The sequence below is a fragment of the Myxocyprinus asiaticus genome, chromosome 6 (assembly GCF_019703515.2).
Source record: "Myxocyprinus asiaticus isolate MX2 ecotype Aquarium Trade chromosome 6, UBuf_Myxa_2, whole genome shotgun sequence".
NCBI classification, from domain to species: Eukaryota; Metazoa; Chordata; class Actinopteri; order Cypriniformes; family Catostomidae; genus Myxocyprinus; species Myxocyprinus asiaticus.
Window position 1 is genome coordinate 32061008 of NC_059349.1, and position 231230 is coordinate 32292237.

Sequence of the window (231230 nt, forward strand, 5' to 3'; positions counted from 1 at the left end):
AAACAAGCGACCAAAAAATGCAGATGAGCTGAAGGCCAAGGTCAAAGAAACCTGGGCTTCCATACCACCTCAGCAGTGCCACAAACTGATCACCTCCATGCCACGCCGAATTGAGGCAGTAATTAAAGCAAAAGGAGCCCCTACCAAGTATTGAGTACATATACAGTAAATGAACATACATTCCAGAAGGCCAACAATTCACTAAAAATGTTTTTTTTATTGGTCTTATGATGTATTCTAATTTTTTGAGATAGTGAATTGGTGGGTTTTTGTTAAATGTGAGCAAAATCATCACAATTAAAAGAACCAAAGACTTAAACTACTTCAGTCTGTGTGCATTGAATTTATTTAATACACGAGTTTCGCAATTTGAGTTGAATTACTGAAATAAATGAACTTTTCCACGACATTCTAATTTATTGAGATGCACCTGTATCTGTCTGTCTGTCTGTCTATTCCATCCATCCCTCCATCCCTCCATCCATCCATCCATCCCCTTAGAACACTTTTGTAACCGCTTAACATCACTCCAGGAACTAGCATGAACAACCACACTGAATTCAACCTTCAAATCTATCTTCATTTTCTCAATTCAGGACTCATACATTTTAACTCTGAATCTCTCATTAACTGCCCTTGTATTCGAAATAGTAAAAAAAAAACAAAAAAAAAACAAACAAACAAAAAAACTTCTAAGCCTTTTAAGACTCAGAACAGGTTTTGTCAAGCCAACATAAAAATGTGCCTTTTCTAGTTATATTTTATTTCTACATATCCCAGCTGAAAGAACAGCTTAGCATGATTTTTCAGACTGGCTGTGTCTTCTCTATGTCCTGAATTGTAGGCCACAGTATGATTACCAACTACTTGCTGAGCTATTTTCCTGGGCTAGACACTGAGCGCAGGAACTGCCATGGCTTCACAGCGATGATGAAAGCAGCCATGCAGGGTCGAGCCGAGTGTGTGCGGGTTCTTATAATGACAGGTACAGTATCATTAGCTTAAAAATGTATGTGGAATCTTAATTTAATTCATGCAAATTAATTTGACATTCTGTTCTTTCATGTTCATAAATTTCCCCTCAATACAGTCACCCCAAAAAGTATTTGAACTCTTTAGTCACTTTAAAATGTAGGAATGTCATTGGATTAGATAACAAAATATTAAACAAAGTAGCACACTCTTCAAGCAAATGTTCAGGTTTGTTCGGTTTTAAATTACTTAACAATAAAGTGTTCTAAATAATGAGAGTGATTATTTGAATACTGTGTTGTTGTCTATAGTCTATAGAACAAGTCCATAGTTAATGTGATAAACTCCATCTACCTGTATGGTTACTCTGCTAGGGCACCAGTTTAAACTGGAGGGGCACTGACTTGATACATTCCACTAAAAATCATCAGTTGATTAAAGTCATTGGAACAAGTCTGAGAAAAGTGTAGTTAGTTGTAGTGAAAGGTCAAAAGGTTGTCATTTGTATGCAGATCCCACGTGTTTATATTTTCATATCTAAAGTAATGACGTTCAGAAATTTTAAAGTGTGACTTACTGATAAGTGTTCAAATACTTTTTGGGGCCATTGAATAAGACATTTCAGATATTTTTTCTTCACACAGGTGCAGACACTGACGCTAGGGACTATGGCCGTAAGCTGACTCCACGAGAATGGGCCCTGTTCACGGGCCGCTATGAGACAGCCAACCTCATGTCTCGACTGATGGAACAACCATGTGCCGAACAGTTCTGCGACTGTTACCATATGGAGTGGCCTGTGCTAGACAAGTTGGTGGCTCAATCCAAGGAGCCCAAGTCTTGCTGGAGGAAGTTCTTGGAACACGCCTGTGACCTGTTCACCATCCGCATGAAGACCAACCCTGTGGATGAAGGTGTCATGGACTACATGGTGCGTATGACAACAGCACTGGCCAGCCCATTTATAGCCACAGCCTGTCGCACTGTGTGCCCGGGCAGCCCTCCGTGTGTGGGGAAACGTCGCCCGGCTGTACAGGACATTCTTCGTAAGCAGCGTCTGGCTGAGTTGAAGAACCTGGGGCCCGAGCGTCTCAACAACTACAAGCGGCTCTTCCAGAACTCCAGAGTGCAGCTGGTGCCGAAGAAGCAAAAGCGCCGTGCTAGTCTGCAGCCGCAGATACTGCGCAATGTCGCAATGGCCTCCACTGTGGCCTTCAGGAGAAGCAGCTTGCTACCTCTTCACATGATGCGCAGGAGTAGTGTGCGTCCAGGTTTGATGGTGCCTAAAGTCATGCTGTGCAAAGCTCCTCCCCCCACATATATCCCGGAGAAGCCTCGACGTAGGACTTCAAATGATTCACAACACCTACAGATCCCTAAATGGAAGTACAAAGCTCTAAAGGAGGAGAAAAAGAAAGCACAACAGGTGGATAAATTGAGATTGCCTGTTGTGAGGAAAAAGTGACATGGCTTTTGATGCCTTAGTTTGGGATCTGTTCCACTGTGACACCAATTTGAAGGCTAACCAAGCAGGCTTTTTTCACACATTTTGTTTTACAATCTTAATTTAACACAGTCATACCACAGTTGTGAATTTTGAAACTGTTGTGTGCTTGAAAGTAATTAGTACTTAGTAATTTTTTGTGCTAATTAATTTTTAAACGGATAGAGTAATAATAGAATAGTATTTAGGGATGCCTCAATATGAACATTTTTGGCTGATACCGATTTTAACCAAAAATGTATAGGCCGTTAATGATACCAATATTTTTGCCATCAGGTCACTGTTTTACTTAGGAATTTTGCTTTAAAAATGTACAAAGTTTAACAAAAGCTTTTTTTACTGTTCTAACAATAAATAATTTCCATTAAAAATGGATTGGATCTGATAAGCACAGGCCAAAGTTTTAAAGAGAGCCACAATGAAAGATAAATAGAAGATAAAAAATAACAAAATATGATAACATGATGATTGATATGAATATTGTTATTTTGTACTTCTGCTGACTGAAGCGCTAAATCCAGACTATATTTTAAAATGCAGCCTTTTAAGATTTAGTAACTGCGCAAGGCCATATTGTGATTTTAATCTTAATTTAGTCAATCATGCAGCATTAATGGATATTATACTGATGTCTCAAAAGTCAAAGTCTGCTGGTTTCAAATAATTTTGGATGGTTTCCTCATCATGTAGCCCATAGGGAAGTGCCGCTTCACAACTGTCACATCTGTTTATGTCGGTTTTTCTGCATTAATGTAAGAACAAGAGAATACAAATCAAATTAAGTGCCAACCCTTCTTCATATTGTGGCTATTATTATTTCTGGATTGTGCATTTTAATTCACTGAGTTTTTACAAAGTGTGATACTAATTAATTATAAATAAAACAACAGTTTTTTTATATTGGCATTTTCATGTAATAGCCGATATGCAGATGGTTTTAATTTGGTCTATAATTGGCTGAAAATATCGGCAGCCGATACATCGGTGTATCCCTAGTATTTTTGAAAAATATGTTTTAAATTATGTACACTCACACGAGATGCAGATTCCAGTCATGTCGGTCTTAGAGAAAAAGCTGCTTTATTCTACAAATGGTGCTGGGCGCACATGAGCGCTGCCATGTTGAGATCATATGACAAGCCGAATATTACTCTCTTGAAATTGGGCGCTTTCTCTTGCAATCATGGCTGACTGAGTTGTGCATTTTTACAATAACATCAGAAGCTGAGTTTTTGCTTGAAGCATTATCTAAACCGCTAGGTGGCAGAAAACATAAACATACATTTTACTAAGTGCACCTTTAAATATGTAATTTGCAAATAAACAAACAAGGACAGCATGAGGACAACTTTTGCCACATTAATTATACACAGGCCCACACGGAATCTGTAGAATTCTGCAGAAAACGAAGAATTGGATTGTCATTCATTCAAAAAAAATGTACACATGCCCCCACACCTTACGTGTTTCTTCACTAAATATTTTGGCTTAATTTATCATGATCAATACATGTTTAAATCTCCACAGAATTTGCCTAAAAATCAGCAGATTCAATATGGGCCTAATTATATGTCATTCGTCAAGCACACATCAACTTTAATGAAAGGAAACCATACCATGGCTCAAAAATGCAGATTCTCTGATGGATTTAAGGACTACAAATTGAACAGCTCTGTACTCTCATTTTTCTTGCCTGCCATTGGCTTTGGCTCCTCAGTTATCTAATAACACTATTTTTTAAGTTGTAATGATTTCAGAGAATCAGATACTTTTCTGAGTGTTCATATGGTAGCATAACTAGAAATGCACTAAAATATTCATGTGACGAGGAGGAGGGCATGGCCGGGCCGTGAATCAACTGATCAGCAGGAGAGCAAGTTAAAGGGGAGCCCGAGGCACCAGTTTGAGAGAGAGAGACGCACGTGGCCACGCTGCATGTGTGTCTATGTCCTTATGCTTTATGTTGTTTTAAGTTCATTTATATTATTAAAGTTTATGTTGACTGTTCAGCCGGTTCCCGCCTCCTCCTTGCCCATCCTTTAACTTACAATTCAGTATATTTTTCTTTGGCTCATCCACTTCAGATCTCATACTTGAAATATGTTGCATTATTTTTTTTTTTTTTATAATACTACTATTATTAAATGAAAGACTAAATAAACTGAATTGATATATGGAAAGTGTTTTATGCAGAAGCTGCTTGAACAAGGATGTTTTATCACACTGACATTCTGTGCAATATGCCTGCAAACTGTCTCCTCACTTATATATTTTGGCCTCTTTGAAGGTTAGTCCTTTGAGGCTGCTTTATAAACTGACTGCTTTGAAATCCTAACTCATGCTGCAATTATTGTGATGAAGAAATAATCAAATGCACTGATAAACATGAAGCCCTTCAGAGAAATAATTTTAAGACAATGGGGGCAGCCTTTTCAGTTTATAGAGAAAAACATGTTTAAATCTCTTATCTCAAATAGACAGTATTAGAGGGGGCTGAAAATACATTTAAAAGGCACAATGTATTAATTCTCTGAGCTACGTTGTAGTGCCACTTATATGCTTTTACAGGTGAAAAATTGAAATCGGACCACAGAAATCTATAGCTTGTTAGCGAAGAAAATGTTGTGGATTAGACAACGGGCAATGATAAACATGTCAAATGATAATGGTGAAACTCTTTCATCATAAAGCAGATTATAAGCAATGAACCTTCACTAGCAATGCAGTGTTTAACGGGCAATAAACTTCCAGTAGGGGTCAGTATTACACCTAGCCAGTAAAGGTAATTTTCACAAAACACTATCCAGACAAGTGGCCATTTACATACTTAAAATGCATTTCTTCAGTATCTGTATCTACAGAGACATTCTAACACACTTACATTAGCAATAAAAATAAAAATCCACTTCACAGCATCAACACATTTTACACACAAAATTATTGTACAGTGATAGATACTCCTCTTCAATTTATCATAGCATTAGCATGATAGATGTAAAAATAAACTGACCAAGTTAAGACAGTGTGATGTAGCTGTATGGGCTGTCGTTTAGTGCCTGTCGCACCTTTACTGTCAGTTCCGGTTCCCAGGACAAAGTGAGAGGCACATACACTGTCAAAATCCGTCTCTGTAGGGAAAATGGTAATGAAACTGTAGCTGGAGCTCACAGCTTGCTCGCATGCTCTATGATAGCTATCTGGGAGTTTCTAAAGTTTTTTTCTATATTGAATTGCTTTACATATATATATATATATATATACACACACACATTGGCGACCAGAAGTTTGGAGCATGGCATTCAACTGATCACAATGTAGAGTCAGAACATTAATAACGTGAAAATTACTATTACAATTTGGAAAAAAAATTCAGAACTTCTTAAACTACTTCAAAAAAAAAATTCTTATCAAAAAATCCTCCATGTGCATCAAAGACAGCTTTGCAGATCCATGGCATTCTAGCTGTCAGTTTGTCCAGATACTCAGGTTACATTTCACCAAACGCTTCCTGTAGCACTTGCCATTGATGTGGCTGTCTTGTCGGGCACTTCTCACGCACCTTACAGTCTAGCTGATCCCAAAATACCTCAATGGGGTTAAGATCCAAAACACTCTTTTCCAATTATCTGTTGTCCAATGTCTGTGTTTCTTTGCCCACTCTAACCTTTTCTTTTTGCTTTTCTGTTTCAAAAGTGGCTTTTTCTTTGCAATTCTTCCCATAAGGCCTGCACCCCTGAGTGTTCTCTTTACTGTTGTACATGAAACTGGTGTTGAGTGGGTAGAATTCAATGAAGCTGTCAGCTGAGGACATGTGAGGCGTCTATTTCTCAAACTAGAGACTCTGATGTCTTGTTTAGTTGTGCATCTGGCCTTCCACATCTCTTTCTGTCCTTGTTAGAGCCAGTTGTCCTTTGTCTTTGAAGACTGTAGTGTACACTTGTATGAAATCTTCAGTTTTTTGGGGGGCAATTTCAAGCATTGTATAGCCTTCATTCCTCAAAACAATGATTGGCTGACGAGTTTCTAGAGAAAGCTGTTTCTTTTTTACAATATTTTATGTAATATTGACCTTAAGACATGCCAGTCTTTTGCATACTGTGCCAACTCAAAAATAAACACAAAGACAATGTTAAGCTTCATTTAACGAACCTAATAGCTTTCAACTGTATTTGATATAATGGCAAGTGATTTTCTAGTACCAAATGAGCAATTTAGCATGATTACTCAAGGATAAGGTGTTTGAGTGATGGCTGCTGGATATGGGGCCTGTCTAGATTTGATCAAAAATTACTTTTTTCTAATAGTGATGGTGCTGTTTTTTACATCAGTAATGTCCTGACTATACTTTGTGATCAGTTGAAAGCCACTTTGGTGAACTTGAGTACCAATTTCCTTCCGAAACAGCAAAATCTGTACATTTTTCCAAACTATTGGCCGCCAGAGTATATATACACTGCCTGGGTAAAAAAATAAATAAATAAAGTCACCTTTTGGATTTAAATAAGCAGATACTTAAGAGCCTATGATTGGACCATAATTGCAGTGATTAATATGTTTCAGCTGGCAACAGTTCTTTTAACCCTAATTGATACAGTGTGTAGCTTCTCATTTATTAAACAACCATGTCGGAAAACATATCCCGTGGTCATGGAAAAGATGTTAATGTGTTTCAGAAGGGGACAATTATTGGCCTGCATCAAGCAAAGAAAACAATTAAGGATATTGCTGAAATCAGTGGAATTGGGTTAAGAACTGTCTAACACATTATTGAAACCTGGAAGGACAGTGGTGAACCGTCAGCTTCGTGGAAGAAATGTGTTCAGAAAAAGGTCTTGAATGATTGTGATTGGAGATCACTAAAATGCTTGAAATCACATCATATAAAATCGACAGTGGAACTCACGGCTATGTTTAATAGTGAAAGTAAGAGCATTTCCATGCACAATGCGACGAGAATTTACAGGATTGGGAATAAACAGCTGTGTGGCCACTAGAAAGCCAATTTTTAGTGAGGCTAATCTGAAAAAATGACTTCAGTTTGCTAGGGAGCATAAAGATTGCACTGTGGCACAATGGAAGAAGGTCATGTGGTCTGACCAGAACTTCTTAAACTACTTCAAAGAGTTACCCTATTTCAAAGCGATGGGCACGTCATGGTAAGAAGAGAAGTACATGAAGCGATGCACCTGTCATGCATAGTGCCCACTGTACAAGCCTCTGGAGGCAGTGTTATGATCTGGGGTTGCTTCAATTGGTCAGATCTAGGATCAGCAACGGTATGTGGCAATAAAATTAAGTCAGCTGACTACATGAATGTACTGAATGACCAGGTTATCCCATCAGTGGATTTCTTCTTCCCTGACGGCACAGGCATATTCCAGGACAACAATGCCAAGATTCATCGAGCGCAAATTGTGAAAGAGTGGTTCAGGGAGCATGAGGAATCATTTTCACACATGAATTGGCCACCACAGAGTCCTGACCTTAACCCCATTGAAAGTCTTTGAGATGTGCTGGAGAAGACTTTATGGAGTGGTTCGACTCTCCCGTCATCAATACAAGATCTCAGCCAAAGATTAATGCAACTCTGCATGGAAATAAATGTTGTGGCGTTGCATATATCCACTGGTGGAAAAATATTTTGAATAATGTACAGATTTAGCTGTTTCTGAAGGAAGTTGGTACTTTAATTCACCAAAGTGGCATTCAACTGATCACAAAGTATAGTCAGGACATTACTGATGTAAAAAAAAACAGCACCGTCACTATTTAAAAAAATCTAAACAGGCCCCATTTCCAGCAGCCATCACTCAAACACCTTATCCTTGAGTAATCATGCTAAATTGTTAATTTGGTACTAGAAAATCACTTGCCATTATATCAAACACAGTTGAAAGCTATTTGGTTCGTTAAATAAAGCTTAACATTGTCTTTGTGTTTGTTCTTGAGTTGCCACAGTATGCAATAGACTGGCATGTCTTAACGTCAATATTAGGTCAAAAATTGCACAAAAAAAAAAAAAAAAAAAAAGAAACAGCTTTCTCAAAAACTCATCAGTCAGTCATCGTTTTGGGGAATGAATGCTATACAATGCTTGAAATTGACAAAAAAAATGAAGATTTCATACAAAGGTGTACACTACAGTCTTTAAACACAAAGGACAACTGGCTCTAACAAGGACAGAAAGAGATGTGGAAGACAAGATGCACAACTAAAAAAAGAGGATAAGTCCATCAGAGTCTCTAGTTTGAGAAATAGATGCCTCACATGTCCTCAGGTGACAGCTTCATTGAATTCTACTCGCTCAACACCAGTTTCATGTACAACAGTAAATAGAAGACTCGGGTGCACACCTTATGGGAAGAATTGCAAAGAAAAAGCCACTTTAAAAAAATAAATAAAAAAAATTCTTAGAATGGGCAAAGAAACAGACATTGGACAACAGATAATTGGAAAAGGGTGTTATGGATCTTTCTTATTTATTTATATATTTTTTCCCCAATTCACTACTTAGTAGGTGGCACGGTTACTCACCTCAATCCGGGTGGCGGAAAACAAGTCTCAGTTGCCTCCACTTCTGAGACAGTCAGTCCACGCATCTTATCACGTGGCTCGTTGTGTATGATACCTCAGAGAATCGCAGCATGTGGAGGACCATGCTACTCTCCGTGATCCACGCACAACTTACCACACGCCCCTTTGAGAGCGAGAACCACTTAATCGTGACCACGAGGAGGTTACCCCATGTGACTCTACCCTCCCTAGCAACCAAGCCAATTTAGTTGCTTAGGAGACCTGGCTGGAATCACTCAGCACACCCTGGATTGGAACTCTCAACTCCAGGGCTGGTAGTCAGCGACAAATCTCGTGGGATTTTGTGGGATCAGCTAGACTGTAAGGTGAGCGAGAAGTGCCCGACAAGACAGCCACATCTATGGCAAGTGCTACAGGAAGCGTGGGGTGAAATGTCACCTGAGTGTCTGGACAAACTGATGCTAGAATGCCAAGGATCTGCAAAGCTGTCATTGCTGCACATGGAGGATTTTTTGATGAGAACCCTTTGAAGTAGTTTAAGTTCTGAAATTTTTTTTCAAATTGTAATAGTAATTTTTCATGTTATTAATGTCCTGACTATACATTGTGATCAGTTGAATGTCACTTTGGTGACTAAAAGTACCAAATTCTTTCCATAAGAGCAAAATCTGTACATTATTCCAAACTTTTGGCTGCCAGTGTTTATATATATATATATATATATATATATATATATATATATATATACACACATACATATATATATACACACATATACACAGTTCAAGTCAGAAGTTTACATACACATTAGCCAAATACATTTAAACTCAGTTTTTCACAATTCCTGTCATTTAATCGTAGAAAACTTTCCCTGTCTTTGGTCAGTTTGGATTTACCTAGCCCTATCACCGAGTAACTACAGCCCCTAGACTCCCTGTGCCAGTGCCTTGGTGAAATTAACAGTTGGATGTGCTGAAACTTCCTTCAGTTAAACACGAGACAGAGGTCATTGTATTTGGCAACAAAGGTGAAATTCCCAAGGTGAACACATACCTTGAATCCAGGGGTCTAAAGACAAACAAACAAGTAAGGAATCTTGGTGTCATTTTGGAGTCAGACCTTAGTTTCAGCAGTCACATCAAAGCAATGACCAAATCAGACTATACTATCATCTGAAAAATATAGCTAGAATTAGCTATTTTGTATCCAGTCAAGACTTGTTCATGCATTCATCACCAGTAGGGTGGACTACTGCAATGGACTTCTCACCGGCCTTTACAAAAAGACCATTAGACAACTGCAGCTCATCCAGAATTTTGCTGCAGGATTCTCACCAGAACTAAAAAGACTGAGCATATCATTCCAGTACTTAGGTCTTTACACTGGCTTCCATTCACATTTAGAATTGATTTTAAGGCACTATTACTCATTGATAAATCACTCAATGGTCTAGGATCAAAATATATTGCAGATATGCTTGTTGAATAAAAACCTAACAGACCTCTCAGATCATAGGTATCAAGTCAGTTAGAAATACCAAAGGTTTATTCAAAACATGGTGAGACAGCATTTAGCTATATGCCACCCGCAGCTGGAACCAGCTTCCAGAAGAGTTTAGATGTGCCTTAACAGTAGCCACATTTAAATCCAGACTGAAAACACATCTGTTTAGCTGTGCATTTTCTGACTGAGCAATGATTGCTTTCATTCATTTTAATTATTTTATTTTATTCTTTTATTTTTTTTTAACAATTTAGTATTCTTTTTCTTTTTTATTCATTTCAACTTTTTTTTTAATTTTTATTATTACTTTTTATTCTTATTTTATGTTCTTAATTGTTTTTTTTTTTCTTAATCATTTTTATGTAAAGCATTTTGAATTGAATTGTGTATGAAATGTGCTATATAAATAAACTAGCCTTGTCTTGCCTTATGCCACAAATGCAGCCGACTGACCTTAACTTTCCTTTAAACCACTGCACAACCAGGAGCCATTATTAATGTCAGATCTGATGGAAGAAATAACTTGGAAACAGAACAAAATAATAACAAAACGGTGATTCTCCATTAGTTTATATAGCAGTTGCAACCTGGCATTAAAAAGGTTCACAATTCTCTCAAACACTTTGTCTAGCAACAGAAAAAAAGTTTTAATTACATATTCAATACAGGTTGTCTGATATGTCTACTTTTTCACAGATATTTTGCTTGTTCTCAGACATTTCACTATCAGTGGTACTGAAAGATATGCGAGTTTGGGTGTTAGATCCTGAATCCTTGCAACAATTATCTCTAAGTTTAAGATGATATGAAGGGAAGACCAGGGCTTGTTACTACACTTCATACGTTCCTAAAATCTGCCAGACTTGAGTTGTCAAGTTTCAAATCACATAAAAATTATAGGGTGGCATCAGTCTTCTCTGTTATCCTTTCAGTTCTACTCACTATAGAATTTTCGCCCATCTTCTTCAGCCAAGTAAAGGTAAGATGACCTGAGATATAAGGCATAGGTAATTACAACAAATTTTTTTTTAGGTGCATCTATATGCTTTGCAGGGATCAAAGACATATATTAGGGGGATTTCACTAAAGATATGAAACATTCAAACTGCTTTAATATAAGGTAGCAACATAGGCAAAACATGTCATTTTGACACCACAAGGAGTTAGAGTGAGCATACTGTAGTGTTAGCACCTTTTCAAGTCAAGATGAGAAGCTTTATTACATCTGTCCTCTCTGTGCCCTAAGCCCTGGTCTCGCCTGTTTTACAGAGCAACAACATGACAACAGGAGGTCAATGTTTGGATTAAAAATTAAGGTTGACAAAACCCTATGCCTTTTTTTTTTTTTTTTACTAGCAATTTTCCTTGCAATATTTCTGCATTAGGTGACATCCACATCTGCACATAAAAAGTATATATAGATTTGAATTTATATAATATATATCCATACTCTATTGACAGATTTATCTACGATGAGCTTAAGAACCACTGATTTCTGGAAGAAAAAAGCAGATTTTGCAAATGTCTATTTTACAACACGGCGTAAACTAATTGTACATCTTTGGAGGGAAAGTAACTCTCAAAGACCATACCCCTCCACTTTCAGAGTGAATGCTGTTGAAACATATAAAAAAAGCATTTACAAACGGGCGTCGATTGAACCGGTGACTTGGCGTTAAATGTAACTTCAAAGGCAGCTCTACAGCACCCCTCAGGTCAGGGATTACCACATTTGGCACATTTACAAAACTAAGCACAGATTACTCAATGGCTTGTGGAATGACCAGTTTTCATGTCAGTATGGTTAGAAAAAAAAGAGCTTGTCTAAATGTGCAGAGTGGAGAAAAAATTGACAGACAGGCCTGAAAATGTTCTTATTGTTGGTGGTAAAAATGTGTCCAGGCAGTGACGCTCTGTCGTCAAGTATTTTTAGAAAAAAGAAGGAAAAATGACAATAGAGCAAACTACACCTTTAAATTATATCTTTTCTGCTGCACATCTTACCCACAGAAGAGAATGCTGGAGTTGAGTGTGTATTTCCGTTTCTCTTTTAAAATACAGGAAAATAAAATGACTTTGAGCCACATGGGAAGACAGTAGTCTTTGCGTAATATACACAATGCACCTTGTATCTACATCTGTAATATACAACAAGTACTTTACACCAAAGAAGTTAAAAAGGAGGTACAAAAAACAAGCAAATTAAAGAAAATTAAAAAAAAACACAAAAGAAAAATATATAAAGGCTAAGAGTGAGAGAGCACTCCATAAAAAGCATGGTTTCACATAAAGAAATGTCATAAAATGTGTGAAAACTACTTCCTTTGCTTGTGTTGAATGTTGTTTTCTTGTGCTTCACATAAATGTCCCATCTCTGCACCACATATTTACTGCTTTCCCATTTACATTTAGATTCTCTCCACTGCTTTGAAAAAAGCATCAAAGTTCTAGTGGTCCGTTCAGAAAAAACACTCCTTGAGCTCCTTGGAAATCCCTTCCCTAAAATCTTCTCTCTTTCCAGCACTTTGCTAACTTTGCTCACGGGCTGAGTGGCAGCCAACTGTGGTGCAAGCACTGAACCAAACTGAAGGTATATGTGTGTGAGATGTCTACTAGAGTTCATGCACATGCCGGGCTGGCCTCTGTGAATTGTGTTCATAGATCAGCCTCCAGCCTGCATTTATGCCTCTACACCCAGGAGTCCGGTGAGGCAGGGTAGTGGCTCGTCTCGTAGTTGAGTTCACTATAAGGGCGGGACGCTGAATAAAAGTCCACGTAGTTCCCTGTGGACTTCAGTCCCAGGTGCATGATGCCATCGCTGGGGGGTGGGGGGTGTTTATGCGCTTGATCATCATAGTATGTCTCCTCAAAGTTGGCTCCTGGGGGAGTTTGGAAGGGAGGGTAGGCCTCTGGAGGGTTGCCTTGAGCGGAGACCTGTCAGAAACAATGCCGCTTTAGGAAAGTGACATCATTCAGCTACATGCTTGTTCAAAAACAGAAAGCAAATTTACAATCCAATCAAGAACATCCCCTTTTTTTTTTTTTTTTTGTAATAAATTAAAAAAGCAACAATTGCACTGCAAAATATCATTTTCCAAAGTATTTTTGTCTTGTTGTCCGATACAAATATTTAAATATCCTTAAAATAAGTTCACTTTACCTGAGAAGCAAAATTGCAAAATATATTAAGGCTTATTTTCAGAGAATGTATCTTGAGTTAAGTTTAATTTCTTATACCACTGGCAAAACTGGCTTTAGCGAAATGTAATGATGTTTCATGCCAATGGGGTAAAAAGTAAACTTAAGATATCTTACACAATTTTGTTTCCCAAGTAAATGTATCTTGTTTTAAGGATGTCTTTTTAGACTCACTACCTTTTACATAACCTAAACAGTGCAAAAATCCTTTTTATCACTATTTTTGCCTTGTTTTCCAGTACAAAATCTACAAGTCATTAAAACAAGATACATTTCCTAAAGAAACGGAGGGGCAAGTCAACATTAATTTTTCTGCTAATCAATATTAAGCCACAGATTCAGTTGAGCTTAATTTGTACTGAACCTGGAATATTCCTTTAATTCAAGATATATTTTTTGAAAACAAGTCTTATCTTACACAATTTTGTTTCTCAAGTAAATTTATCTTGTTTTAAGGATATGTGGTACTGAAAAACAAGGCAAAAATAATGTTTATGTAAAAGGTAGTAATCTAAAAAGACATCCTTAAAACAAGATACATTGTGTAAAATAAAATATATCTTGAATTAAGATTATTTTTCTAATCCCATTGGCAATTTTTTAAACCTCACTGAATTTAGTTAGATCTATGCTTAAAATTTTTTACAATTAAATAAAACAATTTGTCAGTGGGGTAAGAAAAACAAATTTAATTTAAGATATATTCTCTAAAAATAATCTTATTAGCTCACACAATTTTGGTTTTCAAGTAAATGTGTCTTGTTTTAAGGATGTCGATTCTGTATCGAAAAAAACAAAAAAAAAAACAAGGCAAAAATATCTATAAAAATGATTTTTGCAGTGTTTAGGTTATGTAAAAGTTAATCTAAAAAGGTAGTAAAACCAGAGACAAACGTTATACTTATATATTTAGGAAACTAATAAAAGGTCATTTAAAATATATTTTGAGAAATAAGAATAGCAATATAGCTACAAATAACAACTCTAATGTGATAAACTCACCTGGTTATGTTTGATGTCATCACCAGGAGACATGTAAGCACCTCGGAACAGCGTAGATGTTCCACTGGAGATCTGAGCTGCAGAGGGAGTGAATTATGAAGATTCACAGGGGACTGGTAGGTGCATTTACTCATTCTATAGGTTTGTTTGTTAAGAACAGAAAATGTCTGACTGCAACAGATGTGCAGACACATCAAGTTCATGACTTCTGCTGAGATAAAGGATTGCAATTTTACATAAAGATGCAAGAGTGAGATATCAGACACCTTTCTGTGGAATAAAAAGATAAGAGCTTAGAGCTGAAACAACATCAGTGTTACTAGGTTACTGCAAACTGCAGCACTCAGAGGTAATTCATTACCTTTGTTTATGCTATATTTGATGGCCTGTCTAAAAATCTGTGTCGATTCTGTCAGCCATTTCACAGCAGTTATATGAAACTTTTGGGCCTCATGTATTCAGATAGAAGACAAAGGCAGGCCTAACACAGTCGTAAAACCTAACTGAGGCCCACACACTCCTTCATAAATCTTACTGATATAAACCGTGCCAAAATCAAACAAAGGGAGTCCAAAACAGAGAACAAATCCCATGAAGCCTTGCTCACTAAAGGATCGAACTCTCAACTCCTATTGGATGAGGCACACGACAGAACGCCCCTCAACCATGACATCATCAGGAGTAGAAATACCTCTGAGATGCTTCCGGGATTTGCTTCTAGCAACTTTGCTCATCGCTGCTCTCAGGTGTAGCCTCGTGGCACAAGGAAGTCACGTACGACTTGAAAATGTGGCCATACAATCTCCATCTCGCTGGATGAGTTGAGATCACTCTGTGTTCTACCAAACACTCTAACGGATCTGAAAGAGATCGCCGAGCAATCCGCATCTTCATCCGTTTGCCTGCAGAAGTGAAGAGAAAAAAGATTTCTCTTCCCTCTTCAATCAAGTCGACGTTGCTGATTTCTCCGCCAGTCCGCCAGGAAACGGCCTCCCGTCATTACCCAAGCCTCGAGGAACCGAGTTGGAGTTAAAGGACGGATGAACACACATTTGTCTGCGTCCTCATATGATTCAAGTAAGAGGTTTACGTGTGGGCAGAGATAGAATATTATATGTGTTATTCTTGTGTATCAAGGTTATTGCTTGTACAGTTTACGGACCGCCGAGTCCGCTCATTGCTGCTAATAATACTCAAGTTATTACTGTAATGTACTGTTATCACGAATGAGATCTACTGTGTTGTAGTCCAACCACATTGGACTGTTGTGTATTTCCGCCATTGCAGGTGAGACCGGCAAACTGAGTTTATCCATTAAAGAACCAAAGACCGCGGGACGGTTTACGAGCCGTCCACCACGTCTCTGAGTGATAAACTAACAGCTGCTTTCTCTCCCACGATCGCGAAACCGGCTTTAGTGCCGCCACTTTACTCTCTCTCTCTCGTACTAACCACACACACACACACACACACGCGCGACCACATCTCAGAGGTATTTCTACTCCTGATGACGTCATGGTTGAGGGGCGTTCTGTTGTGTGCCTCATCCAATAGGAGTTGAGAGTTCGATCCTTTAGTGAGCAAGGCTTCATGGGATTTGTTCTCTGTTTTGGACTCCCTTTGTTTGATTTTGGCACGGTTTTTATCAGTAAGATTTATGACGGAGTGTGTGGGCCTCAGTTAGATTTTACGACTGTGTTAGGCCTGCCTTTGTCTTCTATCTGAATACATGAGGCCCAAAAGTTTCATATAACTGCTGTGAAATGGCTGACAGAATCGACACTGATTTTTAGACAGGCCATCAAATATAGCATAAACAAAGGTAATGAATTACCTCTGAGTGCTGCAGTTTGCAGTAACCACACACACCCCTCACAAACATTCTCGCACACATTTTGGCTTGTAGATAACTTTGTGATAAAGCTTAGCTTTGTCCCTAAGTTATCGTACAAGCAGAGACACGCGGTAAACGGGCAGACGCCATTGACTGGTTTCTCTCCGCCCACATTCGCAGCCATATTCTCTGGCCGGAAATCTCACGTGACGTACTCTCCATGAGATTCACGTCCGCCATTTTGTGAGCGTCCCTCCTTACACACACACCCACCCATTCTTTCTCACACACACACACACCTTCCTCTCATGTGTTATAGGATTATTTTGGTTACCATATCTAATCATGTCACTGTATAGTTTGTAGTTGTAAGTCAGAAGTTTATTGTTTATTTATTGTATTGATTATTAATTGATATTACTGCATAAATACATTTTGTTATATTTCAAAGAGAAGTGTTTTGGTTTGTTTTGCATACACCAGTGTCAAATGCTGACAGGGGATGTCAGTGCTCGGATTCATGCCTTCGTCGTTTCTTTTCGAAAATCGATATTCTTCGAATGTCGATTTTCCTAAGAGAACAATCTAATATTGAGACTGTTATACTATCTGGTTATTAGTCCCTGATTCCAGGGTGGTGCCCCGGTGATATTAATCCTTATTAATATTCTATTGATTTTTGATAATTATCTTTGATTGTTGAATTTGAAGGATCAATAAGCTAGTGTTAATTTTAATCAATGTTTCATCGATGTTAATAATTAATGATTATCTTTGATAATTGTTGATTTAAAGGATTAAAAAAAGCTAACATTGATTCTCATCACTGTTCTATTGATTTTAATAATTAATAATTATCTTTGATAATTATTAATTATTGCTAATAACCAAACCCGCTCATGAACTGGGCGCACTACATTTAATGGTGCGCCGTGTGAGGTTTTATTGAGTTAGATTATATTATTTAATTTAAATATTAATTAATAACTAAAGAAATAATTATTAATTATTTCTGATAGTAACACTGATCTAAACAACCAGTAGAACCTACAAAACTGTTAAACTCCAACTGGAGGACACTGAACTGCAGACTTACCTGCCATGGCGTCTTTTCTGGAGGTGTGCTCACCCTTGTCTCCATGGTAACCAGAATTCGTTCCAGTTGACTCATAATCTATATTCCTCTCCTTCAAGCTCATCATTTCTCGAGGGGAGGTGGGGGCACTTGCTAAAAAAACACAATAGGCCAGCCAATAATTAGTTGGGATTTTTTTTTTTTTCTGGCAAATACGTCCTGTTAATTCTTGACACATCTGAAAGTTCAATGAGATCTCACACATCAAGGGATCTTTTATTTTACATTAAAAAAAAAAAATAATAATAATAATAAAAATTCATTTAAAACTAATTAAGTGTAATGAGGCAATGCTCTTTTTGCTTTTTGAGGCAAACAGGTATCAGTGCTCTTTCTACTTGCTAAATGGAATTGGCCAGGTATGGATTGGTTTTGTCTGGGGTTTGTACTCCTTACTGCAACAATAATTTATTTCACCTTTTTGCCAGTTTTGTGTTCTGCAAAGCTTTTGGTAGCTATCATGAAATGTGATTCGAAAATACGAGGTATTTAACAAAAAATATCAGGTGATGAGGACATATGAAGGTAACACTTTACAATAGCTTTAATTAAAGGATTAGTTCACTAAAAAATTTAAATTCTGTCATCATTTACTCATCTTTATGTCATTTCAAATCTGTATGACTTTCATCCGAGAAATATACACAGATCGGCCACAACATTAAAACCACCTGCCTAATATCATGTAGGTCCCCCTCGTGCTGCCAAAACAACTCTGACCCGTCAAGGCATGGACTCCACAAGACCTCTGAAGGTGTCCTGTGGTATCTGGCACCAAGACGTTAACAGCAGATCCTTTAAGTCCTGTAAGTTGTGAGGTGGGGCCTCCATGGCCTTGTTGGTCCAGCACATCCCATAGATGCTCAATCGGATTGAGATCTAGGGGAATTTGGAGGCCAAGTCAACACCTTGAAGTCTTTTTCATGTTCCTCAAACCATTCCTGAACAATTTTTGCAGTGTGGCAGAGCACATTATTCTGCTGAAAGAGGCCACAGCCATCAGGGAATACTGTTGCCATGGAGCGTACATGGTCTGCAACAATCTTTGGGTAGGTGGTACGTGTCAAAGTAACATCCACATGAATGCCAGGACCCAAGGTTTCTCAGCAGAACATTGCCCAGAGCATCACACTCTGACCGGTCTACGGCTAAGCAGCCGCATACGTAGCAAGCTGCGATGCACTGTGTATTCTGATGCCTTTTTATCATGGCCAGCATTAAGTTTTTCATCAATCTGTCCTACAGTAGCTCTTCTGTGGGATCGGACCAGACGGGCTAGCCTTCGCTCCCCACGCGCATCAATGAGCCTTGGGCGCCCATGACCCTGTCGCCGGTTCACCGGTTGTCCTTCCTTGGACCACTTTTGGTAGGTACTAACCACTGCATACCGGGAACACCCCACAACACCTGCTGTTTTGGAGATGCTCTGACCCAGTCGTCTAGCTATCACAAATTCTCCCTTGTCAAAGTCGCTCAGATCATTACGCTTGCCCATTTTTCCTGCTTCCAACACATGAAATTCAAGAACTGACTGTTCACTTGCTGCCTAATATCTCCCACCCCTTGACAGGTGCCATAGTAACAAGATAATAAATGTAATTCACTTCACCTGTCAGTGGTTTTAATGTTGTGGCTGATCAGTGTATGTTGGGCAGAATGTTAGGGACTGATAACCTCAGTCACCTTTACTTTTTATTTTAAGGGAAAGAGCAATCTCAACATTCTTTAAAATTTCGGCAAGTGTTCCGTGGCAGAAAGAATGATGACAGGATTTAAATTTTTTAGATTAATTTAATTTATTCCTTTTAATAAGTAACTTATAAACATTATGCTTAACAATAGTTCATTTACATTCAATTTAATTAAGCAATAAAGTACGAGAGGCCGTGGAATAGGCTAAATGTTGCTATTATTTACATTTAAGCATGACAAGTAGCTTATTGCATTTTTGTTTATATAAAATGTTTACTACATAATAAAAATAATTAATGTCATTAAAACTTTATTTTATTAAGCAAATTCCTGAAGTGCCATCCTTCAATTAGAATACAGTCCCTGATATGTAAACCTACCTAGTGCCTCTATGGGTGCTGCACATGTCTATTAATGTTGTTAATAAAAGTTTATTATAACGCATACCCATAGCAATATACAAATTAATTTTCCACTAAATATTTATTTGCACATGAACCAAAATCTTCAGTTGCAAGATGCAATAAACTACCGGTATTTTAAAACATGAGACTTCATTCAATGAGAAAGAGTTACTTGTGGGCCATCATTTTTAATTATCTGGATTTTCAGTATCTGGTCTCTTTCAGTATCTACCTTTGCACCTGCTCTTTTTAGTGTGGCTTCATGAATTTGTCAGCTGGCACACAGTCTCCAGCCCTGATTGGCCATTTACTTGCGAATGTACTAATTTTCACAATAATGATCTGAGACTTACAACTAGCAAAATTGGTGAGAAAGGTGTGAATTCCCATTAGGGATAGTTCCCTACCACTCCCTATCAAGTAGCAGTCAGAACCAATATGCTCCGCCCCCCCCCCCCCCCCCCCCATTGAAATGTGAGGACATTATCAGCAGATTTATCCTTTTTGAATGTATGATGCAAAATAATGTAAAAGCAAGATGAAAATATTATCTGTTCTAATTAGACATTATGCAGATATACAACATTAATTTCTATCCTTAGCCAAACACTTTGTTAGACTAAAGCTGATTCTAGAGTGCAAAGATAGCATTCTTGGCATTTAAAAAAAAAAAAAAAGACATAGCACTATTAAATGTAAAATAAGTGGATAGCAGGATCAATAACAGTTCATAATGTTCCTGTTGCTGATGGCACACTGCACGAGTGTTTGTAGCTTGCTAGCCTACTTAGCATTGCTTATTCTTATTCTTATACGTTCATTGTTTTATCCTTTGCCATTTTACCGCGTGCTTCAAGTTTTTCCACTTTTCTACTGTTTCATCTGTGTGTATTTTACTGTGCACCCATTTCTCTCATTTGTTTCTTTATTTTTTTCCGCTTGTCTACATCACGCGTCTCGACTACATGCATTCGTTTTCTCCACTGTGTTTTACATTGATTATTGCATCAGTCTCAAACATCTGCTGATTAGGAACCACATAGATCTCAAACCCTCGCTGCTCAAGAACAACAACAACAACAACAACAACAACAAACAATTGTGGTAAGTCATGGCATATAGTAAACATGTTTACTATAGCTTCTTCCATCAGCAGTAAGGGATTCACATGTGATAAATGTAAGGAATTAGTCAGGCTGACGGAGCAGGTTAATGAGCTAGAGACACACATCCGAACGCTAGTGGCGGTCAGAGAAAGAGAAGCTGGTAGATCCTGTTTCGGATGCTGGTAGTACAGTGAGTAACAAACACACTTTGGTTCCAGCTGAAGAGCCCCCGCAGCAGGGCATTTGGGTGACATCTCAGAGGCATACTCGCTCTCAAAGCCACACCACTCTCCCATTCCTGTTAAGGTTTCCAATCGATTCTCCCCACTCAGTGATGCACCCACTGAGAATCATGTTGAAAGAGCCCTAATAATTGGTGATTCTATTGTAAGGAACATGGAAATAGAGACTCCAGTCACTATTGTTAAATGCATTTCGGGTGCCAGAGCGTCTGACATCAGATCAAGTTTACAAGTGCTGGCTAATGCTAAATGTAGATTTTCTAAAATTGTTATTCATGTCGGCACTAATGATGTTCGGCTTTGACAGTCGGAGATCACTAGAGATAATGTTAAAGATGTGTGTTAACTTGCAAAAACAATGTCAGACACTGTAATATGCTCTGGCCCCCTCCCTGCTCGTTGTGGTGATGAGGTTTATAGTAGATTAGCATCACTGAATGACTGGATGTCTAAGTGGTGTCCAGAAAATAGCATAGGATAGACAATTGGAAGAGTTTTTGGGGTAGACCTGACCTGCTAAAGAGAAACGGACTCCATCCCTCCAGAGAAGGTGCTGCTCTCCTCTCTAGTAATTTGGCTCATAGTCTTAATAATGATAGTATTTGACTAACTGGGGCCCAGGTCAGGAAGCAGACAAAGTGGTTAGCCGAACGTCTGCTAGCTGCCTTGAGATGTCACACAGGTCACATAAACTACAACACATAGAGACTGTATCACCTAGATATCACATAGAGACTGTGTCTGTTCCCCAAACTACCAAACACAGAACTCTCACTAAATCATTTAGAATTGTTTTTTTTAAAGTCAAACTTTAAAACAAACAAACAAACAAAAAAAACAACAACAACACAAATTTGAAGATAAACATCATATAAAGGTAGGGCTACTAAACATTAGATCTCTTTCTACCAAAACACTAATTGTAAATGAATTTATTACAGATCATAGTTTGGATGCATTCTGTTTGACTGAAACCTGGCTTAAACCAGATGAATATATAAGTTTAAATGAATCTACTCCCCCAGTTTATTGTTATAAACATGAGCCTCATCTGAAGGGTTGAGGAGGAGGTGTAGCTACAATTTACAGTGACGTTTTTGGTGTTACTCAGAGGACAGGATATAAGTTTAAGTCTTTTGAACTAATAATGCTTAATATGACTCAGTCAGATATAAATAAAAAAATCTCGTCTTTTGCCCTTGCTACAGTATATAGATCACCCAGACTTTACTCTGGTTTTCTTGGTAAATTTGCAAATTTTCTATCAGATCTAGTAGTTAATGTAGATAGAGCTTTAATTGTTGGTGACTTCAAAATTCACATAGATAATGAAAATGACACATTGGGATTAGCATTTATCAATATTCTCAACTCTCTTGGAGTCAGACAAAATGTGACAGAACCAACTCATCGCCATAATCATACACTAGATTTAATTCTGTCATATGGAGTTGATGTTGATACTATAGAAATTCTACCACAGAGTGATGACATCTCAGATCATTACCTCATCTCTTGTTTGTTGCGATCAGCTAATGTCACTCAACCTACACCACGTTATCGTTCAGGTAGAACTATTCTTTCGACCACTAAAGACAGCTTCACTAATAATCTTCCAGAATTGTCTCACATACTCAGTCTAGAATAACTTGATGTAATAAGAAAATATAAATACAGTCTTCTCTAGCACTCTTGATAGTGTCATCCCCCTTCGATTAAAGAAAATTAAAGAAAAAGACTTGCACCTTGGTACAATGATCACACTCATGCTCTCAAGACAGCAGCTCGGAAAATGGAGCGCAAATGGAAGAATACAAAATTAGAGGTATTTCACGGTGCATGGAAGGATAGTGTCTGTAGCTACAGACAGACACTAAAAGCTGCCAGGTCAGCATATTTTAGTAAATTCATAGAAAATAACCACAACAATCCTAGGTGTTTATTCAGTACTGTGGCTAAATTGGTTAGGAATAAAGCATCGACTGAACCAGATATTCCGTTGCAGCACAAAAGTAATGACTTCATAAATTTCTTTACTGATAAAATTCAAATAATCAGAAATAAAATTGGAACTATGCAATCAAATGTCACAGCACCTCAGAAAACAGTGTCTCATAATTTTGCTCACGACCAACTTCAATCCTTTGCTATCATAGCTCATGAAGAGCTAACAAAACTTATCAAAAAATCAAAAGCCACAACATGTATGTTTGATCCAATACCAACTAAGCTATTAAAATAGGTATTCCCAGTAATCTCAGAACCTCTTCTTAATATAATTAACTCCTCGCTGTAAATAGGAACAAAGCATCTTCTTTACACTAAGTGCAAATAGTGGCAGATACTATTTGCACTCCTAATTCAATACTAACATACCATACAGTATCACTGCAGCATGTTCATTGTGTTTATTTAGAGTCCCACAGACACCCTACACCAACCCTTACCCCTAAACCTGACCCTAACCTTCTCTTACAAAAATTAACCATGATTTTTACTATATTAACTATGGTATCAACATGGTATTTTGTAGTAAACTCATAGTAACCACAACATTTAACATGGTTACTTTATAAACAACACCATATTATTGTAGTAAAACCATGGTTAATTGCATTAAAACTATGGCATCTGCCAAAAAACATGATTACAACAATATTACTATAGTAAAACCATGGTTAACTCCCTGACTGTCACTGTGACCAAATCACTGCGAGGACATCAACCTTTATATTAATTTGTATTTATTATAATAAGTAGTATTGAAGGAAATATTAAGAGTGGAGACAGGAAACAGGATTGGAAAAAGTGGGACAAAAGGGGGAATTGAACCCGGGTCATCTGCATGAAAAAAAGCACATCCACACTGTCTTTATTCACTACGTCATTTCAGCAACCCTTTGGGAAGCAGTTTGTCTTCAATTTCCGAGTTTCCACCAGACTATTTGAGCTGCGCTGTGTGGAAGGTACTATTTACACCTCATGCTATTAATTCATTTATTATTTTGTTTTTGCGTTCTTGCGTTCTTTTTTTTTTTTTTTTTTTTACCTTGAAAGCCCCTGGTCACTTTAAACAGTTGTTGTATGGCATAGCTGTGTAATGATTTTTCAAAAATCCCTGTTCCACAGGGAAAAAATAAAAGCATATAGGTTTGGATTGACATGAGGATGAGTAAATTATGACAGAATTGTCATTTATGGATGAACCGTTCCTTTAAAGCAAACTTTGTCATCTGAAACATAACTAGAGAACAGACAGTGCCTGCTAAACAAAGCCTGGTTTAATTAAGCAGAACAAACTCTTCTGTAGCACTTTGTAATTAGGATATGCATAGCACCCTGGCACACAGTACAGTTTTTCTGCATTCTCTGAAACGATCAAATATCAGTATGTACCCTGATCATCACCTCACATGTTCCTTCTTTGATCACATACTGGCATAAATAAACCACACTTGTACTTGTGTCAATGTACTTTTAGAGATTAGAGGAGAATTATACCTATAATATACTTCTCAGGAAGAGATAAAGATGCTGATGTTAATAGAGCGCTAAAGAAATGTCAATAGTATCACCTGCTGCCAAAATGGAGTAGCAAGGAGCAGCTCTCACCTGATCGATTATTGGGCGAGGTCCGGACAGGAGAGATAGATGGAGTGCGAGAGGAGGAATAAGGTCGTTGTCTGTCTCTCTCGATTGTAGATGAAGAGCCAACAAAGTGATACTGAGAATAGCCGTCCTGTCATAAAAAAAAGACCTCAGTCAATAGAGAAGCATGTAAGGCACGGCTGAATGACGAATAACAACAGTAGCTAATGTGATGTGGCAATGAATTGTAAAACCTCACTCATCAAAACTTTCTGTTTATGAGTATGGCGAATTAGGGCAATGTTTCATAACTTTGTTCATCTTGGGTAACTTACAAAGAGAGACATATATAATCAATTTAAATTGAAATAAGTTTAAAGAACTTGATTAGACAAACATTTATTGGCCCTCTCTGGTCATCCAATTCTGTATAATACTTAAACAAGCAGTATGAGAGACAGAAAGTTTGGTCTAAATGGCTGTAAATGTACAATAGATGTGAGAATGGTGAGGTGTTTTCTGAATGCACCACCTTCTTATAGAGGCTTCGCAAATCTCTGTACTGCCACATGCTGTTCAGGACTTGAGATGCTGCTTTCACCACCTTTGACGTGTGTCTGCAGAGAAACATAGAGGGAGAAAATGAATATAATACGCAGCCCTGTCTGCAATAATGTTAGCAATATAAATAGTGAATGTTCTGTTTCTAATCCATTTCTGGTGCTGCTTACATAATGGATTGCTTCATAATTCAAAAGAGTTTTGCTAAGTTTGCAAACTTAGATAATAAAACCCCACAGTGCAAAGTGGAAACTAGAAAACATACCATCTCAGCTATATAAATAAATACTGTTGGCACTCATCTGCTGACTAGATGTAGACCGTAAATCTCCCTTTCAATTTTGTCTTTCGCACAGTTTGTGCAGTTTTTACTAATGCGATAAACTCTTAATACAAAATAAACTCTAAAGGGTACCATAGATTCTATAACATCTAAATGCCTATGAAATAAGTGGGTGAATGTCTATAAATATCAAATAATTTAAATAATGTTAATCATAACAACTAAAAAGAAACAAGTTGTCTTGTAATACAAAGTAAAAAAAAAAAAAAAAGGATAAAAAAGCTTTTGAAAATAAAACACAAAATGTTACATTAAACTTGCTGCAGCTATTAGACTATGTTGTATTAGATTATGTTGAAACCACATCTCCTGAGAGGAGGCAACTGCTGCTGTCAAAATATATGCTTTCCAAAATTGGTCACGCAAGCTAATATTATTGCTAAAGTGGAATTAATTAGCTTAAGTAGCTTAAGTACAGTAGCTTTACATTTTAATATGAAACGATGAGACAAAATTTCAATAAGAGAAGCACTGAATGGAGGGTTCATCATGCCTGCTTCCTTTATAAATGAATATCCTTTCCATTGACATCTAAGAATAAAATCTGGTCTTGTCTACATACTTGTCTCCTTTGCTGCGGGCAATGCCAATAAGTTTGTCAATGCCACCGGCATCACGAAGGGCCTTGGTGTTCTCCATGTTCTTGGTGATGACTTCATGCAAAGCGCAGCAGATCGCTGTGATGGTGTCATCAGACATGCTCTTGCTGCTGCTGCTGGTGCCAGTGCTGTTGTTATTGTTGCCCCCTGGTAGGCGATGAACCAGATCCCTCATGGCATACTTGCCTTTGGGTGGCAGGAGATGAGGTGAACAGAAGATAAATCAGAGAAGAGTATTTGTTAACAGCTGTTTACAGAAGTAGTATTTAAATGGGAAGTGTGTCATTTTTTCAATGTTAAAATACTTTCCCGGCTTAATAGGAGACATCTGTACTGACCTACAAATGCAAAACACAGTAACTACACTGAAACTGAGAAAAATGGTCTCAAGGACAAATTTGTTGTTCATACACATGCAATTTCATCATATTCAGGGGTCTTTGGCATCAAAAAGTTTAAAACCTCTGGTCTAAGAGGCCAGATTTAGTCCTGACTCAATTTTGATCGACTGTGTAGTTACTGTGTTTTGCCTTTGCCCTGAAGTAGATATAGAAAGTTCAGGCAGAATCTCCTTTAGGACAAAATGTTAGACTCGGTTACCATTCTTTGGTATAGTATGGAAAAAAGATACAATGAAAATAAAGGAAAGAATGAAAAAATGGTGATTGAGGCTTACATTGTGCTGAACATCAACTTTTGTGTTCCACAGAAGAAAGTCATTTGGGTTCGGAACAAAATGAGGGTAAGTGAATGATGAAAGAATTTTAATTTTTTTGTGAACTAACCCTTTAAACCTGGTGTCACTTACCATCTGTACCTCATAACATTTGCACTTCCACCATAATATTATCTTTTGATAATATTATTTGATCTTCTGGTTAGATGCTAACTGTATTTCACTGACTCTGTACTTGTACTCTGCACAATGACATTAAGTTGAATCTAATCTAATATAAATATTTGTTCCCACAGGGGAGCGAATTCACTCCATAACAGCCAGTCCTACAAAACTGCTTTCAACTTGTATGCATTGAAATTACATGAAAGAACGGTTCCCATGAGTGATTTCATTAAACAATGGACTTTTGCCCAGCTCTATCCGCAACGAACCAGCAGGATCAGTATTCAATTGGTGCTGCTGTCTCGACATTAGTACAGTTTTATGACATTCCTCTCAGCCTATATTCCTCAAAAGATTCACAAGTCTTCTAACTCACACAGGGTCGAGACCAGACTGGTGAGACTGGTTACCATGGAGACACAGGGGCTCATCAGAATCCAAAAACGATCAAAAAGATCAATAGTCTCTTAGAGTCGTGACCAGCATTTCAAACAATGCCACCCCACCTCACCCCACTTAAGAATGCAATTTTAAAAAAGTCAACTAGAAATGCTACACACATGCCATTTTTGATACTATACATTAGGGCTGGGAAATATAATGCTTTAATTTCTGCGATTTATCATTATTAATCAATTCGCAATTGATGCAGTATTAGTTTTTTTCACTTCCTGAAACTTCACTAATGTTTTCTCCAATTTCTGTGGCTAAAGCTGCCATATTTCTTCACAACGCCCGAAATCTAAATCAGTGTCAAAAGTGAGAGACCCAGTGTGTGCATGATAGAGACGGAACGGCAGCCAGAGAAAATAATAGTTTTGAGATTTTAAACTTCAGCATTCAAATTGTTTTATATCTGTATGTATAGTGCCTTATAATGCATTAGCAATGTTTTAATCGATTCATAGCAGTACTATACACATACAACACGTGAATCCACAAACAGAGAAAATGGATCTTAAAAGTCCTCTGCCTTACAAGTCATTTAAGAGTACCTCTGCAGCATTTGGCTCTGCTGAAGTCAAAGAGAAAATGTTAGCTTGAGGCAAATACACTTTGGTGTCCCAAACCTACCAATGAGTTCCTTGTTCCTGACATCAAGGGCCATGTTTCGGAGAGCTGTGGCCACAGCACACACCACCCGGTCATTGTCTATTCTCAGCAGCTCCACCAGAATGGGCAATCCTTTCTCTTTTCTAACTGCTGCGCGGATATACACTGACCACTGCAGGCACAGGAGACATATACCAGTAGCAGTCAAACGGGAGCTCCTACAAAATGATTATCATCACATCAACAGAACAATACTGACAAAAAAAATATTTCACTGGGAATTTGGTGTCAACCTTGAAAGTGCATGTACCCTGCTGAAAAAAATAATAGTTTAAGCTGGTTCACTGTCTTAGCTGGTCTGGTTTTTGGTTTTAGAGGGGTTTTGGGCACTTGACCAACAAGCTAAATCAGCTAAAAACCAGTTGGCAAGGCTCGGAGACCAGCTAACAAGCTTAAACCAGATAAAGGCCAGTAAACTGTCTAAGGCTACTTGAAGATATTTTTTCAGCAAGGAAATCTGTTGTTTTACTGATTGTTTTGCTTTTTTCTTAGATGAGTTCTAGCAAATAAATGAGAATAATTAAAGATTTTGAAGTGCAACATTGAACATTTTGACATTAAATATAAATCACTGTATCCACTTTCAGTACTTTGCATGAGAATTCAGAATGAAAGAAAAACAAAATCTCTTTTCAAAGATGTATTTATTTCAAGATGTTTGTGTGAAGCTTTCAACTATGTTACACAGGTTGTGTACTCCCAAGTCCCAAAAGACACTTTGTTCCAGATTTACAGTTCATGTTAGACATCTGATCTACTGTTTGTATATAACAAGAATTCCATGCCCATATCAAAATAAATGAACAAAACTGGTTTGGTTCATGGCTCTTAAAGTGCAGGGTTACTCACAGGTTTTAAGGTGGGGCCTACCTTCCAGCTACCCGCTGCTAGGTTCTGTAGAGCCCCAGCCGCTCCCTCCAGTGTGTCCGGGTTCGAGCACTCAGACAGCAGAGTGAGGTACGGTTTCACTATGGATGGGTGCCACAGCATCTGCAGTCCCTTAGGAGGTTCACTGGAGTCTGGGAAAGGCCCAACACCATCCCACTGAGAGCAGAGACAGAGCAAGTCTCATTACACAAAGGCTGAACAATATCTACAGTATGAGTGTTACTATTGACCAAAGGATCATATAACAGAAACTTGAATAAAAGCCATTATATTTTTGTCCCTTTGCAACTTTTATTTATAAACACGGTAGGAAGATCACAGGAAATAATGGGGAGAAGAGGGGGAACTGGACTCGTAAATGTTGCAAATCAGACTTTGACAAAAGCATGACAATACCATGAGTTCAAGTCCGTGTACTGGTACAGTATGTGCTGGTATACATTAGGGGCTAGTCCGGGATCATACAAGAAGAGAAATTTTGTAAAGTACCATTCATATCTTACACTAAAAGCACTTGTTTAGGATAAAGAGTAATTGAATAGACAGAGAAAACTCAAGCATCACTAAGCCAGATGTGCATTTGCATCTTTGTTAAGGAAAAGATGATTCCCAGACAATTCAGTTATTTAAAAGCCACAATGCAAAGTAATGCCACCTTTTGCCTCTCTATTCATCCCATGCAAATGCAGAACAAACACTCCCAATACCCTATCTTCATCTGTTTTCAGAATTTAAATGAAATCAGTCTGGAAAATACATAATTATCCACTGGAAAAGGACGAGTGTCGATGCAGGCGACCCACACTTGAATGCAGCTAAGTGATGCTAATTGCCAGCAGCTGCAGGAATAAAACCCCCCGGCCCACCTGATCGTGGCTCTTCTTTTTCTTTTTCTTCTTGCCCCAGCAGCCGGAGCTCTCCGCATCCTTCCCGCTGGCATCGCTGCACAGAACCCCATCCAGCTCCTCTGATCCCATCTGCTGCCCCTGTGATGTCTCCGCCGCCAACCTGTACGACAGGTTCCGCAGGATACACACACAGTTCTCGATGGTCTAGAAAGGTGTGTAATTTATGCACAAGAGAGGGAAAACCAGAGTTTTTAGATTATGAATATTTCAAAAGAGTATATTGCAAAAACGCTTAGGGTGCTTTCACACTAGCACTTTTAGTTCGCACCGGGTTCAAATGACGTCAAAGCTCAGTTCATTTGGATGAAGTGAACGCTGTTTTCCGAACTCAGGTGCTCACCAGAGAATCGCACCTGAGTCTGCTTGAAAGGTGGTCTGGGGTACGGTTCATGTGAACTCTGGTACGGTTTGCAGCTGATATGAATGCAATCGAAACAAATCGTGGAAGTGAACCGCTTGTGATGACGTATAATTTGTGCCTTGCAGGCGCCCGATCGCAATTAGTATGGTATAATGCTTTTCTCAAACCTGCTTAATTCAAAATAAATCCCCTTCAGAAAGCAGCTCACATTCTTCAAATCTCTTGCAATGCACCTGTGGGCTCGCAGCAGACAAACACTAACATTAATCACATAATTATACATTGAATGCATCTGTGGCAGACAAACACAAGTGTCATTCTGTGCATGGCAAGTTTTGGAGGTAAATGCAAAGAGACAGTGACGTCTTCTCGAATTGTTACCGAGTTACAGTGGTAAACAGCTGCCTGCTTGTACTAATGCTGATGATGCAATCGGACTGTGGTCCGGACCCAAATAATATGATGTGAACAGAGACCAGCAGGGGGAGGGGGAGGGGGAGGAAACAAACTCGGGTTCGGTCCAAGCAATCGAACCAAGTGTGAAAGCTCCCTTAATTAGATTTTCTTAATCAGTATTTTTATCTAATTTTCGAGTAAAAATATTTAAACATCCTTAAAACTGGATAGATTAGTTGTGAAGCAAAATTATGTACGATAAGATTTGTTTTCAGAGAATATATCTTACGTTTATTTTTCTTAGTGGCAAATTGTTTTCTCCAGTTTTAAACATAAATCCCAATACATTTTGCTAGATGTATGCTTATAAAAACAAGCTTTAATGTTTTATGTAATTTTGCTTCAAGTACATTTATCTTATCTTAAGGATGTTTACTGTAAAACAAGACAAAAATACTGATCAAAAATATGACTTTACATGGAAATGGGACTGTAAATTGGAGACTGCCTTGACAAAACCATGTTATCTTTTGGAATTCAGAAGTTTGACTTTGTTTGAAACAGTATACTGCATATCTAAATGTTTTTTTCTGTTTGGGAGAAAATCTATCCTATTTGTGAAGCCTTTGCATTTTTGTGCTCCAAACTCTTAATGGTCTCCTGTTAGATTAGTCCTTTGGACGGACTCCAGTAGAGCTGGAGAACTAATCCTATTGTGATGAGCAGTGAGGCAGGGAAAAACAAAGAGGACGACTTTGATCTTGTAAATGCTTTCAGAGGCATTAAACTGTAGCAGTCTTTTTTTCTCACTCAAACTGTTCCCACAAAGTATTATGCCAGTAACAGAGACCCCTCAAAAAACAACCAAAAAGTGGACTCAGTATAGAGAGGTGTGTCACTGCACAATTTAATCTGTGTAATTACTATAAACCTCACTTAATTGGGACCAAGGGTATAGGGAGGAGTTATTCTGTAAGACTTTGTTGGTGGCAAAAGCAATTAGAGGAAGAGACAGAAACAAAACCTGCTTTGTCTGTCTGATACAATGCCTTTGATTCCTACTATAAAAAAAGATATATATTTATTTTGGACCAGCTTAAATTCAAGATGGTCTTAACTGTTTTAAATGGCAATGTTGGTTTGTTACAAGCACAAACTAGTCAAGCTGGTTGCAGGCGCACTGCAAAAATCATATTCATTACAAGTACAAGTCTTGCTTTCCAATAAAAATATCTAAATATACTTAAAATAAGGTCAATTCACCTGATAAGCAAAATTTGTGTATGATATTAAGGCTTGTTTCCAGAGAATATATCTTGAATTAAAGTATTTTGTACTGAGGCACTGGAAGATTTTTTTTTTTTTTTTTTTTTTTTTTTTCACCTGTTTTAAAAAAATCTGCCACTGCTTCAAGACAATATGCAATTAATTTCAAGATATATTCTCAATATAGTCTTTAATAAATAACACCGCTTTGCTTATCAGGTAAATCATTATGAATATGATTTTTTGTACTGTGTACATACTTGGTCACCAGCCATATGGTTTTAACTGGTCCAGGCTGTTTTTTCAGCTTTTTTCCACAAAGGAGAAAAACATATTTTTGGCTATTCTGCATTGTGTCTTCTATCTCATCTTCAGTAGTGGAGAGGGGGTAAAAGAGGTGTAGTGCTCTGGTGCCGAAATAAAAATGCTTGGGGAGCAAAAACTCTACAACTAAAAACCTGCTTAGATTCTCTGTGGCTTTGCATTGAATGTATAAACTTTGGTAGAAAGGCAGAAAGAGAAAAGGTCAAACCTTGCTGTCGATCTCACTGGTGCCCAGGGCTGTCTGTATGACATAGAGCAGAGCATCAGTCAGCCCCTCACACTCTCTCATCCTGCGGCGGGCCTCTTCTCCAGCTGAGCTCACATTCCTAAAGACAACACATTCACACACATTGTCAAGCATTTTATGTTATCGACAATGTCCTATAGATCACACTTTGGTAGTTCTAAGCTTCTAAGTCAATACAAAATCAACTAAAAGGCAGGTGGTCTTCAAAATTAATGAGCTCTTCATAGATTTTGCAAGTGAAAAATGAGAAGTAATTTTGTTTTGTCTTTTTGCCATTTTTATTGATGGTATAGACAGTAGAGAAAGGACATGAGATTTTACAGAGAAAAGGGGAACGTGGTTGGCAAGTGACACAAGCCAGGTTTGAACTCGTCGGAGCAAGTGTGCTAGCCACTAGGCCAGAGCTCTTGACAAATCAGCAGCAACTTTGCATTAAATTACACTGCAGTACTACAAAATTGTCCAAACAGTGTATATAAATGTATACCAACTGTTTCCAAACAAGTTTCCCAAACACTCCTCAGACCGTTCTTACAAACAGAGCACGTTCTAATAGTGCCACAGAGCCACAGTAAGTATGTTTACATGCACTTTAAAAGTTTGATTTCTGTCAGACTAAAACAGTAATATGTCATGTAAAGGCTTTGGTCAGACTGAAATCGTACCAGTCTGAAACCCACAGTGGCTTGATAATAACTGTGCATTTATACATGTTTATACTCTTTGGAACCTACCTACGAATGGCTTACTTATAGTTGTCTGGGATAGGAAATGTATATAAACACTGAAAAATTAAATACAGCTTTAGGAATCACCAGTAACAAGCCACAAATCTCAAGCGTTGGAAATTCAGGAGATCTGGCTTCTAAGAGATCTGTGTGTCTCTAGCAGTCCAGGCAGCTGCAGGTGCTGTGGGAACTTTGTCCAACCATTAAATATTCAATCAGACTTCTAGTTCCTTAGCCATCCATGAAGAGGATTAATTATCACACTTGGCATAGGGAGCTTAGTCCAGCCATCCAAGAGAGAGAATGACTCAGCACTTTCTACAATCCTGCTGCTTCAGACCTGAACACTGGTGAGCGGGGCAGAAGTCAGGCTCTAGATGATATGTACAGTATGTCCTATAAGTGTAAACTGCTCTTAATATCAAGCTGAAGTTTAAAGAAAAAGCTTCTGGTGTCCAAAATAGCTTGCAGATTTTTTTTCATTATGCACCTTTCGCTTGCGTAAGCAATGAATGGAAAGCCACTGGAAAAAATAATAATAATAATGTTATTAAGATGCAATAATGCCAACGGCCTGAACGTGAGCAAATATACTATATATACCAGTGTTCAAAAGCTTGGAATCACTATAAAAGTTTTGTTTTTCAAAGAAATTGATATTGACTATTCAAATTTTTATGTTGTTGTTGTGCTTATTTGAACCTCTTCTTCTTAATTGCCAGTATCAGTTGTGTTTTTTTAAAACTCTGTCTACAAGGCCAGCATCCTGGAGTCTTCTTTTCAGTGTTGCTGATATAAATGGTGTTTGGCATGAACTGTTCAATGAAGCTGCCAGCTGAATAGAGACTCTGATGTACTTGTCTTCTTGTGCATCTGGGTTGTCCACTTATCTCTCTGTCGTGGTTAGATCCAGTTTTCTTTCAAGGCAATGGTTCATACTTATGCATGGAACATAAATCTCTCAAAAGAACAATAGACTGAGTTTCTAGAGAAAGTAGCTTCTTTTTGGCCATTTTTGAAACCAATGAATACTTTAACCAAATAATCACTGCTTTGTTGAATAAAAGTGTCAATTTCTTTCAAAAACATAACAATATTTTAAGGGTAGTGTACAACTGGATTAACTATTTATTAAGAAAAAAATCATATAATGTGAAGACTATATGTGATGTAGGTAAAATTACTCACAACATGCAATCAAATTAATCAGACAGGCTTTTAAGATCACAGTGGGCTGCTCAGATACATAAACATTTCACAGAATGCCAAAGTTTTCCATGCCAGGTCCACAATCAACACTGTTACAGAACTATACCATCCTATTGGAGAATCCAACCAATACTGGACAGACTATAATCCTGCTAGTGGTACAATGAGCTGCTCTCTCATGACACTGTATCACAAAATGGTTTTATGCACAGGACTCTGAGACCAGCCAAATTTATCAAATGCAACTGAATCTATTTATTCCAATCAATTAAGTTACCTTATCAGTAAAAAGCTCCCGAAACAGCTTCAAAGCTAATTCACAAATGTGTTTGGTTCACACACAACCAGAGCCAGAGAGCGATTATACAGCAGTGAATTATTGCCACGAAGACCCCAATATGCTGTGACATTTATGAAGGCACAAAATGTTATCGTAGAGGACAGTCTGTAATGTCTCACTCTGCTTTGAAATAAGAAAACTCTGAGGCATTGTTCACTTAATAAAACAATGAATAGGTAATACACTGCCTGGCCCAAAAAATAAATAAAAAAAACTCCACACACTCCAATATTTCATTGGACTGCCTTTAGCTTTGATTACGGCGCACATTCGTTGTGGCATTGTTTCAACAACTTTATGCAATGCCACAACATTTATTTCCATCCAGAGTTGCACAGATGTTTGGCTGAGATCTTGTATTAATGACAGGAGAGTCGAACCACTCCATAAAGTCTTCTCCAGCACATCTCAAAGACTTTCAATGGGGTTAAGGTCAGGACTTTTAGGTGGCCAATTCATGTGTGAAAATGATTCCTCATGCTCCATGAACCACTCTTTCACAATTTGAGCCCGATGGATCTTGGCATTGTCATCCTGGAAAATGCCTGTGCCGTCAGGGAAGAAAAAATCCATTGATGGGATAACCTGGTCATTCAGTACATTCATGTAGTCAGCTGACTTCATTTTATTGCCACATAACGTTGCTGAGCCTAGACCTGACCAGTTGAAGCAACCCCAGATCATAACACTGCCTCCAGTACAGTACAGTAGGCACTATGCATGATGGGTGCATCGCTTCATGCGCTTCCCTTTTTACCCTGACGCGCCAATCACTTTGGAATAGGGTAAATCTGGACTCATCAGACCACATTACCTTTTTCCATTGCCCCACAGTCCAATCTTTATGCTCCCTAGCAATTTGAAGTTGCTTTTTTTTTATTACCCTCACTAACAAGTGGCTTTCTTGTGGCCAACAGCAGTTTAGACCCAATCCTGTAAGCTCTTGTCGCATTGTGCATGTGGAAATGCTCTTACTTTCACTATTAAACATAGCCATGAGTTCTGCTGTCGATTTTTTACGATGTGACTTCACCTAGCGTTTAAGTGATAACCAATCATGATCATTCAAGATTTTTTTCCCACCACATTTCTTCCACTAGCTGATGGTTCACCAAAATCCTTCCAGGTTTTAATAATGTGTTGGACAGTTCTTAACCCAATTCCAGTGATTTCAGCGATCTCCTTCTGGAACACAGTAACATCTTTTCCACGACCACATGAGAAGCTACCTACTGCATCAGTTAGGGTTAAAAGAATTGTCGGCAGCTGAAACATATTAATCACTGCAATAATGATCCAATCATAGGCTCTTAAGTATCTGATTATTTAAATCCAAACGGTGACTTTTTTCACTATCTAATTTGTTAATTTTGGCCACTGATAGCAATATTTATTTGTACACACTGTCTATGCTGTAAAGCACCAATGTCGCCATGGATAAAAGCATCTGCTAAATGACTAAATGTCTGCTGAATGACTAAATGCACCAAGGAAATCTGGAAATCAAACAATCAAACATAGTGCAATTGTTTATTGAATTCACCCTCAAACCTCTTCAATTGATAGTTCACCCAAAAATAAAAATGTACTCATCATTTACTCACCCTCGTGTCATTCCGAAGAGATGTTAGGCAGAACGTTAGCCTCAGTCACCATTCACTTTCAAAAGATGCAATGAAAGTCAATGGTGACTGAGACTGTCACTATGTGGGTGAACTATACCTTTAAGAAAAAAAAACTTGAATGGACATTAATTATGTGCCCTACCTGAGGCAACCAGTAGCATTGCGGAGCACCTGTGAGGAATGCAGGTTGAGCTTTTGGTCATCCTGGTGGGGGGAGGTGTCCCAGCCTGAGTGAGGAATAATGACTGTGTTGGTCAGCACTGCCAGAGCGTCCTGAATTATGGGCATCTTCAGAGCATCGCACGAGGACAAGTTCCACAGCACACCTGTACACAATTACATAAGCAATAGGCCAAAAGAAATGTATAATCAAGGGGTGAGGAATATACACCCTATTTTATTCACAAACAGCATTTTCCCTGTTCACGTTCACTTTTTGTAGTCTTAACTGCACAATAAATAAATAAATAAATAAAAGCCCTGATTGCATTAGATTCAAAATATGCATTGTGAATATTGTATAAGGTCTGTATGAGGGCCTGTTTTCCCCAAAGTTTCACTACTGTGCTCTTGTTAGTAAGAACACTAGACTGTGTAATCCTAGTCACATCAAAATCAAAGACTAGAGATATGCACGTATACCAAAATCACTATTCGTTTATTCTACACGTGCAATAGAGATCTTCAACCCAACCCGAACTCAACGAGTTCCAACCGGTTTTGGGTCAGTTTTTCAAGTATAGGGCAAGTTAGCCATGTTTAAAAAATGCTTTTGTGTGTGTCTACGCTCTTTTTCTATATACTGTTAACACGCGCTGGATGGACATTGGATCGCCACATTTTTAGACACCAAGTAAAGTTAACTAGAACTTACATTTTTATAAACGCATCTCGTAACACCTGTGTTGTGTTTCATTTATTGTGCTGCATTCTGAGGAAGTTCAGGTTGCAAAAAGGGACTTCATGTGACTGTTACATCATTAATCAAGATTCCAGATTTTCACCGAGCAATGTTTCGTTGTTGATAAAACAAGTGTTTTTCTGTTTTGCTATGATGTGCATATTTACATACAACAATTAGACAAGTTCAATGCCATCTGCTTTTAAACCATTTAAAAATCAGTTGGTGTTTACATTGCAGAAATGACCGTCTAACTGCTCATTATCCCTTTTGCCAAATAAATAAACCCTGATGAGAAAACTGTCTTGTGTTTTGTACTGCTTTCTAATTTACACCCTGATTGGATACATTTTCCCCTCTTACCCAAATTGTAAACCTTTCCCAAATGTTTCATCTAAAGTAAGTATATGCTCTGAGACATGGAGCTGTAATAAGCAAGTGCCACTCAGCTTCACTTCACCTACGCATATTAATTTTAAACACTTTGGTTGTTTCTCTGAGCTTTGGGTTTTAGGATGATGGGGATTTTTCAATTGATGGACATTTATATTGCTTACCAGTCTGAAACACAAGGGAGCCACAACATCTCATGGAAACGTCTCCTAACAATTCGGCATCTGACATTTATGAATGCCTCAAAAAGCAAATTGCAAATACTTCAGACAGCTCTCAGAAACTGTCTCTATACCAGGAATATCTATATAGGGCATTACAAAGAGCCTTTGTCTTTCGCCAATGCGTCAGACTCATTCTACATAAGTCCCTAAAGAGGCTATGCTAAGCACTGGTATTACCCTTAATTATTATAGCCCTAAACAATTAGAAGATCATTAACAAATCACTTAATGGATAGTGGGGTCTACAGTAACAAGTGGATGATTCCAGGAGAGCTGATTAATAAATTGGGCATTCCAATTATATGGAAGCCTGAGATAGAAAGGTCAAGATAATGTATTTGTATGTTGAATATGGTTAAATGCTTTGTCAAAAAAATGTGCTTCATATGGTAACAACAAAAGCAATTGCTTTTATTAAGGTAAAAATTATTATTTAATTTGACTGAATCAACTTGACTACATTAGGTTACACCAACAAAAGTCATTTTTAAGGGATAGATTAGGTAAGAAGAGTTCTTTAAAGTGCATGTTATCACTTTTACAGTATAACCAGGTGCGATGTAAAGCATTAAGATATCTCTTCCATGTAAACCTTAGTTTTTGTCCTAACCAACCACGACAAGTGATAAGAGGCAGGACATTTTATTGGTCGCTTGGTTCAAAATCCCATTCCACCTATTATACATCAGATATGTTCTGATTGGCTGTTAATAGTCGCTTTCACACATACAGCATTTACCAGAAAATTAACTGCAATTTTCAGTTTGGAGGTCATGTGTGAACACGTCCCATTTAAAAATACCGGTAAATTTTGCACTGGCTATTTCCCTGAATAAGAAGTTGTAAAATTAACTAAAAAGTTACGTTTTGATGCTATGTGTGAACAGAGTCGTAAGATTAACGGTTTGAGCACGTATGAGGTCAGGACACGCTGACATAACACAGAGATTATTCAGTTACTCTGGAGTCCAAAAATGTCTTAAAATTGGACAGATAGTGAAATTATTCCATTTAGTCAGAGGATATAAAAAATATTTGATATTTTAGAGCTGTCTATAGAGGAAATGTATGATGCTCCACGATTCAAATCTGAAGTCATATGGTGAGTAGCCAATGGAAATCAATTGGAAAAAAACAAAACAGAAAAAGACAGAAACCGTTGCATGTCTGAATAGCAGATGATGCACATTTATCAGTAAATGTAATCCAACAATTTTACTTCAATTTACCAGGTTGCATGTGTTAAAGGGGCTATTGTATCGCATCACGCATCATTTTTGCTTTCAGTTTAGACTCTTGCTGGAATCTTGTGTTTGCTTAGGTCACGGTGAACAAGATAGAGAATAAAGCAAAGAAGAAAACTGAGAAATTGAATGTGTTTATTGTGTTTTGAATACCTGTAAGCAACTCTCTGATCTCCACGTCTGTAGTCTTGCGCAGGAGTCTCACAAGCGCTGGGATCCCACCGCAGTTCTTCAGGGCGATCTTGTTGTCATCATTGGCCTTGCCGTAAACCAGGTTCCTGAGTGCGCCACAGGCACTCCTGTGCACGTCAGTCATGCGGTGATCCAGCAAGTCCACTAGAAGCTGAATCCCACCCTGCCTCCGTATCTGACATACAAAGTGACAACATTATTGAATGCATGATAGACATTCAACTTAGACTAGATAGACTTCTATGACAATATCGAAACAGGCAAGTTTTTGGTTTAAATATTTGGTAACAGATAAGAACTGATAACGTGTGTACAAGTCCCTTTAAGGCAAGTCAGTTCACTTGATGGCCTTTCGATGTAGGGAGATGTTAGGCAGAATGACAGCCTCAGTCACCATTCAGTTTCATTTTATGGAAAAAAGATGAAAGTGAATGTTTACTGAGACTAACAGCTCCTTTTGTAATCCATGGAAGACACAAAGTCACATCAGTTTTGAACATGAGGATGAGTAAATGATAACTGAATTTTCATTTTTGGGTGAACTATTCCTTCTATGAGAATACCCTTCCTTGAATTTATTAGTACATGGCCTTTGTATAATATGCAGAATTGTTTGATATAAGTATGCAGGAGCTACCTCTGATTTTATTTTGTTGTCTCCAAAGCACAAATGCTGGAGGTAGGCTGCAGCGTTGGACTGTACAGATGGAAACTGGTGCTGCAGCATTTGGATGACCTCTGGCAGTTCAGGATCCCTCCAGCCAAACTCCCTTAAGAGGCACACAAACACAAAAACTACTGCATGTGGAGGAACTTTCACATAGAGAACAATACAATATCAAAAGCATGTCTGTGCAGGAATGACAAAATGTCTCTTGCTTAGAATGTAACATTTCTTTTCATCTTACCCTTTTAATCATTATGTGTAAATGTTTAAAAACATCTCTCTGCAGTCTCTGAATATGTTTCTCTTCACAATTAATCAAACTGAATGCAATATAATCGTACTTTTTTGCCAACATCTGTGATCTCCCGCTGTTAAATGTACTACTTTTCTGCTTTGAAACTACTAATCAAACACTAATAAACAGAGAAACGAATGACACTAAACGAAAACAATTTAACCTCAAAATATGATGCATGACAGCTTTGGTAAGGAGAAAAAGAAATTAAGACAAAAATAATGCATGAGAAACAAAGGTTTTACAGCTACCACATGTCAGTAATCGTTTTTACAATTCTAATTTCCATGCTTTTTGCTGAAGTATGCTAGATCTCGAGTAATACAGTATATACAGACAATAACATCATCTCCGAAATGGCAGCTTTATCACGGGTATAAGTGACAGCTGTGCTATTGCCTTGAGAAGTCCTCAGGTGCCTAGAACCATTCAGGAGGAGATCTGCATTTTCTATACCCCTAATCCTGTGACTATTTTGTTAAATTGGGTAGAATATCAGTGCAATATCAACATAGACAGTGAATTAAGAAGCCAGTTAAGACATTAAACATATTATTCTGATCTCTGCTCTGAAACACACAAAAATAATGCATTCACAACCATATTTACTAACAGGTGTGGCTCTGAATTGTCCTTAAAAATATACAATAGCTAAAAGTAGTGGCTTAAATACTGTCTATGAAGAAATAACTGAAGTCAAGGCCATTTTCTATACTTGCGACAGTCAGGAATAACAGCTGTAACCATAGTGAAACTTGTTGTGTTTCCATCCAAGTTGCAAATTCAAAGGGATAGTTCACCCAAAAATAAAAATTCTCTCATCACTTAATCACCGTCATGCCATCCCAGATATGTATGTCATTATATCTTCTGTTGAACACAAACAAAGATTTTTAGAAGAATGTTCCAGCTCTGTAGGTCCATACAATGTAAGTGAATGGTGATCAGAACAGGCCCAAAAATTATATAAAGGCAGCATAAAGGTAATCTATATGACTCCAGTGGTTAAATCTATGTCTTAGAAGTGATATGATAAGTGTGGGTGAGAAACGTCCTGGTTACTTTCGTAACCTCCTTTCCCTGATGGAGGGAACAAGATGTTGTGTCGATGTAGTGACAGTAGAGGTCACTCTTGGGAGCCCCAAAACAAAAAAGGCCAATGAGAATTGGCGAGTGGAATTTGCATACAGGTATAAAAGGAGCTGGTATGCAACCACTCATTCAGGTTTTGTGCTGAGGAGCCGAGACCAGGTCCCCGCCATTTCAGCGGGTAGTTCAGCATTGTGGCAAGAGGGACACAACGTCTCATTCCCTCCATCAGGGAACGGAGGTTACGAAAGTAACCAGGACGTTCCCTATCTGTCACTCACTCGATGTTGTGTCGATGTAGTAACACTAGGGGTCCCTATACAAAACCCCACAACTAGCTGAACTGTGTTGCGTGAACTGGCGGTGTGTGAGGGGCAGACTGCTGTGTGCCTCGTAGCCAACGCACCAGGCCATCACGTAACCTCCTCCAACACTCTTATGAGCGTTGAACGGTCCATCAGGAACAAGTCGACTGCCCAACTATAGGGACAGGCTAGCCCAGCCGAGGCCTCTTTTCCCACTCTTTTCTCCCCAAAAAGAGTGGAGTTTGTTAATTGACTGGGAGCCATAAGTGTCTGCATCGGGGGGTGTCCCTCCCAAGGGGAAGACACCACGTAGACCACACCCCAGCCAAAAAGGGGGGGGGGTGTATTTTGAGTGGAATATGTCACATGGTCTTACCGAGTCTTGTCGGAAGTATGTCATGTGGAGAGGTCCCATGGTAGGTCCTACCCAAAGGGGGATGTGGAAAGTCATCCAGGGATCACAGTCTGTGAACACTACTGGGAGTCAAGAGCGCACTATGCGCAAGCGGTACACTTGGCCAGTTGTCCCGGAACTTACCTGCTCGTGCCTGCCTCTACTCGGGACGAGACCGGCTCAACCAGGAGATTGTAGAACCTCGCAAAGGTGTTGGGTGCTGCCCAGCCCGCTGCTCTGCAGATGTCAGCTAAAGAGGCGCCACTGGCCAGGGCCCAGGAGGCCGGCACACTCCTGGTTGAGTGGGCTCGTAACCCTGCAGGGGGTGGCACGTCCTGAGCCTGATATGCCATCGTGATGGCGTCAATGACCCAGTGGGCGATCCTCTGTTTGGAGACAGTGCTTCCTTTCCGCTGTCCACCAAAGCAGACAAAGAGCTGCTCGGAGCTTCTAAAGCTCTGCGTGTGAACCAAGTAGATGTTTAAAGCTCGCACCGGACACAGCAACGCCAAGGCTGGGTCTGCCTCCTCCTGGGGCAGCGCTTGCAGGTTCACCACCTGATCCCTAAAAGGGGTCGTGGGAACCTTGGGCACATAGCCAGGTCGGGGCCTCCGGAACTCCAGGCACGATTCGCTGACAGAGAACACTTGCAGGTCCCCTACCCTCTTGATGGAAGTGAGCGCAGTCAGGAGGGCAGTCTTCAAAGAGAGTGCCTTAAGCTCAGCTGACTCCAAGGGCTCAAAGGGAGCTCCCTGTAGACCCTGAAGGACTACAGACAGGTCCCACAGGGGGACGAGGCACAGTCTAGAGGGATTCAACCTCCTAGCGTCTCTCAAGAACCTGATGATCAAGTCGTGCTTCCCCAAATACTTACCATCTACTACATCGTGATGTGCTGAAATAGCGGCTACATACACCTTCAAGGTGGAAGGGGACAGCCACCCCTCCAGCCTCTCCTGCAGGAAGGAAAGCACTGATCCGACTGTGCATCTCTGGGGGTCTTCGTGTCGGGAAGAACACCACTTAGCGAACAGACGCCACTTCAAGGTATACAGGCGCCTCATAGAGGGAGCCCTAGCCTGAGTGATCATGTCTACCACTGTGGGTGGTAGGCCACTTAGGTCTTCCGTGTCCTGTCCAGGGGCCAGACGTGGAGATTCCAGAGATCTGGTCGCGGGTGCCAGATGGTGCCCTATCCCTTAGAAAGATGGTCCTTCCTCAGGGGAAGTGCAAGTAGGCTCACTGGGGTAAGCGCGTATTTGCATAGTCCAGGGGGCCAGCTGTGTGCCAGCGCATCTATACCGAGGGGTGCCTCAGTCAGGGCGTACCAGAGCGGGTAGTGGGAGGATTCCCAGGAAGCAAACAGGTCTACCTGTGCTCGACCGAATCGACTCCAAATCAGCTGGACCACCTGAGGGTGGAGTCTCCACTCTCCCCTGAGGGTAACCTTATGTGACAGCACGTCCGCTGCGGTGTTGAGGTTGCCCGGGATGTGAGTGGCTCGTAGCGACTTGAGGCACTGCTGACTCCAGAAGAGGAGACAGCGGGCGAGTTGTGACATGCAATGGGAGCGTAGGCTGCATTGGAGGTTGATGTACGCTACCAACGCTGTGTTGTCCGTCCGGACCAACACTTGCTTGCCCTGGATCAACGGCCGAAACCTCCACAGGGCGAGCAGTACTGCCAACAACTCTAGGCAGTTGATGTGCCAACGCAGCCACAGGCCAGTCCAGGAGCCGACGGCTGTGTGCCCGTTGCATAAGGCGCCCCAGCCCGTCTTGGAGGCACCTGTTGTAATCACTACACGCCTGGAAACCTGCTCTAGGGGAACCCCTGCCCGTAGAAATGCAAGGTCGGTCCACGGGATGAAGAGACAGCGACAGATCGGCGTGATGGCCACACGATGTGTCCCGTGGCGCCATGCCCATCTCGGGACTCGAGTCTGAAGTAAGTGCTGTAGCGGTCTCACATGCATAAACCCGAGCAGTGTGGCCGCCGCTGAGGATGCCATATGTCCCAGGAGTCGCTGAAAAAGTTTCAGTGGAACCGCTGTTCTCTGTCTGAACGCCTTCAGACAGTTCAGCACCGACTGTGCGCACTCGTTCGTGAGTCCAACTCCAGACCGAGAGAAGAGATGCTCTGAACCGGGAAGAGCTTGCTCTTTTCCCAGTTGACCCAAAACCCCAGTCGGCTGAGGTGCCGGAGCACGAGGTCCCTGTGTGCACACAGCAACTCTTGAGAGTGAGCTAGGATTAGCCAGTTGTCGAGATAGTTGAGGATGCGGACACCCACTTCCCTTAGCGGGGCAAGGGCAGCCTCTGTAACCTTCGTGAAGACGCGAGAGGACAAGGACAGGCCGAAGGGGAGTACCTTGTACTGGTACGCCTGGCCTACGAAGGCAAACCGCAGGAAGGGTCTATGTCGAAGTAAGACCGAGACGTGAAAGTATGCATCCTTCAGGTCTACCGCCGCGAACCAACCTTGATGCCGGACGATCGCTAGAATGCATTTTTGCGTAAGCATCTTCAACGGAAGTCTGTGCAAAGCCCGGTTCAGTACTCGCAGGTCCAGGATTGGTCGCAACCCACCGCCTTTCTTCGGTACAATGAAGGGCTGTAGAACCCTTTCTTCATCTCGGCTGGAGGGACAGGCTCTATCGCGCCCTTGTGCAGAAGGGTAGCGATCTCCGCATGCAAGGTAGCGGCACTCTCGACCTTCACCGAGGTGAAGCGGACGGCGCTGAACCTGGGCGGGCGCCTGGTGAACTGAATCGCATAGCCGAGTCCGGATCAGCCATCGCGACAGGTTGGAAAGCGCAAGCCATGCGCCCAAACTCCAGGCGAGGGGGACCAAGGGAATGATCAAAGCCTTCCTCAGGTTCTTAGCGGCCAGCTGCGAGATGGGTGGCATCTGCTTCCTGCGGAGGGCTCCACACCGGAGCCGGACCACAGGGGTGGGCTGCGGCGGAGCCGGTGTTGTTGCTGCAGGAGGACGCCCTTGGCAGACAGGGTGCGGGGTCTTAAGCCGCGCCGGGGCAGGATATGTTGTAAAAACTCTGTCTGCTCCTTCACCGCCGAGAACTGCTGGGCACAGTCCTCGATGGTGTCGCCAAACAGGCCAACCTGGGAAATGGGGGTGTCAAGGGTGTCACCATAGGCTCTAGCCATCAGGGGCAATGTAAACCTACAGGCCCTGGACACAAGTGCACCGCGAGCGCCTTGTCCACCTGGGGATCATCAAATACACCCTGGTCGCTCCGCCATCGAGGGTAGGGAGAGCGGGGGAGCTGAATGACCAGGACCGGATAGTAAAAGGTGCCTCCCACGATCTTGTCAGCTCCTCACGCACTTCCTGGAAGAAAAGAACGGGGGTGGGGCGTGGCTGTGGGTGGTGCCCCGTGCCCAGGAACCGATCGTCGAGCCGCGAGGGTTCAGGGGAGAGTGGAGGGTTCCACTCTAGCACGATGCTAGCGGCCACCCAGGAAAGTACGTCTGTCATTTCCGCGTCGGCGTGAGACTGGGCGACCGTTCCCGAAGGAGGAAGCCGAGCCAAAGCCTCTGCGTCAGACTGGATGAGCCTGCTCTCCGATGCTACGCTCGATAACTCATTGTCTTCCGGAGCTCCGAACGAGAAATTGAACTCACGCTGAGACGAGCTGCCGGTCTCGTGCGAGAGCCCGATCGGGGCAAGTGAGCGTGCTGGGGAATGGGAAGTCTGTGGGGGGATACCCGGCGGAAGTGGTCCCATTGATGTCCCCAAATCGCCCCCAGTGCTAACCGACGCGGCCTCAAAACCGTAGGTAGGGGGACTGGTGCGGGGAGCCACTGGGGTGGCTTTCTTTCTTACGAAAGCAAGCCGCGACCACAACATTGCCATGGTCATGTTCTCGCAATGAGGACATGACTCATCCACGAACGATGTCTCCACATGGGCAGTGCCCAGACACGTAAGACAGCGATTGTGGCCGTCGGAAGCGGAGAGATAACGACTGTAACCAGGAATAACACACAAATGGAAAGGCATTTTTAAAAAGATGCATCTTTAAGTGTGCCACTCTTTCAGCAAGAAAATATACTCCTTTAGAATATACTCTTTTGAATGTTCTGCCGAAGCGCCCAGGGGCGTTCTCTGCAAACCACAGATACAGAGGGGGAGAAGCGCTGAAATGCGCCGTAAGATCCAGCAGAGAAAGGTGAATGAACTCGGCAGATGAATTCACTCAATGAATAGAACCGCTCGGCTCCAAAGAGAAAATCTGAATGAGTGGTTGCATACCAGCTCCTTTTATACTCGTATGTCAGTGGGAGTGGCATGCAAAATCCACTCGCCAATTCTCATTGGCCTTTTTTAAAAAAAAGCAGAGGTGTTTGGGGCTCCCAAGAGTGACCCCTAGTGTCACTACATCGACACAACGTCGAGTGAGTGACAGATAGGGAACAGATCAATATTTAAGTCTTTTTTTTTTTTTTTACTATAAATCTCTACTTTCAGATTGTAGATTTAAAGTAAAAAGGACTTAAATGTTGATCTGTTTCTCACCTAAAGCATTTGAATCACTTCAGAAGACACATATTACACCACTGGAGTCATATGGATGACTATTATGCTGCCTTTATTTGATTTTAAAAGGTCTGGTCACCATTCACTTGCATTGAAAGGACCTACAGAGCTGAGATATTCTTCTAAAAAAATTTTTTTGTGTGTGTTCAGCAGAAGAAAGAAAGTCATACACATCTGGAATGACATGAGGGTGAGTAAATGATGAGAGAATTTTAATTCACAAAACCCTCATTTCATTTTTGGGTGAACTATTCCTTTAATTTATTCGAAAAATCTGAATATTGTAAAAACAATTTTCGAATAAAGTAGTTTACATTCCATGTGTTTAAGAAAACAAAATTGTCACTTCTGGGTAAATTGCTGCAAAATAGATATGACAATGAAAGTTGAAGCCAATGTGGCTTTTGTGGCTTTTATTAAATGTAATAAATGTGTTCAGAGCATGCAGACAAAACGTTCTGACAAACTTCATGTTTGCTAGCGTTAAGTGGCAGATGCCTTATGTCGGGGAGCAAAAATGTGTCAGACAGTTTCGGGAAATAATAGTAGCCTATCATTTTGAGGACAGTGGCTCTGGCATTTCAGAATAACCAGAGCAACCTTTGAGATGCTATGCGATGTTAATGATTATATTCCTTGTGTGAATTATGTATTCAAATGGTTTGTTGAGGCAAAGTCATTACTCTTTTGATGTGCATCTATATTATTATTTAAATTCTATAGATATATGTTTGGTAAATGTGCTTTCATCATAGTTTATGCAGTGAAAAGTGAAAAAAAAAAAAAAAAAAAAAATAAAAAAAAACTTTTTTTATTTTTTATTTAAGATTTTTTTTAAAAATTACCGCATAAATAAAAACTTTTTTTGGGAACTTCATTCATCCTTGTTTTTTTTTTCCCCATTTAGCATTGTTTATGCAATATCCCAAAATGTGCATATAAATGCAAAGTCTTCAACCCTGTCTACACCGGACATCGTGCCACAACAGCTTGAGGCTGTCTACACTGGACACATAGAAGCAAACAGTCTACAAAAACGTGTATGGGTAAGCACGTGTAGTATTTAATGGGGTGTCCATAAACTGTTGGCGCGATGCGACCATCGCATTCAGTGTAGACAGCATTATTGATTACAATGAGAGTGATTAGCTTTTGATGCGACATGTAAACAGGGTGTTAATCGCAAATGACACTATGACCCCGTTTCCACCTGGTATTAAGATGCATTTCGGGTGAACCGATCACATGTGGTCAGCACTAAATGCAGGTCTAAACGGGGTCTAAAACTATTTGTGTTCGGATCACAAAAACCACATACGAATGTGGTCAAAAACTCATGTGTCCACATCACATTTGAGGTGTAAATGCTAATCCATCCTGTATGCGTTCCTGCAGCATTGAAGTGCCACCTCTCATCTGTCAATCAACCACTGCGCTAAAACAATTGTTTTGAAGTTTGCCGGTTACAAGCAGTTTCAAAAGGAAATAACCATCCGATCAGAAATTTTTAAAAAGCTTATACAAAGACAGTTATGAAAGCTTCACGGATCTTCTTTAGTGTGTCTGATATCAAAACAGATGAGAAGCACGAACACCGGAAGCTCCATTTAATACAGGGAATCCAGTAAAATTATGGATAATTCTGCGTGATATGTTGCATTTGTGCTTAGAATAAATTTCAGCCGCTTCTGGGAGAAACAGTGTGCTGTTATTTTTCATGCTTTCTTTGTCTTTTCTGACTTTGTTGCACTTTAATATCATGCAGTAACACACTGACATAATGATTGATTTATGTTGTCAAAAAACAGAGACTCTCCCCTCCAAATCCGAACACAAGTGGTCATAGGAGACATATTTAAATGACTAGGTGTAAACAGCGATATGTCTCACCTGAACACATATGATCAGATCACCCGAGACGCATCGTAATACCGGGTGGAAACTGGGTCATTGTTAATAAATGAGTCCAATAGAGATGTGTTTATCAAATTTTAACAGAGAGTAGAGTGTTTGGGTTGCATTGTGAGTCCTGAACATATCCTGGACTCAGGTCGGTTAAAGAATGTGGCTGTCATTCTCATTTATAACCAGACTGTGTGTGAACGTAACTTTATTAAGCCCTCTAAAACAGGACTAACAACTGTATTCAATTGCTGTGTGAATATAGCCATACTGCATGCAGTTGGCTCTCTCTCCATCCCTCCATCCCACTCTCATTCTATGTAAAGCATGAACAGAACACCAAACCCTGCACAGAGCGGCAAACACTGTCTCCATGCAACCGCCATGTCAGAGACAGTCAAACAAGAGGAAACAATTCAAATAATAAGATCCTGCGTGAGAGACATGGGGCAGTAATGACAGAAGGAGAGCACAAGGAGGGAAGACAAGAGAGGAAAAACAAGAAACTGGTGGGGGCAGAGAGAAAATGCAACATTGCCTTATTTTCACTCACGGCCTGTAAGGCAGGGGAAAAAAAAGGAAAACAACAACATGATGGACAAACCTCTCTGAGTAAGAGGCACCATGGGAAAAATTTTATTGTAGCATGTCCTATTTCTCTCAGGGCGGTTGTTGTCACAAAATGGAATCCATTGGGAAAAGGTCACAAAGGAGATTTGGGAATAATCCGGAAAGATGGGCACTTTGTCTTCACTCGCTGTATTTTTTTTCTTTGTATCACTGTTTAACCTTGAAGATGCAATCAAGATGTGTTTAAATCATGGCTCACACTAAGCTTTCGATGTCCGATGATCAAGCCGAACTTACCAATGCGTTAGATGTGATTGGAGCATCACAGCATGCTGTCATAAATCATAAAAGCATGCTAATTGATAATGTACGTGTTAATAAGTAAATAAAAAATACCACAAAAATGACTGTAAAACTTTATATGCTAATCAATGTGGTGCTGTCACGTATGTCAACTGTTGGTTAATTAATGTAAATAAAGTTTACACAGTAGCCTTAAAATTACTGGTAATTAACTAAAGCACTAAAATGGAATTATTCACTGTTTACCTCCATGTAATTACATGGATGGCAGTAAATCAGAAGGCATGGCCCCAATGCTTTACCAGTACCAGCACACAAGCGGGTTTTGTGTCTAGCAAAGCAAAGTGCCTCTAGCACTGTAAAAAATTGCCAGGATTTAACAGTAATTTCTTACAATACTGTTTCAATATTTTACTCTTTTTCTGTCACAACAAAACAAAATACTATAAAGAAAGAAATGTGAATATCGCACTGCATTATGGGAAAACTGAGTTTTGTTTGAAGTCACCATTATGGTGTTTAGTGATCCCTTTGAATGGGACCGTATCTTATTTATTTTTAATTAAGTTTCTCCCAGATTGTGCAGCTGTGTTTAAAACCACAATTAATTGTAATGTATGGAGAAAATAGTCAATTTAGTGGTTGACTTTATGTTGGCCCATGATGTATAAACTACACCATATGATGTATTTGAAAGTAAAGAAATAGTATAATCTTAAATAACCAATGAGGAAGGTATGTTTGCAAAGCTAGGCTATAATATAGTTGGTTTTATCACTCATTAACTTTTTATCATGAGATATCATTCAGGCACACAAAATATCAACACTCAGCATACAAATCTCAACGATAGTGGCACTTAACAAACAGTGTAGAAAAAAAAATGCAGATGATCATTGTGATTCTACAACACAGAATTGCTACATTACAGTAATTTATTGGTCCTGTTCACTGTGAAGTCACTGTATACAATTGTCTTTTATTTGTAATAAATTTAGAAATACTACTGTAAAATATACTGTGAAAGTCATGCAACTAGTAGCCAGGAATTTACTGTACACTCACACTAATTCGTTTTACAAAATATGTATTTTTTGGTTATATATTTCACCCACTGTTTGGTACGCCTGTGGTTATGCACATTTTTAAATAAATAGGTTTGCTTATATTGAAGTCATGCAAGCAACACCCCATACATGATACAGCCATAACAAAAATATTAACCCATGCATGCCTACATAAGTGATGAGGATTAAGCAATAATTTTAATGTGTACAGCACATTGCTCATATTTATTAGATATTTGCTGCTCTATAAATGACTATATCATTTATGATTAAAGTAATGGAACCCTGCTAGAGTCCTCATCTGCATCATTAAACCTTAGCGCTGAATCATTCCCAGCAAGTTAGTCCTACAGAGACACACACATATGCAGAGTGCAAGCTGCTTCTGCCTGGTGACACTTTCCTCCTCTCTGTCAGGTCTGTCACTGGCAGCCAAATCCTTAACCTCCCTATTATGACAATTAATGCCTGGGTGAGGCCACTCCCCCCAGCAGAGCTCCAGTCACTGTGGCAGGCTGTTGAACAGGGATGAACCTACCATAAAATCACCAAACATGAATAATCAAATGTCTGCTCTGAGCCCAGGCCTGCAAAAATGTCATTCCTTTGCCAAAGCCGGAGAAGGATTTGGCTGGGAAATGACTCATTCACGCAACAGAGAACAGAGAGCACTTTCGTGAAGCACACACAGATTTAAGCCCCACGTGGTCTGGAATGGAGAGGCACTGTGGGTGGATGGTTCATCTTCTAATAAGCAGTCTGTCCCTTAACCTTCACCTGCAAGATCTGACATCTAATCAGTACAAATTAAACTAAGCTTTGACAGTTATTAAAAGTTGTAATAAGAAAACGAGGGAGACAAAAGCAGATGCTCTATTCCAAAACCTAATGAGCTGCCTACTTAAACTGCATTTTAAGGCATCATAGGAATTCTCCTGACACAAAGTCTGTTCCAAAAAGTAGAAAACTTAATTATGCTGTCTTAAGCATAAGTATCAAGAAGATGCTTTTTTTGGGACAAATTCTAAGACAGCATTGCATGTATCCTTCGTATTGTGATGAGCCAAAACATTTTGTTTTATCCAATATGGAGAGCAGAAGAAATTTATATTAAACTTATATTTCATGCAACACTTAAAAATATTAATTATTAATTATAATATTGATTATTTTACCCAATATTTGTGTGTGCTATGTATTTATAAACTACTAAGAGTATCGCACTCAAAGGCAGCTGCCTATTTAGGCAAAAGGCAGTGAGGCAGCTCACTAGGTTGTGGAACAAAGCTAGAGACAAAGAGAGTTATGGATTTATAACATGGTTGCCAGGAAGGCAGCCTGAAATCCTTCAGCAGAAAGTAATGTAACATTTGGGCACTCACTGGATTGAGACAAACTCTCCAGTTTGTGGCAGCTCTTTGTTTGGGCTTTTGTTCTGGTTCAGTCAGGTGAGCCTATCTTTCATCCCCATTGCAGAAACATTAACACCACAAAACCCAGCTCCATGTTTCATTGCATCAGTCTAAATAACCCACGGGGCCAGAGGAAGAAGAGGATAAGCCCCTCACGGACCACTGAATGATGCGCTGTGTGAAAAAACAGCCAAATAAAAGCATCATAAATTATGCATTCAGAATGCCTGACTGAGCATGATTATTAGAAATAAAGCTAATGGAATGATATTTTAAAAGGGATGCAGCCTAGGTAAATCTAATACAGTCTGGATGGGAGATACACGGCAAACCCTGCTCTGATCAACTACAAAATGCTTTCAAAAATACTCATACCAGGGGCGTCATGCACCTATCATTTTTATTTATTTATTTATTTATTATTATAATTTTTTTTTTTTTTTTATTTGTTTTGAGGGGGCACCAAGGTCAACATTTGGTCAACGGTGCCCACAACTGCTTCAATTCGATAGATAATGAAAACATTCAGCCTATCTCTGAATGAGGCAATTACGGTAAACATTGTATTCCGTGTTCAATGATAGCTAATAAAACGAAGAAAATTAACTAAATAAAATGGTCCAGCTGATTTGGAGTCAATTCGGACAGGCACAGGTGGACCTGTTCGCCTCCCAAGAATCCTCCCACTGCCCGCTCTGGTACGCCCTGACCAAGGCCCCCCTTGGCATAGACGCACTGGCACACAGCTGGCCCCCTGGCCTGCGCAAATATGCGTTTCCCCAGTGAGCCTACTTGCACAGACTCTGTGCAAGGTCAGGGAGGACGAGGAGCAGGTCGTCCTGGTAGCACCCTACTGGCCCACCCGGACGTGGTTCTCGGACCTCACACTCCTCGTAACAGCCCCCCCCCCCCCCCCCCCCGGCGAATTCCCCTGAGGAAGGACCTTCTTTCTCAGGGACAGGGCACCATCTGGCACCCGCGACCAGACCTCTGGAATCTCCATGTCTGGCCCCTGGACGGGACGCGGACGACCTAAGCGGTCTACCACCTGCGGTGGTAGACACGGTCACTCAGGCTAGGGCCCCCTCTACGAGGTGCCTGTATGCCTTTAAGTGGCGTCTGTTCGCTAAGTGGTGTTCTTCCTGACGGGAAGACCCCCAGAGATGCGCAGTCAGATCAGTGCTTTCCTTCCTGCAGGAGAGGTTGGAAGGGAAGCTGTCCCCTTCCACCTTGAAGGTGTACGTTGCCGCCATAGCAGCACACCACGACACAGCCGACGGTAAGTCCTTAGGGAAGCACGACCTGATCATCAGGTTCCTAAGAGGCGCCAGGAGGCTGAATCCCTCCAGACCGCACCTCGTTCCCTCATGGGACCACTCTGTAGTTCTTCAGGGTCTACAGAGAGCCCCCTTTGAGCCTTTGCAGTCAGCTGAGCTTAAGGCACTGTCCTTGAAGGCTGCCCTCCTGACTGTGATCACTTCCATCAAGAGAGTAGGAGACCTGCAAGCGTTCTCTGTCAGTGAAACATGCCTGGAGTTCAGTCCGGGCTACTCTCACGTGATCCTGAGACCCCGACCTGGCTATGTGCCCAAGTCTCCCTCGACCCCTTTTAGGGACTAGGTGGTGAACCTGCGAGTGCTGCCCCAGGAGGAGGCAGACCCAGCCCTATCGTTGCTGTGTCCGGTGCGCGCTTTATGCATCTATTTGGATTGCATGCAGAGCTTTAGGATCTCTGAGCAGCTCTTTGTCTGCTTTGGTGGACAGCGGAAAGGAAGTGCTGTCTCCAAGCAGAGGATTGCCCACTGGCTCATTGATGCCATAGCTATGGCATATCACGCCCAGGATATGCTGCCCCCAGTAGGGCTATGAGCCCATTCTACCAGAGGTCTAGTGGCCTCCTGGGCCCTGGCCAGGGGTGCCTCTCTAACAGACATTTGCAGAGCAGCGGGCTGGGCAACACCCAACACCTTTGCAAGGTTCTACAACCTCCGGGTGGAACCGGTTTCGTCCCAGGTAGTGGCACGCAATACAAGTGGATAAGCCCGGGATAGCTGGCCAGGTGTATCGCTTGCACATAGCGCCTTTCACCTCTTCTGAGCTGAAGAAGTGCACCATTAATTGCTAACTAAGAGCCCTGTTCTGGGGTAGGTGCTCCGCATGTGGCGGTTCCCTGTAAGGTAACCCCATGCGATATATATCTTCCGCTAATTTGTTTCCCTGTTGGCAAACTGCGTCTTCCTTGGGCAGAGCCCCTCTGCCACAGTCTCCATATTTGTAGTAACTCCTCCCCCGTTGGGTAGGATCTACCTTGAGACTCTCCACATGGTCGTCAAGACCATGTGACATATTTTTCCACTTAAATATCCCCCCCTCTCTTTGGGCGAGGTGTGGTCTCCGCGGTGTCCTCCCCTTGGGAGGGACGGCCCAGTCGGATAATCCCCCTTCTTTTTTAGGGAGTGGAAAAAAGAAGGGAAAAAGAGGCCACGACTGGGTTAGCTGTCTCTAACTTTTGGGTAGTCGACTTTTCCCCAAAGGGCCATTTGACACTCATAACTATGTTGGGGGAGGTTACGTGTCAGCCTGGTGTGCTGGCTACGAGGCACACAGTGGTCTGCCCATCACACACCGCCAGTTCACGTAACACAGTTCAGCCAGTTGTGGCGTTTCATATAGGGACCCCTAGTGTCACTACATCGACACAACATCGAGTGAGTGACAGACAGGGAACGTCCTGGTTACTTGCGTAACCTCCGTTCCCTGATGGAGGGAATGAGACGTTGTGTCCCTCCTGCCACAACGCTGAACTACCCGCTGAAATTTATCAAAGACCAGAGGTGTCTCGGGCTCCCAAGAGTGACCCCTAGTGTCACTACATTTACACAACGTCTCGTTCCCTCCTTACGTGCACGTAAACGTGGTCTAAGTAATGACAGAATGAAAGATATATATATATATATATATATAATAAAAGATATAGAAGCCTCAGCGATATAAAATGATGTCCACACAGCAAACTAACAAGTACTAACAACTTCTAACCACAGGTAAAGAGCTAAAGTACCAATCACACAACTTTGTGATTTCATGTTCGTTAGAACTACGGTTTTGGGAAACACCAAATCGTTGAACTATGTTGGTAACAATGAAACTTGCGACCATAGCTGTCTAACAATGCTTTTGGAAAATACACCCCAAATCAGACTACGCTTAAGGGGAACTGAATACATAAAAGCTAAATACCGGCTGATTAAAGTTATCCTTGTGAGCAGTCGTGAAAAGATCAAATATTTGTATCTTGTGTACTGTGTGCCATAAGCAGTCGTGCAAGAAAAAGCGAGAGTAATGTCTGGTGAACGAGCTTGAAAAGTGCCGCCTTTCTCCCATTGAATATAGGAACCATGTACAATCATATTTTGTTACTTAGTTTTTATAATGACTGGAAATAAGAGGATTCACACTGAAATAAGATAAGCCGCTGCTTTCTTTAAACATGAAGAGAGTGTAAAGATGCCGCAAAACCTGTCAAAAACATTTCAGCACCAAAGGAAAAGAACAGCGACTGATCAGACAAAAACATAAATATAATCTATATTAGACCATGAAAAAACTGACTGACTGTTTCACAAAATGCAGACATAGTAGCACTGTAGTTGATATAGTTTTTATTAACATAACTCCAAGCTTTCTCTTTGTGCTCGACCTTCCCTTCTCCAAGGCAGCGACCAGACGCGGAAGATGTGACTTGAATTGGACTGAAAAAATTTAGTCAGGTGAATAAAGATTATGCCACTGTCATTCTTTTTTACATGCAATAATCATTTAATTTAATTATCGAAAGTAAAAATACATTTTTGAAATTTCAAATAATCCATGCAAAATCCTCTTGGCTCAAATATCTAAGGGGGCATGTTCCCCTTCAGTCTGAATGGGCATGATGGCTCTGACTCAAACCATGAGTAAAATAACTGCAAAGGAATGAAAATGATTAATAAAGCCAAGGCATTCCGGGAACTGGTATATTAAACATTTCAAGACACAGTTGCAAGAAACCCCTTCAATGATGCAATTTTGGAGCACCACAATGGAAAAAAAAACCTTGAACGTACCAAGAAGCCTGGATCGGTAAGAAATGTAAGCGCAGCATAGTTCTAGCTGGAAGACTAGCAGCTGTACATCATCGCACCATTAGCTAGGTAACTCCTAGCCAATCACATGTAAGCCAGTGCTTTATAAGTCTGCTCACAATCTATCACATTGCGTTTCAGTGTGCTAACATGGCAATTTCCACCACCCCACCACCACCAGTTGAGTCCCATCCTGCATGGGGGTAGGCTCCTCACCCCTGCCTACTATCTTATATCTCCGGCAGGATATGACAGTTCCGAGTACAACTTCTTCGGACCGCCAGATGGGGCTTATGCCAAAGAGAGACATTACATTTCTGTTTTATATTCATCAAATAAACGTCATCTTAAATTTCACTCAAGTCTGCGATTCTTCCTGATAGAAACGCAGTTCCATTTGGTCTTATAATGGAAAAGCACTTATAGATGAAATTTGGTCGATATATAGTAGCAACAATGATTTGTGATAGTCTTGGAAGCATTTGTTAGAATGGACTAAACAAATAATCAATCATGTTCCAAACGGTATGAAGTCTCGTTTTCCAAAAAAGTGTGATTATGAATTTGTAGCTTAACATTTATAGCAAACATTTCTAGCTATCATTGCAAATTAAACACCTAATAAACTAAATGTAGTAACTTGTTGTTTTGTGAAGAAAACTTAATGTTTACTAAAAAAATAAGCATATTTCTTTCTGAAAATAAAAATAGGGTGTGGCCATGAAAATATTGATAGGGCCAGCAAAATTAAAAAAAATATTGTTGAGCCTAAACATCAAGAAATGGCTACTGACCTCTGTTGCTCACAGAAGAAATGGTACTGCTAATTGCCACATGTTTCAAGTTTATGCTGCGCCAATATAATCAGCACATTTAGGTCTGTTTGCATGTCGTACAACTTGCTTCTGGCACTATGGGCAGATGAAAAGACAACTTACACATGCTGAACAGAGTAAATAAGACCAGTCACCAGCCCATGTAATCGCTGAAGCTCTAGCTTGTGTCTTAGCCGCTGAAGCGTGTTAACTGTTAAAACAAACACTCTAATGAGCGTAGAGCTCCTATGTCCTCTCGGCTTGCTCCCTGGCTTTCCTATACAAACATGAGCAGCCCGCTGAATAAGCTTCTAGCACTCAGCACTGAAACATGCACTCCCTGCACTTCCACTCTATTATGTGTTTTTGGCTGAAAGCAAACTGGAAAACGAGCGCTAGATCAACAACATGACAGCTCAATCAAAGACGATTCATGCATGCACACACACAATAGATCATCTTTAAACTGCGGTACTGTAATGGGTTTGACAAAAGTCGTGGGTTGGCACTTAATTGGGGGGGGGGGTCGGGGGGGTTCTTGTGGGGGCATTTTTGGAATGGAAAACTAGCTTCTGAATACTATATACTATTTATTTAATGATAAACGCTTCAAACAGTAGTATGCTATATTTTGTTTACAAGACCACAATTCAGCTAGTGACATCCAGTTGGAATTTCCATACATTCCAAAAAAGACCTGCAAACTGAAATTTGTTTTTTGTATTATTATTTTTGCTTATATTTAAATGTCCATACATATTGCCAATAATAACTGTTATTGTGCATTTTAATCCTATTTTGTGTAAACCATTGGCAGACCGGTCAAATAATGAGTCAAGAAATAGGTGTTAAATACCCTGGCTGATATGACTTTTTCATTCGTCACACTAGTAATGAAAGGTTCAGCCAAGTGCATTGCATTGTGGCACACACCCTGTCTACACAGGACTTGAGCAATGTTGTGTCGCAACATCTTGAGGCTGTCTACACTAGACGCATCAAAGCGAACCTTAAACCATTTATTTATCTTGTTGGTAGGAGTAGCACCAGCATGTGCAGTGCAAAATAGAACGGGGCATCCGTTTACTGTCGGCGCGACAAGTAAACAGATTTTACACCTGCACCGTTCACGTCTGTTGTAGACAGGGTAATACAGTATTGCGCCTAATGTGACCTAGTTGTATACAGCACATTTTACAAGATCACATTACAAGATATTACATGCATAAGTGATATTAGAGATGCATCAACTCTTATAAGTATATTTAAATCCAATTTTTAAAAATTTTAGAAAAGCTTTTACTTGATTATTTTTGTATGTTGTTATATTATAAATATTCTTTCGATTTACATGTTCATTGTGTTAAATGTTAATATTTTTTTAATTTTATGTATCTTGTTTTTTCCTTGAGAAGCTACCATTGAACCCGCTACATAAAGATGAAGTTTTTAATTATTATACAAAAAATGTGCATAGTGTGCTGCAGAAATTAATAAGAGTAGTATGGTATTCCAAACATAGCCATGATTTGCCATGATGTTCCTGGAACAACATCTTTGTTTGGTCCTCAACTACATTCCAATAAACCAATCAGAATTTAGGGGGAATAAGTTAAGGCTTAAAGCTAGAATAACGTTACAATCAACCAAACATTTCCTTTTGATTTTAGGAGTAGGTAAGTGTTAAGTTACGTTTTTCCAAGACCAACAAAGGAATATGTCCTACTTGGTTAAATCTTTTTGTATAGGGCGACTATTGGAGCCTGCAGTCAATCTGATATTGAGGTGGCTAATTCTGACAGCTCTCACCCTACAGTTGAATGAAGCACTAATACACTCTTTCTGACAGCTGTAATAGGAGTTGGGGACCCAGAGAGCTGCTAACAGTCACATAATGTGCAGTCAGGAGTGGTGAGCTCTAACAGGGTGTGAACGAGTGACCCATGTTTGACCCCTCTTTAGGAAATAGCATTCAGCAGCGTTGTTGATTCAGAACACATGCGTGAACGGTCCTAAGAGGACGCTTGAACTGACGGCAAAAAGAGAGATCACGAAATGTCTCTGTTACACTCCGATACGATCACTGTTAATACTAGCCATGATTTTTGTGTCAGTAGATAAAAATGATTAATAACACTTACATTCTCTATAATTTAACAGAGCCTACGTCAATATCCTGAACCACATTTTCCATGTGTATAAAAGGAGCGTGTCACATTCAACAAGGATTCAGTTAATGCACAAAAGAACATAAGTTCATATTTCTATTCTTATAATTCATTGCATACAATCCATTTACATACCAACTTCTGTATTTGCTCTCTTTGTTTATATTGCCGGTGCTTGAGTGAAATGAACTATATAATAGGACACAGACACCGCATTAACCGGAGAAGAACCTCCGAATTAAATTGCACTTGACCCAGCCCATTAGCGCCTAGCGCGTAATTTCACCAAACCCACTTGCTCCTAGACTTTTCCTGCTTGCAAGAAAATAACAAAACTTTATGGCCATGCCCATTGACTCTGTGCTTATAACTTATGGCATAGCGCTGCGCTTACAGCTAGTACTCTTAAAATAGGGCCCTTGATGTGATCCCTGGGAATTGACCCACAACATTGGCGTTGCTAGTGCCATGCACCATCAAACTGTAAGATTTCAGAATGTTTTGGTCATGAAGTTTTTTATAAAGTCAAAACTACAGTTACCATGGTAATTTTTTGTAAGAGATGATGCAATTGTAGTTTCACTCAAACTGTAACCTAAAGCACAATACACTTAAGCCACACTAAGATGCTTTAGTTAGAAAACACATTGATTTAGCTATGTTTATGCCTCTCATTGCCTCATAATGTCAACATAACCATAAACTTTGGAAAACATGCAATGACATTAGGATGACATTAGTTTTCAAACAAAAACCGATTAGTGTGGATGTGGCCTTAAAATGAAACAATCTGATCTAAAAATCTCTCCAAAGTTTATGCCAATACAGCGATTACATAAAGCAAAAGTCAGAACACAACACAACTATTGCCATTACTTGCATTGAAAGGAGTACACAACTGAAGGCAGTGGTGTTAAAATGAAAGTAAAAAAGGATAATAACCATGCTTTAACACAAAATGATAAAACAAATGAATAACAACACAACAGGAGACACACACACACACACACACACACACACACAATGTGATGCTTTGCAGCAATGGACAAACTCTGGTCACCTATGCAGTATCACTACTCCTGGATATCTATATCTGCTTTCCACTCTATCTTACATTCTTAGCACTCTTTGCTATAGCAATTAATAAGAACTGACTTTAGACTTAAAGACGACCACACATTACACTCTTTGTGGATGATTAAATGACTAGAGTTCACACTGAGGAAACGTTGGGATGAAATCCATACAAACAGCACATTTCTATTCCTGTGGTAATTCACCCTGTACTTAACTTCAACAGCATCCTACTAAACAATGAAACATATTAGGTACTTTACAGCCTATAAACAGTCAAACAGTTTCTAATTGAGTCATGCTACCCTAGCATACGCTGTTGAGTAGAGAGGAGAAAAGTGCTTGTGTAGATGAGGAGTAGAATGTAAATAAATGCTGGATTACTTTGTCATTCTTTGCTCGGCTTGATTTTGATTCCAGACAATGAATTCAGGGTCGTACCTATCAGGAGACAGGCAGAGAGAGAGACAGGGTAGGTGTCTAGCACAAAGGGATTTGACATTTAAAAAATAGTGTATTTACTTTGAACTGTCTTCTTATTGCTGTCACATATTACACACTTGCATTTAACATACACAAAAGTTTTTTTTGCTGGTTTTTATTAAAGAGGGGTCTCACATAATTGTGAACTCTCTTCCATATTTCTTATGCTACATATGGCTCCATTTTATCAATGTATCTGTTGGAGACAGCAATCGCTGATTTGAGGGCAAGATCTGCTTACAAACATTTCCAGTCAGAGAAAGTACTGAAATACATCAAGAAGTACTCTGCATTTAACTTTTACAATGGAGCAGTCTAATTTTCAAAAAGATAATCTAGAGGTTAGTGTATCTTTTTAAGAGGAACAATGTGTTATAATGCACTTACACAGATCAGCCACAACATTAAAACCACCTGCCTAATGTTGTGTAGGTCCCCCTCGTGCCACCAAAACATTCTGAGATGCAATTCTTCTCACCACAACTGTACAGAGCAGTTACCATAGACTATGTCAGTTCGAACTAGTCTGGCCATTCTCTGTTGACCCTCATCCATGCGATTATCTAATCAGCCAATCATGTGGCAGCAGTGCAGTGTATAAAATCATGCAGATATGGGTCAGGAGCTTCAGTTAATGTTCACCTCAACCATCAGAATGGGGAAAAATATGAGCTCAGTGATTTGGACCATGGCATGATTGTTGTGCTAGATGGGCTGGTTTGAGTATTTCTGTAACTGCTGATCTCCTGGGATTTTCACGCACAACAATCTCTAGAATTTACTCCGAATCGTGCAAAAAAACAAAAAAACATCCAGTGAGCAGCAGTTCTGCGGATGGAAATACCTTGTTGATTAGAGAGGTCAACAGAGAATGGCCAGATTGGTTCGAACTGACAAAGTCTACGGTAACTCATATAACCGCTCTGCACAATTGTGGTGGGTTGGCGCTGTTTTGGCGGCACGAGGGGGACCTACACAACATTAGGCAGGTGGTTTTAATGTTGTGGCTGATCGGTGTATATTACCCTGCGTCTTGTGCATATACAAAATATTAGGGCTGGGTATTGATACAGATTTCCCGATTTGATTCCATTCCGATTCACAAGCTCAAGATTTGATTCGATATTGATTCATATGGGTACATTTCTGTTACAATGTCCATTTCGCTTACATATAAATGAAATTCTCTCTCAGCTAATGCTCTTAACTATAAAGGAACCTACTAGGCAATCCTTTTAGGTACAATTCAAAAATATTAATTAAATAAACTAATTTTATCATTAGTTTTTCTTCAAATTGGTCACATCTTGCCTTTTGAAATTTTTTCAAATCAGTCTATTCCATCAATTAATGTCTTGAAATTGCATATATTATGTTACATATATATTTGTTAAATTACTATTTACAAGTATTAACATTGATATGTAGAACAAGTGCTTAATCGATACGGTCCCTTTAAGACCAGCAGCATCAGCCAGTGAGCACATATATATAATGAGAGGACATGCGTAATTTCTTTTGCGCATCCATGTATGATTAGAATTAAATGTTTTTTATTTTTTTATTTTTTTTTAAATCAACAACTGACTGTAAAAAACAGAGAGGTACAAAAGAGACATTATTCAATGAAATAGATCTCGTCTTTGGACATACAGAATGAGAAATTTTTACTCTCAACATGCAGTGAAAGGACTTCTGTGCTAATAAATTCTCCACTATACTACTCAATACCTGGTGAGTGAAATCTGAAAATGTACTAGTCAGTGGCTAATCATAGACATTTTTAGTCACATAGTGTGAGATTTGGTTGCACATGCGAGTGATTTACTTGCATTATAGAGGGCTGCCACAGAGTGAAAGATGCATCTAGGTATTTAAGAACTGATTACGAGATCGTTCAAGTAAAGATTGCCGTGCATCGGAAACTCTATATTTTTACCCAGCCCTACAAAATATTGCAACAAATGATCTGTTACTTAAAAAAGGAACACTGTTTTCTCTATCATTTTATTTTTACACAAATTTTGGTGATATAGCATTTGTTAAAAAGCATAAATAACATAGTATATAGATAAAAATGTGTCCACCCTTTAATACACCAAACATTAGTTAGTAAACCAAGGATAAAACACGACTTGTGTCTTGACATGTTCTGAAACATTATGAAATTGTCTGTGCATATCTGTGCATTTGTTTGCAGCCAGTAAATGCAATGCATCACATGTCATACCACCTCCACCATAACCAATAGCAGTGAAAGACATGGGAGAGAAACAAAGGCATGAAGGCTCAACAAAAGGATGACACAAAAAAAAAAAAAAAAAAAAACAATCAACAAAACAAACAAGGTAAAATCAGTAGAAAAAGCAAGCAAACAAAAGAAATGTCTTATTGTAGTTCACATATAAATAGATGATTGTCAATGGCTTCTCAGCACATTCAATTGATGTCACACGATAAAATCAAAAATATGCTTAATAGTACTATATAGACAGAGTGAAAAAGGTGAAACATTAAAAATTGACTACCTCTCTGTAAATCATGCGCTATCATTCCTGAAGTGACAAATGTGTAATTTACTTTTGTGACTTTGGCTTTATTAGTGTACACAGGCAATCTGAGGCAGTAGTTCTCAACTGGGGAAATGTTACCCAAAAAAAGGGTTGCAGGTCTGTTCTGATAGGGTGCTTAATAAAAATAATAAAATGCAAAAATTATGCGTTTAAAGTAGCAAAAAAAAAAAAGAAAAAAAAAAAGGATTCACTACTTTTAAAAGCGTGAAAAAAACGCACTTTCTTAACTTTTGTTGTTGACGTCAAAGTCTCTGCATCCAATCAAACTCAAAATCAAAATTTATTTTCACTTGATGCTAAACTGGGCAAGTTGTGTGACATATCCTAATCCTTGACCCAGACTACATTAAATATTGTTTAAATATTGATTCCGTACTGAGTTGGGTCGGCTATTGCTGTCCAATGTAAAATCTGAATCCTGAAGCAAAACCAGTTGAGAATCACTGATCTAAAGTACTATAGGCAGTGAGGCCATGTGAAGTCTGATTCATGCAGTACAGTGCCTTCATTGAGAACTTGTGCAAGTGAAGCTTGTTTTGATAATCATACTGCGTGGCCATTTGGCAGTCAGTACAGCTCTTATGCTTTCTATGTGCAGTTCCCTCAAGATGTGTTATCCACTGAGATGACTAACCTGGGGTCCTTCTGGATGCTGTCCACAGAGGGTGACCTGACCAGTGTTGCCTCTGGGGGCAGAGCAGGCCCTGATTTACTGTAGGGGGAATCCGTAGAGGGGCAGAACTGTAGCGTACGGTAGGGGTTGGCGTAGTCTGCGGTGGAGGCACCAGGGCCAGTGGCATAGCCAGAACGGGGGAACGTTCCTGTGGCATTCTGGCTTCCTGTGCGCTGCAAGGGTATGGAGTCAACACCAGGAGAGGAAGGGACTACAACAGGAGAGTAGGGACAGAGCAGAAAGTTCATGACTTGCTCACAAAACTGGTTTGTTGGATCTTTAGGTGAAGCAAAAGGTGAGAAACATAACCACATGAACAATGTGAGAAGAGGTGCATGTATTAGCACAATAAGAGAGAAGCAAGGGAGCAAAAACAGAACAACAAGGATATTAAACCATCTAGATAACATTAACCAGTAACCCAGAAACCACCACTACTTCAAAATCAAAACAGACCCCATTTACTTTATTAGTGCATGATTCTGGTCTTGTTCTGCATGGTTCATCTGTGGTGGTACGATATAAAAAAAATTGTTTGTCTTCATATTCTTCAATCTTAATGTAATAACCTGCTCTGCCTCTGAAATGGCTTTCCTTTTCGGCTGATGTCACGAATTCCTCACACTTTTTCAGAACCGCCCTTCCAACCACCTGGCTCCATTCTGGTAACATTTAACTAATGCCCCTTGTAACGATCCGACAGATTCCTAAAACATAAAATTAAGTCCCACCCTACTTTTTTAGCTCATTGAATACCCCGTTTCACTCGAAAATATGTCACATGACTAGGGTTGCCACCTTGGCCCTGTTAAAATTCCTAGACACCTGATCAATGACCGAAAAACGTATTGCTGGCCATCATACAAGAAATAAGACATATTATTTATGATTGTTTAGGCTACTCCTAGTTTGATATGGAAATTACCGCATATATCGCATATATCGCATATAATTAAATAAAACAATAACATCAATACACTCAACAAATATTTTTGCATATTTTTAAGATACACATTTCAATTTCATAAATAAAAAATAAAAAATTCCATCAAAATGAACTGAGTACTTAACAAAATTACACAATTCTAGTTTTAGATTCTATTTTTTTTTTATTCTATTTTGTTAAAGATTAATCAATTCAATTTGATGGAATTTTGTTATGAAATTAAAATGTGTAAAAAAAAAAGTTTGTATATTTGTGTGTGTGTGTGTGTGTGTGTACAGGTTTAACATATTTATTTATTCAGGCCCTAAGCAGTTTTCTTGAGTTTGTGGTTAAAATTTATAAATATGCATGTATAAATTATAAAATTGTGTATAAAGTAAAAAGAAAAAAAAAAACATTTGTACATTTAAACCAAAGTAAATCAAACAAATGCACATAAACATTTACAGTACGCATTTCATGATTTATGCGTTTCTATTTTGTAACAAATTTCCATCTAATTGAATTGAGTAATCTTTAACAAAATTAAGTAAAAAAATCTTTAAGTTTTACTTTAATTTAAAGATCACAAAATTCTCTTTGATGGACATTTGTTATAGAATTGTTTTTTGGACATGTTTTCAAGAACTTTAAATCATTATAGTAAGTAGACTAAATTTTAAAGGATTGTTCACACAAAAGTGAAAAATCTCACTCTAAATCATCCAAACAAACCGGTTCACTAAAATAAATTGGAATTTCTTATGATTCATATAAGAATGCTTTTGATTTTCCTCCTTGCATAGTGTGCTTATAAACAAAGGTTGATATGTGTGAACCCTTGTTTATGTCAAGAAAACATTGAAATTCAGGGACATTTTAGGTCCTGGAATGGGATTGAATTTTTCCAGGGCAGATGGCCAAAAACTGGGACAATCCTGGAAAATCCAAGGTGGGTGACAACCCTACACATTACAGAAGTAAAATGGGTTACGAACAGCGTTTCTTGTTTACCTTAATAAACAGGCAAATGCATGTGTTTGATTACAAAGCTTAACATAACCTGTTATGGTTGTAAAAGTGCATATCCGTTAGGCTGAACAAGTGTAGCTCAATATGTGCAGGAAAGTGCTTTTATGTAGATTACATTGTAGACATTAGACATCAAACATCAAACAGCATTCAGTGTGCCTAGACATAAAATATCTTTACCCATGAATTAGCTGTAATATACTATATTCAGCTGAATTAATAAAAACATAATGTGAACAGGTGAAACATGTGACTTTAAAACCTTAAAAATAAAAACTTGATACTATGTGATACTATTACAGTGAGGATGTCTGGCTGCTTACTGCTGTTAATTAGGCACTTGGGAAAACATTCTCATCTTGAACAAAAAGAAAGCTGAAACAAGCCTTTTATTTCAATAATACACCTGTAAATTAGCCATATTTCTAGGTTACAAGATAGAAGGATGAATTTTGTTGTTGACTTTAAATAGTTGGAGAACCAAATATGTGGTATCTTACCCTGGCCTTGGTTAAAGTTTCTCAGGGGAGCTTTCTGGTAGACTCTGTCCTCATAAATGGGGTCGATGTGGTGCTCAGGTGACTGCAGAGGCCTAAGCTCTGAGCCCAGGTGACCGTGCTGACTGCTGTATGAACCTCTGGACCCTAAACAATGCAGAAAGCCAAAACTCTCAAGCGATATTAACCCCAATTAGTGGTGTGGCTACAGTACCATGTAAGATAACTAGAATTCACTATGTTTGGTAATCCTGTTTCAAACCAGCAAATTAGATGTTGATACTTTACAAAAACACAAATGATAATCAAACCAATTGAAAATCTATGGATGTACTATGCAAGTTTAAGCACTTCTCAGCAGCAGCGAGTGTCGACATTTTTGTATACAGCTTTTCCGATGTAAACCTTAACAACTGTTTTCAACCCTTCTGACTGAGATGCAGGTGTGCGCTGACATGATGGCTCTGTTTTTCACACGTGAGTGTGTGCGTAATGTGTATATGTATGTGTGTCCACGTGTGTGGGAGTTTGTAAAGAGAGGGGGGCACGGGAGTGTTTCCCACAGATATTTCAGGTAATATAGAAACTGTTTTATTGATCAAGTGTATCTAACTTTGATACAGCTCAAGCCTTCGTTGCTAGTTCATAAACGTCACTTTAGAACTAGCAACGGAGGATGCGCCACTTATCGGCGTGTGTGTGTGCGAGTGAAAGAGAGGGGGAGGGGTAGTGCGGTGCTTTCCACTATATAGCTATGTGAGGCTGATTAGGGCGAAATACATTGAAACATAAAAAGTTTCACAAATTAAACGTTATTTCGGATAATAGAAACTGCTGTATTGATCAAGTCGCAAGGGGTGTGGCTCTATTTGTTGGTCGCAACACCAGTCTCAATGTCTGTGTGTGTGTGTGCGCACATGCGTATGTATGTGTGAGCGTAAGTATGTGCAGGGGAGACGAGGGGGCTTTTCAAATGAATTATAGACATTGTTTGACATTCTTAACCGATTTACTTTAACCAGTGTCTTTGTTTATATTTGCCATATAAACGGTGTTTTGCTGTGGTAGCATGTATGGAGTGTGTGTGTGGGTGTAGGTGATATGATAAATGTGAGTGAGAACAGATCAATATTGAATTCCTTTTTTACTGTCAATCTCCACTTTCACTATCAAATTCTTCTTTTGTTTTTGGCTATTTGCATTCTTTGTACATATAGCCACCTACTGGGCAGGGAGGAGAATTTATAACAAAAAAGGACTTAAATATTTATCTCTTTCTCACCCACACTTATCCTATTGCTTCTGAAGATAAGGATTTAACCACTGGGGTCATATGGATTACTTTTATGCTGCCTTTATGTGCTTTTTGGAGCTTCAATATGTTGGTGCCCATTCACATGCAGAGCTGAAATATTCTTCAAAAAATCTTTGTGTTCAGCAAAAGAAAGAAATTCATACACATCTGGGATGGCATGAGGGTGAGTAAATGACATCAGAACTTTCATTTTTGAGTGAACTTTCCATTTAAAATTATTGAAAACTTATGCAAAAAAATTTTTTTTATGTTAATTCTATTTTGGTGAAGAAGTTTGGGTTAGGTTTGTGTGCATTGTACTAATTTGTGTCATTTAAAAATATGCTGAAACATTTGAAAAAAACTTCTTGGTTACTGATGTAACCTCTGTTCCCTGATGGAGGGAATGAGACATTGTGTCGATGTAGTGACACTAGGGGTTCACTCTTGACAGCCCCAATCACCTTTGCTTTATTCAGAAAAGGCCAATGAAAATTGGCGAGTGGAATTTGCATGCCACTCTCTGCCCCGGACATACGGGTATAAAAGGAGATGGTGTGCACCACTCATTCAGACTTGTTCTTCAGAACCGAGCACATGTGTGTGTTCGTCCCATAAGGGTGGGAGGAGGTACTTACCCGAGGAGGCTACAGACAGTGGCCTTTCCTGATTTTTGTATTAAACAATTTCCTGCCGAGCACCTGCTAGAATAGCGCTGGGGAAGTGCTCTTCCCTCTCCAGGAGGGAGAGCACTACGGAGACCACATCCTACCGGAGGTAGGTTAACATGTGGAGAATACCTCACATGGACTTTACCGATGGGGAAGTTCACATATGGAATGATGCCACTGGAGAGAACCCTATCTATGGAGAGGGTACACAGCAACAGTGGCCGAGGCAGAGCAGAGCTCTGATGAGGGGAACACAGGGTTCACCTGAGGGGAAACCGAACAGTGGAAATGCATTATACGGGATTACTGAGGGGGGAATCACCACATATGGAGCACTGAGCCCAAGTACACGGGCTCACCTAAAAAGGGGCATACCATGAGTACCGGGCCTGGTGGCGTTACTCCTCCGCCGAGTTCGCCACCGAATAGTGCTTAAAGAATTAAAGAGGCGTCCAGTGTTCACCAGTTGTGGGGAACTGTTGTGGACAAGATAGCACACATTATCACCTTAAAAAAGGGGAAAGGCGCAATGCAAGCAATACGCCCGACCGGCTGCCCGGCCTACCTGTTGTCACCCCGTAACACTCGGGTCGAACCAGTTCTATGCGCAAGTTATAGAACCTTGCTAAGATATTGGGTGTAGCCCAACCCACTGCTCTGCATATGTCTGCTAGAGAGGCGCCTCTCGCCAGTACCCAGGAGGACGCAACACCTCTGGTGGAGTGCACCCAGACTCCTAAAGGGCACGGCAGTTCTTATGATTGGTAAGTCAGAGAAATGGCACCCACAATACAATGGGACAACCTTAGTTTGGAGACAGCTTTCCCCTTCTGCTGCCCTCGAAAGCAGACAACGAGCTGCTCCTAGAATCTAAAGATCTGCGTGTGGTCCAGACAGATGCGCAGGATGCGAACTGGACACAGCAACGACAGGCCGGGTCTTCCTCCTCTGAAGGGATCGCTTGCAGGTTCACCACCTGATTCCGGAAGGGAGTGGTGGGAACTTTGGGCACATAACTGGGCCGGGGTCTCAGGATCACGTGAGAGTGTGCCGGCCCGGACTCCAGGCATTCACTGGTGACAGAGAGTGCCTGCAGGTCCCCAACCCTCTTGATAGAAGTGAGCGCCACCAGGAGGGCCATCTTCAGCAACAAATTGCTGAGCTCAGCCTGCTCCAGGGGCTCAAAGGGGGCTCTCTGTAAGGCAGGTAGGACCACAGAGAGATCCCAAGAGGGAACCAGGCATGGTCTAGGAGGATTCAATCTTCTCGCGCCTTTGAGGAACCTGGTGATCAGGTCGTGCTGCCGTGAGGGTCTCCCATCCAGTGTATCGTGATATGCTGCTATAAAAGCCACGTACACCTCCACGGTAGAGGGAGACAGCCGTCTCTCCAGCCCCTCCTGAAGGACAACACAGACCTGACTGCACGTCTCTGTGGATCTTCCCCGCGGGAAGAACACCAATTTGCGAAGAGACGCCACTTCAGAGCGTACAGTCGCCTCATGGAGGGGGCTCTGGCCTGAGTGATCACATGTACCACCACTGGTGGAAGGCCTGCTAGGTCCTCCATGTCCCGTCCAGGAGCCAGACATGGAGATTCCAGAGGTCTGGCCACAGGTGCCGGAGTGTGCCCTGCCCCTGAGTGAGAAGGTCCTGCCTCAGGGGAATGCGCCAGGAAGGGGCTACTGCCAGGAGCATCAGGTCTGAGAACCAAGTCCGGTTGGGCCAGTACGGCGCAACCATCAGGACTTGTTGCCCGTCCTCCCTGACTTTGCACAACGTCTGTGCAACGAGGCTCACTGGGGGAAACGTATACTTGCGCAGCCCCCAGGGCCAGCTGTGCGCAAAGGCATCCGTGCTGAGGGGAGCCTCGGACAGGGAGTACCAAAGGGGGCAGTGAGAGGACTCTCGGAAGGCAAACAGGTCCACCTGCGCCTCTCCATATCTCTCCCAAATTAGCTGGACTGCGCAGGGGTGGAGTCTCCATTCTCCGTGGAGCGTTACCTGCCGTGAGAGCACATCCGTCACACAGAGGACGCCCGGGAGGTGAGTGGCTCACAGAGACTTCAACGTCTGCTGACTCCAAAGGAGGAGGCAGCGGGCGAGTTGCGACATGCAATGTGAGCGTACGTCTCCCTGCATGTTTATGTACAGCACAGCCGCTGTGTTGTCCGTCCGGACCAACACGTGCTTGCCCCGAATCAACAGCCGAATCCTCCGCAGGGCCAGTGATACTGCCAGCAACTCTAGGCAGTTGATGTGCCATTGCAGCCAGATCTGATCAAGGGCTGAAAGTTTGGTGGCACCATGGTGTGATAGTCACACGCTGGGTGCCGTGGCACCATGCCCACCTTGGGACTCGAGTCTGTAGTCAGTGTTGGAGCAGCCTCATATGCATCAACCCAAGGGGAAGTACCACCGCCGAGGATGTCATATGCCCCAGGAGCCTTGTTTCACCGGGACCGCTACCTTCTGCCTGAAGGTTCTCAGGCAGGCCAGCACTGACTGTGCACACTCGTTCATAAGGCGTGCCATCATGGTGACCGAGTCCAACTCCATACCGAGAAAAGAGATGCTCTGCACAGGGGAGAGCTTGCTCTTTTCCCAGTTGACCTGAAGCCCTAGCTTCACCCCAAGGTCCCTGTGCACACACAATAGATCTCACAAGTGAGCTAGGATCAGCCAGCCGTCGAGATAATTGAGGATGTGAATGCCCTTTTCCCTTAGCGGGGCCAGGGCCGCCTCTGTGACTTTGGTAAAGATGCGAGGTGACATGGACAGACCGAAAGGGAGGACCTTGTACTGGTATGCTCATCCCTCAAACCGAAGAAAGGGTCTGTGTCAAAGAAGGATCGATATGTGAAAGTACACGTCCTTCAGGTCAATGGCCACGAACCAATCCAGATGTCGTATAGACGTTAGGATGCGCTTCTGCATCAACATCTTGAACGGAAGCCTGTGTAAGGCTCTGTTCAAGGCACACAGATACAGGATTGGGCGCAACCCTTGTGCGACTCGGCTAAGGGGACGGGTTCTAACGGCACTGAACCTGGGCGGTCGTCTGGCAAACTGGATTGCGTAGCCAAGCTGGATCATCCTGATGAGCCATCGAGACGGGCTGGAAAGCGCTAACCAGGCTTCCAGCCTCTGCGCTAAAGGCACCAGGGGGACGATAAGATTTATCACACACGGGGAGGGTGGTTCGCGGCAAGGCAGAGTTGCCCCACCGGGAAGATCATCCGGGGGAGGCGTGCTGACCCCACGAGCCCACAACGGTGGCCGGTGGCTGGGGCGGGCGAGCAGCCCCAAGAACCACCGTACTTACCTGTTTGCCGGCTCTCCTTCAACAGAAAACAAGGGAACACGAGATACTCGTGTCCCACTCGTTGACTGGAAAGACTTCCTGTGCCTGGCCGTTGCGAGTATTAGAGAATGACCCAGGGAATGAGGAAACTGCTCTTTTACTGACAAACTGGGTGCCGGAGCCCAGAAGGCACCTGGTGATGATGTGATGGCACTCACCTCGTGCTGGCCCAGAGGCGGGAGTGGAGTCCATATGCTTATCTGGGTCAGGCCAGCCAGAGTCAGTAACCTCGTCCCTGGGTCGCCTGTCCCAGGGCCGCTTCAAAGCCCGTCCGGGGTTCCTAGCGGCCGGCTGACGGGCAGGTAGTGCCGCCTTCCTGCGGGAGGATCTTCTTCTTAGAGGCCAGTGCGCGGGCTCCAATGGTGGGGGATCCGGGGACGACACCACAGGAGGGCGGCCTTGGCGAGAGGCAGACAGGGCGCGGGACTACGGAGGCCAGTAGGTGGCTGAGTCACGCCGTGGCAAGATGTGTTTAATGGCCTCCGTCTGCTTCTTCACCGTCGAGAACTGATGGGCGAAGTCTTCGACAGTGTCGCCAAAGAGTCCCCCTTGGGAGATGGGCGCATCGAGAATGCAGACCTTCTCAGCGAAACGCATCTCAACAAGGTTGAGCCACAGATGTCGCTCTTGGACCACCAAAGTGGACATCATCCGACCCAGGATGCGCGCAGTGACTTTCGTCGCCCATAGAGGGAGGTCGGTCGTGGTGCACAGTTCCTGCATAAGCCCTGGGTCAGTTCTATCCTTAGGGTTAGGGTTAGGGTTAGGGTTAGATCTTTAAGCGCCTTGGCCTGGTGAAGCTGCAGGATGGCCATGGCATGCAGGGCGAAGGCAGCCTGACCCGCGGCATTGTAAGCCTTCGCCACTAACGACGAAGGAAACTTACATGCCTTGGAAGGGAGCCTTGGTTGGTTCCTCCAGGTGGCTGCACCCTTCGGGCTCAGGAGCACTGCCACGGCGCACTCGACCTGGGAAAACTTGACATATCCCTTGGCTGCCCCGCCGTGTACGGGCGGAGAAAGGCGTCTTCCATGACTTCGCAAGCTCCTCGTGCACTTCCAGGAAGAAAGAGCCGTGAGCCGCGCTCGGAGCCCAGAAACCAATCATCCAGCCGCGAACGATCAGGGCAGGGTGGAGGGTTCCACTCAAGCCCAATGTTTGCAGCCACCTGGGCAAGCACGGCTGCCAACTCAGCGTCCGCTTCATCCTGAGCTCTACCACCCCAGAGCGGGAGTTCAGTAGACTCATCCGCTTCTGAAAGCAGGAGCCCACCCTCTGATGCTGCGACCGATAACTCATCCTCGTCACGAGCCGCGAATGAGACATTAAATCCGCCCTGAAGTGGACCACCTGCCTCGCTCGTGAACTCTACCGGGCAAAACGAGCGTGCTGGGGGATGGGAGGTCCGTGGGAACTGAGCCGGCGGAGAAGCTCCCATATCCACATCCAAATCGCCCACGGCGCTCGCCGACCCAGCCGCTTGAGTTTCAACGCCGGGTCGGGAAGCAGCCGCGGTGGCTCTCTGCTTCACAAAGAATAGAGCCACGACCGCAACGTTCTCATGAGCGAGTACTCACAGTGAAAACATGACCCATCCACAAAAGCTGCCTCGGCGTGCTGGCGACCCAAGCACTCAAGACAGATTTCGTGACCATCCGGTGGGGAGAGATAACAGCCACACCCAGTAGCACAAAGGCGAAAGGACATCTTTAAAAAGACGGCAAATGTTTGTGCGAGCTCATTTAGAGAAAATATACTCTTTTAAATATACTCTTTTTTTACACCTGTGGACTCAGCTGCCGAAGCACCCAGGGGAAGCACAACACTCGACCGTGCGAGGGTGACCACTGATATGCGCCGTAAAATCCAGCAGTGATAGCAAGGTGATGGGACGAACACACACATGCGCTCGGTTCCGAAGAACAAGTCTGAATGAGTGGTGCATGCCATCTCCTTTTACAACCATATGTCCGGGGTGGAGAGTGGCATACAAATTCCACTCGCCAGTTTTCATTGGCTTTTTCTGAATTAAACAAAGGTGATTGGGGCTCTCAAGAGCAAACCCCTAGTGTCACTACATCGGCACAACATCGAGTGAGTGACAGACAGACAGGGAACTGCATTTTTGATGATCTGTTGGGAGATTGGTACTAAGAATTTTGAAACACTTGTGAAAACCAACGTGATTAAAAGACATGTAGAAAAACAACAAAGATGGTATGAATATGCTTGGAATCCATGTAAGAACAATCGAGTCAAATCCTGATCCATCTGTCGGATGGTATCAAACAACTGCAAAGTGTGAAAATGAGCAGTCTGATTACTTATAGTATGTACTGTATTTTAATGGTGACACAACAAGAAAAGAACTATATCCTGGAAAGAAAACTAACCTGCCAAACTGCCAGGCCTCTGCAGAGTGGCGTTGGCGAACAGATCATGAGAGATCTTGTACTGATCAGTGGAGTGGAGCATGCGCTTGGGGGACAGAGTGGCGTAGCTTCCTACTGCAGTGCTGAGCTGGTGTAATGGAGATGAGCTGGAAACATTGCCTGCTCCGGCAGCCATGTGCAAAGGCGAAGCGGATGACCCTCCATCTGCCGCCATGTTGATGGGAGAGCTGGTGCTGTAGGACTTGGCCAACCGGCTCGGGGACTGCTTGGGCGAAGACACCCGCGCCAGAGTGGCATAGCTGGGCATGTCGGCGGCTGAGCCCAGCCTCTGTAGTTTGGAAGGGGAGCCCAAAGCCTGCATGGAAAAGGGAGAACTAACTCGCTGGGCTGGTAGAGTGGAGCAGGAATAGTTTACAGAGGCTGTTGGCTGAGTGTCTAGCATGTGGAATGCACTGCCATGACCCTGAGCAAAGGAGTCTCGAGAATGGGCCCAGGAGGCTGTCTCTCTGGCAGCCGGCTGGGCAGCGTAATTAGATGTCACCTGGAGATAAGTGACATGCAAAGAGCTAGAACATCAAACATCCAGAAGCTATGAGCTAATTGATCCCTGCTGAAAAGACCAGCAGGACTTTACTAGGCTGGTTTATGCTTGCTTGCAGGACTGCACGATTCTGACAAAAATCGCAATTATTAATTCAATATATAGAATTTACACCAAAATACTCATTTTGTAGGACTGCATGGCATATTCGTTACGTAGGCAACACAAAGCTGAAAATTATTTTCTGAATTAATTTAAAGCTGTTTTATACACTTATAATAAATTTTGCTTTACATCAGGTCAACTTCACATTGGTCATCTTAGCAGCATAAAAAACAAAACTGTTATTCAAATTTTAAATAACCGATGCACAGAAAGTGATTAACGTGAAAATACTAGAACGCTCCCATCCCATTCAATCTCTGTGCATCAGGCTGTATAAATCTGAGCATCAGGCTGCCTAAAACTTACTCATTGGAACTGGTTGTCATTTCTGATAGACTCGGATTCACCATTGCTTTTCATGCACACATTGTATTCTCTATTAGTTTTTTTAATTGTGCAGCTCAACAGGTTAGTGCTTATTTGGTGCTGGTCTCGGTGGTGGATAGGCATTACCTTTATCAACCAACATGGCCTTTTCCCATTAAGCTGGTTGACCATGCAAGTCTTGTGGTTTTAAGGAATAGTTCACCCAAAAATTAAAATTCATCATGTACTCAACCTTATGTTATTCCAAACCCATATGACTTTCTAAAGGAGATGTTAGGCAGAAATGTTAGTCTCAGTCTTTTTTCTATATAATGAAAATGAATGGTGACTGAGATTGTCATTTTGCCTAACATCTCCTTCATCAAGGTTTGATACAACACAAGCATCAGTAATTGCTGACAGAATTAAAATTTTTTGGTTGAACTGTTCCTCTAAGCTAGTCAAAAAGCCTGGTGGGTACACAAGCACCTGAATGCCATGCAGGGGACCAGCATCCAGAGCGCAACATATTAGGGATGTCACAAAATATCGATATATTGATTATTGATCAGCATGTTATTTTGTCAATAAAGTTTTGAGGCAGCGGTATATTGACATCAGCCAATATATAAATTAGAAGTCTAATTTGTGTGCTTTCAATTCACTGCCAGTTGCGTCCATTCAATGTAGTCTGACGTAATAGCTTTGGAAGACCACAAGGTGGTGACATAAAATTTACTGAAGTTGGTCATGACATATCAAACACACACAACAAGCTGATGGCAGTCCGAAGTTACAAAGTTTTTTGTACTTCAAGAATTAACAAAGTGACATTGATAAGTTTGCGGGTTAGTGTATGAAACTGGTGTAACTGTGCAAACTTAACGATTCAAATTGCTGATGTTTATTATGCAATTTCTCTGTATGTAGCATTGAATAGATCTTTCAATCAAGCTGTCAAACCACAAAAATACATAATTATAATTGAAAATACATTGTGTAGGCTCTATGAAAGATACTTATACACAATATATCATCCAGTAATGACTAGAGTAAATAATCTATGTCCTTTGATAATGATTTGGGTCGAATTTAATGGAAAACTATGCGAGTTGAGCTCTATGGAGCTGTAGAATTTTTAACAGCCTCTGGATAAGGTGGGCCGTGTGTACCTAAATAGAAAATAATTGTTTTAAATTTAAGAATGAGCCATGTCCGCTGCCAGACGCATCCGGTGTGCAAACCACTTTAATTAACCCTGCCGCTCACACTTTACCAAAGTTGTGTTGAGAAATAGGTTTGAAAAGACAAAGAATATTGTGCAACAAGCAGCCCTATTTATATCTTAAAAAATCCTGATATAAAATGTATAATAATAGGGAAAATCTTCAGATTATCTATATGTGAAAACGCATTGATCCCAAGCCTACAACATATGACAATGACCAACAATGCTGGTCTTTTCAACAGGGATGGTGATTGAAATTATGTTTTCAAGGAAAAGAGGGTCTTGGTGATGACATGGGTAAAGTGCTTTTAAAAAGAGATGAATCCCCACCTGATTATAGCTATGTAAGACTCCTCCCACCTGACCACTGCGAGGGTGCTGGGAGGCCGACAGGTCGCCGAGGGCCAGGGTCTGGTTGCTGTGGTAACTGACTGGATAGGGAAAGGTGCCCTCTTGATTATTGAGCTGCAAAGCACTCTGAGAGAGGATGCCTGGTCCTGCAGATGAAGGATTTGAGAGAAAAAGAAAGGTTTAACCAACTTCCAATCCTAATTACCCTATCTTTTCTACCAATATTATTTCCCTCACTCTGTTTTACCTTCATAACATTGATTAATTGCTTTACCATTTCATCTCACATTCTTTCATTGTCTTTCTGCCTCCATCCAAAGTATTTCTCTCCTCTGTTTTACTTGCCTTTTTACTGGTCATTATTTCAAGCCTCACAGTGAGAGGATGGACAGAATAGGCATGCATAATTAATCACTGCTGGAAGAAACTCAATGAGCACACATTCAGGAAAATGGGGTCAGCATGAACAGAATTCACAGTGCCTCTGTCTATTAAGGCCCTCCTGTACTGACACTGTACCATATAGCACCACATATCAACTGAGAGAGATGTTTAAATGCCTTTCCCTGACAGACTACAAAGTTGGTTTTGATGGTGTGTGGTTTGTGTTGTGTAAAGTGGAGCTTATTCCTGCTTCTCCTCTGATGAAGATGTCTGACAGCGCTGAAGATGCTGCATCTTTTAAAGAGATGTGTCAGTTTGAAATGACTGTACTGACAGAGCAATGACATCTGTACACAAGATATCTACATGCCTCATGCTGTCAGATGATTTAAAAATAAGAAAAATCTTATTTTAGTAAGCTTCATACCTTATATTTTCATCTAATTCTGTGTTTCAAACTGAGAAAAATTCATGTTTATGTATTGTGGCAGCGGGGGCATGTTCAAGCGTCTGTCCGGAAAGAGAGAAAGCGGTAAGGGCGCTTGCACCTGAGCTAGATTATGTTTAACACCTGTCTCTAATTCAAGTGAGCAGGGGGAGAGCAGCATATAAACAGCCACGCCACCAGCAACCGAGAGAGAGAGACTGGCACAAGGAAGACCACGGTGCTACAGAAGCTGTTGTGTTTATTGTGTTGTGAAGTTAAAGTGTTTAAGTAACTATTTGCCTGTGAAGCTGATGTTTTTAAATAACTCCGTGCCCGTGAGACTGTTGAGTTTGTGAAACTGTAAGCATCAAGGTGGCCAAATTAAACACTTACCTGAACCTGGAAACCTCGCTTCCCTGTTCTCCTTTCCACTGAACAGTGTTACACGTATCAAGGAATTATTTTGGATTAATCTGTTTAACACGTTCAGAGGTATACACATGTTTAGGTACAACCTCCTGCTTCTTCCTCAGTATCACTCATTATGGGTCAACACCATCAGATCCCCAAAAATTTGTCAAATATTTATTATATATATTGTTAGAGCATTTATTTACAGGATGGTTTCAAACAGATATTCAGATCTACTAAATTGTCACCACAGTCAGACAGAAATGTTATTAACTATACGTTATAACTAACTATACGTTATTAGCTATAACATTGTTAAAGGGATAGTTCATTAAAAAAAATAAAAAATTCTCTCAATATTTACCCTCCCTTTTGCCGTCTCAGATGTATATGACTTTCTTAGGTTTTTAGAATAATATTTCAACTCTGTAGGTCCATACAATGCAAGACAATGGTGGCCAAACCCGTCAACCTCCAAAAATCACATAAAGGCAGCATAAAAGTAATCCATAAGTCTCCAGAGGTTTAATCCATATCTTCAGAAGCGATATTATAGGTGTGGGTGAGAAACAGATCAATATTTAATTCCTTTTTTACTATAAATCTCCACTTTCACATTCACATTCACATTTTTACATTCTGAAAGTGAAAGTGGAAATTTATAGTAAAAAAGAATTAAAATATTGATCTGCTTCTCACCCAAAGTGATTACATCGCTTCAAAAGACATATTAAACCACTGGAGTCATATGGATTATTTTTTATGTGTGATTTGTAGAGCTTCAAAGGTCTGGTCACCATTCACTTGCATTGAAAGGACCTACAGAACTGAGATAGTCTTCTAAAAATCTTCGTTAGTGTTCAGCAGAAGAAAGAAAGTCATACACATCTGGGATGGCATGAGGGTGAGTAAATGATGAGAGAATGTTCAGTTTTGGGTGAAATACTGTATCCCTTTAACAGTTTACGGTGTTGACAAAATAACCACATATGCAGAAGCCATTTTTCTTTCTGGTATTCCTAGCTACTAATGAACCTACTAAAAATGAGCAAATGTATCTAAAAATAACAAACAATTTCTTTATATAAAGTATTATGATAGTTTAAAAATATTTGTGTTAATTTTTCATACTTTCACAGTGGAAACTAATGGCAAGTAAAGATGTGAGATTTTTGTTTTGGTCTCACATCTCAATCTGAAAAAACAGGCCACAAAGGTGAAGACAGACAGAAAACCAATAAAGGTTTCCTATAAACTCACATACACACAAAGGCAGACAAACTATGTGACAGAATGACTTGAAAACCTCTGAAGATGATAACTGGGCCATTTCAGATGGGTAATTTGAGATGACCCAGTAATATCAGAAACTGCTCAACTGCGATTACTGAAAATGGCTGGAGTTTACTACTATAACCACTTTATCCACTATCAGATAAAAAAAGGCACATTTACAGTAAGAGCTTAGTGAGAATTTCATAAATGCATAATCAGACTTATGGTCCTTCTCCAGTCTAAACCCAGGCATCTCAGACATTTTAAAAGTCCATTTACTGGCATCCAGAGTGCTTGTGCGAGGGGTGATCTATGTCCAGGTGGCTGGTCACTTATCTGTTTGGGGAATGGGATTTTATCTCCATGCTACATGACCTGCATTTCAGATCTGAGTAGCTAAATATTTGATCAGAATTCTATTTATACCTACAGAGAGTAGAACCACAAGAGCCAAGTAATCACATACAACGGCAAACTAAAATGTAGTCTATATGTTGTGTATCCATGTACGCTGATTTATTGAGCAGTTTGTTGAATATTTAATGTTCTAAATAATGCTTAAGCTAACGACAGGTAACTTTTTTCAGCTCTATAGTTTAGTTGAGCATTCTTAGGTGCTGCTATATCAAATGTCATATGTCATGTTGTATTGGTCAGATTGGCCAGATATTGACACAGATGTGAATGAAAGGTAGGTGTAGTGTATCTGTAATAATAATAATAATAATAATAATAATAATAATAATAATAAAGGTACAGACAGTTGTTGTATATAGATCACCTCAAAGGTAACAAGCAAAAAGTCCCATTTTGATTTCTTTAAGGAGGTATTTTAAACTGAACTACTTTTTATTTTGTATAATGTAGTTAGATTGAATCTGTGAATAAATAACAATATCAATAAATAAGTAATATTTGAATATTACCACATAAAGAACATTATTAGGTTAACTGACAATTTTTTTTTTTTATACAGTGTGACTTAACCTCATTTAAATACTGAGAAGCTGAGCATTTGAAAACATGGCAAAAGCTCCAACTTATTTTAAGTTTCCAACATATCTGCTTCTCTGAGTATTCTGCACATACCTAATCAGTTCAGATGAGGTAAGCCTGGTCCCTTCAGCAGGATGAATATGCATGTGATTACTTTTGATGTACATTATGGTAACCATTGTTCCCTTCTTGAACTTGTTCCCCAAAATCTTGAAAAACAACAGGGTTAAAAATAACCCGTAATAAGCTACAACATTTACAATAGCAGGTAGTGTTCACTCAAATTTCAAAGCTAAAGGACACACCAAGCCCACGTGGATGCACTCTACATTGAGAAAAGCAGAGAAACAGCCGCAAGTTCATTTTAAGGACTGTTACACATTAAATTCTTACTAAGAACACTCAGAGAATGTAAATTACAGTCCCTGACTCTCAATCATTTCATTTTAAGATTGTAACTCTGCGGGATCAGAACATTTAGGATTCTTTCAAGTTTTTCAGTCTCAGTTGTATATACCATATCTTAATTGTGTAAAATATATGTCATTTAACACTGGTACTTACTTTCGCCTGTAGTAAATTCCTGTGAATCCAGAATACCAGACTCTTGAAGAGATCGGATGCAGGAATCTACAAGTTCCAGACCTGTGGTGAGTTCTTCCTCTATATCCTTCTGTCCGTCTGTGAAGAAAGACATGAGATAACAGAAGGGAAACTCCATCTACCAGGCTTTCAACTAATAGTTAGCTACCAATTTGATCAAAGGCTGTCATGAATTAAAACCTTAAACAGTTTAAAGTCAAAAACCCACCACCAAGGAATATACTAAATAAGTTTCCATCTGAAGTACCCAGGCATTTTGTCTCTGCATTAAATGAGAAATTATGCTTAATCTGATTTTATCTGGATGCTTCATCCAGAGTCTATAATATTTAAAAGAGTGTGGCATGACCACAAGTGTTCATGAATCATTTATACACTGAGAATGCACTGTTCCCGCTCTTCAGTCTCAGCTTCTATTCTGTGTTTTATGTTGTGGAAGGCAGGGAGTGTCATCTTTGGCCAACGTTCTGCTATAGCACAATCAATACAGTCAAAAGTCAACATCTTTCACTTTTGACATGCATGGTTTGCAAGTGGATATGCTAGATGATGACAACTGTCAAAAAACATTGCAGAAGATGCTTTTTATGCAACATTCGCCACATACAATTTGTGAAGTTTTAATTCATGAATCACACAGAACCTTGAACTGAAATAATCTGTCAATACAGGCACTTAAAGGTGTCATGACATGCCTTTTTTTTAATCATTTTAATATGTTTCTTGAGGTTGACTTTTGATATTAGTAAAGTTTATTGTACAAAAAAAAAAAAAAAAAAAAAAAAAAACAGTCATATATTTGTAAAACATGATAATTTTCCACCCTCATTCTGACCCTCTGTCAGAAACACTCGGTTTTGGTGCTGCTTCTCCTTTAAGACTTGACAGTACACGCCCACTGTTATGATTGGCTCTCTGCTCTTGACTGATCTGCTCTCTCTACTTGCCATCTCACTGCTCACCGCTACTGGGTGGGCTACTGAAGTGATTAAAGGTAAAGTAGGCTTTGATGTGTTGGAGTGGAGGTGGTCAGATGCAAATGTCTTCCACAGTGTAACATCACAATGTGGAGGGAGTAGAGAATGAGTCGTTTTGGGCAGCATGGTTTCAACAAATGCTCTTTTTGCAGTAAGGAACTTTTGAGTTCTGAAACTTACAATATGTTTTTATAGCACAATGACCTCTTATATGTCAAAAGATCAAGGAAAATGTGATTCCTCATGTCATGACTCCTTTAAAGAACTATTTCTACACTATCTGATCCCTAAAAATGTATGTTGTTGGTATAACCAAAAATATTTTATATATATATATATATATATATATATATATAGATAGATAGATAGATAGATAGATATAGATATAGATATATATTATCATACAAATTCAATAAAATAAGTTCATTTAGATTTTACCCCATCTGCGGAACATTTTTGACAAAATATTACAGGATGGACTAATTTTTAAAAACAAAGATATAAAATGTGGTTATAAAAACTTAGCAAGAGAATATTTAAATTACCTTGGTTGTTCCAGCGAAACTTCTCATCAGCAGAACTGTAAGATAAAGGATAGAATTAGCATTGATTTAATGCCAATGCAAATGATATATTGTGTAAAACACAATCGTTCACCTATAATTCAGGCTACCTAATGCTTCAATACTAAACAGATAACCCTGTAACTACTTACTAGTATACCAATCACGTGTACACTACATGGCCAAAAGTGTGTGGACACCCATATGTGCTTGTTGAACATTTAATTTCAAAAGTTGGTCCTCGCTTAGCTGCTGTAATAGTTTCCACTCATTTGGAAAGGCTTTAAATGTTGGAATATGGCTGTGGGGATCCAGACAAAAGAGCATCTAGGTCAGGCACTGATGTTGGACAATTGGGCATGGCTCACAGTCTGGGATCCAAAGCATCCTAAAGGTGTTCCATGTCTGGGTTTTGTGCAGGTCTGTCAAGTTCCTCCACACCAGACTCAGAAACCATTTCTTTATGGACCTCACTTTGTGCAAAGGGGCGCTGTCATGCTAGAACAGAAAAGGGCCTCAAACTTCTAAAATGTTTGTCAAAACACATTGCATGACTATATGCCTGTGTGATGAGAAGGAGGGCGTGGCTGGGCCGTGAGGGTGCATGCCTGGTGCTGAGTTGCCCCAATCAGCGGGAGAAAGAGATGAGGAGGAGCCAGGGACACCAGAGAGAAAGAGAGACACACACACTGCTGCATGCGTGCATCTCTCTCTCTCTCTCTCTCTCTCTCTCTCTGGCGTCCCTGGCTCCTCCTTATCTCTCTCTCCCACTGATTGGGGCAACTCAGTGCCAGGCATGCACCCTAACATGCTCCTCCTCGTCACATACACCCAACGCCCGATTCAGGCCAGGGAACCAACCAGCCTGACCTATCTCCCCCCCCTGTTCCTGGAGGGGAGGGAGAGGGGAGAGAGAGAGAGAGAGAGAGAGAGAGAGTGAGAAAGGGAGGAGAGAGAGAGAGGGGAAAAAAAAGTAAAACCCTCCGTTTCGCCAGCCCCCGAACACGCTGTCACATGGTCCTCAGCCAGCTGCACTGCCTCCTGGCGGATGGCAGCGGCGAGGACTCCATGACAGCACATCCTTCCTTCTTCCCGGGTTTTGACACCAATGTAACAAGGTTCGTTGTTGTGTGGAAAGGAGGAAGCTGGGACCGGGCTGAACAATACATGTAGACATTTATTGCTGCATTCTTCAGTGACACACAATAAGACACTGTTTCAAACTGACACACTGACACACGCACACACACACACACACACACAGCTGCTGCGTGCGTGTCTCTCTCTCTCCTCCTTATCTTCCGCTGATTGGAGCAACTCAGCACCAGGCGTGCACCCTCACAGCCCGGCCACACCCTCCTCCTCGTCACAGCCTGATTTTATGCACCTTTTAGTAATGGATGGAGGTGAAAGAGTCAAATCGACTAGTTAGAAGGGGGTTTCCGCATACACAAAACAATTGCCAAATACTTGGGCTTCACTAAACGGTTAATATAACTGTTTACCCATCAAGTTCATAAAGCAATTTTTACACTTTCTGAATCACACAATTCACAGATCAATGAAGTATCATTTCTGTTTGGAACACACAAACAGTGGCGATGATGGATATGGATTAGGTGGAAATTAAGGTTTGAGGAGGAACATTGAGGCCCAGACCCCTAATCAGTGTTTGCAGCACACGGTAAACAGCACCTTGCCTTACCAAAAACACTATCAGAAGGCTAAACACTTACCCATTGTCCTTGGAGCCTTACCGCAGCTGCTAAATCACTCTATTGATTTTCCTCCGGCGAGTGTGTAAGGATTCATTTTGTGAAGCTGTCTGTGTTTGTGTGGGGGGTGACGAATCATGTTAATAGGGCCATGGCATTGTCCTCCTAAAACCCATTCATTACCAATTCTTCTGTGAACAATACCTAGACAGAGACAGGCTCCCAGAGAGTGAGCAACAGAGATGAGCCACGAGGCATTTTTACCGAACCCCCGTTTTAATGAGTGAGTCAACCTGCTTTCAAACAAGCATTAACTGTTTTCATTCCTAATACCTCTCAATAAAAGACAGTTACTGGCAAGATATTTCATGTGTGCTCCAAGTTAGATAAACAGAGATTCAATATTGAGATATGATTACGAGAACGCCCACAACATAAAATATATTATAAATAAAGTAAAAAAAAAAAAAAAAAAAAGACTAATTGTTCCCACTGGCTGGAAAATGTGGTTCAATTTCCAATATTGTACACGGACAGTTGTGATATCCCTCTTGAAAAAGCACGGCCAGATAGCATCAAGATGATAGCACAGAATGAGTCTGTCTTCATGGGGATCATTAAAGCCTTTTAGGATGTAGATATTTTTCTCTCCCAAGATAATTAACTTGAGAATAATGACATAACAGATGAGGCAATCACAGCTGTGGGTCATTGTGTGGTCAGTAGTTAATCACTGTTCTTTGTGTGCTTCATTTCCATATTGACTCAACATTTTAGAACACTTGGAGCAATGTGATTTAGACCATTATGACAATTAGTGCTTTCATTTAAGTGATATTTACTTCCTCTCTGACTAAATGTATGTTCCTATACTTGTTCTACAGTTCCACTAAAAAGGTCACGGTAAAAGATTTTCTTGGTTTGCAAACAATAAACAAAGGAAAGTAAACTGCAAACAAATGCAATTCTAACACTGTCCTAGCTTGATGCGATGCTATAAAACCACAAGCCACAAGGCAACACGCTTTCTCTTTTATGTAAATTTGAGTAGTTGTCCTAACCAGTCACAGCAAGTGTTGAGTGACAGGGCTTGGTTTCTATTTCTGCAGCATTGCATTGGTTAGCCCCACCCACTGTGAAATTTGATTGGTCCAAAATTGTGCTCCATATAACTGTACGTTAAGCAGCAATATCTGCTGATTGGCTGTGACTGTGTTACATTGTACAGCACTTTCACGTTCAGTGTGGACAGACAAATTGCTTGTTGCATCGCGTCGGGGCAGCAGTTAAACTGCTAAATTGAATAAAATTTAAATTAAACTATAAACTAAGGAGAACTCTCCCTTTATGGTAATCTCACCTAAGAGTAACACCAGTTTAATTTTTAGTAGTACCATCGGTGTGTTGGTAGCTTCTAGGTGATATTTTGTACTTTTGAGCTTCAATGATAATTACTGTAAATTCAGCTTTACAAAGACTGCAGATTAATTTATTTTTGTTGTTGTTTACAGCAGTGGTTCCCAACCAGGGTGTCGGGACTGTTGTGGTAAATTAGGACCCAAATGCAGGAGTAAAAATATAACAATGTTTAATGAATGAAAAGTTCAGGTAAATGAGGAAATATGAAGTAGCATAACAATGGAACAGTCCAGAGATGAGGTGGGTGACGATGATGGTGCAGGACTCTGACGGCAACAGCTGCAGCAGGGAGAGAGTAGAGATAATATATTCCAAGGAGTGGTGTGAGATGGCGGCGACTGGAGCAAAGAGAAACAGAGGTGAGTGATCCGGTGAATGGAGGAGTTGGTAATGGCTGGAGCACAGGAAAATAGGCAAAAATATCCAGACTAGAAAAATACAAAAGAATAGTGTGAGAAACATGAGTAAACAAAGCACACAACACAAGAACGATCCGATACTGAACTCACACAAAAGGGCTGCTTATAAGGGGAAGAGCAGATAGTGTGCAGGTGCCGAGCTAATCAAGCAGTGGCTGGTAATAAGCATTGCTGAGCAACGCCGCCGCATGATTAACCCTTGCACCTGCAACAACACGAGGGAGACACACAGAAACAAACTGGCAGAATGAATCCTCCCATGACAGTATCTCCCCCTTACGCGTGCCGAGAGTGGGTGATCTGCTGCTGATAGAACCAGTCAATGAGAGAATGGTCAAGTATGTCCCAGGCCGGGACCCAACTCCTCTCCTCTGGACCGTAACCTTCCCAATCCACCAGGTACTGTAAACCGCTCCCCCTCCATCTGGAATCCAGAATACGCTCGACTGAATAAGCAGGTTCCCCGTCTAAGAGGCGCAGCGGTAGGGGAACAGGGGCAGGCAGATTAATGGGAGAATAAATGACCAGTTTAATTTTGGAAATGTGGAAAGAGGGATGAATCCTCCTGTAAGATAGAGGTAATTTGAGATTAACTGCTACCGGGCTAATGATCTTGGAAACAGTAAAAGGGCCAATAAATTTGGGAGCGAGTTTATTAGAAACTGAACGCATGGGAATATCCCAAGAAGAAAGCCACATTTTTTTACCTACAATGTACACGGGAGGCTTAGACCGGTGGTGATTGGCTTGGGCCTTAGTGCGTCGTCCCACCTGGATAAGAGTCCGTCTGGCTCAGATCCAAGTGTGACGACACCTCTGGATGAATGCATGTGCGGAGGGGACCGCGACTTCGGGTTCCAGTGTTGAAAACAAAGGTGGTTGGTAGCCTAAACTAACCTGAAATGGAGAAAGGCCCGTGGATGATACTGGTAAAGAGTTGTGTGCGTACTCCACCCATGTGAGCTGCTGGCTCCAAGACATGGGGTTGTGAGAGGCCACTCAATGTAAAGCTCTCTCTATATCCTGGTTAGCCCACTCAGCCTGACTGTTGCTCTGGGGATGAAAACCAGAAATAAGACTAACTGTAGCCCCCAGCAGTTTACAAAACTCTTTCCAAAATTTGGAAACAAATTGGGGCACCCAGTTGGAGACCACGTTAGCCGGGAGGCCATGGATTCGAAAGATGTGATCAACGACAGCAACCGCTGTCTCTCTAGCTGAGGGTAAATTGGGTAGAGGGATGAAATGTGCTGCCTTGGAGAATCTGTCCACCACGGTCAAGATGACCGTGAACCCCTATGAGGGGGAGGGCTGTAACAAAATCAAGGGCTATGTGGGACCAGGGTCTCGAAGGCACTGACAGCGGTTGGAGGAGTCCAGCTGGAGGGGTACAGGAAGACTTGGAAACAGCACAGACAGAGCAGGAACCAATAAATAGGTGAACATCATGGGCCATGGATGGCGACCAAAACCTCTGCTTGACTAGAGCCAGGGTACGACCAACTCCAGGATGGCAGGCTAACTTGGCTGAATAGCCCCAATGGATAACGTCTGAGCGAACTGATTCTGGCACAAACAACCGACTCTGTGGTGTTTTAGACAGGGGCATTACCCCTTGTAAGGCCGTGCGGACCTTCGACTCAATCTACCAAGAAACCTCCGATACCACCATTTCAGTAGGAACGATGGAATCTGGGGAGGTCGGTCGCTCGGAACGATTGAAAATACGAGACAGGGCGTCCGGTTTTATGTTTTTCAAACCCGGACGGTAAGAGATAGTAAGGCAGAACGGATGCATTTAAGGTTTTTATGATCGGTCCAGACAACAAAAAGTACCCCAGACCCCTCTAACCAATGGCACCATTCCTCCAAGGCTAACTTAATAGCCAGCAGCTCATGATTGCCAGTATCATAATTTCGTTCAGTGGGAGAAAGACGATGGGAGTAAAATGCGCATGGATGCATTTTGTCATCAGAGGGACTTCGTTGGGAGAGTACCGCACCTACCCCCACATCTGACGCGTCCACCTCTACCACAGACTGAAGAGAAGGATCGGGGTTGATGAGAATTGGGGCCGAAACAAAGTGCGCTTTGAGTTTGGTGAAGGCTAATTCGGCCTCCTGAGACCACCGAAACTCAGTCTTGGCAGAGGTAAGACAAGTCAGAGGCATGGCTAGTTGGCTGTAATTGCGAATAAAACGCCGGTAGAAATTGGTGAAACCCAGGAATCTCTGCAGGGCCTTGCGAGAATCTGGGGTTGGCCAATCCACCACAGCTTTAACCTTAGCTGGATATCCCTGAATTCCCTCCAGTGACACAATGAATCCCAGAAAATTTACCGATCGAGAGTGGAACTCGCACTTCTCAGCCTTGACTTACAGCGCATTCTCTAGCAGCTGTTGGAGCACTCGCCTGACGTGCTGAACATGTTCCTGGAGAGAATGGGAGAAAATCTAAATATCATCCAGGTAGACAAAAATAAACTGCTCAACCATATCGCTCAGCACGTCATTAACGAGAGCCTGGAAGACTGCGGGGGCGTTGGTTAGACCAAATGGCATCACCAAGTATTCAAAGTGCCCACTAGGGGTGTTAAAAGCAGTCTTCCACTCATCGCCCTCCCTTATGCGAACCAAATGGTAGGCGTTGCGGAGATCTAATTTCATGAAAAAGTTCACTCCCTGCAGACGCTTGAATGCCGAGGACATCAACAGCAAAGAGTAAGTGTTCTTCACTGTGATGTCGTTCAGCTTACGATAGTCAATACAGGGATGAAGGGAACCATCCTTCTTTTCCACAAAAAAGAACCCCGTGCCAGCAGGGAAAGAAGAGGGCCTAATGATATTAGCTGCCAGAGAATCAGAAATGTATTTCTCCAAGGCCTCCCTCTCAGGAGCTGAGAGCGAGTATATACCACCCTTAGGGGGACGCATACCTGACTTAAGCTCAATAACGCAATCACAGGGATGAAGCGGAGGAAGAGAAGCAGCACGGGACTTACTGAACACCTCTCTCAGGTCATGGCACTCCACAGGAACATAGGAAACATCCACCGGCTCATCCTGCAACACAGAACAAGACACAGGGGAAGGAGCAGACAAAAGACAAGCAGAATGACAGTAAGTGCTCCAAGCCAATATTTTGTTCTTAGACCAGTTGATGTGGGGATTGTGTGAGGATAACCAGGAGTGACCCAAGACGACTGGAGCCAGGGGAGAGTCTATGACATAAAATGAGGTGAGTTCAGTGTGGTTACCGGAAACGATGAGTCTGATGGTGGTGGTGATCTGGGTGATTTTGGTGAGTTGGGTGTTACAGAGGGTATTGACTGGAATCTTTTGCTTGAGTGTGGAAGTAGCAATCTTGAGGGATTTAACCAGGGATGCATTGATGAGTTTGGATTCTGCTCCGGAGTCTACCAGGGCATGACGGGAATGATGAATGGTATTCCACTGCAGCCGTACCAGGAGGAGAGTAGATAAAGAGGGTTTACATAGAGAACATCCACCCACCAGTAACCTCTGGACTACTGGTGGGCTCTGTCTTTTAACGGGCAGAAACGTAACATATGACCAGCAGCTCCACAATACAGGCAGAGACCATGAGTGCGTCGTCGATCCCTCTCCTCCCGGGTCAACCAAGCTCTGCCCACCTGCATGGGTTCTCCCTCTGATGACCGGCTGATCGCACTGTGAAGACTGGTACTCCTCGGTGGTGGAGAGATGATGGGAGTGTGCTCTGGACGAGAAGCTGGTGCCAAGCGTGAGCGACGTTGAAGACGTGAGTCCACTCGAATGGCGAGGTTGACCAACTCATCGAAGGTCTTGGGCAAGTCTAGAGCATAAATTTCTTCCTTGATGCGATCAGCCAACCCATGCAGGAATAAGTCCCACTGCGCCTCCTTGTTACAGTTACAGCTGGCTGCCAATGTGCAAAACTCTATGGAGTAATCAGAGACAGACAGAGTACCTTGTCATAGTTCCGCTAATACTCAGGCAGCCTCTCTGCCGTGTGCCGAACGGTCGAAGACCTTCAGTAGCTCACTGGAAAATGACTGGAATGAGGAGCAACAAGGATGTTTCTGATCCCACAACGCCGTACCCCACAGGCATGCTCGGCCCGACAGTAATGAGATAACATAAGCCACCTTGGAACCTTCAGTAGGAAAAGCAGATGGCTGCAAAGCAAAAGCTAGAGAACATTGAGACAGAAATGCTCTGCAGTAGTTCGGCTAACCCGAATAGCTCACTGGTGGGTTGATGCGTGGTTCAGATCGAAGAGTGGGCGGCATCGCTGGTTCTGTAGACATTGGCGGTGGTGGTGTGGGTGCAGGGGACTCACTGGGTGTTGGAATCTGCTGGACGAGAGATGAGAGCTCGGTGAATCGCGCAGACAGAGCCTCGATGGATGTCCTGGTGGTTTTAGCCAGTTCCTCCTGTTGGGTGATGCATGATTCCTGGTTGGTAAGAAATTGTTGTATCTGAGCGAGTCCTGCTGGGTCCATCTTGATCGGATCGTGGATTATGTCGTGGTAAATTAGGACCCAAATGCCGGAACAAAAATATAACAATGTATAATCAATGAAAAGTTCAGGTAAATTATGAAAATATGATGTAGCACAACAACGGAACAGTCCAGAGATGAGGTGGGTGAAGATGATGGTGGAGGACTCTGATGGCAACAGCTGCAGCAGGGAGAGATTAGAGATAATATATTCCAAGGAGTGGTGTGAGATGGCGCGGCGGGAACAAAGAGAAACAGAGGTGAGTGATCCAGTGAATGGAGGAGATGGTAATGGCTGGAGCACAGGAAAATAGGCAAAAATATCCAGACTAGAAAAATACAAAAGAATAGCGTGAGAAACATGAGTAAACAAAGCACACAACACGAGAACGATCCGATACTGAACTCACACAAAAAAGCTGCTTATAAGGGGAAGAGCAGATAGTGTGCAGGTGCCGAGCTAATTAAGCAGCGGCTGGTGATGAGCGTTGCTGAGCAACGCCGCCATGTGATTAACCCCACACCTGCAACAACACAAGGGAAACACACAAACAAACCGGCAGAATGAATCCTCCCATGACAGGGACACACTGGGGGGCCTCAGCACACTTCCAGGGAGGCCTCAAGATGTCTTAAAATTATTTAAAATAAGGTAGATTATTATAATTTGTATATAATTATTATAATTTAAATTCCTGATTTTTTTTTTTTTTAATAATTCCCATCTACAGCTTGCGTTGTATGAAGAACATACAGTTCTAGACATTTCTGGAATGACAAAATTGATCATGATTACCAGTAATTATTTTAATCTATTGACTTTAATCTTATAATACTGTAGATATATCATTTAATATAAATATCTAATAGCCTACATGCGGGGCCTTCGAATATTATCTCAGACAGTGGGGGGCCTTGGAGTCAAAAAGGTTGAGAACTACTAGTTTACAGTACGATAGAAAAAAGCCAGTCTACAGCATTGTTGTGTGTTGCAATGCAAACACCTGTAGTGCTTTCAAATGTTAAACAGTGAACAGAATAAAATAGAATGAAATATATCTAATGCTAAGGTAAAGCTGCTGTCACACTACACTTCCCACTCCATTCAATTCTATTCATATGCATCTAAACGTGGGAGACCAGAAATGCAAAATCATGCAAAGAAATTCTGCTGTGCACAAATGTTCAAGTGTGGTGAACTCTGCCCTGTGAATTTGTATGATGAGAAGTGTGACCAATAGAATATCGAAACATCATACACTGACCTCTTAGCTCAATAAAAAGATTACATATTTAAAAGCTGCATGTTTTTATTGTTGCAGGAAAGTGAGAAGATGGTATATTAACATTATGAATGTAAAATTATTTGTTATTTATTATTGATAAAAACCAGAAGCCCTTGAGCATGACATCATATCCTGTCTGTTGCGGTTTCCAACGTATTTTCAATTTTTCAAAATCTAGTGTGATTGCAGCGTAATAGTTGGCCTTTATAGATGCAGCGCAGTTATACAGTAGCTAGATAAACAGGTGTTCCCTGTCTGTCACTCACTCAATGTTGTGTCGATGTAGTGACACTAGGGGTTCGATCTTGAGAGCCCCAATCACCTTTTCTTAAAATAGAAAAGGCCAATGAAAATTGGTGTGTGGAATTTGCATGCCACTCTCTGCCCTGGACATGCGGGTATAAAAGGAGATGGTGTGCATCACTCATTCAGATTTTTTCTTTGGAGCCAAATACTTGTGTGTTCGTCCTCTCAGCTATTGCTATGCTGCTGGATTTTTTACAGCGCATATCAGCAGTCACCCTCACACTGTCAAGTGTGGTGCTTCCCCTGGGTGCTTCGACATCCTGAGTCTGCGGGTGCTAAAAGAGTATATTCAAAAGAGTATATTTTCTATAAAAGAGCTCGCGCAAATGCTTGGCATCTTTTTAAAGATGTCCTTCCGTGTTTGCGCTACTGGATGTGGCCGTTATCTCTCCCCTCCGGATATCCATGAAATCTGCCTCGAGTGTCTGGGGCGCCAGCACGCCAAGGCGGCTTTCGTGGAAGGGTTGTGTTCTCATTGCGAGAACATGCCCATGAGAACATTGCGGTCGCGGCTCACTTCCTTCTTCATGAAGCAAGGAGCCACTGCGGCTGCTCCCTAACCCGGTCTGACGCTCAGCCGGCCGGGTCGGCAAGCACCATGGGCAATCTGGATGTGGACATGGGAGAGTTTCCGCCGGCTCAGCCCCCGTGGACCTCTCATCCCCCAGCACGCTCATTCTGTCCGGACAAGCTGTCAAGCGATGCAGGCGTTCTGCCTCAGGGTGGATTTAATGTGTCATTCGAGGCTCGCGACGAGGATGAGCTTTTGGTCGCAGCATCGGAGGGTGGGCTTCTGCTATCAGAAATGGACGAATCTTCTGAGCTCCCGCCCATGGGCGGTAGAGCACAGGATGAGGCAGATGCTGAGATGGCAGCCGTGCTTCCCCAGGCCAGCTGCGAACATCGGGCTGAAGTGGAACCCTCAATCCTGCCCTGAGTGTTCGTGGCTGCATGATTGGTTTCTGGGCTAGGAGCGCAAATCACGGCCATGCCCCGCCCCGGTGCCTTTCTTCCCGGAAGTGCACGAGGAGCTAACGAAGTCGTGGAAGACACCATTTACTGCCCGTACATGCTTCACAGGCTTGTCCACTCTGACTACCCTCAACGGCGGAGCGGCAAAGGGATATGTCGAGCTTCCCCAGGTAGAGCATGCGTAGCAGTGCATTTATGTCCGCAGGGCGCAGCCACCTGGTGCAACCGACCAAGGCTCCCTTCCAAGGACTGTAAGTTCTCTTGCTCTGGCCACCGAGGTCCACCGAGGCCACCGAGGTCCTGCACCCCATCTTCTTCTCACCAGAGCCTTTCCCCTGCTGTGCCGGCCCCGGCTCCTGTACCATCAGAGCCCACACGTTGACCTCAGAGAAAAAGATCCTCCTGTTGGAAGTCGGCTCCACCTGCCCATCAGCCAGCCCCCAAGAACACCAGACGGGCTTTGAGGCGGTCCTGACATGGGCCGCCCAGGGATAAGGCAACTACTCCTGACCGGTCTGGCCCAGGGCATCTCTCCAGCCCCACCATCGCCACTGGGCCAGTGCGTGGTGAGTATTACTCAATAAAAGAGCAGTTTCCTCATTCCCTGGGCCAGCGCACTCACAACAGCCAGGTGCTGGAAGTCTTTCCGGTCAATCAGGTGAACACGAGTACCTCCCGTTCCCTCATTCTCCATTGAGAGATAGCCGGCTAAAAGGTAAGTGTGCTGGTCTCTGGGGCCGCTCACCCACCCCAGTCACTGGCCACCGTTGCGGGCTTGTGGAGCAGCACGTCCCCTCTGGGCTGTCTTCCAGGTGGGGCGCCTGCTCTGTCTTGCCGTGAACCACCCTGCCCGGGCACAGTAAGTCCAGTCATCCCCCTGGTGCCACTGTCACGGAGGCTGGAGGCCTGGTTAGCGCTCTCCAGCCCCTCGCGGTGGCTCATCAGGACGATTCGCCTCGGCTACGTGATCCAGTTTGCCAGACGCCCGCCCCGGTTCAGTGGCATGCTCTCCAATACGGTGCAGGGCGAGGGTGCCTCTGTCCTCCAGGCAGAGGTTGCCACCCTTCTGGCGAAGGGAGCAATTGAGCCCGTGCCCTGAACAAGGCCTTACACAGGCTTCCGTTCAGGATGTTAATGCAGAAGCGCATTCTGGCATCAGTACGACATCAGGATTGGTTCATGGCCATCGACCTGAAGGACGCGTACTTTCACATATCGATCCTTCCTCGACACAGACCCTTTCTTCAGTTTGCCTTCAAGGGATGAGCATACCAGTACAAGGTCCTCCCCTTCGGTCTGTCCCTGTCTCCTCGTGTCTTTACCAAGGTCACAGAGGCTGCCCTGGCCCCGCTGAGGGAGCAGGGTGTACGCATTCTCAATTATCTCGACGGCTGGCTGATCCTAGCTCACTCGTGAGATCTATATCTAGAAGAGCAAGCTCTCCCCTGTGCAAAGCATCTCTTTCCTCGGTATGGAGTTGGACTCGGTCACTCTCAAAGCATATCTTACGACCGAACGTGCTCAGTCAGTGTTGACCTGCCTGAAGACCTTCAGGCAGAAGGTAGCAGTGCCAGTGAAACAATTTCAGAGGCTCCTGGGGCATATGGCATCCTCGGCGGCGGTTCTCCCCCTCGGGTTGATGCCGCTTCAGCACTGGCTACAGACTCGAGTCCCAAGGTGGGCATGGTGCCATGGCACCCAGCATGTGACCATCACGCCACAGTGCCGTCAGACTTTCAGCTCTTGGTCAGACCTGCCATTTCTATGGGCAGGTGTTGCCCTAGAGCAGATCTCAAGGCACGTCGTGGTCATGACAGACGCCTCGAACTCAGGCTGGGGTGCCGTGAGCAACGGACAAGCAGTGTCAGGGCTCTGGACGGGGCCCTGACTCCAATGGCACATCAATTGCTTAGAGTTGCTGGTGGTATTGCTGGCCCTGAGGAGGCTTCAGCCATTGATTCAGGGCAAGAATGTGTTGGTCCGAACTGACAACACAGCGACCGTAGCATACATAAACTGCCAGGGCAGCGTACGCTTGCGTCACATGTCGCAACTCGCCTGCAGTTTCCTCCTTTGGAGTCAGCAGACCTTGAAGTCTCTGCGAGCCACTCACCTTCCAGGCGTACTCAACCATGCAGTGGACGTGCTCTCACGGCAGGTAATGCTCCACAGGGAGTGGAGAATCCACCCCCACGTAGTCCAGCTGATTTAGGAGAGATTTGGGGAGGCACAGGTAGACCTGTTTGTCTCCCAAGACTCCTCTCACTGCCCCCTGTGGTACTCCCTGTCTGAGACCCCCCTCGGCACAGATGCCTTGGCGCACAGCTGGCCTCGGGGGCTATGCAAGTATGCGATTCCTCCTGTTCGTTGCGCTGTACTGGCCCAACCGGACTTGGTTCTCGGATCTGATGTTCCTGACAATAGCACCTCCCTGGCGCATTCCCCTGAGGCAGGACCTTCTCACTCAGGGGCAAGGTACGCTCCAGCACCCGCGGCCGGACCTCTGGAATCTCCACATCTGGCTCCTGGACGGTGGTAGACACGATAACGCAGGCCAGGGCCCCCTCTACGAGGCAGCTGTATGGCTTGGAGTGGCATCTTTTTGCTAACTGGTGTTCTTCCCGTGGGGAAGACCCACAGAGATGCGCCGTCGGGTCTGTGCTGTCTTTCCTTCAGGAAGGGTTGGAGAGATGGCTGTCTCCCTCTACCCTGAAAGTGTACATGGCTGCCATAGCAGCTCACCACGATACACTGGACGGGAGACCCTCACGACAGCATGACATGATCAACAGGTTCCTCAAAGGAGTGAGGAGGTTGAATCCTCCTAGACCACGCCTGACCCCCTCTTGGGATCTCTCTGTGGTCCTACCTGCCCTACAGAGAGCCCCCTTTGAGCCCCTGGAGCAGGCTGAGCTCAGCACTCTGTCCCTGAAGATGGCCTTCCTGGTGGTGCTCACTTCCATCAAGAGGGTGGGGGACCTGAAGGCGCTCTCTGTTACCAGTGAATGCCTGGTGTTCGGGCCGGTACACTCTCACGTGATCTTGAGACCCCGGTTACGTACCCAAAGTTCCCACCACTCTTTTTTGGGACTAGGTGGTAAACCTGCAAGCGCTCTCTTCAGAGGAGGAAGACCCGGCCTTGTCGTTGCTGTGTCCAGTTCGCGCCTTGCACATCTATCTGGACCACACGAAGAGCTTTAGACACTCGGAGCAGCTCTTTGTCTGTTTTGGAGGACAGCAGAAGGGGAAAGCTGTCTCCAAGCAGAGATTAGCCCATTGGATTGTGGATGCCATTTTCCTCGCATATCGGTCTCAGGACTTGCCGTGCCCCTTGGGAGCCCGGGCACACTCCACTAGAGGTGTTGCACCCTCCTGGGCACTGGCAAGGGGGGCCTCTCTAGTAGACATATGCAGAGCTGTGGGTTGGGCTACACCCAATACCTTTGTGAGGTTTTATAACCTACGCATAGACCCAGTTTCGACCCGAGTGTTACGTGGTAACAGCAGGTAGACCGGCGGCCGGTTGGGTGTACCCCTTGCATTGCGCCTTTCCCCTTTTTCACAGGTGATAATGTGTGCCTTTTTGTCCACAGCAGTTCCCCGTACCCGGTGAACTCCGGACACCTCTTTAATTCTTAAGCACTGTTCGGTGACGAACTTGGTGGAGGAATAACGACACCAGGCCCAGTACTCGTAGTATTCCCCTTTTTCAGGTGAGCCTGTGTGCTCGGGCTCAGTGCTCCACGCATGGTGATTCCCCCTTGGTAATCCTGTATGATGAGTTTCCACTGTTCGGTTTCCCCTTAGGTGAACCCTGTTTTTCCCCTCGTCAGAGCTTTCTCTGCCTCTCTGTAGATAGGGTCCTCCTGTGATATCATTCCATATGTGTACTTCCCCGTTGGTAAGTCCATGTGAGGTATGCTCCACATGTTAACCTCCCTCCGGCAGGATGTGGTCTCCGTAGTGCTCTCCTTCCTGGAGAGGGAAGAGCCCTTCCCAGCGCTATTCTAGAAAGTGGGAGATTGCTTAACAGCAAATTAAGAAAGGCACCGCCGGTAGCCTACTTGGGTAAGTGCCTCCTCCCCCCTTAACGGGACTAGGGAGATGCCTTACCTAACTCACTGGAAGGCCACGATGTGGTTGAGCGCTCGCTGCGAGGCATGCAGCAGCTTGCCCGTGTCCACACTTCCGTACCTCGTGACGCAGTTCAGCGCCTGCGGCGTTTCCTATAGGAACCCCTTGTGTCACTACATCGACACAACGTCGAGTGAGTGACAGACAGGGAAAGTCTTGGTTACTGATGTAACCTCTGTTTCCTGTTGGAGGGAACGAGATGTTGTGTCCCTCCTGCTGTGGCGCTGAACCAGCCGCTGACATGACCGGGACTCTCTATCGGCTCCTCAGCATAAATCTGAATGAGTGATGCATGCCATCTCCTTTTATACCCGTATGTCCTGGGCGGAGAGTGGCATGCAAAGTCCACTCGCCAATTTTCATTGGCCTTTTCTATTTTAAGCAAAGGTGATTGGGGCTCTCAAGATCGAACCCCTAGTGTCACTACATCGACACAACGTCTCGTTCCCTCCATCATGGAACAGAGGTTATATCAGTAACCAAGATGTTTTGCATCACAGCTGTCCCTATATCATGTAGCAGTGTTATCACAGCTGGAATGCTGTTTTGACCAATCAGCATCCAGGACAGGAAGCATCTGTTTTATATTAGGCAATGCTTTAACTGCATTAAATAAATTTAATGTCATTTAAAGGGATAGTTCACCCAAAAATGACAATTCTCTCATCATTTACTCACACGACTTTGTGACATGACTTTCTTTATTCTGCAGAACACAAACAATGATTTTTAGAAGAATATTTCAGCTCTGTTGGACCATACAATGCAAGTGAATGGCGACCAGACCTTTGAAGCTCCAAAAATCACATAAAGGCCACATAAAAATAATCCATATGACTCCAGTGGTTAAATCCATATCTTCAGAAGTGATATGATAGGTGTGGGTCAGAAACAGATCAATATTTATGTAATTTAAGTAATAACTATAAATCTCCACTTTGACTTTCACATTCTTTCACATTTTGAAAGTGAAAGTGAAAGTAGAGATTTCTGGTAAAAAAAAAAGAGACTTAAATATTGATTTGTTTCTCACTTCTGATTATATGGATTTAACAACTGGAGTCATATGGATTACTTGTATGTGGCCTTTATGTGATTTTTAGAGCTTCAAATGTCTGGTCACCATTCACTTGGATTGTCAGGACCAACAGAGCTGAGATATTCTTCTAAAAATCTTTGCTTGTGTTTTGCAGAAGAAAGAAAGTCTTACACATTTGGGATGGCATGAGGGCGAGTAATTGATGAGAGAATTTAAATTTTTGGGTGAAAAGTCCCTTTAACGTATTTAATTTAATTAAAGTTAACATGTTAACTTTGGCAGACCAAGCGACAAGGCAAATTTCTCAGTAATCTCTGATAAGATATACCTGATGAGAATTCATGAAGATGTTATGCCTAATCTTAAGCAAATGACTAAAGCCCTTTTATTTATTTAAAATTGTATCCTCTCAAAGTATGGAACCTGCATAACAAAACCAATCTGACTAGACTGCAGTACACAAAATGCTTCTTGTGTATATTTGTTACAGGCTTATTGCCTTGGATTGTTATAGGAGAAAGAAAGAAGAGATTTTGGTGTGAGAGGGAAAGTGTGCTATGAAAAGCCAAAACAAAGCTGAGAGCAGCTTTTGTTCACTGCTAATGTATGTGAAAAAAGTGAGAACAGGAGGGAGAGAAGAAGCCCAGCCCCTAACTGCTGGGGGTCAATGAGTACCTACCAATTGACAGACAGAAATATGCCACAAAGAAACAGAGGTTGTCTAATATTTTAGGCTAAATATATTTAATTTAGAGCGAGGATGGAAATCCAGTGTAGCCTTTATATAGGTAACTCTGTGTATCCAGAGAAGACTGTCACAAGCAAATACATCTGAGTTGAAATTACACACATCAAACAAACTGGTGATTTTCACATGCTCTTGATGGAGGGGGTTTGGCTAACTTCTTGTATTTTACCATCTCTTTAGTGTAGAAGCACAGATGCTCTGCAGTGTACAGGACGTACTGTCTGACAGAGCATGTGAAAGGGATTCACGTGATTGTATTAATGAGTGCAGAGTAAAGGCACTCGTCCATAAAGAGACAGGCCACCCATCATTAAACTCTAGATGAGTGTGACTAAAATAGTCCTGGTTAGTCCTGGTACTTTATTGGAGATACATTATTCTGAGAAAAACTTATCCTTAATTAAAACTTTTAGATAGACCAGGGCTCATCAATAAGGATTTTTTCAGTAGTTCAGTATAATTTTCAATCCATCAAATTGATGCTTCCCCAAGACTATCACAAATCATTCTCGCAATTTTGACAGAACATCTTCTATGTTGGCCAGCTAGACAATTTGATAACAAATGCACATCAGCAGAACCCACAGCCACAATGTTTAATACATCACAGAGGAGGCCTGGGTAGCTCAGCAAGTAAAGACACTGACTACTACACCTGGAGTCACAAGTTTTAATCCAGGGCGTGCTGAGTGACTCCAGTCAGGCTTCCTATGCAACCAGTTGGCCCAGTTGCAAGGGTGGATAGAGTCACGTTGGGTTAACCTCCTCGTGGTCACCATAATGTGGTTCTCACTCTCGGTGGGGCACGTGGTGAGTTGTACGTGGATGCCGTGGAGAATAGCGTGAAGCCTCCACATGCGCTAGGTCTCCACAGTAATGCACTCAACAAGCCATGTGATAAGATGCACGGACTGACGGTCTCAGACGTGGAGGCAACTGAGATTCGTCCTCCGCCACCCAGATTGAGGCACTACGCCACCACAAGGACTTAGAGTGCATTGGGAATTCCAAATTGGGAGAAAAGGGAAGAAAATATAATAATAATAATAAGTTTGCCACAAATTTAAGATGTAGTACAGGCAAGTATGACAATTGAAAGTTCCATCTTCTGGCCCAAATCTCTCTCTCTCAATACAAGATTAAAGAATGGTTGTTTTGCAGCCACTTTGCCACTGGGCTATTATGATAGCAGTGCTCCTACAGTCTTTAAAAATCTGTTTACCAAGGATATGAGAAAAGCTGAAATGATACTGTGTGGGCTTTTGAGCTCCTCATGAGATATAATACACTGCAAATCAAGAGAGATCTAAGTCCTCAGTGAGGAATATATTTCAGTCCCTGTGAGAGAGAGAACGGCCTGTAATGAGAGAGGCCCACTCAAAGTGCTGAATCATGGCTGTCTTTATTACAGAAGAACTGTGACAGTGGATATGAAGGCAATGGCTGGTGTGGCACAGATGCTCTACAGCTGCTCTGTGACTGCAAACACTCTTTTTTTAGTGTATTACTATGAATGGCATAAAAGTAAAATACTGTTTTTACAAATCACAACAGCATAAACTTGAGTCCCATGACACCTCTGCAGCCCTGACTGCCACTAAATGACTCTTTCCTGGAAACTCCCTTACAAATACCATAGTTTTACTATACTAAAACCTGAGTATGTGAGTGGAGTGTAGCGGGAGCGATCAAAATTTCACTGGAGCGAGGAGCGCGTTTCACAAGACTGTGCTCAGCCCCACTCCGGCCACTCACAAGGCACTCACATTCCGATCCAAACAGAATGTGCTACATTTTGTGTGTGGCCAAATTAATAGGCTATGTGTGTGCTTCTACACTGACAAATAACTGGTGTTGGTGGCTGTATTAGGTCCAAGATTTTAAACAGAGTGGATTATCACAGATAAGGCAGCTTTTAAACTCGGTGTGATGAGCTGTTCCAACAACAGACTACAGTGAGGTGAGAGCACAGAGGCAGTTCAAAACACAGATTAGTTTCCCAGACATACATCTGTAAAGTAAAAATAATTTTATTAGGACGTCTGTAAGGTTTGGCGTCAATTCACATGGGATAAGCGATGTCTGTATAAGTGTCCGATGTCTGAGAGTGTTGATTGCATTTACACACTGCTGTCACACGTAACTGACCCATCAGAAAATGTATGCTATTTAGCTGTGCTGATTAATTATAAAGTATTAAACATACAGTTGTGCTCAAAAGTTTGCATACCCTGGCAGAAATTGTGAAATTTTGTCTTTTATTTAAGAATAGTGATCATATGAAGTCATTTATTATCACATAGTTGTTTGGCTCCTTTTTAAATCATAATGATAACAGAAATCACCCAAATGGCCCTGATCAAAAGTTTACATACCCTTGAATGTTTGGCCTTGTTACAGACACACAAGGTGACACACACAGGTTTAAATGGCAATTAAAGGATAATTTTCCACACCTGTGGCTTTTTAAATTGCAATTAGTGTCTGTGTATAAATAGTCAATGAGTTTGTTAGCTCTCACATGGATGCACTGAGCAGGCTAATACCTGTACTGAGCCATGGGGAACAGCAAATAACTGCACTTAACACCCTCCTCCATCTTGATTTACCAACTTGATACACTGTATTTAAAGTTTTATTAAGTGTCCATTTAATCTATTATGCAGTGAAGGACCGTACCACGTTGCACTGTCTGAAAGTAATTTTTGTTTATTTATTTTTTTACTTTAGGTGGTTACAAAGCCTACATATACCACAGTTACATTATGGAAACTATAATCATTTTTCATAAGGGTAAGCACACTGTAAATGTCCACTTCTACTGTTTCCATGGGAGTTTCCAGATTGATTCTGTAAACAATGAAATAGGCCACATCCGTAATGCTAATAGTGTGACAAAAATATATTTATCTCCAGTGTGCTTTCATGAGAGTAAGACAACAGCAGTTAGCCTTAGCAATTACAGAATCAATCACACATTTCCACCAACAAGTGTACTTTCTAAAAGGATGAAATATAATTTGGAGTCTATGTGAGGATGTGCTGGGTCATTAGGTTGACAGCGTGAGTGATGTTACATGCAGGGATTTCAGTGGCTGAGATTTGCGCTATGCTAGGCCAGGCTTAGTTAAGTTAGGAGGAAGTATGCCACTCTGTCACAAGGCACTGTGCAACTGTCTTGTAGTGATGCTGGCATGGACAGAAATGTAATGTTGTCAAAAGACAATTTACACTCCTTGCCTTGTTTAGGGCTGAGGAATGCATTTGAAAATACATTAAGACCCAAAATGTCCTGGTTACTTTCGTAACCTCCGTTCCGTGATGGAGGGAACGAGACGTTGTGTTGATGTAGTGACACTAGGGGTCACTCTTGGGAGCCCAAAACACCTCTGGTCTTTGATAAAAGGCCAATGAAAATTGGCAAGTGATATTTGCATACCACTCCCCCAAACATACGGGTATAAAAGGAGCTGGTATGCAACCACTCATTCAGGTTTTGTGATGAGGAGCCGAGACAAGGTCCCGGCCATTTCAGCGGGTAGTCCAGCGTTGTGGCAGGAGGGACACAACGTCTCGTTCCCTCCATCAGGGAACGGAGGTTACGAAAGTAACCAGGACGTTCCCCATCTGTCACTCACTCGATGTTGTGTCGATGTAGTGACACTAGGGGTCCCTATACGAAACACCACAACTAGCTGAACTGTGTTACGTGAACTGGCGGTGTGTGACAGGCAGACCACTGTTTGCCTCGTAGCCAGTGCACCAGGCCGACACGTAACCTCCCCCAACGCTGTTATGAGTGTCGAATGGCCCTTTGGGAACAAGTCGACTGCCCAAAAGACAGAGACAGGCTAGCCAAGTCGTGGCCTCTTATCCTCTTTTTTTTTCTCCTCCCCAAAAAAAGAGTGAAATTTGTTAACCGACTGGGGCCACCAGGTCTACGTCGGGGGGGGGGGGGGTGTCACTCCCAAGGGGAAGACACCACAGAGACCACACCTCTGTGGGGGGGGGGGGTATTTTGAGTGGAAATACATCACATGGTCTTGCTGAGTCTTGTCGGAAGTATATCATGTGGAGAAGTCCCTTGGTAGGTCCTACCCTATGGTGGAGGAGTTTCTAAAAACATGGTGACTGGGGCAGAGGCGCCTCTGCTCAAGGAAGACACAGTTTACCAACAGGGAAACGAATTAGCAGAAGATATACATCGCATGGGGTTACCTATGGGGAACCAACACATGCAGAGCACCAACCCCAGTACAGGGCTTAGTTAGCACATGTACTGAGCTGGCAGCGAGTTTCTCCGCAAACTCATCTGCCACAGGGCTTGAAGGAAGTCATCAAGGGAACACAGTTTGTGAACACTACTGTGAGTCAACAGCACACGTCTTCAGCTCAGGGGAGGTGAAAGGCGCTATGCGCAAGCGATACACCCGCCCAGCTGTCCTGGACTTACCTGCTTGTGCCTGCCACTACACGGGACGAAACTGGCTCCACCTGGAGATTGTAGAACCTTGCAAAGGTGTTGGGTGTTGCCCAGCCCCACCATCGAGGGTAGTGAGGGCGGGGGAGCTGAAAGATTGGGACCGGGCAGTAAAAGGTGCCTCCCATGACCTTGTCAGCTCCTCGTGCACTTCCGGGAAGAAAGGAACTGGGGCGGGGCGTGGCTGTGAGCGGAAATTATGTCCGTCATTTCCGTGTCAGCCTGTGACTGGGCGACCGTACCCGAGGGGGGGAGCCCAGCTGAGGCTTCCGCGTCCGACTGGATGAGCCAGCTCTCTGATGCTGTGCTCGAGAGCTCATCACCTTCGTGGGCTCCGAACAAGAGGTCGAATTCACCGTGAGACAAGCTGGCCTCACACCCGTAGGTAGAAGGACCGAGGCGGGGAGCCGCTGGGGTGGCTTGCTTTCTTACGAAGGCAAGCCACGACCGCAACGTTGCCATGGTCATGTTCTCGCAATGAGTACATGACCCATCCACGAACACTGTCTCCGCATGGGTAGCACCCAGACACAAAAGACAGCGATTGTGACTGTCAGAAGGCAAGAGATAATGACCGCAACCAGGAATAACACACAAACGGAAAGGCATCTTTAAAAAGACGTTCCTGTGTGCCGCTCTTTTAGAGAAATATACTCTTTTTTTTTTTCAGAATATTCTTTTTTATTTCTGCCGAAGCGCCCAGGGGCGTTCTCTGCAGTGCATCAGTGCAGAGGGGGAGAAGCTGCTGAAATGCATCATCAGATCCAGCAGAGGTGAATGAACAGCCATGAGAATTTAGCTCAGTGAGCATCGACCGTTCGGCTCTGAAGAGAAAATCTGAATGAGTGGTTGCATACCAGCTCCTTTTATACCCTTATGTTCGGGAGAGTGGTATGCAAATACCACTCGCCAATTTTCACTGGCCTTTTGTCAAAGACCAGAGGTATTTCGGCTCCCAAGAGTGACCCTTAGTGTCACTACATCGATACAACTTCGAGTGAGTGACAGATAGGGAACTAGTGATTTTCATAAACATTAGCTGATAAAAAATATTTTGAAAGATATTACTGGTCTACCAGCCTTTTCAGAAATATCATTAACAATTCTGCTATCTCTGAATCAAAATCTCTTCCAAAGAGTCATTGGTTTGAGACTTTGGCATTTTCAATCTCTGTGTTTCCTGCTTGCCTTGACTGGACAGTATGTCATTCAACATACCATGGTTATCTAAATCCACTTTCAATGCAGTAATAGCTGGAACGACCCCAGTAATTGACATGCACACAGTATCCTTGCATCTCTGTCGCCAGACTAGGTTTAAGTCTACATGGTTAGGCTAAAGTCATGTAGTCCATGCTTATAACTAGCTCGAGCAGCTTTCATCACTTCTTAAGCCTGACAGATTTCTTACAAAATCAATACGCTCTGTATTCTCCTTACTTTATGGGGAGATACTTAGTGTGAGTCAGCCAGGGCAGCAGACACCCTTAATGTGCTTAATGTCCTGTAAAAATGGAGAGGGATTGTCTGAGCACGGACACCGTGGGTGCACAAGCAAATCGGAAGGCATTTTACTGGTCTTCTTCCAGCCTGTGTCCTTAACCTTGTCCCTTCTGCAGATCATGGGTTCAACAGGATGTGAGGGATGACTTTTAAGAAAAGCAGTGTTTATGTTTATGTGTGTGCGTGTGTGTGTGTGTGTTTATTTGTATGAACAGATCAAAGGCAAGTGTGACACCTGTCTACAGTATTTATGGCTGTCAAACTTCCAGTTTTACCAATATTCTTATTTAATGCCATTTATATATCATGCATTAATCTAAAAAAACAACAACAACAACTAAATAATAGTAAAGAGAGGTCATTAAAAAATAAGGTTGTCCGAGGTGATACAAATAAAAAAAATGATCTAAAAATCTAGTTTAAAACACATCAATTGCATTGTAAAAAAAATAAAAATATTTTTTTTTAATGACCTTAAAACTGTTTTGTGGTGTGACTATCAAGTAAAATGAATGAAAGTTACATTTATATAGCGCTTTTCTGACACTACACTCAAAGCACTTTACATGAACAACATAAAAGGAAATAAAATACTTTAAAAAACAAATAGTTTAAATTACTCCTTGCACTTAATCATAAATATTTTAATACATTTTCAATCAATTGAGTCAAGAATAACAAATTGTTTTCTCGGGATTACGCCATATGACCTGAACACAATGTGTTTTTTCATAAAAATGTCAATATCGATATTCAAATGATAAGAAAAAAAAAATTCACACAGTCATGAGGTTCTAAAGGGGCCTTCTCTGGTTTATGTTTTTTTTTTTTTTTTTTTTTGTCACATGACAACAAAATGGCTACCAACATTACATGTTGATTACACCACCTGACTTTGATTTGGTGGCCAAATGTTTTTAAATATTAATAATTTTAAATAAAAAAACGTGTCACTACTTTAAGAAATAATAATTAAAAATTAAAAATCCTGCACACTATCTTAGCTTACAAAGAGTATTACAAAATGTATTTATGGCAACGTTTCGGTCACACAACCTTCATCCGGCATTTACAAACAGAGTGCAATAGCACCAAATTTAAAATAGGTCATAACCAATTAGCGCATCTCATGACCGTGACATAACAAAACCAATAACCACCAATTAAATAGAGGACCTCTAGATACAACCTATAAATACAGAAAAGAGAAACATATACATCACATATATATATATACACAAGCACATACAGTATACATATAATAAATTACAACTGGAAGATAACCCATGACATTATATACAGATCCTTTTCTTTCTTTTTTCTTTTTTTTAATATACAAAAAACTCTAACTGTACAATCAGTATATCTACAGCATCACATTAAACAAGAGTTCATCAATAAGTCCCATCGGTGCTAAGGTTTGAAGTGTGTAGATCCAGTAAATCACACGTCTCTGTAAAATCAATTCAATGTTGCCTCCTCTTGGTGGCATCTTAACACTCTCGATGCCACAAAAACGCAAAGAGGAGACATGATTGAATTCAACATAAGGAGCTGTAACTGGGTAATTTAGATCTTTTCGAACTCTTACTAATGTGTTGTTTTAACTGACGTGATGTTTTTTATTGACTTTTCAACAGCTCGTGTCCTACACACCTATCAATTATTTTTCAGGAGTGTGAGGTTAGTTGTTCATTAAGAACTAATAATAAAAGTTTATTCTGCAATAGTCATGTCAACATTATTTTTTTTTTATTTTATTTTATTTATTTTTTTTACAAGAATTTCAGCTTTTATTGTGACCTTTACACTACAAGACATTTTTTACTTTAAGCCCCAGAAAAAATATCCTAATAGTCTTTCAAAGAGGTGTCTAAGTAATTGTTTTGTGTGGATTGCATTTTTAATGAATGTTTGAAAAATGTGGACACAAAATAAAAATGAGTGTTATATCATTGACCCAAAGTATTTTTCAGAAATCTCTTAAATATTTCAGAATACTGTACATATAATTATACTCTCCAGCTTTTTCCATTGCAAATTTACACTACCGACAGAAGCTCTTGCTTGCAGCTATAGCTACTATAGTGAGATTAGAGTGTTAGAGCTGTCAGACACATTGTCTTCTCAATACAACTTATTTACAGCACATGCCAACAGAGCATTATCTCTCCTCGAGGCACTGTAGATGCACATACAGAAACAGTGCAGTCCAGGCTCACAGGAAACTGGTGCACTAATCTGGCAGGAAAACAGTCAAACAGCTTTGGCTTAATACTCCCTCGCTGTGCTCGACAGATAGCATTTAGCGAGACAACTCCACACTACAGGATGGGGCTCAACAGTGAACATCTAGTACTGAGTCAAAGGCCTCACTCTGAGTAGCAGATGTTTGGTGCTGTGCCCTACTAGAGACAATAAAACAACTTCACTTGGCATTTTCACAAGAAAAAGCAATGACCACAGAGGCATTTAACACACCCGCTAATCAGAGATTTGTTTTTCCTGAGTACCAGACAGTTAGCGGAAGAACTAGGCCAGTACTTTGTTTGTTCAAAATGGAGTACTGTTTGAAAAGATCCATGTTTCATTAAACAAGTGGATCACTGGCTGAAAGTGCTCTCTTTAGACTACAGTGTTTCTCCTGATACTGTGACTTTCAGTTTTCTACTTAAAATAAATAAATAAATAAATAACAATAGTTAGACCAGTATTTTGTGTCAGCATTGTTCTGGAATTGAAATTGAACACTAGTGTATATATTTTTGAGAGGGTACTAGTGACAGTCCTGGTTTCCCTAGGGGAGATAATACATGACCAAATAAAAAAAATAAAAAAACACTTTTATGAACTTCATAGTTCTATTTATAAGTGTTAGTGTAGTGATATGTTATCATTTAGCATGCAAAGGGACCTGAATTCAGATCCCGACTTTATATATTTTTATCTTTTTTCTTTTTCATAAATAAACCAAGCAAAATTGCAACTGACATGACATCAGCAGTATTCTTGGTGATCATGACTTCAAGCTCGATTACACTTCCTAGCACAATCTATTGCTCTGCGCATGTGTCAAGCACTAGGAAGTGTAATCAAGCTTGAAGTTACGATAGTGCCAAGAGACTGCAATGGCAAGATGTACAATGAAAAAGGAGTTAAACTTTGGTCTGTTTTCACCCAAAACCGATTGGATTGCTTCAGAAGACTTGGAATAAACCACTGTAATTACTTTAATGCTGCTTTTATGTGTTTTTTTGGAGCTTCAAAGTTCTGATCACCATTCATTTGCATTGTATGGACCTTCTGGCCGATGCTTCAGAGCTCTGAGCACCAGAACCATCAGGCACAGGAACAGTTTTTTTCCCTCAGGCTATCCATCTCATGAACAGTTAAAACTGCCCCACTGAGCAATTATTATGTGCAATTCACAGTCTAGTCTTTTTATATTTATCCAACACATCCAACCTCTTCTGCCATTCCATTCCCTTGCACCGTATATAACAGATTTGTATTTAGATTTGCACTACATATGTGTATGTGTGTACGTATGTGTTTCTGTGTATGTATATATATATATATATATATATATATATATATATATATATATATATATATATATATATATATATTGTCTTATTGTGTATTCTATATATACTTTATTTTCTATTCAATGTTTTGTTTTTTTATTAAATTTTGTTGCTGTTTTGTATTGTTGTGCACTGGAAGCTCCTGTCACCAAGACAAATTCCTTATATGTGAAAGCATACTTAAAGCTCATTCTGATTCTGATATTCTTATGAAAATCTTTACTTGAGTTCAGCAGAAGAAAGTAAGTCATACACATCTGGGATGGCATTTATATAATGAGAGAATTTTCATTTTTTGGGTGAACTATTCCTTTAAAAGCAAACATGACTTGATTGGACTGACTGAATGTAGTGTGAATGGTGATGTCTGCCATATTTTTTCCCTACAACAATTAATGCAACATAATTATCAAAATTACAAAGCTTATTTATTTTCTTTTTTTGGAAGTTACATGCACAAATCTGAGAGTTCTGAATACACTAGCCTAAAGTATGTGGTTGTTGAAAAGAAAAGCAGAAAAAAACCCCCAGAGAAAAATTAGGATCAAAGTGCATAGTTGCGAGAACAATTAAGATTAATGTAAGCCCTGATTAGATACTTGAATCCAGCATTGTTTGACTAGCAGCTTGATTTATGCCTTTGAGAAGCTTGTTTGGCTGTAAGCTGTATTTGTCTGATGAGAGGTCTGAACTCGCCTGACTCTTTAAGACTAAACGTACCCCACCACAAACAGTTAACTGTACCCCGCAATCTGAAGACAATCCACAATAAATCCAAGAACATTCTAAGATATTGTACTGTATGAGCAACAACTGAAAGACAGGTATACTAAGCAAAACCTTGTAGTCTGGTGTCATTGACACCTGAGCACCAGAATGGATTACAATTTTCATGTTTTTTTTCCTGAACTTTAAACCTTTAACAACCCAAACTCACAGGATAACTATATACAACCCAGTGGTGGAACTAGAATCTCATGAACAAGCTGTGTTGTCTCCGCTGCACTCTACTCTAATTAAATGTTCTGTGTCTCTAACCATGTCAGTCGGCAGCTCTCTTCTAATGTGTGGGAGAAGCCACAGAAATGCCATGAGGGAAAAAGAGAAAAGGGAGATCACATTTTTTTCGCATTCTGATGGTTGATGTGAACATTAACTGAAGCTCCTGTATCTGCATGATTTTATGCATTAAACTGCTGCCACAACATCGGCTGATTAGATCATCTCATGAATAAGTAGGTGTACAGGTGTTCCTAATAAACTGATCAGTGAATGTATATGTCATTAGGTGTTTTTTGAAGCTAGAGATGTGTGTAGCATGGTAAATTTTCTTCTGTTTCCATTAAAACCCAATTAAATCAAAATTGGAATTTTGTGGCTTTTAGTCTGTGACTAAAAGCTTAAAATTAGCTTTGAAGCTATATCTATATGATAGTGTACTCTTAAAGGTTGACAAAATTAACATTTAACAAATATATGCATTTAAAATTTACAGTTTTTCTGTAAAAAAAATGGACCCAACATAATCACACAGGAAGTCGGCATGTTGTTTCTGAGAGTTCCATTACCCTAGGAACGGCCACATAAGCCGACTTACCGACAAGCGGCATCTCCTAACAGACATTTTTGCATCAGCTCCATCCTTTTTACCTTCTTCTGTGACACGTCTGAAAGTGTGTTGCATCAGACTCAGCAGCGTGGAAGACCCGAGTTTGGTTCCCGCATTGAAACCAGGAAGTAATCACATTTGCATAATCAGTGACGAGCACAATTTGGAGGCTGCATGTTTTCCTATAACAATATATTTTTACCCCACTGATGGTTAGATTTATGCTTGTGGTTTTGGTTGGAAGGTACGGTTTTTAAAATATGCACTCCTTTTCACTTTATTACAGCCTGTACGACTGAAAACAACTTGCTTCACAACTCGCTTTTGGCACCCCTCTGTGGACATTACATCCGGGAAAATTGAGCTCACACATGCCCATAAGCCCAACAACACTTACTGCTTTGGTCACTGGAGGCAGTGTTTCACATTTCGGTAAGCACAGATGATTTTAGCTAAATAAAAGTCAACCTACTGTTTCTGATTTCACTGTCAGATCGGTCTGGAACACAACACCACACAGATTTTTGTCCAATTAAATGCTTGCTAGAATAACAACGTCCCCCCACAGACTAGCAAGTAGAAAATCATTGTGAATCATTTATCAGGGTCTCTTGCGTGTGCAAAGAGATTATCGGTCCACAGGCCCTTGTGTGACAGCCCCACCTGCACTGCTGGTAGTTACACTACTGCTACAAAAGCATAACCTTAAACCTGATATCAGCATGTACAACAGAATCTCAATGACAAAGCAACCGAAGTGGGAGTCTCAACGGCTGAACAGCTTAAGGACATTTGATTCACTGAGTTTTTAGGCATGATGAATAATCACAAATAAGCTTCACGGCAACAACGAGAAGACAATTCAATGGGCTATTAAATTCAATTTGAACATTCACTGTAAATACTCATTAGGAACACTTATCAGCCCCTGAAGGGTTTAATTGATTGCATATATAATCTATAAAGTCTTGTTATCAGCTGGTATCTTGTTGTCACACTAACAAAAAAGTTGTTACCATGACAATTCCATGGTTGTATGGACATGTACCATGTAATACCATGGTACCATGGTAATAACATCTGTTCCATCTCTGTACCATTGTAAAGCCAAAGTACGTTTTTTTGAAAGAGATTACTGCTTAAAACTGTTAAGATGTTAATTTCAGGCTGAATTTCTAGCATTTGACAACTATACCCTTTGTTTACTCTGCAGTATTTTGACTAAGATTTTAGTCAAAGAGAGAGTACAACCCAGGATAAACATCTGAGCCTCTTCTGATTGTGGTTATGCTAAATTATTCATGCTACACTGTGCTTGGAAAGAGCATAAAATCTTTTACAGGAAACAGAGACAAGCGAATACAGTCCTAGATACTTTTAATGACATCTGATGTCAGAAAGGCTTTTGCAAGTAGGATGGGAAGCCAAGGGAAAATGAAGGGATGTGTAAGATGTAAGAGCTGATTGCAGAGTGAGACATATTGAGTAACTAAGCGATATCATTCCATTGGACCAACCTGATGCTGCTCATGCTTCCGGTCTCAGATCCCAGCTTGCATCTCTCCAACTGGGTGGCAACAATCTGCCTCTCAGCCTCCAACTCTCTTGTCAGTCGCTCAAATTGCAGCTCCTGCACACATAATGCACATGTAAAGCGGTCAGTGAAGCCCTAAAGGGATTACAGAATCGATTGTGTTTACTGTATACATCACACATGCACTTACATATGCTCCAGTAACTGCCATACAGAGCATGTGTGTGTTTGGGGGGGTAAGCTGAAAGACTGTGTGCATCTATATAAAGAATGTTTTCTTAAACCCTTAAATGCATGGGAATTTCACCAAACACTCTAACATATTCGGGTCTTTAGAGAAATTTCATGAGATGCAACTGGCTGTCAAACACATATTGAGCTACACATAACACATAAAATACACATAAGCTACACATATGTATTTTCTCAGGCTCTTATTGAGTATAAACAGATGCATAACTTACATAATATCAGCAGTACGCCAACATGAAAATAGTCATATCATACTGTTCATGAGTTGTACTTGACATAGTTTACTTCCATGTTGTTTCTTCATTAAATAGCAGATAAATTGGGTGCAAAATTTAGTTTTGCATATCAGTCGGAAATGTATAGTTGCGCCCCTGAATAGCATGTATAATATGTATGCATACACACATATAGGATACTAATAATTTACCATTGTTGCACAGAAACTCAACATGATGTAGTATTTATTTGTATAACTATAGTACTCATTTCTCTTGTAATAAAGAAATAATTATGTACCCTGTGATAGCAAACTTATATACTGTAGATATGAAATAATCATAAAAATTTAATTTATGGAAGTGCAAAAAATAAAACAAACAATAACACTATTACATACCTAGGGTCTCTAATAATCCTATATAACTTTGGTACTTAAACCATTTAAAAATATATATTTTGTGCAATTAAATGCAATTTTGGCATTCTTTTGTGTGTGTGTGTGTGTGTTACACTATTTATAAGAGAAAGATTTAGGTATACTTAATAGTTGTGGGCACAACTCAAAAAAATGGATGAGGTACAGCAGGTGGAATGAGGTCCCGGGTCACTAAAGACCCAAGGTCTGCATTTAAGGGTTAAAAATGAGGTGAGTAATTTTTTCGATGTTTAAATACATTCTCATATCCCAGCTTAATATGCAGAGACAACTATATGTAAGCCATTCGTAGATTTATTCCCTTGAAAAGTGGTTCAGGAGAATCAGAACATTGCTTCATTTGTTGGGGCATCCCAACCACCCCGACAGAGCAACATTGGCTCAACCAATGGCCTGAAATTGTGGCAGAACTATCTGTTTGGAAAATCCTATTTGATTTATTTTTTTATTTTTTTTTAACCCACTTCAGCTTTAAAAAACTTAGCACATGATGATTTTTTATTAACTATATTTTCTGTAACAATGTCTGCAAATTGTTTTATGCATTGCACATGAAAAAATTAAATACAGAACATCATCACAGCTTAATCAAGAGATGTGCTACGATAAGCCATAAGGAATTCATTGGCTCTTCAGAACGTTTTTTCAGAAATCTAGTGACATTGATTGTCACTGACCGACACTTCTGTCTTAATTAGATATGCACCGCTTAACATTTAATGACAAACTTGTCGATGCTAAATCAAAGATGAAATCCCAGAGCTCCTCTTTAAAGTAATCACTGTGAAAATCCAGTCAGAAACACTGTACTATGTGCCACAGCCCGGGGCTACAACAGTCAATGCAACGTTCCCACTTCCTCTGTGACAAGGCTGAAATGAGTTCACTCAGGCACAAAGTCAAAGACTCTCCCTTGAACAGTTACAGCTAAGAGGGCTTCAGAATGCATCACCTGCTATTTTGGGCAGGAACCCAAATGATGGCTACAAAAATGCCCATTCAGTGCTATAGAGACCATAACAACATGCAGCCAGTGTAACATTCAAACATTTTTCAAAAATCATTATGCAAGTTTACGGTTTCAATTAATGGCAATTTGTGACAGACACATTTTGGTCTTTTTGCAAAAAAACAGGCAAACTGTGTTGACAATATTTCTAACAAGAGTGAGAGCATGCTATTTCAAATGAACAATTCTGGGAAACTCTGCAATTATGGTACAAACAAGCGTAATTTTTGACCTTTCTTATTTTACAGCTCAGAAAAACAAGTTTATATTTGATCCTTAAACAGAAAACAACAGCTTGATTAAATTAAAACAGTTTATCTATCAAAAAAATCAACAAAAGTAATCTAGCTTCCCTTTTACCAGCAAAATAAAACACCTGTGGCCTTCAAAAATAAATTAAGAGCACTCTTACCGGCACATGTACCATAGTCCAGAGACTGCCTGTGCAAAGAACAAGCTGTGTTTATTTGGCGCATCAACAACATCCCACTACACTGTGTTCATCTCCGCTTATCATGAGTATCAAGACATTAGAGAAACTACAAGACTGCTAGTGTCTGCCTTCCAGCAGAAAAAAAGTGGAGAGCAGTCAGGCACAAAGGTCGTCATGGCAACAGAGAATTTAGAGCCCCTTTGGCATTATCTATGCAACATTGCATCACAAAAGGTCCCTCCCACCAGCCAGCCAGCCAAATACCACCTCCCTCCAGTCACTCTTCCGTCTCCTCCTAAACTCTTCTCCTCTTTCTGACGCCATCTGTGCCCCACTCTGAAGAGGATTGGGGGGGGGGGGTCACTGAAAGACTTGCAGAATTGCAGAGAGAAAGAGCTGTTTTTTGTGGGTCCAGGCAGCAAAAAAGCACCATTCCACTGAGCATTGCTAAGCATTGTGCTTTCACTAGGGATCCTAACTGTCTGTTCTGCCTCAGTAGCCTGCAATGGACAGGCTCCTTGAGCAGGGAGTAGTCTCCACTTTCAGCCTGTCACAAAAGTTGGTTAAATATAGCACTTGATGCAGACAGAAAAGGTCTCAACTAGCTTAGGACGACAGACGCATCACCTGAACCAAAACAGATTATTCCTTACCACTCAAAGCACTTGTTTCCAGATCCTTTATACAATACAACAATATCTGGTTTGTTATTAGTCTTATTAGTTTAAATAAATCAGTAAAAAAAAAAAAAAAATATATATATATATATATATATATATATATATATATATATATATATATATATATATATATATATATACAGTATATATATAAAATTCAACACACTAACTTCACCCCCAAAAATGAAATTTCTGTCATCATTTACTCACGCTCATGTTGTTTCAAACCCATATGACTTTCTGTTTTCCATGGAACACTCAGGCCACATTCACACTAATACGTTTTAGTCTGACAACTCAGTTTTCAGTTTCCTAATGTCATCGTTTTCTAAAGTGTACAGTAATGGAGAACGTTTCGAAAGTACATTTACATTTACATTTAGTCATTTAGCAGATGCTTTTATCCAAAGCAATTTACAAATGAGGAACATAGCAAGCAATTTGTCATACAGAGTTCAACAACATCTACAGTGTTGTACTGCCAAGCTCTCAAGGTGGATGGAGTAGTATAGGTGCTAGTGCAGAAGAAAGAGACAGAAAAAGACAGAAGTTTTGTGTGTGTGTGTGTGTGTGTGTGTGTGTGTGTGTGTGTAAGTGAAGTTCAATAGTAAGTGCAATTAGTGTGGATTGGTTAAGTGCTTACAGAACAGATGTGTTTTCAGCTGGTTCTTGAATGTTGGTATCAGCAGATAGTGTGGAGGTTGGAAATACATTCCACTACAGTGGAACAGAGAAAGTGAAAGATCGTGAAATAGACTTTGAGCCACTTTGTGATGGGAGAAACAGGTGCCAGTCGAGCAAGTTGGAGCATAGACCTGGAGAAGTTAATTAAAGTAAGAGGGTGCGGTTCCATTGGCTGTCCTAAAAGCCATAGTCAAAGCCTTGAATTTGATGTGGGCAGCTACAGGTAGCCAGTGAAGTGAAATCAAGAGTGGGGTGACATGAGCCCTTTTTGGCTGATTGAAGACCAGATGCGCTGCTGCATTCTGGACCATCTGCAGTGGCTTAATTGTGTTAGCTGAGAGGCCAGCCAACAAAGCATTACAGTAGTCCAGTCTTGAAATGACCAGAGCTTGGACCAGGAGCTGTGCAGCATATTCAGACAGTAAAGGTCTGATTTTCCTGATGTTGTAGTGCGCAAATCTGCAAGACCGGGCGGTTGATGAGATGTGGGCGGTAAAATTAAGCTGGTCATCTACCACCACTACCAGGTTCTGAGGTGTTCTGGTTGGTGTTAGTGTAGTTGAACCAAGATGAATAGTGAGGTTGTGGTCAACAGATGGGTTGGCTGGGATCACGAGGAGTTCTGTCTTGGCAAGGTTGAGCTGAAGGTAGCGTATCTATGTCCAGGCCAAAATGTCAGAGAGGCAGGCAGAGATACGAGCTGAAACAGTAGGGTCATCAGGCTGGAACAACAGGTAGAGCTGCATGTCATCTGTGTAGCACTGGTAGGAAAAGCCATGTGCCTCAGTGGTCAGTCCGAGTGATGTTGTTTATATCGAGAAGAGGATGGGTCCAAGCACTGAATATGAACATCAGTGGTCAGCTGGTGTGACTTGGACATCTCTCCAGGTGACCTTGAAAGGTCTGCCAATGAGGTATGATTCAACCCATCCAAGTGCATTTCCTGTGATGCCCAGGTCAGAGAGGGTGGACAGGAGTTAGCTCTTGCCAGTCGCAGGGTTTAAACTACTGACAAGAGGTCTCTGTTGAGTGTCCTTTTTTGAAGCCAGACTGATGTCTGTTGAGTAGGTTGTTCTGTAAGAGAAAAGCAGACAACTGGTTGAATACGACCCTCTCAATAGTTTTAGACAGGAAAGGTAGGAGAGACTTGTCTGTATTTGTCGACTACTGTCGATTTATATGTCAGTTTTTTGAGCAGTGGGTTTACTCGAGCCTGCTTTACTGTATTGGGAAAGTTTCCTGTTGTGAGAGATGTGTTGATAATGTGTGTGAGTGTGGGTAAGACTGATGGATAGGATCTTGCATAAGATGTGAGGGGATAGGGTCAAGTGGACAGGTAGTAGGACAGTTAGAAAGAAGCACTTTGGAGACCTTTTGGGAGAAAGAGGAGAACAGAGGATGGGATGTTGGAAGAGAGTGGCTGTGGGTATTAGGTGTAGAGAACTGGCTGCTGATGCTCACTACTTTGTCAGTAAAAAAACGTGGCAAAGTCATCAGCAGTCAGAGAAGTAGTAGGATGTGGTGGAGGAGGATAGAGAAGAGATGAGAAAGTTGAAAATAGTTTACGTGAATCTGAAGTGTTACTGATCTTATTCTTGTAATAATCCAAAGTCTAATTTTTTTGGCATAGGAAAACGCAGTTCAAGTGTGGATGAGAGGCGTATATGCAGCGAAATCAACACGTTTTCCAACAAAAACGTATTCAGGCTGGTATAAATAACCTGACCATGGCAATATTTTGCATAACAAAATTACGTGCCTTATTACACGTATGTGACCGCCTGACTGAATGTGATTTATTCATTCAAAACTATGAGCACGAAGTGAGAAATATTGATGGTTTTTGTCCTAACCTTTATTCTAAACGCCTGCTACTTCTACAGATTGGACAATTGTGAAGTCAAAAATGTTCATTCATTCAAATATATAAAATTAATTACGTGTGAATGTAATTTATTTCTACACTTCATATTTAAATAATATCTATGAATTTCTACTCCCTATTTGCTGAACTATTATTGTTGTTATTGTTGTTAGGCAACTATTATAATTAGAATACTAATTATAATAATAACTATAAAACCAGCAATGATAATGATAATAATAATAATGATAATAAAAATAATGAAATCTGAGTGAATATTAATTATGAAATTTGCTGAATTCATCCATCTACTCAACAGCAAGTTTTGGTAGCAAACCTCAGAAAACAATTCACAATACCAATAACATTATTAACTTTCTTCAAAGCTTATTTTGATTTTTTGAATCTTTCTCTATGTCTCAAGGGGTCTGGGTGCTCTGACACTGCAATTTATGAGTGCTTTCTCCATGCAAGGAACATTGCATGACAGTGACAACATTTTTACAAAATAAAATTATGTGGTTCATTACTCATATCAGGGCAGTTCCGAAGTGAAATGTCCACTGTGTGGCGCTAAAAGTGAGTGAAATGTTCTCCCAAATAGATGAGGTTTTTAAAGTTAATGTTAGGCCTTTTGTATTGCATATGCAACACTCTAGCAGCTGAGCTACCGCGCAATTTGATCACACTTGAACAAGCTTTAAATGTAGTTTGATATGTAATGCAAATGTTAAAATGAGACTTGTGCTATAATAAAAGTGTTTATATGTCATAAGATAGCATTGTGTGAGGAACAGAGCAAAAAGTAAGTGTTTATGAACTGATGATCTGCCGTTTGAATGAAAGGGATAAAAGTCGTTGTTTTAGCGCCTCTAGTGTACATTGCGGTGTTACCAGGCCACATAAAACTCATTATGCAAAAAGTAGTAATTGTAACATGATTGTTTGACCAGGTTGCGAATGCAACTGGGGGAGAAATATGACAGTCATCACAGACAGTAAAAATGCGATTTAACAAACCAATCGAATTTAACAACATCCTCACTCACACAATCTCCTCTTTTTTTTTTTTTTTCCCAACGTGACTCTACCCATCCTAGCAACCGGCCAATTGGTTGCTTAGGAAGCCTGACTAGAGTCACTCAGCACGCCCTGGATTCGAATGTGTGACTCCAGGTGTGGTAGTCAGTGTCTTTACTTGCTGAGCTACCCAGGCCTCCCACAATCTCCTCTCTTGATTTTATTCTAGCTAGGAAAAAAAATATTTTTTTACTTTTTTAATACTTAAGTACATTTAATGTGAATACTTTTTTTACTTTCACTCAAGTATGTTTTTGGCTAGATATTGTACTTTTAATTGAGTAAAATTTTCACTCAGTATCCATACTTTCACTTAAGTATAACTCATAAAAATTAGAACTTTTTACACCCCTGAGTAACATTCATTTTATGAGACAAGGTTGAACTTATTGGTGCGGATGTGGCTTAAGTCACCATTCACTTTCATTGACATCTTTTTCCATTCATTGAAAGTGAATGGTGGCTGAGGCTGTCATTTTGCCTAACATCTCTTTTTGTGCTCCACGTGAGGCTGAGTAAATGATGACATCATTTTAACTTAACTATCCCTTTAAGTTTAAATGCTTTTAAGTGATGCCAAGGTAATAACTTGCATCTTTGACCACTTTTAAGTAACCTACAAAGTAAAAAATTGGTAACCTGCAATTGTTAGTTTAAAGAGATGATCTCAGCCTTTTTACCTGATCACAGCCTGAAAATTAGTGTTCTGATTAAGAAAATAGAGTTGAAATTCTGACAACTCAAGTAGAAATAAAAAAATAAAAAATAGTGATACAAGTTAAATGCATAAAAACAAAAATGTTGTTATTATATAATGATGAAAAATATCAGAGTAAAGTGTACAGGTGATCAATTGCAAAAAAAAAAAAAAAAGGTTAACAAGGATGAGAAACAGAAATGTATTGCCATTATCTTAATAAGTCACGAAAAGACCATTAGGCCTTTTTGTTTAGAAGATACATAGCCGAGGGACAGAGAAATTGATTTAGCTGCTTCAAGAGTTGAATGTGGTGTTTCGGCCTAAATGCCTAATTGTGCCCTGTAGACAAAGACTGACATTTAAGTTTCTTCATTGGTCCATTTGATTGCAAAATGTCACTGGGGGTTTCGCCTCATGAGTTCCTTTAAGGATTTAACCCAATTTCTAAAATTTCACAGAACTTAATGAGTCCAGCTGAGCACCATATATAAAAGATAAAAGAGTGCTCAGACAGGAATTACTCGAATTAACTAGCCATGTCAAGTTTGGTCTGTAAAGATCTTTTATAAGGAGATGCATATAATCCAGTAGAGGAAATTAAACTTATTTGTGGTTAAAAATTACAGCAAAAATGAGGCCATGCAAAAGACCTCAGGAGGAACTTCAGACAAACTAAACTAAACAGTCTTTTTATTGGTAATTTGCTCATTTGAATGGGGTGATGCTGAAAAAACTCAACTTAAAATGTTAAATATATTAAATTAACACGTAATTTAAAGAACAGCTTCATTTGATTTAATATGTGACATTAATTTTTCTATGACCAAAGGACATTTTTTAATGAATTTACTTCTGGCTAAAGCAAATCACTCTGCCCTATCCAACAGAGATAGAATGAGCTGACATTCTTTCCCAAAAAGAAAACAGCAGACTAAAAATGCAGAGTAAGAATTAAATGGAAAATGTAGGCCTATATATTTACCCTTGGCTGTACAACCCCTTGATGATTTCTATTGCCACTTTCCCTAAAAAGACCTTGGCATGCTTATAATAAAACTTCACATACCAATATCAATGGCCAACTACTCAATGGCTTTCTTAGGAGTAGTTAATGTGTCAACGTAAAAACACTAAGATAAATGTCTTTAATTAACACCAAATTAAAGAAAAAAAGAGAATAACTACAACAAGCTGAGCTACACTGGACTTAATAACAGATCTCTTCTAAATTAATACAACAGAGAACGTCTGTAATCAATACATTAATTAACCTATATGATGAATATGCCAAAGTACTACTTTGTATCAAAGCGAAATGATAAATGAAATGTGTTCATTACATAGAAGGAACCACAATGTTTGATAACCACAGTCTTATGTACTGCTGATACAGCACGCTGCACCTAGTCCTTAGCATACAATTTGGGCATTGTATATTGCTACGTTCAGGCCATTAATCGTTCTCTCTTTTGCCAGTTGACCTCCTACGTGTTATTCTGTTTAGCACAAGTTATACAGGGGAACAGTAGCAGTTCTAGCTTGTATGGCACCCTGGGTGAAACTCCCTTCAGCTCCCTTATTTGTGTGGGCACCTCGTTCTGCCCCCGGCTGCCCATGTCGCCCATGTCTAAAAGCCCAGGAGATTTTTAATGCAAAAGAGGCATACACAGGAGAGACTGTGCACGTGCTTGCACGTGCAACCTTGAAAACTGCACACACAGCACACATACAAGAGACCTGGACATGTTGCCAGACATTTTGGGACATTGTATTTATAGTAAGCAGAGGTGACATGGGTTTTGCTGTGTTAGAGAGCTTCCTTTGTCAACATAATCTACGTAGGTTTTAAATCACTTGGCGAGATCCACAATTGAGTTTATTTTGTGAAATATTCTGTGATAAACTTGTTCTATTAAATGCCTCCAAAATGGGAGATTGCCATCTAGTGGAGAACACAAAATGACTACAGTGATTTATCATAATAAGTGCAAATACACAAGAAGTACCAGGGTGATAAACATTTATATATATATATATATATATATATATATATATATATATAAAATGGGAAATCATCAATGGAGTCTTTGCTAGCTTGAATGCATTTTGTCTTTAAAGCACATAAACATAAATTGTTATGCTGGTAATATAGTTTGTAATGTGCAAAAAAACTGTATTACATAAGAAAAATGCTAAATATAAGCAGTGGACATTTTCACAAGACTTTTAAACTCCACTGTATATTCGGGAATAATTTGAAACAGAAGATGTTTTTGTCATGATATGTTATTGTAATCTGCTGCACTCAATTACAGTAACATGAATCATAAATATTTAAACACTGTTGTAATAAAAACATCAAAAATTTCCTGAAAAAAGTCCACACAATCATACTGAAATACAGTGGGGTGGGTTTATGCTCTATCCCCTCTAAGAGAAAAACACTGCACAAGAAATGGGCACCGTCCACCAGTACCCTGCAGTGAAAGCCATCAAAAAGAGATGGCAGATAGTTTTTCTCGCTCTGATAGGAGAGCTATTAGACTGGCCCAAAGCAGCCCATGGCTGTGGCCTACTTTAACACTCCCAGTGTAGATTTTCAACCCTGAGAGCATGTTACTTTTTCTGTCCCGTGGTTAAAAGCAGGGGTGTGAGTGAAACACTAGAAGGAAGTGAAGGGCTTCTTGTCATGATCCATTTCTATCTACACATGCTCTTGCATTAACTCAAAATGGCCTCCAGCCAAAGTACATGCTATATGCAAAGTAAAAGTCAGAAATACTGTACATTATCACACATTTAAGTTTGACATTTGTAATAATCCTATAAATCATATCATAAATGACAGAACTTTCATGGCAGCAAGTCATAAGCAAGGTCAGACAGAATGTGCAGACTTTTTTTCCACATTTTCTACCCTGATTTTGGAGTATAATCTGCAGAATTCTATGGAATGGATTTAAACATGGTAAAATGTTTAAACCTGAGAGTACTACACTGTTATTAGTAGATTAGAGGAATTATCAAAATAACCAAAAACATTTAAGTGGTGGTTGATGGAAAGAACGTTGTGAGTTACGTATGTTCAAAAAAGTGTTTTCTGTGGATTCCATATGGGCCTGGTCATAAGGGCACTTACACACTAGAGTTTACCCTGCATCAGAGAATGCTGCAAATCCATTGATTTCAGTGGGAATGGTGTATCATAAGGACAAATGCAAGGTTTTGCTGAAGTGTTACTCTGTCACTGTGACCAAAAGTTGAAAAAATGTTAACATAGGCATCCGCTGACCAAAGAGAATTTCAGGCGAGTACAGGCTGTGCTTTTGGAACCGAATTGCTGTATTCTCTCTTGAATTAACATTGACCCTGCTCTTTCCACAATTTTATGCTATTTCATTGAGTGTGTTCACATGCAACATAACATTGATTTTGCTTAATAAGCCTATAATGTGTAAGATCATGTAAACGACTTAAATGGTTTTGGTCATAAATGGTTTCAGCATAAACTGATCGGCACACATAGATTTTTGCCCATTACCCAGATTTTGCTCTGCATGTAAACACCTTTACCTGCATTCTTACTGGCTTATCCAATGTGCTTATCAAATGATGACATCAAAAGCAGAGAATAAACCGATGATTTCATTTCTCCTGTAAACATATTTTTCTTGCATTGTCATATTTTTTCAATAAACTGATTTTTGATAGTTATCAGCGTGTTGGTGTGCATGTAATCCCAGGGACTAAAATCGGTTCAAGGAACCAAAACCAAAACCAAAAACGAATAATTTGTTTTTTTGCAGAACATAACCGAAAAAGAGAACAAAGTCCCTTTCAATCTTTCTGAGTAAAAAAGGTATTTTTAAATGCTAGTAACCGTTAATAACCAGATAATTTCATTCCAATAATTTTTTCATGAAAACAAAGCCTGAAGTGTTTATCACAGTACATTTTCGGAATGACATCTCTTCCTGTTGCCTGAAAAAATTTGTCTTCTCTCTTTTTAGAACATGATAAGAATGTGCTTTAAAAATGAAAAGAAAACCGCTGCATCACCCATTTCTAAGCCAAACTACACATTGTGGATGTAGCCTTACTCAACATGCTAAAGACCTTTTTAACAACTGTATATACTTACTACACATACATGCATGTTAATCCAGATACAAAGAAAAATATTAGAGGTAAAACGTACATTTCTCAGTTGTTTCCAAGTCTTCACTGAATTATTGTCAGATATGATGCATTAATACACATTTGTTGCTGCTAGGTTTTGACTGAGAAGCAGATCTGTAATTAAAATTAAATTATCCATTCAGTTATTTTTGTATTTAGGCCTTACTTTGTGATATTGTTTGGTTTCATAAGGCTTATTACAGCTAAAGAGCTACAAGAAATGATGGTGTGCTCCCTTCTGTTTTACACTAATGTTGGTTAATATATCAGTTTAAAGTTGATTCAGGACTTTATTAGCTCCAAAAGAACATGGTCTCTGCATGTGCTCTTTGAGGGTAAAACAAGGTTTAAAGAAAAACACACAAAAAACTATTTGCCCCATAAAGGTGACATCACAGAGTATGATTATGGCTATTATTTTATTTTAAGAAGACCAGATATATTTGACATTTTTTGAAATATTTTTGGGGATATATTGAATGTTTAGAATGCATTTATTGGAAAGGCTACTGTATACGAAGCTTGTTACGATTTCTATGTTGATAATTCCCCCACAGGGTAAAAATTTTATCACTTATTTTTCCTTGTTTTGGGTGAGGCAAATCGCTTATTGTGAGCTTGTTTTTCCAGACCAGATCGCTTCTATCTCTTGTGAGATCTGGCAACACTGCAACTGGTATAAGGGTGATTATGAGCAGTATTTAGCACAGAGTACTGATTGCTATTTTAAAAATAACTTTATTAAGAGTTCTTTATTTTGTTCTAACCGGTTACCATCTCGAAAGTAGGCTGCAGAACACCAGAACCAAAAGGAAAGAATAAGTTTCTGCTCAGAATTAACCGAAATAAAAAGCATTCCATTTTTGGTCCGCACTCATTGCTTTCGCTAGTGTGTCAGCCCCCTTAACATCACCTGTCACTTTTGCTCACAGATCAAGCCAATTTATCTTAAGGTATCACATGTTACACTAAGGTCTGGGAAACTGTCTACCTGCTGACAAACAATCTTATTACAGATATTATCTGGCATAGCTGCGTAGTGACTAGTATGGCATGGCAACCTGATTGCAAGGTATGTCAAATATTACACATTTCTTACACCACACAGACCCAAAACTAACATCTACTCCTCCCACTCATTCCCAAAAGCAGACAGTCACACTCACACTGTGCTGACCATCAAGCCATTCAGCGCCATTTGTATCTGTGAGTTGAGACACCAGGTACTAAATGAAACTGGAAACATGAGATGATGAATTTGGCTTGTGCAAAACCAAACAAACCTTGCTGCTCCTTAACCCAGACAGCATGTGCAGTTCACTTCAGGACTGGTATGATTCTGTCTAATTACTGTTTACAGTATGTAAAGATTTAGAGTGTTTCTAATTAAAGTGTTGGATAATGGGAGAGAAGGAATGTTTCAGCATATCACAGCTTTTGGTTAGACTATGAGTATGAGGGAAAACATATCCTTCTGTTAGAATCAATCTGTAAGAATGATTGACATTTAGAGACACACCCTTGGGTGGGGGTTACAGTTTTTTAATAAAACTGAAGATAGATATGACAGACTCTAGACTGAAGGTGCATTAACAAAGTTTATTTAAGATAATTCGAATTATGCAGCAGCAATATTCATAATGCCCCTGTACAGCTATTTCAAGCCATGCAAGAACAGCTCCTATCTTCTTGAATGAGAAAAGACCAAAATCAACAAAACTGATAGTAAAGATTACATTCCAATATAACACATTTCAAACCAGGAATAAAATCTTACAATGGTGTCATAAATCATGCTTTCTTTTAAAATAAAAATAAAAAATTAAAGGCTGGTCAAGCTAATGCACGTGTTCTAGAGTAAACAAACAGGCAATTCTACATGTAGGTAAAAGAGTCAATCTCCTTTTTGACAGAGGCATCACAATGCTCAATATAGTGGCATGTAGGAATGGAAGTCCAGCCTTACATTACAACAGCTGACATATTTAGCATATTCTATCAAAAAGCAGATTGGCTCTTTTAACTCTAAGGCTACAGCAACAAAATTTTGTGTTCCAATTTCTCCCATTCACACATATACGAGTGGGCCATCCCCTTCCTTATAATGTTTCTGGTAGTACCCACCTGTTCTTTAACAGAGGCCAAGATGGCAGAAGTGGTCTCTGTCTCAGATCCATCTCCATTGGAGGCATTCAGTACTGGGCTCAACATGCTGGAGTTGTCTGTGTCAGAGAGCTGGTCTGGTACTGGCATTCCTTCTGCAGAACCAAAACAACAATGTCAAGAATTATGCAAGATGAAATCCACAAAGCTTTTATCATGCTTCAGTGTACTTGCATGAATAATCAGTCCATACAGATCCTTTTGTGTTTCTGTGGCTTAACTGGTGGAGCATACCACTAGCAATACCAAGTTCATGGGTTTGAATCCCAAGAAACAAACATAATGATAAAATGTATACCTTGAATGTCCTGTAAGTTACTTTGGGTAAAAACATCTAACAAATGCATAAATATAAATGCATAAATGGCCTTTCAGGTTGTCAATTATACAGAAATTAAAATGGCTTGCAAATTTCTAACCGTCACAATACTAATCAAACAGCTTTATCTAAATTGTGATTGTATGTCACAATGTAATGCTTGTTAGACATTATTTAATTAAGTGTTTCTCTGTTACTTTCTCTTTTTTTGACCTACTTCTGTTTCCTCATCTCTTGAGGTTTGTGATTTCCAAACATGATTCTGAGCTTGTCACTTTCATCCTTTGATTTGAATAAAGGATGAAACAGTTTCAGAAAAGACTTTAAAACCTCTCATTTTGAGAAATGATGGTTCTCTCAGATCACTCTCTTCACGCAATGCTTTCTCCAAGGCAATTGCTTTCCCTCTCCAAAATCAACCACCCAAATTTAAAGCTTCCCTGCAGAACAGTCTGCACACAGCAGGAGCAGAGAGAAAATGGCTGCTCACATGCAGAATGTGCGCTGTGTGCACCTACTAGCACTGTCAACATGGCACGCCGAGCAGTTTTACACAACCACATCAGTTATCAGGCACAACTGAGAACACATCTGTTCTATGAGGAACAGAGGATATATAATCATAAAACAATCATAAAACTCTGAACATTAAGATCTTTGAAAACAAATCGTAATCACTGGTGCAGTACAGGGTGGTAAAAATTAGAACATATAATTGGTTTGACTGATATTTTTTACAGCTATTCACACTTTTTTAGTTTATCAGTTGTTACCGGTTCTTTAAAATTGTTTTAAAATTGGAAAATGGTGCCATTTGGTGGGTTTCTAAAGAATAGCACCCGACAATGCCATTATACCACTGTTCACCAAGAAAAGGAAACAACAAGTAGCGACCGGTTAGATCGCAAAACAAGTTTGAATAATAGTAGTTAATTTTTTTTTTTTTACTTTCATAATGCATATGTTTTTACGATGGTGTTTCAGTGCCACATTAAAATAAAATAAAATCTAAGATTTCAAGAATGAAGTTGTAATAGTTTGACAAAAAAGTACAAATTATGAGAATAAAGTCATAGCATTAAGAGAATAAAGTCATAATATTTTGAGAATAAATTCAAAGATATGAGAATAAAGTATCCTAATGTATGATTAAACTAAATATTCCACATTCATTTCTTGCATGAAGCTGCTGGCTTGGTGTTCTATCGTTGTGATAATGACACGTTGTTTCTCGTTATTTTTTTATTTTTTTCTCAAAATATTTCGGCTTTATTCACCCAATATAATATTTTATTCTCATAATGCTATGACTTTATGCTCTTAATTTTGACTTTATTCTTAAAATATTACAACTTTAAAGGAGTCATGTTATGAGGAATCAAATTTTTCTTGATATTTTGACATATATGAGGTCATTCTACTATAAAAACATACTGTAAATTTAAGATCACAAAACTTAATCCCCAATGCAATAAAAGCATTAATTAAAACCAAGCTGCAAAAACACCTCGTCTCTACTTCCGTGACTTCCTTACATCACTGTGCGTCCCATTAAATCATGACTACCTCTACAAGAAAAAAAAAAACATCAATGCCTACACTACATATTCGCACCCTTGGCACTCAGAGCGAGAGAGAGCAGGACAAACAGGCCTATTGTGGCCTAACTATTCCTAAACACCAAAGGGGACCCATCTATTTTGAATTATTTTTGTATATAAACATGCACTAGACAGACATCTTTGGCCGATGTCATGTATCTCGTGCCGCTTTTAAAAGAGGCGGTGTCAAGTTACAACTCTGAAGAGGAGACCCATTCTGTTTCATTCAGCTGCTCTGTCTCTTGCTGTTTTGAGCACAAACTGCTCAACAAACTGTTCTATCACCCATCTGCACTATTTTTAATTGTTGGTGTATGTAAATATGCACTAGATGGACGCCTTTGACCGTTTTGATGCCTTCCTGGCTTCAGTGCTTGATGATACTGAATGTGTGTGTGTCTTCATTGTGCTTTGGACTTTGTATGTGCGGTTTTTTTGGCTCATATCAGTGTGGATTGTATGTTTTTTTGGCTCATGTCAGCGTGGATTGCTTGTGAACCAGTCATAATATGATTCAAGCTGTGCAAAGGAACTGTTATTGAAGGATGGGGCAGTTAAAACACTTGGACCGATCGCAAAACCATTAGTAAACATGAATTCATGAATATTTCAAATGTCATGACTGTTTGATAGTTAATTCTGCTGTGCTTACAGTAAGTGAACAGTTTAATTTATTCGGATGCAATGTGTTGGATGTGCGTGACCCTGAAGTTTTGTTTTATAATGTTGTGGAGCTTGTTCATTCTCTTCCGATTGAGTTTCAGATATGGCTGTGTATTCGAGGGGCTTCACGATGTTAGCCAATCATAACAGTGGGCATTTACGTTGACGTTTTAAGGAGGCGCTTATGCCAAAACCAAGCGTATCAGACAGAGGGCCAGAGACAGGGTGGAAAATGATCATATATTACTAAATTATAAATGTTTTGGTGCAAAAAAAAAAAAATATGCTACGACGTCATTCTGGTCATTTTTTCTTTATTCTCTAAATCTTAGTTTTTGTTTTTTTACGTGGCACTAGAACTTTGTTGTATGTTTTACTGTTTTAGTCTAATGGTTATTTATTTATAATTGGAACAAAAAGCAGAAATAAAACAATAATTACAAATTGGTTCTACATATTGGTTGTTGAAAATTGGAAAATAAAAATTACAATATCGGTCATTAAAAAAAAACTATATTGGCTGATCTCTAGAAAAACATTTAATACCCAAATCCTTGTTTTGGATGGATAGTTCACCCAAAAATGACAATTCTGTCATACTTTACTCACTCTCGTTTTGTTCCAAACAGGTAGGACTTTCTTCTGTAGAACAAAAAAGGAGATGTTAGGCAGAATGTTACTCTCAGTCACCATTCATTTTCATTGCATCTTTTTTCCATACAATAAAAGTGGATGGCGATTGGGGCTGTCCTTCTGAGGCTGTCCTCTCCTTTTGTGTTCATATGGGACAGAATTGTCATTTTTGGTTGAACTATTCCTTTACTACATCAGCTTGAGAGAGACTTTTAATTTCTAGGTCAAACTGATGACTTACCGATGATCATGTAGAATAGACCAGAACATGGCAGTTCAACTAATGCTAGTCCCAGCTGTTGGTGCATGCGGGTTAAAATGGATTACACTTTTTGACAATCATTTTAGTCATCCATCTGCCTCTGATTGATAGTATCATGATATAAAACATCAGAAATAAATCATGAATCCACTATTCTATTCATATAATTTTGATCACAATCAACTCATGCAGACGATACATATCATTAAAATCAACCACAGTGTTTCTTTGAAGTGGTGTTCACTTGAAATACTGAGCATTCAAATTTTATTCAGTGATGCATTAAATGTGGAGAATTTTTCATAACCAAGCATGCAAAATCCTACTGGTACTAGATTAAATGTACTAAGATCTGGCACTGCCTTGCATAACAATGTATTTGACAGTACACCAGCTGAGGGTGTTGCAGGATATTTGCATTATTGCAGATACCATGTGAAATATGCATCTAAAATATCATGACTATTTCTGATTGAGACAGAAATCACAAGCATATTAAACGTTTAAAAAAGAAACTGCACTAACATTGAACGTTAAAGGACTCTTAAAGAAATAGTTCACCCAAAAATGAAATTATGTCATCGTTATGTATCATGTTCCAAACCCATATGACATTTTTCTTGCATTGAAGACACAAAAGGAGTTATCTAGCAGAATGTCCAAGCTGATATTTTCCATAAAATCAAAGTGAACGGTGACCACAGCTGTCCCTGGTCACTATTGATTTTCAGTGTATGAAAAGAGCTGCTTAGACATTCTCCTAAATATCTTCCTTTGTGTTCCACTGAAGGAAAAAAACATCTTTTTCAAAATGTTCTTTTCATTTTCATTTTTGGGTGAATAACTTAAGAATTTGAATAGACTATACAGAAGTTAACTTGCATTATATAATATTTAGTGTGAAAAGAAAGGAAAAAAGTCTGAATAAGAAAATGCATTACTCTGAAACAGGTAAAAGGGCCTATTGTATTGCGAGTCACATGATCACTACAATCACTCCAAGGCCACAGTTACCTTAGAAACAGACCTGTGCTACTTATTGAATATTTACAGTAATTTTACTAAAACGTCTTTCACAATGGCTTTCAGTTGGGCTGAGGCAGTATACAACAGAGTCCTGTAACACAACCTAAATTTCATTGTCAGACACTAAATAAATTGAACAATGCAAGGACCTGAGTCATTGTTGTGAGCAAGCTGTTATATCCTATTTCATTTCATCAATGGATCCTTTTCATTTAAAGTGACAAAAGCTACCTCTTTGGATTACCATAATGTATTGTGCTTCCCCAATGACTTTTTATTCTGAAATTACTGAGGTGAATGTCACCATTTTAGCATTTTAGCCAGAGATCATAATTATTGATGATACGTTATTGATGATATAATTCATTTTGTGTGTGTGAAATGTTTGTAATCAATGCTGTGATTTTAGCCAAGAATGACTTAAGCCAACAAACATAGAAGAACTCTTTATTGGGGCTCTGCCGCGTCTGAATGCTTAATCTGTCTATGACATCATGCTTGATCCCACTAACTGGCTGCCGTTTCCATAGAGATATCTATCCATTATAACAGTCTCTCACCAATAAGGCAACCACAAGGCTCACAGTTGATCATATCAATGATACACAACAACTAATTCTTGCCTCACACTGATGAAGTGTGGTTGCATGGCAAAACACTAGGCACAATAATATTTCTGAATGGATCTGAATAAACACAGTTCTGTTTCATATGAACGATCGTCCTTTTACTGTGAGTTTGTGTTTACTGCTTGTAAGGTCGTATACGAGAGTGTAAGGGTGCCACATGATTGCACCCAATGGAATTGCTGCACTGTCCTTTGGGACTAAATACAACGCACAGCAACGGAGTCTACAAAAACAGAAATGAGCCCATATGCATGAAAATCAGGGTATCAAAGACATCTGAGCAGAAAATCCCAGTAAATCTGATCAAATGTTAAGGAATCGAACTTGTTTTACACTTTGGAGTACGCAGTCTTATTGTCCACAACCTGTTTATCTTTAAGACATCTGCCCTGTGTTTGTCATATGCTTTTGACAATGGTTTTGTCCTCTTAGACTTTCGAAGGTTTGTTATCTGGAAGCAAAGGATTCACCTCTAAAAATGCCATCTTACCCCCAAGTCCTGATCACCCAGTGAAACACCAGATGTTATACGGTCCTTACTCTATAACAGTGGTTCCCAAACTTTATTAAACTACAGCACCCCTTTATAGTATTTTTTTTTCCCTCACAGCACCCCAACCACTAAAAAATAAACAAATAGGGCTTGGTATCACCAGTCACCTCACGATATGATACGTATCGTGATACGTCACGATTCGATATATCATGCGATAGATCATGATTTCATAATTTGGGTATATTTCAGTTATAATATCCATTTTGCTTACATACAGTATGAAAGAAATTCTCTTTCATCTAGTGCTGTTATTCATTATACAGGGGGTCTTCTAACTTGTTAAATTACAAACATACAGTATCAACTTTACAAATGTTATTTTATCATTAGTTTTTCATCATTTTTGGTGATAGTTTAGATTTTTTTAAAAAATAGTCCATGTATTGAAATTGCACATATTATATTGCACATATACATTATATTGTTACAAGTTTGCTGTTTACATGCCTAATTTGTACTATTTACAAGTATTTACTTAGTTCCATTTTAGTACTTGTTCTACATATCTGTCTCTTTAAGACATGTGGCAGGGACTTTGACAGTAGTGTTTGTTTGGTCGAATGGCTTCTTTACAGCATCCATGTTATGTGTGATTACAATGAAATGTTTCTTTTGTTGTTTTTGATAAATAACTGACTGTAGGAAAGGATATTAAGAGACATTATTAAACAACAAATGGTTTGCTTGGATCTAGTCTTTGGACATTACACAGAAAGAGTCAAAACGTTTACTCTCAGCATGCAGTGAGAAGATCTCGGTGCTGAACTTCTTCGCCACTACACCACTCAAACACTGGTGAGTGAAATCTAAAAAATTACTGGCCAGTGGATAATCACAGACAATTTCTGTAGCATATGGGAAGTATTTATGCACATATGATTGTAGGGGATTGCAGATAGAAAGAAAGAGCAATCTTGGCATTTTAAGAATTGACACTGGGATCATATAAATGATGATCAAGTAGAAAGTTATATTTTTGCCCACCCCTAGATCCAAACACATGAGAGAGAGATCCAGCATTTCTGTGAGATAAGCTGTGAATCCTGCTGGATCAGTTTCAGTCTCTTTCCTGCGTCGCAGAAGCGTCTTAGACTGCACTGTAATTATCATGATATATGGATCCAAGTATCGATACATTATCATGAGAAAAAGTATTGCAATATATCCATATTTGATTGTCACATAATGTGTAGTAGTGAAGATGATGAGGAGATGGATCTATTTCCAGGCTTTAATGAGGAACACCATATAAAACAAAGTGGTGTGGCATAACCCAAATCTACAAACTAACACAAGCATTACACAGACAAGAACTGACCACCAAAGAACAAAACAGGAGGGTATTTATACACAAACTGAACTAATGATGGAATGAAAGACAGGTGAGGATGATGGAGAACAGATGGCTGTAATAAGGGCAGTGTACTATGGGAAATGGAGTCCAGGGGGAAACTTCAAAATAAGAGTCAATGGAAACAGGAGGGAGACAGAACGTGACAATTGTATCAACTGCCCTATAAACAAATATGCGATTGAAAACAACTTTATTTACAACGTTTACTATTAATGTCAATATTAACAAATTAAATTTAAATAATGTATACTTCAGGTGTTTCTCCTGAACATTGCTTCATGAGTAATGATTCAAGAGCTAGTAATAAAATAGAGAACAGAGTAAACGGTGCTTTAAGTTATTTCAGTAACAGCAGCAATTAAAAAATACTGTGATATAAAAACATTAAAAGGTAATCTCATAAAAAATAAACACATTAATTATTGACATAATCTTTACTCTCTGATTATTAGATATACATTCATACAGATTCAATACAGTTAGAGTTTAACTAAAAAGCAGAACTGTCATTAAATTTTTTTGGATTTTTTTTTTTTTTCTTGTCAATATCTTTATTTGATTGGTATTTTGAGAAATAAGATTTTTGTCCTGTCTGCATCATACATTAATAGCTGTGTTTATATTGATATTGCATCAAGATGGCACAGATTTTTTTGTGATTTTTACATTCATATGATGTAAAGAGGGGCATTTTGAAGCGCATTTAAATGTTCATGCACACAGCTGCATTCACCACTAGACAAGAGTGCTCTATAGAGCACTCGCAGACATATGCATGTGAGAATTTGAAAGCAGCAGGCTGTAGTTAAACAGCTTGCAGATACCGAATTGAATCAGTACTCGGTACTGCCGATACTTTTACAGGTGGCTATTCAAATTTCAAACTGAGCAGATTTTGCTGCATCCCTAGCCAGTCCTGGCAGCACCCAGTTTGGGAACCACTGCTCTATAATGCCACTTTATACACAAAAAGATTTACCTACACTCAAAAGTGCTTAAGATGTTTGACTGGTGTTGCAAGTGGCAAGCTTTACAATTAGAAGTCATGTGAACCCACTAGATCCTAAAGCATTAAAATGCACAAACAAAATGCACAGATAGAACTCACTGTTACACCCACATTCACCAACACTTTTACCAAAACACACACACACACACACACACACACACACTAGAATTCTGGAGGTGATCTCAGGCTTGATTAGATGCTGGGATCAATGGGACAAAGAAAATTAGAGCAATGCATTAAAGTCCATGTGAAACGGCACCCGCAACCGATTATTCCCGACATAAACAGGATATTCAGTGAGAAAAATAGGGCGGGACATGATATTATGGGACACAACCATGACCTCTTCGATATCCTTCCTTGACAGTACAACAATTCAACCAGGTTAGTGTGGAACACACAGAAAACCCTATTAAGTTGACTCTTCTCATTTGATTTAGCAAGCTTGTTCCATCAATTGAATTGAGCAATGTCGTCTCCAAAAATTATGTTCATTTAGAATGAACATAACTATTTAGGTTATAGATGCAAGTAGACTTAACTCAGATTTTCTATTTAAATATTGTTGTTTCTACTGTTGTTAATAATTGTAAATTAATTGATTTAATGTTAGATCAAACAATAGCATAGCTCAAATAAAGAATATAACTGATTCTAGGAAATGCATATATACCTGCACTTTACCTGCACATGCACAAAGAGAATTAGTCAACAGGATCGAACTTGACCAAATGGGACACTGATCACCCTAATGGTGACATCACACGAAACAACTATTTGCAAAAAAAAAAAAAAATAAATAATAATAATACTACAAAAGAGCAAAAACCTCTATGGATTCTTAATTATAACTACTTAAATACCACCATTGACCATGGAAACATAATATAATAGTTAAAGAACTAAGCTTTATGGGTATTCACCATAGCCTTAATTTTGTACTCAAAAATTAACACTAAAAATCTTAAGTCTAAGGATTTTTAAGATAAATAAGTTCAATGAACTTAAATATTTGAGTTATGAGCCCAAAACCTGACATTTCAAGTAATACTTAATTAAGACAACTTGATATTTCCAGTAATGGCAACTTTAGGGTTTAAAGTGCAGCTCTGCATTTCATAAGGTGGTTGTGGCCCCTCCAACAACATTATCATGCCATTAAAATATTAAAAGGTGTTGTAAGCGATTTTTTAATGGAAATGTATGCAAAATGTTCCTACTCCCTGAAAGAAATCACTGAAACAAGTGTCATGAGATATCTCACCAGTCTCTGTGACAGCTCTAGACTTCAAACAAAAATGTGTCCACGGGCCACGGTCTCTGACGCTTTCTGCCTGTCAATAATTTTGCGCATTCTCATAGTATTGTTGTTGCAGCGAATTATTGAGGCTTAATGCCATATTCTAATTTAATAATTTGTCAGTTGAAGGTGCTATTTCGCTACTGTTGTGTTTGACAACTGTGGGAACATGCTTTGTGTCATTTCAACAGTATCAGTGCGGTGTTTTGTAAAGAGGGGGCATGGCTAAATAAATGGCTCAGTCTCATGGAAGATAGAACGGCAAAAATCACTTACAGCACCTTTAATGTGCAGTGACAATTATAAGTAAGCCGTTCATTGGTTTACCTACCCCAAAAGTATAAACACTGTGGCTCTGTGACACAAAACATTGAGGCTTATATTTATACTGTACCCTCTCTACTAATCATATCACTTTCTAGCAAAACCAATGTTGTGAGTTTGGGATGTGGCTTCCTGTAATGAGCTGGTGAAGTAGCTGAGATGAGATCGAGCGAGCGCGAGGCGGTGTGGCTCATAATGCCTGAAAAAGGGCAGACATAAAACAAAATGTTATGGAAAAGACATTTGCCTTTGCCATTAACAGATATAGGGCTACAATTTGAAGACACAAAAGACAGTGACAGAGACGCATTTACAAGATGGAGGATTTTGAGGCATGGACAGACAAAGTAAATAGGCTCAATTTGGATTTCATGTTGACTTCAATAACTAAAATTTCGATCTAAATATTTACGTAAAATCTTAAGTGAAATAATTGTAAAAAATTATATTTATTACAAGGTATATTAGTTGTACTAAGTTTATACTGCATGTACAAGTGGGAAAATGAAAAATATCAAATATGGACCAAAACAATTTTATGGACCTCAGACATTGTACTTTAATAAACTAGGGGCCTGGACTGTCATTGTAGACTCAGACCTACATTACAATATTAATACTCTATAAAGAAAAAAAGGTTTATTTACAGATTCATAATAATCATAAAGACATTAATCATACATTTTGTATTCTGACCGTGGAAAGATTTGTGTATTTATTGTTTTGACACACGACTGACAACATTGGGAATGAAACAGTAATACAATTCTGAGCAAACTTTAAGATTAAAATGTTCAATAAGGTCTTAAAGGAAACTAATCTCTTTTCATCTGAAGCTGACACACTGGGAGATTACGTTAAGCACTCCTGCATGCACAGAAATTGGACTGGAGATAATGTGCCCTTTATATTGCAATCAGTATATTAATTAAAGCAAATAAGTCAATTGCATTTTCTGCTTTTGTGAGAAAGTGACCACTAAAACAGTAAATGAAAATGAATCCAATAGGATGATAAGACCAAATGTGGTTATTCCCTCACTATATAGCACATCTTGCCCCACAAGATATGGTTTTAGAGCTAATTAACGATCAATAAGTTCTCAGTGGTGAGATGTACAGTTTTTCTAGACAAGTCTCCTTGCCCAAAATGTCAATGATACATTGAGACGCAGAGCAAATGTGAGGCAATTAAAATGCTTCTCGAATGGTGTTCTCAAAGGACAGCTGAGCGTGACATCGATGATAAAGAGTAATTATGTGAGGCTCGCTGTGATCAAACAGGCCCCACTGCTTATTCTGGGTTTTCTCCTTTATAGTCTCTTGTGGTAATGTCTGAATGCATTGTACTTTTTTCAATGGCCACCTCTTCTCCTCTTTATTTTCATTAAATATAAGTATACAATAGCATATTAAAGGTAAATCCTGTGCACATTAAGAACCATAATTGAAAGAAACAATTTTCCCATACGGCTTTGGCAACCAATTACAGAGGAGTAGCATCATGAGCAGTCATTGGTTAGAAAAGAACAGGAAAAAACATGCTCAAAGCTTATATATATATATATATATATATATATATATATATATATATATATATATATATATATATATTAGCATGGCTATTTGCAATCAAGTAGTCTTGTGGAAACAAAGGAATTAAAGAAAAAATGGACCCCTGATTGTCGCTGCCGTAGTGTGTTGTTAAGATGATTCTGAATGTGCTTTTTCCATTCGGATGAACCAGGTTTGATTCCCCCTTTTTTCCCACTTTTCCCCATCCTGTTTTCTGTCTCCACTCTTAATAATTTTCTTTAACACTTCTTATCATAATAAATACAAATAATATAAAGGTTGATTTCCTCGTAGTGATTTGGTCACGGTGAAGGTCGGGGAGTTGAGAAAAAGGTTTAATCCGGGTAAAATGAACCATGGTTTTACTAAAATAATATTAGAGTAACCATGTTTTTTGGCAGAAGCCATAGTTTCAATGCAATAAACAATGGTGTTACTAGAGTAATATGGTTTTAACATAGTAACCATATTTAATTTTGAGGTTACTATGAATTCACTAAAAAATACCATGGTGATACTATTGTTACTGTAGTAAAATATGGTTAATTTTTGTCATTTGTAATTAAGGGGTTGGTGTTAAGGCACAGTCACACATACCTTTGTACGGCGAAATTCCACGGGCTCGCCCACAAAAGGGCGAGCCATGCATTCTCACATAGACTAGACAACACTAAACAGGGGTGTCAGAGCTCAGCCATAAAGACAACAAAAACACAACAAACATAAGAGGATGAACTCTGACAGCTATGTACAAAGCGCTGCCCACACAGAGGTTACTGCCAAATCAAGCAACTTCCTATTGGTCAACGCACGAAAGCTTGCCGCAAAGTTCACCAAACTTGAAACTTGAAAAAGGGCAGACATAAAACAAAATTTTATGGAAAAGAAATTTTGCCTTTGCCATTAACAGATATAGGGCTACAATTTGAAGACACAAAAGACAGTGACAGAGACACATTTACAAGGTGGAGGATTTTGAGGCATAGACAGACAAAGTAAATAGGCTCAATTTGGATTTCATGTTGACTTCAATACCTATAATTTCGATCTAAATATTTACGTAAAATCTTAAGTGAAATAATTATAAAAAAAAAAATTTTATTACAAGGTATGTACAATGCGCTGCCCACACAGAGGTTATTGCCAAATCAAGCAACTTCCTATTGGTCAACGCGCAAAAGCTCGCCGCAAAGTTCACCAAATTTGAATGCCCCGTGAAATCCGCGAGGGGAAATTCTTCGCCACCGGAAGTTCATCGTGCGAAATTCACGATCGCGTGGATTCCCATTAAGAAGACTGTATTTCACCCGCAGAAATGTTTACGTGCAAAGGAATGTGTGACCGCGCCTTAAAGTGTCTGTGGGACTCTAAATAAACACAATAAACATTCTGCTGACAGTTATTCTAGGGGTGCTACCCCTACGGCTTTCCATGCGCTACCTCTGGGCATCCTTCAAGGTCGGGCCAGAGACAAAAGGTCCAGTTGTCCCCCCTTATCGGCGGTTTTTTATTTGGTTTTTTTTTTTTTTTTTTGGGGGGGGGGGGTGTTGAAAGGGTAACTGGTCAATGCACTGCACACCACTGCAACTATATAATAAAGGAACTGTAGATTTTGCCCGAAAAGTTGAATGGTGTTCTCAGGATGAGTATTTAAGCCAAGACACATTTTTCAAAACACCCTAAAATCTTCAGTAGGAGTTGTACAAGCCAGGAACAAAACTACTGATGATTTTTGTGTTTCAAGAAACTGACAGACCAGTTTATTTGCCATTCTACTGTAAGCCTGGAAAATGCATCATGGGATGTCAGTATGAGTCTTGGATTTTTCAAGTGTGGCATGATGACATTGCTGCCATGCCTATGTAGCTCTGGGTGGAAGTAGTTGGCTCAGTAAGAGCTCCTGACCTAGTATAGGATTAATAATGCCGCTGAAGAGAGCTGACATTGCCGTAAGAAGTGTTTACTGTTAGCTATGTGTACGGGGAAACAGTACAAATATAAGGTTTGTGTATTGGAAATGTACAATTCTCCAAGCTTCAAGACAGAATCAATGTGTTATTCTGACTGTTAAAGCTGAGGTGTGTTTTTTCTGTGTCACTAGCATCACCAGATGCAAAAATAAACACTGTTTTCAAACAGATTCCAGAATTGTTTTTTTTTTTTTTCTGCTGTGTTGGGCTGGAGGTTTTACACTTTTACATGAAATCAACCTACAAATGGCTTACATATAGTTCATCTAACTAGTTCACATAGTAACAGAACAAACCTTCCAAGAGAGCCGCATGTTTGAAATAATACTCTGAGATAAGTTACCTCTTCACAGGAAGTTTTTCCATTGTGCCATGTCAGCACACTTGCTTTGTTTATGTAATGCTAATTTAAGACCACACAACATTCTGTGTTTGTCTGAGATAATACACTATATTGCCAAAAGTATTCGCTCACCCATCCAAATAATTGAATTCAGGTGTTCCAATCACTTCCATGGCCACAGGTGTATAAAATGAAGCACCTAGGCATGCAGACTGCTTCTACAAACATTTGTGAAAGAATGAGCCGCTCTCAGGAGCTCAGTGAATTCCAGCGTGGTACTGTGATAGGATGTCACCTGTGTAACAAGTCCAGTCGTGAAATTTCCTCGCTACTAAATATTCCACAGTCAACTGTCAGTGGTATTATAACAAATTGGAAGTGATTGGGAATGACAGCAACTCAGCCATGAAGTGGTAGGCCACGTAAAATGACAGAGCGGGGTCAGCAGATGCTGAGGCGCATAGTGCGCAGAGGTCGCCAACTTTCTGCAGAGTCAATCGCTACAGACCTCCAAAGTTCATGTGGCCTTCAGATTAGCTCAAGAACAGTGCGTAGAGAGCTTCACGGAATGGGTTTCCATGGCCGAGCAGCTGCATCCAAGCCATACATCACCAAGTGCAATGCAAAGCGTCAGATGCAGTGGTGTAACGCCGCCACAACTGGACTCTAGAGCAGTGGAGATGCGTTCTCTGGAGTGACGAATCACGCTTCTCCATCTGGCAATCTGATGGACGAGTCTGGGTTTGGCAGTTGCCAGGAGAACGGTACTTGTCTGACTGCATTGTGCCAACTGTGAAGTTTGGTAGAGGGGGGGATTATGGTGTGGGGTTGTTTTTCAGGAGCTGGGCTTGGCCCCTTAGTTCCAGTGAAAGGAACCCTGAATGCTTCAGCATACCAAGAGATTTTGGACAATTCCATGCTCCCAACTTTGTGGGAACAGTTTGGGGATGGCCCCTTCCTGTTCCAACATGACTGTGCACCAGTGCACAAAGCAAGGTCCATAAAGACATGGATGAGCGAGTTTGGTGTGGAAGAACTTGACTGGCCTGCACAGAGTCCTGACCTCAACCCGATAGAGCACCTTTGGGATGAATTAGAGCGAAGACTGCGAGCCAGGCCTTCTCATCCAACATCAGTGTCTGACCTCACAAATGCGCTTCTGGAAGAATGGTCAAAAATTCCCATAAACACACTCCTAAACCTTGTGGAAAGCCTTCCCAGAAGAGTCGAAGCTGTTATAGCTGCAAAGGGTGGGCCGACGTCATATTAAACCCTATGGATTAAGAATGGGATGTCACTTAAATTCACATGCGTCTAAAGGCAGATGAGTGAATACTTTTGGCAATATAGTGTATGTTTACAGACATGCTGGGACCCACTATAATTTGCCACTAAGTGGTGCCCAAGAAGACCCCTGCTGGTGAGAGAACAGCAGGACTACATTTGACCACTAGCTCCAAGAAGACAGTCCAAATCTCTCAATCAGGGACGTAGATTCCGGGGGGGATGGGGGTTAACCCCCATTAATCAAAACAAACGAGTGCAACCCCCTACCCCCCACCTCCCTGATTATTTATACAATTATCAATCAATACATGAGTAAATGCTTCACACTGCAATCCCCCAAATTTTCAAGCCAAATCAATGCCCTTGCTCTCAATAATACTCAGTGCTCAGGGTGCGATTTCAGGGCTTAAGCTACTCATAAAAGTGCAAATATTGTCTTATAATAATATCAGCTAGTAATAATAAAGTTTTTTTTTTTTCTAACCATTGGTTAATTAAAACCTGTCATCAAAGGTCATAAAAATCTGGATTGATCATGTTAAAATAACATGGAACTGTTACAAGTGAAGACATTGGTAGGCTTTTTGTCGTTTCCATAAGAACAAATGAATATTAATTGGTAGAATTAGGAACATTATTTCGTCTTTTATTAGTAATAATAACCAGTGTCTACGTAGTAGTGGTAGGCACTGGTTATAATCTCTAATAATCACTAATATCACTAATAATATAATCACTATCACTAATAATACTGTATAATCACTACAAAAAATACATTAATGGGCATAAAATATTAATTGAAAAAAAAAATTATTATGCGAGTAGAAAGAGACTCACAAAGTGCTAAAAGAGACAAAAAACTACCACAGCTAGCAGATCGGTTGCCAGTGACAACAGTCTGTTACTCAGTTTAGTAGTCCTTACTCAAAAATAAATGGTCCCACGACTGATTGGAATCCAGTATTCCAGATAACCATGTACTAATAATCAGGGACTAAAAACGGAACAAAAAATAAAACCGAAAATGAACTGAATTTTTTTTGCAGAAATTAACCGCAAATGGGAACAAATTCCCTTTCAAATGTTCCTCAGTAAAAACTTTATTTTTAAATGCTGGCAATCGGTTAATTTAATTCTGATAATTTTTAATGAAAGCAAAGACCAAAGGGTTTATTGCAGTAAATTTTCAGAATTACACCACTTTCTGTTGCCCACAAAAAAACTAGCCTTCTCTCATTTTGTAGAACACAAGCATGTGCTTTGATCCTGAAGGAAACTGCTGCATCACACAGCCTTTTGTGACATGCTGAAGAACTATATGCAATTACTATGTATACATACATGGTTAATCCAGATACAAGAAAAATATTAGAGGTATTACTCAGTTGTTTCCAAATCTTTACTGAATTATTATCTGATATGATGCATTAATACAGATTTGATGCTGCCAGGTTTTATCTGAGAATTTTACCTGTAATTAAAATTAAATGATCCATGCAGTTTTTTTTGTTTGTTTTTTTTTATTTAGGCCTTACTTATCTCAGTTTAATATGGCTTATTACAGCTAAAGAGTCAAGAGCAATGATTGTGTGCTTCCTTCTGTTTTATATTAATATTGGTTATTAAATCTGTATAAAGTACTGCTGTCCGTCGATTATAATCGCAATTAATCACATCATTTTTTGTAGTTAATCGCGATTAACTGCAGATTTTGAAAGTGCTGAGATTTGACACTATATATAATTATTTTTTTGTCAAAATGCATTTGTTTCCATCTTAAGAAAGAAAACAAAACAATATGTAACAATATAATGCTTTATTAACATTTTCCAAACAAAGCCTTTCACAAGAAATGCACTAAAATAGCACCAATTCGAGTAACATTAAATGTTTCCCAAAGTGTAAGTGGGAGGTTGACAAATTTAAAGAACTAGTTTCCACATAGGTTACATATTCATTGCAATGGGCATTAAATATCTTAAACTTTCATACTCCACAATATCAATCTACCAGTAGACTGTGACTAGCCGATTTGTTACAGCAATCGTGAAGCTGTGTTCATGATTCGCGTCAGAGTGTCAACACCAGCGTCAAGCTTTGAAAACCGCTTCCAGACAAAAACGTCTCTTTCTGCGTTTTGTTTACAGTTGAGAATTGACTTGCTTCTGTAGCAATTAAAATGTGCCTTACAAGTCCCTTATGGGCTTTTTTTTTTTTTTTTTTTTTTTTTGTACATTAAATAGCACTAAGAGCTCCTTTCTCCATCAATGTAATGACTCCGGGTGGACACATTACAAAGGTTCCACCCTTCACACAAGTGTTTATGCTGTATTAATGGTAAATGCGTTAATCACGATTAAGAAAAATTAATGCGTTAAACTTTTTTAAATAATCACATGCGTTAATGCGTTAAATCTGACAGCTCTAGTATAAAGTTGATTCATTAACTCCAGAAGAGTTTTTGTGGGTGCACAAAATAATAATTCAGCCTGTATAAGGTGACGTTTAGTTCAAATGTGCCCACGCGGAGTGTGTGTGCATGCAGGACAGAGAGATTTAGCCTGTTAATTGATTTTTGATGGCCAGATTGTAACGTTCTCTCTGTAATGTCTGTAACGTTGGTGCTGGCACTGGCAACCACAAAGACGATGACGATGGTGTAAAGAACCCAAGTGCAAATTTATTCCAACTCGTGATATCCAAAACCCTAACTACATACATGAATTAAACATAAACATGAACTTGACATAACATAAACTTGGCTTGGCATAAACTAGACTTGACATGAACTTGAACTAACAACCAAAGTTACATTCAACAATCATCAATACCTGACAATGGACAAAGGAAAACATGAGGCTTAAATACATGAACATGGGAAAAAACATGACAAAGATAACCAATAAACACAAAGAACTCTAAACAAGATAACAAGACAATCAACCAATGAAAACAAGACACATGAACATGCAGGGAAACATTAAATCACATGACAAGGGAACCACATGACATGAAACAGGAACTACAATTTCAAAATAAAAGACATGAAAAACATGAACCAACAAAATACACATGACATATCCCCCCCACTAAGGGGCAGCTCCCGAAGCCCCAACACATGAACAAAACACATTAAACATGGCATAAACCCAAAGTTCTGTAGGGAGCTGGGGTGGGGGGGAGTCTTGAAGTGTGGCTAGGCAAGACATGGCGTGGGGCGTGGCCAGGCAGAATCAATGGAAAGTGGGGCCCTGAGAGGCTTGAGGGGCAGAGCCATGGAAGGCGAGCCATGAGAGACTTGAGGGGCAACACCAGGGAACTTGGTGCCTGGAGTAGCCGACAGCTCAAAGGACCATGGTGGAGTCGGAGGTTTGGAGAACCGAGGAAGCGCCCAAGGCTTGGAGGACCGAGGTGGAGCCGGTGGGACTGAGGACCAAGGCAGAGCCGTAGGGAAGGAGGTGACCCTGGTGAAGCCGCAGGTTCAGATTGACGAAGCGTAGCTGTGGGATTGGAGAGCTCAGGTGGAGCCAGGTGACCAATTGACCAAGGCAGAGCTGGAGGGACGAGGGACCCCAGAGAAGCCGATTGGCCGAAGGACCATGGGACATAGAGCCAAGGTGAAACTGAGGGCTCGTAGAACCAAGGTGGAGTCCAGAGCTCGGAGGGTCTAGGTGAATTCGGAGGACCGGAAGTTCCCCATGTCTGATCCTGAGGAAGCGTCCATAGGGTGGGCAAGGGCGGGAACAATCTCCAGGTCCAATAGCTCAGATGTGGCTATGACATGGCGTGGAACAGACTCAGGCTTGGCTGTGATGTGGCATAGAGCAGGCTCAGGCATGGCTGTGACATGACATGGAGTAGGCTCAGGCGTGGTTGTGACATGACATGGAGCTGGCTCAGGCGTAGCTGTGACACGACTTGGAGCAGGCTCAGGCGTAGCTGTGACACGGCATGGAGCAGGCTCTGGTGTTGCTGTGACATGGCATGGAGCAGGCTGAGGCTTTGCTGTGACATGGCATGGAGCAGGCTGAGGCTTTTCTGTGACATGGCATGGAGCAGGCTGAGGCTTTTCTGTGACATGGCATGGAGCAGGCTGAGGCATTGCTGTGACATGGCATGGAGCAGGCTGAGGTATTTCTGTGACATGGCATGGAGCAGGCTGAGGCGTTGCTGTGACATGGCATGGAGCAGGCTGAGGCGTTGCTGTGACATGGCATGGAGCAGGCTGAGCTGTTGCTGTGACATGGCATGCAGCAGAATCAGGATCCAGGGCAAAAGATGGCGCTAGCTCAGCGACCATGACGAGGAACTCTGGCTTGGCAGCCATGACGTGGAACTCCAGCTCGGCGGCCGTGACGTGGAACTCCGGCTCGGCAGCCATGACGTGGAACTCCGGCTCGGCGGCCATGATGTGGAACTCTGGCTCGGCGGCCATGACGTGGGACTCCGGCTCAGCATCCGCCTTCCCCACAGTGAATGTAGAACCAATAATCTGCAGGGCAACGTCGATATACTGAGCCAGGCTGTGGGTACTCTGACCGCCTAGCATCAGAGAAGTGATTGGCTCATTCAGTCCAAAACAGAAAATGTCTTTGAGGGCGACCTCATTAAAGTCCACCCAGCAGGCCAGAGCACAGAAATCCTCCACATAATCCTCCAGGGGACAATTCCTCTGACGTAGGCATAGGAGTTGGATTGCTGGGTTCATTTTGGTCGGTCAGGTATTCTGTAACGTTCTCTCTGTAACGTCTGTAACACTGGTGCTGGCACTGGCAATGACAAAGACTATGACGATGGTGTAAAGAACCCAAGTGCAAATGTATTCCAACTTGTGATATCCAAAACCCTAACTACAAACATAAATTAAACATAAACATGGACTTGACATAACATAAACTTGGCTTGGCATAAATTAGACTTGACATGAACTTGAACTAACAACCAAAGTTACATTCAACAATCATTAATACCTGACAATGGACAAAGGAAAACATGAGGCTTAAATACATGAACATGGGAGAACACGACAAAGATAACCAATAAACACAAAGAACTCTAAACAAGATAACAAGACAACCAACCAATGAAAACCAGACACATGAACATGGAAGGAAACATGAAATCACATGACAAGGGAACCACATGACATGAAACAGGAACTAGAATTTCAAAATAAAAGACACAAAAACATGAACCAACAAAATACACATAACACAGATGTATATTTGAAATATTTTTGAGGATCCATCCATCCATTCTCCATAGCCACTTACTGTATCCTATTCAGAGTCATGGGTAGTGCTGGAGCCTATCCCAGCTGTCTTGGGCCGAAGGCGGGGAAACACCCTAAACAGGTGGCCAGTCCATCATATGGTACAGACAAACACATTCACACTCTCACTCACACCTACGGGCAATTTTTGAGTCTCCAATTCACTTGACTTGCATGTTTTTGGACTGTGCGGGGAAACCAGAGGAAACCCAAGCGAACACTTGGAAAACATGCAGACTCCACCAAGAATGACCCAGGTTGAGCCAGGACTTGAACCGGTGACCTTTTTGCTGTGAAGCGACAGTGCTACCCACAGAGCAACGTTATTTTATATACTGTAGGCTACTGCATACAATGCTTGTTAAGTTTTCTATGCTCATAATTCACCCACATGGGGAAAAGATTTTATCGCTTATTTTCACTTATTTTGGGTGAGGCAAGTCCCTTGTTTTGGGCTTGTTTTTCCAGATCAGGCCCCTTGTTTATCTTGTGAGATCTGGCAACACTGCAATTGGTATATCACCCAAACTTTTGGGTAAAACTGTCTATGAAGCCCATATTTATAATGCATTGTAAAGGCATTATAGTGCATTAGTAATGTCTCATAATACACATTATAATATGTTATAACTTCTCATAAATAATTGTAACCACAATTATAATACATTATAATACTTACCTATTCATAGTTATACCTTATAAATCATCATAACACAAGCAATATCCAATTTTATCTGACGAAGTTATATATATTTGTAATTTGTAAAGTGACAAAAGCAATGTCTTATTATAAACATCCATAAGGTATTCTTAAGTGGTTATAAAACATTACAATTCATGCTGGAAGTTATATACATTACACATGCACAAAATACAAAATAACACACATTCAATGTAAATTTTGAGATATTACGGATAATAACGCTTGAAAAGCTACAAGGTTAAAATATATCAGGAAAAAATATGTATATTGGTCACACATGTAGCCAATCTTCTTGGGTGTAAACACACCACAAAATAAAATATTTTAAAAAAATAAAATAAATCTATACTGGACTCTATACAATAAACTTTAATGTTTGTGCATCTTATTTGGAGACTTATTTTATAAATAACTTCCATATATACATTTGACTTGTAATGTATTGTATGTTACAAGTTTATGCTATGGCTGTTTATAAGAAGATATTGCTTTTGTCATTTACTTAAAGCAGGCAAAGACCATGACAGCACATATACTTTATACGATAAAATTAGATGTTGCTTGTGTTATAATGCATTATACTCTAAATTATAACTATGAATAGGGGAAGTCTTACAATGTATTATAACTGTTGTTATAATTGTTTATGAGAAGTTATAACTTATTATAAGGTGTTTATTTATGAGAAGTTGTAACTTGTTATAAGACGTTTTATGAGACATGAATCCAGTATAATGCATGTTTAATGCCTTTACAATGCAATATAAATATGGGCTTCATAGAAAGTGTTACCACATTTTGTTTTTAGTCCCTACTAATAATATTTAGTAGTGCAAAAATGGTGTAGTACAGTGTGACACTATTTGCTCAAGCATATTGAAACATTTTTAACCTTAACATGTGTTTCATGTGGTAACATATAAATTAACAGGTTTTATTCAAAACAAAAATATTGTTTAACATCACTGAATCAATGTGAATGCATCAAGTAACACCAACAAAGCTCATTTTAAGGGTTATGTCAGGTAGAAATACCTCCTTAAGATAACAGTTTTAGGTTACCACTTATTACAGCCCAAGGTCATGCCCAAACATGCAACTTCTCTTTCAAGACATCTTAGATGATTCCAGTTCAAAAGAAAATTATTGATGTTAAGGCTGAGGACAATAAACCATCCTAAACCACCAAAAATATAAGTGCATAACCTTCATTTTTTATTCATTTTTGTTTGCAAATCTATAAATAGATGGCATGGGCCCTGCTCTCTCTCATATTTCATATTTCATGTGTCAGTGGATTCCTTAATCACAAGTGCAAATGCTCAGTGAGCACAGCTTGTCTCTCCTGACTCCGGGTCTGTATCATCCACGCAGTCAGGAAAGAATGTATTTCTGCCCTCCTATCAAGTCTTTTCTAGAGCACTGACAGTGTGTGCATAAGCAAGGCAGCTCCCTGGTGCATTTGCCGTGTGCATATAAGAGGATGTTTCCATGGTACACTGGCTAAATGAAGTTAAGGCAAGATCGCTCATTCAAGCACTTGATCTGTGTACAAGACAGTGCTGGGAAAGGACGGCCCTCAATAGCATTAAGACAGCTTAACACACCTGGGAACTTAACAAGAGGGAGCTATAGGGCTATAGAGTTTCGGAATAATAAAATCTACTTTTATCACTCTGCTGAACTTCTTTTTTTTAATAGATTTTACCCTCAGAAATGACAGGCAAAGATAATAATAAGTGTGTATTATCTTAAAGGGATAGTTCACCCAAAAAGAAAATTCTGTTTGACTTTCTTCCATGGAACACAAAAGGAGATGTTAGGCTGAATGACATCCTCAGTCTTCATTCACTTTCATTATGTATAAAAAAAAGATGTGATGAAAGTGAATGGTGACTGAGACTGTAATTCTACCTAACATCTCACCTAACAGTTTAATATATGTCTTCTGAAGCGATGCAAATGCTTTGGGTGAGAAACTAATAAATATTGAAATCCTTTTTTACTATAAATTTCCACTTTCAGAATGTGAAAGTTTGTTTTGTTTGTTTTCAACAGAAGAAAGTCATACACATCTGGAATGGCATAAATGATGACAGAATTTTCATTTTTGGGTGAACTAAGTGTACACATCAAACCTCAAAGTTACAAAAAAAAAAGATTAATCAAATTCCAAGTTACCATTTGGCAGATCTTCTTAGGGAAAATCTTAAAAATATAAAAGAAATGTATGATACTGCACTCACATTTCCTCCTGCTATGACAGCTATAACTTCATATCTGTTGTGAGTGTCAGCTCGAATGTCAACAATGGCAAGTGACTGTGTCATCACCAGCTTTATCTCTGTGGTCATTATCAGAAGAGGAGACTCCAAGTGGCTGAAGACAAGTCTGATATTTATCAATTGGTCTATTACCTTCTGAGAAGAATACCAAAGAACACTATGAGCATGATACACCGTTCAGCCACAACATTAAAACCACCTGCCTAACATTGTGTAGGTCCCCCTCGCGCCGCCAAAACAGCACCAACCCACATCTCAGAATAGCATTCTGAGATGCTATTCTTCTTACCACAATTGTACAGAGTGGTTATCTGAGTTACCGTAGACTTTGTCAGTTCGAACCAGTCTGGCCATTCTCTGTTGACCTTTCTCATCAACAAGGCGTTTCCATCCACAGAACTGCCGCTCACTGGATGTTTTTTGTTTTTGTTGGCACCAACAATCATGCCATGGTCGAAATCACTGAGATCACATTTTTTCACCATTCTGATGGTTGATGTGAACATTAACTGAAGCTCCTGACCCGTATCTGCATGATTTTATGCAATGCACTGCTGCCACACGATTGGCTGATTAGATAATCGCATGGATGATTGTTGGTGCCAGACGGGCTGGTTTGAGTATTTCTGTAACTGCTGATCTCCTTGCATTTTCATGCACAACAGTCTCTAGAATTTACTCCAAATGGTGCCAAAAGCAAAAAACATCCAGTGAGCGGCAGTTCTGTGGACAGCAAACGGCCTCACCTATGCAACCGCACAGTCTAGCCGGATACACTTCTATTTCCATATCTAATTTCTCTGACCAGTCCTAAACAAATGTGCTTTATTCGTCTTTATTATTTACTTAATTTATACTTTATAAAGGATTCCCTGTTTTATCTATAGATCTGTCAACTGGCAATACGGTCAATAATGCAAAAAGAAGCCATAATGCAAGAAATAGATTAGGCTACACAAGCCAGTAAATCAAGAAATTAAAAATGTATGGAAACAAAATGAATATGGTGCTTCATATCTAACCAAAGCCATTGACAGTTCTAGACAAAGAAGCAGTGGTTAGTCGTCATGTCCGTGGACTAGTGTAATCTTATAAATACATCATCGAGATTTAGGTCAATAGGCGAGTAATAGGTTTTGTGTGCCCCCAACCCCCCCATGGAGAATGATGCTCTAATGGATTCCATTTTCAGTTCCCAGCCTGCGCTCCATAGCCCGATGAATACAAGCTTCAAATGCGATAAAACATCCCTTAACACAATAACAGCAATATGAGCATGCAAATAAGTAAATAACCTATGCTGTGCACCGGAATGGTTGTAACAGCTGTTTCACGCATATTCGTGGCAGAAATCACGGCTGAAGGTGGGGAGTGTGACAGCTGGAAATGCAACTGGAATGACATTGGGCTTACCGAATTAATGTCCAGTGGAACAAACGCTCTTCTCGCTTCCCCTCCCCGATTAACGCCGACAATTCAGAAGTAGTGACACACGGAAATCATTCCCAACGACTGGCACTTAAAGCGGACTTTCGAGAAGAGATGCTGGTGTGCAGTGCTACGGGTAGCATCCGCTAGGTATCCAAGGAAAACCGTGGGTATAGGAGACCGGAAAACTGCGGTGGGTAGCCACGAACGCAGCAGCAGCAGCAGCGCCTGCTCACTCCCTCTCTCTCCTCCTCTTCCCTGCTGGACCATCCCTATCCGAGCACCTTGCTGCAGTGATGACGATACGTCCCGCAGCGACATCTCCCGGTCATGTTCGGAATTTCGCCTCTGCAATCCCATTTGAAGAACTGTGATACCCAAAGTATGCTTCTGTTTTTGCAGGTAGGATAGCGTATGCCTAGACGTATGGCGGGAACTCCGTGCCAAAATGTAGCAGTGGTAGAAACAACAACAGAAGATGTGCATGTCAAAAGTGTGTGTAGGAGGAGGTCAGAAGATACCTGTATTCAGGGTTGGGGAGTAATGGAATACATGTAACGGGATTACATATTTAAAATACAAAATATAAGTAACTGTATTCCACTACAGTTACAATTTAAATAATTGGTAATTAGAATACATTTACATTCAAAAAGTATTTTAATTAATGAAGAGATTATTTTTGTTTCATTTAATATTTAGTCTTTTCAGATGGAAAAATGTATACATATAAATGGTGTGATCAAAGTGCATTTGAACAACGGTAAAACACTTTCTTATGATGTGTTACATTCATACGAGCAGACAGAGAAGTAAGTCTGAAGTAAGTCTGGAGCAGAAGAAATAGAAATAAACCCTGTGTAAATTGTCAGTTTACGCTAGGCTAAAATGCTATTTCTAGCCATTTTACATGCACTTGTTACCAGGCATGTTCATATTTTTTTATCAAGAAAATTCACGTTGGATCATCATTTATTTTTTCTAGTAAGACCTTTGATATTAGAGCAAAAATTGTATTCTTGATAATTTTTTTATTTTTATTTTTCCTGTAAAAATAGAAAAAAAAATCATTAAAACAAGATCAGTTTGATTAATCTTGTTTTAGAAGCAACACTGCATAAGATATTTAGGTTTTTCAGAGAATGTATTTTTAACATGTGTATTTTGTCTTACTGTACTGGCAGAGGTTTTATAGTCAAAACGTGAAAAAATCTAAAAGTAATCTAAAGTATTTAGAACACGATACTGACCTTGAGTAATCAGAATACGTTACAAATGACATTTTACAGCATGTATTCTGTAATCTGTAGTGGAATACATTTAAAAAGTAACCCTCCCAACCCTGCCTGTATTCGTATAAACTGAGCCTGAAAGGATGTAAATATATCTTTATGAGTCTAAACCCCTGAAGAGAAATAGTCATGTGTAACACATTCAGTGGAAAAACCTCTCGGGCTTAATCAGCCTAATTAGGGGCCGGGTATGCAGAATCACGACCCGGCCCCGCCCTCCACCCTGCCACATTTCTCCCTCATTCTCTCAGGCCGTGGAGTCCCTGGCATGACGTACATCCCCCCCTCTTTCCCTGGAGGGAGGCGTCCCGCCTTCCTGTATCTGAGAGGGGACAGGGGGAGGGAAACAACAATAACAAAAAAACATGGTACTTTACACCATAACGGTGATTATACCCAACTAAAACAATAATATTTAAAAAGAGAGGGAAAGGCCAATGCGGAGCGGCAGCGGGAGAGAGAGAGGAGATGGAGAAAAAAATTTATAATTTACTCGCCGTTTCTCCGATACGCCGTAGCCTGGTCCCCAGCCACTCCTCCACCCTCTAGTGGATGACAGCCATGCCTCCCCGGGCAGATCGGAGGCAGTCCTCCAGCCCCTGGAGGACAGAACACCCCGCCTCGTTTTTGGTGGTTGGAAGGGGTTTCCCCCGCCCCTGGCAGTGGTTCTCCCACTCCAGGTGGTAGGCCAGGAGCCCCACCTCCCCTCACGGTCAGCGGCCGTTCCTCCGCTATCAGGTGGCCGGGCTCCTCCGTCCCCCAGCGGATGGCCACGGCCGCTCCATTGGGGTGGATGGTAATGGCGAGGACTACTATGGCGCATCCCTCCTGCTTCCTGGGTTTTCGGCACCAGTGTAACACATTCAATGGAAAGGAGGAGGCGAGAACTGGCTTAACAACATAAATAATATTTAATGATTAACTAAAACAAAAAGACACAACCAAACACATACAGGTCAGCTGCCTGTAATTCTCTCTCTCTCGCACTGCCGTCTCCGGTCGGCTTTATCCCTCTCGGGCTTAATCAGCCTAATTAGGGGCCGGGTGTGCAGAAAAACAACCCGGCCCCACCCTCCGCCCTGCCACATCATGTATTAGTCCTTCTAGCATAAATGTAAAAACTGAAGTTTCCTCCTTTTTCCTGAATGCAGAAGTGTTTCATGATTCATAACGGAAGCTTGTTTTTGTTATCCGGTGCATTCATTTTCATCAGCATATGTTCTTAGTGAATAATGTGATGTTTAGCATCTTACATGTGATAATATTGTCAAAAACAGCATGTCGCTCCATTCTGCTGAATAGTCGCAATGATCATTTTTTGACAGTTCATCACCCGTTGATGATAAAGGAGTGGGTGGATGAAATGAAGCTATGGACCGAGGTTAGTTGCTTGTATGTTGATATCATAAACTATGTTGAGTTGTTTTGTCAGCCAACAACTGCACAAGTGAAAAACATTTCCTCCAATTAACACTTAAAATGGTGCTGCCCAGTGGATAATCATGAAAAATGTGAATACGTTGGGCTTAAAGGGTTAGTTCACCCAAAAAATTAATTGTCTCATAATGTACTCACACTCATGCCATCCCAGATGTGTATGACTTTCTTTCTTCTGCAGAACACAAACAAAGATTTTGTCAGGAAGGATGAGACAAAAGATCCAAGTGCGGACAACAATGATCAGTTTATTAATATAAACACAGCAAGGCTGGTAAAGCTTCGAGAGAGGAACCCAGCACCGACTGCAGCATGGAGAAGGATGGTGTGTTCGTAGGCTTGTGTGCGTAGTGGTCGTTTAGAATAGATCCTCGAGCAATCCAGAGAGAGTAGTATGTTTGTAGGCTTGTGTGCGTAGTGGTCATGTGCAGAGCAGTCACGGTGCAGAGAAGTATCGCTGAGGAGAAATTCAGAAGAAGCATCAAGGAGGCGAGGCAAACAGGCAGGATGGTAACCACAATTCCGGCGCACACAGCACAAACTTGTAACCAATATACAGACACAATACAGGATATACTAGGGCAGAGGGAGAGAGTGGTAAGAAACAGGACTCAAACAATCGAGCAACAAACATAAAACAGAAGGAGGTAGATATAGCCTGAGAACTAATGCCGATCAGGTTACCATGGTTGGAGATGGAACAGTTTCCACTGTTACCATGGAAACAATCAAGGCTTCCTTGGCAACGCTGATCATGTGAGTCAGCGACACCTGAACCCAACAGAGAGAACATAATGACAAAAGAAACAAACCAGCGGACTCACCGAGACACAGTCACAGTAAGTCACAGTATCCCTCTATATATATATAGAATGTACAGTATTGTACTGTATTGACATGCAGGCTGTCGGTTGATAGTCAGTTGTTAAGAGAGACATAATATAATAATATAATTTATGACAGTCCGGTGTGAGATATAAGAGTAAGAGTAATAAAGTGCAGTGCTGATGTATATTGATCATGAGAGATCAAGAGTTCAGAAGTCTGATTGCTTGGGGGAAGAAGCTATCATGGAGTCGGCTGGTGCGGGTCCTGATGCTGCGATACCGCCTACCTGATGGTAGCAGTGAGAACAGCCCATAGGCTAGACCGGACGACGGGTTTGACACGGGACGCAACTAAGGAAAGGGAGAAATTTGAGACGGACCGCCACCAGGCTAATGACCTTCGTCATGGGAAAATGCCCAATGAATCTGGGCCCCAGGGGAGTCGGAGAGGAATGTCTTTGGTAGACAACCAAACCTTCTGCCCACAGACGTAAGCTGGAGGTTTAGACCGGTGGCAATCTTCCGACTTCTTAATACGAGCACCATTCCGGAGGAGGGCTTATCTGGCTATTCGCCAAGTGCGATGGCACCATTGGATGAATGCATGTGTGGACAGGACCTGAGCATCGGGTTCTTGGGCAGGGAACAGTGGGGGCTGGTAACCCAGGCAACACTGGAAGAGTGAAAGCCCTGTAGACGATGACAGAGAGGAATTATGGGCATACTCGACCCAGGCTAAATTATCTCCAAGAAGACGGATTACGGGAAGCGACGCAATGCAGGATCTTTTCAAGCTCTTGGTTCACCCACTCCACCTGCCCATTAGTCTGGGGATGGAACCCAGAGGACAGACTTACAGTAGCCCCCAGCTGTCGGCAGAATTTTTCCCAAAACCGTGACACAAACTGGGGTCCCCTGTCAGAAACCATATCGGTCATAGAGGCCATGAGTGCAGAAGATGTGATTAATGACTTCAACCGCTGTCTCTCTCACTGAAGGTAATTTGGGGAGGGGAATAAAATTAGCCACCTTAGAAAAACGGTCCACCATGGTCATGATGACCATTTTGCCATGGGAAGGGGAGAGACCGATAACAGAGTCCATGGCAATGTAAGACCAGGGTCTCGAAGGGACTGACAGCAGTTGGAGGAGCTTGGCCAGAGACTGACAGGAAGTCTTGTTAGTGGTACAGACAGGGCAGGCAGAAACATAACGACAAACATCCTGCGCTAGCGACAGCCACCAGAATCGCTGTCTAATGAGCGCATGAGTATGAGCATCCCCTGGATGACAGGTGACGTTGGACGAGTGGTCCCACCGGAGAATGTGCATCCAGACTGACCACAGAATGAATAACAGACCCGTTGGGCATCCAGCAGGTGAGCTGGTGTTACACAGCGTGGAACGGACTTTAGACTCCACGTCCCAGGACACCATGCCCACCACCCGGGAGGTGGGGAGGATAGTATCTGGAGGGGTGGTGGAGGTTCCGACTTCAAAACACTGGGAAAGGGTATCGGGCTTGGTGTTCTTGGAGCCCGGACGGTAGGATAAAATTAAGTCGAATTGGATGAAAAACAGCACCCAACGGGCCTGTCTGGAGTTAAGACGTTTAGCTCCACGGATATACTCCAAGTTCTTATGGTCAGTCCAGACTACGAAAGGTACCCCGAACCCTCTAACCAGTGACGCCACTCACCCAAGGCCAATCTGACAGCCAACAACTCCCTATTGCCGACGTCGTAATTCCATTCATCTGGGGACAGACGGTGTGAAAAAAAGGCACAAGGATGCATCTTCCCTTCCGAGGGAGAGCTGAGACAGGACAGCACCAACCCCGACCTCTGATGCATCCACCTTGAACTGACGTGAAGGGGCAGGAGTATTTAGAATGGGATCAATGGTAAACCTCTCTTTTAATTTGGAAAACGTGGCCTCAGCCGACGATGACCAACAGAACTTAGTATGGGTGTAGGTAAGGCCCATCAGAGGTGTGGCGAGCTGACTGAAGTTTCTGATGAAACGTTGGTAAAAGTTGGCGAACCATAGAAACCTTTGCCAAGACATGCAGGAGTCTGGGGTTGGCCAATCAGAAACTGCTTTAACTTTAACAGGGTCCATGTGCACTCCCTCGGATGAAACCCAGGAAAGGAACCAATTGCGCATGAAAAACACACCTCTCCGCCTTAAGGAACTGTCAGCTCTCTATCAGTCACTGAAGCGCCTGCCTGACGTGCTTGACATGGTCCTCGATATTCTGTGAGAAGATCAGAATATAATTTAAATAAACAAAAATTAAACGATCAACCATGTCCCAAAGCACGTCATTCACGAACCCCTGGAAGACAGCCGGGGCATTGACCAATCCGAATGGCATGACCGAATATTCGAAGTGCCCTATGGGTGTTAAAGGGTGCCTTCTACTTTTCCCCTTCCTGACCCGAATCAAGTGATAAGCATTGCATAGATCCTACTTCATAAAAATGGACATCCCCTGCAAGAGTTCGAAAGCTGAAGACATCAATGGCAAAGGATAGTGATTCTTTACCATGATATCATTCAGCCCCCGATAATCTATGCAGGGTCTAAGCGAGCCATCCTTCTTCCCCACAAAAAAGAACCCCACCCCTGCAGGAGAAGAGGAAGGGCGGATGATACCGGCTGTTAGAGAATCAGTAATATATTTATCCATGTCTTCCTTCTTGGGAGCAGAGAGCAAATACAACCGACCTCGTGAAAGAGAAGTCCCGGGATGCAGATCGATTGAACAATCATACGGGCGATGAAGAGGAAGGGTCGTGGCGCGGGACCGTGTGACTTGTGTGTCTTTTTCATCCTGAAAAGACACACAAGACTAGACAGGAGAGACAGCAGTGTTAAGACAATGGGAAAGACAAAAGGGACTCAGAATTGGTTAACCAGTCAAAGTGTGGATTGCGGTGTACCACTGGTGCAGAGGCAGAGCAGACCAGCAGAAAGGAGAGTGGCTCAGTGTCGTTTCCCATGACGAGGGTAAGCGGCTCCATAGAATTGGTGATGGTCAACAGGGATGAACCGTAAAAGGAGTATGCCGTAATGGATTCGGCCAACTTTACCACCGGAATCTGCCACCTGGAAGCCGTGGCAGTATCAGTAATGTTTCCCTCCACTCCGGAGTCCACCAGGGTGGGAACAGAGTGTGTAGTCGATCTGTGCTGCAGCCACGCCAGAAGAACAGGTCTTTGTGTGAGGTTTTTGCTCAGAGTTGCGCTCGCCAGTAACCCCTAGTCTGCCGAGCGAGCATGGGCTTTTACCGGGCAGTTGGCAATGATATGATCAGGACCAGCACAATAGAGACAAAGCCCCTTGGACATACGGCACTGACTCTCTCTCCGAGATAAGCGTATCCTCCCGATCTGCATTGGTTCTGCTTCGGGTGGTTGCTCTGAGACCCTGGCCGCAGGAGTGGGAGGATGGTAACGGTCAGCTGACCTAGGAAGTGAGGAGCGACATTGGCTGCATCAGAGTGCAAGGCGTTGGTCAACCCTTATGGCGAGAGCGACCAGATCATCAAAACGGGAAGACAAGTCCAGAGTGTAAACCTCATCATGGATCAAATCTGACAACCCATCCAGGAACCGACTCCAAAGGGCTGTCTCATTCTACTCTGCCGAAGCAGCAAGAGTGCAGAACTTAATAGCATAGTATGCAACCGAGTGGTTATCCTGAGTCAAACCGGACAGAATCCTTGAAGCTTCTTGTCCATGTACAGATCCATCAAAAACATGCAGAAGCTCAGCCAAAAACTCCTGAAAAGACAAGCAGCAAGGGTGGCAACTCTCCCATATAGCAGTTCCCCACTGGCCGGCCCTCCCAGTCAGGAGCGTGATAACAAAGGCGAACTTGACTGCCTCCGTGGAGTAAGTTGAGGGCTGCAGTGAGAAACAGGGTGAACACTACGTGAGGAATGTGCGACAGGACTCCGCCCACCTGAGTATGGATGTGGAGAATTGATACGGGGCTCAGAGCATCCAGGGCTAGGGAGAACCTCTGGCGGCGGCGAAGGTACTTCTGCAGTGGATTCAGAGTCAGGAGGCTGATGGAGTAGAGGGAGTTGCTGAACTAAAGTGGTGAGTTCAGCTAGCTGAGAGGCCACCATTTCAATGGCTTGGTTGGAAGCGGAGATCTGGTCCTGCTGGCGACCCAGAAATGCTCCCTGTTGAGCGAGCGCAGCACACAGATCAGTCTGTTCTGCTGGATCCATTCTGGCTCGATTGTTCTGTCAGGAAGGATGAGACAACAGATCCAAGAGTGGAAAACAATGATCAGTTTATTAATATAAACACAGCAAGGCTGGTAAACAGGCAGGATGGTAACCACAATCCCGGTGCACACAGCGCAAACTGGTAACCAATATACAGACACGATACAGGATATACTAGGACAGAGGGAGAGAGTGGTAAGAAACAGGACTCAAACAAACAATCGAGCAATGAACACAAAACAGAGGGAGGTAGATATAGGGAACTAAGGGTGATCAGGTGCCGCTCGTTTGCAACAAGCTGGCATGATCAGCGTTACCATGGAAACAATCAAGGCTTCCATGGCAATGCTGATCACACGAGTCAGCGACACCTGAACCCAACAGAGAGAACGTAATGACAAAAGAAAATAAACAGCGGACTCACCGAGACCGTGACAGATTTTTGGATGAATATTTCAGCTCTGTAAGTGAATGTGTGCCTGATTTTTGAAGCTCAAAAAGCACATATAGCCATGACGTTGTCAAAAATGTTCAAAATGTTTGCAAAATGTTTATTTCTGGCAAGCTCATTGACAAGGGTGGAGTTCAAACTGTCTCTAAGCCCAAAAGCCTCCTCTGCATAGATATTCCTATGTAGATGCCTCATTCGGCTGGTTTGGATACGTCAACTGTGGTGCGAACGGTCAACAAGGAGAGCTGTTTGAATCGGTTTGAATGCAAGCAAATGGAGGAAATGCCTCAGACCGAGCACTTTGCTCAGACCGCTGCATAAAATGCTTTTGTGTGGAAACAGAATCGCAGTCCATAGGAACAGCTGCTAATAAGGGATCTACATGTGAATATCTATGCAGAGTAGACTTTTAAGCTTACGTCATGCAAGAGGCAGTTTGAAATCCACCCTCATCAACGAGCTGGCTGGAAGCAAACATTTTTTGTAAAAAAAAAGTTTAAAATATTAATCTATTTCTTTCACACACCTAGCGTTTCGCTTCAGAAAACAATAATTAATCCACCGGAGTTGTATGACCTATTTTTATTATGGCTAGATGACCTTTTTGGAGCTTTAAAAATTTGGCACCCATTCACTTGCATTTTATAGACCTACACAGCTGAGATATTCTTCTAAAAATCTAGACAGTCATACACATCTGAGATGGGATGAGCGTGAGTAAATTCTGAGAGAATTTTCATTTCTGGGTGCAACGCAGATATCTCAAGACGTGTTGTTAACAGTTAAAGCTCTTTTAAAAAGTCCCCTGTGTGAGACTCTGAAAAAAAAAACAGGAGACGCAACACAAATGTCAAAGATGTCTGTCTAGCGTAGAACTTGTTTACATAGAAAAACTATTTAAAAAACAGTGCGGACGGACACAAAAAAGTGTTCGGTCTGAGCAGCCCTTAACAGATTAACAGACTTTTGACTATTGGAATAATAATCTGGTCCACATTGCAGTTCAGACAGGAAAAGATCATCTGACTGACATGTAAAGCAAACAATCACAGTTTTTTATTTTTACATGCCTTTTAGGGATGGGTTTTTCTGAAATTATACCACAATCATATGCTGTGCGTATTCAAATAATCACCCGTCAGACTCTGCAAACTCTGAGTGATCAGAATTTCTGTCCATCAAAAGATAATAAGTAGCCTACTAATTATTTCACAGACATAACTCATAACGTGAGACAGAGGACCCAATAGCAGAAGGAAACAGTTCAAGTATTTATTAATAACAGAAAATGTATCTTTTTAAACTGAACAAAGCCCAGGCAATGGAGGGCTGGGATTTCCCGACACACGGGCAGAGACGAGGAATCCTCCTGAAAGTGGACGGTCAAGACAGGTGTAAGGTGAACTTGAAGGTAAACAAACATTAAACATTGACTATCACATAGAATGATCCAACGTCAGACATGATACACAAGGGGATTTAAATAAGCGGGAAACAAACAAGGGGCAGGTGCCGCTCGCAGCTGAAGTTTGTCATGATCAGTGTTCCCATGGGAACAATCAGGGTTCCCATGGAAACACTGATTCTGCGTGCCAGCGGCACCTGAAACACATAAGGGGAAAACGTAAACACGCTTTGACCAAAACAGACAGGAAACGATGATGCCGTGGTCCTCGTCAGACAAAACACTCAACCTGGCAAGGTGACAAGACTGTGACATCACCGAAGGACGCACGGCGGTAACTCGTGCACAGCGGTCACTAACAACCGGACTTGTGCGCTCACACAAAGAGGGTACACAAAACACGAGGCAGGCCAATACTAACACGGTCCCGTCAGGCAGAACCCCAACCTGACAAGGTGACAGGACTGTGACAGTTCTCCTCATGGATTGCTTATAGTAATCTTACTACTTAGTGCAACAAACAAAACTCAGAATATCAATAAGTTCTGATGCGAATATCCATTGATTACGTCATCCTCAAGCTTGCAAATTGTATCAATCTGGTACCTTGTAAACATGACTTACTTTACAGGTGGACTGATACAAAACCTATTCCAGTTTTGTGTGCAATATGTACGTATCAGACAGTCAGTGAATGGACTTTTGGCAGTCCGTGAGTGACACTGGTCATGTACAAACATTGAAGACTTAGGAGGCTGGAAGATGAGAATTAGGAAGATGGTATTGTTTCATCTTGTTGGGGATAGGGGCATAATGGAAGCCATGGTAGAGTATTTTTCAGATATTTTTTTTTTATAGATTACATTTTGTTTAGATCACTACGCTGTCTTTGTCTGAAAAGGTATTCAGTCCAGACCAAAATGTCAGCATGATGTCATGTGAGAGGCACCACTGAATGAAAACACTTTTAATCCTTTCTGCATGTCATCAGCCAAAGCAACACACAGTGATACAGCATGTCTGGGCTGGCTACTTCCACTGTTGAGCAGTGGACACAGGAATTTATTCACTCCAGTGACATTGAGTGGAAGATTAGAGGGGAAAAGGCACAGATTTAGTTCTGTGATCTACTCACAGTTAAAACTCAACCCATTTACACTACCGGTCAAACGTTTAGGGTCATTTACTTATTCTTTATTTTATTTACATTTTAGAATAATATTCAAGTCATCTAAACTATGTAATAGCAGAAATGGAACTGGGAATTATGTTGTGACTATAAAAATCCAAAATAAATCAAAACTATGTTATATTTTAGCATTTTCAAAGTAGTCACCCTTTACCTAGAATTTGCAGAAATGTACTCTTGGCATTTTCTCTACCAACTTCTTGAGGAATCACCCTGGGATGCTTTTTTAAACTGTACTGAAGGAGTTCCCATCTATGCCTGGCACTTATTGGCTGCTTTTCTTTATTAGTCGGTCAAAGTCATCCATTTCAAAAACTTTTTTTTACAAATACAATTTTAGTTTTGTAATGAAATAAATTAATATGTTGGCACAATTATATTTTTTTCTACAAAACTAATTTTAGACATTTAAGAATACAACTTCAGATCAAAAGGTTTTTAAGATCATGAGAAACATTTCAGTCAAGTGACCCCAAACTTTTTAACAGCAGTGTACATTTTGAGTCAGAATCACAAATGTCCAAACTGTAGCATGAACTTTTATTTTCTCAACTTTTACACCACCATCCAAAGTGTGAAACAGACACTGGCACCCACAAACACTTCTGTAATGAACAAGTTACATCCAAACAGTGTTGGAGAAGCTACTTTGAAGCTAGTGTCCCACTCCTAATTTAGAGCAGTCGAGCTACCCTTAAAATTATTTAGCTACTAGAAACATTTAATTTTAACAGAGTTGCAAACAAAGCGACAAATGGCAACATTTTACTAAATATTTTGCTACAAAAAAAGAGGACATAAAATGCTGCATATCACACTAAAATGCTACAAATGAGAAGACATTTTACAGCTCATTTCAGGACATTTCAGCTTGTTTAACTGTAAAGTTGGGTGGGCAATACAATGTAACAAAAGTAATAGACCATTGGTTGGTGATTGACACATAAAACTTTACCTTGGCAGAAAAAGTGGCATTTTGGTTTTATATGAGGTAAAAACAAAAACAAAAAGTGGGATATTTGTATTGCAGCACATTAGGTCAGAAGACAGTACACTGTTAGGTGCACGGCACCCCTCTAAAAGCTTTGAAGTTTTTATTTAAGTGTGGTTCAAGGGTTAAGATTTAGGTTCAAGTAGTGTCAGACAGATGACTGTAACTTTATGCAGTCAGTCACAATCAATCTCCTGGTGATATCTGTCACCATTATTTGAGATGAGACCTATCTGCTGTCATAAAATGAGTGGCATTGTTTACCAAAAAATTTAATAATGTATTATATGCTTAGTGAACACTGCATAACAAGCACTCACTGTACCCTTACATTGTGTTCCAGTCAAAACTGACAGATTAACTTTTTTTTTTTTTTTTTATGTATTTTTTTTTTTTTACTGTAGTTGATTTAATCTAGTTGGAATAAAATTCCATGACTTTTTTGACAAAGGGGATTTGTACACAACGTTTTTTTTTAATATTTTTTTTTTTTTAGATAATTTTAATACAATTTTATTGGTTTTATTTTACTTTGTTACACCAGTGGTGTTTCCGATCTAAAGTGACTGGAAATAAATGTATTAGACTACAAAATACTGAAATATTAAGTGTTCTGGAGCAACCCAATCCTTTAGATGAGCATATACTGTATGTGGATGTGTGTTTGCACATACAAAGTTCTTGGACATGCGCGAACACACGTATGTTGAGTGCACTTTTGAGGATCGTCTTTACATGTACACTCTTGCAGGAATATTTCAAGAATTTCTTATCATATTATGTTGTGTTTGGGCTTGTTTAAATCGGGATAGTCTGCTGTAAGTTACGATATGTCATTGTCTATGTTATATGTGTGTTTGAGGAAGTAATTAGGAAAAAACGTGACAAAAAGACATAGCTGTTTGTTATATCTATGTGTGTCAGTGGAAATTTCATACACTAATGCTCACTGCTGTTTGACCTCTGAGTGAAACAAATGTGCTCATTTCATTCTACAAACTGAGACCTTTCCAATGATATATAACACATGGCCATCTCATCATTTTAAAAATGTTTTTACCAACTCTGAATATAATTGTTGTGATAACAAATTTGCAAATTATGAGAACAAAACAGTTCTAATTTTCAGCAAATTAAAAAGTATTATTTTGGAATTGGTAGGATCAGCTATGGGCATTGTAAAGTCCAGATTCTAAGTGTTAAAATGACACATATTTTGTTTAGATCAAGCAAGTGGTTATTAATTTATTACACAATTATTATTATTATTATTATTTTCTGCAGTGCCCACCATTAGCCACTCAGTTTAATAAATCCTTCTATCAATGAAAAATTTATATTTGTAAAATTTGTTCAAAAAAGTACAAAACCTGTCATAATTACTAAAAAAGAAGTTGACAAAAAGGTCTAATGCAATACCTTGGGATAATATATGCAATATGAGAGATTTATTAACAATCTTAGTGGGCCGGTCTTTTTTGACCGGTAACACAAATGGTGTTAGCACAAATGACACAGGAGTTGAAGAACTTCAATTTAAGAAAATACTCTATATTGCCACTTTTAAGAGAAACTTTTCAAAGCATAATGTCAGTTAAAATAGTTACTGAAATCTTGTCTCATACTGTTAATCATGAATATGATAAAAGTTTTGAAGAGTCTGTCATTTCTAGCCAAAAACTGAAAGACTAGAAAATTTAGCAATAATTCATTGTATTGTGATTATTATTTATGAACAGTTTTATTCAGTCTCATCATGTGATTTTCTGTTTACTAACAAAATATATTTAACAAGCCAGACAGGGTTAGTGCTTGCTGTGTATATATTTTAGTTTCTTGCTATGTATAGTATTCGCTTGCTGTTGATATTTTTACCTTATATGTAGTTTTTAATGAGTAAACCTTTTATTATTGACCAACAGGATGTAAAAACAAGCAATGTTTTAAACATGAGCTGTGGTTACTGGTTTTGCTGTTTATGGTGGGTGCTGATTAACCATAGATGGTGATGTTGTTATGCTATAACAGCTTATAATTAGTCACTAATTTACTTGCATTGGAGCTTCACCAACTGTTCCACAAAAAAGAAACACAAACACCATTAATTTGAAGTTAGAGGAAAGAGAAGTGTTTAATTCCCTATAGTAGGTCAGTTGTTTGTCTGAAACAAGGGCCTAGATCGAAATGGCATACTACCCATTCTACTCTTACTACTTCTGGCATATGTATATGGGGCCTCTAGAGGGTGGCAAAGTACAAAAAGGCCTACAGGTTCTGATTTCAGATTAGTTATTCCAACTACTCCTCTTTTATCCTTTGCAAGAAACATCCTAGCTTTTGTAACCTCCATTCCCTGATGGAGGGAACGAGAAGTTGTGTCGATGTAGTGACACTAGGGGTCACCCTTGGGAGCCCCAAACACCTCTGATCTTTGAGAAAAGGCCAATGGGAATTGGTGAGTAGAATTCGCATGCCACTCCCCTGGACATACGGGTATAAAAGGAGCTGGCTTACAACCACTCATTCAGGTTTTGTGCTGAGGAGCTGAGACAAGGTCCCGGCCATTTCAGCGGGCAGTTCATTGTTGTGGCAAGAGGGACACAACGTCTCGTTCCCTCCATCAGGGAACGGAGCTTACGAAAGTAACCAGGACGTTCCCTATCTGTCACTCACTCGACGTTGTGTTGATGTAGTGACACTAGGGGTCCCTATACAAAATGGCACAATAAGCTGAACTGTGTTACATGGACTGGCGGTGCGAGACAGGCAGACCACTGTGTGCCTCGTAGCCAGCGCACCAGGCCATCACGTAACCTCCCCAATGCTCCTACGAGCATCAAACAGTCCCCTGCAACTCGGGGACAAGTCGACTGCCCAAAAAAATGGGGACATGTTAACCCAGCCATGGCCTCTTCTCCTCTTTTTTCTCCCCAAAAAAGAGTGGAAATCATTTACCGACTGGGGGCCATAAGTGTCTGCGTTGGGGGGGGTGTCACTCCCAAGGGAAGACACCATGGAGACCACACCCCGCCTGGGGGGGGGGTATTTGAGTGGAAATACGTCACATGGTCTTACCGAGTTTTGTCGGAAGTATGTCATGTGCAGAAGTCCCGTGGTAGGTCCTACCTGAGGGGGGAGAAGCTCTACAGACACAGTGACCAGGGGCAGAGGAACCTCTGCCCAAGGAAGATGCAGTTTACCAACAGGGAAACCATTTTGCAGAAGATATATCACACAGGGTTACCTACGGGGAACCAGCGCATGTGGAGCACCTACCACAGTACAGGGCCTAGTTAGCACACGTACTGGGCTGGCAGCGAGTTTCTCCGCAAACCCGCCTGCCACAGGGCTAAGGAGAAAGGTCATCCAGGGTCCACAACTTTGTGAACACGACTGGAGGTCAAAGCGCACATCTTCACCTCAGAGAGGGGAAAGGTTCTATGCACAAGCAGTATACCCTGCCAGCTGTCCCTAAACTTACCTGCTCGTATCTGACAACACACGGGAAGAGACTGGCTCAACCCGGAGATTATAAAACCTTGCAAAGGTGTTGGGTGTTGCCCAGCCTGCTGCTCTGCAGATGTCTGCTAAAGAGGCACCATTGGTCAGGGCCCAGGAGGCCGCCACACTCCTCATAGCCCCAAGGGGGGTGGCATGTCCTGGGTGTGATATGCCATTGCGATGGCATTATTGACCCAGTGGGTGATCCTCTGTTTGGAGACAGTGCTCCCTTTCCGCTGTCCACCAAAGCAGACAAAGAGCTGCTCGGAGCTTCTAAAGGTACAAATAGATGCGTAAAGGATGCATCGGACACAGCAACGCCAAGGCCTCCTCCTGGGGCAGCATCCCCTGATCCCTAAATGGGGTCATGGGAACCTTGGGCACATAGCCCGGTCGGGGTCTCAGAATCACGTGAGAGTAGCCCAGACCGACTCTAGGCACGTTTCGCTGACAGAGAACACCTGCAGGTCCCCTACCCTACATTTACATTTATGCATTTGGCAGTTGCTTTTATCCAAAGCGACTTACAGTGCCCTTATTACAGGGACAATCCCCCTGGAGCAACCTGGAGTTAAGTGCCTTGCTCAAGGACACAGTGGTGGTGGCTGTGGGGATTGAACCAACAACTTTCTGCTTACCAGTTCAGTGCTTTAGTCCACTACACCACCACCACTCCACCCTCTTGATGGAAGTGAGCACAGTCAGGAGGGCAGTCTTCAAAGAGAGTGCCTTTAGCTCAACTGACTCCAGGGGCTCGAATGGAGCTCCCCGTAGGACCCAAAGGACCACAGAGAGGTCCCACAAGGGGATGAGGCACGATCTGGGGGGATTTAACCTCCTAGCGTCTCTCAGGAACCTGATGATCAAGTCATGCTTCCCCAAATACTTACCATCTACTGCATCTTGATGTGCCGATATAGCGGCTACATACACCTTCAAGGTGGAGGGGGACGGCCACCTCTCCAGCCTCTCCTGCAGGAAGGAAGCACCGATCCAACTGCGCATCTCTGGGGGCCTTCGCATCAGGATGAACACCACTTAGTGAACAGACGCCACTTCAAGGCCTGAGTGATTGTGTCTACCACTGCAGGTGGACGACGTCTGTGCAAGTAGGCTCACTGGGGGGAACGCATACTTGCGCAGCCCCAGGGGCCAGCTGTGTGCCAGTGCATCTGTGCCGAGGGGAGCCTCGGTCAGAGAATACCAGAGTGGGCAGTGGAAGGATTCCCAGGAAGCGAACAGGTCTACCTGCGCTTGACTGAATCGACTCGAAATCAGCTGGACCACCTGGGGGTGGTGTATCCACTCTCCCCTAAGCATGACCTGCCACGACAGCACATCCGCTGCTCTGTTGAGGTTGCCCAGGATGTGAGTGGCTCGCAACGACTTGAGCCACTGCTGACTCCAGAGGAGGAGCCAGTGGGCGAGTTGCGACATTTTTACTAGAGCGCACGCCACCTTGGCGGTTGATGTACGCTACCGTCGCCGTTTTGTCTGTCCGGACCAACACATGCTTGGCCTGGTCAACAGCCGAAGCCTCCGCAGGGTGAGCAACTCGAGGCAGTTGATGTGCCAACGCAGTCACGGGCCAGTCTAAAGACCTGCGACTGCACGCCCATTGCACAAGGTGCCCCAGCCACACTTGTAGGTGTCCATCGTAACCACGACACGCCTGGAGACCTGCTTTAGGTGACCCCCTGCCTGTAGAAATGCGAGATCGGTCCAAGGGCTGAACAGATGGCAGCAGACCGGTGTGACGAGCACGTGGTGTGCCCCATGGCACCATGCCCATCTCGGACTCGAGTCTGAAGCCAGTGCTGGAGCGGTCTCATATGTATCAACCCGAGCGGCGTGACCGCCGCTGAGGACGCCATATGCCCCAGAAGCCTCTGAAACAGTTTCAGTGGGACCGCCGTTTTCCATCTGAACGCTCGTGAGGCGCGCCATCAGAAACTGAGTCTAACTCCATGCCGAGAAAAGAGATGCTCTGAATCGGGGAGAGCTTGATCTTTTCCCAGTTGACCCGAAGCCCCAACCGGCTGAGGTGCCTGAGCACCAGGTCCCTGTGCACACACAACAAGTCCCGCGAGTGAGCCAGAATCAGCCAGTCATCAAGATATTTGAGGGTGTGAATGCCCACATCCCTTAACGGGGCAAGGGCTGCCTCTGCGAATTTCATGAAGGCGCGAGGTGACAGGGACAGACCAAAGGGGAGGACTTTGTACTGGTATGCCCAGCCCTCAAAAGCAAACCGTAGGAAAGGCCTATGTTGAGGTAAAAACGAGACGTGGAATTACGCATCCTTTTGGTCTACCGCCGCAAACCAATCTTGATGTCAGATGCTCGCTAAAGTGCGTTTTTGCGGGAGTCTGTGCAAGCCCGGTTCAGGACTCACAGGTCCAAGGTTGGCCCCAAGATTGGCCGCAACCCACCGCCTTTTTTTTAGGTACGATGAAGTAGGGGCTGTAAAACCCCTTCCTCATCTCGGCTGAAAGGACAGGCTCTATCGCGTCCTTCCATAGAAGGGGCACAATCTCCGTGTGTAAGGCAGCGGCGTTCTCACCCTTCACCGAGGTGAAGCGGACGCCGCTGAACCTGGACGGGCACATGGCAAACTGAATCGCATAGCCGAGTCGGACGGTCCGGGTCAGCCATCATGATGGGTTGGAGAGCGCAAGCCATGCGTCCAAACTCCAGGCGAGGGGGACCAAGGGGACAATCGTGTCAGATGTACCGGCAGGTGGGCCTCGTGGCAGGGTGGAGCCTGAGGCGCCACGTCGAGGGGGCTCGAGCCCCGAACCCATGGCCATGCTGAGTCTTGGGACATCAAAGCACTTACCTGGCTCTGGATACCCACCATAGGGCTGGTCAGGGAGGGGGGAGGAGGAAAATCATCCCTGCAGTCCATCAGGGGCCGTCCCTGGAGTGCCATACCTGCCATAAAGGAACGGTGGCCGGTGGTCATGATAACGAGGGCCATGAGCACCGGATATGTGACCCAGGAAATGAGGAAACCACTCCTTTTCTGAATGTCTAGATGCCGTGCCCTTCGGGCATGCGGCGAATCAAAGAAAAGGCAAAGGATTCTCCTCCCGGCCCTCCACCGGGGATGGAGTGGTCTGCTTACCATGTCTAGGCCTGCAGCAGGTCTCCACGTGCCTGGGTCACCTGTCTCAGTGGTGCTTCAAAGCCTTCCTCGGGTTCTTGGTGGCCGGCCGTGAGACGGGTGGTGTCTGCTTCCTGCGGGTGGCTCCATGGTGGAGCCGGTGTTGTTGCGGCAGGAGGACACCCTTGGCGATGAGCAGATGGGGTGCGAGGTCTTGAACTGCGCTGAGGCAGGATGTGCTGAATAGCCTCCGTCTGCTGTTTCACCGCCGAGAACTGCTGGGCGAAGTCCTCGACGGTGTCGCCGAACAGGCTGACCTGGGAAACGGGGGCGTCAAGGGACCGTACCTTGTCAGCTTTCCACATCTCGACCAAGTTGAGCCATAGGTGGCACTCCTGGACCACCAGTGTGGACATCGTCTGCCCGGGAGTCCGCGCCGTGACCTTCATCACCCGGAGAGCGAGGTCAGACGCCGAGCTCAGCTCCTGCATCAATCCCGGGTCAGAACTACCCTCGTGCAGTTCTCTTAGCACCTTGGCTTGGTGCACTTGCAGGAGAGCCATGGCGTGCAGGGCAGAGGCGGCCTGTCCAGCAGCACTGCAGGCCTTAGTCACCAGAGACGACATAACCCTACAGACGCTGGACGGGAGTCTCAGGTGGCCCCACTAGGTGGCAGCATTTTGCGGGTACAGGTGCACCGCAACCGCCTTATTCACCAGGGGAATCACCAAGTACCCCCTGGCAGTCCCGCCATCGAGGGTAGTGAGAGCGGAGGAGCTCAGAGACCGGGTCCAGGCAGTGAAAGGTGCCCGCCGTGACCTTGTGAGCTACTCATGCACCTCCGGGAAGAAAGGGACCGGGGCGGGGCGCGGCTATGAGTGGCGGTCAGGGCCCAGGAACCAATCGTCAGGCTGCGAGAGTTCAGGGGGATGGAGGGTTCCACTCCAGTCCGACGCACGCAGCCGCCCGGGCAAGCATAGCCACCAGCTGCACATCAGGCTGCGACTGGGTGACCGCACCTGAAGGTGGGAGCCCAGTCGAGTCCTCAGCATCAGACTGGACAGCCCGTTCTCCGATGCTGCAATCGAGAGCTCATCCACTTCATGAGCGCGAAACAAGATCGCGAACTCGCCCTGAGACGAGCCAGCAGTCTCATTCCAATGGGGAAAACGAGCGTACTGGGGAATGGGAGGTCCATAGGGAACTACCCGGTGGAGTGGCTCCCATTGGGGTCCCCAAATCGCCCCAAGTGCAAACCGACGTGGCCTCAAACCTGTAGGTAGAAGGACCGAGGCGGGGAGCCGCTGGGGTGCCTTTTCCCTCTAACGAAGGAGAAACCGCGACCACAACGTTGCCATGGTCACGCACTCGCAGTGAGAACATGACCCGTCCACAAACACTGTCTCCACGTGGGCAGCGCCCAAGTACGTAAGACTGCGATCGTGGCCATCGGAAGCAGAGAGGTAATGACCACAACCAGGAAATACACACAAATGGAAAGGCATCTTTAAAAATACACTCCCCGTTAATGCCACTCTTTTAGAAGAGAAAATGTACTTTTTCAGTAGGAAGAATATACTCTTTTAGCTGCTGAAGCACCCAGGGGCGTTCTTTGCACTTCACCAGTGCAAGAGGGGGAGAAGCCGCTGTAATGCGCCGTAAATCCAACAGCTTTTCGAAGTGAATGGAATGGCAGAGGATTCAGCTCGCTGAATACAATCGCTCGGCTCCGAAGAGAAAATCCTGAATGAGTGGTTGCAAGCTAGCTCCTTTTATACCCGTATGTCCGGGGGAGTGGCATGCAAATTCCACTTGCCAATTTCCATTGGCCTTTTCTCAAAGATCAGAGGTGTTTGGGGCTCCCAAGGGCGACCCCTAGTGTCACTACACCGACACAAAGTCGAGTGAGTGACAGATAGGGAATTAGTGTTGATATCATAGGTATTGAACCTTTGATACACACTCACATATATTTTAATAGTTTTACTTATTTTCTTGTGTGTTTCATTCAAAGTATTGCCTGTCTATTAACGACAGCATTGGAGAGTGAATAAAGCTGTGGCCTGCACTAAGCTTTATGGTTAACACTATTGATGTTGATGCCGTTATGGGGAACTCACACCCAAACTTTCTCACTCTTTTGAATTGGCTTTTGACATGTTATCAGTGATGGTTTTACAGTTTTATTCCTGATAAAATAAATAGCAAAGCTCTTCAAACATAGAATTTACAAATAGAGAAAGAAGATGAAAGGTTACACTACAAAACAGAACAAAGAAGACAACATACAGGTGCATCTCAATAAATTAGAATGTCGTGGAAAAGTTCATTTATTTCAGTAATTCAACTCAAATTGTGAAACTCGTGTATTAAATAAATTCAGTGCACACAGACTGAAGTAGTTTAAGTCTCTGGTTCTTTTAATTGTGATGATTTTGGCTCACATTTAACAAAAACCCACCAATTCACTATCTCAAAAAATTAGAATACATCATAAGACCAATAAAAAAAAACATTTTTAGTGAATTGTTAGCCTTCTGGAAAGTATGTTCATTTACTGTATATGTACTCAATACTTGGTAGGGGCTCCTTTTGCTTTAATTACTGCCTCAGTTCGGCGTGGCATGGAGGTGATCAGTTTGTGGCACTGCTGAGGTGGTATGGAAGCCCAGGTTTCTTTGACAGTGGCCTTCAGCTCATCTGCATTTTTTGGTCGCTTGTTTCTCATTTTCCTCTTGACAATACCCCATAGATTCTCTATGGGGTTCAGGTCTGGTGAGTTTGCTGGCCAATCAAGCACACCAACACCATGGTCATTTAACCAACTTTTGATGCTTTTGGCAGTGTGGGCAGGTGCCAAATCCTGCTGGAAAATGAAATCAGCATCTTTAAAAAGCTGGTCAGCAGAAGGAAGCATGAAGTGCTCCAAAATTTCTTGGTAAACGGGTGCAGTGACTTTGGTTTTCAAAAAACACAATGGACCAACACCAGCAGATGACATTGCACCCCAAATCATCACAGACTGTGGAAACTTAACACTGGACTTCAAGCAACTTTGGCTATGAGCTTCTCCACCCTTCCTCCAGACTCTAGGACCTTGGTTTCCAAATGAAATACAAAACTTGCTCTCATCTGAAAAGAGGACTTTGGACCACTGGACAACAGTCCAGTTCTTCTTCTCCTTAGCCCAGGTAAGACACCTCTGATGTTGTCTGTGGTTCAGGAGTGGCTTAACAAGAGGAATACGACAACTGTAGCCAAATTCCTTGACATGTCTGTGTCTTGATGCCTTGACCCCAGCCTCAGTCCATTCCTTGTGAAGTTCACCCAAATTCTTGAATCGATTTTGCTTGACAATCATAACAACTCAACTTTCTGTTAACATGCTTGGATACAGCACTCTGTGAACAGCCAGCTTCTTTGGCAATGAATGTTTGTGGCTTACCCTCCTTGTGAAGGGTGTCAATGATTGTCTTCTGGACAACTGTCAGATCAGCAGTCTTCCCCATGATTGTGTAGCCTAGTGAACCAAACTGAGAGACCATTTTGAAGGCTCAGGAAACCTTTGCAGTTGTTTTGAGTTGATTAGCTGATTGGCATGTCACCATATTCTAATTTTTTGAGATAGTGAATTGGTGGGTTTTTGTTAAATGTGAGCCAAAATCATCACAATTAAAAGAACCAAAGACTTAAACTACTTCAGTCTGTGTGCATTGAATTTATTTAATACACGAGTTTCACAATTTGAGTTGAATTACTGAAATAAATGAACTTTTCCACGACATTCTAATTTATTGAGATGCACCTGTATGTGTACTTTGAGATAATGTGCCACACACTTTTATGCCTTTTAGCTTTAAATAAAAGTGGAAAGGTTTTCCTCAAAAGCTGGAAAGGGAAACACCCCATGGAATCTTATAATGTACATTTCAAGATTATTCTATCATGCAAACAAACATGGCATAAAATCATCAAAATAAACAAAATTTATAGCAATGTATTATTAACATTATAAAAATGCAATCAAAGTCAAAACAGATGTCATTAACAGCAGAAACGTCCCCCTGAATTAATATGTTTACCTATATACTCAACACTCATATCAAAGCAGCTGAAAGCAGTGACAGCAAGAAAGATTTCATTTACATACTTAAGCCTAGAATCCTCATCATATTTACCAGTGACAATGAGTGACACATAGTATACCCTGAATGCTTGGTAGGGCACAAAACACAAAAACATGACCAACAAATAAACAAAGTTTTTCAATTGTTTTCTGAACTCTTGATGTTGAAGCTGCCCTTTCTACATTTCTTACCTTCATAGAGCAGAAAATAAATATGGAAAAATGCCAGCACACTCCAGATCAGCAGAAATACTATGAAAATAACATAGTTTAAGGTCTTCATGGCTGGAATTTGGAGAGCCTTACCAAAATGAAAGCACTGAGTAGAATCTTTCTGCATGGATCCATAGTTAATCAAAGTTGGAGGGAGCATAGAGCCCATTATGACAACTCAGACAGTTGTGGTTGCAATTGTGGTGTGAAGAATGTGATGGAACTCTAGACTGGAGAAGGAAGACATAAAAGATAAATGCAAAGTACATGTGGGCATGGATTATAACACTGACAATTGTGCAAAAAATTTTCTCCAGCTAGAAGTTTCTTCATAATAGTAAATATGAAAGGGTACTGTGTAAAGGAAAACAGAGTGGACTGCTATTAGGTTGATCACAGACACTTTGGTGAAAGAGAGATGTCTTTGTGACTTAAGCATTAAGGACATTAGTACAATATTCAGAGTCCCACCAACTAAGATAAATATGTACAAGAACTGAAGAGCAATTCTGTAGTCTTCTGGCAGGATTGTGGTTTTGTTTCTGAGCATTCCTGACACTGTGCTAGGAAAAGATATGTTATGTTACAACACAGAGGTTGCATTTGTGAATTCTACACAGAAGTGAACATTTTCCCATGAGATTCAACATTGAAAACGACACAGATATTTGCAACATACTTTGTGACCCCGTGAAGATTTCCTAAGGTTTTTTAAATTTGCTGTGTGGCAGGGTCTAAAACCTGCTGAAAAAAAAAAATAAATAAATAAATAAAAAGCATAGCTGGTCACCAGCCCATGTCGTGTTTAAATATGCAGCATTACCAGAAAAAAACATACTGGTGGACAGCTTCACCAGTTTAGACTGGCAACAAACCATAGGAATTTCATGTTGCTTCAAGGAATATTCCAGGTTAAATACAAGTTATGCTCATTCGACAGTATTTGTCATAATATTGATTACCACAAAAAATAATTTTGACTTGCCCCTCCTTTTCTTTAAAAAAAGCAACAAAAAACAAACTGGGTTCCAGTGAGGAACTTACAATGGGAGTGAATGGGGCCAATCCGTAAACATTAACATACTCACTATTTCAAATGTATAGCCACAAGACGTAAACAATATACGCATTAACATGATTTTTGTGTGAGAGAATCGCATACTAACCTTTTTTGTGTAAAGTTATAGTCAATTTTCATTTTGCCATGACGATGCAATGTCAACAAACCCAAAAGCGACTGTAAAAATTATGATTTAAACAACCTTACTCAAATAATAAATAATAAAAGAGTGCTTTTCTAAAATTATTAATTAAAGTATGTTTACACATACAAGTCTTGGTGACAGAAGCTTCAAGTGCACAAACAATACAACAGCAAGACCGAGATAATAATAAAAAAATAGAATACAAATAAAAAGTTAACAGAAAATATAAGTATATATAGAAATACACGATAAAAAAATAAAATAATAAGAAATAAAACAAATTTAACCACACCACATATTTAATATTAGCAAACTATAGTTTTGGCAAGTCGTTTAGGACATCTACTTTGTCCATGACACGAGTATTATTTCCAACAATTGTTTACAGACAGATTGTTTCACTTTTAATTGACTATATCACAATTCCAGTGGGTCAGAAGTTTATATAAACATAAAATAAAGTTAACTGTGCCTTTAAGCAGCTTGTAAAATTGTCAAGTCTTTAGACAATTAGCTTCTGATAGGAGGTGTACTGAATTGGAGGTGTAAGGCCTACCTTCAAACTCAGTACCTCTTTGCTTGACATCATGGGAAAATCAAAACAAATCAGCCAAGAACTAAGAAAAAATTATGGACCTCCACAAGTCTGGTTCATCCTTGGGAGCAATTTCCAAATGCCTGAAGGTACTACGTTCATCTGTACAAACCATAGTACGCAAGTATATACACCATGGGACCACGCAGCCATCATACCACTCAGGAAGTAGACGCATTCTGTCTCCTAGAGATGAACGTAGTTTGGTGCAAAAAGTGCAAATCAATCCCATAATAACAGCAAAGGACCTTGTGAAGATGCTGGAGGAAACAGGTAGACAAGTATCTATATCCACAGTAAAAAAAAGTTCTATATCGACATAACCTGAAAGGCTGCTCAGCAAGGAAGAAGCCACTGCTCCAAAACCGCCATAAAAAAGCCAGACTACAGTTTGCAAGTGCACATGGGGACAAAGATCTTACTTTTTGGAGAAATGTCCTCTGGTCTAATGAAACAAAAATTGAACTGTTTGGCCATAATGACCATTGTTAGATTTGGAGGAAAAAGGGTGAGACTTGCAAGCTGAAGAACACCATTCCAACTGTGAAGCATGGGGGTGGCAGCATGAAGTTGTGGGGGTGCTTTGCTGCAGGAGGGACTGGTGCACTTCACAAAATAATAATAAATGAGTCCGGGTGTTGTTGTTCCTTGTCTGTGATCTGATCATCTAGCTGTTGCAGCGCTGCGTTCATGCATGCGTGTGGAGCAATATTGTTACACCGGCAGCGCCTGCTATCTCTCCTGAACGCCACCAGAGGTCGCCATCTCCTAAGTACTAACCCTTCCTTCACAAACTACATTTCCCATAACCCTCCGGTCTGACTGATTACTCACCCACCCGTTTCACATTATCTCTGTCTTCGCATTCAGTGCAAAGTCTTGTTCTACCTAGTCTGCAATTCTGAGAGTTATTTACCATTACTGTTTTCTCTGTGTTTTGACTCCTGCCTGTTCATTGTTTTTCCCAGCCTGCTTGTGTGTTTTTGGACCTATTGCCTGTTTACTGTCTCTCTGTCTCTCGGATTTACTTGGTTTGCCTTTCTTGCCTGCTTTTTGTTTACCCTTTGATTTGCTACTTTGTTGTACTGTTTATTGATATAATCATAATTCCTAGGGGCGGGGCAGCTAAACTCCCCACGTCCGGCTGCAGCCTGACTTGGGACCTAACTTTGTCCTAAGAGTGCTTGCAGGGCCTCCCTTCGAGCCACTGGACTATGCTGAATTGTGTGTGCTTTCTCTTAAGACCGCATTATTGCTGGCTTTGGCCTCAGTAATATGGGTTGGTGATTTGCAAGCACTGTCAGTTGACAGTTCATGTCTGGAGTTTGGTCCTTTCAAAACCACTGTCAAGCCCAGAAAAAGTTATGTCCCTAAGGTTATAACCACACCCTTCAGAGGGCTGTAACCTTTAGCCTCCTTGTTAGTGTGCCCGCCTCCCATGCTGGAGACGCCGGTTCGAATCCCGTTCAGAGTGGGTCGGGCAAGCAGGTGGTTCACCTTCAAGACTTTTTCCCTCCATTTAATTCAGATGAGGAACAGTCCTTGCATTTGTAATGCCCTTGCGAGCACTACACACATACGTTGAGCACACACGCTAGTTCAGACTGTCTGACCATCTCTTTATCTGCTATGGAGGAAGCATGAAAGGAATGTCCATCTCCAAGCAAAGACTTTCTTACTGGATCATTGATACGGTCAACCTGGCTTACAAGTCGCAGGGTACGAATTGCCCAGTTGGTGTTAAAGTACACTCAACTAGAGGCATGGTCTCTTAGTGGGCATGGACGAACAGTGTGTCCTTACAAGACATATGTTTTGCAAGAGGATGGTCTTCTCAAAACACATTCACATAACATCTCTCTCAAAGCTCTGTCTAGAGAACTTGCTATTTTATTGGCTTTTTAGGTTCCCTGTCACTTTACACAACCGCCTGTATTCGGACCGTTGTGTTCCCAAAGTTACAGGCGCTTCACTATAAATAAACTTATTTTCCGACTGGGTTGATGAAGGGGTTAATCCATACTATATATATATATATATATATATATATATATATATATATATATATATATATATATATATATATATTCTGAGTGTTCCCCTCCTTGCTGACCATGAGGGTCATTCACTTGCAGCATACTCATGTCAGTCGCCATCCCTCGAGACTGCGGTGTCATGTTTCCACTCTGGGAAGGTTATGTTGTGTAGTGCGGCATGATGGGAATCTGTTCCCCATAGTGTCAGCTTTCTGAAGCAATGTCAAGTGTACTGAATCATAAGGGAATGCCTCAGTTACGTATGTAACCCCAGTTCCCTATCTGTCACTCACTCGACGTTGGTGTCGATGTAGTGACACTAGGGGTCACTCTTGGGAGCCCGAGACACCTCTGGTCTTTGATAAAAGGCCAATGAAAATTGGCGAGTGGTATTTGCATGCCACTCCCCCGAACATACGGGTATAAAAGGAGCTGGTATGCAACCACTCATTCAGATTTTCTCTTCGGAGCCGAACGGTCATGCTCATTGAGCTGAATACTACTGTTCATTCACCTGCTGGATCTGACGGCGCATTTCAGCGGCTTCTCCCTCCTCTGCACTGGTGCACTGCAGAGAACGCCCCTGGGCGCTTCGGCAGAAAAACTAGAGAGTATATTTTCTGAAAGAGCATTTTTCCCCTCTAAAAGAGTATATATTTCTCTAAAAGAGCGCACACACGGAACGTCTTTTTAAAGACGCGTCTTTTTAAAGATGCTTTTCCGATTGTGTGTTATTCCTGGTTGTGCTCGTTATCTCTCGCCTTCTAACAGTCACGATCACTGTCTTTCGTGTCTGGGCACTGCTCACGCGGAGACAGCGTTCGTGGATGGTCACATTCTCATTGCGAGAATGTGTCCATGGCAACGTTGCGGTCGCGGCTCGCCTTCGTAAGGAAGCGAGCCACCCCAGAGGCTCCCGCCTCGGTCCTTTTACCCACGGGTTTGAGGCCAGCGCGGCTAGCACTGGGGGCGATTTGGGGACCCCAATGGGACCGCCTCCGCCGGGTATCCCCCGCGGAACTCCCATTCCCCAGCACGCTCGTCTGCCCCGATCGGGCTTCCGGGTGAGTCCGCCGGCTCGTCTCACGGCGAGTTCGACCTCTTATTCGGAGCCCGCGAAAGTGATGAGCTCTCGAGCGCAGCATCGGAGAGCGGGCTCGTCCAGTCGGAAGCCTCGGCTGGGCTCCTCCCTTCGGGGTCGATCGCCCAGTCACAGGCTGACTCGGAGATGACGACATGCTTTCCCGGACAGCCGCGAGCGTCGGTTAGAGTGGATTTCACCGCTCTTCCCTGAACCCTCGTGGCTCTGTGATTGGTTCCTGGGCTCGCGGCGCCGCTCAAAGCCACGCCCCGCCCCGTTCCTTTCTTCCCGGAAGTGCATGAAGAGCTGACAAGACCGCGGGAGGCACCTTTTACTGCCCGGTCCCGATCTTTTCAGCTTCCCCGCTCTCACTACCCTCGATGGTGGGGTGGCCAAGGGTTATTCGGCAATCCCCCGGTGGATAAAGGCGCTCGCGGTGCACCTATGCCCGCAGAGCGCCGCCACCTGGCGTGGGTGCCCAAAGCCCCCGTCCAAGGCCTGTAGGTTTAAGTCGTCTCTGACGGTCAAAGCCTACGGCGCTGCTGGACAAGCCGCCTCCGCCCTGCACGCCATGGCTCTCTTGCAAGTCTGCCAAGGCGCTAAAGGAACTGCACGAGGGTAGTTCCGCCCCGGGATTGATGCAGGAACTGCGCTCGACGACCGACCTCGCTCTCCGAGCGACGGAGGTCACGGCGCGGTCTCCCGGGCGGACGATGGCCACACTAGTGGTCCAGGAGCGCCACCTTTGGCTCAACCTGGTCGAGATGGGTGAGGCCGACAGGACACGATTCCTTGCTGCCCCCATTTTCCAGGCGGGCCTATTCGGCGACACTGTCGAGGACTTTGCCCAGCAGTTCTCGATGGTAGAGCAGTAGATGGATGCTAGCCAGCTTGTCCTGCCCCGGCGTGGCTCAAGATTCCCCCATCTACTCATCGCCGAGGGCGTCCCCCTGCGGTGACTGCACCGGCTCCACCGCAGCCCGCCCCTCCGGCCCGGCCCCGGCGTGGAGCCCACCGCAGGAAGCCGACGCCACCCGTCTCACAGCCGGCACCGAAGAACCCACGGAGGTCTTCGAAGCGCCCCTGAGATGGGCGACCCAGGGACAACGAAACCCGCTGCTCTGGAGCTGGTAAGCAGATCTTCTTTTTGTTACCTTTTGCATTTAAATTGCGCTGCATGCCCAAGTGGCTGCAGTACTCAAGAGCTCCGCAAGAGTGGTTTCCTTGTTCCCTGGGTCACATATTCGGTGTGTACGGCTGGCATCACGACCACCGTCCACCACTCCATTTGGCAGGTTGGCGCTCCAGCGGCGGTCTCCCGCCCTGAGCGCCCAGCTGTGGCACAAATCCGCCCCCGATGTGACAGTCTCCACGGGTCATGAGGACAGGCCTCTTCCTCCCCCGTCCCAGGCTGTTCCGGGGGTGGTCACAAGGAGCCAGGTAAGTGCTTTGATGTCCTCAGACTCAGCACGGCCACGATGTGGTGTGGCACCTCAAGCTCCGCCCTGCCGCGAGGCCCCACCCGCCGGTACATCCGATGACGTTGTCCCTTTGGTCCCCCTTGCGCGGAACTCGGGTGCATGGCTTGCGCTTTCCAGTCCGTCGCGAGGGCTGGTCCGGACCGTCCGACTCGGCTGCACGATTCACTTCGCTGGGCATCCGCCCAGGTCCAGCGGTGTCCACTTCACCTTGGTGAAAGATGGAAACGCTGCTACCTTGCGCGGAGATCGCTACCCTCCTACGGAAGGATGCGATAGAACCTGTCCCTCCAGCCGAGATGAAGAAGGGGTTTTACAGCCCCTACTTCATTGTACCGAAAAAAGGCGGTGGGTTGCGGCCAATCTTGGACCTGCGAGTACTGAACCGGGCCTTACACAGACTCCCGTTCAAGATGCTGACGCAAAGACGCATTCTAGCGAGCGTCCGGCATCAAGATTGGTTCGCGGCGGTAGACCCGAAGGATGCGTACTTTCACGTCTTGATCCTTCCTCGACACAGACCCTTCCTGCGGTTTGCGTTCGAGGGTCAGGCGTATCGGTACAAGTCCTCCCTTTCGGCCTGTCCCTGTCTCCTCGCGTCTTTACGAAGATCGCAGAGGCTGCCCTTGCCCCGTTAAGGGAGGTGGGCATTCGCATTCTCAACTATCTCGACGACTGGCTAATCCTAGCTCACTCTCGAGACGGGTTATGCGCACACAGGGACCTGGTGCTCTCACACCTCAGCCGACTAGGGCTTCGGGTCAGCTGGGAAAAGAGCAAGCTCCTCCCGGTTCAGAGCATCTCTTTTCTCGGTTTGGAGTTGGACTCAGTCTCCTTGACGGCGCACCTTATGAACGAGCGCGCCCAGTCGGTGCTGGCCTGTTTGAAGGCGTTCAAACAGAAAACAACGGTTCCACTGAAACATTTTCAGAGGCTCCTGGGGCATATGGTGTCCTCGGCGGTGGCCACCCCGCTCGGGTTGATGCATATGAGGCCGCTTCAGCACTGGCTCCAGACTCGAGTCCCGAGACGGGCATGGCGCCACGGGACACACCGCGTGGCCATTACGTCGGTCTGTCACCGTCTTTTCAGACCTTGGACCGACCTCTCGTTTCCACGAGCAGGTGTTCTGCTAGAACTGGTCTCCAGGCGCGTCGTGGTCACGACAGACGCCTCCAAAATGGGCTGGGGCGCTGTTGGCAACGGGCACGCAGCTGCCGGCCTCTAGACGGGTCCGCAGCTGCGTTGGCACATCAACTGCCTCGAGTTACTGGCAATTCTGCTCGCCCTGCGGAGGTTCCGGCCGTTGATCCAGGGCAAGCACGTGCTAGTTCGGACAGACAGCACGGCAGCGGTAGCATATGTCAACCGCCAAGGCGGTCTGCGCTCCCGCTGTATGTCATAACTCGCCCGCCGTCTCCTCCAACGGAGTTAGCAGCACCAAGTCGCTGCAAGCCACTCACATCCCGGGCAACCTCAACACTTCGGCGGACGCGCCGTAACAACAGGTAACCCTCAAGAGAGAGTGGAGACTCCACCTTCAGGTGGTCCAGCTGATTTGGAGTCGATTCAGTCAGGCACAGGTGCACCTGTTCGCCTCCCAAGAATCCTCCCACTGCCCGCTCTGGTACGCCCTCACCGAGGCCTTCCTCGGTATAGACGCGCTGGCACAGCTGGTCCCCTGGCATTCGCAAATATGCGTTTTTCCCAGTGAGCCTGCTCGCACAGACCCTGTGCAAGGTCAGGGAGGACGAGGAGAAGGTCGTCCTGGTAAGCACCCTACTGGCCCGCCCAGACGTGGTGCTCGGACCTCACGCTCCTCGTGACAGCTCCCCCCGGGCAAATTCCCCTGAGAAAGGCCCTTCTTTCTCAGGGAAGGGGCACCATCCGGCACCCGCGCCCAGACCTCTGGAATCTCCATGTCTGGCCCCTGGACGGGACGCGGAGGACCTAAGCTGTCTCCCACCTGCGGTGGTAGACACATTCACTCAGGCTAGGGCTCCCTCTACGAGGTGCCTGTATGCCTTTAAGTGGTGTCTGTTCGCTAAGTGGTGTTCTTCCCATCAGGAAGACCCCCAGAGGTGCGCAGTCAGATCAGTGCTTTCCTTCCTGCAAGAGAGGTTGGAAGGGAGGCTGTCCCCTTCCACCTTGAAGGTGTACGTTGCTGCCATAGCAGCACACCACGACGCAGTCGACGGTGAGTCCTTAGGGAAGCATGATCTGATCATCAGGTTCCTAAGAGGCGCCAGGAGGCTGAATCCCTCCAGGCCACGCCTTGTTCCCTCATCGGACCTCTGTAGTTTTTCAGGGTCTACAGAGAGCCCCCTTTGAGTTTTGCAGTCAGCCGGGCTTAAGGCACTCTCCTTGAAGACTGCCCTCCTGACTGCGCTCACTTCCATCAAGAGGGTAGGTGACCTGCAAGCGTTCTCTGTCAGCGAAACGTGCCTGGAGTTCGGTCCGGGCTATTCTCACGTGATCCTGAGACCCCCGACCGGGCTATGTGCCCAAGGTTCCCACCACTCCTTTTAGAGACCAGGTGGTGAACCTGCAAGCGCTGCCCCAGGAGGAGGCAGACCCAGCCCTGGCGTTGCTGTGTCCGGTGCGCGCTTTGCGCATCTATTTGGATCGCACGCAGAGCTTTAGACTCCCTGAGCAGCTCTTTGTCTGCTTCGGTGCACAGCGGAAAGGAAGCGCTGTCTCCAAGCAGAGGATCACCCACTGGCTCATTGACGCCATAACTATGGCATGTCTCGCCCAAAACATGCCGCCCCCGGTAGGGCTACGAGCCCATTCTACTCGTGGTGTAGCGGCTTCTTGGGCCCTGGCCAGAGGTGCCTCTCTAACAGACATTGCAGAGCAGCGGGCTGGGCAACACCCAACACCTTTGCAAGGTTCTACAACCTCCGGGTGGAACCGGTTTCGTCCCAGGTAGTGGCACGCAACACAAGCGGATAAGCCCGGGATAGCCGGCCGGGTGTATCGCTTGCACATAGCGCCTTCCACCTCCTTTTGAGCTGAAGACGTGCGCTGTTAATTCCCAGTAGTGTTCACAAAGGTTGTTCCCTGGTTGACTTCCTCCGAGCCCTGTGGCAGTCGAGTTTTCGGAGAGACTCGCTGCCGGCCCAGTACACACGCTAACTAAGAGCCCTGTTCTGGGGTAGGTGCTCCGCATGTGGCGGTTCCCTGTAAGGCTAACCCCATGCGATCTATATCTTCTGCTAGTTCGTTTCCCTACTGGCAAACTGCGTCTTCCTTGGGCAGAGCCCCTCAGTCTCCATGTTGTAGTAACTCCTCCCCCATTGGGTAGGATCTACCTTGAAGGCTCTCCACATGGTTGGAAAGACCATGTGATGTATTCTTCCACTTAAATATCCCCCCCTCTCTTGGGGCGAGGTGTGGTCTCCGCGGTGTCCTCCCCTTGGGAGGGACACCCCCCGACTAGACCTGGCGGCCCAGTCGGATAATCCCCCTTCTTTTTTAGGGAGTGGAAAAAGAGAAGGGGAAAGAGGCCATGACTGGGTTAAGCCTGTCTCTATCTCTGGGTAGTCGACTTGTCCCCAAAAAGGGCCGTTCGACACTCATAACTGTGTTGGGGGAGGTTACGTGTCGACCTGGTGTGCTGGCTATGAGGCACACAGCAAGTCTGCCCACCACACACCGCCAGTTCACGTAACACAGTTCAGCCTTGTGGCGTTTTGTATAGGGACCCCTAGTGTCACTACATCGACACCAACGTTGAGTGAGTGACAGATAGGGAACGTCATGGTTACTGGTGTAACCTCCGTTCCCTGATGGAGGGAACGAGACGTTGGTCCCTCCTGCCACAACGCTGAACTACCCGCTGAAATGGCCGGACCTTATATCGGCTCCTCAGCGTAAAACCTGAATGAGTGGTTGCATACCAGCTCCTTTTATACCCGTATGTTCGGGGGAGTGGCATGCAAATACCACTCGCCAATTTTCATTGGCCTTTTATCAAAGACCAGAGGTGTCTCGGGCTCCCAAGAGTGACCCCTAGTGTCACTACATCGACACCAACGTCTCGTTCCCTCCATCAGGGAACGGAGGTTACACCAGTAACCATGACGTTCCCTGAGATGAAGGGAACGAGACATTGCGTAAGCTGGCCACACTACGGACTCAGGTTTTTTGAAGTATGAACGATGCGCTTTTTGTCCCTCTGTCAGAAAATTCTGAAGAATAGTGTTTGCGTGCCCGCTTTTATACTGGACAGCTTTGACCTAAAAGGGGAGAGGCTTAAACACCATAGCCAATCCTGGTGTTATTGTAGAAGGTTTCAACTAGGTCGTGTGGAAGGACACTCCTCATAGCATCAGCTTCCTGACACGTCTCGTTCCCTTCATCTCAGGGAACCAAGGTTACATACGTAACCGAAAACGTTTTTACTCACAGACCGGTCTCGAGTTCTTAAACTCGCAGCTTTGCAAGAATCAGTGAGAAGCACCGCACGAGACATGGAAATCATTTGAATTCGGCATAGAATTCTCCATCACCACCCTTGAGTTTACTATAGTAACACTTACTGTACTTCAGGCAGAAAAACATTAATTATAAATTTGATCAGATCACTGCTTCAGCTCTATTAAAATTGTAATAGGCTACATTAGGGGAGTGAGGGAATATAATTCATTTTTGTTACAACTTATAAATGTTTATATTTTGTATTTATTGTTTTTAAATGTGTTTGGGGTAGGCCTACTGTTTATAATTACAAAAATACCATAGTTTGTTTTATAGAAATCATGTTACCTCTAACCATGGTAGTGAAGATCCATGCTTCCATGTGCTTACTATGGTCTTTTTACAAATACCACTGTTAAAACTATAAAATAAATAAATAAATACATGTAAATTTGCAAATGCACTAAACATTTTTAAGATGAAATAGAAATGAGTAAATCCTAAAAAACAGGCTAAAATTTTTTTTGGAGTGTAAGAAACTCCAAGAGATGACTTGTTTGAATCAATAAGAACATCCTGGTTACTTTCATAACTTCCTTTCCCTGATGGAGGGAACAAGATGTTGTGTCGATGTAGTGACACTAGGGGTCATTCTTGGGAGACCTCTGATCTTTGAAAAAAGGCCAATGGGAATTGGCGAGTGGAATTTGCATGCCACTCCCCCGGACATACGGGTATAAAAGGAGCTGGTATGCAACCACTCATTCAGGTTTTGTGCTGAGGAGCCAAGACAAGGTCCCGGCCATTTCAGCGGGTAGTTCAGCATTGTGGAAAGAGGGACACAAAGTCTCGTTCCCTCCATCAGGGAACGGAGGTTACGAAAGTAACCAGGACGTTCCCCATCTGTCACTCACTCGACGTTGTGTCGATGTAGTGACATTAAGGTCCCTGTACAAAACGCCACGACTACTGAACTGTGTTACGTGGACTAACGGTGCGAGATGGGCAGACATCTGTGTGCCTTGTAGCCAGTGCACCAGGCCATCACGTAACCTCCCCCAAGGCTCTTATGAGCGTTGAACGGTCCTTCGGGAACAAGTTGACTGCCCAACAAATAGGGACAGGCTAGCCCAGCCGTGGCCTCTTTTCCTCTTTTTTCTCCCCAAAAAGAGTGGAATTTGTTAACCGACTGGGGGCCATAAATGTCCACGTCGGAGGGGGTGTCACTCCCAAGGAGAAGACACCGCGGAGACCACACCCCACCCAGAGAAGGGGGGAGGGGGTATTTTGAGTGGAAATAAGTCACATGGTCTTACCGAGTCTTGTCGGAAGTATTACCAGAAGGGATAATACTTCCGAGGGGGGAGGAGTTTCTACAAGCATGGTGACCAGGGGCAGAGGGGCCTCTGCCCAGGGAAGATGCAGTTTACTGACAGGAAAATGATTTAGTGGAAGATATATCACATAGAACCAGCGCATGTGGAGCATCTACCCCAGTACAGGGCTTAGTTATCACATGTACTGGGCCGGCAGCAAGTTTCTCCGCAAACTCGTCTGCCACAGGGCTAAGGACTTGAGGTGCTGCTGACTCCAGAGGAGGAGGAGACGGCAGACGAGTTGTGACATGCAACAGGAGCGTAGACCACCTTGACAGTTGATGTACGCTACCATCGCCGTGTTGTCCATCCGGACCAACACGTGCTTGCCCTGGATCAATGGCCGGAACCTCCGCAGGGCGAGCAGTACTGCCAACATCTCGAGGCAGTTGATGTGCCAACGCAGCCGTGGGCCCGTCCAGGAACCAGTGGCTGTGAGGCCGTTGCATATGGTGCCCCAGCCTGTCTTGGAGGTGTCTGTCATAACCACGATGCGCCTGGAGACCTGCTCTAGGGCAACCCCTGCCCGTAGAAATGCTATGTCGTTCCAAGGGCTGAAGAGGCGGCAACAGATTGGTGTGACGACCACGCGATGTGTCGCGGCACCATGCCCATCTCGGGACTCGAGTCTGAAGCCAGTGCTGAAGCGGTCTCATATGCATCAACCCGAGCGGTGTGGCAATCGCAGAGGATGCCATATGCCCCAGGAGCCTCTGAAAAAGTTTCAGTGGAACCGCTGTCTTCTGTCGGAATGCCTTTAGACAGTTCAGCACCGACTGTGCGTGCTTGTTCGTGAGGCACACCATCATCGAGACTGAGTCCAACTCCAAGCCGAGAAAAGAGATGCTCTGAACCGGGGAGAGCTTGCTCTTTTCCCAGTTGACCTGAAGCCCTAGACGGCTGAGGTGCCTGAGCACCAGGTCCCTGTGTGCGCACAGTAACTCTCGAGAGTGAGCTAGGATCCGCCATTTGTCGAGGTAGTTGAGTATGCAGATGCCCACTTCCCTTAGCGGGGCAAGGGCTGCCTCTGCGACCTTCGTGAAGACACGAGGGGACAAGGACAGGCTGAAGGGGAGGACCTTGTACTGGTATGCCCGGCCCTCGAAAGCAAACCGCAGGAAGGGTCTGTGTCGAGGTAAAACCGAGACGTGGAAGTACGCGTCCTTCAGGTCTAACGCTGCAAACCAATCTTGATGCCGGATGCTCGCTAAAATGCGTTTTTGCGTCAGCATCTTGAACAGGAGTCTGTGCAAGGCCCGGTTCAGAACTCGCAGGTCCAAGATTGGCCGCAACCCACCGCCTTTCTTTGGTACAATGAAGTAAGGGCTGTAAAACCCTTTCTTCATCTCGGCTGGAGGGACAGGCTCTATCCTTGCGCAAAAGGGTCGCGATCTCCGCACGCAAGGTATCGGCGCTCTCGCCCTTCACCAAGGTGAAGCGGACACCGCTGAACTTGGGCGGGCGCCTGGCGAACTGAATCGCGTAGCCGAGTCAGACGGTCTGGGTCAGCCATCGTGACGGGTTGGAAAGCGCAAGCCACGCGTCCAAACTCAGGGCGAGGGGGACCAAGGGAATAATCACGTCAGACGTACCAGCGGGTGGGGCCTCACAGCAGTGCGGAGCCTGAGGTGCCACATCATGGGGGCTCGAGCCCCATGGCCGTGCTGAGTCCAGGGACATCGAAGCACTTACCTGGCTCCTGATACCCACCATAAGATTGGTCGAGGAGGGGGAAGAGGAACATCGTCCCCGCAGTCCGTCGGAGCCAACCCGGTGTGGGCGTGTTTGTGACACAGCTGGGGGTGCAATGGTGGGGGGTCCGCCACTGGAGTGCCAAACCTGCAAAAATGGGACGGTGGACGGCGGTCGTGACACACCTGACCGTACCTCAGCCTCTTGGGCATGCGGCGAAAAATGAAAAAAAAGATTCTCCTCCCGGCCCTCCACCGGGGGATGGAGTGGTCTGTCTACCAGCTCTGTAGAAGCGGATCTCCTCGTCCCTGGTTCGCCCATCTCAGGGGCGCTTCGAAGCCTTTCTAGGGTTTTTGTCGGCCGCCCGTGAGACGGGTGGAGTTGCTGCAGGAGGACGCCCTTGGTGACGAGCAGATGGGGTGTGGGATCTTGAGCCGCACCGGGGCAGGAAGTGTTGAATGGCCTCCATCTGCTGCTACAACACTGAGAACTGCTGGGCAAAGTCCTCGATGGTGTCGCCAAATAGGCCAACCTGGGAGATGGGGGCATCAAGGAACCATGCCTTGTAGGCCTCTCTCATCTCGACCCGGTTGAGCCAAAGGTGGCGCTCCTGGACCACCAGGATGGATATCGCCTGCCGAGAGACCGTGCCATGACCTTCGTCACCCGGAGAGCGAGGTTGATCGCAGAGCATAGTTCCTGCATCAATCCCGGGTCTGAACTACCCTCGTGCAGCTCTTTTAGCACCTTAGCTTGGTGAGCTTGCAGGAGAGCCATGGCGTGCAGGGTGGAGACGGCTTGTCCAGCGGCACCATAGACCTTAACCATCAGGGACGATGTAAACCTACAGGCCCTGGACAGGAGCTTAGGGTGCCCGGGGATCCACCTGGGTGATCACCGAATACCCCTTGGCCGCCCCACCATCGAGGGTAGTGAGAACGGGGGAGCTGAAAGATCGGGATCGGGTAGTAAAAGGTGCCCCCCACGATCTTGTCAGCTCCTCATGCACATCCGGGAAGAAAGGGACCGGGGCGGGGCGCGGCCGTGAGCAGCGCTCTGGGCCCAGGAACCAATCATCGAGCCGCAAGGGTTCAGGGGAGTGTGGAGGGTTCCACTCTAGCTCGCGGCTGCATGGGAAAGCATGTCCATCATCTCCGCGTCGGCCTGAGACTGGGCGACCACACCCGAAGGAGGGAGCCCAGCCTAGGCTTCCGCGTCAGAGTGGACGAGCCTGCTCTCCAATGCTGCGCTCAATAACTCATCGTCTTCCCGGGCCCCGAATAAGAGGTCGAACTCGCCGTGAAACGAGCCGACGGTCTCATCCGAGGGCCTGACCGGGGCAAGCGAGCGTGCTGGGGAATGGGACGTCCGTGGGGGTTTACCTGGCGGAGGTGCTCCCATTGAGGTCCTCAAATCGCCCCCAGTGCTAACCGGCATGGCCTCATACCCGTAGGTAGAAGGATCGAGGCAGGGAGATGCTGGGGTGGCTCGCTTTCTTACGAATGCAAGCCGCGACAGCAACGTTGCCATGGTCATGTTCTCGCCATGAGAACAAGACCCATCCACGAACGATGTGTCAGCGTGGGCAGCGCCCAGACACGTAAGACAGCGATCGTGGCCGTCAGAAGCGGAGAGATAATGACCGCAACCAGGAATAACACACAAACGGAAAGGCATCTTTAAAAAGACGTTCCGTGTGTACCGCTCTTTTAGAATGAAAATATACTCTTTTTAGAATATACTCTTTTAGTTGTTCTGCCGAGGCGCCCAGGGGCGTTCTCTGCACTCCACGGGTGCAGAAGGTGAGAAGCCGCTGAAATGCGCCGTAAAATCCAGCAGATGAGGTAAATGAACTTGCGGATGAATTCAACTTCAACGAATAGAACCGCTCGGCTCCGAAGAGAAAATCTGAATGAGTGGTTGAGTACCAGCTCCTTTTATACCCATATGTCCGGGGGAGTGGTATGCAAATTCCACTCACCAATTCCCACTGGCCTTTTTTCAAAGATCAGAGGTGTTTAGGGCTCCCAAGAGTGACCCCTAGTGTCACTACATCGACACAGCTTCGAGTGAGTGACAGATAGGGAAACTGATAAAAAAGGAGTTCCAACTCAGTTACACTGTCAGAATAATTTTGCAATATAAATTAGCTGTTAAATTTTTATAGATGTTATAGATACCCTGATTGTTAATATCAGAAAATGTACATCTGTATCCAACTCAAAATCAATGCCGTGCTGTAGAATGAGTATTTCAGTGGGACAAAATATGCAATATCATTGGTCTTTTCACTTATTTTTAAAATATAATCAAAATATCACTTCTATTATTACTTTCTGTCTTCGCATTTATTTTATAGGCCCCATATATGTGAAGTAGGGGGGCGTTTATCCAAAAAAGGTGGAGAACCACTGGTGTAACCTAATGTAGTTAGATTGATGCAGTCATACTGAATAACAGTTATTTCAAATGTTACCACATGAAGCACGTTTTTAGGTTACCTGAAAAAAAAATGGTGGTAAGCAGTGATGTTTAGCAGTGCCACAATACCTGTCAAGGTAAAAAAAAAAAAAAAGGTTTGAAGACTGTTGCCATCTTCTGAAGGCGACTGTGGCAAGAATACAAAACTCCATAAGATGTTGGTTAATGGAGAAAAATAACCTTGGGAGAAATCAGGCTCACTGTGGGGGCCAGTTCCCTTCTGGCTAAACAACATGAATATAATGCCAATATTAGTTATTTGTATGCAGTGCAAGTCATGGATTAAAATTTGTAAACTAAGTAAGTGTTAAGGGCCAGTGTTTAAACAAAGAGTTTGTATGAACTGTAAGATTAATGACTAATGTCTTTCAAGTCCATCTTGGATTACCTGCAGAAGTTCACATAGATGCATTGTCCTTTGTTAGTTGGCTGATGAAGGCTTTTGTTGGCAATTAATTGATAGTCTATGTATTCCATTTCAAGAGTGTAGTCCATCAATAAACAAAGGTGATGCAGGCAGAGATCAATAAGGTGCATCGCAGTTCAACCTGAATTACATTTCGGTGAGGTTCGGTGGGGTCCATCCTAAATCCAAGGTTCAGGCAGTGTCATATGAAGTATTCGATGTCTTACAGTTGGAGTTTGCATCAGTTCATCCTCTGAAGTCCATCGTAAAAGAATGAAGTGATGTCTGGCTAGCATCAGCTGTAGTTTGTCGTCATCACTCAGCAGTGGAGTCCGACACCAAGCAGGAACGGAGGTGGATCTGGCCAGCTCTGGTAACCTATGAATCCCAAGGTTGAGACAGGGAAACAAATAGAATAATATTAGCATAGATGCTATTCAATTTATTGCAGAGTTACAGATTATGAGAAATGTTTCTGGTTCCGGCAGACCTAACTAAAGCAGCCTAATTGTGAGTTGAAGGATAAATTAGGTGTTTGCTCAAACTCCAATCAAACTCTTTAGTCTAGACTTAAACTGAGTGAATGTGTCTGCATCCCGAACAGTGTTAGGGAGACTATTCCATAGTTTTGGAGCCAAATAGGTAAAGGATCTACCTCCTTTTGTGGATTTTGATATTCTAGGAAATATTAACAGGCCAGAATTTTGTGATCGTAATGAATGTGATGGAATATAGTGTGGTAGAAGGTCACTTAAGTACTGTGGAGCTAGACCATTCAAAGCTTTGTATGTAGTTAACAGAATTTAAAAAATCATATGAAATTTAACAGGTAGCCAATGTAACGATGATAAAATGGGGCTAATATGATCATTTTTCTTGATTCTAGTCAGCACTCTGGCAGCTGCATTTTGAACCAATTGAAGTTTATTTATTGAACTTGCAGTACATCCTCCCAGTAATGCATTACAATAATCTAGTCTTAAGATCATGAACGCATGAATTCGTTTCTTGGCATCAGCAACAGAGAGCATGTGTTGTAACTTAGCAATATTTCTGAGGTGGAAGAATGTTGTTCTACAAACATTGGAAATAAGATTTTCGAATGACATATTGGTATCAAATATAACACCTAAGTTCTTCACTGTAGAAGACGACGTAACAGTACATCCATCGAGATTCAAATTATATTTTAGCGGCTTATTTTTAGAGGTTTTTGGTCCAATAATTAGTACCTCTGTTCTGTCGGAATTGAGTAGAAGGAAATTTCTGCTAATTTGGAGAATTGTGAAATTTCGTCTGGTTTAGTAGAAATATAAAGTTGGTTATCGTCGGCATAACAGTGGAAACTTGTTCCACGATTCCTGATAATATCTCCCAGGGGAAGCATATATAAGGAGAAAAGCAGAGGCCCTAAAACTGATCCCTGTGGCACTCCATACTTAACTTTTGTTTGATTTGACAGTTCCTCGTTTACACATACAAAGTGGTAGTGGTCTGATAAATAGATAAATAGGTAAGTAAATCATGAGACAATTTTCATTTTCAGGGTCTCAAGTTTTCATTTATGTGCAATGAGACATAGATAGTTCACCCAAAAATGAACATTCTCTCATCATTTACTCACCTTCATGTCATCCCAGATGTGTATGGCTTTCTGTCTTCTGCTGAACACAAACTAAGATTTTTAGAAGAATATCTCAGCTCTGTAGGTCCATACAATGCAAGTGAATGGTGACCAGACATTTTAAGCTCCAAAAATCACATAAAGGCAGCATAAAAGGAATCCATATGACTCTAGTGGTTAAATCCATAATTTCAGAAGCCATATGATAGGTGTGGGTGAGAAACAGATCAATATTTAAGTCCTTTTTTACTATAAATCCCCTTTTTCACATTGTTCTTCTTTTGTTTTTGGCGATTCACATTATTTATGCATATCGGCACCTACTGGACAGGGAGGTGGATTTATTGTAAAAAAAAAAAAAGAAAAAAAAAGAAAAAAAAAAAAAGAACTAAAATATTTATCTGTTTCTAACCCACGCCTAACATATCACTTCTGAATACACAGATTTAACCACTGGAGTTGTATGGATTTCTTTTATATGCTTTTTAAACCTTCAAAGTTCTGGTCATCATTCACTTGCATTGTATGGATCTACAGAGCTGAGATATTCTTCTAAAAATCTTTGTTTGTGTTCTGCAGAAGAAAGAAAGTCATAAACATCTAGGATGGCATGAGAGTGAGTAAATTATGTGAACATTTTAATTTTGGGGTGAACTATTCCTTTAATTTGTCATTGTATGCTCAATTGTGGAGCCTATGGGGGCTTGAAAAACTTTTACTCTGTACTCTTCAGTTATACTCCTGTAAAAAGTAAGATAGTTGAGGTGGCCTCCACATTTTGCTGCAAGAGCATTAATAGAATTATTTCTAATTTATTATTAGTTCTAAGTATACTCCCCCCTACGAATCTTTTACACACAGTTCTGCCCCTACATTAGATTATTTTGAACTCTCCAGTTATTGTTTCAGATTCAAATGCTTGCATTTCTAGGTTCAGCAACTTGAATATAAATGTGGGTTAAAAACATGAGCCATGCAGTTAGTTTCCAGAATCCACTCAGGAATGCATTCAGGCTGAGTGAACAGTGGATCAGCGGTTTAAACCTTCGGTGATTAGCTGTGGATTAGGCTGTTCGATTTCTAACCCAGACCAATGCAGTGTGGCTCATGCTGCAGTGCAACCTAGTATTGTCTTTCCTTGCAGTATCTGCGAACAACTCCAGAGGAAATTCATGTGTTGATTCCAAGGTGTCTTTTCATTAAGCAAGATGTCCAACATATATACTCTGAGGTAAATTTCTAATTGTTATCTTTTGGAATAAGCTCACACTGCAAGGTTTTTTTTGTTGTTTTTTTTTTTTTCGTTTGTTTTTTTAATCACACAACATGTTGTTATTGCTGCAAAAGTGATACATATTTTATTTAGACATTTCAAAAAGGCTGGTTAGGATTGTACAAACTTTTATCAGATTGTATTTAGAAAACTGACAATGTTTCATTTAGCTTGTCCATTGATTTTATTTGCTCTCATTTGTTTAATGTGAGGGATTCATTGATATACATGTGTATATTGTTGTTCACACTTTGTCATATGTATTTTGTTAGAATTGTTTTTTAAGTACAGTTTCTTGATATATATTGCACAGAGCACTTATCGGTGGCCAGTGGTCATCTAGCAGACGACTTGATGGCAAAACAGTCATTATCACTGGAGCAAATACTGGTATTGGCAAAGAAACCACAAGAGACCTGGCAAAACGAGGTATCACATTTATCTTAATCTGGTTAATCTGGTATGCTTTTACTGTAATTACTGCCCTACACAATGTAATTTTGATCCTAGAAAACATACAGTAAGATGGAACATAACTTTATCTTTCTATTATGGGGACTACACTGAAAAGATTGCTAACCTAAAATGTGCTTTATGTGGTAACATCTAAATGAACTTGTTTTAGTCTTTTTTTACTATCAATCTACACTTTCACATTCTTCTTTTTTTTTTTTTTTTGGCAATTCACATTCTTTGTGCATATCGCCACCTACTGGGCAGTGAGGAAAATTGAGAACTGCAGGTTACCACTTTTTACAGTGTAACATATTCTTGCTATTATAACAGTCATGGTTTTTGGAGTTGTTTCACAGGGGCCAGGATAATAATGGCTTGCAGAGACCTTGACAAAGCGGAGGTTGTACAGAAAGAGATCACTGAAGACTCAGGGAACCAAAACATAGTGATCAGGAAACTAGACTTATCTGACACCAAGTCAATCAGAGAATTTGCTGAGGTAATTAACAATGGTAAGTGATGATAATCTATTTTCATTAATTTAATAAAAAAGCAGTTTTTATATCTTTTTACACTCAAAACTGACTCTTCATTTGATTTAACTTGATACTTTAATAATTTGAAGTGATGCACTGTTTTCCACTTAAGGACCAATATGCCACTCACAGCACACAAAACTACATCTACCCATCTTTTTTCTCAGAGGAGAGAGCCCTTCACATTCTCATTAACAATGCTGGGATCATGATGTGTCCCTACTCTAAGACAGCAGATGGCTTTGAGATGCAGTTTGGTGTCAACCACTTAGGTAAAAGGGTTTTCTTGAACAGTTCAATGGATCTCACATACTTGCATTATGCACACTTTTTTAATGCCATCATCTAACATAGCGTACAATAGCCTGTACCTTTTTGGCCAACATTGAAGCGTGCGCACTTTTAATATGCTAAGATTCACATGTATGTTGTTTTGGGTGAAAGTGTCTGCCAAATTAATACATGTACAGAACATATAAATGTAAATTACATTATGGGCCCTATTTTTAGGTGCTACGTCTTTAGCGCAGTGCTATGTGATATGTGCAAAGTCAGTGGGCAAGGCAATGAAGTTTTTGTATTTTTGAGCAAGCATGGACTAAGCCTTAAGTCTCGGGTATAATACAAATTTTTTGCATGCCGAATCTTATCGCACGCGGTCGAGCGCTTTCAGAGAAGACTCTCAAAGTATACACTTTTGACTGTGAGTGAATATGAATGCTGTCCATGTGTCGAGAAAAACTGGTCCGCACATGTAGACCTACAGTCCGTGTATACTGTGTGTTCATGATGAAATATGCGTCACGTGGAAAACCGAAGTATACTTCTGTGAAGTGTACTTAGTGGGCTGGCGATAGTGTGATAGTGTGTATGGGTTTGGTCAAGTGCATTTTAAGTCTGAGGTTATTCTCTGGTTATTTCACCATCTGCCTCTTATTATACACTGATGAGCCAAAACATTATGACTACCCATCTAATATGCTGTTGGTCCTCTGCGTGCCGCCAAAACAGTGCAGACCCACCAAGGCATGGACTCTACAAGACCCCTGAAGGTGTCCTGTGGTATTTGGCACCAAGACATTAGCAGTAGATCCTTCAAGTTCTGTAAGTTGTAAGGTGGAACCGTCGTGGATTAGACTTGTTGGTCCAGCACATCCTGCAGATGCTCAATCGGATTGAGATCTGGGGAATTTGGAAGCCAGGGCAACACCTTGAATTCTATATCATGTTCCTCAAACCATTCCCGAACAATGTGTGCAGTTTGGCAGGGCACATTATCCTGCTGAAAGAGGCAACTGCCATCAGGGAATACCATTGCCATGAAGGGGTGTTCCTGGTCTGCAATGATGTTTAGGTAGGTGGCACGTGTCAAATTGACGTTATCGGACTCAGGGTTTCCAGAGCACCACACTCCCTCCAACGGCTTGTCGTCTTCCCACAGTGCATCCTGGTGCCATCACTTCCTCAGGTAAACAGCGCACACGTACACGGCCGTTCACGTGATGTAAAAGAAACGGGACTCATCGAACCAGGTGACCTTCTTCCACTGCTTCAAGTTCCAGTTCCGACACTTGCGTGCCCATTGTAGGTGCTTTCGACGGTTGACAGGGGTCATCATGGACACTCAGACCTGTTTGCGGCTACGCAGCCCCATATGCAGCAGGGTGCGATGCACTGTGTGTTGTGACACATTCCTCCTATAAACATCATCAATTTTATGTGACTTGTGCCACAGTAGACCTTCTGTTTGTTCGGACCAGATGGGATAGCCTTCGTTGCCCTTGCGCACCAATGAGCCTCGGGTGCCCAACGCCCTATCGCCAGTTTGTGGTTTGTCCCTCCTCGGACCACTGTTGGTAGGTTCTCACCACTGCTGACTGGGAGCACCCCACAAGCCTTGCCGTTTTAGAGATGCTCTGACCCAGATGTCTAGCCATAACAATTTGGCCCTTGTCAAATTCACACAGGTCTTTACTCCTGCCCATTCCTCCTGCATTCAGCATGTTGACTACAAGAACTGATTGTTCGCTTACCATCTAATCTACCCAGACCTTGACATGTGGCCTTGTTAGGAGATGATCAATGTCATTTGCTTCACCTGTGAGTGGTCATAATGTTTTGGCTCATCAGTGTATATTCATTCCCTCTCAAGCAATGTCAATATAAATGAAGACGGCCTATTTATAAGAATGGGCTATTAAGAATGGGCTATATACAATGCATTTGAAGAATAGAAATATGGAACATATTGTATTGAACTTTTGCGCATTAACTACGTCCTAGTTGACTGTCAAGCATATTTCTAGAATAGTGACACACTCTTTACATTTCCGCATGGAAAATGTGGTTCTCGTCAGGACTAATTGGATGTAGACTGCGTTAAATTTTAAAGAATGTAAGTACAATTAATCATATCGATGTACTGACACACAAATCATGACTATTATTAAAAGTGATCAATAGCTCTTTGATATCATCTGCTGGTGGAATCCCCAAATTGCAAATGCAGGAACTGATTTAGACGTCTCTTTGCGGCGAGAACAGACATGGTTCTCAGACGTCTTAGCAAAATTACCTGTTACTAAGGACAATAGCAGATTGCGATTTGCGGCACTTAATTTACATACAATACATCCACAGTTTGCGTGTATATGCCCACAGATAGCACAAGCACTCCTGTCCACTTGCACATCGCGCTGGTATGAAAATTGTGCTTAGACGGAAATTGGATAAGACGTTGCGCACATTCGTTGTACATACCACTGTGGCAAGCGCGGTCACAGAAATAGAGCCCTATAACAATTTATGTCACTTAGGTCACTTCCTGCTAACATTCCTGCTGATTGATCTGCTGAAGAGATCTGCCCCCTCAAGAATCATCAACCTCTCCTCCATGGCACATAGTTGGGGCACTATAAGACTTGATGATATCAATAGTGAGAGGAATTATCATAGCAGGAGGGCATATGGTCAGAGTAAGTTGGCCATCATCCTCTTCACTCGCTCCTTGGCCAGAAAACTCAAGGGTAAGTCTTTAATAAAACGGCAGATACAGTTTTTTGGAAAAAGAGTAAATTAAAGGTGAAGTTTGTAATTTCCGCTCCTCTAGAGGTACCAAACGGTACTGCAAAAATAATGACTTTTTTCAAATAGAAACACTCGCCCCATCTGCCATTGGTTGGTCAAAAAGAAAGTCCTGCCTCAAAGTCACACTATTGGTTGAGCCAATGTTGTCGGGATGCTTAAACAGAGCAATATTATGATAGCACCACAGAGCCACAGTGTTTACACTTTTCAGGGAAATCAGTACGGTTGACTCTGCACATTAAGCTGGTATAGGAGAAAGTATTTAAACATAAAAAAAAAAGATTACACACTTCACCTTTAAGGCCTAATTGTGTAAGAGAAAATGTTTTGATTGACAAAAAAAAATGATTTCTTATGTGTTTGTTCTGTTATCAGACACTGGTGTGACAGTATATGCAGTCCATCCAGGAATTGTACGAACAGAACTTAAAAGACATATGAATCTTGGACTTCTTATCATGTGGAAAGTTGTCAGACCTTTCACAAAGACTCCAGTGCAGGGAGCACAAACCACCATCTACTGTGCAGTAGAACCACATTTAGACACAGAGAGTGGTGGTTACTACAGGTAATAAATTCTGAAATATTACAAAATACACAGAAGTTTCATAATATACTGATTGAAATTCATCATAATGAATAAAGGATTGTATTAGTTTTGTTTGTTTGTTTTCTCTATTCCTTACACACCATCCAAAGTAACTGTGGACCTTCAAGATGCACCCAAGCTGCTAGAGATGATGACATGGCTGAGAAACTTTGGGAGCTAAGCTGCAAGATGCTGCGAATAGTCTGGGACTAAATGCAATTATAGTTTGTTTGTTTTTTCTCATGGACAATTACTATATAGCAGATATAGCCATTTTTTAAATAACTTTACTTAAAATCATTTGGTTGATAATAAGTTCAGTTTCTGACAGACTGACGACTGTAGTCTTATGCATTTGTTCAACTCTTTGCCAATTGTCATTTTTTTTAATGAGCAAGGCGCACAACAACAATACATGTATGATTTACTGTCTTCATACCATGAGATTAAAAATCTAAATCTAAATTAATCACTCATCCTTGTCTCTTATATTTTAAAATATAATCATTGATAGGACAGTAAAACGATTTATTAGGATAACGGCACAAGCTGAAAGCTGTGGATGATCACAGTCTTCATTCACGGGAAATACACGTGTGAAAATGAAGTTGTCAAGATTGTGAGGCAATTAGAAAAAATCTAACTATACAGAAATAGATCAGTCTTATTTAAATTAAAATAAATAAGTTTTCACACAAATTTGTGTAGTATTTGGACACTGACAAACACTGCAGTCAAAGGCATTTCACAGGAAGAGATAAGTACAAAAACAATCAAGCAATGACTGAAACATATGGACACATGGAATGATGTTTTCTACAGTATGGCCTAGTCTTGTTAAGTATGTCAATGCATACATAATTGTGATTTCACAAACAAAATTATTAGGTCGAAATAGGTTTTCGCAATAAAAACTGATGTTAAAATGTATTGTGTCACCAAGTAATAAAGCATTATTTCTTTTTTAAGAGCGTGTTTTTTTTGTAAGGTTATCATGTATGTGTCCATCTAAATAGAAGAATATAAGCCTATTTATATATAGATACATAGCAGTATACCCTGTAATCAAATATAGTAAATGGTATTTAATGTATATTTTATTTATCTCTTAACAGCACAATAAAGAGAATCACATTAAATGTGGTAATGCTGGCAGCTGCAGTTATTGATTGCTTACCCAATCAGATTATTACTCCTTTTTCATATTGTGCTATGAAATTAATATTGCATTGAAGAAAAAAAAAAAAAAAACTGCATTTCTCAAAACAAAACAAAAAAAGACAGCAAATCTCAAAGTAAAAAAGGGCAACCATTTCACACATAAATTATTTTTAGTGTGACAAACAATATGCTGCTAAATGGATTTAACACGTGTTAGTGTGTTGCCTAGAGTTGGATTCAAATAATATCCGAAAGCAGGACACATTTTACTTTTCTCCCAGCCTAACCAAGTGCAGTTGGATGAAGTAAATATTTTTCATTTTTTGGTGAACTACCACTTAAATTTTCTTTTTTCTTTTTTTTTCATTATTTCAGTCTGCCACAGTCTCTACACCTCTGAAACCACAAATCAAAAAGTACATTTTAGGGCTGAGGGTGAATCATTCACCATTCACATACGTAAGAGCCAGATCCACATTAGGGAACAAATGCAACAATAAAGGTTAGTCAGAAAGAGTCTCTATGGCCAATAATACCAATTAGGACCTTCAATAAATTCAAGTACATTAGATCACCTTTGTGCAACTTAGCCTATCTGCAATGAAAAATACATGTTTTAAAGTATTCCAAAATGTATATGTTTGAAAGAGTCAAATACTGAAAGGTCACAAGACCAGTGTTGAAACAGGCACCAAAATGAGGATAATAAAGTTGTATCAATGCACTTAAAGACTGTATGTCTTTATATAATGTGTGCTGTGTTGTTCAAACACATATCCAAAATATGTCAATACCTTAGGTAGAACAGCTCCTCATGCTAAGCTGGTACATTTTCCCTTTTAAACTACAGTATTGGGCAGTGTTGCCCACACCTGAGATTTAACCCCTCCCTTGACTCCTCCTCTTGTATTGTCCTACTGTCAATACTCTGAGACCTGTTAGCATTCACAGCACCAGACACTGGGCCATCCTGTGGATGAACTTTCCCATCAGGCAGTCTGAACTCAACAGATGCAAATGAGGACAGACTTCCATTTTTCTTTGCCCACATTTTGGAAGACTCCCCCACTGGTGCTACCCTAAGCTCCTTGTTCCTCCTAATGTCCCCTCTGTTACCGCTATTAATGCTTTGGGCATCCAAAAGAAGATCAGAGTCACTAATATGTACCATATTGAAGTATGTACACTTTGGTGTAGGGGGTTTAGCCAGATCCTCCAGCTCAGAAGACGATATAACAGCTAGAGGTGAGTGTTGGTTCTCACAAAACAGGTAGGGTGCATCCTCAATCGCATTGTCCTGAGCTGTGTCAGCTGATGTGGTGTCTCCATTTTCATATATTCCCATGGGTACAGGAGGAGAATGACGGATGAGGTGATTTTCTTTGAGGAGCCACCTGCCTTTATCAATCAGCACTCCCTCTCCAGAATCCACTTCACCATTTAAAGCCATGCACTGTACAGACTCAGAGTCTCCATTAAGGGAACTTGATCTATTGTAACATAATGGTTCCTGAATTGCACTTCTAGAATCTTGAAAAGAGGCAAGACTGTTATTGCTTTTTAAACTTGGACTGGGGGTATGTTTTGTTGTAGATCCTGAAGAAGATTTCATGCAGATATTTTCTTTCACATGGTTTCTGATCTTTGGGTTCTGAGAGCTTAGTTTTATGATTTCTTGAACGATACATAATCTCTCTTCCTCTGCTCCTCCACTATTGGTTAAAAGTTCCATAGAGGCCTGTGACTGGTGTTCACTATTGTCTGATGCATCTGGCCTGTAATCAGAGAGGTCTGATGTATTAGGGCTTGGGAGGCATTTCTGACCATACTGTGCATCTGCCTTGTTTTGAACCAGGAACATCTCCCTCATTTTACATTTGTCTGGCTCTACTCTGAGGTTTCCATTTGAATCATATGTGACAGTCAGGGTGGACGACAACAAAGCTGAATTGATTAAGTCTAACAGCTCTTGTGAGATCTCTGTTGGATGTAATAAATAGTGATAACTATGTTCCATGCCAAAATTCTCTACCTCCTCTAACTGGTTTTCACTTGTCTTTGTTCTCGTACTCTTGCAAGACTCCCTTTCTTGTGGAACAGCGTCTACATCATTATCAGAATCTAGCATACTGCTCTCCTCATCTTCTTCTACATCATGCTCTACACCAGAACTGTGCTTTTTATCTGCAAGGCTTCCTTCCTCTAAAGTTTTGACCATACAGTCAAGTTCTGAATCACAGCTTGTGCTTGACCTTGACTCTTTTTCTATCACATCCTCAGAATCTGAGATGGTACAAGAGCCTGGTTCAGCATCTGGATCATCCACTTCACAAACTTTGGACACCTCATCATCCTCATCATTACTGTCATTCTCTTTCAACTGCACATTATCAATGTGTTGCGTTTTATTGTATACAGCTTTTTTATCATTTTTATCAATACCACCAGGGCTATTGTTATTATAGTGTGGATCAGGATCTTCACATTCTGACATATCTGGCATAGCATCTTCCTGTTGCTCTGTCTTTAAATCTACAACATCTGGAGACATTAATTGATAGTTTTCTTGGCAATCTGATTCTACTGTTTGCTGTCTGTGTTTACCCTCTGTATCATGGTGATGTGATTCAGACTGAGAATCCTCAGAGCATGGATCTGAGTGGTTGGACTTACTCTCATATTCTGATAAAACAGACAAGTTTTCTTGTTTATGCCCTTCTCCTTGAACACTATTCCTTTCTTCAAAATTTCTTCCTTTCTCTGAATTATCAGCTTCCTCTCTGACACAGTCTTGCACTTGCATTTCAGCTGTCTCTCTGTTGGGAAACCGCACACATTCCATTTCTGATGCTGAATATAGGTATTTGGCATCTGTGTCTTCAAATTCTGAAATATCTGACTGTTCACTATGTTCTCTGATATTCTGAATGGTGTCATCCTCTGCATTAAAGTTTATTTCCTCTATATTGTCTAGTGTTGTGTTGTTCTCTCTTTCAGACATATTGTCTTGGTAATCAGAGAACTCAGAAACTTCTTCAGCTATCTCTGTTACCTTTTTTTCTAATGTGGGACAACTGTTTTCTACTGCATCTCTGTTCTCAGATTTTGAGTCTTCATGCATTACAATTTCTTTTTTTTTCTCTGTGTCAATCTGGTTATGTATAGTTTCTAAAGCCTTTGCTGTACTTGAACAATTTTCCTCAGGTGTTTGACTGGGTGCTGCTTTACCAGAATCTTCATTAACTAGGTCCTTTTTCTCAGTTTTGGGGGAAAGAGATTTAATTAGATGCAGTTCCTGAGATTCTGGTTCTTTTGGGTCATCAATCATCTCATTTTTGGTTGTGTTATTTTCTTGACCAATATTCTCTGCGGAATAGTCCTCTTCCATGTCAGCAGCTTTCTCTAAACTACCACTCATAGAGCCAGGATTATTTTCCTCATCTTTAACTGAGACTTCACTGGTGTTATCAGAATGTCCTTTGTTCAAATTTGTTTGATAAGGACTCTTTAGTTCTCCTTCAACAAGAGAGGAAATCTCTCTGTGAAGATCTTCAGACATGTTGAGTTCTTCCATTAACTGTTCTATCCCAAAATCAGGCTTTTTTTCCTCATCATCTCCTTCTCCTTCTGAGTCCACCTCCAGTGCAAATTCTTGTTCAGGTTGTATTGGTGAAAGCGGTGGACTCTCTCCAGTGGCATTTGTTTTCTGGAACTCTCTCCAGCTCTGTTTTAATTGGAAAGAGGTTGAGCTTTGAAGACTGGTCAAGCTGGCCTTAAGCTCATCCTCATCCTGAATATTGGCTATTTTTTCCAAGGACTGCATGACCTTCAGGGCCTCTGAGCGGCTGCCTGATTTGCTGGCTTGTGACTCATCTTTTCCGAGGATTGAAATGTCATCTCTCAGAGTCATTAGTGACAAAAAGGACAGAAAAGCTCTTGATGGAGAACCAAAGGCAGAGGCCACTTGGGATGAGAAATCTGGGAGGCTACTGGAATTTTCCTTCTCTTGGGATGTTAAGCGTGGCTGCTTTGAAGCCCGCCTTACAGACTGAATAGACAAACATAACTGTTCTAAAACTGGTTTCATGCCTGACCTAATATTAAGCTCTGTGCCATGTAATATCCCACCGTAAATACAAGGGTCAGGGGGAACCAAGTTCTCAGATGACTTGTGCATTCTAACTAGGCACTCCTGTTCAGCAGCATGTACCCTCACACTTGGCATCGATTTACATAAGCCTCTCAACCTTTGGGGCTCAACTGGTTCTCCCTCAAAACATATTTTAACAGGTGGACGAGACATCAGCCTCTCGACAACATTATCTTCAGGAGAAGGCCCTTCATCCATTACACTATCTTTTTCAGTTTTACTTTTAATCTCAGAGCCATCTGCAGAGTCACTGCCTATCTGGAACACTGCCCTTGGTACATTCTCTGGATTCTCTGTCTCATCATCATAGGGAGAAGACTCTGGTTGAATCTTTTTCAGCCAGTTTTCAACATATTGATTCACATTGGAGGGTGATGATTGCAGCACTGGCAAGGACACACTATCACTCATTTCCTGTTTTTGTTTAGGGGATTTTGATCTGTTACCATTCACTGACCTTTGCTTTGGCAGCATCTTTTTTAATGGTACTTGATGGCCCAGTGACCAAATGTCTAAGGCTTTTTTCCTTAAAGTAAGCCCTTGTGAGTCACGGTCACCTTTGTTTACTTTGTTTGAGATGTTTTTGATGTTTTTATCTTGTAGTTTGAGCTCTTTCTCTGAACTTCTTTGATTCCCTATGTTGAGATTCAAGTTTTTACTTTTTGGAGATCTTTCAAATATCTTTTTCTTTTTTTCTTTTCCAGTTTTGTGTTCAGGTTTTTCACTTTCTGCTGAACTATGAGTCTTTTTTTCTGATCCTGTGTGGCTCAGTGTTTCAGAAGAATTTATCTTTTGGAGGTCTTTTGAAGAGGATGGAATACTGCCCTTTATTCTTTTCCCAGGCCCAGATGAATCAGAAGAAGTACATTTCTTTGGTTTTTTAGACTTTGGTGTATTATTTATTTTACTACCAATAATGCTTTTATTCTCTGAGTCTTGTTCCATTGCTACCTCTTGCTGCATGATTTTCTTTTCTCTGGATTCAGACTCTACTAAGGCCTTTTTTCATTTTCAGTGAAGACAGAAAAATTGTTGCTTTTCTTCTGAAGAGGTGTTGAATAGGCAGATGACAATGAAAGCATGTCAGTTTTTCCACCATCTTGGGAGTTTGAACTTGTGGACAGCCTAGTGAGATCCACAACACAATCATTACATGATGACTGGGGTTCTGAGTCTGTTGAGCCTGGCTTACTGCGAGGCAAAGCTTTAGTACAGTATCCAGGCATACTATCTACATCCACCTGTGTATTTGCATAGTAATTGTCATATGTGCCCTGTGATTCATGTATGTGCAGTACAGTCTCTGTTATTCCCATTGTCCCATTGTTTTGTAGCTGTAGAACCTCTGCAACACCTGTTGATCTGAAGGTGGATTGAGACATCTTTTGCTTGACCTCTCCTGGTTCGCTCTTCTTGGGTTTTGACACAGTTCTTGTGCTGCTGCTACTGCTTTGACTGACCATGCAGTAACCCTCTGTCAGTTCTCCCTGTGCTGTCCGCTCCAAGCATGAGTATGCACCCACTGTACTCTCCTGAACTTCAGTCTCTGAAACCATTTTAATGTTTTCCACAGAAGCCTCTTTCATTCGCTGTCTTGTATGCTTTTCAGAAGTCTGAGATGTAGCACAACCATAATTCTCTCTTCCTTCCTCATTGAATCCAACAGACTTGTCAGTGAGTGTGGTAATTTCTTTAGATTCTAAGCTAAGAGGACCATTTGACTCTTTCCCTGAGTCATTAGTAACATCTAATGAGTTCATGCCTGATCCTGGCTTGGAATTGCACACTGTCCTCTGCTGACTATTCACATAGGTGCGGCTTAGTGTAGTTGTCCAGCGGATCATTTCCTCTTGTTTTATAGTAAGATGGACCTTCATCTCCACAGTCATGCTGCCATCCTCATTGACCCGGAATGATTTCTCAATGTCATCTTCAGTAGGCATGAAGGGGTAGTTCTTCTCTTCCATATCAGCCGTGCAGTCACAGGTCTCCATATCCTCTGATACCGCTGGCTGACTGCCTTTGGTCTCCATTGATCCTGTTTTTTGGCTATTTAGATTTCCATTTAGTGACTTATTAATTTGCTCTACAAGGAATCTCTCAGAAGATAAAGAGAAATTCCTTGATCTTGAGAAAGTCCCAGTTTGTTTCTTTTTTTCTTCTTATATCAGAATATGGAAGGGAATTTTTGGTAGAAAAAAAGAAAAACAAAATGTCATTATAGAGTATAAGGTGCTTATGAAATAGACCTTTCAAATAGAGAAAATTAAAATGCTTCATTTTTTCCACTTAAGAGAAGTGCTTTATATTAAAACATCTATTCATTAGGAAATAATTTGGGGCTTACGTAGAAGTGTCTTTGTTGGTGCGGGAGCCAAGGATTTGGATATGCTTGACTGTATGGTTTTAGTGGGAACTTGGAGATTGTAGTCACCCATTCTGAAGGGTTCATTACCAGCAGCTACAACAATCCCAGAGCACAAAATGAGGGCAAGAAGTCCTTCAACCTGTAGGATAAATAGAACAAAAAATTCTGGATGCAAATAAATGTTTGTCCAATAAATAATATCTGGATGTTTTTTTTTTTTTTTTTTTGGGATCAGAAGTTCAAACATTAGGTTAAGGTATGCACTACAAATAAAAATTCTTACTCTGTATTTTTTATTTTCCAGTACAAATATCTAAACATCCTTCAAACAAAATAAATGTACATTAAAAGCAAAATGACAAGATTTTAAGTCTTGCTTTCAGAGAAATCTGAAAAAAAATTGAAGTTTCTGCTTTTGTAAAGCTTTCTTTTTCGTACCCATTTGTCAAATAGTTTTTTCTTCATAAAACCTGATGATATTGTGTCAAATTGATCTGAAACAAGACTTAAAATCTTATGTCATTTTGATTCTCAAGTAAATTTGTTCTGTTTTAATGATTGTTTTGATATTATTACTTAATTTAATACAAATTATTTTTATTTTTATTTTGCAGTGTGTTCACAATACAGCTCGCATGAACCTTAGCTAATCACCTGCATCACGTTTCTTGAAAGCCAGAGCGACAAGAGTGATTACAGTGTGCTCACACAGCTGGGGGTAATATTTCAAATATCATGGCCAAATACGTCAAGGATTGGCATGGAATGTGACTGTAATGAACCCAGAAGTGGTATACTTTGAAGCTTAAAAGTAAAAAAAAAAAAACTGTGTTCAATATCGAATAATACATATGCCCAACTGGTTAAAAAATCTAGGGAAAAATAACAGTATTTAATTATTTTGTACAAAACTACCATTATAACATTTCAGTATTGTGTTAATAAAAGACATTGTAGTTAAAAACTTAACAATCTTTTTTTTTTTTAATAATTGCATTTATTTTTAAGATGTCAGTATTACTCATTTACTATTTCAAAAATATGTTTTATCTTAAGCAACCTAAAATAAACTATTTGGAGGGCTGGTTCTCCTGCTTTCAGAGTGCTGTGATAACAGAGCAGGACTGCAATTTCAGTAATGAAAAATGATTAAACCTTTTTGACCCTTTTCCGTCTGTTCAGACAGAACAGATTCAAACTTCCGAAAGAGTACTTGATTATTTGTTTGCTCTACAGACAATTATTATTTATTCTGCTTTCAACATAAAAAAAAAAATTAAAAAAAAACAATTCTTAACATTCTATGTTAAGAAACAATAACAATGTTTATTGACAATGTGATAATTTTAGTGAAGAAGAACTGTGATATTTCTATTCATTTTTCCTCACGAGCAATACTTACTCTTCTGCCATCTTTGGTGTAAAGCTTAACAACTGGGAACTGCATCACTTGAGAAAGATAATCCAAAAGGGCTTCAAAATTTGGGGCTGTTCTCCTCTGAAGAACAATTACTCGCTTAATGCTTGGATCCCTGTTTTTATATACCGTCAGCCTTTTTGGGGTCCGCACTACAGTGTTTTCAGACATTTTTACTGTCCTTGTGGTCACAACACTTTTCTTAACTAGCTGCCGGACCATTTCTCTACGTTCTTGACGCCCTGCACTAATGGGTCTGGTAGTGTTCCAAGGGACCTGTGTTTTGTGGACCTCATCCAGCTTAAAAGGCTTGACTTTCTTCTGGTCTGAGCACAGATAAGAGGCCCCATCCTGCAGATCATCGAGGGTGTGGACGGCATGTGTTCCCCTGGGTGTTGTGATGGTCCTTACCCCAAAAGGCAGAGGCACTTTCTTGGAGAGGACATCTAGTAGGGCATCAAAGGTTTTCAAAGTGCGGCTATTGATGATCATCCGGTGCCCCATGAACTGGGGGTCACCACTCTTGTAGAAACATACCCTCTTTGAGATAATCGGGTCTTGGTTTTGGAGCACAGGCCTGGAGACCAACGTCTGCATGCTCCCTGGTGACACATCTGGCTGGGGTGTATCATAAAAGGGAGTTGTGCTCATAGTAACTGTAGCTGTAAAAAGTTATTATGTTATTTAACAATAATAATGTTATTTAATAATAATAATAATAATTATTATTATATATATATATATATATATATATATATATATATATATATATATATATATATATATATATATATAATTTTAACAAAACTTTTTCAACATTTCATTGTTCTGCATCTACAGTGTTGTAGATTATATCTACTTTTCCAAAATTTGCAGGTATGAACTTATGTTTTGCCCATAGTTTATTAACTAAATAAGTGTTTTGTTTTTTGTTAATGAGTGTTCTAGGGCATTGGTTTTCAAACATTTTTATGCCAAGGACCCCAAATATGACAATCACCTCGCGGGGGACCCCCTCCTAAAATATATAAAGGTCGCTATAAATTTTTGTGTATAAAGACCAGAGTAAAATTATGAAAAATTGTGATATTATAAAGACGCTTTGAATTATTAGCTTTTATATTGCTGCTGTACTAAAGCCAAAAGAAATTATTAAAATATTATCTGTAGAGGGGCCTGGGTGGCTCAATGAGTAAAGACACTGACTACCACCCCTGGAGTCACAAGTTCGAATCCAGGGCGTGCTGAGTGACTCCAGCCAGGTCTCCTAAGCAACCAAATTGGCCCGGTTGCTAGGAAGGGTAGAGTCACATGGGGTAACCTCCTTGTGGTCACTACAATGTGGTTCGGTCTCGGTGGGGTGCGTGGTGAGTTGTGCGTGGATGCCGTGGAGAATAGCGTGAAGCCTCCACATCTCCGTGGTAACGCGCTCTACAAGCCATGTGATAAGATGCGCAGACTGACGGTCTCAGACGTGGAGGCAACTGAGATTCGTCCTCCGCCACCCGGATTGAGGTGAGTCACTGTGCCACCACAAGGACTTAGAGCGCATTGGGAATTGGGCATTCCAAAAAAAATAAATAAATAAAAACATATCTGTAGCGATGCACCGATGTTTTGGCCAATTACTGACCAAATTAAAACCAGTGGCTATAACCATCGATATAAACTGCCGATATCAACCATCGTTTTTTCACAATGGCGTTTGCATTCTAATGATCACTTAAGCAATCATCATTCATTGTTAAAATAATAAAATAGTTTTTGTTTTTTTATTAGTATCGTATAGGCCAAAACTGTTCATATCAGTGCATCCCTAATTATCTGGACAATATTTAGCCTCTTTAGTATGCTGACAGTGTATCTTTTTTTTCTACCCATTAATTGAGTACTGTTAAATGTATAACCCTGAATAGAAACATTTTGATTCAACTGAAATATCAATAGTCAAATTTGTTAAAAAAAAAAAATAATAATAATAATAACTATAACTATATATATATATATATATATTTTTTTTTTTTACAATTATGAACACTTTTTTTCTCTCTCGGAAATTTTCCACAGCCCTATCTGCACCCCCTCGCAGCCTCCAGACCACAGTTTGAAAACGTTTTGTTAACGTACGTAACCTTGGTTCCCTGAGACGAAGGGAACGAGACATTGCGTGCTAACACATATGGGGAGTTTTCCTTCCACACGACCTATTTGAAACCTCTCTACAATAACACCAATATTCTAATATTGGCTATGGTGTTTAAGCCCCACCCTTTTAGCGCAAAGCTGTCCCCTATAAAAGCAGGTGCACAAACACCATTCCTCAGAATTTTCTGACTGAGGGACAAGGAGGGCATCGCTCACACCTCAGAAGAACTCTGAGTCTTGTAGTGTGGCCAGTGTTCGCAATGTCTCGTTCCCTTTGTCTCAGGGAACTGAGGTTACGTACGTAACCGTGACATTCCATTATGTCTCAGTACACTTGACATTGCATGCTAATGCATATGGGGATCAGAATCCCATCTTGCCACACTACACGACATAACCTTCCAGAGAGGAAACATGATGGCGCAGTCCCACGGGATGGCGACTGACATGAGTATGCCGCAAGTGAGTGACTGTCATGTTGGGTCAGGAGGGGAGCACTCAGAATGAATATATGAACTATAGTCATACAGTATGAATTAACCCCTTCGCGAACCCAGTCGGGAAGGGAGTTATTTATAATGAAAGTGCTTGTGACTTTATGCTAAATTACAACGGCCTGATGCAGGCGGTTGTGTAAAATGATGGGGAACCCGTACTTAAGATGAGGGGAATAAGTATATGTTTGGCAAATGAAATAGCAAGCGCTCTAAACAGAAAGGACATGTGAAGAGAGAGACGTTACATCTAAGTTGTAAAACCTTGCGAATGTGTTTTGAGAAGACCATCCTGCTGCAAAACATACCATTTGTCAATGCCCATGAGGAAGCCATGCTTCTAGTTGAGTGTGCTTTAACACTAATTGGGCAGATCTTACCCTGCAACTCGTAAGCCAGGGCAATCGCATCAACGATCCAGTGAGAAAGTCTTTGCTTGGAGACGGACATTCCTTTGGTGCGTCCTACATAGCACACAAAGAGCTGATCAAACAGTCTGAACTAGCGGGTTCGCTCAACATATGCGTGTAGCGCCTGCACAGGGCATAACAAATGCAAGGATTGTTCCTCATCTGAAATAAATGGAGGAGGGCAGAAAGCTTGAAGGTGAACCACCTGCACTCTGAAGCGTGGTTAGAACCTTAGGCACATAGCCTTTTTTGGGTTTGACAGTGGATTTTAAAAGACCGGAGCCAAACTCCAGACATGAATTGTCAATTGATAGTGCATGTAAGTCACCAACCCATTTTACTGAGGCCAGAGCCAGCAGTAGTGCGGTCTTAATGTAGAGCATTCTCAAATCAACAAAGTCCAAAGGCTCGAAGGGGGGCCCTGTGAGCGCTTTTAGGACCAAAGTTAGGTCCCAAGTTGGGACTGTAGCCGGCCGAGGTGGATTTAATTGTCTTGCTCCTCTAAGGAACTTTATGATTAAATCAAAATTGCCTATAGTGGTGCTGGCTTCAGGTGCATGATACGCAGAAATATACACCACATAAACTTTGAGCTTTGACGGAGTGGGTCCTGCGTCTAATCGCTCTTGAAGAAATATGAGAATTTCATGTATACGTCTCGTGGACGGCGCTCTGACCTGTAAAATGGTGTTCATGACTGAATGCGTCAGTTCTGACGGGTTTAGTGCGTTCCATTCAGGGGCCAAACATGCAGGTTCCACAGCTTGGGCTGGGGATGCCAGATTGTGCCTTGTGCTTGAGAGAGGAGCTCCCTCCTCAGCGGTATTTCCCATGGTGAGCTGTATAACATCTCTATTATTTCCGAAAACCATGGCTGATTGGGCCATTTCGGTGCAGTTAACAGAACTGTTTCCATGTCCACCCGGACTTTGCTGATGACAGAATGAAGGAGGCTTACCGGGGGAAGGGTCCGTAGCATCATTCACTGACCACTCGCCTGATGCAGCGAGAGACATGACATCGTCATCATCCCCAGCATCAGAACCGCCGAACGAAACGAAGCCGTGCATGTATCGGCATAGACGTGTTGCATGGAGATTGAGGGGCTCGTGGGGCGTGTGCCGGCACTAGGTCCACCTCAAATTTATCCTGCTCGACCTCGAGGCCCACCGTGCCTCCTCGTGTGAGCTCTCGGGTATCACAGAGGAGGGTGCGTTAGAATGAGGGCAATTTGCGAGCGCAGCATCTTGAGACTCATGCCCTCGCAGTGAGAGCAGTCTGTCTCAGTGAGAACTGACTCTGCGTGGGCACGGCCCTGACAGAGAAAGCAGCTCTCATGCTGATCTGAAGGCGGGATGTGCCTCTCGCACAAGGAATGTTGCTGTGAAGATTTCGCCCGCTGACTCGTGTAGTCGACAGCAAAGCAGTAGAGGACTTCTAGATGAGAGATGAATTGCTGTCTTGTAGGAAAAAAATTCTGAGGAATGGTGTTATATACCTGCTTTTATAGTAGACAGCTTTGCGCCTAAAAGGGCGGGCTCAAACCCCATAGCCAATATTAGAATATTGCCATTATTGTAGAGAGGTTTCAACTAGGTCGTGTGGAAGGACAGCTCACCATATGCGTTAGCATGCAATGTCAAGTGTACTGAGTCGTAAGGGAACCCTTGTTCTAGGGGGTCTTTCAGTTGATGACAATAAAACAAAACCTTTAAATTAAACAATTTATTCTTTGTATGTTGCCTTTTTCCTGTGGAATTCTATTACAGCTCATGCAAAAGAAGAATCAGTATCTATTTCAGCAGCAACATCTGTGTTGTTACAATTCTTCTTTTAGGTATTGTTTTCAACATTTTTCTACTGACTGGTCTTTTGTGGGGTTTATTCAGGAAGGTTTGCATAACATGGCAAGACTTGGAGGTGTTATAATGGTTTCACAAGTCAAACACAGTAACCAAGTGCTAATGATAATATTTACTGAACGGCAACTGAGTGGAAATTAAAAAAAGATACAAATGTATACATACAATACTAATGTCTAAAATAAACTGGACAAGCAAAACAGTTTGTTTATCTGATAAAGGATCTAAAATGAAAAACTAGAAAGAAATGTTTTGAAGTCTGGAAAGGTCACAGGTCACTGATCCTGAGATGTATGCAAAAATCGAATCATGTTACACAGATAACCTTGCAATGTGGTACAGACAGCAGTATTCAAATAACAAATTAGGTCTACAGGAATGTTTCGTTGCAATGAATCATTGTATAACAGCCACAGAACATGTTCTGGAAGCCATTATAAAGTGCTAATCTGAAAAGAACTAAACCAGCCATAAAAAAAATAAAATAAAAAAACTTCTTATCTCCTAAATGTGACTTTACTTAAAATACAATACAATGTTTCTCAAAAGAAACACCACATTCAATAACAGCTGATTATCAGCACACACTTTCTCTGTCAGTTTATTTTGTCAGTATAAAGAGAATTTCTGACAAGTCTTACTACGTTTGATGACTCGGTTGTTAGATCACAACAACAAAAATGGGAGCATCTCAACTTACCTTATTTTCCATTTTTAGGAGAGTTGAGTTGGAGAGTTGGTCGTCCATCAACTGAAGAGATTATGAACAATGCTCATGGCTATTTTAGGACGGCATGCATCAGGGTCAATTTGTGTAATCTTTGGTCATGGTTAAATGGAATTTTAGAGAAAAAAGAACATCAAGAATACTTTCATTTAAGCCTTGAGGTTAATGAAAATATATTTTTTAAACTAATTATTTCTGTAATCTAAATGTTCACACCAACATGAAATATTTAGCCTACAAGCTTAATATCATGAAAGTATTGATAGAAAAGGATAATTATAATGATGAAAGTATAGTAATGAATGATATGTTAAATAATAATATAGTTAATATAGAACCTCCATGTAAACCTTTTCTGTAATCTAAATTTTTAATAAGCAAAATTCTGTTACTTCTTGCTGTATAATCAACTAAATTAATTCCAGTTGTTGAGGTTTTTATCCTTAAACGGAAGTCAGATTTTTACTTAAACATAATGAGACCTAATGTATGCCTTCTACTGTGTGATAACCAGCAGATGGCTGAAAGTGTTTCTAATTTTTGCAGAGGTATAAGTAGATTGAAAGCCTCTGCTAATAGGGATTAGAGTGGGTGAAGTAGAGAGGTTTTATGCTGTAGCTAACAATAAAGAAAGGGAAGTCTCTGCTGGGAAAGCATGCTTCTCTCAGTGGGAGTGTAACTTTGACTACGGAAGGACAGCAGGAATATTGATATAGTGATTGGTTTACAGCAGGGCAGCACCAGTTCTCTGTGCATTACATCTGGGACAATGTTAATCTTGTATTATATGAATCAGCTATGGATGAACTGCATAGAACAGTGGACCTTATTCTTGCAGTGACTTGCCTTTTGAACCTATTCACTTTTTATTTTTATTTTTTCTAATTATTCTTTTGTTTTTAATTACCTATTGTTGGATGTTTCTCCATGGATATTTAGTTGTTTCCAGTAATCCCAGGGCTCCCTGTCTGGTCTCAGATACTTTTATGGGATTTCCTTATCAGCATGAGATGGAGATTAGCCTTGCAATGTTGTCTAGGGTCGATTCAAACCGTTTTGTATGTGTTTTGTATTGTTTGTCTGTGCATTTCTTGCTATCTTTATGACTGGATGAGTCAAAAGAGAGCTCAAGAGCTGCTGTATAGGCTACATTCTCACCCTCATTATCAAAACGTGCCATAATAATTATTGATATTGTTGCTCAAGACGGTTAGTGACAGACAAATTCACTCAATGAGGAATCAAGTTGTCTTGATCTCTGAAGATTAGACGCTCTTACACAAGCGACAAGTTGAGTGTACAAAGCAAACATGGGATTTTCATGCAATAATAAAAAAGCAATAGGAAAGAATGACAAAAAATATATATTTAAATGGCAAAAGAAAAAAATAGTAGGTCAATTATATTTAAAAATTCTAAAATGGATTTAGTTAAATGAATAAATACTTGCCAGACAAGCGGTCTCAAACAGAATTTAACATTTTGAAGTCAATTTCAGTGTAGCCACGTTATTTAAAGTCTTTTTTTTTTTTTTCTTCTGTTATTTTCCAGGAAAAAAGATACAATCCACTGAACACACGTTGACTTTTTGTGACAACATGCCCAATAGTGGGGCATGCTTTGAACTAGATCAGGGGTTGTCAACAGGGGGCGGTAGGCTACCGCCCCACAGGGGGCGTTCGAAGGATGTCAGGGGGTGCTGAGAGCAAATTAGTAGAGAGGGGGGCGTTAGTTTAAAAATGGGGAGTGTTTATCAGTCATATTAATCAAATCTATCGTCTAGTTCCACTTTGCATTAAAACGTTTATCTAGACTTGGAGTATATCAGTTGGTTCTCAATCATACGGGTTTGTATGCATTTGTACTGTGGTTCATCTGATTTTGAAGTCTAGCGATGCATCAGAAGTATCTGGTTTAGCAGCGTCAAATACACAGGCGGAGGCACAACCTCGGCTAATGCACCTGTATGGCTCTGTAGATGTATACCGCACAATAGACAGAGCAGTGCAAAGCACTTAAAGCTCGAGCTCTTAAAAAGAATCAGTGAGAAGCAAGGCACGAGAAGCGGAAACCATTTGAATTCGGCACAGAATTCTACATCACCACCCTTGAATTTACTATAGTGACACTAACTGTATTTTTGGCAGAAAAAGATTCATAATAAATATTATCAGATCACTGCTTCAGCTCTGTTAAATTTGTCATAGGCTACATTAGGGGAGTGAGGGAATATAATTCATTTTTGTTACAACTTATAAATATTTATGTTTTGTATTTATTGTTTTTACATGTGTTTAGAGTAGATCTACTGTTTGTAATTTCAAAAATGCCATAGTTTGTTTTATAGAAATCATGTTACATCTAACCATGGAAGTGAAGAAGATCCATGCTTCCATGTGCTTGCTTACTATGGTCTTGTTAAAAATACCATTGTTAAAACTATAAAAATAAATAATTATTTATTTTTAATTAATACATAATTAAATTATGGGGGGTGGGGGGGGGGGCATTCATCAAAAAAAGGTTGAGAACTACTGAACTAGATGTTTGAAACCAACATACTGCACAAAATCACTGCTTGTGAAAACACACATTTATGTATTAGGCCTTTAGACTCAAAACCTTATAGTTACTGACATATAGCACCTGTGACAACTTCCATGTGTGACAAATAGCCCTGCTCTCCCCTATACTGTATACACTTATGATATTTAAAACATAAAATAACCTAGTTCTGATCACATAGTTCAACCTTTCCATTAAAATTGACCTTCATTATACAGTATAGCTGACTGTTGCCTGAATGTATGTCAGTGTACTTTTATTGTGTTCACTTGTTAACAGCTATAACAAAAATGTGATGATTGAAATTTTAGTTTGGGGGATAGAATTAATAAAAAATGATTCTAATTTAAGATGGTTTGGAACTAGCCTAGGTGCTTGATTTTGGACATATAGGCCGGTCTCTCTATAAACCACATATATCAAACCATGTATTCAGATTTGTGTAAACAAAACATACTTAAAAGAGCAAACATTTTCAGAACATTATCAAATACATACACAACAAGTGCTAAAAAGTGTTGTTGATAGGAATTTCTATCTCATTTATAATGTACCAAGAATTTGCTGATGTAAGGCCACACCTATTTGTTTATTTATTAAGTTCTGAATCAGTGGGTGTCGGAAAATTATCAATTTAAAAGGGTAATATTTTGCTGAGTGACGCACTTGCCATCTTCCTATTTTGTATTGATTATCTTCTTTCTATTCCCTTCCCCACCTATGTTGATTGTGGTAACGAAATTACAAGCCTACCAACGTTCAAACTGTTTTAACAATTTTTTCAAAACAATTCTGGGCTCGAAGTCCTTCCTGCCATTTTTGAACTGTAGGAGTTGATTGTACAACAAGCACTTGCGTCCTCTAGTGGTTGTTGTAAACGCGCAACACAGCACACCAACTCACATTTGACTGCCATAACGCTAGATGCGCGGCTCAAACCGTTTTCAAGGCAACATGCAAGATGGTTGAACACCTTGTGTTTAAATTTCAATCAGTTCCGACACTTAATAAGTAGTAAGAACGCTTCCCGAGTGATGCACTTTCGATTCATCTTAGCGATGCGTGTGTAATGCATCTTTTCAAGCTTAAGCACGATTAGTGATGTCTGGGCTGGAAATCGATGAGATCCTTGGATGAGATGGGTCAGATAATAGAATTGTTGTTGTTGTTGTTGTTGTTTCACTCTTCATTATAATTCAAAGAAAAACAACATGATGCAGAATGAACACACAAAGCGCTGAGGGCAATTCAAAATACACAAGACGACAAAATATTGAGGAAAATACAGAAATTGCTCAGTGTTAAATACTTAAATTATAAATAGGCCCTATTTAAGTCTTGGTGGCTTTTTAACATCAGTTTGTAGGCGAACCTGTAATTGAATTCACCATGGGTTCCCTCAGGATTTTTTTTTTTTTTTTCTATGGGTTTTTATAATGGGGTTTTCAGTTTATGAGTAAAATAAGGTCTGTGGTAAACATTAGCCTACTTGGCAATTCGTTGACGTTTTGTTCTACAACATAATTTACACATTTTCATATCTCAAACGTGAATTTTGAAGATGAATTGCATAGGCCTGGGCTACTTAAAAAAAAAAAAAAAAAAAAAAAAAAAAAAAAAACACGGCGGCTTCAAAATTCACGTTTGATGTATGGAAGTGTGTAATTTATGTTGTAGAACAAAACATCCACGAATCGTCAAGTAATGTTTACCACAAACCTTATTTTACTCATAAATCCAAAACTGTTATTACAAAAACCCATAGGAAAATCCTGAGGGAACTCATGGCGAATTCATTTCCGGGTTTTTGGACAACAAGCTGCATTATCAATACACCGCCTGGTTCCCCTCAAAGATGACACATCTCAATGTTTTTGAAACATCTGTCAATCATGCCTTTCCTCAGATTCAAATAATAAGAGTGTCCGCGTTCTCTTCCAACATGAAGTTGTCGCTCCTCCTCAAGGACGGATTAACCACCGGGCCGATTTGGCCGTTACCCAGGGGCCTCTAAATCCAAAGGGCCCTGAGCATTAAATCATTTATTCATTTATTTTGAGATATATAAATCCACGTACATGTCAGCCTTATGTGAAATAGGCCTACCATTTGTTCGGCCGAATGTGTGCTGGACAACAGCAGTGCGAGCACGTGCACTCGAGTGCGCGCTCAGGGAATCTGCGTCTCACAGGTGCAGCACGTTTATTTGAAGGACTACAGAGAACAGCGTCTGATTTACAAAATACTCCCAAACACAAAGATAAGATGCAGTTTAGCACGGCTGTGTACAAATCTGATGGTTTAAATCCACATAGGCCTAAGTGACAGAATTCGTGCAACAGTTTAGATTACTCTAAAATGTTTAAATCGTGCATGCATTTAATGTTAAATGATAAAGCGAAAGATGCCTTAATACCCTAAATATGTGGTAGTATTTGGTTAACCGCGAGAGTTCGTGAACAGTTATTGTGTTATTTGTTGGGAGTCGGGACTAGGGAATAAAGAACGTTTATTGACATGGATGTGTCAAACACAATCTCAGATTAACAGGGAATAAACTGCACAGTGAGTTATGAGCCGAAATAGCACAATACATAGATCTTCAAATGATAAAATCACATTAAAGTCGAACAAAAACAATCTCCGTCACTGCCTGCAACATAGTAGGCCTAGGCCTATTTTTAATCAATGGAAAATGCATAATTCTGCCAGGGCAGGTTCACTTTCCATGAGACAGTGAACGCTATGGTTTACAGGACTTCTTCGGGATGATTTTATTTTTAAACGATTTATCATTTAACTTGCGTAATTATTGTCTGCACACCAGAGCAAAAAGGGGGAAAAAACATTGGCTCACTGTTTAACAAGCACTGAAACTTTGCCAGGTGAAAAACAATCTGGAATAATGTGTAAAGCTCCAGTGCATTTATCTCTTCTTTCACAACCAAGTGAACATGATTGGTGTTGAATCCAAGCAGGGGTGTCAAGTGATTGAAATCATGTGACTTTGCAAAAGGGATGTAATAAATGTGGGCGGGAAAATCGTCAAACAGGAAGTACCCCTTGTGAAGTCCACTCAAAGGTCAATGACACAGGATTTAGACAAAATTAATGTTAAGGATCTAAATCTGTAATAAATAAAACAATGTTCTAAATTATCAAATTATGTTTGTGATGTATTTGTACATCAAATGTTGCAATAATATTGTGAAAATGTGTTAAAGAATCTTTGTCGTCCCACTTTAGAAAAGGTTGTTTCGAAAGTGGGACAGCATGTTTTGACTAACGTGGGACAGTCATATATACACCACGTTATTCAACTGAGAAAATATGCATTAGTAAAGTTAAATGCCCTACGTGTATTTTTGTTCAATTTTTGGGCTTATAATGCAGCAGTGTTATTTGTTTTAAGATCAGGATTCAAAACCTTGTCATGGTTTGCCAGTTAGCTGTCTTACGGTTTAGCTAACAAGGTAGGTACCTAAGTCAAAGAAATAGCTTTTAGTCACACTGACATCAAATATAACATGGCACATTTTTTTTTTTTTTTTAATTCCGTGCATAGAACTAATTAATTTCCTTATCCATCTATAAATAATATTTAAATATATATAAATAATAATATAAATATTCCTAAATGCAATGTATTACAGATTACAATGGCGTCCCAGATTAGAAAATCCAAAAATTCTTAAATGATGCGGCACGAGGAACACGAATATATGTGCCATTTTCCCTTTGAGTACCTGAAAATTGTCTTCTGATTTAATAAGGGAACATCTTGGGGATTTCATAATGATATAAGGTGTTGATATATTGTTTTGGCTTCATATGGAAATATGATACACAAATCAGAATTGCAAAAAGTGTCCCACATTACCCTAATCCACCCCTACCGTCAGTTGAAGAACTCACGTGCAGAATTGCCGAATAGTGATTTTGATATTTGAATACCGTGCACATCCCTAATAATAACGCATGGTTTTGAATCGGGTCATAATTTAAAAGTACATATAATTGGCCGCGTCATAAACTTTTCTTCCTTCTATTTGAAAAATCCAACCAAATCTGACAAGCGTCCTGTAGCGCATTAAGGTGAACGTCATCACGTCATGGGGGGCCTCCACGGTGTAGCCTACTTGCCCATGGGCCTCTCATATCTTAATCCGTCTTTGCTCGTCCAAGTGCCATCTATAAGGCTATTGGAGCAGATACATATGTAGATGACATCGACTGGTATAGAGTGTGGGATTGCCTCAGAAATAATTTATTTATAACCAAATTAAAGAAAAGTCTTGTAGACTGATACGTCGGTGTTACCCTACAATAAGGGTTTTTTGTTTTTTTTTCCTAGAAATTTATTTCTGATGAATTTTATATAAATCGACCTTTCTGTGATCTCCAAACTAAAAATTAGTTTAATTTGTTTTGGTTTTGTGAGTATTTCAAGAGTCTTTGGAAAAACATTTAGGACTTTTTGTATTGTATGATTGCTGATATTAGATGTTTTTATTTAATCAATCTTGTCTTGCTTTTTATACATAAGTGTCAATTTAGTAAGAGTAAGCCTTGTTTTAGTCTTTTTCATATGGACTTAAAACTTTATAGAGCCACATTTGATTTCGAATTCTTCTAATCAGAAAGCTGTGAAGACAGTAAATCTTTCCAAAAGGTGCAATCTTTTCTCCCTCCCTGGCATATGATATTTTAATGTTGTTTGATAAAAAAAATAACATGAGTTCAATAGGTCGATTAGTGATGTCTGGGCTTTTCATAGAAACGCCTTCTTGCCAGAGCTGTTGTGTTCTCCGCCGGCTGAGAGGTGTGTGCATGTGCTTTTTGATCATTTACATTTAAGCCCCGTTTAACAAAACAGCATTCTCCATTAAACACCTATAATGGGTAAGAAAGAAGAGGAAGAGATCATCAGAATCGCAAAGAAGATGGATAAAATGGCACAGAAGAAGAATGGGGTGAGGTGTTTTGTCATGAATGAATTCCCTGTCTCGCATCACAGCTAGTTGATACATAGCGAGCTAACAGCTACATATATGAAGAACAACGGTGTGTTGTTGTTATTGTTTAGAGAGAAACTGGGGATCCTTTGTCTGTATGATTTTAGTGATATAACGCACGAGTAAATGTAACCTGTAATAGTTTAATTTATTAGTTTGTGTTTGCCTGCCTAGCGGGGAATTAGCAACATTAGCTGCTGTTAGCGCCGATAAACACAGACAGTCAGTCAGCGGGAAGCACTAACACACAAACTAACTGGATAAACACTCTACGGTCATGTTTTTTATTATTATTATTATATATATATATAATCGTGGCAGTGAAGGCAGGTAAAGTGAGGATAATTAGAAGTTCTGCTTCATAGACACTACCAATGGAATCTGTGTAAACATGCGCATCGATCGCATATCCCGTAGATCTTATTGAATATTTCGAGAATCATCATGAGATCTATTTAGTCATTAAATGTTTATTTTAGGCTGGGGCTCTGGATCTGCTAAAGGAACTGAAGAACATACCCATGACCCTTGAGCTTCTGCAGGTATGTTTACCATGTTCTTTGCTGATTATGTTCGGTTTTGTTTTCTGGTAGATTTGACGAGAGTTTTCAACAGCTTTTCCTTAAACAGTCCACCAGGATCGGGATGTCGGTCAATGCCATCCGCAAGCAGAGCACAGACGATGAAGTGACGTCACTAGCCAAGTCCTTGATCAAGTCCTGGAAGAAGTTGTTAGGTAAGGTTAGCAGACAAATAAGATGGATATGAACTTTTTTTCCTTTTTCAATTAAGCTACTAAGCAAATATTTAAACACACGTATAAGGGAAAGTACATATAGTTTAAATGCTGTTAGGGATAGGTCACCACTTGTAAGTTTTTCAAAATTTTTAAGCATCTTTTAGCCTTTTCCCCCTTTATTGAAATAGTCCTGCTGTATGACAAGGGATATTTCTCAAGGATAAAATATTACATGTAGTCACTCATTAAATATAAGATCCATGCATTATATATAAGAATTAGAAAAATGTTGTTTATAGTAATATTAAAGTAAGTATAGCAGGTCACACTGAAGGAACTGTTTGAAATCTCAAGTCAACTACCTGCAAACTGAAAGATTCACAATCTGACACATTGTAAAAGGAAAACCTGAAATTGCCTCCACTTGCAGGCAGTTCATGGTATTACAACAACACAAGTTTTCAAACATAAGTCTTTTTAAAAAGCCTGTAGTGTCAGTGTGAGGACCATTTATGGTCATTTATACTATTGGACTGATGAAATGGCTAATGAGTGGTGTTGACGTACAGATGAACCTGCTGGGGAGAAGAAATCTGAGGAGAAAAAGAAGGAATGCACAACACCGGTGGTCTCACCAGCTCAGGCTAGCCCGGAGCCTAGAGAGGAGAGGTATCACAGTGACCTTAGGCAATGAATTCATGGTTATAAGTAGGGATATGCCAGGATGGTCGACTAACGCCAGGTTCACACATCCTCCGTGAGCGGCACGTTTTTGTTTCAGTGCCCATATTAACAGATAACACCATTCCCACTGCAAGCGTGAGACGCGAGGTGATGCGTCCCAGACGTGGCAGTTAGCGGATAGTTTCGGCGTTGAGCCTATTTTTGCCACGCAGCTCACGCTGAGCTCAGCAGGTCTGGGTGCAGTACAACATTAAAATAGTCAGGAGATTATAAAAAAGACACAAAAGCAAATCAAAATTATTCAAACCGAACCTGAAGTACACTACAATTTATGTCTTCATGCAAGTAAACTCAATAAATAACTTAATAAAGGAAATTATTAATAAACTGCTGGACCTTTTGCCATTCTGTGTATATAGGTGTACAGTATAGACACAATATTAACCAATCACAACCATGTGTGCTGATAAACATGAAGTGCAGGTGACTGCCTGCTGTTGTCCTTGAAGCAGCAATAACGTCAGATTATTATGACCTTATTAAAGAAGAAATTTGGTGTTGGACCCCACAGATAACTTTATTTTCTGCACAGAGGTGCTGCTGTTTCTCGCGGAAGAGACGCGTCCAACATGACCGCCCCGCTCACGGAGGATGTGTGAACCCGACGTAATCGACTAGTCATCCAACAACTGACTAGTTGATTAGTGGGGTCGACTACTAACATTAATATTTTTAGTGGTGGTGGTTTTAATGGGAGACACAATTCTCAAAGTAATTAAGAGACGCTACTTCTTAGAGAGTGTTTTTTTGTGTGATGATAGCTTGCTGTGCTTCACAGTAGAGGTCTTCACGGGTCCAAAAATTTGTGCCGAACCCAAAGAGACCTGGAAATGTACTACCCGGAACCGAACCGGACCCGTCTATTATTTGAAAGCTTGGACCCGTACCCATGCAGAACCGAGAAATGCCGGACCCGAACCGGACCCGTCTATTATTTGGAAGCTGGGACCCGGACCCGGCTGGGAGACATAGATCCGATTGACACCGATTTCACAGCTAATTACTATTAACAAGTTAATTTACAAGTTGTGAAAACAAAACTTTGTCTCTTAACTAATGTAACATTAGTAGCCTTCTCCCCTGTGCCTGGCCGTGATGCATATAATCCATCCTCCTTGCCAAGAAAATTGGTAAAATACTTCCAGGTTTTTTGTGATTCCTCTCTTGCTGATTGAAACAGCATTGCTAATCCACTCATTATTTCAGTTTCAAAAGTCCACTTGCAGTCACGGTGACGGATGACAAACGCGACTTGTTTAGAATCTGCTTTGCTATTTTTGTATCTCTCATAAGGTAACTTCGACTGTTTGCACTTTTGAACTATAATAACGATTGCTCGTTCATTGCTACGGCTGCCAAAGTTAGCATTGCTAATTTGCTATCGTGTGCCTTAACTCCGCTCTGCCTCTGACGTCACTCAGCTCATTGTGGCTTCGCGCCGTTATTCACACCTCCTTTCCTGCCTGCACTTTCTCATCCTAATTTTACAATGTTGCAAGTTACAACACACACACACAGCACCATCATCATCAGCACTGTCTGATCATGGCTGGGTCTTCTCAGATCGACTCGGGTTGCACAAATAATGTTAAACAGTCCCAGAACCCGCAGCAATAGAATGGGACCTAACCTGGACCCGGCTGACCGTATAAAACGTGAATCCAAACCCATATGGGGCCCAGGTCGGTCCTCGGGTTAGGGTGGACCCATGAAGACCTCTACTTCACAGTGAACAGTCACCACAGTAAAACCCTCTGCAAGAGATTTTTTCTCTTTAATTTTTCAGGTTTAGTCTTTTTATGCGCTGTTTTTACAGCAATCAAAGCACCGCATCAACAATATATCTCAAGATGATCACTGTCAGATGTTAAAACCTCTGCTGTGAATAATGTTCCTGTATTTGTGAGGTGTTGTGGAGAGATTAAAGTCTTTTGCTGATTTTGTCTGACACTGCTAAATTAATAGTTGCAGTAAAAAAGTTTTAAACTTCTTGATGTCATGAATTAGATGTGCACCCACAATATTGTCTTGCAGTTCTGCGCTTTTGAATGCGCAGCGAGTATCGCCCTGAAGCACTCCGGTTACATTGAAGCACGTCATTCTGCGTTCAGGATGTGCTTAAGCGATTTTATGCCGTTCTGGATTGGAGCCTTCTAATTTTTAACTTTGTTAGTTTTGTGCAATATGATGTTATAGTTATTTAGCCTATTTATTTGTTGAATATCAGTTCATTACCATGTTAAAATGCTCAGTTTAGCATCTGTATAGCCCTCTAAAATGCATCTGATTGGGGTCATATGAACATAACAGTGCCTAACACGTCCTTAACATGACTAGTCATTCAAACAACTGACTGACTAGTCAGTTACGAAAATTGGTAGTATTGCACATCCCTAGTTATAAGATTATTAAAAAGATTCCTAAACTTAATAAGGCTGGATCTGTCTGTCTCTCCCTCTGTAATGTTCTCCTCTGTCTGTATCTCTCTGTTTCTTGTCCTATCTCAGCACAAGCAGTAATTCTAGCAGTAAGAGTGAGTCTGCCGATGTTACAGCCAACACATTGATAGCCACTTTCCCAAGAGCACCAGGCACATCTGACTCGGTCCGTATCAAGTGCAGGGAGATGCTTTCAAGTGCATTACAAACAGGAGGCAAGTCATGGCAGGCTATTCTCTGATTTTTCAATTTAAGTTAAACTCATAGGGTCTTGCAAAAGGATTCAGGCCCTATATTCTTTTATTTTGCTGAAATATCAATTGTAAATTGACATTTTTACATTCTCTGTAATTTGAATGAATAGTGTCAAATATAGGGAATATTTCAAGAGAAAATTTTTCAGTCTGCCAGAACACTGACGCTTGATAGAACATTTAAGACTGGGCCAAAATTAAAACATTTGGAAAAAAAATGCTATTACCTTATATGGCCAAAAGTATGTAAACACACCTTCTAATGAATGGGTTTGGCTATTTCAGATAAACTTATTGCTAACAGGTGCATAAAATCAAGCTTACAGCCATACAATCTTTTTAGAAAATCATTTTCAGTGAATGGACTGTGTCAAAGTCATCAGTCACTTTCAGTGTGGCACTGTCAGAGGATGCTACCATGGTTTACTGAGTCTGGTGTGGAAGAACTTGACTAGCTTGCTCAAGACCCTGACCTGAACCCCACTGAACACCTTTGGGATGAATTGGAACACTGACTGCGAGCCAGATCCTATTGCCCAACATCAGTGCCTGACCTTACTTTTGCTCTAGTGTCTGAATGGGAGCAAATCCCAACTTCCATGTTCCAGCATCTAGTGGAAAGTTTTTCCCAAAATAGTGGAAGCTGTTGTAGTAGTAAAGAGAGGACCAACTTCCTATTAAAGGCCATTGATTTGAAATTAAATGTTTAACAAGCATATAAAGGTTGTTCAGGTGTCCACATACCTTTGGCCATATAGTGTGTATATACACCCCAAAAAGCTTTTCAAAATCTTTTATTTTTATTTATTTATTTATAAAGCACAATTAAAAACAACTGTTAGTTGACCAATGTGCTGTACAATTCTTATAACATATGCAAAAAGCAAAACATAACAGTACACACCAAAATTATACAATACAGACATCTAACTACTCAGCATATAACAACAAGATTTCAACATGTCATTAAACAGCGTTCGATAAAAAAGCCAGGGAAAAAAGATGAGTTTTTAATAGAGATTTAAATGACACCAGTGTGGAGGCAATTCTAATGTACAAAGGCAAACTGTTCCAGAGCTTTGGGGCCAATACTGCAAAGGCGCGGTCCCCCCATAATTTACGTCTAGACCTAGGAACAGTCGAGAGTTTCTGGTCAGAGGACCTAAATGATCTGGACGGTGAGTAAAATTGTAGCAAATCTGAAATATAAAATGGTGCAAGGCCATTTAAAGATTTAAAAACAATCAATAAAATCTTAAAATCAATCCTATAACGGACCGGCAACCAATGTAAAGAAAACAAAATGGGAGTAATATGGTCCCGTTTCTGCGAACCTGTCAACAATCTAGCAGCAGCATTCTGGACAATTTGCAATCGTGATGACGTGGATTGACTAATCCCTACATACAGGGAATTACAGTAGTCCAGGCATGAAGACACAAAAGCATGCATCACTCTCTCAAAATCAGAAAAGGACAAAAATCAATAAATCAATATTAGGGAACCCAGATGCATTAGAGGGTGTAAACACAATAGTCTCTCTTTTACATTCATTTAGATGCAAGAAGTTCACAGCCAACCATGTTTCCAATTCCTTTAAACATGCAAGCGGGAGTAACTTTTCTTCCTTACTGGCACATATATTTGAGTATCGTCAGTATAGCAGTGAAATGATACTCCATGTTTTTTTTTTAAATAGACCCAATTGGAAGCATATATAATGAAAACAAAATGGGTCCCAAAATGGATCCTTGTGGAATCCCACATGTAAGAGGGGCCAAAGATGATGTGAATTCACCTAAAGAAACTATAGGACTTAAACCAGTTTAAAACAGTACCTCGAATCCCTACCAATCGCTCAAGCCATGCAATAAGAATTTCATGGTCTATGGTGTCAAATGCTGCACTAAGGTCTATTAACACCAGAATTGCAGCATCCCCAGAGTCCAGAGTTACCAAAATATCATTAAGAACCTTTAAAAGTGCAGATTCTGTACTATAATGCTCCCTAAACCCAGACTGAAATACCTCAAAGAGAGAATTACTATTCAAATAAGACTGCAGCTGAATAAAAACAGCTTTCTCTAACACTTTTGAGAGAAAAGGTAATTTTGAAATAGGTCTATAGTTCGAATAAACTGTAGGATCCAAATTAATATTTTTAATTAAAGGCTGCACCATGGCATGTTTAAAAAAGGCCGGAACATACCCTGATACAAGGCAGCTATTTATTATAGCTAAAACACTAGGCCCAACTGTATCAAAAGCCTGTACGGGACAGTATTAAGTGGGGATTCCAATGGCCTCAGCTGGTCTACTATTTTAGCCAAACTAGAGAGATGGAGAAGTTCAAAGTGATCAAACACCACAGGGCAACATGGAGGGACAGATAGATCACAAACAGTGGTTATCTGAGATCTAATCTCAAATTGTTTCCATTTTAAAACAAAAAATCTCTTAAAATGTTCACAAGTATCTACTGAAATTTCAGGCCCAATCACATTAGGTGGATTGATAACAGAGTTTATAGTTTTAAATAAAACTCTTGGTTTGTGACAGTTTTTCTCAGTAATATCAGTGAAATACTTGCCTACTATGCCTTATCTGCTTTAATGGCATTTTGATAGGTATGCAAGGAGTCCCTTAAAATTTCATAAGACACCATTTACACTCTGCTCTTCTGCATATCTGTCTAAGTGCTCACGTAGTATCATTAATCCATTTTACATGCCTCACCTTCAAGGGTACAATGGAAACTAAAATGGTTGAACATACAGCATTAAAAGAACAAAGCAGAGGCTCTGGGTTAAAATATGATGAAGGGATTTCAAAACCAGAAACATTGTGTTTATTCACAAATGCGGTAGAAAACTCACTAATAATACTGGAATTCATCATACGACACAGACGTGCAGGTGGACGAGATTTAGCAGTCTGACATGGGAGAGAAGCCCCAAAAATGACTGGTTTGTGGTCAGAGAAAGGTGCATCACAAACATCAACATAACACAGAGAAATGCCATAAGATAAAATTAAATCCAAAGTATGTCCATGATCATGTGTTGGACCCTTTACAGATTGCACAAGATTAAAAGTGTCAATAAGATTCAAAAAGTCTTTTACCAGAGGGTCGGCTGGACAGCAAACATGAATATTAAAATCCCCCATGATTAAAAACTTGTTACCCTAAGAATTCAGAAAAGTCCTGAATAAAGTCTTTATTAAATTTGGGTGGCCGATATACCACCACACACAACACAGGCTCAGCTAAATCTAGTTGAAAGACTTGCAGTTCAAAACTAGGGAAAAGTTCAGTCTCTACAAGTCGACAGTGAAAACCGTTTTTAAAAACAGAAGCCAAACCTCCACCTCTGCCGGAAGCCCGAGGAGAGTTAACAAATTTACAGTCTGAGGGAACGAGGTCAGCAAAAGGACTTAAATCACCGGTAGATAGCCAAGTCTCAGTCACAAATAGAACATCCAATAATTTAGAGGTGAAGAAATCCCTTAGGATAAACATCTTGTTACAAAGCGATCTCGCATTAACCAGTGCCATATTGATTAACATAGAGTCGCCTACCAATTGTGACGCACGACACGGACGAATCCACGTATATGCTGGCTCCAGAGTGCACCGATAAACTTATCAATGATAGTCCCAGTCATCATTGAAACCATGATGGTCGAAATTGGTCCTAGACGCCAGCCACAGTTTAGCCTTGAGTTTGACAGAATACCCGCCTCGTTTCCCACGTCGTCTTCGACACTTTTTTGGCGGAAGGGTGCGGGGAAGCCAGCACACCGGACAGGAATGGAGGAAGGAATGAACATGGTCCTCCAAATTCTTGCTCAAACAGTATATTAACAGTGTTTCTGATGTTAATGAGCATAAGACAATCATAAACCAAAATAGCAGTGACATCCTGGACTAGGAGTGAGACAAACAAAATAAAAACAAACAGACCAGATAGCAGACGGCCAGCCACACACACAGGTGCCATCTTGAATCTGCAAATCTGGAAGGGAGAGGTTTTAAAGTCTGGGGTTTGAAAAATGTGGTTTATATTTTTGTAAAGTATATTATTAAACAAAATACAATAACACATTAAATTGATAAAGTTTAAGCATGAATGATTTGTAAATAAGTCAAATTAAAGAAGTGATTAAGGGGCTGAATACTTTTGCAAGGCATTATATTTTGTTAATGTGTTTGCATTGTGTTTTTATTGTGTGGTTAAATTGGTTTGTCTTAATTTTTCTTTTAGATGATCACATTGCCATTGGGGCTGATTGTGATGAACTTGGGGCTCAGATAGAAGAATATATCCTTCTCATATCTACCCCCAAAGCAGTTTCTTTCAATTACAAGAACTTAATGTATGTAATATTAGTCGTCAACACAATCTTAGATTTTAAAGAATTGGCCTTGACCAACTTGCACGTATCTTTTTGGAATTCAAAAATACTGATATGAAATACAAGAATCGTGTCCGAAGCCGAATCTCCAATCTTAAGGATGCAAAGAATCCAAACCTAAGAAGGAATGTCCTATGTGGGAATGTGAGCCCAGACCGCATAGCAAAAATGACAGCGGAGGTGAATAAGCAGCGCTACACATTTACCCAAATCACTCTTATATGCTTGTTTTTGTATTGATTTAAAAGTTTGTATTATCATATGAACAACAGAAGTGAAAGTGTGAAAATCTAAATTCCAAAGGAAATGGCAAGTGATGAGCTGAAGGAGATGCGCAAGAATCTGACCAAAGAGGCCATTAGGGACCACCAGGTGGCCACATCTGGGGGCACCCAGACTGATCTGTTCACTTGCGGAAAATGCAAAAAGAAGAGGTGTACCTACACCCAGGTAAATCTACACCTCACTGTATAAATATGAGTGTTTTTGGTTTGTTTTTTGTACACGTTTTCACACGTTTGAGATTCTTCCACACTTTATAAACACATGTAACATTCTTTAGGTTCAAACTCGAAGTGCTGATGAACCGATGACAACATTTGTCTTCTGCAATGAATGTGGAAATAGGTGGAAGGTATGGGTTTTCTGCTTTGACTCTTTGCTTTGCTTATTTTGTTGTACCCATTGAGCTGTTTAAAACCTTTACATTTTGATTAACTGTCTCTCTATTAAATCTGTCTCCACAGTTCTGCTGAAGTTGGGGGTCAATTCTCTGTGTTTGGAGATGTAGCAAAATTCCAGGACCACGTTTATGTATGATTGACGAATAGGAACCATGAATTCAATGGTGCATCTGATGTACAAAGGCCACAGTAGATAGCATCCTTGTTTGTTTTATTATTATAATGGTCCACAAACTCATGTCCTGTGTTTTAACTTGACGTATAGCTAGGCCATAGGCCTTTGGACTATGATCAATGTCGTTGGATTTCTGTTTCTTTTACCATTACTTTTTATACGTTGTTAAACATTTTGACATCATTCACTCTTAGATTTAGTTTGGTTTTGCCCTAACGAAAACTAGTCAAAACTATTTCATTTTAAAATAGACACATATGCCCAATACATTTGAAAATAAACTGTTTTAGCATCTGTTTAGTTTTGTTAACAGCTTTAGAATTTTAAACCTGATTCATTTGGAAGATGCTTTGAGTCTCTTTGTCACTCTGAATTATACATATTTATATGCATGATCTCAACATTTTTACTGTGTACATGGCTGTTACTTTCAGAAGTAAAATGTTTTACAAATTGATGGTGAGTGTTGTTTTATACATGCATCTTTACAACCCAACACATTCTATAATTCGTTTAACTTGTGAACAATCTGGATGCGGAGAAATAAAAATAAGAAATGACAAAAGGGATAGTTCACCCAAAAAGGAAAATTCTCTCATCATTTCCTCATCCTCATCCTCATGCCGTGTATGACCTTCTTTCTTACGCTGAACACAAACAAATATTTTTAGAAGTGTATCTCTGCTCTGTTGGTCCTTACAATGCAAGTGAATGGTGACCAGACCCTTTGAAGCTCCTAAAATCAAATAAAGGCAGCATAAAAGTAATCCATATGACTCCAGAGGTTAAATCCATACCTTCAGAAGTGATATGTTAGGTGTGGGTGAGAAACAGATCAATATTTTAATCCTTTTTCTACTATAAATTTCCCCCTTTGACCAGCCCCAACCAGTAGGTGACGATATGCAAAAAGACTGCGAATCGCCAATAAACAAAAGGAGGTGAAAGTGGATATTTTTGTAACAAAGGTCTTAAATAAGATTTTTTTTTTTTTTTTTTTCCTTTTTACATGCATCATATCGCTTCTCAAGACATGGATTTAACCACTGGAGTCATATGGATTAAGTTTATGCTGCCTTTATCTGCTTTTTGGACCTTCAGATTTCTGGCCACCATTCTCTTGCATTGTGAGGACCTACAGAGCTGAAATATTCTTCTAAAAATCTTCAATTGTGTCCAGCAGAAGAAAGAAAGACATACACATCTGGGATGGCATGAGGGTGAGTAAATGATGAGAGAATTTAAATTTTTTGGTGAACTATCCCTTTAAGGTCAGTGTATGTGTATGTTTTATGGGTGGTATGATATTATGAGCTTTTGCAGTTTCACTTTATGTAAGGATGCCTATGTTTCTTTGTAAGATTTAGTGATTACATCAGTATATGCCTTTTTACCTTTTAAAAGATTATTTAAAACTCTGTAAAAGTTAACATCTGATATTTAGACCTTAATAATAAGATTTATTTGAGCACATGTTTATAGTGGTGCTTGATAGGGTTTTAGATTACATTTTTACCAGACTGAAAATATTTGCTGTATCTTGTGCATGTGTTTTATTATTTCCTGATAAAATAATAACTTCTGAGAACCACATTTGGAGTTTGAGTCCAGAATAGGGAAAGGTTCTCAAATAGACTTGGAAGAAGCTGGACAGCCTAGAGGAAGAATGTTAATTTTGACATCAGTAATCGATACAAAGTGCGCATTACTTGCCGTTTGCGACCAAATGAGAAGCCAGGTTTGATTATTCTTTCCCCCAGTTTTGTGAATTTCTTTTGCACTTTTTGTCACAAATGGTTTTGCTGGATTACCCACTACCGCCTTGATGTCTTAACAAGCCTCTTGCATTAGCAATGTCTAATCTGAATAACAAACAACCCTTTGCTGATGTGCTTTTGTGCATATGGAAAACAGGAGGCGACGGTTCACATAGTAAAACCTCAGCATCTTTACAGTAGTTTAAAATTTTACGAAGAGGAGCTAACCCAATCTTTAATGGGAAAAGAGTGTTCTTTATGTATACACCAACTTTGCCCCGTAGAAGCAGCAAAATGGGAAAGATACTTGCTACAGGGTTCTTTTGTGAGGTTCCCAGGTGCATCCTCTCCAGAGCAGAGGGAGTGGGCAGTGGCACTGTTACACTTCACTATAAATGGAGACCAAACAGAAACCAACTGCTCTGCACTATATTGATGATTTTATGTTAAACATTTGGATTCATTATTTTCATGTTTAATTACAAATAAAGAGCAATAAATAAGTGACATTATTTGATATTGGTGTTTGTCTGAATAGACACAAAGATATGTAAGTACACTGCACAAATCAGAACTATATGTCTTGTTTTCTAGTAAAAATATCAAAACAAGATACATTTTCTTGAGAAGTGACATATCAGGACTTGTTTTTAGAGAATAGCATTGCAGCAGTTTTCTTCTTATGGTCGTAGTACATTGTTCTCTCTTTTGCAATGTAGTAGCTTAATGGTGTGTTCATTCTTAGGGGTGGGTATTGACACAGATTTTCCAATTCGATTCCGATTCACAAGCTCTTGTTTCGATATC

General features: G+C 41.4%; 5 protein-coding genes across 12 annotated transcripts in view; 3 read left to right on the forward strand and 2 right to left on the reverse strand.

The window, feature by feature from the left end:
- The window catches only part of LOC127443095 (ankyrin repeat domain-containing protein 33B-like), a 19454-nt gene extending 14892 nt beyond the window's left edge, over nt 1-4562 (forward strand). The window contains exons 3-4 of the mRNA XM_051701601.1: nt 845-985; nt 1617-4562. Coding sequence (XP_051557561.1) covers nt 845-985; nt 1617-2437 — 962 coding nt within the window. The 3' untranslated portion in view covers nt 2438-4562. The remainder of the gene's footprint in view (nt 1-844; nt 986-1616) is intronic.
- Nucleotides 4563-11067: 6505 nt separating this feature from the next.
- LOC127443090 (catenin delta-2-like) lies at nt 11068-150008 on the reverse strand. 6 transcript variants are annotated; one of them, XM_051701588.1, is made up of 23 exons: nt 149771-150008; nt 125209-125342; nt 111532-111644; nt 82276-82310; nt 80715-80831; nt 76637-76803; nt 74067-74607; nt 66349-66492; nt 63853-64102; nt 60547-60603; nt 40055-40187; nt 39379-39592; nt 36606-36789; nt 32523-32640; nt 29926-30111; nt 29042-29215; nt 28133-28283; nt 26181-26403; nt 25247-25331; nt 24739-24865; nt 17644-17775; nt 14714-14790; nt 11068-13447 (listed from the first exon to the last, which is right to left on the reverse strand). In XM_051701588.1, exons 2-23 carry the CDS (start codon nt 125335-125337, stop codon nt 13202-13204), a joined length of 3603 nt encoding a protein of 1200 aa, XP_051557548.1. In that variant the 5' UTR covers nt 125338-125342; nt 149771-150008; the 3' UTR covers nt 11068-13201. The 6 variants fall into 6 exon arrangements, with proteins under 6 accessions (XP_051557548.1, XP_051557552.1, XP_051557547.1 ...); XM_051701592.1 differs by having other exon boundaries at nt 29021-29215; nt 74067-74421; nt 149771-150007; XM_051701587.1 differs by having other exon boundaries at nt 29021-29215; nt 149771-150007.
- A 42056-nt stretch (nt 150009-192064) lies between these two features.
- Nucleotides 192065-197659, forward strand: si:dkey-94e7.2 (uncharacterized protein LOC100141353 homolog). 2 transcript variants are annotated; one of them, XM_051701613.1, is made up of 7 exons: nt 192065-192193; nt 192549-192664; nt 193048-193203; nt 193395-193499; nt 196044-196253; nt 196690-196882; nt 197014-197659. In XM_051701613.1, the coding sequence occupies exons 1-7, from the start codon at nt 192171-192173 to the stop codon at nt 197114-197116; spliced, it is 906 nt and encodes a 301-aa protein (XP_051557573.1). In that variant the 5' UTR covers nt 192065-192170; the 3' UTR covers nt 197117-197659. The 2 variants fall into 2 exon arrangements, with proteins under 2 accessions (XP_051557573.1, XP_051557574.1); XM_051701614.1 differs by lacking the exon at nt 192065-192193 and having other exon boundaries at nt 192556-192664; nt 193037-193203.
- Nucleotides 197660-198908: 1249 nt separating this feature from the next.
- Nucleotides 198909-206650, reverse strand: LOC127443088 (oxygen-regulated protein 1-like). The gene is given in 4 exon segments (XM_051701585.1): nt 198909-203215; nt 203218-204375; nt 204562-204721; nt 205985-206650. Coding segments are annotated over 4 exon segments (6291 nt in total).
- Nucleotides 206651-218987: 12337 nt separating this feature from the next.
- tcea1 (transcription elongation factor A (SII), 1) lies at nt 218988-229121 on the forward strand. Of its 2 annotated transcripts, XM_051701607.1 has the most exons (10): nt 218988-219175; nt 219697-219759; nt 219848-219953; nt 220526-220625; nt 223208-223353; nt 227658-227714; nt 227834-227988; nt 228112-228258; nt 228371-228442; nt 228555-229121. In XM_051701607.1, exons 1-10 carry the CDS (start codon nt 219101-219103, stop codon nt 228561-228563), a joined length of 930 nt encoding a protein of 309 aa, XP_051557567.1. In that variant the 5' UTR covers nt 218988-219100; the 3' UTR covers nt 228564-229121. The 2 variants fall into 2 exon arrangements, with proteins under 2 accessions (XP_051557567.1, XP_051557568.1); XM_051701608.1 differs by lacking the exon at nt 219697-219759 and having other exon boundaries at nt 219027-219175; nt 219811-219953.
- The last annotated feature ends 2109 nt before the right edge of the window (nt 229122-231230 follow it).

Bases quoted from the DNA above. Each gene is read 5' to 3' on its own strand.
- si:dkey-94e7.2 (XM_051701613.1), top strand. From the start codon at position 192,171: ATGTCCAACATATATACTCTGAG. The intron at 193,500-196,043 runs GTAAAAGGGTTT...TATGTCACTTAG, and splicing joins GTTTGGTGTCAACCACTTAG to GTCACTTCCTGCTAACATTC. The intron at 196,883-197,013 runs GTAATAAATTCT...CACCATCCAAAG, and splicing joins GAGAGTGGTGGTTACTACAG to TAACTGTGGACCTTCAAGAT.
- tcea1 (XM_051701607.1), top strand. From the start codon at position 219,101: ATGGGTAAGAAAGAAGAGGAAGAGATCATCAGAATCGCAAAGAAGATG. The intron at 219,954-220,525 runs GTAAGGTTAGCA...GTTGACGTACAG, and splicing joins GTCCTGGAAGAAGTTGTTAG to ATGAACCTGCTGGGGAGAAG. The intron at 223,354-227,657 runs GCAAGTCATGGC...TTTTTCTTTTAG, and splicing joins AAGTGCATTACAAACAGGAG to ATGATCACATTGCCATTGGG.
- LOC127443090 (XM_051701587.1), bottom strand. From the start codon at position 125,337: ATGCCAGTACCAGACCAGCTCTCTGACACAGACAACTCCAGCATGTTG. The intron at 32,641-36,605 runs GTAGGGCACATA...TGTTGTCTTTAG, and splicing joins AATGCTACTGGTTGCCTCAG to GAATGTGAGCTCAGCTGGAG. The intron at 30,112-32,522 runs GTTTGACCTTTT...ACACCTTTCTAG, and splicing joins CCAGTGAGATCGACAGCAAG to ACCATCGAGAACTGTGTGTG.